Below are 260,815 nucleotides of genomic sequence, written 5' to 3'. Positions count from 1 at the left end.
GGAGAATTGTATTTTAAACCTACTTGGGCTTGATAATTAATAATAGGTCCTCCAAACACCCATAATTGATTACAATGATAAAATGTTAGAATAAACAAAAATACCCCTTTAACTTTATACCTATCATTTTTGTCTTTATACTACCACTATTTACATGTCTCATACATAAAATTCTCCTTTATTTAATTATTTTTTATTTTTCATTATTTTTTAAACTCTTTTAAAAATAATTGAAAAATTAGCATTATTTTCTATTTTTAAATTATAAATAAACAAATATTATATTAATGATTCAAAAATTATTTTGGAAAATACTTTAGAAAAAATTATTAATTTAAATGAATAAAAATTATTTTTTACATTTTAGAAGTAAATGTATTTACTTTTTTTTCTTTTATACTAAAAAGTATTTTAAAGTTTTGTTTTACTATTATAAAATAAAAAGTTTAAAGTTTTTTTTTTTTTTTTTTAATTTCCTTCCACATTTTAATAATTTCTTGAACATAGACTTTTGGTAATAAGTTATATGAATGTTCCAAATTTGTTTATTAAGGAATTTTTTTAATGATTTGAATTAATTGAAAATTTATTGAAATAAGAACAAAGAAAAAGAGAGAAAGAGGATAGATGAAGAGTTTTTATTTTAAATATCTAACTAAAATGTTTTCGTATATATAAATGAATTATATCAATACATAATACAGTAGAGATTGAATTTTTCTCATATAAAATGGTTAAATGATATATTTACTCGTTTTAAATGAAAACAAGTAGTTAAAAATTATATAGATTATGTTTGAGTTTGGTTTTAAAATATTTTTTCTAGTTTTTGTTTTTTTATTTTTAAAAATAATTTTTATTTTCTATATTGTCTCTTTTTTAAAATACATTTAATTAAAAAATATGAAAACTATTTTTAAAAATGAAAATTGAAGACCTTGTTTAATACTATTTTTTTATATATGAAAATAATAAAAAGAATTAAATTTCATTTATTGATTATTCTTTTTTTATTTTTAAAATATAATATGTTCACAATTAAATAAAGGAATTGGTCAATTGTATTTTTTTTTTTTTACAAAAATATAATAATACGTTCATAAAAAAATTGGATTTAAGTTTTTTGTCATTTTTTTAATCAAACTACTAGAATCATGTTTTATACACATATACGCATACATGCACTATACGAGGATATGAAATTTGTGTCACTGTACAAGGGTATTTACTAACTATATCAGGAAAATATACTAAGTGTACAAGCAATGTATAAGATTACCATTTATAAAATATTTTAATCTCTTTTAAACCACTCTTTTATTTTCCTTATCACCCACAATTGCATACTCGTGTCATGCACTTTATTTAACTCCCACATGGAAATTCCGATACTTTCCCCAGTAATGATGTTTGGGGAAAAAAAATTAACCTTAATTCATCCACCATTTTCTCAGTTAAACCATTAGAAATATGGTTAACACACCTACGTGGACACATTACTTAGAAGAGATATATTGCACAATTGTACAATGGTATTACGCTAATTGTACAAGGGAAATGTACTAAGTGTACAAGGGTGTACAAGGCTACCATCTATGAAAGATTTTAATCGATTTTGAATCATTTTTTCATTTTCCTTGTCACCCATAGATTGCATACCCATGTCATGCAATTTATTTAACTTTCACATGGAAATTCTGATACTTTCCTTAGTAATAATGTTTGGGGAAAAAATTTAATCTTAATTCATCCACCATTTTGTCAGCCAAATAATTAGAAATAAGGTTATATATATATATATTGGATAAAAAAAGAATAATAATGTTTTTTAAGGTGTTTAACAAATATTTATTATATATTTTGTAAGTTTTTTAAAAAATATTTTATGAGGTGTTTAACAAAAAATATTTTATAAGGTGTTTAAAAAATATTTACTTTAAAAATGTAGTAATAATCATTAATCATTGATTTCCAATATTCAATTTATTAGGCATGGTTTCTAGGAGAAAAATAATTGATAGAAATAGTAACACCTCCTTAGTAAGGAATTAATTTACATGTCCCACCAATTAATATGTGAAAGAAAGATAAGGTGAATGATGAGAGAGGGAAAAAGAGAATGAAATAGTGGGAAGTTAGTTGTTTTCTTTTTCTTTTTTTAGGTTGAAGGGCATTTTAAGAAATTTTGTAAAGTAATTTTCACTCAGTTATAGGCTTAAATACAAAGGATGTGAGGATCTTAGGCCAAATTTCAAGCCCAAGTGGGTGTAAAACTTAATTCTCCCTATTATCTAATGTATAAATTTATTTAATTTATAAAAATATTTAATTAAAAAAATTATATATTTGTTCTTAATTTGCAAAATTATTATGCTAAAGAAACTAAAATATGTATTTAATGTATAGATCAACACTATTTGATTTATAAAAGCTCTTAATTTAATTTATGCATAATTTTTTTATATTTAATAAAATTTTATAATATTAATATTATGATGTACAAAATTAAATAAATAAATAAAGAGAAACAGGGCCCACGATGAAACGGAAACTGATGAGAGTGGAACTGGTAGGGTATCATTACATGTAAACACGTGGTCTGCACATGTCCTTGTGTGGTGTTTGTACTTGTACCTGTATTTAACGGATTTTTGTTGAACTACATCTGAGGTAGATCATTCTTAGAGACCACAGTAAATCACCATCGTTAACTTGGCAATCAGGTTGCATCAAGATGAATCATTAATGGATCCAGAGGTAGGCCAGTGGGGCCCACAAAACCGTCCTTGTCATCAGTAATGATTTGGGACCCATGGGCCCAATATACAACTCACATGGGCCATCAAAACTGATGCGGGCCTCCTTTTACATAGATGACCTGTCCAGTCCAGTAGGCCAGCCAATTTCTCTAATTTATGATCCTTGTTCTTGTTCATGGACATGTTAGAGTAGATATTTAAAAAAACAAACAAAAAAATTATTTTTAGAAAATATTCTATAAAATACGGTAAAAGAAAATTATTTTCAAATCTATTCAAAAGACGACTTCATACAATGCTTTATGCAGTCAACGAACAAGTGTTGGTTTAGTAGAATCTACAAATCCCTGGGGGTTGAGCCATGAATACCAATTCTTTTCTTGAAGATCATCATTCAGAAAGACATTGTTCATGTCAATTTGTCAACTTTCTATATACACGTCTATTGAACAGGTAAGTTCATTCTGACAATGAATAGAAGAAGAAAACAGAAGGGACTTCATCCACATCTACTCTTTATCCACCTTATTGGAGAATTTTTTGACTCCTACAACTATATCAAAATTTCAGTACTGATAAAAGACTTCAAATGGGAGCAGCAACATAAGAGCCTCTCTGTATTTTTTTGGTCAGAAAGTGCATAAAATCTGCTGAATAACAAATCAAAGAATCATATAAATGACATGAATATTGGAATCCAATACAGAAGCAAACCCCAGCTACTAGTTAAGAGCCGGGCGATTTGCGGTAACATCAGATCACCTATTTGGATACACTTGCTTATCTATGAAGGGTTCAGGATTGAGATTTAACCCTTTTTCTTCTTTTCTGGTATGAGTCTAATCTACAAGTAACTACACATTTGCTTGTATAATAAACAGGGCCTCTCAATGAGATTCAACCATGGTAGTTGTCGTTGAGATGCCAAACAACCAAAAATCAGCCTTGTTGATTTTACTGAACTGCAAGGATTCAAAGACGGTGAGGTAACCCATAATTGTGGAATGTTCTGATCCATCCATCCCAGCCTGCAGTGACGATCACAAGACCCCATGTGTGAGGGGAGCTGGCTGTGTTTTGACAAGCGCTCTTCAAAAACTTGTACTCTGATCTACGCATTGAAGGTGAAAATGGACTTGAGTCTGGAAGTTTCTCCTCTGGCCAAGTTGCAGAACCCCTTGGCAAAGACTCTAACAAAAACTCACGGGCAGCAGAGAAACAATCAGGGGAAGATGCCATTTCCTGCCCATTTTCAAATCCAGGAAGACTTGTGGTCAATGTTGGGGACGGACATGTTTCTGTGGTGGTTTTCATGCCACACCAGGGTATAGCAATCGTTGCATTGTGGGACAAGAAACTCTCACAAGACCAAATATCCTTTGCTTGGGAAGAAGCCCTGTCCTGGTTATTGTAGTCCCAGAGGTGGACATTAGAATCCTCACTTGCTGAAACAATATGTTTCCCGTCTGCAGTGAAGGATGTGGATGTGTGACTTCCTACATTACGAACACCTGACAATTGAAAAAAAAAAAAAGAGATCAATCACTGAGTACTACATAGAATTGTTGGATAGGGTTCAAGAGTGTAGACCCTAACAACGAGACCATCTTTTTAAGTGGGGAGAAAGAAGAATCAAGATAAAAGAATAAACACCCACCCCTGAATTTGCAGATAACATCAGCACCACAAAGTATTCTGACTAATGAATCAGCAGAAGCGACCATTACTTTGGTTGGGTCGCTCGGGGAAAACTATAGAGTCAATACAAGATGGGTAAGTTCTTGCCAGGAAATCAACTAATTGAGATGAAACGAGTTGTCTGATAAAAGGAGTGGATAAGAGATTGCCACCTGAAATCCAGTTATCCTTTTGCCCGGTAACTTCTTTTTGCCCTGTAAGTATATTTGGGCATCCACTTGCAAGCGGTTATCTGATCCATACAAAACATCAATGGTTAGTTCAACCTTCAACCGAGCAATTTTCTCCATATTGTTCCGGCACAAAAAAATTAATCAACCGAAAAAAAATAAATAAATAAAGGTAAAATCTTCCCCTGTGGGGTTCATAGAATAAGGGAAATGAAAGACCAAAGCTACTAGCCACATAAACTGGACACTTGCATGGAATTTATGAGTCACAACTTTTGCATGAACATAATAGGCAGGATTGATAAATCACATCAAATAAGTAGCATTTGGCATTCTGCAATGAAGTACAGAAATAATCCTACCAACTCTATTAATCTCAACCACAAGAAACAGACCAGGCAGGAGAGTTTAAAGCACAATTAAGTTGATCGAATGTCAAATGGTTCATCCTTCCAAGTTCAGATAAAGTGGTGCACAAATGTTGGATCATCACCAACAATGACGTAAATATTTTTGTTGGTTTCTCCTTGGCCTGTTGGATGTTTCTAAATTTCCTCACCAAAACCTTTTTGATGGAACTATTCAAAATAAATGTCAATGATACAATCATCATAGGCCCGACTCAGAGCTGATCATTGGGACCATTTAGCTAGTTTGACAACAAAAGTTAAACAAACTATGAAAATGAACAGCAATTAGCACCATTTTCTCAAATTTGATCCATGGGTATGGGACATGCAATCAAACTTACTTTTATCTAATTATGTCTTATTTTTTTCCTCATGCAAAATTTCAAATCCTTTCAGTAACAATAAACAGCATTTCAACTTTCAGAGTAAAAGCAATTACAAAATGAAATGTTACTAGCTTATCCCAACTCCAACATGCAAAGGAAATAGGAAAATAAGCATAAAAAGGATTTGTATGCTTACTACACATAGAAACTTAGCAAGCTATCACCACGCTACCCACCATGAATAAAAGCAATAAGCATGAAATATAATCTATTTTTCAAAAGTATTATATACAGCACCAGTATTAACCAAGAAGCATAAAAGTATCAGCATTCCTGAAGTCCACAATGTCCACTAATTTGACTTCTAAATAACAGCTGGAAGATACCTCAAAGAAAAAAGTTGGTTCTACCTCATATACATACATAAATGCATACCTATGATATCATAAAAACAGCAGTTGCCAACCATGGAGCCTACAATTCCTCCCTGCAAGAATCAAACACGAGATTCTTTAAGAAGTCCATCAAAAATTTTCAAGACAATTGTTCATACAAAGAAGCTAAGAGCATGAAAAAATCACTGAACCTTCCCATCAGGGCGATAACAAACAGCAGTGACTATATCTCTAATATCAGTCCAATCAACAACTTTATGGCGATGAACTTCCCAGATGCGAACTTTTCCATCTATTGAACCACTGATGAAGTAATTATCATCCACAGGATTGAAATCTACACAAGTCACTGCCTCAATAATAGCAGTAACCAAAAGACAAAAGAACTGATGTGAGACAATTATAAATCAAATGAGAAAAAGGATTGAGATAACATCAAACATAACACCAAATGGACAAACCAACATCAAACAAATTATTGATCTTATGCTTGTTATAAAGAAACATAAAGAAGCAGCCAACAGCTCACCATAATCATTATGGTAGAAAACTCTGAGGCATTGCTCCTGACCCACTTGCCACAGGCGAACGGTTTTATCAGTAGAGGATGACAGCAGATACTACAGCAAGTAAAAGATAACGCAAACATTAATTACCCTGAAGACCATGAAATGATAAAAATGAAGCTTTATTCATTCAAAATCCAGGAAAACAATTGAAGTTCTATCTAACAAAGGTGAAAATCCCAGAGAACATGGGAGCTTCCTTATAATACTGACCCCTTTCTTAGACCATGAGAGATCCAAGATATCACCACTGTGTCCCTGGAACTCATGCAGTGGTTCCTCCAATATTCGAAAGACCTTTGGTGGGATAATGACGCAAGTAGAATCTGATGACCTCTTCAGTCTCTTCTTCTTACCCCTTTTCTCCTTATCCACATCAAGAGGAGTTAATTCTGAATCATTCACAGTGAAGTACACAGATGAAGGATCAATGTCTTGAATGTCAACTTCCTTCGAACTCTCATCCTCAATTATCTTCCACACCCGCACAATGCCATCTTCCCCACCACTAGCCAGGTAATGCCCATCAAGGCTGAATTTCATTGTCAAAATTGGGCCTCTGTGTGCAGCAAATTCTCGACCTTTATAAAGAGAAGATAATTCCTTAGACCGCTTCCTATACGGATGAACACGAACTCTCCGAGTTTTTGCCCCCACTGTTGCATGAGTGGAACCAGCTTCCCCTTGCCTATCCCGAACACATGCCACAGCACCTAATCTCCTTAACCAACCTCTCTTCACTTTCTTTTTCATATCCACTGAATTGCTAACCTCCTCCACTTCTCTCTGCAAGTGTTGCTGAACCAAAGGAGACAACCCAATTGTTCTTTGAAATTCTTCCATAGAAACCACTCGGTTGGAACCTACTTTTCTTGGTTTCCCATGCATTCCATTGCCACCCAATTTATCCACCACAAATTCAGTTCCATCATCCAAATTCTTGATTTTACACGGTAAATTATCCTTCCTAATACCACCTTCCAACAATTCCTCACCATTAGACCGGAAACTCATTGAGCATTGAATTGATGAAACCCTGTCTTCAGAAACAGAATTCCGCAGCACAGCCCCACTGTTTTCTGTAGCTCTATCAGTCTCAATTTTGATCTTGTCACAACATACATCTCCTGACTCTGACTCTTCGCTTGTAATCCGATTTTGATCCATGTCTAAATTCATCCATTTGAGGAACTTATCACGACGCTCATTAACACTCTGTGGGTTCTTAATCCACAAACCATACCCAAAACTATCTGAATCGCCATCGACAACGCCATTACTAGACCTAAAATCCACGGAGCCATCTGATGCCGAATCAGAAAACTCCTCCCGCGTATCAAAAAATCGATCTCCTTCTTCCTCACTGCTACTCCCCATGATTTGCTAGGTTCAGTCCACGAGATCCTGCCACACAAAAATACCATATTCAAACCCTAAGTATTTTACAAAATTTTCAATCAACGAGTAAAAACACTTCCTTATCCAAACAAAAAAGAATCCATATTTCAAAATCAACCAACCATTAAATCCACAAAATCCAAAAACAGAAGCACCCAACATCGATCTTACAACAAAACAACAGACACCCACTATTCAGCACACAAAGAAGATCCAAACCCATTAAACATCTAGTAAAACAGATTTCACTGAAATCAAAACAGATTATCGCACAAAACGCCCAAATGATTCAACAAATCAAAATTACAACAAAAGGGGAGGAACCAAGGGCATCTCTCTCACCTGGGTTTGCAACAAATTCTGGTCAAAGCCAAGAAATGGACTCACCCACATCGGAAATTTTCAGGTTCACCAAACGCCTCTGCACCGAAGTGCCCACTTCGTACACCAAAAGAACACTTGAAAATTTTTATTTATTTTTAAATAATAATAACAATGAATTAAAAATAAGAAAACTTTTTGCCCTTTGGGATAATTAAGAAGAGAAAAACAAAAAGTGCAAAGAAATGCCTAGAAATCGGGTACATGTCAGGGAAGGTCCGAAGAAGGGGAAGGCCCTCTCTCTCTCTCTCTCTCGTGAAAATCACAGAAATTGTTCTCGTCTTCGTTTGGACTCTAATACCCAATTTACGGTTTTACCCCGCGGAGTGTTCGGCCCGTTGAGAGTAACGGTGTGACGGCGCTAACGGCGAAAATTGTATAAATCATTTAAAATAGATAATTTATGGAAAAAAAATTATTTAGTTGTCCAAATATTTGTCCAACATATTCAATACTTTGGAATTTAATTTGGATTTAAAATATATATATTTCATGTAATAATAGTGGTAATTTTTTATTTCAAATTTTTGTATTTTGGGTTTTTTAATTAATTAATTTTTATATTTTATAAACCTTATTTACTATTTACATTTAGTCTAAACCTTAGAAAAAATGAATAAAATTAATTCAATTTTAAATATATAAACATATTTTAAATTTTTTTGAAAAGGTGATTTATTTTAGAAGTAAATTAAAAATTATTTTTAAATGTTGTTAAAAATTAAAAAAAAAAATGTTTTTAAAATAGTTGTGAAATAAGCTCTTATAAAAAATTTATTGTGTGAGAAAAAAAAGGTTGATATTAATAAACCTTAATGCATAATAAAGAAAAAATGAAATGGGCAAAAATGGAAATATGCTTACAGGGAAAATGAGCTGACCAAAGAGATTTTTTTAAATTTAATTTTTGTCTCTTAAATCTATGCTACGTGAAACATTATTATTACCGAAAAAATATGATTAAAAAATAAAGGGCTTGTCTTTCCAAGCCGTCACCAATGACATAATGCCACGTCGACAGTGGCGTGATCCAGGCAATTCAGGTATTCAATCTGGGGCCAGAGGCTTTTAAGTAAAAGCACGTGTTCACTGTTGTGACGTGTCTACGTTGGAGTTTGACTTTGACTTGATTGCGTGGTAGTGAATTCTCTACCGACGGCCGGGTCGGTCAACCTGAATCGCCAACTTGTCGTGAATTTCTCGCCATTTATCAGTAAATAATGAATATGGGGGTTGTTAACGGTCATAATTGTATTTAAGGTAAATTTGATTCGCAAGTAATTTGTTTTCTCTGGGATTCGATTTCCCAACGTTAGCAAATTCATCATGAATTCTTAAAATCTTACCAACCTTCTCAAATTCTCACGAAAATTTTGAAAATATTTTTCATTTCCCGTTGGGAATTGAAATTTCCTAGGTGACCAAAAAAGACAAGACAATATTTTAGAAAACAATCCTTAAAAATCAATTATTTTGAAAAGTAAAATTTTTATAATTCAAATTAAAAATAAATTGAATAAATTTTTAAAAATATATTTTCGTTGAAAAATTATGATAAATGTTTTTCAAATTAAAAAAAAAAAAACAGTTTTGTGATTCCAAAAATAGAGAATATTTCCAATAATTATTTCAAGATATCGAAACATTTTTTTAAAATTAAAATATAATAAATAATTTCTTTTAAAAAGTTTTACGCTATGTTTGATTCTCATAAAATTTGAAAGAAAGTATAAGGAAAAGAAAATATAAAAGAAAAGTAAAATGAAATAAAAAATGAAGGAAAATAAAAAAAATAGATTAAAAGTTGATAATTTTTTTTTGTTACTTCAAACTCATTTTATTTATTTTAACTCATCAATATAAAGATTAAATTATTTAAAAATATATAATTTTTTAATTTGTTTTAATTATATTTGATTTTGTTTGATATTTTTCTTAGGACAACCATACATGAAAAAATTTTATTCTTTTGTATTTTTTTTTTCTTTTCTTATTATTTTTCGAAAACCAAATATAATCTTAATGAATCTGAAAGTTTGATAAAAAAACAAAAACAAAAACAAAATGGAATAATTTTCTCGGAAATGGACTTGGTGGAATTCGTGATTGGTACCCTTATTAGATGGGTTGTTTGTAACAAAAAAAAAAAAAAAAGAGAGAGAATTGAATTGTCATAATTGTGGAAGGTTTGGTTAGGGCAAAATGATGGGATGGGCTTGGGGTTTTATACCAGTCAAAGGGAAGTCAAATTGCATTAGGGCATGTCATTTTTCATGAAAATCTCATGAAGCAATGAAGTCTAATAAGAACAAACTCACCCACTAATTCCCATTTATAAACATAAGGTCTCTCATGGTATGATTGAAGTTCAAACTTGTTGTCTCATGACCAAGTCTCCCTTAGACCAAATTTGAGAATAAATAAATAAACAGTAAAATATCATATCACATTATATAAATATATGTAATTTTATTTAATTTGTAAAAAAAAATAATATAAAAAAATTGACTTTTTTATTTATTTTTTATTTTTTTTAAGTTTGAATAAACTCTGACTTTTAACTTTTTTAAAAAAAATAAATAAAAATTGATGTAAATGAAAGCATTGTCCAAGCTTTCAAGATTTGAAATTATGATAATTTTTCTTTAATTTATTACCTATTTTTAGAAAAATTAATATATCAATTAAGGCTACATAGATAAAATACATGTATCCTAAAATATCATATTTCAATAAATAGAAAATGTATATCCTAAATATCATTTCATTTCCAATGATATACTAGATTATTGAATATTATATCAAATGGATATGATATCGTAAAATTATATATGAAATAAGATATGTTATGTGGATAAAACAGTTAAAATAAAAAAATAAAAAAATAAAAAATAAAAATATGAGATATCATATTTTATATTTTAATCACAATTTCGGACTTTTGGTCATCTAATCTTTTCATAACTTGTTATATTTTTCGTATTTTAGTCACATTATTATTTACGTGTCTAAATAAGATTAATAAGACTTCAATGTGATGCTAAACAATACCATTGGATGTCGAAGACGAACATTTTTTCAAGGTTTTTATATGATATTGAAAGGCCATGACCTTTTGATTCTGGAACAATCCAGGGCATGCCTTATCCTTCTAGATGTGTGATTCAAGGCTTAATATATGGTAGTTGGTTGGCATGAACTTTTGGATTGGGTCTGTTCAAACCACTTCACTTTATTTATTCTCCCATCTTTATCTCTACAGCCAAATTTTCCCATCATCATGGGAGTTGTTTTTGACCTATCAATACATAAAAGATATGGAGGGGGTGGTATATTCCAAGGATATGGATTGACAAAAGATGAAAGGAGTTGGGGGAAGAAGTAGGAGGAGATGAAATGATGATGATGAGGAGGAGCAAGATGAGGATGAGGATGAGGATGGAGAAATGGGCCTTTTGGGTTGGAGGACAAAGGACAGTGGCTTGATATTTTGGATATGATGGCTGCTTGAGAAATCTTTCTTTCAAATGGAAAATGATAAATATTTTGATTTTTTTTATTTTTAAATATTTATAATTATGCATTTTTCAAGTTGGTCTACTTCCACTTTGAAGCACTACTGATTAATTCTATGCGAACTTATATAGTAAGTTTGAACATACAAAATGCTATTTTTAGAAAATAATTGGACCAATTATTTTTCAAATGTGACCAAGTTACTTTCCTGCTTCATGCACCATAGAAAAATCCTTGAATAGACAGGATTGCTTTGTCAGAAGTGAGAATTGTTTAAGGAACTCAAATATGCTATTAAAATAAAAATCATAAATTAGATATAGGTTTTTGGGCATTAGCCCACATGGGAATCAGGGTATTGTCCTAAGGCCTTATGGCTCATGACCCAATTTACATGCAACCATCCAAGGAGCTGGGGCCCATGGATCTAACAATTTGTCTGGGCCCGGCCTGAGGTGGCCTGAATATCACTACAATAAAGGCGGCCCAATAGCCCTTTCCATTCTTAAGAAAATACAAGGCTATATTTGGAAAATGCTTTTACAAATAGTTTTAAAAAAACAAAAGACATAGGGTTGACATTTTTACCAAAATTTTGTTCATGGAGAAAGGTAATAAGTTTTGCTATTTATTTGATTACTTTGAAATCAAGCAAACGCGTCCTTAAGAGAGAAACCGAAAATCTTATAATATTAATAATTTTTGAACTTTTTATAAAACAATGACATATAACGGGGATACCGAACCTAGCATGTACAACCAAAGCGAAGCCGGACCAATTGAAAGGCGCGTTTGGCTAGGCTTTCTCTAATAATTCAAGCACAAATTTGGCCATGCGCTGTGCAAAGTGGCACCACCCTCACATGCTTAATCTCACTAATAATAACATTTATTTATTTATTTATTTTTGGAGTTAGGCTAAGACAAAAGACATAGGGTGTCGATCACAGATTTAGTGGGGCCTCCGTGAAAATCTCATAGGCCCCAATCCGACGGTTGTGGTTTATCCAATTACTCTGACTGAGAGACCACAGTTGCCCAACTTGGGGGGCATCTGCTGACGTGTCGACCACCGCCACCACTCCCCTTAGTCTCTGCGATCCACGTCACCCCGGTTACCTGACGTCAGATTTAGCGCGTAATGTCGATCACACGACCGTGGTTGATTCCTTACTTGGTTAGTTAAAAAACGGCACGCGCACCTTAGGTGGGCTCCGCAGCCACCGCCACCGCCCGCCTTCTTCAAATCACGCACGCCTTTCTCGAAGACATCAAAGTTTTGATTCCGTGCCGTCTATATCGTGGGACACGTTTCGTTTCCTCAGCCAATGGATGTCCGTCCGTCATATTTTTATGTGGGCCCCGACGCCTCCTCCACATCTGACGGCTTCCAGTTGCAGCCATTTCCTCTACAGCTATACACTTAGCTTGAGCCGTCCGATATTCGTCACGTGTTGGTGGGGAAATTGTAGAGTGGGACAGAGGAGCATGAGTGGTGATGGGAATGGGATGATGGCGGTTGTTGTAGTGAAGATGCCGATGGGCCCACTTCCCAAGGGAATGATATGGTGTGGGCCATGTCAATGTGATGATTATTATGATCACATCTTTACTGACTAAGAGTCAATCAGGGCTGTTGAGTCTTCATCATGATGTGACCGCATTTTTAGGGTGAGTTGGCAAACATCCCCGCCCTTCGTACCTTAACCGATAAATGATCACGTGACGTGGCATCTTTTGGAATAACCTACTTTATTTGACTTAAGAATAATTTCAAGAATTTTCACAATGGACTTAAATTCGTCATGGATATTTCTAGATTTGTGAAAAACTATACTGGGTTTTTCGATTAAATTAATCCCTATTTGATAAAACAAGTTGAATACTTAACATAAGAATTAAATATAATTTAATCTAAAATTAATTTAAATTATTAAATAATAAATATTAACTTTTATTTAAAAAAAAAACCCCTTAATTTTATTTTAGGTATCAATATTTAACATTTTGTAAAATTATTTAATTTGACATATTTACCCAAATGATTAATCAATGAGTTAATAATAAAAAAGGGAAATAATAGGAGAATTTGATGGTTGTGGAGAAGAAAGGGAAAGTAAAACTATTTTAGATTTAGAAATGATAATTTTTAAATTCTTAATATAGAGTTGATATTATTAAGTTACTAAATATATTTAAGATGTTGAAAAATAAAAATTAAGTCATATTAAATTATTAAGTCGATTTATTACCACTGAGTTGGTTTTATTTGGATGAATTTTGTTAGAATGCAAAACTTTTATTTTAAATTTGATTAGGGTTTTAGTAATTTTATGAAGAAAAAAAATAGAGAAAAATAAATATCATATGTAGCAATAGTTGTATTTATGAGTCCAATAATTTTCACATTGGGTGAAATTTTCATAATATCAAAGTTATCACTTTACAAATTATGATTTCACGTTCAACTTCCAACTAAAATCTAAAACACAAAAATTATTCCAATGAAAATTATAGTACGTAAAATTTTAATCAAAGATATTCTTCGTTAATGATCCCAATCAAACATAGAAATACCCACGACGAAGGAACATTATGAACCCAACTTTCAAATTTTCTTAATAATAATAATATGATATGTACTAAAGGCCCATACCAAACAATGGAACAAAGACACTCATGCCTTAATTAAAGATGCATATATTTTCCCTAAAGAAAATGAGCATCATCCTTCAATTGTTTTTGGCATCAACACCCCACGTTGGAAGCTTGATTGAAAATTTTGAAATGGTCACTTTCCAATACCTTAAGGTGTGGGGTCTCTCACTTTTCCTCTTAACGGTAACACAATGGGGCTAGTGCTATTGCCCACCCTACACCAACCCCACCAAGCCCCCCCTCTTTGTCCACTTCAATTTTTTGAATCCAATACTAAATTTTGGTAAGGACTTTTCAATAAAATATATGGGCATTTTGTACCATTGCATCACCCACTTCCTTTTTATGTGAAAGAAGACAATTACAACATCATTATTGTTCCTATGAGTAAAACCCAAAATTCCCATTTGCAAAAATTCTATAGACTTCAACCTCATTTATCAAATCAGCAGTATTGCCTTTTTATTTTTTATTTTTTTGACTTCAAATTTGTCTAGTGTGTGTAATGGGTTACTCAAAAAGCTTTAACTTTTTGAATCTATTTATTAATTTAATATGATACATAGAGTTTTAATTACATGCCTTGTTGTAAATGAAGAAAGTGTTAACTTTCATGATGTATTACTTGCAACTTTAACCTTTTAAATTAAGCTAAACTAATAGCTTACAAAAAATATCATAATTCCACTTCATTGAAGGTCCCGAGTTAAAGTCTTTCCTTAGACTAAGGTGGTGTTTATTTTTTTACTTAATTCTAAATAGAACCTTAATGCTTAATAGTGTTAAATATTAAATTATTTGTTTTTGTAGTATTTTATTTCTATTAAGTATTAAAAAGTAAAGAAAAACCAATATGTTTTTTTTTTTTAATTTAGAAAAAGTTATATATTTTGGTTTTTTCTATTTAGTAAAAAGTTTATAATAAGTCATAAAAAAAGTTGAAAAACAAATAATCTAAATTCTGAAAACAAATTGTTTTAAGCAAAAAGCCAAAAAAACAAACACCACCTAAGAATAGAGTTCTTTTTTAAAAAAAAACTGATCCTCCAAAAGTTTAGCTGGTATTTGATAACTGTTTTTTATTCTTAACAATAAAAAATATAGTATTTTTAAATAATATTTTTTAAATATTTTCATTTTTTTCATTTATTTTTCGAGAAATATTTTAAAAAATAATTATATAAATATAAAGAATAATTAAAATAAAGCAGTACATATAAATTTTTTTCTTAAAATACATTTTAAAAATATAAAAAATAAGTTTAAACACACAGATTTTTGTTCTATTTTAATTTCTTTGAACTATATAAATCACTTGACATGATATCAAAATTTTAATTGATTAAAATTCTTGAGTTCATGATTCTTTGCTTATATGAAAAGGGGAACTTGTTTATATAACCCATTACCTGGAAGTTTAACCTAATCAGTAGTTCAATTATGAGAGGTTTGGAATTGGAATGTTCCCCCACAAGGAGAGGAGGATAAAATCAAGAAGTATATAGTAAGATAAGCTATTTTGGAGTAAATTTCTGTTGTAGTACTAGTATTTGTTTTGCACATGATGAAGCAATAGTTTTAAATGGCTTGAGAACTGAGAGTGATCATAAGGGGCCAAAACATGATGATAGAAACAGTGATAAATGGCTTCTATTGTCTGTCCCTAAATGTTTGGGATCAGCTGCCAAGGACCCAGAGGCTCTTTAACCTCTCCAGTCAAATCACCTCCACATATATGAATGTTACAGCAATGATTTCAAGATTGAATTCAAAAACTCCCACTGTTGATGGATGCTTCCTGCAAAAAAAACCCATCATTTTTTGTACCCAATTGCTTGTTTGATTCTACAAAAACATTTTACATATGTATCATATATAGTTACCCGAACATACTTGTCTTTATGACGTATTTAAAGTTAGTAAAACAATAGTAAGCAAATAATTTTAAGAAGCGTTTATAACGAATAAACTTTTTGCTGCATCAAAACACTTATTCAAATTTTAATATCATGTATGATCACTTGTTTTGTCTAGCTATTATCGGCTATGCTTTGAATTAGAGCTCGAAAAACTTGAAAATTATTTTATATAATTAAGAGGGGTAATTATATGTATGTTATTAGAAATTTCGTCTTAAAACGATATGAGATATCACAATAACTTTTATATATATATATATATATATATATATATATATATATATATATATATATCTTAGGACCTTGTCATTCTCCAAATCAAAATATCTTTATTTTTTAATTTTATCTTACTCTTATTTATTCAAATTTGTATCCCATTTTTTTTACCTTTGTTTTATGTGAATATTCCAGACCAAAATTATATAAATATACAAAATAATATAAAGGGAAGTGAAGTTCAACTTTTGTGGATTGATGAAAATACAAATGAACGGTTGAATATGACAAAGCTGAGGTTACAAGTTAGCAGTACCACAACTTCACAATCAGCCTAAAGAGGGCTTCCTTCTTCAGGTGATTGGAGGGAGTCAAAATTTTGATTGTTTTTCTTTATGATTTTCCAAAGGCAAGAAAGAAAGGTTCCGTAGGAAGATGAGAAGTATCTGACTTCACTAAGTTCTCAGGTCAGAAAAGGCAAACCCACACAGTTCCATGGTATATACGTACACTCAAAACTAAATGAAGGAAAGGAAAAGAAAAGAAAAGAAAAGAAAAAACCCAACCACAGGTCCACAAAAGACACCCAATTCTTATATTTTTATATGTATACTTGGTAAAAGACATATATTCCCACTGAGGGATTTGGAATATTAAACTACTCTAATACTATAATAATATTTTTAAGACAAAAGGCCTCTCTCTCTCTCTCTCTCTCTCTCTCTCTGTTAAAGCAAGGTTGCATATTGAACGTCCACACACAAACCATTCGATCTAAAACATTCATTCCTCTTCTGCTTTTGTAGTCAGTTGGGAGAAAAAGAGGGGGGTTTTATCTCTTTGGAGATAGTCATTTCTTCATCTTGTTCTTTGCTATTCTTCATCTTCATCCTCCATGGATACTGCTCAGTGGCCACAGGTAGGGAGATCCATCATCTGGCTCCTGATCTTCTGATAGAATTGAAAATTTTTGTTCTGGGTACTGGGTTTTGGTTTTGGTGTTTGTCGTCTGCTTTTTGGTAAAGTTTGATGGACTTCCTGTGTTGCTAGTGCAAGTCCCCACTCATCTGAAGGTTTTTTTCCTTTTTTTTTTTTAAACTCTTTTGATTATGAAGTAAAGGGAAGGGGAAAGGATTGATTTGTTATTATTATTTGTTCTTTTATTTTTTTTTCTCTCTCTTTTTTGGCTGGTATGATCTTGAAAAGTGTAAAGCAGTTAGCTTGTTTTTGTGTGTTTGTTTGTTTGTTTGTCAGCTATCTTCTTTTGATCTGCAGGTTTCTGGGTGTTGGTTTTTTCTTTGTTTGTTTGATCTTGAAGATGTGGTTTCTTTATGGGCGTTTTCATACGTTTCTTTTTCTTTCTTTTCCTTTTTGCTTTTAGGAGATTGTGGTGAAACCACTAGAGGAGATAGTCACAAATACATGTCCAAAGCCTGCTTTGGAGAAGAGGGCAAGACCTCAGAAAGAGCAAGCTTTGAACTGCCCAAGGTGCAATTCAACCAACACTAAGTTCTGCTATTACAACAACTACAGTCTCTCTCAGCCAAGGTACTTTTGCAAGGCTTGTAGAAGGTATTGGACTGAAGGTGGGTCTCTCAGAAATATTCCAGTTGGTGGGGGTTCAAGGAAGAACAAGAGATCATCATCTTCTTCTTCTTCATCTTCATCTTCAGCTTCATCAAAGAAGCTTCCTGATCTGGTGCCACCAGGCTGCTCTCAGTCTTCTGCTCAAAACCCTAAGATCCATGAAGGCCAAGATCTCAACCTCTCCTTCCCAGCCGCTCAAGATTTCAGAAGTGTCTCTGAGTTCATGCAAATGCCCAGCATTGAAAACAGCAATAACAACACAAATAATAGCAGCAAGAGCCACATCACTTCTACTTCCTCTACTTCATCCCACCTCTCAGCTTTGGAGCTGCTCACTGGGATCACTTCAAGGGGGTTGAATTCCTTCATGCCCATGCCAATTCCTGATCCAAACACAGTTTACACAACTGGGTTTCCTATGCAGGAGTTCAAACCGACTCTTAATTTTTCTCTGGATGGGCTTGGGAGTGGGTATGGTAGCATCCAGGGAGTTCAAGGGAGCGGTAGTGGGAGGCTGTTGTTTCCATTTGAAGATTTGAAACAGGTCTCAAGCACAGCTGATCATATTGAGCAAACTAGAGAGCAAGGAGATTCAACTGGGTACTGGACTGGGATGTTAGGTGGAGGATCATGGTAAAGAATATGAATGACAATCTGGGTCTTTGTTTTCTTCTTCTTCTTTTTTTTCTTTTCTTTTTTTTTTCTTTTGGGTTTTCTGATTTCTCATGGTGGGTGGTGACTTTGTTTGGATTTCTTCAGAACTAACAGATAGGATGATGATGATGATGGTACATGGGTTTATCTCTCTTTCCTTCTTTATGATTATCTTCTCATTACTCTTTGATCGTGGTGGGAATTTGAAGCTTATTTTAGGTTGGCTTCAGAGTAAAGGTGGCATGGGTTACAGTACTCTTAAAAGGATAGAAGAAGAAATCAAGAACAGCCCAGATTTTTGGAGGGCAATAACCCAAGTTGAAGATGAGAGGGCTTGCACTATACCCCTTTATTTCATGTCATTTCTTCTATGAGCAGAAGAGGTTGCAACCCACTTCTCTTTTGTCATTGGTTGGCTTGGTACAAAGAATAATGTATAATGTTTCAAGTTTTTTTCTTTTTTTTTTTTTTTTTTTTTTTTTTCCCATGAGTTTGTGGATCAAAAACAAAAGTACTCTGTAGCTTCTTTCAATCGAGAACAAACTATTAAATTATTGTTGATTTTCTTATACTCAAATTGGGTTTCCATGGGGGCTGTTAATTCTTTCCCATTAATTTTCTGCAACCATACCATTGTTTTTCCCATTTTCCTTTCCTCCAAACAGGCTCGGAGTTTCAGGTCTCATTCAAAGATTCTTCCAGCCATTAAAGCAAGCAATTGCATGAAGCAAAGCAGAAGTGCAGAGGAGAAACAAAGCAACCAGGTATGAGCCATGATCTCCACACATGACACTGCTTTAACAATACAGAAAAATACACCTCAATACAACAACTCTTGTTGATGAGAGCCACTACACCTACTATTTTCCCATAATCCAAACAGTCCACAAGACTCCCTCACATTTGCCCCATTTCTATGAATGATCATTGCTTGCTTCCATGCCATTTCCACTTCCCCCTCATTTTTTTTTCTTTTTTCTTTTCTTATTGAAAGATTTGAGAAAGATCTGACAAACCCTTCTTTCTTTGGTCATGGTGGGGACCCACAAACATTCCCCTAGGCAAGTGTGCTGAAGAATAATCTCTCCCACTCAGTCCGTCCAACCAGATCCAGACCCTACATTTATTTAATCATTTATTTTTTGTTCTTTGCTGTAAGCCACTTAGTGTGCATAATAACTGGCAAATTTGTTAGATGCATGTACCACCTTATCATGGAGGTCCCTTTCTTCCAAATTGAGAGTTCTGATTCATCATCTCTTCTTCTACTCACGGCTGTTTGGGAAACCAGAAAATAACTGCTTCAGTCCATGTTCATGACAAACATCCATTGTTTTTGACCTAAAGTGAGAAGGATGGGTAGAAGTCGACCAAGATTTTCAAAGGCAATCTTTGTAGATATGGTGACAAAATCTAGAATGAATTTGGATGATTTTAAAAAGCTAAAAACACATCACTTTCATATGAATTTTGGGGGTTTTGTTCAAAAATGCTTTTTCACGCTTCTGGGTTCAGTTTCAAAGTATTCCAATGCTGTAGTCAACACAGGTTTGAATCCATCATCCTAGGTGAGTGGGAATAATTCAATACAGCAAATACAAAATCACAATGGGCTCAACTTGTGAGTAAATGGGCATGAATCTTCACTTAAAAGTTAAAATAGCTGCCAACAGCCCCCATTAGTGCATCCCCTTGCCATTTATCACAAAAAAAAAAAAAAAAAAAAAACTATGTGTCGTGTGAAAGCACAGAAATATTAGCCGACTCCACCAACCCCATTTGGTGGGTGTCAACATTTCAGAGAGAGAAAGTGAAAGTTCACATGCAGATCATGAAAAATATGATTTGGGGTGGACAAAGCCCTCCTAATTCCAGGGTTGAATGCAGGAATTGGGTTGCAAAGGTTGAAACTTCTGCAGTCAGAGATGAGGCTGCGCTATGCAAGTATCGACTAAGTTGCATGCAAAATGAATATTTCCACAGCACCCAGATCCAACATGATCCACTACAGCAATACCCAAGAATATCATCCATAAAAATCAAGGGAGACTTTGACCCAAAAATCAGGGTTCAGCCTCAACCAATTGAGGGAAAGTGCCTTTGAGAAAGGAGGTTCTGCTTGAGTTTTGTTCTTGGTTTTGCCTCCATTTTCACAGACAGTACTCATTCAATGTCAACAAGAGATCATACCAGCAATGGCAGGCTTTTTGAGAGGACATAATCATGGGAAGTAAAAGAGAGCTTCTTCTAGCATGGGGAAAAGAAAAAAGAAAAATGTTTGAGGATTTGGATTTCCATGGATTAAAGAACAGCTATGGATTTCATCATTTGGAACTAGTAACAAAGGTGGAATACAATCAACAACTCAACATGTTATTTCCAGGATCTACCAGAGAGCAGTACACATAAAAAATCTTCACTTTGAAAGGGAAAAAAATATAATACCCTTTCCAGATCAGGCATCTGTACAGGATATTAGCATTAGATTTTTAACCCAAAGTGATCAAAACCTTGTTTCAGTAAATCTGAGATTGCATCCTTCATCTGGACCCTGGTTCACTGATCTGCATTGATTCCAAATATCCTGACCTTGTGCATGTTCGGGAACTTGGCAACCACTAGCACAAAAACTGCCAGTGTATTAAAGAACAGCATGGGGTGTTGGTAGTCGGTTGTATGCGAGGCTATTAAGTACCTGCCAAATGAAACATAGAGTAAGCAAGGCATGTTTCTTATCAAGGTGGATGTGAGTTTAAAAATAATTTCAAGGACTAAGGCATTTAATAGTTAAGGCTAACAGAACATTATCACAAGTATCCGTCAAAATAAGTCTTTACTTTCCACTGGCATGTTCTCTGTTCTTCATCATGGCAACCATAAGTTAATTACCCATCAGAAATTAAATCAAATTTCTACTTGCTTAGAAATCTTAAGAATGGCCAGTGCACAAGCAACTGAGTGTTGTCTTGGAAGTCCCTGACAAATCAGAAAGGGACAAACTCATCATTTAGCAAAGAATTAGATCTAAAGGAGAAAGTCAACTTTTTTTATCAATAGCGGCATACAGAGGATCGTGACAATAAACCGCTCATATTCAAGGATTCGAGATGCATCATTTTCCAAGCAAAAACCAGTGGAATACAGATAGCTCAAACCTTTCTTAAGGGACTCTTTCCAACTAGACAAAACCTCAGCTAAACTGACATAACTAATGTTGACCAAAAAGCAAGTATTTATTAAAAAGGAAAAAGGAAATTTTCCCACACCACCGTTTGAGCATAATAATTATGTTTGCCCAGATTGAACTCCTCACCTTCCGGGTGATAACTGATAAAGACATGCACCACCATTGTAAGGTTCTAGGCCATGATTCAGAGAAAAAAGGGGGGTGCCACTCAGAAACCTAAGGGGTTTAAAGCATTACAAAGGAAATTCTTAATCAAACATTCAATTTCTTCAGTAGGGTTCTTATATATATAGATAGATAGATAGATAGATAGATATATAGATATATAGATAGATCATTAACTCTAAGTCCCATGAACTTCAAACTTCTGAGTTCTCAATAGAATCAATAAGATTACAGCAAAAGCATCACATCCTTCCAATTATGCTACCACGAGAACAAAAGATCAGACAGCAAGAAGAGAATAACATGCTGAGAAACAGCATGAGACACACATAGTAGCATAGTAACAGACATGGCAAACAATCATTTCCCAACTTGAAATAAATTACATCAGCAATTCCATCAAAGAGATTCACTTGTTTATTTAGCCTCAACATCAAAATCAAAAGATTCATAGCTGAAAAAATACTTACAGCACCAAGGGCACAACAGTGAGAAACTTTCTATTGCGAGTGAGCTGCTTCCCACTGTCTATTTGCTCCCACCAGGTTAGCCTATTGTAGATACCCTGGTCATCCGCGAATGGTGTTCCCTTCTTCCAGTGAAAGCAGTGATAAGTAACCTGCAGGACGACAAAAACCCAAATTGTATTAAGTAACATGAACTACAAGCAAAAATGACATATCAGAATCGCGATGGAAGATGACAAGAATTCATTTCTTAATCTACATCATTCCATGGAGAAATAACTTTTGATTACAACAGAACCCGCAAAAGCCGAAAAAACTGATGAAACGTTGCAAGTTCAAAAGAAATTTTGGTTTCTGTTAGGTTTTAAACGGTACTTTTTCATGCCCCACATGCTATGCTCTCTTTTCTAAAAAAATTCTTATTAACAAAAACAAAATATAGAAATAGCACAACAGAAAACTCAAGTTTTTAGGTCACCAAAGCGTAAATGCTTAATCACACTGTTCAAGAAACAAAAGTTTGAAAAACGTTATTCATTATTGCAATTGATAATATGCATTCAAGCTCATTGATCCACAAAGTAGTTTCCAAGTTACCAAACAAACAAATCATTTCGTAACAGCAAGTGCAAACAGAGCAAATTCAAAACCCTAAACGACACAATTTACAGACAAACCACGCTCAAAACTTAAATTCATCAAATTTGACTAATCGGAATGCAATCGTTGACATCTCCAAATCAAATCCCACAGAACTCCACCTGAACCCCTAAGAATAAGATCGGAAAAAATGGGAGTGAAAGAAGAAGCGTATACCAGGAAATGGGAGAGGTGGAGAATGGTCCAGGCGGCGCCGGAGGAGCAGCGGAGGAGGGAGAGGACGACGAGCCAAGAGAAGAAGAGGATGAGGATGTAGGTGGTCCAGACGCCGGGGTAGGTGAACCACTCGGTGTTCCGGTTGAGATCCGTTGGCGGCAGGGTCTGAACGTAGAGCTTCGCCATTAGGGGATGAAACGGCGTCGTTTTCTGGAAGCAGCTTCGGGCCACGTATTTATGGAAGAATGTGGCTCGGGTTTGTAAGCGATTAGACCGCAGAGGGTTACAACAACAACGGACCAGGGTCCGAGACAATTGGTTGGTGAGGGTGGGACCAGGGTGTTTGATTTTTCCTCAATCAACCACCACTGTTATGTGTTCATTTTGGCTCTTTGTAGGCGTCGGCGGTGGATTAATTTCTCATTTTAAATTTTATAATACTTACTAAATATGATAATAATAATTTAAAGGATTAATTAATTAAAAATAAACTTATTTTTTCCATAAATGTCTCTAACATATTTTGTAGGGGTTAGATTTTCAAATTAGAGATTATTTTGTCTTTCTAATCAAATAATCCTAATTTAATCCCCCGAGGGACATATTATTTATTCGTAATTATTAAATTCAACCCTTTGGATTTAAATTCTTTAATTTATAATGATTAAAATCTCCCCAACTAGGATTGGAAACTATATTAAATTAGTTAATAGTTGACATATCACTAATTTATTAAGGAAGAAGAGGAAATTAGAAATGGTCTATTATTTTTATTCATTTGTAAAATATTACTTGCTATTTATTTATACATTTCATTTGAAGTTGATTCAATGTCTTTTTCAAATTATTTGGCCCATAGATAAAAAAATCTTCGATCAAACTTTCAAAAAAAAAAAAAACAAATACAAAAATAATATATTTTTTTATAAAGATATGTTTGGTAAGTATTTTCAAATATATTTTAAAAAACAGAAATCGAAAACCTAAAATACTTTTAATCCTTTTTTAATATTTTTAAAAATAATTTTTTTACCTGATATTTTATTTTTAAATTATTTTACGTGTTTATATAATTATTTTTTAAAACATTCTTTAAAATAACAAATGAAAAAGGCAAAAAACAATTAAAAGACATTATCTAAAAACACAACATCCTATTTTTTGTTCCTAAAAACAAAAAATAGAAAAATAACTTTGTTTTCCTAGTTTTTTATTCTTCAAAAAAAAAAAATCATAAAATTAAAAGCCAAATTTATTATTTTCAAGCATTAATATTTATATTATAAACGTTTCTAAATGACTTCCTATATAACCTAAAATAAACTAAATAACTTTTTTTTTTCCTTTTTTTTTTTAAACCCTGCCAACCCTTTTGAAATTATAGGACTTTTAACAAATTGTAAAATAATAATAATAATAATAATAATAATAATAGTAAAGAGGGGTATCTTAGAAGCAAAATCTACCCCAAATAGATGATGGCCTACACAAACTCCATCCAATACAATCATAATTGTAATCTATTATGTATTAGTGGGGATCTCATCCATGGCTCTATTGAGTAGAGTAGGGTTTAAGTTTATAGAATGGAAGAAAAATCAAATTCTTAAAACCCTTGATACAGGAATAGGAATGAATGATATCCTCACCACCAAGCTAGAAGCTAGAAGCTTGGTATGAATATGAGCCACCAAACCCAGAAAAATAAACAAAGCAAGTTGATAAGATGCCTGAATTTATAGTTATCAAGTGGAACCATTATTCCTGGGGCCACTGCCAGACTACATGAAAATGAAATGAAATAGAGATTAAATTCAGCATTACCGTCCAACCCATTTTATAATCTCATCTTACAACAAACCCAGGGCAGAAATCAAAGGCTGACCGCGGCGTTGCCGACTTTGTCCAGCCCCTCCACCAGTCTTCTCTTTGCAGACTTGGTTCTATAACACCAGACCTCAAAAGCTTCGCTCAAATCAGGATACCTCACCTGCTCAGTCTTCATCCAGTCTGCCAGAATATCAGCTTGATCGTTTGATGGCAGTGCCAGTATCAGTGAGACAATTGCGCCTTCAATGCTTTCACACAGGTCCTCATCCATTTTGTGGGGAAAACCCAGGTCTTCATTGCCTTTTGAATCCAAAAGAGGCTTCATTTTTCTTATGTAGGGAAGCCAGGTCTTCAGCAATTGCACCCGGCATGGGGGAGGAAGAATCACATTGCCATAGCCAACTGCTTCCAAGACCTTTCCTGTCACTTCTATCAGCTTTACTTTCAAACCCCACATGAGAGAATCAAGTTTCCTGTCCTCAACCACTGTCAAAATGCGTCCAGAGATTTCAGTCCAGTTAGAAACAAATTCCTTCATCAAATCCATCTTGGGAAGTATATTACACATCCATTCAAGGTCTGATAGGCTCCTCAGTACTCTATCTTCCACTGCCTCAGATGTAAGATCAGACTCCAAAAGCAATGAAGATAATTCCTTTTCGAATGAAGAACAAATCTGGGAAAGGCCCATTTTTACCACCGATTTTACTTCATCATCTGCTGTAATCAGTGATGTATCTTCATCTTCCCCAAGCATGTATTCTACTTGTTCCTGAGCAGAAGTTTTAAGCTCATCTCCAAAAGGAAGACAGGGTGCTGCAATGGATGTGGCAAATTGAATTGCAGAAACAAAAACATTTCTTGTGGTGCTTAGATCTACAGGTTGTAACCTGGCCACTATGGGCATGGCTACTGGACCCAGTTTCGAAACTGCTTTTAAGATCTCCTCCTCTTCCTTGTCCTCCCAGGGAATAGCCTCCAAGTACTGGATGCAACTCTGTGTGATTTGTTCACAGTGTAAGGCAACAGCCACCTGAAGAATCCCAATAGCAGTCTTAACAGAGTCGAAAGAGTCAACAACTGAATCCTCAGGCAGATAGAGCAGCCTCAAAAGACTAACGTGATGATCATAATCAAAATCTGAGCAGTGAATCTCGATGCAAGCTGTAGAATCCAGATGAGAGAGCTGGTCTGCAAAGAACTTGCTCTTGTTTATAAGAATGGAAGAGTGAGAGTAGAACCATTCCGGCCTGCCTTCTCTATTAGTCAGTCGTACGGTAATGTCACTAGTACTCCTGTCACCAAGTGTGCATGACTTGGCTGCTCCAGCTTTGTCCATGTGTGAAGGGAAATACAATAAAATTCATGCTTTATGCAACTGGGAGAATAGACCTTCAAATTGATGTTTAACTGGACAAAAATATACAAATAGATCCTCATAAATTAAAAAATTATGACAACCTTCACTCATTTTGAACAAAAATGGAAAATCTGAAACTCTTCAAACCACGAATTTCATTAACATCAAGAAAATGTGACAAATGGGCCGCTCAATACCCAAAATTCATTTCCTGCAGCAACAGCTAAATTATTACTAATTGTAACACCATCTAAATGTGTGACTACAGTAATTCGAACAGCTAAGTATGACTTTGATAATGATAGCATAAGTCCAGAGAAGTAAATTAGGAAATAAACTGATCACTAACCATCAATAAGTTTAACAGCTAAGCATAACTATATGATGATACTAGAAATCCAAACTATTTAATGAAGAAGATCATAACAGATTCATAACTCGGAAAAAAGCTATCCTAGATTCAATGAAGGGCAGTTACTGATGTGGCACTTTCAAGCTAATGACCCAACCAATCCATTCATCACTAAACAATGAATGGGAATTGCAAATTGCGTGGTTGGCCCTCTAAGCTTACCGTAACCAATTACTACAACAAAAGAGCAGCATACTAGTCAATTCATTTAACAGCACTCAAAAAGCATTGCATGATACCAATTTGCCTACCCGGGTACTGAGCATCTCAAACCAGCATTTCCACAATTCGAGCTTAATTTAGAGGTATTTTGACAAACATATTATCGGCATCGATGAAATGAAGAATTCGGGTTTGGGTTAGGCTTCGACAATAATGAAACCCTAACATTGGAGGCCTTTTTTGGAAGGCAGAATCTAATGGGTGGAAGAAACTATTTGGAAACTTAAAGATTAAATTTATTCCATTTCTATAAAATACTTGAACTAACTTCTATTACTTTTTTCTTCAATTCATATTCTTACAGGTATCAAATTTCAATCTTTTCAAACCTAAACCCCACACCACTTCCCATGATTTCCAGCATTCAAAAGCTAAAAGATTTCCAGTAATTCTACAATCAAAACCTCTCACATAAAACTCGATTCAATCTGGAAAAAAAAATGAAGGGCTTCAACGAAAATGAAATTCCCATAGTACCTCTAAATGAAAAATCTTAAAATAAATAAATAAATTAAACAAGAAGTCACCTTTAAATGAACTTGATTCAATCGCAGAGATGGGTTCGAATCTAGCCGCAGAGAATCTGCAATTTATACTCGATTTGATCGAGATTTTTGAAATGTGAAGAAGGCATGGATTAGGGTTCTGCAGTGATGAGAAACGAGAATCCAAATGACTTTTAGGCAAGAATGTCAAATGACGAAAAGGACCTTTTAGTGAAGTATACCAACATTAGGTGACAAATGATTGGAGAGATGATGTTACTTGTTTTAGGACAATAATAATAATAATAATAATTTCAAAAAAATAGGAAAAATAAAATTTAACGACTCATCACCATATTTTTCAAATAAATTATCATAAGAAATTGAAATTTCCAATTAAATTTTATTTCTATTATAATATCTAATAATTTGTTAAAATATTTAAAATTAGCATAAATTTAAATAGTAACTCATTTAATTTTGAAAATTACTAAACAATAATATAAATTTATATAACAAATTCTTTATCAATATTTATATAAGCAAAGAAAAATTGAGAATAAATTATTCATCTCCATACTCCTTATTTCAGACTTACTAATTAATATTTAAATTATAAAATTAGTGTTCTCAAAACAAAAATGATGAACTTTTTATTTATACTAGATTTTGAGAGCACTAATTGTATAGTTTGAGGATTAATTAATGGGTCTCAAATTTAGGGTGTGACATAATGCATCCCAACAATGTATATAAGAATGTGATAATATTTTTGTTATGGTATAATTTATTTATTCTAGTTAAAATACTTTTGAATCAAGAACATTTTGAATTTATGGATCTAAGTTGTTAATCTTTAAATTTGTTCCATTTATTTCTCAAATTTTTTGCATTATTATATTAATTTTTGTTGTTTAGGAACCCCTTTAATATTAATGAATACTCCAATAATATTAGTGAACATGAAATAAAATAAATCAAAAATATGAAATCATATAAGTTGTAAAAAGTATAAAAACAAATTACCTAAAATCTAAAAACAAATTATTTTTAATAAAATGTCAAAAAAAAAAAACACCCTTCTAAAGGGTTGTTTGATAGTATTTTTATTATAAGTGTTTTTTTTTTAAATAGAACAAATGATTTTTTATTTATTTTTAAGCATTTCTTAAATTTTGTTAAACTCCTGAATTTTCTTTTCAAAAATAATTTGAATTTACAATATTTGTACAAAAAAATAATAATAATAATAAACAACTTGTCAAACATCCTAATTTTTATAAAACGCTAAAAAACTATTTTTTATTCTTTAACTTAAAAATAATTTTTTAAAACTAGTTTTATAAAACATGATCAAACTGGCCCTTAGATTTTCCAATTTTAAGTGTTTTATGCTATTCAAATTTTTTATTGTTAAATTTTAGAAAATTTAATCATTTCTTATATTGTCAAGTATCACTTTTTTAGGAAAAATGTTTTTTTAAAGAAAATTTTCAATAAAAGTTTATGCATAAAAAAACTCAAAATTTAAGAGTCAAGATAAAGAATGAATCCTAAAATGATTAAGAATTTAATTTCATATTTTCCATAAAACAATTAATCCTAAACTTGTAAAGAATTTAATTTTTTTACCATATAAACAAAATTAATATTCCAAAAAAAAAAAAGGAAAAAGACTCATTTTCCTTTTTTTCTTTTTTTGTCAAAAGTGAAATTTCCTTAGCCATATCTATATAAACTAGCTCTTTCTCATGAACTCCCAAATGGCTTCTCCCAAGGTTCAATTGGTTGCTCTTTTCATTCTCTCGCTTGTGGCCTTTTCTCAGTCCATCGGTAAGCTCTCTCACACTTTTTCTATCATATATTAATTTCCATGTTTTCTTTCAACTATTTAAAAACAAAAAAAAAATCACAATAGAAGTAGCTTGCATTTCATGATTGACAAAATTGTTTAAAGAACTTAGAATGCGTTTGAGATTGATTTTAGAAACTGTTTCTAATATTTTTAACGCTTAAATGATAAAAAATTTTAAAAATTATTACCAAACGGACTCTTAAACTCTATTTGGCATATTAAAAATCAAAGAATTCGAAAATATGTTGACTAAGTTGAATGGGGGGATGCAGGGCGTGACTGTGACTATGCTGGGCCATGTGAAACAAAGGCAGATTGTGCAAAGCCATGCAGAATGAAAAATAGGGATCCAAACAATGTCTTGTGTATTCCTGATCCTGTTGGTGGTGGAGGCCGTTGTTGTTGTGTTCTTTCTTAAAGCCTATAAAGCCACCCTTTGATTGATAAATCTGGGTGACGCTGGTTGAATGAAATAAAGAGATAAAGAGAAGTTTGTTCCATTCTTCTCTTCTTTCCTTTTTCTTTTATAGGGATGGTTTCTATCATAATGAGTCTCTCTTGCTTCCTTGACTCGGAAAATGAGTTATTACTAGGACTGGAATTTGGGTAGATTGAATCGATTTTATGACCAACTCGAATTTAATTTGAATCGAGAAACAATCAACACAAACTTAATTTAATCCGAGGTATTCAATACAAATTCAACTTTATTGTTCTAAACTTGTTTGAAATTGGGTTATATGATTCAAATCCATCTATAATGTTTTAATTCTTTTTTAGATATTTGTACAAAAATTTAAATAATAGATGAGAAAAGGTTTTTAAATAATAAAAAAAAAAGGTAAAAGTAAATTTATATATTTTTCTAGAAAAGTAAAATAGTGTATGATATAAGTTTTTTTAAAAGTTGAGTTTCTTTTTGTTAAATACTTTGATTTTTTTTATCTAATGATATATAAGTTTTCCTTTCTTAAAAGTTAAGTTTCCTCTTATTCATTTTTTTTATTCATTTGAAATTCACGATTAGTTAATATTTCATTCATGAAATGAACATATTACACCAGTAAACAGATGAATTGTTGATTCCTTTTTCCACTTTCTCATCGTCATACTCTATCATTAAGAAGTGCATAAAAGAAGAGTATGAGAAGGAAGTTCAAGAAAGGAGTTCAAAACGATAATGTGAAGAACTTCAAATCATATTGAAGTTAGAAATATGGATCAATGTACGGTTTTTCTTCTTCTTCATATCTTAGATGATTTGTTTAAATTCAATATTAAACATCAAATAAAAAATATTTTTTCAACAATTCTATAATGTTTTGTAGAATAAAAATCTAATTGAGAATCCTAAATGTTTTAAATATGATTTTACACAACTTATTAAGTTAAGTCATCGTCAATGACTAGTAATTTTTTTTTTCAACTCTTTCTCTATAGTAAGATTTTTTCAATTCTATAAGAGTGAGATCTTTATGATATGTTTTATGACTTGTTATTTTGATGAAACTCTTGTCTCATTAATTACAAAACATTGATAATAAACGATGTTAATACTATATCAAGTAATATAAATCTAATTAAAGATTCCAAAAGAATTTATAATATGTCATTGATAGTATTTGATTTCATATGAATCACACTTTATACTATGCTATATCCAAAAGAATCTTATAAGATCAACTTGGTCCCCGAGGTAAACGATGATGTATTAATTTTTATTATTTTTTTGTAAAATTGTATGAACGTACACTATAAAAATTAAAAGTTTTTATTTAGTGACTAATATACCTATACACTTGAAAAGTACATAACATGTTGTGTAAATTATCATTTTAATAAGACAATTTCCCTGATATTAGGAGAAGAAGAACCAATTCCAGAAGAACGATGTGAAATTATTTGGAATGCATTAACTTTGATTAATCTTGATCCTCATATTAATCAATATGAACTGGAAGTTCAAAACATTATTCATTTGTAAGAACTTGCAAATCAACTACCAGATGCTTTTATTGATGCAAAGAAAGTAATAAAATCATTTTTACAGACTGAGAATATTCCAATACAGATTGGTGTCCATGAAAGACAATTAAATAATGAGTCTAAGGCACACATGAAGCGTGGTAAACCTTGAAAAGGTAAACTCATTCCTTAGAAGAGGAAAACACAAAGAAAAATATATAAAAATGTGGCACTCTCGAAGAAATTGCATCTAAAATGAGTTAATAAAATGATTAATCAATCTCAAACAACTCCTAAAAAGGCACAGTTTAAGCAAGTAGCCCTAAAAAAGACATATATTATACAATTAGTTTCTGAAAATGTACAAGTACTTGATAATGATGAGATCTCAATTATCTACTTATGTATGAAGAAAAATGGGGTTGAAATACTTTTGTCATTGACAATATATTTTCTTTCTAAATGGTTATTAACGTTATAAGAAATGATAAGAATTCCAAATCAGAAACTATGGATAATACCAACATAGAAAATATTTGTCAAAATGAGAAGTATTTGGATAAGTAGTCCAAACGCCTAAAGTTGTCAAGCTTGTCCGATATAAATCGGTATTTATAAGAAAGTGCAATAAAAAAAAATGAAATCACGAGATATAAAAGGCGACTCATAATTCAAGATTTATCACAAAGATCTGGTATTGACTACGAGGAAACATATTCTCCTATGATAGATGCAACCATATTTAGATATTTAATTTGTTTAGCAGTCTCAGAAGGACTGGATATACATGTCATGGATGTCGTTACTATATATTAATACGAATCTTTAGATAATAACATATATATGAAAATCTCTGAAAGACTTCAAATACTTGGAGCAACTAATTCAAAACATTGTAATATATACTCAATTAAGTTACAAAGATCCTTGTATTAATTAAGGAATCCAAATACATGTGGTACAATCACCTCAATGGATATTTGAAATGGGAAGCACATGTTTATTATCTAATTTGCCTATACATATTCATTATGTTAAATATTTGCAATTGTTACCATATATGTTGTAACAATTAAAATGGGAAGTCTATTTATTTATTTTGAGTGAGAGGAGAGGTGAATGAAAATAAGAAATGATAAGGAAATGATAAGGATAATGATAAAGGAATTATCCCATGAAATTTCAAATCCATAGAAACTAGATGTATTTAGCTCAAACCTCATGTAAATGAAATTAACATTTTATTTTATTACTTTTTCCTCAAAATCTCCACATAACAAATTATTTATATTCATTTTTTACCAAAAAAAAGTCACATTGCCTTAAGTTCTTCCCATTCATAGTAAAAAAAATGAATAAAAATCTACAAGTTTTCCAATAAATAAATAAATAAATAATCAAAGCCAAAAATATTTTGAAAATTATTTAGGGGTTTATTTCCTTGCACAAAAAAATCTATGCATTTATTATCTTACGCGCGCGTGTGTGTGTATATATATATATATATATATATATATATATATATTGCATAGATTTTTTGTGTAAGATAATAAATGCATAGATTTTTTTTTTTTTTGTTTAGAAAACTTGTAGATTTATATATATATATATATTGCATAGATTTTTTTTGTGTAATATAATAAATGCATAGATTTTTTTGTGTAAGGAAATAAATCCCTAAATAATTTTCAAAATATTTTTGGCTTTGATCTTTTTTTTTTTTTTTGAAAACTTGTAGATTTTTATGATTTAAGACTAGTTAAGATAGATAACGAATCTAATGTACACATTTAACATCAATTATGCTATTGTATATCTATATAAATGAATAAAAATCTACAAGGTTTCCGAAAAAAAAAATCAAAACCAAAAATATTTTGAAAATTATTTAGGGATTTATTACCATACACAAAAAAAAATCTATGCATTTATTATCTTACACAAAAAAAATCTAGGGACAATTGGATTTTGGACCTAATTGGGTCCAAAAATTAAGCTTTGGTCCATATAAAATTCACTATTTAACCCCAAGACCCAGAGGAAGTGTGAAAATTAAGAAGAATGATATGAATTTTTTATCTTTCCATAAATGACCTTTGTTGACTAAAAAAAAGTAGAAAAATATTAATTTAAATTTTATTCCTTTTGTAAATCTCAATAAAATTCAATATAATTTAATGATTTGGAAAAAAAAAATACACCATTTTCCAAAAAAATAAAAATAAATTATTATTATTTAAAAATCAAACATCTTGGAAAGTGTATATTTTTAAAATTGTGTATATAAAAAATAACTAAAAATATGTCAAAATTATATTTTTTAAATGATATATTTTTTTTAAAAAATAGTTTTCTAAAAATAATAAAATTTTAGAATAATTATTAAAAAAATATTTAAGATAAAAAAATTTATCAAATATTGTGGTAGAAAATAGTTTTGAAGGGTATGTTGGTCTCTTCATATTTTACATCCTCCTCATTAATTATGCATCTTATATGGACTAAAACTTAATTTTTTGGTTTAGTTGGGTTAAAAACACAATTGTCCCAAAAATCTATGCAATATATATATATATATAAGCTAATAGGTCTCATCAAGGTCATTCAGGCAAAGACAAGAAATATGGGATCATCCAAGCTTCAATTCACTTCTCTCCTCATCCTTTCCCTTATTCTCCTCTCTCATTCTCTTGGTAATTTTTTTTTTCTGTTTTCCTTTAAATTTGTAATCTTTTTTCTTTTTATCCAATTTTTATTTAATATAAAAATATTATTTATTTATTGGGATGTAGGGGCCATGGCGCAAGATCCAGGGAGTGATTGCGACTTTGTAGGGTCATGCAAGAATAAGGCAGACTGTGCAAAACCTTGCGGAGCAAAAGGCCATTCTCCTACTGCTGTCTTGTGTGTTCCAAATCCTAACGGTGGAAAGCGTTGTTGTTGTATTATTGCTTGATAACTACGATTTTCGAGTTGTTTCTTAATAACTCTACCATCAAATAAGTAATTTTAATAAAATAATATAAATAAAATAAGTTTATTTTTCCATCATTATTTATCGAACTTATGTGCAAATCTCGATACTTTTTACATGTTAAAATTTAAGGACAGTTATGATTTAAGACTAGTTAAGATAGATAACGAATCTAAGGTACATATTTAGCATAATTGATGTTAAAAACATGAAATATGAAAGACAAAAATATCCTTAAGGCTATGTTTGGTTTTTGGAAAATGCGAGAGAAAGAAAATTGTGACGAAAAATGGAAGGAAAGAAAAAACTAAGGAAAGTAATATAAATTTTTTTCACTTGTTTGGTTATCCATGAAAAATCAAGGGAAAAAAATCTTCATTTTCTTTTGCTTGGTTAACCACAAAAAAAGTCAATGAAAAATGGAAGGAAAACAAAATCAACAATTTGTCTTAGACGGTTATCAACTTGTTGAATAATAAAATAAATTTTGCACTCTTATTTTCTAAAAATCAGTTTTGCAAAATTGTTGCAGAAACACATAAAAACTCAAAACATTGCTCCCTACTCACGGGAATTTATGTGAAAATCAATGCTTAGATCAACCAAATTCAATAATCCTAGAAATCACATGCAATCAATTTAAATTTCCTGCAAATTAACACTACATTTATGCTCTTATTCTTTTATTGAAATTGTATTGGAAACGAAGCTTTGGCCTCTTTTGAGATTCTCATAGTCTGAGTTTACATGCTTCACGACTGAGCTTTGTGCTCAACCATGACATATTCATTTGTGACATTACTAAATTGCTTAAGCAGTTGGACTAAGAAGAAAGAGAAAAGTAAATTTATATATCTTTCTAGAAAAGTAAAATAGTGTATGATATAAGTTTTTTTTTAAAGTTGAGTTTCTTTCTATTAAATACTGTGATTTTTTTATCTAATGATATATAAGTTTTCCTTTCTTAAAAGTTAAGTTTCCTCTTATTAATTTTTTTTATTCATTTTGAAATTCATGATTAGATAATATTTCATTAATGAAATGAACATATTACTCCGGTAAACAGAGGAATTGTTGATTCCTTTCTCCACTTCCTCATCGTCATACCCATCATTAAGAAGTGCATAAAAGAAGAGTTTGAGAAGGAAAATCAAGAAAGGAGTTCAAAACGATAATGTGAAGAACTTCAAATCATATTGAAGTTAGAAATATGGATCAATGTACGGTTTTTCTTCTTCTTCATATCTTAGATGATTTGTTTAAGTTCAATATTAAACATCAAATAAAAAAAAAAATTCCAACAATTCTATAATGTTTTGTAGAATAAAAATCTAATTGAGAATCTTAAATGTTTTAAATCTAATTTTACACAACTTATTAAACTAAGTCATCGTTAACGACTAGTATTTTTTTTTTTTTTCAACTCTTTCTTTATAGTAAGATTTTTTCAATTCTATAAGGGCGAGATCTTTATGATATGTTTTATGACTTGTTATTTTGATCAAACTCTTGTCTCATTAATTACAAAACATTGATAATAAACGATGTTAATACTATATCAAGTAATAGAAACCTAATTAAAGATTCCAATAGAACTTATAATATGTCATTAATAGTATTTGATTTCATGTGAATGACATTTTATACTATGCTATATCCAAAAGAATCTTATAAGATCAACTTGGTTCCCCAGGTAAACGATGATGTATTAATTTTTATTAATTTTTTGTAAAGTCGTATGAACGTACATTATAAAATCAAAAGTTTTTGTTTAGTGACTAATCTACCTATACACTTGAAAAGTACATAACATGTTGTGTAAATTATCATTTTAATAAGACAATTTTTCCGCTGTTAGGAGAAAAAGAACCAATTCCAGAAGAACGACGTGAAATTATTTGGAATGCATTAACTTTGATTAATCTTGATCCTCATACTAATCAATATGAACTAGAAGTTCAAAACATTATTCATTTGTAAGAACTTGCAAATCAACAACCAGATGTTTTCATTGATGTATTTGATTTCAAGTAATAGAAACCTAATTAAATATTCCAAAAAAACTTATACTATGTCACTAATAGTATTTGATTTCATTTGAATGACACTTTATACCATACTAGATCCAAAATAATCTTATAAGACCAACTTGGTCCTTTGAGGTAAACGATGATGTATTAATTTTTTGTAAAGTGAAGAAGAGTCGATTCCAGAAGAACGACGTGCAATTATTTGGAATGCATTAACTTTGATTAGTCTTGATTCTCATACTAATCAATATGAATCGGAAGTTCAAATTATTATTCATTTGCAAGAACTTACAAATCAACTACCAGATGTTTTCATTGATGCAAAAAAAGTAATAAAATCATTTTTACCAATAGAGAATATTCCAATACAGATTGATGTCTCTAAAAGACAATTAAATAATAAGTCTAAGGCACACATGAAGCATAGTAAACTTTGAAAAGGTAAACTCATTCCCTAGAAGAGGAAAACACAAGGAAAGATATATAAAAATGTGGCACTTTCAAAGAAGTTCTAAAATGAGTTATTAAAATGATTAATCAATCTCAAACAACTCCTAAAGAGGCACAATTTAAACAAGTAGCCCTAAAAAAGACATATATTATACAATTAGTTTCTAAAATGTACAAGTACCTGATAATGATGAGATCTCAATTATCTACTTACGTATGAAGAAAAATGGGGTTGAAATACTTTTGTCATTGACAATATATTTTCTTTCCAAATGGCTATTAAAGTTATAAGAAATGATAAGAATTCCAAATCAGAAACTATGGATAAATGCCAACATAGAAAATATTTGTCAAAATGAGAAGTATTTGGATAAGTAGTCCAAACGCCTAAAGTTGTCAAGCTTGTCCGATATAAATGGGTATTTATAAGAAAGTGTAATAAAAAAAATGAAATCACGAGATATAAAGGATGACTCATAATTTAAGGTTTCTCACAAAGACTTGGTATTGAATACGAGAAAACATATTCTCCTATGATGGACGCAACCATATTTAGATATTTCATTTGTTTAGCAGTCTCAGAAGGATTGGATATACATGTCATGGATGTCGTTACTACATATTAATACGAATCTTTAGATAATAACATATATATGAAAATCTCTGAGGGGCTTTAAATACTTGAAGCAACTAATTCAAAACATTATAATATATACTCAATTATGCTACAAAGATCCTTGAATTAATTAAGGAATCCAAAGACATCTAGTACAATCACCTCAATGAATATTTGAAATGGGAAGCATATGTTTATTATCTCATTTGCCTATGCGTATTCATTATGTTAAATATTTGCAATTGTTATAGTATATGTTATAACAATTAAAATGAGAAGTCTATTTATTTATTTTGAGTGAGAGGAGAGGTGAATGAAAATAAGAAATGACAAGGAAAGGATAAGGATAATAATAAGAGAGGTATCGCATGAAATTTCAAATCCATAGAAACTAGATGTGTTTAGGTAAAACCTTAGGGAAGGTGAATGAAATTAACCTTTTATTTTGTTACTTTTTCCTCAAAATCTCCACTTAACAAATTATTTATATTCATTTTTTACCAAAAAAAAGTCACATTGCCTTAAAGTTTTAAAAAAAAATGAATAAAATCTACAAATTTTCCAAACAAAAAAAAAATCAAAGCCAAAAATATTTTGAAAATTATTTAGGGATTTATTTCCTTACACAAAAAAATCTATGTATATATATATATATATATAGATATATTGCATAGATTTTTTGTGTAAGATAATAAATGCATAGATTTTTTTGTGTAAGGAAATAAATCCCTAAATAATTTTCAAAATATTTTGGTTTGGTTTTTTTTTTTTTTTTGGAAAACTTGTAGATTTTTATGATTTAAGAGATAGATAACGAATCTAAGGTACATATTTAGCATAATTGATGTTAAAGACAAGAAATATATATATATATATATATATAAATGAATAAAAATCTACAAATTTTCCAAAAAAAAAAAAATCAAAGCCAAAAATATTTTGAAAATTATTTAGGGATTTATTACCTTACACAAAAAAAATCTACGCATTTATTATTTTACACAAAAAATCTATGCAATATATATATATATATATATATGTCTCATCATGGTCATTCAGGCAAAGACAAGAAATATGGGATCATTCAAGCTTCAATTCACTTCTCTCCTCATCATTTCCCTTATTCTCTTCTCTCATTCTCTTGGTAATTTTTTTTCTTTTTTCCCTTAAATTTGTAATCTTTTTTCTTTTTATCCAATTTTTATTTAATATAAGAATATTATTTATTTATTGGGATGTAGGGGCCATGGCGCAAGATCCAGGGAGTGATTGCGACTTTGTAGGGTCATGCAAGAATAAGGCAGACTGTGCAAAACCTTGCGGAGCGAAAGGCCATTCTCCTACTGCTGTCTTATGTGTTCCAAATCCTAACGGTGGAAAGCGTTGTTGTTGTATTATTGCTTGATAACTACGATTTCCGAGTTGTTTCTTAATAACTCTACCATCAAATAAGTATTTTTAATAAAATAATATAAATAAAATAAGTTTATTTTTCCATCATTATTTATCGAACTTATGCGCAAATCTCGATATTTTTTACATGTTAAAATTTAAGGACAATTATGATTTAAGACTAGTTAAGATAGATAACGAATCTAAGGTACATATTTAGCATAATTGATGTTAAAGAAATGAAATACCAAAGACAAAAATATCCTTAAGGCTATGTTTGGTTTTTGGAAAATGCGAGAGAAAGAAAATTGTGACGAAAAATGGAAGGAAAGAAAAAACTAAGGAAAGTAATATAAATTTTTTTCACTTGTTTGGTTATCCATGAAAAATCAAGGGAAAAAAATCTTTATTTTCTTTTGCTTGGTTAACCACAAAAAAAGTCAATGAAAAATGGAAGGAAAACAAAATCAACAATTTGCCTTATACGGTCATCAATTTGTTGAATAATAAAATAAATTTTGTACTCTTATTTTCTAAAAATCAGTTTTGCAAAATTGTTGCAGAAACACATAACAAACCCACATCCTAACTCAAAACATTGCTCTCTACTCACGGGAATTTATGTGAAAATCAATGCTTAGATCAACCAAATTCAATAATCCTAGAAATCACATGCAATCAACCAAATGTCCTGCAAATTAACACTACATTTATGCTCTTATTCTTTTATTGAAATTGTATTGGAAACGGAGCTTTGGCCTCTTTTGAGATTCTCATAGTCTGAGTTTACATGCTTCACGACTGAGCTTTGTGCTCAACCATGACATATTCATTTGTGACATTACTAAATTGCGTAAGCAGTTGGACTAAGAAGAAAGAGAAAAGTAAATTTATATATCTTTCTAGAAAAGTAAAATAGTGTATGATATAAGTTTTTTTTTTTAAAGTTGAGTTTCTTTCTATTAAATACTTTGATTTTTTTATCTAATGATATATAAGTTTTCTTTTCTTAAAAGTTAAGTTTCCTCTTATTAATTTTTTTTATTCATTTTGAAATTCATGATTAGATAATATTTCATTAATGAAATGAACATATTACTCCGATAAACAGAGGAATTGTTGATTCCTTTCTCCACTTCCTCATCGTCATACCCATCATTAAGAAGTCCATAAAAGAAAAGTTTGAGAAAGAAAATCAAGAAAGGAGTTCAAAACGATAATGTGAAGAACTTCAAATCATATTGAAGTTAGAAATATGGATCAATGTACGGTTTTTCTTCTTCTTCATATCTTAGATGATTTGTTTAAGTTCAATATTAAACATCAAAAAAAAAAAAATTCCAACAATTCTATAATGTTTTGTAGAATAAAAATCTAATTGAGAATCTTAAATGTTTTAAATCTAATTTTACACAACTTATTAAACTAAGTCATCGTCAACGACTAGTATTTTTTTTTTTTTATTTTTGTTGATTTCAACTCTTCTTTATAGTAAGATTTTTTCAATTCTATAAGGGCGAGATCTTTATGATATGTTTTATGACTTGTTATTTTGATCAAACTCTTGTCTCATTAATTACACAACATCGATAATAAACGATGTTAATACTATATCAAGTAATAGAAACCTAATTAAAGATTCCAAAAGAACTTATACTATGTCATTAATAGTATTTGATTTCATGTGAATGACATTTTATACTATGCTATATCCAAAAGAATCTTATAAGATCAACTTGGTTCCCCAGGTAAACGATGATGTATTAATTTTTATTAATTTTTTGTAAGTCGTATGAACGTACATTATAAAATCAAAGTTTTATTTAGTGACTAATCTACCTATACACTTGAAAAGTACATAACATGTTGTGTAAATTATCATTTTAATAAGACAATTTTTCCGCTGTTATGAGAAAAAGAACCAATTCCAGAAGAACGACGTGAAATTATTTGGAATGCATTAACTTTGATTAATCTTGATCCTCATACTAATCAATATGAACTAGAAGTTCAAAACATTATTCATTTGTAAAAACTTGCAAATCAACTACCAGATGTTTTCATTGATGTATTTGATTTCAAGTAATAGAAACCTAATTAAATATTCCAAAAAAACTTATACTATGTCACTAATAGTATTTGATTTCATTTGAATGACACTTTATACAATACTAGATCCAAAATAATCTTATAAGACCAACTTGGTCCCCTGAGGTAAACGATGATGTATTAATTTTTTATAAAGTGAAGAAGAGTCGATTCCAGAAGAACGACGTGCAATTATTTGGAATGCATTAACTTTGATTAATCTTGATTCTCATACTAATCAATATGAACCGGAAGTTCAAATTATTATTCATTTGCAAGAACTTACAAATCAACTACCGTATGTTTTCATTGATGCAAAAAAAGTAATAAAATCATTTTTACCGACAGAGAATATTCCAATACAGATTGATGTCCCTGAAAGACAATTAAATAATGAGTCTAAGGCACGCATGAAGCATAGTAAACTTTGAAAAGGTAAACTCATTTCCTAGAAGAGGAAAACACAAGGAAAGATATATAAAAATGTGGCACTTTCAAAGAAGTTGCATCTAAAATGAGTTATTAAAATGATTAATCAATCTCAAATAACTCCTAAAGAGGCACAATTTAAACAAGTAGCCCTAAAAAAGACATATATTATACAATTAGTTTCTAAACATGTACAAGTACCTGATTATGATGAGATGTCAATTATCTACTTACGTATGAAGAAAAATGGGGTTGAAATACTTTTGTCATTGACAATATATTTTCTTTCCAAATGGCTATTAACGTTATAAGAAATGATAAGAATTCCAAATCATAAACTATGGATAAATGCCAACATAGAAAATATTTGTCAAAATGAGAAGTATTTGGATAAGTAGTCCAAACGCCTAAAGTTGTCAAGCTTGTCCGATATAAATGGGTATTTAAAAGAAAGTGTATTAAAAAAAATGAAATCACGAGATATAAAGGACGACTCATAATTTAAGGTTTCTCACAAAGACTTGGTATTAAATACGAGAAAACATATTCTCCTATGATGGACGCAACCATATTTAGATATTTCATTTGTTTAGCAGTCTCAGAAGGACTGGATATACATGTCATGGATGTCCTTACTACATATTAATACGAATCTTTAGATAATAACATATATATGAAAATCTCTGAGGGTCTTTAAATACTTGAAGCAACTAATTCAAAACATTATAATATATACTCAATTATGCTACAAAGATCCTTGTATTAATTAAGGAATCCAAAGACATCTGGTACAATCACCTCAATGAATATTTGAAATAAGAAGCATATGTTTATTATCTCATTTGCCTATATGAATTCATTATGTTAAATATTTGCAATTGTTATAGTATATGTTATAATAATTAAAATGAGAAGTCTATTTATTTATTTTGAGTGAGAGGAGAGGTGAATGAAAATAAGAAATGACAAGGAAAGGATAAGGATAATAATAAGAGAGGTATCGCATGAAATTTCAAATCCATAGAAACTAGATGTGTTTAGGTAAAACCTTAGGGAAGGTGAATGAAATTAACCTTTTATTTTGTTACTTTTTCCTCAAAATCTCCACTTAACAAATTATTTATATTCATTTTTTACCAAAAAAAAGTCACATTGCCTTAAAGTTTTAAAAAAATGAATAAAATCTACAAATTTTCCAAAAAAAAAAAATCAAAGCCAAAAATATTTTGACAATTATTTAGGGATTTATTTCCTTACACAAAAAAATCTATGTATATATATATATATATAGATATATTGCATAGATTTTTTGTGTAAGATAATAAATGCATAGATTTTTTTGTGTAAGAAAATAAATCCCTTAATAATTTTCAAAATATTTTTGGCTTTGATTTTTTTTTTTTTTTTTGGAAAACTTGTAGATTTTTATGATTTAAGACTAGTTAAGATAGATAACGAATCTAAGGTACATATTTAGCATAATTGATGTTAAAGACAAGAAATATATATATATATATATATATATATATATATATATATATAAATGAATAAAAATCTACAAATTTTCCAAAAAAAAAAAAATCAAAGCCAAAAATATTTTGAAAATTATTTAGGGATTTATTACCTTACACAAAAAAAATCTATGCATTTATTATTTTACACAAAAAATCTATGCAATATATATATATATATATGTCTCATCATGGTCATTCAGGCAAAGACAAGAAATATGGGATCATTCAAGCTTCAATTCACTTCTCTCCTCATCCTTTCCCTTATTCTCATCTCTCATTCTCTTGGTAATTTTTTTTTCTTTTTTCCTTTAAATTTGTAATTTTTTTCTTTTTATCCAATTTTTATTTAATATAAAAATATTATTTATTTATTGGGATGTAGGGGCCATGGCGCAAGATCCAGGGAGTGATTGCGACTTTGTAGGGTCATGCAAGAATAAGGCAGACTGTGCAAAACCTTGCGGAGCAAAGGCATTCTCCTACTGCTGTCTTGTGTGTTCCAAATCCTAACGGTGGAAAGCGTTGTTGTTGTATTATTGCTTGATAACTACGATTTCCGAGTTGTTTCTTAATAACTCTACCATCAAATAAGTATTTTTAATAAAATAATATAAATAAAATAAGTTTATTTTTCCATCATTATTTACCGAACTTATGTGCAAATCTCGATATTTTTTACATGTTAAAATTTAAGGACAATTATGATTTAAGACTAGTTAAGATAGATAACGAATCTAAGGTACATATTTAGCATAATTGATGTTAAAGACATGAAATACGAAAGACAAAAATATCCTTAAGGCTATGTTTGGTTTTTGGAAAATGCGAGAGAAAGAAAATTGTGACGAAAAATGGAAGGAAAGAAAAAACTAAGGAAAGTAATATAAATTTTTTTCACTTGTTTGGTTATCCATGAAAAATCAAGGGAAAAAAATATTCATTTTCTTTTGCTTGGTTAACCACAAAAAAAGTCAATGAAAAATGGAAGGAAAACAAAATCAACAATTTGTCTTAGACGGTTATCAACTTGTTGAATAATAAAATAAATTTTGTACTCTTATTTTCTAAAAATCAGTTTTGCAAAATTGTTGCAGAAACACATAAAAACTCAAAACATTGCTCCCTACTCACGGGAATTTATGTGAAAATCAATGCTTAGATCAACCAAATTCAATAATCCTAGAAATCACATGCAATCAACCAAATGTCCTGCAAATTAACACTACATTTATGCTCTTATTCTTTTATTGAAATTGTACTGGAAACGGAGCTTTGGCCTCTTTTGAGATTCTCATAGTCTGAGTTTACATGCTTCACGACTGAGCTTTGTGCTCAACCATGACATATTCATTTGTGACATTACTAAATTGCGTAAGCAGTTGGACTAAGAAGAAAGAGAAAAGTAAATTTATATATTTTTCTAGAAAAGTAAAATAGTGTATGATATAAGTTTTTTTTTAAAAGTTGAGTTTCTTTCTATTAAATACTTTGATTTTTTTATCTAATGATATATAAGTTTTCCTTTCTTAAAAGTTAAGTTTCCTCTTATTAATTTTTTTTTATTCATTTTGAAATTCATGATTAGATAATATTTCATTAATGAAATGAACATATTACTCCGGTAAATAGAGGAATTGTTGATTCCTTTCTCCACTTCCTCATCGTCATACCCATCATTAAGAAGTGCATAAAAGAAGAGTTTGAGAAGGAAAATCAAGAAAGGAGTTCAAAACGATAATGTGAAGAACTTCAAATCATATTGAAGTTAGAAATATGGATCAATGTACGGTTTTTCTTCTTCTTCATATCTTAGATGATTTGTTTAAGTTCAATATTAAACATCAAATAAAAAAAAAATTCCAACAATTCTATAATGTTTTGTAGAATAAAAATCTAATTGAGAATCTTAAATGTTTTAAATCTAATTTTACACAACTTATTAAACTAAGTCATCGTCAACGACTAGTAATTTTTTTTATTTTTTTATTTTTTTTTTGTTCATTTCAACTCTTTCTTTATAGTAAGATTTTTTCAATTCTATAAGGGCGAGATCTTTATGATATGTTTTATGACTTGTTATTTTGGTCAAACTCTTGTCTCATTAATTACACAACATCGATAATAAACGATGTTAATACTATATCAAGTAATAGAAACCTAATTAAAGATTCCAAAAGAACTTATTCTATGTCATTAATAGTATTTGATTTCATGTGAATGACATTTTATACTATGCTATATCCAAAAGAATCTTATAAGATCAACTTGGTTCCCCAAGTAAACGATGATGTATTAATTTTTATTAATTTTTTTTAAAGTCATATGAACGTACATTATAAAATCAAAAATTTTTATTTAGTGACTAATCTACCTATCCACTTGAAAAGTACATAACATGTTGTGTAAATTATCATTTTAATAAGACAATTTTTCCGTTGTGAGGAGAAGAAGAACCAATTCCAGAAGAACGGCATGAAATTATTTGGAATGCATTAACTTTGATTAATCTTGATCCTCATACTAATCAATATGAACTAGAAGTTCAAAACATTATTCATTTGTAAGAACTTGCAAATCAACTACCAGATGTTTTCATTGATGTATTTGATTTCAAGTAATAGAAACCTAATTAAATATTCCAAAAAAACTTATACTATGTCACTAATAGTATTTGATTTCATTTGAATGACACTTTATACAATACTAGATCCAAAATAATCTTATAAGACCAACTTGGTCCCCTAAGGTGAACGATGATGTATTAATTTTTTGTAAAGTGAAGAAGAGTCAATTCCAGAAGAACGGCGTGCAATTATTTGGAATGCATTAACTTTGATTAGTCTTGATTCTCATACTAATCAATATGAACCGGAAGTTCAAATTATTATTCATTTGCAAGAACTTACAAATCAACTACCAGATGTTTTCATTGATGCAAAAAAAGTAATAAAATCATTTTTACCGACAGAGAATATTCCAATACAGATTGATGTCCCTGAAAGACAATTAAATAATGAGTCTAAGGCACGCATGAAGCATAGTAAACTTTGAAAAGGTAAACTCATTCCCTAGAAGAGGAAAACACAAGGAAAGATATATAAAAATGTGGCACTTTCAAAGAAGTTGCATCTAAAATGAGTTATTAAAATGATTAATCAATCTCAAACAACTCCTAAAGAGACACAATTTAAACAAGTAGCCCTAAAAAAGACATATATTATACAATTAGTTTCTAAAAATGTACAAGTACCTAATAATGATGAGATCTCAATTATCTACTTACGTATGAAGAAAAATGGGGTTGAAATACTTTTGTCATTGACAATATATTTTCTTTCCAAATGGCTATTAACGTTATAAGAAATGATAAGAATTCCAAATCATAAACTATGGATAAATGCCAACATAGAAAATATTTGTCAAAATGAGAAGTATTTGGATAAGTAGTCCAAACGCCTAGAGTTGTCAAGCTTGTCCGATATAAATGGGTATTTATAAGAAAGTGTAATAAAAAAAATGAAATCACGAGATATAAAGGGCGACTCAAAATTTAAGGTTTCTCACAAAGACTTGGTATTGAATACGAGAAAACATATTCTCCTATGATGGACACAACCATATTTAGATATTTCATTTGTTTAGCAGTCTTAGAAGGACTGGATATACATGTCATGGATGTCGTTACTACATATTAATACGAATCTTTAGATAATAACATATATATGAAAATCTCTGAGGGGCTTTAAATACTTGAAGCAACTAATTCAAAACATTGTAATATATACTCAATTATGCTACAAAGATCCTTGTATTAATTAAGGAATCCAAAGACATCTGGTACAATCACCTCAATGAATATTTGAAATGGGAAGCATATGTTTATTATCTCATTTGCCTATACGTATTCATTATGTTAAATATTTGCAATTGTTATAGTATATGTTATAACAATTAAAATGAGAAGTCTATTTATTTATTTTGAGTGAGAGGAGAGGTGAATGAAAATAAGAAATGACAAGGAAAGGATAAGGATAACAATAAGAGAGGTATCGCATGAAATTTCAAATCCATAGAAACTAGATGTGTTTAGGTAAAACCTTAGGGAAGGTGAATGAAATTAACCTTTTATTTTGTTACTTTTTCCTCAAAATCTCCACTTAACAAATTATTTATATTCATTTTTTTCCAAAAAAAAGTCACATTGCCTTAAAGTTTAAAAAAAAAATGAATAAAATCTACAAATTTTCCAAAAAAAAAAAAAATCAAAGCCAAAAATATTTTGAAAATTATTTAGGGATTTATTTCCTTACACAAAAAAATCTATGTATATATATATATATATATATATATATATATATATATATATATATATATATATATATATATATATATTGCATAGATTTTTTGTGTAAGATAATAAATGCATAGATTTTTTGTGTAAGGAAATAAATCCCTAAATAATTTTCAAAATATTTTTGGCTTTGATTTTTTTTTTTTTTTTTTGGAAAACTTGTAGATTTTTATGATTTAAGACTAGTTAAGATAGATAACGAATCTAAGGTACATATTTAGCATAATTGATGTTAAAGACATGAAATATATATATATATATAAATGAATAAAAATCTACAAGTTGTCGAAAAAAAAAATCAAAGCCAAAAATATTTTGAAAATTATTTAGGGATTTATTACCTTACACAAAAAATCTATGCATTTATTATTTTACACAAAAAAAAACTATGCAATATATATATATATATATGTCTCATCATGGTCATTCAGGCAAAGACAAGAAATATGGGATCATTCAAGCTTCAATTCACTTCTCTCCTCATCCTTTCCCTTATTATCCTCTCTCATTCTCTTGGTAATTTTTTTTCTTTTTTCCTTTAAATTTGTAATCTTTTTTCTTTTTATCCAATTTTTATATAATATAAAAATATTATTTATTTATTGGGATGTAGGGGCCATGGCGCAAGATCCAGGAAGTGATTGCGACTTTGCAGGGTCATGCAAGAATAAGGCAGACTGTGCAAAACCTTGCGGAGCAAAAGGCCATTCTCCTACTGCTGTCTTGTGTGTTCCAAATCCTAACGGTGGAAAGCGTTGTTGTTGTATTATTGCTTGATAACTACGATTTCCGAGTTGTTTCTTAATAACTCTACCATCAAATAAGTATTTTTAATAAAATAATATAAATAAAATAAGTTTATTTTTCCATCATTATTTATCGAACTTATGTGCAAATCTCGATATTTTTTACATGTTAAAATTTAAGGACAATTATGATTTAAGACTAGTTGAGATAGATAACGAATCTAAGGTACATATTTAGCATAATTGATGTTAAAGACATGAAATACGAAAGACAAAAATATCCTTAAGGCTATGTTTGGTTTTTGGAAAATGCGAGAGAAAGAAAATTGTGACGAAAAATGGAAGGAAAGAAAAAACTAAGGAAAGTAATATTAATTTTTTTCACTTGTTTGGTTATCCATGAAAAATCAAGGGAAAAAAATATTCATTTTCTTTTGCTTGGTTAACCACAAAAAAAGTCAATGAAAAATGGAAGGAAAACAAAATCAACAATTTGTCTTAGACGGTTATCAACTTGTTGAATAATAAAATAAATTTTGTACTCTTATTTTCTAAAAATCAGTTTTGCAAAATTGTTGCAGAAACACATAAAAACTCAAAACATTGCTCCCTACTCACGGGAATTTATGTGAAAATCAATGCTTAGATCAACCAAATTCAATAATCCTAGAAATCACATGCAATCAACCAAATTTCCTGCAAATTAACACTATATTTATGATTTTATTCTTTTATTGAAATTGTACCGGAAACGAAGCTTTGGCATTTTTTCTAAATTCTCAAGTCTGAGTTTACATGCTTCACAACTGAGCTTTGTGCTCAACCATGACATATTCACTATGACATTACTAAATTGCATAAACAATTGGACTAAGAAAGAAGAGAATACAAATCCATACAAGCATCTTGCCAAATAACCCACATGAATTCATTGGATCTTTTTATAATTTTTATCATACATTGTAGCTAATTCTTTAGAAAATAAGCATTTCTGTGTTGAGGCTTTCTTGCAAGCAATAGTAGTTAAATTATGATTTTTTTTTTCCCCCATTTGTTTTGCATCATTTGAATCACATTACAAAGTCAAAGGAACTGGGAGTCAAATAATGGCAACGATTTAGACTAATAAAGCCAAATAGAGAAAGAACAAGAGAAAGTCCAACTTTTCTATGAACCCTGAATCCTCCATGAAAAATAAAGCCAAACAGAGCCCACAAACCCGAACATACCAAAGTTTCGACAATAGAGAGAAAAACTTTGTAATTTGCTACAGTCTTCCCTTAGATTGTCTCTACATTTTCCATAGGACCTCTACAGACCTTGCTAAAGGAATATACATCTACTATGCCCTTACTGCTGCATTAATCCATAATATGTCATTAATCCAATCACAAACTACACTAATCCAATGGCAAAATGGACTAGAAAAATCTACACCACTCACCCATTCCTCATGCTGAAAAGCTGAAAAGATAATTGAATAACATGCTGAAAAGATAGGTGAATAAAAAGAAGTTTTCATAACAAAGGAATAAAAAGAAGTCTCCATAACAAATAAATAAAAAGTAGCCCTTATAGCAAATGAATAAAAGAAGTCTTCATAAGTCTAAAAATATAATAGATCAATTTCTAATAGTCAACTATCATCCATGAGTTTTGATATCAAAACTTCAAGTATAGCCCCAAAATAAAACAAAAACTAAAAATAAAAATAATCTCCATCTCAAATTAGGCATAAAAAAAAGTAAGTCCAAATTTAACTGACAACCAAAGCTTATGCCTATCAATTGGACAAGCAAGGAAGGCTCGAGCTGCATTCACATCACTGGTAAGAGCTTGATATGCTTTCATATGAGATACATCACTCATGTCTCCAACCTTAGCAATCTCTTCAAACAATTGCTCTTTTGTATAATTTTGAAGGTTGCTTCTATCAAGAGCCGCAACAACTGCATCTATTCCAACTCTAATTGACCTTAATTATTCACTTACAATGTCAACATATTTTGCTTTTCACTTTTTTGTTTCTTTGTTTGACTTTGGTGCAAAAACAAATGCATCTGTAGATAAGAAAGATGTCTCAATTGTTGTTTCATTTTCAACATAAGCAAATGTTTCATCTTTGATCCCATGTTGTGATGATCCTAATGGAATTGTGTCATCCAAATTTTATTCCTGGGCCCAACAAAGTTGTCTTTCTTTTGCACTTGCAGCAAGACTTCCTATTGCTCAATCTTTTCCAAGAAGAATGGACAACTTATCATAATTTCTAATAGGTTTGTATTTGAGTTAAAATGCTCCTTAGTGTGCCTTTTAACATCATAAAAAACAAATATTAACAAAACTCAAGTTCAATTGTGATAATGTCTATTAGAAATTTATAACTCTACATTATATGAAAAAAAATTATTTCTAATAACTCAAAAATTATAATTAACTCATCTTAGTGTAAGTAGTCCATACTTCCATGGTAGCTTCGATCATTTGAGTTGATTCATTGAAACCAAATCCACTACCATTTTGTAAAACTTATTGAGCAACATAAAAGTTTTTTTTTTTTTTTTAAGTTTTCATTATATTTTTTTATGTGCTTAGAGTTACAACTCAATTCAAAATTTTCCTCAATTTCTCGAGCAACTATTGCATAAGTTGTCTTGGTGAAGACTCCTCCTATATTTCGCTCTTTATGTATTTGCTCCATTAATCGATCGACTAAAAAGTTGTCTATTTCATCAATCCAAGTCAAGTTTCTTTTTTCACTTACACTTTTGTGTAATTCAAAGTCTTCACTATTTTTCCCTTAAGGTTTATCATTCCTTGCATTTTTCAGCTAAACTCAAGACCATTGATTCAAACTCTATTTCTTTACTAAAAAACTCTTTGTTGACCTCTGTTATTAATCTTTCATCTGGATCAACACCCATGAGATAGTTATGAAGGATACAACATGCTAGTATAATATCAGATTATGTGTCAACAGGGTAATGTAGCTCCATCCCACTAGCTATTATTGGAAACCTTTTCTTCAAAACACCAAATATTCTTTCAATTGCATTTCTCAAGGACGAGTGTCGAATGTTGAAAACTACTCGAGCATTTTTTGGTTGATGAACACTATACTCTTTTAAATGGTAACGAGTGCTTCTATATAGGGTAAAAAATCCGGTTTTTAGCTTAAAACTCGCATCAGCCAAATAATATTTATCTAAGAAGCATAGACAAAGGATCTTTGTTATTAGTAGTGGTCACTTGAACTAATAAATTATGTTATTATCTAATCACCGTGTGGAACAATCAATCTATCAAAATCTTTCATTAATGCATTATCTAAGATTCTCGAGTCTGACGCAGATCCTTCCCAACCAAGTAAAACATATGTGAACTTCAAGTCAAAGAAACATGCTACTAAAACATTTTGTGTTGTATCGTACTTTCGCCCTCGATACCTTTGTACAACATCATTTGACACTTTTACACGGAAATGTGATCCATCAATCGCCCCAATGCAATCCTATATAGAAACAAAATTAGTTTATTTTGAAATATAAATAAGATTCTAATGATGTTTATTAGATAAGTAAGTTTATCTTAAAGTAGGGCCAAAATTTGGTATTGTCCTTGATTTCTTAAGGACACTTTAATCTATTGGGCTATTTTAAGAAGACATCATCTAAAGATATTATAGCTCTAAAAACTTGATGAAAATGACAACTAACAATTTCACTAGAACACTTGAAATAAAATTTCATAGTCCTATTCCTTAAATTATGACCAACAATGTGAAGGAATTTGGCAACTTGTTCTTCTACATTACTATGTGCATTATTTTTAAGATGACTTGTTCCCCGAAGAATGTTTACTAGTCTTACGAATGCATCATTTCCCATACGTAGTTGATTATGACAATCTTCATTATCTATTAGTGTAAGTCTTTCCATCAAAGCATGTCATTCATAATCTCCTTCATTAGAGATTGATATTTCCAAATAGTTTGAGCAATGATAAACTGAAACAATAATTGCCGCATATGCAACATACATAGCTACACAAGTTGCAACCCATCTTCTAAGTTTGTCACTCTTCATTATAAGTCTACATGATAGCAAAGTAAGAGGAATTATTCAGTAAATTCATTAGGAAAAGTAAGAGGAACTGAAGTATTATGATTAGGAAGAAAGCTTATGGGAACCAACACATTTTTCTATGAAGATTTAGGAGAGTAAATTTGTGAAATAGGTACTAAAACTTGAAAAAGGTGTGACTGTGACAATGGTTGTGCTATAACTTCATGTGTATGAAGACTGGAATTCTTATATACAATGCCATGAGACTCTAGTATTATTGCAACCAAAATAATTTGGATTCGGTCTTTTTTATAGTAACTTGGTCTTTACCTATTGTTGTTGCCATGTGTATAGGAGCTAATCCAATTTTTCTAATTCCTGAATAGAATCTGGCAATCATGTTTACAATAATATAAATGTTTGCAATGGGTCTTTTGTTGATCATGTGCTCAGCCTGACATACTCACAAATAACCTTATTTTGTTCGATTACATCTCAGATTGCAAATTTCAGGACAAATACAACCCACTCAACCACATTTACTCTAAACTTCAACTTAGAATCAAGGAGAAACAAACATGGAAAATGTGGAATAAAGGACTCCCACCACCACCTTAGAAATGATCTTGCAAATTGCCTCAACCATGAAGCAAATTTAGAAAGGCATTCGATCAACAAAACAAAAAGTGAAAGTGTAGATCTCTCTATTCAATGTATCTGCATTTGGCTCTAAGAAAGTTATTCTTAGCATAGAGTAGATAGATTGTAAAATTTTCAATCTCTAATAGAGTAGATAAAAACAACAAAACAGGAAAAAGTTTCTATTGGGTTAATAACTAGTGAAGGACCTTTAGTCAATTCCTTGTCAGCATTACCCTAATAGTACCCATGTATGGCATACATATGGGGCCTAAACAAAACAAAATATTGAAACAAAGCTGGTTTAACCTCGAACAACTAGTTTAAGCAACATTTCAAGCAAAATTATAGGTAAACAACTCCTGATCAATTATAGGATCATCAAAAACCACTAATTGCATTGACATTAGAGCACTCCCAAAATACAATTAATTAAAGGACAAAAATCACCTCAAACTATTGAATGTGCCAAATAAGTGATATCTCTTATAAGGAAAAATTTCAACATCTAATTTGATTAGACAAATCCCATAAGAAATTCTAGCACCAACAACTGGAACATAATGATGTATTTACTGCATAGTCAATAGAATCCTAGTTGAAATAGAATTACAGAAGAATGGTAAACATTTAAGTGATGGAACATACTTTTAATTCATTCTTTTGTGACTGTGAATCCTGTGGAACCTGTCTACAACAAGTTATTTCCATGCCTGAAAGGTCCCTTTAAATTTTTCAAAGAATTTTTATGACACAACACTTCATTAGGTGTTTGTCGTTTTTTTTTTCTTTCTTCATAGCAATACCATTTCACAGATCTCATCCCAAACAAATAAAGAATAGGGAATTGCCCAGCCTAAAAATCATGGACAACAAGCAAAATGACCCCACTTGGAAAGCCACAAGCCCAAATAATATTCCTAAGCTAGCTATGTCTAATTTGGCTTCAAAAAACAAATCACCTACTCCTATGATAAAAAGAAAAAAGAAAAAAATGGATTAAAACAAAACAGTGTGTTCTAGAATTAAAATGAAAGTACATTAATATCAGGTTTTAGAATTAAAATTCCTCAAACATGTGCAATAGCAAATGAAAATTTTAAATTGTAGTTTTCAAAATCAAATGGAAGCATAGAGAATTAAAAAATGCAAACACAAGAGAAAAATCAAAATCAAATTACAAAGAGTAGCATCAAATTTTCTGTACTTGTAAAATCCGAGTGTCTAGATTTCCAAAAATAAGAAAAAAAAATAGAGTTCAAATACCTAGATATACAAAACATAAGGAGTGAGGTTAAGAGAAAGGAGTTCAATTCATACCTGATCTAAAGACGTGGATCCGAACACATTCACTAGATTTGAAGAATGCATTTCATCCATGGGAACTTGATTTAAAGAACACACTTCATCCATGGGAACTCAGGTGCTTGAAAAAGGTAGGTTTTCAGAGGCACTGGAAGGTGGTCGGAACGATAGTGGTGGTCATTGAAAGGGTTGACAACAGTGAGAAGCCATAGCGATCGGTGAAAATGAAGTTAAGAGTAAACAAGAGACTCGGTGAAGACGATATCACGAGCTCAATAAAATTTCCCCCAACTTTTCCCTTATCTTTTTCTCTTATTTTCCTCATTATTTTTTAAGGAAAATAGTAGGGAAAATATTATGATATTTTCTTTAGTATTTTTCTTTATATATTTTTTTTCCATCATATTTTCCAGGTCATCCAAACTAAAGAAAATAATTTTGCACATGATTTTTTTTCCTTTCCTTAACATTTTTTGGGAACCAAACATAACCTAAAGGAAATCAAGAAAAATGAATGTGCTTGTGGGTCTTATCCTTCTGACTCTTTCATTTTTATATATTATTTCCATTTTTCTTAACTATCACTCTTTTACACTCCCTTAAGTTTATTTCATCCTTTTAATTTCTTTTCTAAAAATATTTTAATGTTTTTCCATTTCTATTTTTATTAAAAAAAAATTGAAAAGAAAAGCACAATATACATATTAATAGACCTTTAATAATATCTTTTTAATTTTTAATTTTTATATTTTATAATTGAATAAGTTAAATTTCAAATAAAAACAAATATTTTCTATAATTTAAATTTATTTTTAGATTTATGTTCCTATTTTATTTTATTATTAATAATATAACATTTTAGTAAGGTTGTTGAAAGTAATTAATAAAATTTTTATTAAAATTTAATATTAAAAATAAAATTTTTAAAATGTAATTTTCTTATATTTGAAATAGAGCAATAATTGTTTTTTTTAATAGATTTTTTGCATATATTTTAAAATTTTTATGTCATATATATTGTTATTATATGAAATAAAAAAATCATATTAAAATCATTTAAAAAATAATTTTAATATTTTTATTTTAAATTGTATTTTGAAAAATAATTTCAAGCTATACGTTGAAAAAATATTTTGAAATCAAGATTTTACTTTGCACAGTTTAATTTATTTATTTTTATCATTTAAAAAAATAAATCACTAGAGAATTAAGCTAAAGAAAAAGATTAAAAAAAAAAAAAAAAAAAAAGTAGGGTGTATTGTAAATGCTACAACATAGTCACACAATATACAATTTCCATAGGTCTTGTTTGGTTTGATTGGATTAATTCGAGCATCTTTCCTTCAATGGAAAAAATTAATACGGGCGAGTGGGCTTGTGTATAGTTTATTTGGTTTTTATGATTAAAAATGTTGATAATCAAAGCCCAAGTGAAGCCCACAACAGGCCCAATATTTTTTATATCACGTGAGAAGCACGTGACGGTGTGGAAAATTTAAAAGATAAAATAAAATAAAAAAAGCAGAGGACACTTTTAAAAGAGACCCATTGATTACGTCTCATCTCATCATCAATCTGACACGGTCATCATTCCACCACTAGCATGAGAAGTGACGTGGCTGAAGAACACTGGTGGGGACCACATCACCACTGCGGACCCCTACCGCAGCGAGCCCCTTCCCTCACACCCAAAAAGCATCAGAACTATCCGGCCACCTGTCTCCTCCACCGCCGACATCAGGCACATCAAAGTAACCGCCGGACGTCTCAGTCCCCCAAAAATCCCATCACAACCCTACACGTGTCAGATCATACCCGACCATTCAATCATTGTGTGCCACGTCATTGAACCGGCTGATCGGCCACAGGTATTGTCGGAAGAGTGGGCCTGGGCCTGGAGCCTGGGCCGAGGGGCCCACGTGGGTGGTGTGGGACTGGGTACGGTGGAGACCACAAACTTTGTTGTGTACAGCAAATGTATGATTGGATAATTAGTGGCGGTTGGATGCTTTAAACTCTTTTGCTTTGCACTCTTGGTATTTGTTTTCCTTTCACTTTTTTCCTTTCCGTTGAGAAAACTTTACAATTTAATTTTAATAAATTTATTTTTTAAGTAATTTAATCGTATTTTCTTGAATTTCATTCTAATTCATCTCATCGGTGTGATTTTAAAAATTCAAATAAACTAAATTTTTTTATCATATTACTTTTATAACTTTTAAAATATATTCACAAAATGAGTGTGCAAAATCGATAATTAAAATCTAAAATTAAAATTAGTATTAAAGTCAAAGATCATAAGTTTAAGTCAAATACCGGAATTGGTTTAACTCATGATTGTCAAAGTCATGATAGGAGTTTATCACGTTTTTTTGGTTGATGACAATTTTTTATTCAATAATAATTTTTTAAATTTAAATATAGACTGCATTATCATGGGAGCAAAATTGTTGGCTATTAAATATTTGCAATTTAATTAATTGTGGAGAGATTAGCTGCTGAATTGGCCTTAGTCGGTTTTCTCCACAAAAAGGTATTTTGTAGTGAAATCCAATTCATAGCTGTGAAACGACAAAACACAATTCCTTTTCATTGGAGGAAAAGAGAATAGAGTGGGGTTGATGAAATGTACTCTGCCGGATCATAAGGGGAAAGTGGCATACTTTGGAAAAAACATACTCCATCTCAACTTGAATGCTACCCTCCAAATTTTGGTTCGAATTTCCTTTATTCTCCATTTTGTGGGGTTCTTTTTGTCTTTTTCCTTTATTCTTTTTTTTTTCTTTAAAAAAAAGAAATACATTTAAAAATGTGTTTTTTTTTTTTCAAAAGACTTGAGAAACAATGTGGTTAGAGATGTGATGGTACATGATCGACAATTCTTATATCAGATCGACCAACCTTCTTTGATCAAACGATGAACACAATTGCAATAGAGAATGTTTAAATGATTTGTCCGAGCACACTCCTCTGAAATTCCATTTGTCTGAAGGAGGAATACCATACTAGAAGAACATATATCACCGACATAGATGCATATTTTTTTATATTTGTGAAAATGTATTTAAATTTGATTTGAAATAAATTTTTAGTTTTACTTTTAATTTAAAAAACCCCTTTGGATTAGAGAGAGATTTAATTATTTTCTTTTAAGAAAAAGTTATAAATTCAACTTTTAATAAAATAATATGACGTGTTATAAGGATTGTTTTAAAAGTATTGTAATCAAATAATAATAAATCTCTTAAAAAATTATATTTAATTGTAAGAAATTTTATAAGATTAAAGAAAAGTTTTGTAACTTTTCAAGATCCAATTCAAAGAAGACTTTGATCTAACAATTTCACATGACACGGAGAAATTTGTGGGCACTATGTTGATATGGAATTAAATTAAAGTCGTTGACCGTAAAACTAATAAAAACCCTAATATTATTGAATTATTATCATTATCATCATTATTATATTCCGAGACACAAAAAGGTTGGTAAAATTCCCTTTGCTACAAGTCAAAACATACAAAGACGAGAAACCGGATGAATCACATGTAGCAAGTAAACACCTCATAATAATGACCAATAATAGTTTCAAGAACATTATCATATTCTTCCCCCTTTTTCCAAGTTGGTCCCCTTTCCATAACCTAATATGTTTTACATCCATAACACCATAAGTAAATGTACATTTATTGCATAATTTACATGTACATCAAAGAGGGAAGAATTTAATGAAGGCAATGAAGAAGGTAGATCTTAGCTTTTGGATTTAATTGAGGGAAAAAAATTTGATAGAAAGTGAAAACACAAAAGGGGGTTTGATCATGAAGTTGACTTGGGACCTCAACGGCCATGATGAGGCGTGTGGTGGCTTGAGGGGACAAAATCATAGAAATTGGTAGCTAAAAATGAAGGGTTGTGATGAAGAGAATAATGAAGGTATAACCTTTGCGTCTGCAATCACTTGTGTTGTGTGTGGCTTGTGGGTCTCTACATAGCTTTCTTGATATCCCTCTCATGTACACACAACCACCCACTAAGCAAAAATGTGGGCTGCTTAGCCATATAAAGCCATTTCTTATTATTACAAATGTTTACTCACTAGCAAACAACACATTCAAATGTGTTAAAAGAGGCCTCTCAATCATTTATCACCCATAAATATGATTTTCTTGGACAATAATAATCATTAAAAAAAAAATGGAAAAGGGTAGGCTCCTAGAGTGTAGCTTTATGATTTTTATTTTTATTTCATTACCTATAAGTACAATTTCGGGTTTGGATTTGGATTAGGCTAAAATTAGAGGATCGAGATTGGGTAAAAGTCATTTATTGCACATAAGTATAGTTTTGATTGAAAAAAATAATAATCATAAAATATAAACCTAAAAAATTAAAAGAATGAAACCCTAGGGTTTAGGGTTAGATTTAAATGAAAGTGTTACTTTTAAGTGAATTAATTTCTATTCATCGGTATGATTATGTTTAAAAATTTAAGATTTACTGAAAAACAGTCTTTAGGTCTTTTAAGTATGACCGCATACTTTTTTTAATTCGAATTAGGTTGATATCAAAGAGTGAACATAATTTATCCCCTAAGTATGATTTGGTTTGAAAAACTAATAATCATTAAAGAAATTTAAAATTTTAACATATGGACCCTATCTTATAATTATCTGGCTTTTACAATTCGGGTTGGATTTGAATTAGGAATGGAAGGGTTGGATGGATAGAGAGGACAAGAGAATGGAGGTATGTGCAATGTAGAAAAAATGGAAAAGGAAGTGATAGTGAAGACGAGATATGGGGCTTGGTAAAGTCAAGATTCTCACACTAGAAGGGAGATTTAGCAATGGGGACCCATATTTATGAACTTGGCACAACATTCCTTTGCTTGTATAATGAAGAATAATGGATGTCCCCTAAACTTTTAGGGCCTGGACCTTGGATACCCTACATCTGAAAGAGAGATGGACAGTTGCATGAAGGGTTGCTTTCTTTTCAGTAGAAACAAATTGGTCCTAGATGGTAACATGCTATAGAGTACATTTATTTACCTATTTTCACCTAAATGTGAAGGCCATGAGGTGGGCATCAAGCTACTTACAAGTTACAAGTTAGGGAAATTGGAATGTTTGTAGAATATCTCATTTACTTGTCCTCTTTCCCATATTTTTTATCCACTAATTCTATCCCCCTTAAAACATTTTTCAAATACAAAAACACTCGATATTTTTCCCCAAATTTGTGAATGAGTCAAAATTCTCTTATATAGAATAACAAATAACACGCAGTACATAAATTTTATCGTAAATATAAAATATTTATTAAAAAAATATATGAGAAATTTCTGTAATATATGTAAAAGTTTTCTCAAGTCGGATGGAGATCAACCCTGAAGTGTAAAGTCACGATTTTTTTAAGATTAATGATGATATTATAAAATTTTTATAAGTACTAATATAACATTAGGTTCTATAATAATAATAGTTAATATAGACTTTAAAAGTAGATCTCAAAAATGGTTTCATGGAAAGTAGTTACAAAAATTTTCCCATATGGCATCCTATGCTCATTGAATTTTTGTACTTTGTTCACTTTACTATGCAAACACTAAGGAAAAGGAATTCATAGGAGTGCCATGAATCTAAGCAATAAAAATAAAAAAAATAAAAAAAATAAAAAAAGACCAATAATGAAAAATGAAATCCAAGTTTTCTTGGAATTATGATTCCAATCTTGAGTTTCCTCGGAAACAGGTTTCCCAGATAGGACAAAAGTCCCCCATTAGGCCATGTTCCCAACAGTGAAAAAAGACTTTGACTGCAAAACCAGATTTCACTTCCCTCACTCCTCACTTTTATCTTCCTCCATTTTTGTCTCCTTTCAACTCAAATTTCAACCTTTTTACATGGGGAAAAAAAAAAAAGAAGAAAAAACACTTTTGATTGATTAAAGAAAACATGAGATTTGGAAAATCTTTGCAAATATTTTTTTGTTTTGCAATGTTGTCAAAGACTTTGGCAAGAATGATTGGGCTGAATTTGACTAGGGTTAGACTCATCAAATAAATCAAATCCCGACAAAGATATATGAATTAAGAGTGATTATCAAATGGGTCCACCCTTTTTTTCTTTCTCTCAAATGATGAACCATGTCTCACTTGCAAACCATATCCCCAATTCTGATTTAGTCAAACACCAAGACCTCTGTCTTATTATTGCAAATTTTTAATTTTTTTATCCTTATATTAGTTTCAAACTTGGTTATTTATTTATAAAAAATAACATTTTAACAAAATTTAGGTGTGTAAAGATACTTAAATAAATGTTATTATAAAATGTATTAATTATGTTTCAGACGTTGCTGAAAAGGAATTGATAAATATTTTCAGATATATTACGAAAAAAAATCGACTTAATAAGTTGAATTGTTAAAAATTATAAGAATTTTGTTCATATTATTATAAATATACCTTCCAAAGGAGATGAATGAATAGATGAAATCGAAGATGGTTTGATTTTTTTTTTATTTATTTATCTTTATGTGAATAATATGTTTATAATTTTTGAAGAAAATCCCTTTGAAACAATGGTTTAAAATTAAAAATCGTTTTAAATCATTCTTTAAATTGATTAAATAATTTTTAAAATTAAAAAGTTTACTATAAAAATCGGAAATAATTAATGAATTAATTGGGCATTGGGATGAGAAAATGAAAAATGGCATGATTTCCCACAAACATCGAGGAGGAGGAGGAGGCAGTGGCAGGAGGAGGTGGCAGAAAATGATCCCTACAAACCCCACAAGGGCCACAGGGAGGGGGGTGGGGGGACCACCGCCACCACCCACCACCACCCCACCACCCTCCACCCCCGCTGCCCTTCGTCTTTCCCTTTTTTATATTTCAGTTCCCGAGGTGGGGTCACCAGACATCTCGTTCCCCCGGAATATTCTCCGGCCAAAAGATATCGACTTTTCCGGCGAGTCGTCCGCCGCCATACCACTATGATAGATGTGGTGGAAATGGCCAATCTCCTTTGTGGAGGTTGGGAAACACACATCATTTCCAATTAGCTTCTGTGTTTGTCCTCTTTGAGCAAAGACCTCATCCCCATATTTGTAAATATTAAAATTAAAAACTTTAAACCCAAAATTTAAATAAATTTACAAGAAGTAAATATTTTATTTTTCATAATAATATTTTAAATAAAATAAAAACTATTTTTTTAGTTTTTTTTTTATATTATTTTTGCAAAATTTTAGAAAATAATAATAATTAATATATATATTTTTTTATAATTATGGAGGGTGTTGTTAGAGTGGATAGTGGGTGGTGGGAGTTGGAAATTGGAATGCAGCTTTTAGCATTGAATGTATTTATGAGTATATATATGATATATCTTCAATATCAACAATCTTTTAAAGCAGATTTCGCATTATTAATAAAATCTTGGCTGTTAGAGACTTTAGACAGGGACATGAGATTTCGTTCTCTCTGTCACTACATGCTCATTTTCTCACGAGATATTGCACTGTACAAATCTCCCGATTATTTCCCTTACTGTCATGTTTTGTTCTCCAAAAATTTGAGAAAATAAAATATGGGCATAAAGTTGAGTTTTGGACCAAAATAACCTTTGTACCAAAAAAAATAAAATAAAATTAAATTTAACATTTTTATTGTCAGGTAGGAATTATATAATTAAAAAAATATTTTTTAAAAAAATTTAAGTTAAAACTTCAAAGACCTCAACTTATTTTTTTAACTAAAATCTCAATTACCAAATGAGGTTTTGTTGTGGGAATGATGTGAGTGAAGAAAAAAAGACCACATTGAATAAAATATATGTTTTTGTGTTCAATGAAGGCATTTTTATTTTTATATATTTATTAAAATTATTTAGAATTATATTTTTTAAAAATAAATAATTTTAAAATATATAATTTTAATTAATTTAATTTTTAATTTTTATTATTTTTTATAATGAATTAAATATGAGAAAATCGGTGTTTAATATTTCAAATCAAGGTAGTCTTAAAGGCTAATAAATAATTATTATTTTAATTTTGTTTTTATCTTTAAAAAAATCCACTATTTAATGTAATAATTATTAAAGTTATTACCAAAATTTGACTATTAAAAAATATTTTTCACAAAAATATTCTATTATTAATTAATATAAATCTAACTTTATTTTATGCAATTATTCAATTATTCTTAACCACAAAAAAATCCCAGATTATTCCAAAATCAAGTAATAATCAATGAGTAGAGAATGGATAATGACGAGAAATTCAATTTATCGCGATAGGATAAATAGAAAATGAAAGGAGTAAATTACATACAGCGACCGGCTATAGCCGGTAAAAGACAAATATTTAATGGGACCAGTGGCCGGAAAATCCAGGAGGGGAAATATTTACAAGTAAATCGTGGAGATCTCACTAAACCCTTGAAGCTCGGAGTATCAGATTTCATTTTTCTGCTTTTTAAAAACACTTTTTCTCTGTTTCCTGTTGTGTTTTTTTCCCTCTTCATTGTGTTTTTGTTTTATAAAAACAGCTTTCTCTGCTCCCGTTCTGTCTTCAAAGTCCACCTGTCAACCTTTACTGTTGGGTGTCCTCTCTAAACCACTTTGCTTGGCTTTCTCTCATTTGTTTCCACTGTTTTCTCTCGCTGTTCTCAAGCCTAAGCTGCTCTCTTGAAGTGGGTTTTCTGTGGGAAAAGGCTGTTGGTTTGTTTTGTGGTTTTGGGTGTCTCGGCATTTGGTCTGGGTCAGACCCAGATCGTGGTTTGCGGGTGTGGGGAGCGGTATGAGAAGAGACTGCTTTGTGGGGTTTTGATTTGTGATATGGGTGGAGCAGTGAAGATGGAGTCTGTGCTGAAGAAGACGCTCAAGAGTCTCTGCTGCAGTAACGGTTGGACTTATGGGGTTTTCTGGCGTTTTGATGAGCGAAATTCCATGTAAGTTATATTTTTGTTTTTGTGTATGTCTCTGTTTTCTCACCCTTTGTCTGGTTGGTGAGAAAAGAAAAGAAAGATTGTGGGTCTTACTTTTTTCTTTGTTGCTATGGTTTCCGCCGAGGAAAACCTCAACTCAAAGGAAGCCGTGTAGTTCCATACTTCTATTAGTTTCAGTTGAACTGGAGGTTGTGGTTTTCTTTCGTTTCTTTTTATTTTCCTGTATTTTCTCAGAAACCAACCGAACCATTATGGTCTGTTCGTTTGCTACTTTGATAATCTCAATGTTTTTTGGCCTGTTTTGGGTACAAATTTGTTTCAAGATATGATTTTTCTTCTAGTATTTGCAGATTTTACTTCGCTTGTTTTGTTTTCTTCTGTGTAGTTTCATCACATGGGTCTTCAAGTCAATGGGGGCTACTGAAGATCAATTATTTTTCTCTCATTTTAAAATTTTTATTTATTAACTATTTTTTCTCATTTTTAAAACTTTAATGTCTTCTTCTGGTTTTCTCTATGGACTGATGTTTAATGCAAGTGGGGATCAACTGTCAGACTGAAATATGATTTATTGTTTAAATTTTTTATGTTATAGCTTTTGTTTTTTTCTTGCTGTGACCAGAGCATATGAGGAATTGAAAATCCCTTTACTTTTAATTTTTTTCCTCTTTGGATTTACATGCTGATGCTGATCTTACAGACAAATGGGTTCTAGGAGAAAGCACCAGTTTTGTTGTCTTTAGTTTGGCTTTTCTTGAGGAGACAAAAGGGGGAAAACATGTCTGAAATGGTTAAATTTGGCTTCCTTTCTTAAAGATTTGTTTATTTTCTGTTTGTTTTTGTAGAACCAAATGCAGGATTAGTTTGTTTTGGAATCTAATTTAGCAAGCTTAATGTGTTTGGATTAAACTACTCCCTTTAAAATTTGTATTGATTTTGATGTTGACCGGCCTTAATCAAACTTAAAGGTTTCTATATATGATCAAATTGTTGTTGAATTTTAGAAATGTTCTTTCTTTTTTGTCATTTTGCAGAAAATATTGTAAAATTCAACATTTCTAAATGTGGGGTTTAGGTTTTGCTCATTCCTTTAATTCTATGATATGTTATCCACACTAGGTTGTTGACCTCGGAAGATGCCTATTATGACGAGCAAATGGGGGTTGTGATTGACAGCATGCTTTCTAAGGTCCATACGCTGCGTGAAGGGTATGCTTAACACCTTACTCTATTTTTCTGTTATTGAGTCTATAAATTTTGAATTCGTTCTGCGTTTACTACAATTTCCTCTAGAAGATGATTTGTTTTGAAAATTAGAAGCATTAGGCAGAACTCTGACCATGGTTGTCATTTTTTGTTGTCTCATTTAGAATAATTGGTCAAGTTGCTTTCACCGGGAAGCACTGTTGGGTATTCTCAGATGCTCAGAGTGGAGAGTGGAATTCTTTGTGCTCAATTGATGGTGAAGATATATCCCAGGTATATAAATATATATATATATATATTTGAAGATTGAATGCCTGTTAATTCTTTCATGTGAAAAGGAAACTCATATTTTTATATAAGGGTATTAGTAAAATTAAAATGTCTGCTTACAGCTCAATGGATTATTCTTCTTTCTTCTTCATCTTTAACTAGCTGTCTTTTGTTGTTTAAAAGGAAACAGTTAGTCAAACTGGATGTTCATTGTTCTCACTTATAAGACATTGTCCTTTGGTTCTGCAGGATGATTCTGAGATTCATTGTCAATTCTCCTCAGGAATAATAAAGGTACTCTTATTTTTCCGCTCACATATAATCTTACTTTGATCTAAGTATAATAAAGATTCATGATATGCCACTGGACTCTGTGGTCCATAGACCATGACCCATATGTAATGATAGTGTGAATCTACTTTGCAGACAATTGCAGTAATTCCTGTGGAACCACGAGGAGTGGTGCAGTTTGGATCCAACCAGAAGGTTAGTACCATGGAAACTTTTGAAATAATATAGAATCAAGGTTTTTAGATGATTGGAACCATGGGCTTGAGTCATATCTAAAGCTCAGAAGCTATAGAATTTGCGAAGTTATTATTCCGTTAATCTGCAAATTCAGAAGAAATTCGTGTTCTGACTCCTAAGATTGTGCATAAAATACAATGTTCTAGAATCTAGATGGATTGAATGGATTTTGGTGATATACATTTGGGTTTATTTCGTTATATCCCAATTTTCATCAATTACCTTTAGCAGTGTTTCCAAGATGCATGTTTTTGGTGACATAATATTTGGGTTTTTCGATCATGTTATTAACTAATCAATTTGAAAGCAAATATGATTGACTGCTTCATGGTTGAATACTTCCCATTGATTGTACTGTTTTTGATGCTGCAGATTGTGGAGAGGTTGGAATTTTTGGATCTAACAAAAAGATTGTTCCGAGAGATGGAAAACATTGATGGGCTTATGGTGTTGAGCAATGCACCTTCTGCTTTGAACAGTGAAATTTATGATCCAAGTGGATTCTTCTCTTCCTTAATTTCATCTGGAAGCTCCAATCTTGGGAATATCAAATCTGAGCATGGCAATGGCCATAAAGAGCTGATAGAAAAAGCTTCTGCTTCAACAAATCTTACTCAGTCTTCCTCTTTTACTCCTGAAATGCAACATGAAAGGATAACCTCCATGATTAGTAGCACATCCCATCTTAGAAACCAGTTGCAAACAGCTGGCTTAGAAGCTCAGTTCATGCTGTCTGATCAGCCTAATTCTCAGATACAGCAGATGTTTTTACAGTCAGCCTCTTCTGTCAACAACCCAGCTGCTAGAACCCCTTGCATCAGTACATGGAGTAGTGAGGGTTCTACTCTGACTTCACTTGAGCGACAACTGTCATCTGAAATGAGGGCTCAAGTTTCTCAAAATGCAGTTCCTGGAAAACCGAATACTGTTGCACTTTGGGGGAACCTGGTTCAGGATTCTCAAGTGGACTCAATGTTTACTTCACTAGAAAGCACAGAAAGATTGATTGATGAAGAGAAGGATTTTCAATGCAGGCTGGGAAAATCAGTGAACAACCAGTATGCTGCTCCATTTATCCATGCGACCGAAGGTGAACTTCTGGAACAATCAACTAGCATACTTACGCTCCCTGAGGAGTGTAAGCCAGTTGATTTTAAAACAGACCCATCCAAATCCTACCCTGTGGATAACCTTTCTCAGTGGTTTGGTGCCCCACGAGAGCAAAGCATCAAAGGAATGGCTTCAATGTTGACTAATGACCAGTCACAATCAGTGGGGATTACTTCATTATCCTCTGGTTTGGACAGAAGTGATTTTCTCGTTGACTTTCCAGTCAAACATCCAGCAAGTTCTATGCAAAGTTCCGTCATTAATATGTTCAGCTCTGATGGAAAGGAGAGATCTTTGAATGTGCCCAGCACTGAAAATGATCTGTTTGATGGTCTGGGGCTGGATTTTGGGTTTGAACTGGCAGGGGAGTCTTGGGAAGATTTTATAATGCCTCTATTTAATGATGGTCAATCAACTCTTAGTACCGGTGTTTCAGAATGCATTTCAGAGTTGGATGTTGGTTCCATGGCTGTCCCCAGGAAAGGGTTATTCTCTGAATTAGGACTTGACCAGCTTCTAGATGATATCGTTGGCAATTCTAGTTCTGTTACTAAATCTAATTCTGAGGATCAATTCTCCTCTACTAAAAGAAGAAGACTTGGAAGTTCCTCAGTTAACAGTAACCAAGTTCAGTTTGCGGGCCTTTCTTCTTGCTTCAGTGGGAGCATGAATGTAATGCAACCTGTGTACAACCTGGATAAGACCAACAGTCTTGTACCCAAAAAAGAGGTCATCCCAAAATCGCAGGTAGGCTTATGGATTGATGACAGCTATAGCATCAATGCTGGAGGTTCTGTTGCAGCACAACCTAAGAGGCCGGTGGAGCCTGCCAAGGCCACCAAGAAAAGGGCTAAACCTGGGGAAAGTACTCGACCAAGGCCCAAAGACCGGCAGCAAATCAAAGACCGTCTTGAAGAGTTGAGAGGGATCATTCCTAATGGTAGCAAGGTACATATTTTTTGGATCTGTTTGTTTGTGCAGAGATATAGAGAAAAGAGTTTGTCCTTATTAATGGAAAAAAAATTTCATTGAAAAGAAAGCAAATTCCACAAGTATTATACAACTTGTTCTTTTATCATGCATATTTTTTCCCCTTCTTTCTTTTTATGGCAAAACGAGTATCAATATTTTTGGAAGTTAATCATGCAAGTAGTGGGACTTCTGGAAGGATATGCTGGATAGATTTTTGTGCCCATACAGTTATTCTAAACACTGCATTTCATGTTGATGATTGATATTGGCTTCTACCGCCGCATAAAAATATTGATGCATTTAAATTGGTTTATGTAACAGTGTAGCATAGATGTTTTGCTGGATCGCTCCATCAAACACATGCTTTTCTTGCAAAGCGTGACAAAATATGCTGACAAACTTAAACAAGTAGATGAGCCAAAGGTAATCAATCAGCTGGTTGCTTATTTCTGTTATTCAAATTTGTTATTGCATGTTTTAGTTGGGGGGTGGTTTGGTTTAGTTTACTGATGGGTATGACAAATGATTTATAGCTGATTGGCCACGAGAATGGAGTGGTTCTGAAAGACAACTCTAGTGGAGGCAGTGGCAGCAGCGGCGGTGGTGCTACATGGGCATTTGAAGTCAGTGGTCAAACAATGGTTTGCCCAATTAGAGTTGAGGACCTTAATCCACCTGGCCAAATGCTTATAGAGGTATAAGCCAAAGAAATTTTTATGTGAATTGCCTATTTCTTGAAGGAGAATATCCCTTTGAATGTATTTCTGTTTCTGTTGCAGATGCTTTGTGAAGAACAGGGGTTCTTTCTTGAAATAGCAGACATAATTCGCAGTTTTGGCTTGAATATCTTGAAGGGAGTGATGGAAGTTCGAGAGAACAAGATATGGGCACGCTTCATTGTTGAGGTAAACATTAAAATAATACATAGAAGGAAATTGAATAACCAATTTTCATCTTTGCCTCGATTTCTTCTGTTCATTTTTCGTTTTCTCAGCTAGGGACCTGATCTTTAGTGCTATTTTACAGGCAAACAGGCATGTAACGAGAATGGATATATTCCTTTCCCTTGTTCAGCTTCTACAAGAGACGGCAACTACTGGGGTCAGTCCAACTAATCAACCTAGTAATGTCATCGATAGTGGGGTTCCTCCATTCAACAATTACCAGCAACCTTCAGGGCCACTTCCCATCAGCTTGGCTGAGACTCTTCGGTGATCAAATGCATAAATAGGGTTTCAGAAATACCTTGAGCATTCATCTACTGACTGACCGCCTGCTATGATTGGTGTTCTGAAAATTAACAGCCACAGTCAGAGAGAAAAAGAAAACAAAAGAGAAGTAAAGAAAAGGGTTTTCCATCCCATTTCCACTACCCTGGAAATGGCAATGAAATGTGCATATGGTTGATATAGACAGGGAAATACTACAAAGGAATATCGGATGATTTTTCTCCTTTCCAAACAGTTTGCGGTTTAGAGTGTCTGCCCGGTGAGGGAGGTGAAACCATGAATCTAAACTTCTCCTATAATCCATGGGGTTTGATGGGATTTGTGTTGGGTTACAGATGTGGGAACAGAAATGGGAATGAGAACCATTTTTTGCTCTCTGTTTTTTCTTTTGTTTTTTTATCTTTTTCCTCCACCTCCTGCCATAACCTGTTTATATCTAGAAGCTGATAAACCATTTAGTTATAGGCTAACCTGTGATTTGTTCTTGGACTCTGTTGTTGTTTCATTAATAGAATAATATCAAAATTTCTCCTCTCTACGATGTTGTCTCTACCTCAACTTGAGTCCTAGTTGGATCATTATATTCTTGAATGTTTTGCAGAAGTTCACACCATTCTGGAAATTGCTTGTTGAGAGCAACATCAATGGCGAATTACTTTCAATTAAACCTATAAAATTTCCTAGAGTTTGAGATAAAATTTTCACTTTATGATCAAAATTCATGACTTAAAGCTAAGTTCACTGCTGAAGCGTTTCTGAAAAATGTCCACCCACCTGCTACATTGGACTAAATCAAAAGGGCAGCGTTTCTTCTCAAGCTTTAGCTGGATTAGATCCTCCATTTTTTAGCTGAAAACAGCAGTTAGAACCTGGAAACTTAAAACCTGGCAGGCAGTGTGAGCTAAGCCCAGGCAGGATTGTGGATTTGGGTGGCTCCAACAGAGGAATTACAATCTAACACAAACCCATAACTGGGTAGTGTTTCCTCCATGTTCAGGTTGTGGTGGATCCTAGGTCATTTGCTGAATCATCCACCACCAAGAGGACATATCTATTGACTGCTACATCTGAAGAAAAAGAAAGCATAACTGCCTATACCATTTTAAACCCTGAATTGAAACCTAAGCAAGAGTTTAAAAAGTCTAAACCGGCTTTCTGTAAAGTGTAATGCCAGTATACTAAGCATATGATAAGGACATTGTGGCAAAAAACAATTGAGAATGTGCGGAGTAGAAGAGCACCTTGTGATAGTTGAATTTGCCTTTCAAATCAGTGCTGCAATTGTGGAAAGGCTCCCAAAAATGGAGATAAGTGGTCCTATTCTAATGAAAGCAGCACTAACCAATCACTTTTTATAAAGATAGCAGGCTGGTGGGTTCATTTCATTACCTAATTCGCCTTGAAAATAAAGGGACGGCCTGAACTGATGGGGTTTTATAAAGAATGAAACCAAGTCAGGTGCATGGAGGCTAATGCACTTGTTCTTCTTAACATTAACAAATGATATACCAAGAATTCCAAGTCTCATACTCGGTTTCCCACTATACAAAAGATTATTAATGTTCCTAAGAAGATTCTAAGATGGTTTGACACTAGATTACTAATCGGTAGTTTGGTCATGTGGAACAGATACACTTTACCTTTTGTGTTATGCATCAATTTCCAGCCAAAACCTAATCAACTTTATAGCTACACATTTTTTTAATTCAACATGGTTTTCTTTCCATAAAATATTTCAAGGAACACAAAGTATAGTGACTTTTATTGATAACAATTCTAGCTAGGCTTGTTTAAGATGATGGAAAGTTGGTCCATTTGCAGTTTCACCTCTGCAATTTCCCAGAAAAGGACTGCATATTGGCCATGTTAAAGGTTTGCTCATTAGTATATCACCATCAAATGAGTTGTAAGAACCTGAATGTCGGCTTGGAACTTATCATGACAGGGCACAACGAGGATATGATGAGCAAAAATATCTTAGTGTTAGAATGATTGTGTTGAGATAAGCTCTTTTGCTTAATTTTCTTATCCATGGAAACAGTGAGAGGAATCTGATCAAAGATCCACTTACCATAATGGACTAGCACAGCACATGAGCAGAATGGTAATGTTATTTTAGTGATGTTTTGTCTTCTATTTTCAGCCTACTTTAATGTCAACTCCCCATTCAAAGGTGGACTCTAGGTCACCAAGGAAGCCAGTGTGTGGCTGACAACTATTTTCGCCGAATTTTCATGACATTAAGGTCTAAAGAGAACATGTAATTCCTAAACAGGAATTACCCAGTTCTCCGATTACATGGTGGACATCTTTCCAATCCCAGTTTGTAACAGAACTTATGAAAAAAGTCACTGCTTGAACTTGATTTGTTTGCTATCCCTGGACTTGTTTTCTTGAAGTAGTACCCTTGATATTCATAGTTACATGCTTTACAGACGTCTCAATATGTTTGATGGTTAATGTAACCATACTGCTCTGTTAGGAAAAGAATGAGGACACATATACTGAACTTCAACTAGATCATTCGATTCGGGTTTGGGAAGATCTGGGCAGGGTTAGATAGCCCATTATTCCCCAGGGACAAGGTTCTTTGAGTCTGTTCGAAAGCAAAACTCCATTTTAATTTCACCTTCTAACACTTTATATGATTTGTCACATGTACACGTTACTCAGAAAGTTGAAGATCATCTCAGTCACCTCTGTCCGACAGTTGGTTCCAACGATGAAAATAAACAATCACCCTTTTAGGATTTGCATGCTTGGCTGACGTCATTAGATTTTTGTATATATTTTTTTATATTTCTGAAAGCAACACGAGGCAGCATATGCCTCCTCTATATACATAGGAGCTTCAAAGACTTGGCACTATCATCCTAGCATAGCCCTTTCTTTCAACCAATTCTAGTAATCAGTACTTGCGAATGACACGAAAAATGGCTCATCAGAAGGAAGTGACCAACAGGGTAGAGTGGAAGATAAGGGTGGCTGATGGTTCATCAAAAGATTTGGTACCTGAGTCAGGGCCTGCAGGCAGAGCCTGGCTTGGCATACAAGGACTGATTGCAGGGTTGGTTTTGAAAGTGGGGAGATGCTTCAAGAAAGCTTGGGATTTAGCTGTAGATGACCCCAGGAAAGTGATCCATTGTCTGAAGGTAGGGACAGCTCTCACAGTTGTATCACTCTTTTACTATACGAGGCCTTTGTATGAAGGACTTGGAAGAAATGCTATGTGGGGAGTCATGACTGCGGTGGTCGTCTTTGAAAATACTGTTGGTAAGTACTCAAAATTACATGTTTTTCATATGAGATTAAGAATCCGTTTGATAATCATTCTAGGAAGTTTTTCTAACACTTGAAAATTTTTATCAAAAAAACTTGTTTTCAAGTGCTAGAAGTGCTTAAAACGCTTCCTAAAATTGCTGCCAAACAAGCTCTTAGAACCCAGCTTCTCTAATGAAAATATAAACTTAAAGTTGCCTCGAAACCAAGGGAAATTCACCATTTCACCTTGTCAAATTGCAGGTGCAACACTATCTAAAAGCCTCAACAGAGCATGTGGGACTCTTCTTGCTGGATCTCTTGCTGTTGGTGTTCACTGGATTGCTAGTCAATCAGGAGAAAAACTTGAGCCCTTAGTGAATGGAGCCTCAGTTTTCTACTAGGTCTGTACAGACTTCTGCCTCAAAAGGCCTTTTTCCTATAAATGACTTAAAAACTCACAAGCCATTTCTTTCTTCAGCTTCTGCAGCAACCTTCTCTAGGTTCATTCCAACAGTGAGAACCCGGTTTGATTATGGTGCTCTGGTCTTCATTCTCACCTTCAGTTTGATCTCCATTTCTGGGTATCGTGTCGAGAAACTGTTGAAGATGGCCCATCAAAGATTGTCCACCATCGCCATTGGGGGTTTCATGTGCATTCTCATAAGCATACTGGTTTGCCCCATTTGGGCAGGCAAGGAGCTCCATCTTCTCATCACTAGAAACATGGACAAACTTGCCTACTCCTTGGATGGTAAGTTTCTCATAAAACACTCTGCTACAAGAAATTTAAAGAAAGTCATATATCTTCAAAATCGCCATTGCAGGTTGTGTAGCAGAGTACTTCAACAATAGTGGGATCCCTGTGGAGAAATCACAAGGCTACAAGTGTGTGCTAAACTCAAAGGCAGCAGAGGAAACCATGGTATGAAACAGGACTAGTTGAAACAGTTTGTCATTTCTTTAAGTTATTACCTTAACTGAAACTGATTGCATACCAATATAGGCCAATTTTGCTAGATGGGAGCCTGCCCATGGCCATTTCAAGTTCAAGCATCCATGGAGACAGTATCTCAAGGTTGGGGCATCAATGAGAAGATGTGCATACTGCATAGAGGCTCTCAATGGCTGCATCAGTTCAGAAAATCAGGTAAATTCTATTGTGACTCTGTGAGATTTCACATCTTACACGTGTTCTAAAGCTGTGAGGACCATATACTCATAATAGACAATATTTGAATTGGAAGAAACCAATTTCTTACAAATAATATCATAGACCACATAAGAAGGATTTTTAATAAAAGATAAATGAAAGGTAGTAGAACGTTGTTGGGTCATTACAAATAATATCAAGCGACATATAGGAGGGAGTAGGCCATCGAGAGGGCTCTTAATACTATTTGTAATTGCTATTAGTTACAAATAACATTGAATGGTACAAATGGTATTAGATTTTATTCCCGACCTGGTATGGACAAATGGTTTAAGGGTCATTCCCTAAACCAATATGAGAGGAAATTCATCCCATAAATATAATCTCATATGACATGATAAGGACACCCCTATTGTGCATTTGTATCTCGGTGCCTAGGCTAAAGAGCCAATGTGGCGCCCGAGATTTTTGGCTCTAGTGCCAAAGCGACCTAGAACTCAGATGGTACCAGGAGGGCAACCACAAAGACCTTAGTCTTGAGTTCAAATCCTAGGGAGGCCACTCTGGGTCGCTTTGGCACCAGAGCCAAAAATCTCGGGCGCTGCATTGGCTCTTCAGCTTAGGCACCGAGATACAAATGCACAACAATCCCCTTGCATGGGGGCGAGGACGCCCCCATGGGAATATATATAGGTAGACTTCCCTTTAACTTTGTCCTCACAAGGATGTCCCTCTTTGTCTGCATGAAGGGTATATATTTCATGGACAATATCTATACGGGAAGAAGATACTGTCACATCTACAGCTCTTAATACAAAACTTTTCATTTCTTTCTCAACTGAACTGTAGGTTCCCGAGTCCATAAAGCAGCATCTCAGTGGTAACTGCTTGAGATTAGGTTCAGTCTCTTCAAGTGTAATAAGAGAGCTGGCAATCACCATGAGAACAATGAAGAAATCACCAAGGACACAGAACTTATTGAAAGAGATGAAGAATTCAGTCCAAGAGCTCCACAATGAATTGGGATCTCTACCTAATTTACTACTTCCACCACCTTCAATACAGGCAACACTTCCTCTGGAGGAGGTGATTCCAATTGCAACTGTAGCCTCTCTACTGATTGAAGTTGCTGCAAGAATTGAAGGCATTGTAAGTGCCACTGAAGAACTAGCAAGTCTGGCAAAATTCAAGCCTGCAGTTGAAAGGATTGCACCCCATTAACAGAAAGATGAAACCATGCTTGGAGATTAAAAATTCCGATGTGGGAAGTTGGCCAACTTGTATGTCAATAACTGTATGATGTGATTGTTGTCTTTGTTGGAGAGGAGTGAATTACTAACTTATTTCCTTTTCTATCATTGAAATTCCATCATTTATATATGTTGGGAGTATTTTAGCTTATACCAGAGACAAAAATTCATTCCATGATCTAAAATCTCGACTTAATTGTATATCTGATATCATATTAAATTATCAAATTTAAAAAAAAATTTAAATAATAAAAAAAGCTAAAAATTAATAATAAAAAATAATTCAGATATCAATATGAAATTTAGAAGTTCTTGGATGATGTTTTTAAAATATATAATACTTACACATAATGATGAATTGGAGTTACATCAATATGGTGGTGTTTGGATCTTGGAGTTTAGTATCCTAAACAGGGGAAGAATTGAGGGTATTAAGAAATGTGTTTGGAATTGGGGTTAAAAGAAGAGTGCAAGATTCTAGAAACGACGTCGTTTAAGCAAGCGGAGCAACACAAAGGACATCTTTCCTTATGGAAAACGGCGTCGTTCCGTTGCGTTATAAAATTTCTCTGGATCCAAACACCACCCCCGCGGTTCTAGGGCTTTCGGGAAGTTATCAAGCACGAGCACACTAAATTCCCAGACAAATTGATGATAACTCCTCCCTGAAACCCTAAATCTTAGCTCTTCAATTCAATTCTGTGCAAGGAAGGTCTGTTATGGCAGACACAATCATTGCCTCTGAGAATCCATCCCTTTCGTCGCCATTGAATCCCTCAAACCGCATAATCTGCCGAGTGTATGCTCTCCAAATCCCTATTATTCTTTCATTATCAAAACCAATTTCAGCTTTGAATTATCAAAAGCATATGTATTTCTTTCTTTCTTCATACTTCTGAGCTTGTTTTACAGGGTTGATTGAGAAAGAGAGACCAGCTTATAGGTTTAATATGCTCGAAAGCATGAACTTTACTCTTAAGATTGTTCAATTTTTTTTTTTGCAGGTGTCAAAAGCAGTTTTCACAGTACACTTGCCCTAGATGCAATTCCCGGTATTGTTCACTTCAGTGTTACAAGGTGGGCAGATACTCTGGTGGATAGTGATTTGAATATTGTTGAAAATTTGTTTTTTCATGTATGGATAGTTTAGTTTTCTATAAGTTGAATCAATATTTTGTGAATATATGGATGCTTTAGTTTAGATAAGTGCCTTGATTGATACCTAGTGTTAGGGTTTGCAACAATATTGCTCCCCTAGAAATGATGGCTGAAGAAATAATACCGGGATGGGTGTGTTAGGAGGGAAATGATTAGGCTTTTCTATAAGCTTTGGGATAAGAAAGACGCTGTATTTTGTTGCTGTGTGATGGTCAAGGCTTACTATAAGTCTCGGGATTACATTGAGAAGCCAAAAGCTCTTTTTTAAGCTCAATAAGAGCTTGTATGCCTGTTTACTAATTTTGTTTGAAGAGCTTATGACTTAAAAATGGATTTAATATGGAAGCCATGAAAATGTTGTTTCTCGTAGAAGTTTTATTTTGGCTTGTAGAAGAAGTTTTTTATCTTTAATAAAACTTTTACAATTTGCAATATTGTGCCTTAAAAATTATGACTTTGGCTTCAGCTTCAAGCTAAAGCCAAAAACACGAGTTGTCCCAGACAAGGCCAAGAGAATTAGCTTGAGCTGATTGACGCTAAGCAGTTCCAGTGATGTGAGACTTTCATTTTTCAAACCTGCCCTTCATTTTTTCCTGTAGTCCTCTGAAGTAGTTGATGGATAGCACATTAATGCTTACTATTGAAAGTATGTGCCTATTTTTCCCTAATCATCTATGTGCATCACTTTTAAGTTAAATTTTGAAGCAACATGGGAAAAATCAAGAGAAGGCGTTGTTATGATTGTATTCCTGGCTGGGAATCATGAATTTTTTCTTCATATAATGATAATCATCATGCATAATTTATGCACGCAGGAAATGGTTTCATTTCAATTTTGAATGTTTCATTTTCAATTTGTTTTGTCTTGGTTTTTTATTTTATTTTTTCCATTTTTGTTCCTTCCTGTGATTGTATTTTTTTGAATAAACATTTTCATACTTGCCTAGGAAAATACCAAATGAAATGTGGTTATATATACTCCCATGTATTGTCTATTGACGATTTCTGAATATGGTGGATACATCATATGCATTTATCATCGCCGGTTTTCTTTACCAGAAGGTATCAGTGTTGCTGGTCTAACTTCATGCATGATTACTTATGTTTGATATCCTTTTCTCAGTCTCATAGTCTTCGATGCACGGAATCCTTCATGCGAGAAAATGTAGTGGAGGAGCTGGGGCAGATGCAACCAGATGATGAAACCAAACATAAAATGTTGGACATACTCAAACGGTTCCATTCAGAAGAGGACATGGATAGCATGGATGAGGATGGTATGGTTTATCTGTTGCCTAGATGCCATTTTGCCTGCTTTTTTTTTTTTCTTAGGGATCTTTTCTCTGTTTGCAAAAACAATTTTGCACTGGGCTACTGCAGCTAACTTCATCGCATCATCCTTGCTAAGTTCGGTTTTCCTTTTCCTTGCCAGATTCAGGTCTGTCTGAGGAGACGATTCAGAAAATTTTATCTGGTATATTTCTGTGTATTATTTCATTTCTTTGTTGAATCTTCATAAACAATTTTCCACACTTCTTGGATTGTAGTTGGACTGTGCGGATTAACTCATGCTAAGCTGATCTGTTTTGGTCTCTTCCATTCCACTTGACAGGATGTCAAGTCAGCTTTGACGATTTATCTCCCAATGAAAAGAGACTATTCCAAAGAGCTGTGGCATCTGGAGAACTGAGCAAGATGATTGAACCCTGGGTTCCATGGTGGTTGAAGCCTGCTGCTAGAACGCTATCTCTCAGCCAGGAAGGAACTCAACTTGTCCAACCACTCATCAAGCAAGAAACATCAGTATCATCGGAAGATGACCCAGAAAGTAATCAAGCAAATGAGATCCCTCCTGGCCCTGAAACCCCATTACCCCCTGTTAGCAAGCTTATTGCCACAGAGCCATCCCCGCTTTTAACTGTTCACCTGGTTGACATTCTATACAGCTACTGTTTCACCCTCCGCATCTACAATGGAGATTGGCGATCAGATGCATTAGGATCAGCCATGGTGTTATTGAGCATATCATCTGTCTTGGGTCAAGCTGGGCTGCCTGAAACCATATTGGAAGCTGTGTCTCATTGCTTGGAGCAGACATGCTCTCCTGCTTACAGACACCTTGGTGGCCTGCAATTTGGACTGGGACTCCTCGATGATGTGATAACTCTACTCTCCCTTGGGAGCCCTGCTCTAGTCTGCTCCCTTTGTGATCTGCAGAGGCTGATCCAGGCTGGGGAAAGGGAGCTGAAGCTAGGAAAGCCGAGAAAGTCGAAAAGGCCAGATATAAGAAGTAAGCTGAAGCTTGCAGAGAGGAAGATATACTTCATTATGTGCTGGGTCCATGAGCAGCCAGATGAAGCCTGGTCTTCCTTGGCAGCCATTGTAAAGACCGAGAAGGGTTCAACAATGGACTTTGCAGCCAGTCAAAGGTCTGTCAAAATGGAAGATAAATCAAAATCCAGAGGCAAGATTCTCATCGAGGAGGTTCAATGAGTCATCATTTTTCTATACTTTCCCCCTTTTGGGTTTAAGATTTTGTTATGATAGTACAATGTATAATTCTGAATCTGTTGTATATATTAAGGATTAGTTTTGATAATGATGCTGAGATTCAAGTCGTTACTCTCTTTTCCCAAATTTTCTGAGCAGCCAAACACTCTGAACTTTCTTATTTTAGTTGGGTGGGTGCGACCCTATGGAAAACGTGTTCCGTTTTTACTGATCCACATGCACTGAGGGGGGGCAAAACTGGTATTTTAATAAAAAGGCGTACGAAAAACGACGTCGTTTGAGTACGTGCCAACTCTGCAGATTGTCGTTTTTATCCCTTACGGAAGATTGCGAGAGGCGAGACAACGACAATCATTTCTAATCAACGAACTCTATTCTATCATGGAATGGTAGTTTCGTCATTTGAAAGATCATCCTAGGCATTTCCGTCTACAAAGGAGAACATTCGAGCTTCTTTGTAGAGAAACAGAGAGGGAGAGTTGCAGTTCTTGATCCTCTTAAGAAGGCGGAACCCTAATTTTCTTGAATCGGAGCTCTGCAACTTTCTCGAGAAAACATAGATATGGTTGATGTAGCCGACAAATTAGCCTATTTTCAAGCTATCACAGGCCTTGAAGATCCCGATTTGTGTTCTGAGATCCTTGCTGCCCATGGCTGGGACCTAGAACTCGCTATCTCCTCTTTCACTGTCACCAATTCCGACCGTCCGGAGAGTTCCGCGACGGTCGCTGCCGATGTTGCAGAGGTAGGGAGAAGCGAACGGTCTAGTGAAGAATTGCGCTTGCTTCAGAGATCGGAGACAATGGGCGGGGTTGTTGCTCCGCCTGGTTTGGCGTGGAAACTCATTACGTTACCGATTTCTGTAATTTCCGGTAGTTTAGGGTTAATTTCTGGTGCGATTGGGCTGGGAATGTGGGCGGCGGGAGGTGTGTTATCGTATTCGTTGAGTATGATCGGGTTGGGCTCTGGTTCGGGGAGGAATGGTGACTCCTCGTCGCCGTTGGTTTCTGTGTCAGCAGCGGGCGCGGAGGCGATGGATTTTGTGGCGAGTTTCGAGAAGGATTATGGTGCGACTCGGCCGAATTTTGTGACCGAGGGGTTTATGGATGGGCTGCAACTCTCTCGGAACGCTTTTAAGCTGTTGTTTGTGTACTTGCACTCGCCGGATCATCCTGATACGCCTTTGTTTTGTGAGAGGACTCTTTGTTCTGAGCCCTTGGCGGCTTTTATTAATGAAAATTTTGTGTCGTGGGGAGGGAATATCCGGGCCAGCGAGGGGTTCAAGATGAGTAACAGCTTGAAGGCTTCTCGGTTTCCATTTTGTGCGGTGGTAATGGCTGCCACGAATCAGAGGATTGCTCTGCTTCAGCAGGTACCATTTTTAACTGATACGTTGGTCTTATTTGGAACTCTTTTTCAAACTGATATGTTGAGTACTTGAATTTTGAGTTTGTGAGAATGAAGCTTCATAGTTTACAAACCATAAAGGGGTAGGTAGTATCATGGTTTAGTGCTTCAACAATATCACTAAAATCCCACTTCTAGAGTTCACTTAGTTCAACTTGATCTTTTGGTTTGAAACCTTTAACTGATGCTCCTACTTTAAAAAATCCAGGAACTTCTTAGAGTTTTATTCAGATTTTTGGTGACTAGACTTTATCCTGAAATTGAACTTTAAGATCTTGCCAAGCATCAGCTTGAAATATCTTAATGCATCAATGCACTACTAGTTGATTTTTTTCAGGGAAAACCATCTCAACTTTACTTTGGTTAAGCAATGAAGTGTATGTAAATAAAGAAGATATCATCCATTCTCATTTCCCACCAAAAATAAAGAATAAGCATAAATAAGAAATGATGTGTTTATACATTGTGAAGAGAAGCTTCTCAACGCAAAATCTAGTGGAAAAGCTTTACATGCGTTCTTTGCAACCATTTCCATATCATTTGGATATCTTCTTCCACAAGGTGTATTGTTCTTGTGGTTGGACTGCGATTGGTTGCGATTCTATTGATGACCTAATGCCATTTGATGTCAATTTTACTATGACCACAGTTTAATTGAAACAAAGTTCAATTCTTTTTGTAACTTAATGTTTTTGGTTTGAGCTTGTATAAAATCTTATGGAGGGTTCGACGGCCTAACTCAAGTGGTAAAGGGATGGGAGGGACATAAAATTTACCTATCAAAAAAAAAAAAAAAAAAAATCTTAGGGAGGGTTTGATGTGATATAGAAATTTTTTTTTTTATATAAGTGATGTGATATAGAAAAATTTGAAACACTATAGGGTTTCTGCCATACACCATGGATGCCACCATGCCACAGTGTTGACAGTTGAGCCATGCTACAGTTTGACATTTGATAGTTTCCCTTGGGTCCAACCTTATTTCTCCTCCAACACTGATAACCATTTAATGGGGTACAGTCAATTTCTTTTTTCTGAACTAGGAACATAGCATAGTCCCCATTCTAGTTTGTTGAATATCTCGAGGGTCAGCTAGTGTTTTCATTTTCCATTTGAGGAATTTGCCTTCTTCCACTAAGCCATGGAGGAACCTTTTGGCCTCAACCAAAATAAAGGCTTGAAAACTCTTTTAATTTGGTGCATCAAATCTTATCCATGACAAGAAGAGTCTGATCGCCCAATTTTAGAAGTTGATTTAGATGGAAATTGAAATTTTGGAAGCTCAACTCCCTGCTATGAGGGCCTTTTTCTCTTGACAACTGAGTTACAGGGTTTTAAGATTATTTTGTCAGGCACGCTGATTCTATGTTGATTTGTTGATTATAAAATCAATTTATTAGGAACAGACTGGGGTTTAATACCAACGCCTTATAATAAAGAAAAAAATGGTGGACAAATAAAATTTTTGACAAGGAGCTTTGTCTTTTGATGAGAAGAAGTTAATTATTCAATAGGGTTTGCTAGCCTTTCTTGGATGATTGCTTGTTAATTCTGTAAAAGTTTTTAGAGGTTCTAATTTGCCGACTTCTCTTTTTATTAGAAGCATAAAAATTGGTTGCATATATAAGGCTTTTGAAGCTTTGATGGTGTGCAAACCTTTTGAATGCTGGAGTTCCTCTTTATTTTGATACAGGTTGGTTGTAGTGGTTCAATCATTCCCTGCTAAGTACCTAAACTTATTTTGATGTCTGTTAGTTTCTTTCTTCTAACCATCACTCTATTCGCATACACATTTTCTTTTCCTCAGTTTGGAATAGGGAAAAATGAAAAGACCTCGAACAAAATTTTACCTCATAGGCAAAAATTTGGAGTGATCTTAAACATCAAAGTTAGGTGCAATGCTTTAGCTCAAGATTTAAAGGGCCTTAATGGGGCCCATACCCAAGCTTCCACCTTTTTTTTTTCTTGGTTTCCTTAATTTTATCCTTTTCATTTCCTATCTCTTCATTCTTTAGGCGATGAACCCAATGGAGAATTAAACTTTATATCTCTTCTTTCTTTGAATACTCTTATACTCCTCAAATATGTTTTTGGTGCATTGGTATCCCATATCTGGAACAAATGTAATTGTTGGAAAGTTTTGTATTTAAGTAATCGAGAGACCTGGAATAAGTTTAAAGTTCTAAGACATTAGTACTGGTATTATTAAATCTAGTGTATTATCTGAACTTTAGGGAATTCTATGTAGCAGAACTGTAGAAGAAATGATTCTTGGTTCCCTCATGAAAAATTGTGTTTTTTTCTATTAAAAAATTTTGAGACTGAAAGAATTGAGACCTAAGTTGAATTGAGACTTAAAGAAGCTTTTAAAGTTTCCTTGTAGAGTGGTTGGGGAGGAAGAGTTCAATATCATCTTAAGAGGGTGGGAAGAGGAAAAAATGCATTGGGAAGGTCTGAGAGCATCGTAACTTCTGTACTTCCCTCTGTTGTGTACAAGGCTTTGTTAGGAAGTGTTTATGCAGGTTTGAGCAGGATTAAGAAGGTTTGTGGAAGAGAATGTGGTACAAGGAACCAATAGTCTTATTTCACGAAAAGGATTTTTAAGATGGGATGGAAGTTTGTGTGGGGTTATCAGGTTTAGGGTGGTCATGGGGGATAGGCTGCATGATTGGGACAAGGCTTGGTGTTGGTAGGCTGCAGGCTCATAACTGGTTATTGAGGCAAGATGGCCGTGGTTGAAAGTACTTATTGCAAATTAGAAGACACTGTTCAAGAACTAACTTATGACAGAGATAAAATATATTAACTTTGCTTGTAGGCCAACTTCATGATTCCTACCTGCTACTTGGAGCAAGAACCAGAGAAATGGAAATTGGCTTGGATTATGCAAAGGTTTCTCTCAATTAGGTTGTTTACTGTGCATTGGCAGGGATATCTTAAGTAGTTTCTAGAAAAATCCATTGCAAGGTCTTCAATTACATCAACATTTGTGCTATTACTTGGATTGCTGCCTCTGATTTAATTCCTAAAGATGATCTTCTTCTATTCAGAAAGTGGACAATATCCTGTTGGTGTCATCAGCAGGTTGGGTCTAAGGAATAAATTATTTGACTTCGTTGATTTCCTATCTTGTTAGTAAAGTGTTCTTTTGAGGTCCAAATCATTTGTTTGGTAAGGTTTGTTATAAGGGTTCAATGTTTTTTTCTAATAGGGAAAAAGAGGGTGTGTATTAAAAGTGCCTAAAAGAAGATAAAGCAAGTACACATGAAGTATACAATTAAGGCCTAGTAATGACGAAGAGGTAAGGAGCCAAAAAAAACCTTCTCCTTACCCAAAATTCAACCACTCTACAAAATTTAATGTAGACAATGTCTGGTCCTTTGTATAGGCCCTATCCCAATTCTCAAAACTATAGGCAGCCACGTTCCAACTTGCCATGGATGGCGCAGGAGGCTCGACATCTGAACCAGCTTCCCATTGGTTAACTGAAACGTCAGTGGATGGTGCAGGAGGCTGGATATCTGAACCTGCCTCCCATTGGTTGACAGAACCATCACTGGGCTTCTTTTCCACCTCCACCTTATCATTAGAAGAGGAATGCCCCACAGACTTCTTATCAGGATCAAGAACATCAGTATGAGATGCCCCACAAGGTTCAGCACTCATAGTCGATTGAGAAGTTAATTGGAAATCGCTAGTGGAGCTCAAAGCATCATTTTTAGCTGGATCAGGTGTTGGGCTCAATCCCTCAACAGAATTAAAACAATCATTTTTAGAAAGACTTACGCTGAAGTCAAAAAGACAAAAAGTGATATCCAAGCAAAGAAACCCGAGTGATCACTGATTAGTAGCGGGAGAGGAAGGCGGTTATTGAAGGGGAAAAGCAACAAGCAGTTGATGAGGTGGGTGGTGTGCATGAGGAGATGATCAGGTCCATGTGGAGGGGTTTATCTGGCTGAATGTACACGTGGTATATATTCTCTGATTGGAAAACATCAAATTCATCCCCTTAGAGTTAAGCCCCAAGATTCCAAACTCCCACTTACATTCTCCCACGTGGACCACAGACTTTGGATTCTTCCAGACTTCCACATGGCTCTAACTTTTCCAGAACGACATCGTTTAGTGGAAGGGTCATCTGATCCAATGACCTCGGCCTTGGAGACTGCAACTTGCAGGATCATTTTCCAATACTGGGTGGTCATGCTCATACCCCCAAGCTTGGATCTCTTATGCTTGGGTAAGAGACAAGAGGAAAGGGGTGGGGTGGGAGGTGGCACCTTCTGGCCAGTATTGAAACGGAAAGACAGCAACGCGCACTACTCCAAGAATGGATAAAGGCTAGTGTGCGTACATTTTTTTTTTTTTTTTGATAAGTAAAGAGGAGTATATATTAAAAAGAGGCGCCTAAATAGTGACTCAAGGTATACAAAATAAAAACATCTACCCCCACACAAATAAAACAAAAAAAGCTGCCAAAATGGGGGTATAAAAACATCCCTGCCCTCATCAAGAGCCCAACCAATCAATATCGAATGACCATCCTTTATAAACAACTTAGTCTTCGATTAAAGAAAACAAACAAAAGAACTTTTTAGTCTTTGGATGAAGAATACGTCATCTTTAAAAACAATTCTATTTCTTACCTTCCAAACTGTTTAGAAGATGCATAAGGGGCCTGCTCTCCAAACTTTCTTTCTCTTCTTACCCACAAAAGGACCCATCCCAACTCAAAAGTGTCGACCTAACTGAAGATGGAAGCACCCAAGCCACCCTAAAAATAGGAAAAAACATCTTCCATAAAGCCTTTATCTTAACACAAAGGAGAATGATGTTATTTATTTATAGATTCCTCATGCATTTGGCATAGATAACATCTATTCGCTAAAGGTCATCCTCTTTTTTGAATTTGGTCCAAGGTTAGAGCTTTTCCCCACATTGCTTCCTAAGCAAAGAAGCTGACTTTGGGTTGCACCTAAGACTTCCAAATGATTTTCATTGGGAAAGAATCTGGAGATCTCAGTTCTAAGAGCCCATTTGACAGTGATTTTAGGAAGTGTTTTTAAATTTGTTAACACGTAAAAAATTTTATCATTCAAGTGTTAGAAAGGTTAAAAATGTTTTCTAAAATCACTACTAAATGCGCTCTAAGGCTTTGTAGAGAGATTTAATAGAGAACTTGCCACTGTTTGTCTCTGTCCAAAATACTCTATCCTCCTCATCCCTTTGCACTTACTTCCCATTCAGACACAACAAGAAACTCTCCACCTCTGAATCATTGAATGGTCTAGAGACGAGAGGGCTCCAACTCCCTCTTCCATTAGAGAAACTTCAAACATCCCTCACCCAAGCATCCTTGGATACAACTATAGCATATAAAGTGGGAAATGAATCACAAAGGTATAACCACACACTACTTATCCTTCCAAAATTTCACCCTTTGTCCATTACCCACCACAAAGAAAAGTCTACTACTGACAATGTGTCACTCCTTTCTAATTGTTTTCCATAACCCAACACTATACCCGCCCCTTACTTCCCGAGAACATCCCCCCCCTCGTTCCTTCCATACTTACCTTTGATCACTTGATTCCAAAAGGCCCTACTCTTATTCACAAACCGCCAACTCCATTTACAAAGAAAGGCCTTGTTTAGAATACACAAATACTTAATCCCCAAACCTCTTTTTCTTTTGTCTAAGCAAATTGTCACCCACCTTACAAGATGAGGTTTTTGCTCAAAAGCCCTACCTTCCTACCAAAAATCACTCTAAATTTGCTTTAACCTCAATCTGACCATCCTGAGTATGGAAAGCAAAGACATGAAATAAATGGGCAAGCTAGCCAAGTGATTCATATCAAGGTGATCCTCTTTCCTTTAAAGATGTATTGTTTTTTCCACATAGTCAATCTCTTCTGAAACCTTTCCTCCACTCCATCCCAAGCAGCCACAAATTTAAAAGAAACACCCCATGGCAACCCCAAGTAAGAGAATGAGAGGCTCCCAACCTTACAACCAAGCTATACAGTCAAATCCTCCACATTATTCACACATCCCATTGGAATTTGCTCATTTTTATCCAAATTAATTCTCAACCTCGAAATGGCCTCAAGGAACATTAGAAGTCAACATAAATACGTCATATGATCCTAAAAAGCCTCACAAAATATAAGTGTATCATCCGCGAACAATAGGTGGGAACCTAAACCCCTTCACCCCTTCTACCCCTCACCTAACATATCGATAAAAAACCCTCATTCACTGCTCTCCTTAGGAGGAAACTAAGTGCCTCCATTGCAATCACAAATAGATAAGGTGAGGAGGGATCTCTCTGCCTTAGACCCCAAGATCTTTGGAAAAAGCCTGAGGAGACCCCATTAACCAAAAATAGAGAAACCAATTGTGGATGTACACCACTAAATCCACCCTATTCACTTCTCCCCAACACCCATCATAGCCAATGACCGAGAGCAAGAAGGACTGGTCCACATGATCATGCGTCTTCTCTATATCAAGCTTGCACATAACCATGCTATCATTACTCTTCCAAATCGAACCTATGGCTTCATTGGCAACAAGGATTGCATCCAATATTTGTCTACCCTCCACAAAGGCATTTTAGGCCTTGGAAATCACCTTGCCTACTACCAATTTTAACCTATTGGCTGGCACTTTGGCCAACCACTTATACAACCCTCCCACCAAATTGGTTGGCCTGAAATCCCTCAAGTCTACCACTCCCCTTTTTTTGGGGATCAAAACTAGGAAGGTTGCACTCAAGCTTCTAACAAAACAATTGTGTTCATGAAACTCCTTGAAGAATCTCATAACCTCCTCCTTCACAAACTCCTAAGAAAATTGCCAGAAGGCCATAGAAAACCCATCCAACCCTAGCGCTTCATCCCCATTAAAGCCCTTAAGGGTATCAAAAACCTCCTCAAAAAAAGGCTCCTTGAGCCTCTAACCTCTTGAAGGAGAGGCCACTTACATCGAGTCTCGAATCACCTGTAGTAGACAATAGATTCTTAAAGGCTCTGACCACTCCTCTAATTTCGTTCTCCTCAATTAACCAAGTGCCATTAATTTTAACTTTAGCCATCATATTCCTCTTTCTATGAGCATTAGCCATCTTATGGATAAAACTAGTATTTCTATCCTCTTCTTTCAGCCACACTTCCTTTGATTGTTGTCTCCAATAAATTTCTTCTAAGAGTACCCAATTTTTGTATTCCTCCCTTGCTTTTCTCCTAGCTTCCAACTTTTGCACAAAAAGTGGATGAGCCATCTCTTCTTTATCCCAAAAGTCTACTTGGTTCAAAGCAAAAGCCTTTTTAACTTCATTTTTACTAGAGACATCCCTATTCCAATCTCTCGGTAGGGGCTTCAAGGCCTTCAACTTTGCACCAAAACAAAACTAGTGGACCCACTAAAATTGAATCCCTCTCACTAAGTTTGTAGCATATCCTTAAAGGCCTCCTTCTTCGACCACATATTTTCAAATCTAAAAGGCATTGGACCTCTTCTCAGTCCTCCCCCATCAAGTAGGATAGGACAGTGATTAGAGACTGGTCTGGGAAGAACACAATTGTACAATCCCAATAAAGTAACATTCCTAATCCTCAGAGACTAAGAAATGATCAAGTCTTGATTTAAACTAATTATTCAAGTCACCACTCCAAGTGAAAGGGCCTCCCTGCAGGGTTAAGTCTCTTAACTCTAAATCCTTGATGACCTCAGAGAACCTCCTCATTACATAGGTCAATTTGCCTCCTCTATTGCACTTTGTAGGGAATCTAATCACATTAAAATCACTTACCACACACCAAAGGCCACTCCACAACCCTCTAATAGCCCCTAGTTCACCCTAAAAACCTTCCATTTCCTCCTTCAATGTAGGACCATGAACCTCTGTAAAACTCCAACAAAAATCATCCTCATAGTCCTTAAATTGGCATGATATTGAAAAATTACCCACTTCCACTTTTATCAACTGTAACACTTTGTTATCCCAAAACACCAAGACCCCACTAGCAGCTCCCTTAAAGTTAACGGCCTCCAATTCTAAGCATCTTCCCACTCCAAGGCTTCGAACCATCCTATTGGACATCTCTTGGATCTTAGTCCCCTGCAAACAAACCAAATCCACCTTTTAAGGCTTAATCAAAGCCTTGATCACCTTGCTCTTGTCACTATCATTAGGTCCTCTTACATTCCATGACAAGCACAAGGGAGCAGCTCTCCATGCTTTCTTCCTTTTTTTACCCGTGAAAGAGTCATACCAACCTAACAGATTCCCTCTAGCAGGAGGAATGCAAAACCTACTACACTTCAAAAAAGGGTGTAAATCAAGTTCCACGACACTCTTGCTTTGGAGCAAAACTGAAGTAAGTGATTTGTAGTCTCCTCTCTTTTGCACAAACAACACCTATTCGGGATATTCCAACCCCTCCTTTTGAGTTGGTCAAGAGTAAGAAGTCTGCACCAAGATACTTCCCTGGCAAAAAAACTGACCTTCACTGGAGCCCAAGTCCTCCACTCTATACTAAACAGAAAAGCATCTCTAGGTCAAGGGTTCAATGTTATGCAGTCTATTTTTTGGATGATGGCAAAATTTCTTGTTGAAAAGGTATAAGATGGGAAGGATCGGTTGTTAAAGAAGATTTTCTCTCATGTGCTTTTATGAGGTGTTGGAAAACAGATTCCCTCAAGCTCTTCAGAGTGTCCTTCTGTCATTTTTAATTGAAGAGGCATTGTGATGTTAGAAAAAAATATGGCACTTTTTGTTTTGGCTCAAACCCACCAACCTACTCCAGCCCATCCTAGACAAGCATAACCTTATAAACAGAATGACTTAATCTTATTGAAGTCTAATAGATATAAAAGCTAAGCTAATCCTATCTTCATTCCTGGTATGCAAGGTTGGAGGGTTGGGGTGGGGGTTGTTTTGTAAATGAAGTATGATTGTTCCATCATGATATCTTCTGTTCAAATAATCAGAGCCTTAAAGATAAAGTCACTAAAATTGAAAAAATATATCCCTATCTGTCATTTCACAGTTATCCTGCTTATAGATTGGTGAGGGGAACCTTGATTGTTAACTTATTTTGTTTGGTCACATGCAACTCATTTAGATATTTCCTCTTTAAGGACATCATTTGGAGATTTATGTTGAGCTAACTTAAGTGTAATTCTGCATGTTATGCATAGGAAAATTTACATGTCTCCATATCTATTTCCTGTCATTGATTCCAAATTCTTTTAGTTGAGTTTGTCATTCTAGTTTTTATTGGAGGATGATTGTCCATTGTAAATGACTCAAATGAAATAAGGGATCTATAGATCGATGGTGTTTTGTTAAGGGGCCAGATTTGAGAGTTGAAACCTCTGTTCACTAAGTGTTCTTTCTTGGAGTTTATTTTTGACTTCTTCCCAGCACCATATGCATACTGGTGAAAATAAGGCAGTTTGTGTTGGATAAGATTTGGGTTCCATGATGGAAGGGTGACAGCACCCTTCCATCAATAATGGACATCATTTTCTGTTCAACCTTTTTGTTGGGAAGCGGATTTGCAGTTGTGTGACCATTGATTTAAGACTGATGGCTCAACCTCTCAAAGTGAGGTGAAGGAAGAAATTATTGCATTTTGTATCTGTTTGTCATGCAAGCACTAAGCATTCCTTTAAAATAGATTGTTCCTTCTGCTTTCTAAACTGTGCAGTAGTTGTGTAATAATTAGTGCCCCTTTTCTACTTGTTTGGTTATTTGATGGGCTCCAAGTTTGAAAGCATGCTTTCATTTATTGTACGGTTATGGTTGCTGCATTAATTTGCACATTTTATGCAGGTTGAGGGACCAAAATCTCCTGAAGAAATGCTCACAATTCTGCAGAAAGTGCTTGAAGAAAGTGCCCCTGTTCTTGTTGCAGCAAGGCTTGATGCGGAAGAAAGAAGAAACAGCACAAGATTGAGGGAGGAGCAAGATGCTGCTTATCGTGAAGCACTTGAAGCTGACCAAGTAAGCTTTTGAGCTATGTTCTTTGCTTCTATCATGCTTGCTAACTTGAGACCAGCTGGCATGCCTCCCTGGTGTATATAATTAATCTTTGTTGTCTCTTATCACATCAGGCTAGGGAACGCCAGAGGAAAGAAGAACAAGAACGGCTGGAAAGGGAAGCTGCTGAAGCTGAGAGGAAGCGCAAGGAGGAAGAAGAGGCTCGTGAAAGAGCAGCACGTGAAGCCGCTGAGAAAGAAGCCGCACTAGCTAGAATGCGGCAGGAGAAAGCTCTGTCACTTGGCAGTGAACCTGAAAAAGGACCTAATGTCACTCAGGTGATCCACTTTTAAAATTGAACTATTTATATGTATTCCTTAATCCAGTTCTTAATTTGCTTTGAATTGGAAGTTAAGATGATCGTCAGCTAGGACCTATTTACCTTAGCATGGTCTCTTTTGATATAAAGGCATTTATACACTTTTAATTTGCAATCTTACGTTTTACCATCAAGGAAACCGCACTCATGACTGATCAAAATTTCACAACCTATTTCAAATACCAACCCACCCATTAGGACCATTACCTCCAAAAGCCCTTTTTTTTTCTCCTCTCTTTCCTCGCTCTATTTTTAGTAATACACACCTAACTTATTTGTACCTAATTTCTCCATTGGATCAATTAGGTATTGGTACGATTTCCCACCGGAGAACGCAAGGACAGAAGGTTCCATAGTACAGCAACAATCCAATCTCTATACGACTATGTTGATTCGTTGGGTTGCTTGGATGCCGAAAGCTACAGCCTTGTCTCTAACTTCCCCAGAGTGGTATATGGCCCAGAGAAGCTCTCACTGTCGTTGAAAGAAGCTGGATTGCATCCACAGGCCAGCCTTTTTGTGGAGCCGAACTGATGAGAACAACTACAAAATGTGAAGCTAATATGGTCAAATAGTAGTCCCGGATGGGATCTCCAAGTAGAATATCTTGTTGTGCTTCTCTTTTGTCAAGTAACTTTAGGAATGATACGACTACGATGAGATAATATAACAGCTAGCCTCCTATGTCTCTCTATGTGGATGTTAATTTCCCTTGCACTGCACAGATTCAATCAAACAAATGGCTGTAGAGTGGAAAATGGGTTTGAACTGAGGATGATGATGATTCCCCACAGATATTTACCAACTTGAGAATGAAATAAGCTTTTACCATTTGCCATACAACAATGTAAAAAAGTGGGACTAAAAGGTGGTGTTTGTTTTTTTGGCTTTTTATTGAAAGCAATTTAGTTTTAGAATTTAAGTTGTTTGTTTTTCTATTTTTTTATGACTTATTATAAACTTTTTACTAAATAGAAAAAGCTAAAATATGTAACTTTTTTTTAAATAGAAAAATAATATATTGGTTTTTTTTATTTTTAATACTTAATAGAAATAAAATATTACAAAAACAAACAACCTAATATTTAACACTATTAAGCATTAAGGTTCTATTTAGAATTAAGTAAAAAAACAAACACCATCTAAGTTTTTCAATTCACGTTGTTTCCTTTGTGTGTGTGTATATATATATATATTTTAAAGCTTTTTATTTTTTTCATTACAACTTCATCAGTTAATGTAAAATAAATTATGTGCTTTTACCTATTTGAATGCCTCGCATGGGTTACCATAATTCAGAAACACCACCCTTCAGGGTCTAATCATATTCTCAATTCTCAGCTCTTGAATCGATATGTTTTCCTTGTGTTGCAAAATAATGTTTCTGAGAGTAATATGCAGGGTTGACTCATTGTACATGGTTGGAGTCATTGGAGCGTCATGTTAGGGCTAGGATTCGAATCACAATGATGCCCATCTGTTTGTGAGTGTGATGGTTTCATGGTAGGTAGAGGGTACAAAAAATGCCATGGGGATCTGTGAGTACATCGTTTTCATGTTAGGGTAGCGGGTACAAAAATGCTCTCTGATAATGGATTAGGGTCATGTTAAGCTACAAAAATGTGCTTTAAGCAGCCTGAATGTTATGACTTTTTAATGTTTGTTTTCAAAAATAATTAAACAATTATTGGCGTCGCCCGGGTTCGAACCGGAGACCTTCAGTGTGTTAGACTGACGTGATAACCAACTACACCACGACACCTACGTTTTGAGAATTGAACTCGTTAATTAAAATATCAAACTACTTCAATAGTCCTTTTGAGAAAGCATAAAAAAAGATAAATAGTGGTGAAGAAGTGAGAACAACATAAACACTGACCCGCCAATGCAGAAACAAAGGATGGTCCATTGAGGCGACACCCAATTGAAGACCCACCGTACCAAAAACAAACATCCCACATGAACTGGTCAACTCAAAACAACACAACAGACTCCCACATGGCATTATTATCCAAAGGTTCAGAGAATCAGCATTCCATGGAACAGTCACTCCGAAAGAGAAAGGACATTAAGCTGAATCTATAGCTTACTCTTCTGCATGGACCATATCAATACTCAAGCTTGCGGCTTGAATTTAAAATTGACCTCAAACTGCCTCGGAGTTTCCATTTCAGTCATGCACCAAACTTCTTATAATATATCTTGATCTTCTTTCTTTTTCCTTCTGTTTCATCACTCGTAGGTTAATCCAACTGTATATATGGTCATGTTTTCCAGTAGAAAAATCTCAACATTAATATAGTCTCTTACCTAGGCTTGTTCATTTTTTTTTCCCTTTTTCCATGATATCAAGGAGGACCCACCTAAAAAATTTGATGGAAAATTCAACATATTCTCCTTTTAGATTGGGGTTTCAATCCACTGTGAGAGATAGAGAATAGGTTCAATGAACAAGGTTGGGAAACTACACTGCAGGCACTGAGTGGGATTCTTTGTTGCTAATAAATATAACCCTGGGGTCCATCCTTAAATGTTCTTATAACATGTGATGTCTGTCAAGCTAGGGTTTGCCCATTGCAAGAGACAAATTAGCCAATACTCATTTCACAGTAATCCTAATCATCTCAGCAAAAAAAAAGTATCGAAAGCGCCACACACAGTGTTCCCTACATATAATATGTCACATGCATCAACACATAAATACTGAGTTTACTTGTTTAATATAATATATTCTTTTTTCAGGTTTATACCATTGACTTCAATTTTCTTCCCTCATTTGCATATTAGAGAGTATAAAATATGAATGACTCTGTTTTCATGCATGCCGTGAAGAACACAATGAAATATATATCCACTAGTTGAAATCTATCTTCCCAAGATCAACAAACCCAATTTGGTAAAGCTAGGAAGCTTGCTTGGCAAAGGGGATGAAGCAAGATAATAACAGTCACACCAACCTTTTGGCCATGATGATGGAATAACATTCGTCTCATAAGATGGCAAACATCATTAATTTCCTTTTGGCCATGATGATGGAATAACATTCCTCTCATAGTATGGCAATTGGCAAACATCATTTATGATGATGGATCAATATTATTATGTATTCTCCATGTATAGTTCTTATTTTATGTGCCATTGCCACAAGGCCATCCTCACCATCCATTTTATCTACGTGCATGATTCATGCATAACCGGAAACCTAACACAATACACACATGTGAAATTACAAGATGTTTTTGCAGACAATGATGAATTAGGTAGACGTTCCAATTTATCTATATATATATATATTTCTATATATATATGTCTATAATGTAGCTCATCACACATTCTAATTTCTACTAGATTATAAACTGGTGTAATTGCTCCATCCAAAGGTAGGTGGCCCTAGCTCCATGCTTAATTCTTTATGGTTTTTATATGGAATTGTCGCTCAGGCTTTTGTGTCATTTGGCAGCCAGAGTAGGCAGGCTGTAGGGTAGTTATGGGGCGCGGGAAGATAACGATCAAGAAGATTGAGGACAAAACTGTGAGGCAAATCACCTTCTCAAAGCGAAGAGCAGGGCTGCTGAAGAAGACCCATGAGCTTTCTGTGCTCTGCGATGCTCAGATTGGGCTCATCATCTTCTCAAACACAGGGAAGATGTTCGAGTACTGCAGCAACTCATCAAGGTTTTGTTTCGCCATTTCTGATATATATCTTTTCTTGAGCATGTGGGCTTTGATATATCTTATTTTATTTCCTTAATTCTTGATGGTGTCTGCTCTTTCTTCAGAATGGAGCAAATAGTAGAAAGATATCAGAAAGCTAAGGGGACATTTAAACATGATAACAAGGTAGGTCCCTTCTTGTATTAGTATACTACCATTTACAATCCAGAATGTTGGATAGATGACCCCTGGATACTGATTTTTGTGAATTTTTCCCGGAAATTATAGCTGAAAATACACCATATCGATGAGTTGAAAAGGATAAGAGATGAAACTCATCATCTTCAATTGACCTTACAACACCACTCCACCACTCATGACCTGAGCTCCATAAGATATGAGGATTTGGAGGAGCTTGAACAACAGCTAGAGCACTCAATGAACAAGGTCCGAGTCCTCAAGGTATGAAAACCGAAACCTTCATCCAATATTTTGATCATGCAAAACATCGGTAAAATCTTCTACATATGTTTCTTCTGCATTTGGAGGATAATCAAAGGTTGTTGACATCTGGGTTTTGAACTGTTTCACATAAAATCACAACCTCTTTCACATATGATATAACTAGAAGCTCTCTTCTGCATTTCTTCAGGAACAAATGGTGGAGGAAAACAGTACTGCTCATATGTGCCACTGGGTGAGTATGCTTTTCGCTCTGAGTTGTCTCAGCAAATAAAAAGAAAATGATATAACCATGTTAGGTTTTTTTCGTGTTTTTTTCAATAACCAGGCTCAAGAGGGACAGACTGCATTAGTCCATCAGGCAAGCACAACCAAATCAAACCAGGTGGAACACCAACAACAACATCAAGTAGTGCTGGATCAGTATCTGCCATTGTTTAGAGAGCAACCCAGCAATGCCGTCCTTCAGCTTGTGCCCATCCCTCCTCAGTTTCACCCATATCATTATCTCCCAGGAAGCTATTGAGATATATATGTATTCATATAAATATGCAGTTTGTTTTATGCTTAGAACACCTAAATATGTTTTTCCATTTTCTTTATGGCATATGTGCTTGTGAACTATGTAAATGCTATTTGGGTTCGTTTGCTGTTTCTAGCATGACTATAATAAATTCTACGCATAAATGCACAGACAGAACTCTGGAGATTTCCAGGATTAATACACATGAACCCCATTGAAAAGGAAGGGAAAGGAAGGGAAGGGAAGGGAAGGGAAGGGAAGGGAAGGAAGGGGAAGGAAGGAGGGAAAGACATTTATTTTGTTGAGGAAAGTTGCTTGGAATCTTGGAGAAAAAGTTGCAGAAACGTGGAGAAAAGTGTTTTGAAACAGTTGGACGGAAAATTTTACCCTGCTATCTGTTCATTAGATTTTAATCTATCATCTCACCTCGCCTCATGGTAATAAAGATTTTTATTTTCTTTATTTTAATAACCAATTTTATTCTTGGCCCATATAAATTTGCTTTGCATGGCACAATTTCATGGAATGTCGGAAATAGTTATGATTGATTCTATGAAAAACAAGAAATGTCACGTGACTTTTGTTGGGAATATTTTTTAAAAGAATCCTAAATTTTTCTCAATTATTTTTTTAATCCATCAAAATAACATATTATACCCGCTCCACTTTGCCCCTAATGAGAAGGGCTTGGAATGAAGATAAACGAGTTGGATCTAGGTATGAGAAGTTTTTAAAAACCCCAAGAGTCAGGACATGATTTGTCTTATAATTTTTTATTTATAAATTAAATTTATTTTTAATAAAATTTAAATTTTAAAAACAAAAAAAATTAAAATTTTGAATAAAAATTAAATGGAGCGGGACATCCTATCCCATATATATATTCTAATACCATTTTAAATCATAAAATTTTTTATGGCAAAATGTTTGTGGAATTTTTAAAGATATTAGCCTTCCTTAATATGCATGATTAAAATGGCCCACTTGCCAACTCTTTTGTGGAAAAAAGTTGCATTTTGTTTAGTATTACACCATCCAATTATTAAATTTATAACAATTATTATTAAATTAAATAATATGGCCTGATTTTCCAATTTCACATAGATTTTTTTATTTTATTTTATTGCAATATCTTTGTTTAATATGCATATGATGAGTGAAAATATCACAAAAATTCGAGTATCTATAATTATTTTTCTTAAATTCACTCAAAGTTTTAAAATTTTAAAATTCAAATCATTAAAACAAATTATTTACTGGTTTTTCCTGTCATTCAAATTCCCTCTATCCAAACAAGGTCCAAACTCCAAAGAAACAGAATCCAACCCCATCTTTAGTTTCCACTTCCCACGAAAGGAGTGTGTGAAGGTAAAGACTTGCCCAAAGCTGGATTCCTAAGCCAACCCCTCATCCCCACACGCTCGTGCGTTCACGCGGGGAAACCACCGTTACCTGCTGCCCATTCGGGCCATTCCCCTCTCCTTGTCCCGCACGCCGCCACATGCGCGTGGGATACGCTAGTGGTTGATGAGGTGGTGAGTTGGTCTTCCATATCCGTCTCCGATCCGGATTTGTGCTGAAACGCTGCGTTTTGCATTTGGAAATTCTCTCTTTCCCTCTTCCTCCCTCTCTCTCCATCTCTCTCCTAGGGTTTCTTTTTCAAAGCCCCAATCTTTCTATTCCAAAATCGCTGCGGAAACGAGATAAGGAATATGTGGATTGAGGTATGGGCGAATCTGGGGTTGGTGTGAGTATTGCGAGATCGATTGCACAGCAAAGCTGGGATCGGAATTCAAATTCGTCGGAGAAGATGGCTTCCGTCGAATGCCGGTTACGATTCTCGGCGCTTGATTCATATTCGATTGCTTGTGAGGCGTTCTCTGAACAGGTTCCCCTTTTGAAGTCAATCGCACTCAGAATCACACTCCTTTAGTAGTTTTTGTTCTGGATTTCTTCGCTTTCTTTGGTTGTTCGTTTCTTCGTCGCCGTCACAATGAATTCGGACAAGTTCGAGACTGATGATAGTGATTTTGAGGAGAAAGATCCCACAGGTCGATACGTTAGGGTATGAATTCCAACTCTTCTCCTTGGCTTCGATTCACAATTGATGCTAGAACTTCATGATCGTAAAAATATTAAATTCGTGGGATTCTGCATTATGATATTTCTATTCTTTTAGTACTTTTTCTAGTTCTTGTCAATTTTGAATAGGAAGTGAGTTTTACAAGAAATTTTATTATTCTTTATTGGGGAAACGTACTTTTAATCTGGTAAGCATCAATAGAATTGATAATTGCATTGGTTTTTCCATTTAATTCATTCTTTATTGTTGGAGAGCTTTCATTCTGTTTTGTCGTTATCGATTCTTGCGGTTTCTGTGAATTCAGAATCATGTAGTGAGTATTGATTGGAAACTAGATAGTTATTATTTTCTCCTGTTGCTTTAGTGGATTAGTGATACGGGTTATGTTTCTCTTGTGTTTTTTCTTCCCTCAGTATAATGAATTCTTGGGGAAAGGAGCATTCAAGACTGTGTATGGTTCTTGACCCATCTTTTCTTTCTCTGTTTATGGATTGGGTTGTTAGTTTCTGAAGCCGGTAATTGTTTCAGATTAAATGACTGGGTATTTATTTCAAGATTTGTTCTGCTTTGGTTCTTGTGTATTCCAATGTACAGATACAAGGCATTTGATGAAGTAGATGGAATAGAAGTCGCATGGGGTCAAGTGGAAATTGAGGATTTGTTACAGTCCCCTCAACAGCTGGAAAGATTATATTCAGAGGTTCATCTGCTGAAGTCATTGAAACACGATAACATCATCAAGTTCTATAACTCTTGGGTTGATGATACGAACAAGACTATTAACTTGATTACAGAGTTATTCACTTCTGGGAGTTTGAGACAGTGAGTTTCTTCTAATGCTTCTCTTTCGCTCTATGTTTCTTGATTGGATTGATATTAGGTCGTATCATTTATGAGATGTTGTTATTCAGATATCGGAAGAAGCATAAGAATGTTGACCTCAAGGCCATCAAGAACTGGGCGAAGCAGATCCTTCGAGGTTTACACTATCTTCACAGTCACAATCCGCCCATTATTCATAGGGATTTAAAATGTGATAACATTTTTGTTAATGGTAATAATGGAGAAGTTAAAATTGGAGATCTGGGTTTGGCAACTGTCATGCAGCAACCTACTGCACGAAGTGTTATTGGTAATCACTTAATTTCTTTGTAAGAATCTTACAACTTTACACTGTCATCTGGTTCAACTTTTAATCCCTTTGTTTGTTCACACAGGTACTCCAGAGTTCATGGCACCAGAGCTTTATGAAGAGGAATATAATGAACTCGTTGACATATATTCTTTTGGCATGTGCATATTAGAGTTGGTTACATGTGAATACCCATATAATGAATGCAAAAATCCTGCACAAATATATAAGAAGGTTTCTTCGGTGAGTTAACTGACCTTTGGTATAACCACCCATCTTTTTATAATTTCTTCAAAGACCATCTCAATGTCCCTGTTGATTTGCTGTGTTGTAGGGTATAAAGCCTGCTTCCCTTGGTAAAGTGAGTGACCCCCAAGTCAAGCAGTTCATAGAGAAGTGTTTGGTTCCAGCATCCTTGAGATTGTCTGCACAAGAGCTCTTAAAGGACGCATTCTTCGCCACAGAAAATTCGAAGGAGCCTGTTTACAATCACATGCAGTTATTCAATTCTGCGCACAACTCATTTAACTTGCCAGAGTCTCAATCCCATGGCATGGACCTAGACCCTAAGGCTGATAAGCTTTCAGTGAGCACTCATAAGAGTAGTGTGGATGATTCTCTGCAGTCATCCAATTTTATGCCCAATCTGATGAACTTGCCTAAGCCTGAATTGCAGCCCATGGACATGGATCCTAACTACAAGAAGCTTTCAGTGAGCACTCACATGAAAAGTATCAGTGGAACTCCTCATTTTCGTGCTCTACAATTTGAGAGGTTCAACAAAAATAATCTCTTCAAGTTAAGAGGGGAGAAAATTGATGATAATTCAATCTCAATGACCTTGCACATAGCTGATCCATGTGGTGAGTAAATGTAAATCTGGTTTCATACTTTTTAAGTTGTGTCTAATTACTTATTTTCTTTTTTTAACAGGTCGAGCAAAGAATATCCATTTTGCATTTTATCTTGATTCTGATACTGCACTTTCAATAGCTGGTGAGATGGTTGAACAACTGGATTTGTATAATGAAGATGTGGCAGTCATAGCTGAGTTAATTGATGTTATGATATCTGAGCTTGTACCCACATGGAAACCTGCATTTGAGAGCATGTTATGTGGAGCAAATAGTTCATGTGAGGATTCTCTTGTACTTCACAATGGTGGAACCTCATTGAGGCATCCTAGTGATTCAGGTTCAGCTAAGGGTACATCAGACGCAGTTACTGAACAACATCTTATCTCACTGTCGGCTAATGGGGAAGAACAGAGCACTGTGGAGTCTGCTCTTTCAGGAATGTCAACTAAAGATGATGCCACAGTTGCTTCAGATGCAAATGACATCAAATCTTTAGAATGCCCTGATGATGAATGCTATGAAGCTTCGGACAGATGTTTCAATGGAGATCGTCAGGTACTTGATCATGAAAGGCATAAAGAGGGAAGATACAAGCGTAATATTGGTGAACCTGTTGCTATGAATGGATTCACTAAGGACTGGGAGATATCCTGCATTGAATCATGCTCTGGGATGTCTAACAGTGTGAGCCTGTCAAGCATCTGTTCTCTATCCCTAGCAGACAAAGATCCAAGCGATGAACTAAAGCTGGAGGTTGACACAATTGATACACAGTATCACCAGTGCTTTCAGGAACTCTTGAGGATGAGGGAGGAAGCAATCGAGAAAGCCAAGAATAGGTGGATCACAAAAAGTAGATACCAACCTCTTCTTTGATGTTATTAGATTTTACTTTCTTGGGTTGAAATTCTTTTAGTCCTTTGATTTGAAGTTGTCCATTCATATTCTTTCAATTCAAGAAGTCAATTTCAGAGCCAAGCTCTGAGAGTTTTCATATGTTGGCATCAAAACTTGGCGCATTTATCTGTTTGTATAGAAGTGGTTACTCAGGCTGATTGGCTTAATTATAATTTCTGATTGCTAATTCTGATCAATGACCCTTTAAAATGAAACACAGAATTCAACTTCATCGAATCAAAATTTCATTTGAATTATTCAGGTTCATCTACATGAAATCTTGGTAGAGTACAAGGAAACTGGGTGAGTACACCTCTCCATAGACTCTAAAAGGGAATGATAATTCTGTACATGTTTTACAGACCCTCTGAAAATATTCTAAATAGTCTTCAATGATATATGTCATAAAACCCATGGGCTAAGGAAGTCTATAGAGCTGAAAGTGCAAGCTTTCATGAAGTGATCATCTTCAAAACCACGCAATTGTCCTTATTGTAACATTACTACAAACTCTCAACTCAGGAAACACTTTTGAAAACTGTTTTCAGAAGTCAGTTTTTAAGAACAGTTTTAAAAAACAGTTGTATAATATTTTCTAGAGCAAAGGACATTTTCAAAACTTGGAATGTTTTTAACTTTTTTTTCCATATTTTCAAACATTTTTTAAAAAATAAATTCGATATATAATGCTTTATTTTTAATTATTCTTCGTATATTCTCATAAAACACCCTTTGTTTTATGATTATCAAACATATTTTCCTATTATTTTTGTTCTCAAAAACCAAATATTGTTTTTGAGAGTGTTTCTCCTGATTTCAATTATTCTCAAACAAAATCAACTTAACACAGTTGCTAAACCTATCTTCCATTCTACAAAAAAGACCCAACCTTCTTGCTGGCTTTTCTTCATTCTTTAACCAGTTGAAATCTTTTCAGCAATTTAGTGCTGCCTTCAGCTGAAGTTAGGCTCTTTATCCCCTAAAACTTTGATCAGTAATCAAGAATAGTTTTATTCATCTAATATGTCACCGATCATTTGAATCTTCTGCAGCACTCTCTCCTCTTTAGATACAGCTCTGGTTCATTAACAACATCCTCACAATAATTCACAGCATAGACATCAGTTACTTGAGATATATCCATAACAGTGAAGGATGAAGGCAGCATCTTAACACTAGCATGTAGTAGTTGCCATCGCAATCAAATCAGATATTCAAGGGAGGGAGGGAGAGAGAGAGAGAGAGAGAGAGAGTTCTAAGTAATCAGCATTAATCCATCATATGGAATAATTGGCATGTCAAGCTCATAAGGGTCTATAGAATACACAGAAGGAAACAAAAGCATGAAGGAAATATCCACAAATTTATTCACAAAATCAATCATCTCCAATACAATCTTCACATGACAAATACAATGGGAATGCACAGGAAGGAACAATGAGTGAATATTTTCAATTGAGGAGAATTTTCTGGACAACATAAACATGTGGAAGCATCCTGACACTTACAACGTGATTTGGACAATGACACAAAACCACCCAAAGATTACCAGTTTTCCTTGACAATTTTGGACTTCTCAAGTATGAACTTCCCTTCCTTGTATTTCTGTGATTCTTCATAAGCACGTTCATACTTCCAACCCAGCACCTGCCGGCAGTCACAACAGAAAACATCCGCAACAGTGTGGAGACCAGTCATGAGGTGCCTGTCCTCTTTGGGCCCAACATTAACATTCATCGCATGAGAGAACAGGAAGGCTCGGCCATGTCTTCCCTAAGTTCAAAATTATAGAAAATAGTCAGGATATGTATATGGCCAAAGCTTCTAGCAGGGTTACAAACAAAATAAGATGATAGCCAATGCATGTGCATCAAAAGAACAGACCAAATAGTCCATTCATTTAGAAAGAAAAGAGGACAGATTCACAGGTAATCTATTTTTCATTCCTTTTCACTTCTGCAAACTGGACAAGCTCAGTATCAATCATTTCCCCAATGAAATTAAAAAACAATATAGATCATGAGTTTTTCAGATGAGAAAACTAAAATTTCCATGCCATCAAGCAATACAACTATTTGACTTAGCTGCATTGAATTAAGGTTCTCTCACGCATTTTTAATTCTTCTGTTGGAAGATCAAAAGAAGAGATTTGAGCTTACTTTTCATTTCCTCCTTTTTTTTTCAGAAGCCAAACACAAGGCAAAAATAAATGGTTTTCATTTTCAAGATCCCCTACTTTGATTATTTAATCTTTAGGTCTCTAACCAGCTATCAGAGAGAACAAATGATCACACAACAAAGCACAGCTACAAGAAAATTTCACTAAGCTCAAAAGTTTTTCAGATGAGAAAACTAAAATTTCCATCCCTACGAACAATACAACTATTTGACTTAGCTGCATTGAATTAAGGTTTCTCCCATTTATAATTCTTCTGTTGGAAGATCAAGAAGAGGTTTGAGTTTGCCTTTTTCTCAGAAGCCAACCGCAGGAAGGTAAATATTACTCATTTTCATTTTCAAGATCCCCTACTTTGATTATTTAATCTTTAGGCCTCTAACCAGCTATCAGAGAGAACAAATGATCACACAACAGAGCATAGCTACAAGAAAATTTCATGAAGTTCTTCACCTGAAATGCTTTAGAAATAACATCATCATGAAGAGCAACATGGTTTCGGCAATTACAGCAACTATACAATCTTGGCCCAACAACCTCCCCCATTGATGATCAAAACAAACACAAATCCACTGGCTGCAAAATCAAGATCAGTTCAAGGGAATTTTCGATAAATTAAAATCAAAATTAAACTAGTAATACTACAAAAGAGCAAATTGATCAAGAGACTTACATTATCCACCAACAAACTATATGATACAATGCTAATTAACCATTCTTCAACTATACATCTGCTTTCAGAGCAACCCATAATCAAATTATAGACAAAAAAAAATTTAAATAAACATAAAGATAACAGATTGAGCAATGAACTCAAAACAGAACGTCATCGAAATGACAAAAGCAGGGATTGGAGTGAAGACCAAACAACAAAAACACCCAAATTGAAAAATGGAACAAGATCAGGAACAAAGAAAACCAAAACCCCAGAAACCAAAACTACTTTTCAAGCCAAGAACACGAGGATCCAGGATAAAAAATGCACAAGTCCACCCCAGAACCATAACAATTCCATCAAATTCTCAGCTCATGATTCAATCCCAAATATGAAAATGAGAAAGATACTCAGAAAGATTGAGAGAAGAACCAGACCTGGGCAGTGTGGCATGGTTTGTGGTGATGGGGTTAGGGTTTTCAGAGTGATCGGTGACTGTGAGTTGGGGTTTGGGAGTCCTTGGTGGGTTGTGATTAGAAGTTGACAAGTTGCATTGTAAGTGTCAGGGGGAATAATTGGCACCAATTTTCACATGTAATTACGAAAATGACATTTTCCATATGTATTTTTTGGAGAAAGGGGAGGGAGAATGGTCCAAACCTGCCAAACCCTTGACCTCAAGCGAATCCTAGTTTCTTCTTCCTTTGTCCTTCAAGGATATTCTTACCAATTTTCCTTCATAGAAAATATTATTCTAATATAATAAAACAAAGCTACCTTATCCAAACTTCAACAATATGAGTCATGGGTGAATCATCAAATTCAAATGATTGAATAAAGGTATCAAAATATAGAAGCTTGAGATCTAAATAAAATCTAAAGGGGTTTAGGTATAAGTATATGGAATATTGTACCAAGAAATATGATCACTATTGTCATATGATCATTTTTTTTTTCTATACTAAATATTATTAAATTTGAAAAATCTTCTGAATTGCCTCACTTAATTTAGAGATTTCTATTAGAGGTTTTATTTCACACCAAAATTACTCCCAAATTTTGTTACAAATTGTGTAGAAAAGACTTGCATCACTTAGGAAAAATTGAAAATTCATTTTTTGGTAAATTGATTATTGATCAAATAGAACAAGTTGTTAATTTAAAATTTATTTCTTATTTTAAATTATTAAATTAATATATTTATTTCATTAGTTGTAATTAATGTTTATCATTAAAAAATTTAATTAATATTTATTTTTATTAATCTTAAGTAATAAATTTGTTTATCAAATATTCATATTTAAACTATTATAGATTTATAAGATAACCTTAAAATATTTGCTCTAAAAAATGAGTCATGAATTTGGAGTGATGGTTGGTAATATATTCTCATTAGATATGGCCAAAAAAGACCAAAATAAATAAATAATTAAGATTAAAAACAAGTTAATTATTTTGACTTAAAACTTAAAATTATTTTTAATTTTAAAGTATGATATTAAGTTAATTTACTAAACATATTTAATCAACTCAATATCTTAAATTAAGTTATCAATTAAGCCACTTTAATTCATTAAATTGGTTTACCAAACACCTTCAAAGTCATCTCCTAAATAAAATCGCTTTTAAAAAAACTACTAAAATAAATCCAAATTCAATAAAATTTCTTATAAAATTAAACTCCAAACTATTTTAAAGTAGATTTTGAATATTAGAATAGGAAATAATAATGGAAAATTTAGTCCATTTTCCACTCATTAGTTCTTGTTTGGATGAATCATGAGCAATGAGAATAATACTAAAGGTTTCCTTCCAATGGGAACTAGATTTATTTATGCCAGGATTTGGATTCCTCCTTGTTCCTTTCCATGTGGTCATCCCGTCCATTGTCACTCTCTTTTTCATTTTCTTTCAATCTTAATTTGGATGTGTTCGGGCCCAATGGGCTTGAATACGTCAGACCCAAATTCTGTTCAGTTTAATGGGCCACGCCCACATTAGAGACAAAAGTGGGGCCCAATTTCATGTTGTCGTTACTACATTATTATGCGCCATTATGTTACTGGACAAAAGCAGACTGATCCACTGGGCCACTTGGAAAAAATCCAGCCCAGTCTCAATCCACTTAAAAGAGTCCATCACATGGCTCTCCTTGGGCCACGAAGCACATCTCATTGGTAAGAATTACGTACGGCAGATATGAATGCCACGTGGCATGCCACGTGGCGTGACATTTCGCCCCGCAAAAATCCCCGGAATCTTTGAAAATGGGACGTCAACCGCAGCCTTATGACTTGTAGGTGGCAACTACCTATGTCGTTGGCTTTCAAGGTGTTTGGTTAGTGAGAAAATTGAAATTGCTCTGTTAAATAAATTGGATAAATTACAGTTTTTACGAAACTTCATTGTGATTGATGAAATTTTTTCGTTTTAGTATTTAATAAAATTTTAAAATATTTAAAAATCTTATTATTTAATTAAAAAATAGGATGAATATATGAAAAATGTGATTAGATATGTTACTAAAATATGAAAAATTCATGATGACTAAAAAGGAGGTTGACATGCTTCGATGCTGACACAATCACGTGGCTCAGCTACACCACCACCAACTCATCTAATTTATTTTCTACCAACATAAAAATCAAAGAGTAAATTATTTTCCAAATGAGTTCTCCTTTCCCTCTAAAAATGTCCATTTGATCTTTAACCTTTTCCTCAGTTCTGTTTGGACAGCCAGAAACTATGGAGGAATCCTCCCACGAAATCACCTCCCCTCTTAGTAAGTCCTCTGCTCTTCTTCTTCTTTCTTCACATCTTTGCAAAAGATAGATAACATTCTCAATCTCTCTGTTTTCTGTAGTATCGAAGGGCGGTGATTCGAGCTTGGAGCCATCGTCTTCTTCACTGAAACCTGACCCAGATGAAGAGAACTCACCGATCAAACAGGTGGCTCTGACCGTGCCCACCACAGACGACCCTTCTCTGCCGGTGCTCACCTTCCGAATGTGGGTTCTCGGGACGGTCTCGTGCGTGCTCCTCTCGTTTCTGAACCAGTTCTTCTGGTACAGAACAGAGCCGCTCACCATCACTGCAATCTCAGCTCAGATCGCCGTGGTGCCTCTCGGCCGACTCATGGCTGCCAAAATCACCGACCGGGTCTTCTTCAAGGGAACCCCCTGGGAATTCACCCTAAATCCCGGTCCCTTCAACGTCAAAGAGCACGTTCTCATCACCATCTTCGCCAACTCCGGCGCCGGAACTGTCTACGCCATTCATGTGGTCACAGTAGTTAAGGTCTTCTATAAAAAGCACATCAGCTTCTTCGTTTCGTTGATCGTTGTTATAACAACCCAGGTGGGTTTCATTCTTAGTTTGCATAACGGAGATTTCTTCATTTTGAAGGTTGGGTTTGAATTTTTGTTGATGGGGTCTGAAGCTTTGAATGGTAGGTTCTGGGGTTCGGATGGGCGGGGATATTCCGGCGGTACCTGGTAGAACCGGCAGCCATGTGGTGGCCGGCGAATCTTGTCCAAGTTTCCTTATTCAGGTACGTTTCATTCCCACATTCGTTTCCGATGAACCTTTGCGGCCATTAGAAATATAGTTGTCAGCTTTCGCCCTGCTTTCTCGGACCGTTTAGGTTAAATATCGGCGGTTCAGCCGGAGCATGAAATCATGCTCGAACGATATGCCGGACGCCGGTGGCGGCCACGGCCTCTAGAGCGCGTGAGAAGTTGAGTTTAGAAGTTTAGAATATTCCTTGAAGAGATTCAATTTGTCCATCTAAAAGATGGAGTGGGGCAATGGAAAAATAAGTCAATGAAATTCTTTCACATGATCTGTTTAATATTAAACTCATGCAACTTTCAACTTTTTTGTTTTTTTTTTCATATTTAATTATAGTAAATAAATGTAAAGTAAAAAATAAAAAATCAATTATTGATTAATCAAGCATATATGTATATATTTATTTATAGCAAGCTTGCCAGGCCTTATGATATTTTCACTTTCACTCTTTAATAAAATGGAGCATAATTTTATTTATGGACGGCCCATCTAAAAAAAAAGTAACAAAACTTGAATGACATCCAAAGTCTGCTTGTAAATCAATTTTGTACTATTACTAGAGAATGATAGCATTGCAATTGGCCCACCTCCTTGCCAATCCAAATTATCGTATCGTCTTTTTATTTTTTTCCTTTTTTCTTTCTTGTTTCCCTTTTTTTATCGCTCATCATTATAATTTTTTGTTCATATAGAAATTATTAATATTTACAAAATTACATGATTTTGTTTATTATGTGTATGTTTACAAAGGTACATGATTTTATTTATCATATGTAATTAGATGTTGAAGTCGTAAAATAAAAGATGATTAATAGTTAGATTCAAATTATTTGAATTTTGACTCAAATCTAATCCAAATGACTTAAATATTAAGAATGATAATCTAAACTCGCCCCAAGTTGAATTTGAATTGGATCAAACCAACCCGAGAGTTAAATCTCTGATTGAAGATTTTGGAAATTGGAAAAGTTCTTTTCAACATACACCAAACCAATGGTGTACCATTAATATGATTTGTCTATTATCTGCATTGCCAAATAAAGGCACAGAAGAACCAAAATTTTCAAAATTTCCATTTGTGCTTGGTCACCAATTTGGAATTGTGCATAGCCGTAGATGATGATTGTATGCTCCACCCACCATTCTTTCAGTTATTTGGGCTTTCATGCTGAGACAGTTGCTGTCACAGGGCTCTGCATGAGAAAGAAGAAAGGCCAAAGGGTGGTGTGACTCGAACTCAGTTTTTCCTAATCGCCTTCATCTGCAGCTTTGCCTATTATGTTTTCCCTGGCTACATGTTTGAAATGCTAACTTCACTCTCATGGATATGCTGGATTTTCCCCACTTCAGTTCTTGCCCAACAGCTCGGCTCAGGCCTTTACGGGCTTGGAATTGCTGCAGTGGGGCTTGACTGGTCCACCATTTCCGCCTACCTTGGAAGCCCCCTTGCAAGCCCTTGGTTCGCCACAGCCAATGTGGCTGTTGGCTTCGTCTTTGTCATGTATGTTCTGACTCCCATCTGCTATTGGCTCAATGTCTACAAAGCCAAAACCTTCCCCATCTTCTCCGATGATCTCTTCACATCCACAGGCCAAGAGTACAATATCTCCTCCATAATCACCAGCAACTTTCACCTTAATATCACAGCTTATGAGGAAGAGGGGCCTCTTTACCTCAGCACATTTTTCGCTATGACATATGGTGTAGGCTTTGCTGCACTTTCTGCCACTGCTGTCCATGTGCTGCTTTTCCATGGAAGGTATATGGTGCTTTCCCTTTATCATTTTCTCTTAGATTTGAATTTGTTTTGGCTACAAATTGGAGCTCATTTTGAACTGCATATGCAGAGAAATATGGGAGCAAAGCAAATCGAGTTTTAAGGACAAGGGAATGGACATACACACGAGGCTCATGACCAGGTATAAACAAGTCCCGGAGTGGTGGTTTTGGAGCATCCTCGTTGCAAACATTGCGTTCACCATCTTTGCCTGCCAGTATTACAATGACCAGCTTCAATTGCCATGGTGGGGTGTCTTACTAGCTTGTGCCATCGCCATTGTATTCACTCTTCCCATTGGAATCATTACCGCTATCACAAATCAGGTAAGCTTACTGACTTGGGTTGCATAAAACTCAACATGGGGCTACCCCAAAATGCTTATAGCTTTGTTCCATCTTCAATTATATAGACTGATACGTCTGCTGCTGATAACAGACTCCAGGCTTGAACATCATCACTGAGTATATAATTGGGTATATCTACCCAGGATATCCTGTTGCCAACATGTGCTTCAAAGTGTACGGATACATTAGTATGACACAGGCAGTCACCTTCCTGCAAGACTTCAAGCTTGGCCACTACATGAAGATTCCTCCAAGAACAATGTTCATGGCACAGGTCAGTGTTCCAAACACCCTAATTAATTAAATTAAATTCTTCTGAATATTCTCCTTTGGATCTTCATTGATGATTCTTGACCTCTGCCCAGGTGGTGGGAACCCTCATAGCTGGTTTTGTGTACTTAGGCACCGCCTGGTGGATGATGGAGACCATCCCTGACATCTGTGAGACGACAGACTCCAGCAGCCCCTGGACTTGCCCAAGCGATCGGGTATTCTACGATGCTTCTGTCATCTGGGGTCTGATCGGCCCTCGCAGAATTTTTGGAGACGAGGGTGTTTATGAGGCGGTCAACTGGTTCTTCCTAGCTGGAGCTGTCGCCCCTGTCCTTGTCTGGTTAGCCCATAAGGCCTTCCCCAAACAAGAATGGATTGGACTCATCAATATGCCGGTCCTGATAAGCTCCACAGGAATGATGCCACCAGCTACTGCAGTTAACTACACTACTTGGGTCATTGCAGGCTTCCTCTCCGGCTTTGTTGTGTATAGGTACCGCCCAGACTGGTGGCAGCGCCACAACTATGTCCTCTCTGGGGCGCTTGATGCTGGCCTCGCCTTCATGGGGGTGCTTCTGTATCTGTGCTTGGGCTTGGAAGACATCAGCGTTGACTGGTGGGGAAATGACCTTGATGGATGTTCCTATGCTACCTGCCCAACAGCCAAAGGAGTTTTCGTCGAAGGCTGCCCAGTTTTTGACTAATGCTGAAGAAACAAAACCCTCAATCGCCTCTGCAAGTTTCTCAATCGATTTGCTTGAATGGATTGTCTTAAAATCTGTATGTATATAGCTCATTCTTTACCTTCTAGGTAGCAAAGTTAATTTACACAGAAAAGAGATAGCCACAGCTGCTACATATATGATGAATTCAAGTCACAATTCTCCCTGAAAATCTTTTTGGGGAGCCTTCATTCTTCATTTTGTATCTCATGGTTGCTTGCAGTTGACAGACTTGTTCTCATGTCAACTGGGTTTGCCATGCATAATGCTCAAATGGTGAAATTGTTACTCTTTGTTATGATGAATAAAATTGAAATGGATGTTTTTGGCAAGATTTTATGTAAAGAAGTCTCCAAACTTATCATTTGATAGGCCAATTCAATAGGTTTTAAAGTTCATTTGATAGCGATTTTACTCAAAGTATTTTTTATGAAAGTGTTTTATTTGAAAATATGTTTAGAAAAAACATTTATCAAAAGTGTTTCTTCATAAAACATTACAAGTGATTTTTAAATTTTTAAAAGTGTTTCCTTAATTTTAACAAACACTTAGTCTCAAGTATAATGTATCGATTTCAATGCAATAATAAAATAAAATTTTGAATCTAAAAATACATCAACACACCTTATACTATACGGAGTGTTTTCACTCGAAAACAATACAAAATATTCTAAAGAAAGAAAATATAAATATTGGTATAAAACAATCACATCAATGTGTTTTAATGACTTTGCTTGAAGGGTGATCTTACTACTTAGATTGATACTTTAAGGTATATTTTTTTTTTAAAATAGAAAGAGACTACAAAGTAGAGTATTTATAAATTCTATTGAAAGATAAGTCACGATAATCATCAAATAAAAACTTTGTAACATTTTTAGAAAACTTTAATCTTCAAGTGATAAACTCTATATCACAAATATCTTTCTTAATTAAACAATCTATCATCCTATTTGCTTCCCTATAAATATGATGATAATTGTAAATACTTAAGTCTCAAGTTAACTTCCCAATATCCTTTATTTAATAACATAATTGAATTAGGAATGATACTCTTCTTATTTATCCGTTGTGCCATAGAAATATAATTGGTTAAAATTGATAAAATAAAAAATAAAGAATCCAAAGGGCTTCCATTTATATTTTTGTCTATTTTTGTCATGCTGCAAGTATAAATAGAATAAAATACATCGAAAAGTTTTAGAACCCAACCTTTACCTAATTAAAAACTTTAATCTTAGGTTGCACAAAAAATAAAAATAAAAAAATCGTTTTTGCTTAACAATCTATAGCTATTTTGGAGTCATTTTTATCTTTAGGTTTAAGAACTTTTTGTTCCAACTAATACATCATCTTTTTAAAGTCATAGATTCTATAATAATTATTTATGCATTACTTACATGTCAACTTGTAATCATTTTTATAATTTTATTAGAGTTTCTAATAATTGATCTTAATACACTTCTATTCTCTATCCGTGAACTATCAAAATTTAATTTGAATCTTCCATTAATTAAAAGAATATAATAAATTCATTTTTTAACCACTTGAGGGATTTTGTGTCCTTCATTTTGAAGATACAAGTCAATCACATATTCTTAAAAGATTTTAGAAATTTAAGCTAGTTTCCTCAAAATAAGAAAAGGGTTAAGTTTGATATTTCTAAACACTATTTGATTTATATGAATTCATATATTTCCTATAATAATAACTTTTTTTCATAAGATGATTAAAAAATTTTCAATTAATTTTATAGTTTTTATACACCATTTCAAGTTAAGTTAAAAAATTACCTTTATATAAAAGAGGAGTAGGACAATTAAACTTAATGTGATACCAAATTCCTGGAGCAAAATGACCATTTTTAAAAATATGGATACTCACAAGGGAGGACATTTGTGATAACCAATCATAGAAAAAAAAAATTATTTTTGGTATAAGATTTAATTTCTAAATCCAATTCATAATTTTGGATCTACGAGGGCGAAAACTTTCTCATTACCCAAATTGCTAACTTCAGGGGTAATTAAAACATGTAGAGAAGAATTGAGGAAATGGAATAGAAATTCTACTTTTTGGAATCCTTATCTATAAATTTATATATTTTAACATAAATAATTTTAATAAAAAGAAAAAAAAACAAACAAGAAGTGACATATGAAACTAGAATTATGTCCAAAAAAAAGGTTTTTGTACCATTTCATATACTCCATTTTAACCTAATTCCAAGTATTTATTTTTAGAGTAAATGAGTAGGGATGACAATAGGACCCCCCAAAGCAAGTATTGCTTATTCTAATTCCTATAAAAAGTATTTCAGTTCCTATGAAAGTGAACGGGGCATCTTTGCTTTCCTCCTGGCTACACGAATACGTTTAGATACTGTACCTTTAGGTGCGTGCAGGAGCAAGGACGAAAGGAGAACAAGTCGCAGGAGAAGCGTTGAAGAAGCAGTAGTTTAAGCCATTGATCCTGCAGCTTATCAAAAGAAGCACCGGCGTACAGAGGTAGATACAGAGCCATAGGCAGACCTAGGAGCATACTTCGGTGTAGCATATATAGTGCCATACCCGAGTTCAGAATGAGTTACCCTTATCTCAATATTACTTTATTTATTAAAAATAATTTTCATCTCATCCCATTAAAAAGATTAAACTAACGGGATGGTATGCAAAATTTTTATACTTGCCCCCTCTCGTGTAACTTTCTTTTCGAAATATTTTATTATTTTTTTTAAATTCTTTAATTATATTAAAATAAATAAAATTTATAAATAATTAAAATATTATAATTTTTTATATCTTATTTAATTAAAAAATATTTTTTTTATTATATATATATATATATATATTAAAAATAAAAAGATAAAATTTAAATTAAATTAATTTTATAATTGATTGGAATGTACAAGACAATACCTGAATATGTCCTAGGCGGGGCGGGTATTAATTTTGAGGGTAAATGCACCGATGGCTAAAGTTAAAACTCGAGTAAATGAGTAATTTTGAGATGTTCAAGGAGGTGCAATGTTTTTATTTATCAGTTTAAATATTTTTTTTAAAGAGCCAACCTTTTCTCTTCTGAGCCGCCAAACAGGTCCTTCCCCTAGAATCAAACCCTCTCCTTTTCCTCCCTCGCAATCTTTCATTTACAAAGAAATCACACTCGGCCACTGATTTTGTAACCCTAATTTAAATTGGACATTGCAGTTTCAGTTGCTGGTAGTTTTAGGTTTTACTCCTCTGCTTCAGAGGGAAGATGGAGACTCAATCGGATGGCAAAGAAGACACGGTCGTCTCCATCAAAGACAAGCGTCAGCGCCTGGAGAATCGTATCGGTGCACAGCACAACACCCAATTGGACCTTCTCGCTTCTCTCCAAAACCTAGTTCCAGATATCGTCTCTTCTCTTGATCTTTCTCTCAAGGTCGTTTGCTCCTTCAATGGCCGCCCTTTTTTCTCCACTCCTCTCGCTCCTCCTAGCACGAACCCTAACTCTAAGGTTTCTGTACAATCCACCCGCATTTCTTCGCCGGAGACGGCGCGCCGTGGCGGCTCCGTTGAGCCCAAGCCGGCTGTTTCCAACGACGTTTCTGGGGATGGAGCGGAGAAGTTTACCATTGATGAGAGCGGGAGTCCGTTGTCGGTGGTGAGGTCGATGGTGGCAGTTTGTTTGTTGGAGAGGGTGCCATTCGCGGCGATTGATTCGTCGGCAGTGTTGCGGAAGCTGGAGAATGACACGTCGGCGACGGCGGCAGAGAAGGCGGCGTTGCGGGAGATGGGAGGGGAGTCAGGGGCGATCCTGGCGGTGGAGATGGCGTTGAGGTCGATGGCGGAGGATAATGGAGGTGTTGAATTGGAGGAGTTTGTGATGAGTGGGAAGTCTAGGGTTATGGTTTTGGGGATTGACCGGACTAGGCTTGTAAAGGAGTTGCCGGAGAGTGCGCAGTATCAGCAGCAGCAAGAATCGAGTTCGGATGGGAATCAGAATCAAAGTCTGCAACGCGGAGGTGGTGGTGATGTTAACAGTGGGGGTTTCGGAATGGGAGGGCCTATTCCTAGGCCAATGCCAGACATGTGGATGGGACCCGGGGATGCCCATTTATCAGGCTTGCCTCCGATGTTTCCAGGCGCCGGAGGGCCAGGTCCGATGCTGGGACCGAGAGGTGGACCTAGAGTTATGGGTTCATCAATGATGGGGATGCCGAGAGGGATGGGAGTGCCTCCTCTTCACAGGCCCCCATTGGGGCCGAATATGGGGATGAGTGGCCCCAATGCAGCACCAATGAAGCCGAGAACTGAAGAGGATGATTTGAAGGATCTTGAGGCATTGTTGAATAAGAAATCTTTCAGGGAGATGCAGAAGTCGAAAACAGGTGAGGAGCTTTTGGATCTCATTCATCGACCCACTGCAAGGGAAACTGCTGTGGCTGCCAAGGTATTTGAAATTTTGAAAACTGCTCTTACCGTCCAGCTTGCTTTATTTTATAAGGCTATAAACTAATTTCCATTGTACTGATTTGTACTGATTTCCGCATTTAAATTATGCCTTGCTTTTGTAGCTTTATCTTCTAGTCGAACTACTGAATGTTAGAAACATGTTATGTTTTTTACCTTGATCAAGAGTGCAGAAAAAAATTCTACATGACCGTGTGAAAAAACTCTTATTTTTAATATATTGGTTTCCTCTTAACCATTTTCTGAATTATTTTTGGGGCATCATTATGAAGCTCGGTTGCTTTGTTGGGAATTTGAAGTGTCTAATGTTCAAACGGGATATATATGTTTTAGCCTTTTTTATCATATTCATTAATACTCTTGTTGATGTTGAATTTTGTTTTAGTTCAAAACCAAAGGTGGCTCCCAACTCAAGGAGTACTGTTCAGCCTTAACAAAAGAGGATTGTAGACGCCAGTCTGGTTCCTATATTGCATGTGAAAAGGTCAGCAAGTGGTACAGTATGCTTGTGTGGTTTATTGGCACAAAATGACCTGTTTAAGATTTCTAGTGCTCATTTGCTCAACTTTGATTTGATTTCTATTAGCATTTTTCTGTTTATATCAGTAGTCATAAATACAGTGCTTTAAAATAATTGTATAAAAAGGTATTGCAAGATAAGATCTATATGCAATAATGACCCAAGCTCTTTTTTATTTTTTTTATAGGCAAAGTGCCATTTTATTAACAGACACTTAACAACACTTTTCTTTACAAGCTATGTCTTATACATCCATATGGCTTATGAAAAATCAGTTATCATTGTTATGTCCATGTTCTCTTTGTACTTCAATTCTCTGCTACCCGGACTGGATTCATCTTCATTATCCTCCTTGATCTGTTTTCAATATACATTTCATACTTTCATGGTTCTTTCTCTTCTTAGAATTGTTACTTTGTTAGCACCAAAACCCTTAGTCAGTGTTAAATTTCAGCGTATTGCCCTTATGAGCTATTCCTCCCATTGGTCATATACCTTTAGTAATCAACTTTAGAATTCAAATTATGAGATCTATTTATTTGTGATTAAGTGCACATGGATAGTTTTTCCTGCTTCTACTATGTTTTGAGCTGATTCATTTCCTGCCATGGTATTAATAATTCAGTGTCCTGTTTTTTCTTTTCTTAGTTGTTTATAAGCTGTGTCCTCATGTTCTAAGCCTATATAGCCTTTGTTTCACTTTTACTCTAATTAGATATTTTGTTTTACTGAAGCATATCACTAATTTCAGGTCCATTTTCGGCGTATAATTGCTCCGCATACTGACATCAACTTAGGGGACTGTTCTTTTCTAGATACTTGCCGTCATATGAAGGTAATATTATCTTCTTTGTCACGGTTATTTTGACTAGGGAGTGCTATTAATTGTTTGTTATCATTATTTTAGCTAGGAGGTATATTAATTCTTGTTTTCCATTGTTAGACTTGCAAGTATGTTCATTATGAGCTTGACCCAACACCAGATGTGCCACCCATGATTATGGGGGCTGCATCTCTTGCTCCCCCCAAACAAATGAAGCCCCAGCGTGCTGAATATTGTTCAGAAGTAGAGCTTGGTGAACCACAATGGATTAATTGTGATATTCGTACATTTAGAATGGATATTCTAGGGCAATTTGGGGTTATAATGGCTGATCCACCATGGGACATTCATATGGAATTACCTTATGGGACGATGGCTGATGATGAAATGCGCAGTCTTAATGTTCCTGCATTGCAGACTGATGGTCTGATTTTTCTTTGGGTCACTGGACGCGCTATGGAGCTTGGACGAGAATGGTATATGGCTATCTTTATTTATATTGCAATCATAAAACAATCTTTTCTGGATGGGTTTAACATTTCTTACAAAAAAGTTTAGAATGTTCTGCAAGTTAAATGACATATAATTCTATAATTTACCATACCAATCCAAAGATACAAATTCTATAATTATCCACTGTGCTATAATAGTTTTGGCATTGGTTCTATATGCAATTTGCTTATCTTCAGCCCATAAAATTCCTTAGGCATATTGATCTTGCTTTCTGATGCTGGTTTATAATAAGATTGTGTCCAGTGAGTTACTATCCATTCTACAATGTTACTCTTTGTTGGTTCTATAGGTTCTCTTTAGGGCCTCTAATATGTTGGACAACCAGTTTTTGTTAAAGCTTAAGTTTGTAGGATTTGGGCTCACAATATATATTATCCAATCCAATACCCTCTTTCATGGGTAGCCTCTTTTTAGGTTTACATGTGGGCTTAATAAATTAGGGAAATAAAGTGGCCTTTTTTTTGGGTTTTAATATATTGAAGAAATGAATATGCAGTGAAATATAAACACTTGACCTCCCTCCAAATGAGACTCTGATACCATGTTGGATAATCAATTTTCCTAAAAGTTTAAGCTCGTAAGATTTGGGCACATAATGCATATATATAATTCCTTAAAACAAAGGTTACTATGGAAGGGGGAACCTTTGTTTCTCATCAATTTCATTGAGGATGATGTGAGTTATTACTAAATGACTTGATGTTAAAAATGACTAACCTAGGATATGCCTTAAGGTTATCCTATTGGTGGATGGGATAGGTGTAAACTTGACCTTTAAGTGAACTTCTCCAATAACTAAGCCCTTTTGATTTGGCTTTTGGAAGCCAAATGTTCTTTTGATGGCTTATGTGGAAAGCTGTTTCGTGCCTAATAAAACTTTCACAATGCTAAGATTGCCTCTTTGAGATGAGCTTAAGCTTATAAGATTTGGGCCCAAATCCTTAAAATGAAGATTGCTATGGAAGGGGGAACCTCTATTTCTCATCAATTTCATTGATGATGATGTGAGTTATTACTAAATGACTTGTTTATGTTAAAAATGACTAACCTAGGATATGCATTGAGGTTATTTTATTGGTGGATGGGATAAATGTAAACTTGGCCTTTACAAAGTGAACTTCTCCAATAACTAAACCTTTTGATTCAGCTTTTGGAAGCCAAATGTTCTTTAGATGGCTATGTGGAAAGTTGTTTCATGTCTAATAAAACTTTCATGATGCTAAGATTGCCTCTTTGAGATCATGACTTTGGTTTCTCGCTAAAGCTTAAAGCAAGTTATCCCAAATGTGGTCTTATTTATGCAGTTTAAGCCACTACTATATGATTAACATGAACTTGCATCCTGGTGGCCAAGTCTAATTCCATATTCACCTACTTGCCTACATGCCTGCTTGCTTGTGCTCACAAACTTTGCCAAAATTGGTCTCACATGCATTTTCTGTGTGCTGCTTGTAGTCTAGAATTGTGGGGATACAAGCGTGTTGAAGAAATCATCTGGGTCAAGACTAATCAACTTCAACGAATAATTAGAACAGGGCGTACTGGCCATTGGCTTAACCACAGTAAAGAGCATTGCCTTGTTGGAATAAAGGGAAATCCAGAAGTAAACAGGAACATTGATACTGATGTCATTGTTGCTGAGGTTCGGGAAACAAGTCGCAAGCCAGATGAGGTTAGTATGACTATGCCATTATCCTTGAGTACCTATCACAAAAAACTATGCCGTTTATCCTTGAGAGTTAACCTGTTTATTCCTTTGCTGGTTAGTTATTCCTGTAATGTAGCTTATATTGTACTGGTTGTTGCACTTTTTTTCCCGTGTTTTTAGATGAGAGTTCATAGGACGTATTTATTGACAAAGTGGTTATACTAATTTTTGATTAGCAAAGATCAATTATATTAACAGAGCCTAGCAAAAGAGCATATCAAAGCATAAACAATGTATATAAGGGTCCCCAAAGGGCACAACAAGGCGGCGGGATACACAAAAACCACCTCCCATGCCTTACTTAAGAGGTTAACTATTCAACAAAGTCCATGAACTATCACTTGTGTATACTCTTACCATCCCAAAAAGTTATAGATAAAAAATTGTTTAATTGCTTAGTTTACTTTTTCATTGTCATCAAATGCTCTCCTATTCTCTCTCATTATATGGTCTAGAATAAGTACAAAGGAACAACTTTCCAAACCTTTTTCCTTTTCTTCTTGACAAAAGATCCATGCTTGCTCAAAAGTGCATATCTCACTGAGGAATGCATCACCTACACTATTCCAAATAGAGCATAAATTAGCTGCTACAAAATGACTGCTTTAGAGCAGTGAAGGAGGATGTGATCAATTAGTGTTTCTTCTCCTTTGCACAAATAATATCTGTTTGATATCCTCCAACCGTTCCTTTTGAGCTGATCTGATGTTAGTATTCTGCCCATGTAGCTTTCCATGTGAAAAAATCGATCTTTGATGGTACCCAAGGATTTCAAATGATGCTATAAGGGAATGTCTCCATTCTTCCTTATGATAAAAAGGAATAAAGAGATTTAACTTAGAAAAGGTCACTCTACGAGTTTAGCCAAACCGTCTTATGATTCTTAAGAATGATATATTAATATGAACAGGGCGTCCAACGGCCAACCCAAAGCATACAGGAGGTATACAACAGGTGCCTATAGGCAAACCGTCTTATGCTTCTTATCCTTTGTATCCTTACTAATGGTCTACAATTGCAACCTCCTAAAAGAAGTCTCCACCCTTGCTAGCTCCCACTCATGAAACTACCTTGTGAACTTAGGGTGCCAACAATCCCCCCTATTCTGCTCCCACACCTTAGCCACCCACGCATCTTTGACAGTGACTATTGTAAATACTCTAGAAAAGCCTCCCTCAAGGGTATATCTCTGCACCAACCATCCTTCCAAAATTTCACCCTCCTTTTATTGTCCATCTTGAAACAAGTTCTATTGTTAAAAGTTCTTTCTTGCTCTTGATTGCTTTCGACATGCCCACCTCATACCCTTCTCTCACTCCTCTAGAGCACCATCTTCCTTCTTCCTTCCCAATAGTTTCCTGAAATCGCCCATTTTCAAAGGGGTTCCCTCTTAGTCATGAATTTCTAATACCATATTCCAAGAAGAGCCTTATTAAGAGTAGATAAACTTCCAATTCCTAAACCCCCACTCCTCTTACCCATGCAAGTTGTTGACCAATTAACCTGATGTGACCTCTCAAGAGCTCCACCCTTTGAAAGGAAATCCCTTTGGATTTTTTCCAGCCTTGAGCTTGCCTTTTTAGGATGACAAATAACGGCTTAAAGTTTCTTTTTATTATTATTCTCTGAAAGGATTTTTCCCAGAGTTGAGCTTACCTTTCTCAGGATGACAAATAATAATAATAATAATAATAATAATAATAATAATAATAATAACAACATGAAGTAAATTGACAAATTGGATAGAGTGATAGTGTTTTTTTTATATCATAAATTGTAATAATAATAACAACATGAAGTAAATTGACAAACTAAGCAAAATGACAAACTGGATGGACTGTTCTTATCATAAATTGAAAAACTGGATAGAGTGATCTTTATCATAGTCATCCTTCCTCCTTGAATTGTCCCTTCCACATATTGAGTCATTTCTAAAATCTTTCCTCTATTGCATCCAACACTTGAGGTCATCTGAAAGGTGCTCCTAACAAAAGATCCAGATAGCTGGTGAGGGTCCCTACCCTGCTCCTAGTACCACACCTAGATCCTCCAGATTGGCAACTCCCTTGACTAGGATCAACTTATTTTTTTCCAGATTGATCTTTGAGCCTGAGATTGCCTCAAAACTACATGAACTCCCAGTTGAGGTGCTCTTTATGCTCCTTCCTGTCATCACATAAAATAAGTGTGGCATCTGCAAATAATAGATGGGACACCTCCAAACCCATACCTCCTCTTACCCTAACTGAGAACCCTGCTATAAAGCCTCCTTCCTTAGCCCTGATCAAGATGTGTGAGTGTCTCCATGGCCATGATAAGGAGATAAAGGAATGGTGGATCATCCTGCCTCAATCCCCTAGAACTATGAAAAAGCTTGTGGGAGTCCCATTTCACCAAAACGAGAATCGGCTGGATTGATGCACCACTTAAGCTTGGCAAGTTGGTTATACTATATTTTTTTTTTATAGGAAGTTGGTTATACTATATTATTGTCTTTAAATTTTTATTATTTTCGTGCTGTTCAAACAATTCAAGTCCAGCCTTGGTTTTGAATGCTTGAGTTATTATGCATGCTATCTGCAGATGTACCCAATGCTGGAAAGGATAAGCCCACGAACCAGAAAGCTGGAATTGTTTGCTCGGATGCATAACACTCATGCAGGGTATGCTTTCTTAACCGACAGTAGTGCTTTTTATTTTTTTATTCTTTCCCTTCTGAAAACCTTGTTTCTCTTCATCTGTTTTATTATTTTATTTATAAATTGTTAACTGGAACTGTTATGGAACTAAACCAAATAAAGATGAAGTACTATGGGGATATTTTGTGAGGATGAAAAACTGAGGGGACAATTGGAATCTAGTGTAACCTTTCAGATCCCCAAGGTTGTAAACAAATCTGTTGGTGTAAAAATTATTGAAGTTTGTAATGGTAATGTTCAGGATTTTCTCAGCCCAATGGACATATGACCTGGTACCCACTGCAAAAGCCTCCCCTTTTCTGCTACTCTGTTGTCCATGTGGTTTCTGGGATGGATTCCATGTTTTCCTTTCCTTTTTTCCAAATAAGATGCTGGTGTTGCACCTACAGAAAGAACATAGTTGATATTCCATAGCTGCAAAGAAATTAAGAATGGGTTAATTTGTATGTAAAGAAATTGAATAATGCCTTGTTGGAATTTGTCTGATTTCCACCATCTTGGTAGTCTGTTGGTTTTACCAGGCATCCACAATGTCATTGGTTGGTATGGCTTTTATCTATTTTTGTTTTTGTAAGTTGGCCTTTACAATATCACTTCCATGTTCTTTTTCTGCGACCATCCTATCAGATTATTTTAACAAGTAGGGTATCGCTACTTCCTATCTTAAACCTTGGAAGGTTGCTTATTCTCCTTATTCTGTGGTGATTTATCAGGTGGATGTCACTTGGTAATCAATTGAATGGCGTCCGCTTAGTGGATGAAGGGCTGCGAGCAAGATTCAAGGCTGCTTATCCAGAAGTGGAGGTGCAGCCCACATCTCCTCCCAGGACTTCAGCCATGGAATTAGACTCCAATACTGCCCAAATAAGGAGTCCATTTCCTGGAATGGAATCAAAGTCCACAGCAGCACAGTTTGCAGAGCCCACAGCTCCAGAGGCAGCCTATCCATCTGAAGAGAAGTCAATAACCCTAGATGTTGAGATGATGAGCTAAGTTAACAATTACATCCATCATAATCTCTTTAACCAATTACCCGATAATTCTTGTTAGAGTTTGTCTGTAGTAAGTTAAAAGAGTGATTCCACCCCTGGGCAATTTTCAACATGCGAGTCTTTCTTTCTTTATTTCCTTTCTTTATTTTTATTCTTTGTTTTTTTTTTTTTTTTTTTTTTTTTGATAAGAAGGCGCAAGAAGACTCGGAACCGATATTTATGAGGCCCATGAAGTTGAGGCTACCTTACTCAGATCTTTTGGCATTGATTTCTTTGTGATAACACTCCCTCTTTTTTCGTTTTGTCATCTACTATGTAATCGTTAAACTGGCTACTATAAAAACAATCAGGAGTGAGTTAAGGTACGTCTCACAGATTGTTTTAATCCAGGTGGAGGTTGTAATGGTGGCTACCTTTGGCATGTTCTAAATTTCTTGCAACAACACGTTTACTACCCATGACCCCCGGAGATGAGGTGTAGAGCGGGGCCACGAAACCATTCAACAACCAGCTAGCAAATGTGTGTAAAGACCCAAAAAAAAGGGAAGCTGGAGACCGTGTCGGCACCACAATATGCGCTTGGTGTTGTCCTATACAAACGGACTTTGTTCTTTTACATGGAAACTGACGTTATCATTTATATAGGAAACGGCAAAAGGGCATGTTGGAGCTCAAAATTTGAATGCAAATGTTGATACAAAGGATAAAACTTCATGGAAGAAGCTGCCCTTCCTCGATAATGCCAAAAGGAATTAATTTATCTCTTAGGTTGACCATAAAGAATTACAGAACAATATTCTTATCAGTCCGATTTGCTAAGATGAAAGACGAAGGTAAGAATGAGAGTAACTTGTATCTTTAGAACTTGCAATTTGTTGGTATGATGCTTCACATTCTGCCTCTGATCAGATCCCATGACACAAATCCCATTACAGCTGCTAAAATCACAGGCGCCCTCTGTGATGGTGAAGATGAATTTGCGGCAGGGATGGAGCCAAAGACGGTGGGGTAAGAAGTATCAGGCAAAGCACTAGGACCATAAGAGGGTGAGAATGCTGATGAGCCATTTCCAGAAAGCACTGAAATTTGCAGCTTCTGTTTCTTTTCACAGTGACCTGGAACTGCACTGGTGAAGTAGAATTCGCCAAGGGAGGTTATGTTGAAGAGGGAATTACCATTGTTCATATACAAGATTGGATCTGTAAGGTTGCAGGCATTGAAAGACTGCCCTGTGACTTGAATCACTGAATCTTGACTTGGTGGGTATAAGAACACTGCACGGAGATAGCATACTATCAAAAAATGGACAATGAAGGCAATAACAAAAAAAATGGGAGTATTCAAGATCAATACATGATCTACATACCCATCCTTGTAGGTTTTTGGCAATGAGAAATAAACCAAAGTCCAGATCAACCAAGAAGAGGAACTTACGGAGAGAGTCTCCAATCTTGAAAATGTGGTTCTTGGACCAGTTGGTGTAGACATGTGCATTTGCAGAGGAGGGTATTCCCCAAGCATCCAAATCTCCAACCTTGTATTGGTAGCAACTCACTCTGGTTTGCACCAGCATAAGAAACTGAAAGGCACACAAGAACTGAAATCTTGAACTTCTAAGATTGCCCATCTTCACCTTCTCACCCACTCACCTTTTCTCAAATCTAGGAAACTCTCAATGGGAAGATCTTATTGGCCTGAGTGTCGGAAGACAGATTGGAGGAGATAAAGGACAAGTTGAAGGAGAATTTTACCTGAATGACCCTCTCCCTTGTGATAATGACTTGTCATGGTCCAGTTGTCTAAGTTAATAGCTACAAGATCTGTTCTTTTAGGTGATGTGGCCGCAATAACAGTAAATATCTAATGAACTTGATAGTGGAGATCATCTTATATGATAATGAGTTGCAAATTAGACCTACTGATGATGCATTCACCAAAAAAAAAGTCTAGGATAGAAGGGGTTTCATCGATTTTTCAGGGGTAGATTTGGGAAGAGATCAATCATATACAAAATAATAGCACATGGGACAGTTGGATATACACTATAGGTACTAAAAGAAGCAGAAGGGAGAGGGGGATTTTAGCATTATATTATCATCATGTGGATCAGAGAGACCTGTCTCCTTTTTCACATGGAGTGTCATCTGATACGAAGCCATCTCTGGAAACTTTAGAGGCCAGTTGGTCAAAAGAAAGTGGGTTCAGCACGGACCTTTTAGGCTTTCATCTTCATCAGCAGTATCAGAACTAATATCTTTCTTTTCAGGGTTGGGTTAAGAAGCCGGATTGAATGGAAAAGCAAGTGTTTCAGCATCTCCCTAAACTATTAATCTACAACCCATCAAACACCAGAACCTCTGTCTACTGTCCAAGAATAACCATTTTTTCAAGTCATTAAAACGTTTCCTAAGCTATATCTCTTAGGTCAATTCCAAAATGAAATTGTGATTGTAGTGTATGCATTATTGATGTCATGATAAAATGCAACTGGTATATATTCAGTATGTCCATGAAAATAAAACCATGGAGTGCTACAGAAAACAAAAAAAACAAGAAATAGCTGAGCCCAAGAATCTTAATAATTTCCTTTGTATTTCCCTTAATCCGATTTAATGATTAGAAAAAAAAAACCATCAAATCACCAAGATGACAAAAAACTTTGAACTTCCTAACATTAACATCTTAGGGATATATAACCAGTATTTATACAGCAACCATTTCAGAAAACACTATTTAAAAAGAGGTACAGAATTCGTCTCCTCCCCAAAAATCATTTCTGTTATGTCAAGCCCAACAGTCAGTGCCCCTTTGTGATACTCGATAGGCTCAACAATTAGGAATAATTCCATACTATGATGGCCAACAGCAAAGCTAAATGCAGCTTCAACAGTAAATAACAAGAAAAAGGTAGTCCCACTTCAATCAGATATTTAATGATTCTGCCTCTGTGTCCCTCTCCTTCCAATCTTGTGGCCCTGTAATAAAATGTATATGCATGACATGAGTACAAAAACTTTTTATCTAGGATTTGGGATGGTCTGCTAGACTCGAACTTTTCCAAGTTCTTATGAGTTTTGATCAAGGATTTAAAGCAACAAATATCAGTCTAGGAATTCATAAGTGATACACATATGTCATATCATCCTAAATCAAACTAATTCCAAGCATTTCCAAATTTCAGAATGATTATCCTCAAGGTAATTACAGAACTTACTCGATCTTTGGCTCTCTGAAATCATCATGAGCCTCCTTTGCAACAGTGTTGCCACAAAGAGGAAAATCGAGCACATGCCAAACATGACAGTGATTGGAAATGCATTAACCTTCAAAAAGGGAAGAACAAACCAATATTTAGTGTTAGAGAGGAGCAGAGAGAGATAAATTATCCCTATGGTTAAGAGAAGAAACCATTAAAACAGTACATCAAATAAGATCACCAGAAAGGTTAACTCAACCACCTTACGAAACTGATCTTGTTTTACTCATGAATGAGAGTATGATCTCAATCAGGTCGTCTGGCAAAGAACTAAAGGGGAAAAAGGGAATATGAAGAAACCTACTCACATTGTACAGCACAATGCACACAAAGATATTGAGAGGAATGCGGAAGAAGTTCATGATAGTGCTCCGTGCCTCCTCTGGAATGTATTGGGATCTCATCTTCATGATGGAAGGCCAGAATATCCCCACACATGCTTCAAATGTGCAGAAGCCAAGAAGCTGGATACACCCTTTGAATGAAATGCTTCCACCTTTCACATCAGAAGGTGCTACCAGGAACTTTTCAGATTTGCAGTCAAATTTAGAAATAACTGTCAGTATCTCCATGATGAAATAAGATACTCAAATTGATGTGTTTGAAGAAATTAAGGAATCAGAATCCGGGCCATACATTTATTACAGTGGGAAGCAGGAGAGAGGCAGATGAGATTGTAAACACAATTTGCATGTAGCTTTCAACTCTTGTTGATGAGCGGGCCATCAGTCGAGATGCAATTGAGCTTCCCAACATTGAAGCCAACATGAAAGTTGCAAAGATGAAACCATGTGGAATTTCCTCTTCATTCGGACTCAAAGCAGGAGTCCAAAGGAACACAAATGTGTACATTGAACCTTCAAATAGAGACTGTATTGCACCCAGCAATGCTATTTTCTCATCTGATCCACATGAAACATAACAATATTAAAATAAAAAGAAAATAAAAAAGAAACTTCCAAGCATATAAAAATAAATCAAAGAAGAAAGAAAGAAAATATATAAATGATCCATAAACCACAATGGAAGATTTTGTTATTTTCAAACTTTTTGTACAAGGGCAAGGACTGATATAAAACTTGACCATGGGTATTGTAAGCAACCATTATAGTGATTGTATCAGCTAATTACAAGAAACAAGTACAGGATTATCCGCCAATTGATAGGTGCCACCTAAAATGACCTCCTAGGGAAAGGATAGCACATAGAGTATGCCATCCAGTCATACAATCAACTTAATCAAGTTAATATGAACAATCAAAAAGTTCAGTATAGGTTCTAGGGCCTTTTTTTATCTTTTCCATTTTTTGATAGGCAAACAGAGAGGATATGATAAGTGCCCATCGGAAAAGGAGGCATACCACAAGGTCTATAGCCTTCACCCAAGCAGGGTATATTTATCATTTTTAAGTATCCTGGGTTCACAACTTCAAGGCTACAATCCACCAAACATTTTACTCACATACACATTCCTGATAGTATTTATTCCTATACAAGTGCAATGTAGGTTGAAATTTAATAGCAAGGAGAATTAAGTTGAGCTACCAAATCCATGTTCACTAGACGTAATTTCCAGCAATGAAGAAAATTAATATAAATTTATAATAGTTGAAAGTAAAGCAAAGTTAGAAATTCACCAGATGCAATAGCTACAGCAGCACCCTTAAATTGCGTAAGCAAGTCCTTGCTTTCTGAAGGATCTCCATAATTTTCAGTCCATGATGATAATATGATTGCCATACCGATTGCAAGAAAGCATGCAGCAGCATCAAATGGAGCAACAGGACCAAGGCCTAGAGTATCAACTAGTACATTTCCAAACAATCCAGACAGAATGGCAATTAGACCATTGCCAAGAAATATTGCCTTAGAGAATGTAAGTGACAGCCACTGTTGTTCAAAACCCCTCTGCACAAGCAAGGAACACAATAAGAACCAACATAATATAACAAAACAACACAACATTATATCCCAACTACTTGAAGTTAACCACACGAAGGCTTTTTTTTCCATAGGCAATAGGAACACAAAATCAATGTCAAGTAGCTGTTAAGGAGTCCTAAAAGAGGCTATTGCCAAGGCCAAGTAAATGTGGGCCATTTCCCCTGGAATGGCTAATTGTGATGCAATTTCTCCGGCGAAAAGCAATTCAATTGGAACACATTACCTTCTGTTAAAATAATCAAATGGTAAGAATCAGCTGATCACAAGTTGGGACTGACTTACTGGAATGCTAAGAATGTGGAACAGTTCTCACCTTGTTGTGTTCTGCAACTAGCCATGATTCAAAGGCTGAAAAAAGCAGAGAAGTAGCAATTCCTCCCAATATACGTCCCAACATTAAAATTTTGTACTGAGGAGAATGCTTGGTGATGCAGCTCAGTATATAAGTTATGCAGTAAGTAACGCATGCCCTCTTCCGACCCCTAAATTTGGTGTAGAAAATATCATGAATCAATGGATCAATTAATATAGACTGGCAAACAAACAAAATCAAAAGGAAATCTTACTGTTTATCAGCCAGAGACCCAACAATTGTCCCAAACAACATAGAGGACCCAAAACCAGCAATAAACAGTTGCCCAATGTCCCCCTTCCCATAACCATATTGACTGTAGAGGTAGTACACATAAGGACCCTGCAACCAGTCCCCAGCTATTGCCACAATCAAATAAATCAGTACAACCTTAAAAAAAATGGAATCAAGAAAGAAGCTAACCCCACAATTATCTTCAACTCAACCAGTTCTTAATGATTATCATGATGATAGAAACTACTTTCAGCATGTTGCAATTTATAGCACCCATTAAATTAAGTTCTGAGCAACTAGATAAAAATCCATGTGTAGCATAACGTAAAGGCCAAAGAGGGATCAACAAGCAAAAAACACAATGAAGCCTTTCTTGAAAGGATTTATCTGGAAAGAAATGGGTTACTAAAATAATATTATTATGAAAAAGGAAAAAGAAACCAACCAGATCAAGCATACATTTGAACAAACCGCACATTCATTTGATAGTAAACATCAAAAGACACCCAAGAACACCGATTCCTCTGCGAAATTGTCAGAAAAATAAAATAAAATTTGAATTTAAAAGGCTGCCAAACTTTTCCGCACCCCGAAAAACCAAGAAAACCCAGACTAAAGCCAACTTAATACACCTACTTGGCTTAGTTGAGTAGAGTCAGAAGACTCAGAACTCACCCTTAAATTCTCAACAAGGGGATGAGAGGATCGCAGAGAATTGTCCTATTCTTGCATTTCATCAGAAAAGAAAGAAAGAAAGAACGAAAGGAAGGAAGAAAAGGAGCGTTTGCGACCCAATTCAAGCCCTAGATCCGAGGAGACAAACGGCATTGATCAGATCCACTAACATTAGCAAAAAATATGGATAACCTAGATCTAACCCGTATCAAACAAACAACACGGGCGTAGGGTCAGTGTGATTCCACCATGAATAACCAAACCCCAGATGAAAAATGAAGAAAAAACTTGAGATCTAAGCCTACCCATCATAAGAGAGTAGACGAGGAGGTAGTTGTTCTTAAAGGAAGTGAAGGCAGTAGACGTATTGATCCGATCCTTGCTTGTTTTGCTGAGCTCCAACGCTGCCACCACCGCAGCGAGCCCCCCGAACACCAGAAAGTAGAACACCTCCATTGCCGAACCAGATTCAAGAAACTGATTTTCAGAGAAAAATATAGCTCGAAAGGAAGTTACAACTCACAACAGAGCTTTGTCTCATAAACCCGAATTTGTAGTTGAGAATTGAAAGCGATTTTCTTGAACTCTTGTTGATTTCCCGGGAACTCGATTCCCACCCCTCACCAATAGCCTTTTAATTCGTAAATTATAATTATTTTCTTTACAATTTAGCTTCTTTTTTCTCTCTCTCTCTCTAAATAGAAACTATGCCAGAAAATCCATACAAGAGAAAATAAGAGAAGAAAATTTACAGATTATTTAAAAAAAAAAAGAAAAAAAAGAAATATCATTCTTAATTTTTGTTTTTTTAGTGATTTCATTTTTAAGACTAAATTTAAAATATTTTATGGACAAAATTTAAGTGATTATTACATCATGCCACCACTTGATAGAATCAGCCACCAACTTGCATGTGACCAACAGAAAAAAGGTTGAAAAGAATGTCCTACACAATGGTTTTCTTCAAACAAAAGTTTCATATTTTAAAGAAAATTTAAATGATCATTGCTCCAAGCACTAAAAATATTATAGACTTGGAGTGATGGAGTGGTATGTTCTTATTTCTTAAAAGTATATATAGCGTGAATCATAAATTTTATTACATTTTTTAGCAAAAAAATTGGATTATTTAGAGAGGGTAGGTAAAGTGCACTTACTGAGACTCAATCACAAGGGTATTATGGGCATTGAAAATTGTAGGTCTAAATCATTGAAAATTGTGGGAGAGTTGTATGGGAATGTCACATACCATGTTGGAATATTTTCAAAATAAATGGAAACATGCCTTTTTAAAGGTATGGGTCTTCATAAATGGGCATGTAGGCAAGTAATGCACCTCAAATTAAATGGACGCATCATCCAAATCCTCTAAATTGAATGGTGTCTTGGGGTCCAAGGATGGTCATTTTATCCTTTCATTAAAGGGATAACATATTAAAAGGGATGAAATCTTCCTCGGAAAACTAACCCTTTACATTTTTTCAATCTAAAAAATATCAATTTTTGACAAAAAAAAATACCCTCGTATTTTTCTTGCAAAAGTAACCATTTCTTTTAAAAGATATATGTAAATAATGAAAATATTAAAGGATATTTATGTTAAAAATTGATTACTCTTTAAATTCAAAAATGGGGAAGATTAGTTTTACAAATTTGGGATGTTTTCATCCTTTTTAATCAATTAATCATTCGTTAAACCCATTAAATTCTTTGTTTATCTCCAAATCTTCTAGAATTCTATTTTCTTCATATATCATATACTACTATTCTATATGAAATTTATAGATTTTTTCACAAGCTTACTATATTTTGAGGGTATTTGGAATTTGCTTTCATCAAGTACACAAGAGACAAACATAAATTCATTTTTTCCCTAAAGCCTTGTTCATCATAGAATTGTTGAAGACAAATAAAGTCTTGAAAAGAAAGCATTATTGTACCCATTATTTTACCTCCACTTGTCTTAAAATATTATTCTATTGAAATGACATCATTGTTTTTCTTTGCGATTATTTATTTATTTATATTTTGTGAAGTTGAAGCAATTTGGTGTTGATGACTTGAGGATAAGGTAGAAAAAGTTACCAAAATCAAAATTATTGTAGAATGTATAACTTTAAGAGAGCGTGTTAACTTTCAAGAATAATGAGTTCTTAAACTTAAAGATGGAAAGTGACTCAAGAATAGTAATAGATCTGAATATTTATAATTATGGTCGTATTTATAGGAAAGCAAATAAAATAGCAAACTATTTGACTAAAAAAGATATATAGCTTTTATAAAGTTTGATTTTGAAAATTATTATGGTTCATCTTTCAATCGAATTGTAGGCACTCCTACTTCATAGTCTCTTTTCATTGAAAAAAAGTTGCATTTCCCACTAGAAAATCTTAATTTGGTTTGAATGTTTATTACACTAAAACCGATAACGAAAAGATAGAAATAAAGCAATTGCAGTACTAATGGACACATTTGCAATACCATGACAAACTCTTTATTTGATCATTATCATAATATAATTTTTAATAGTTTACCACAAAAAATACCCACTAAACATTTATATATTAAAAAAAAAAAAACATATATAATATCATATGCCTCCACAATGAGAGAACTTGGATAAATTTGACAAAATACAAATAAATTAATATCTTAAAAAAAGAATAAATTAAATATCTTAAATTAATAACTTATACAATTATTTTTTATTTATATATTATATAAATTTATTATTTAAAGATTATTAATTTATTAATAAATAAAATATTCATTTATAATATCTTATATTTATCAATTTATATTTGTTAAATAATATTATATTCTTAAGCTTAAATATAAATAATTTATTATTAAAATATATTTTTTTAATTTAAAAAATAAATTATAATTTAATAATTTTTAATTAAATTTTAAAATAAAAAAATAAAAAAATAACTAAAGTCTCAGTTGGCAATTGAGACTTTAGTTCAAAAATGAAATCTCGATTGTCAATTGCGACTTTAGTTAAAGAATGAAGCCTCAGTTGACAATTGCGACTTCAGTTCAAATAATTGCTACTTAAATTAAAAAATAAAGCATCGATTGCCAATTGAGGTTTTAACTAAAATTTTGAAAAAAAATATATATTTCTATGACATGACTCTTACATGACACTAAAGAGACCAATTTGAACATAAATTAGATAGAGTGATTAGATCTAATTTTTTTTATTTTTTATTTTGGTATAAATGGGCATTTTGACCCAAAACTCTTGAGACAGCACAGCCAAGAGAGAAACTTCAATTAAAGATGAGAACTCTAAGAAGAAGAATGGTGCATATGTCATCACCGTGGAGTTTGGTCTTCATAGGAAAGCATGTCGTCTTTTAAAGAAACAAAAGAGATGGTCTATATCAAATTTCATGAGCATGATATTTGAGTTTAATGTTCTCAAAGATGAGGAACCTTGATAGATACATTTTGATGCAATAAAACATATATGCAAAATCAAAGTTATTTCATTTCATATGAAGTGATGAATGATATGAAATGTCAAACTGGATTCCCCTCACTAGATTTGAAATGTCAAAACCATCACAGCATCATTGCTAAAAAAATTTGTGAGTTTGTCTTGGGAATGGCAGAATGAGGAACCCATAGCAATGAATTCCAATTCTCCAGCCTCAGCCTCCTCTAACCCCACCCTACAGAGTAATGCATTTGGTGAAAGCAGATTCAATTTCGCAAAAACATTACATCACACAAAGATTTAAGTAATGATTTGGTAGTTTGTCCAGGTTTTGGGAAACAAAGCAACCTACACCTGCATCTACATACTGAAAAAACTTGACCGATCAGAGTTCCTATTTCCCCATTTTCAGAGCTTTTATCATGGCAAGAACTTACAGAGAATTACTTATTTTTCGATTTCTGTATCTCCCATTACTCGCTCCAGTACTTCTCATCTTCTTTAGCGTTCTCTTTCTCATCGTCAGAGGCCTTTTTCAACCCCATCTTGAACTTCTTCACATCCTCGACCGCAGCACTCCTGAACAACCCCACATCGACTGCACCAGAAACCATGTGATAGCCTCGCGACCGTATATCATCTGGGGAATCATGCGGCATAGCGAAGCCAGCCAAGTAGGCGCCTTCCCTGGGATTTTTCTTCGTCCCCAACACGCCCTTCTCTGCAACCTTCATCATCTCTCTCACCTTCTTGTTCCCTGGATCCCACAAATATCCCATGCTTGCGCTCAGATCCGTGGGCCCCATTTGGATGCAGTCGACCCCATCGACGGCGGCGATGTCTTCGATCTTCTTCACAGCCTCTTCAGACTCGACCTGGCACATGATCAACAACTCCTCCTCGTAATTGCTCAGATACCCAGCGTCGATGCCGTAGCTCGACGCCCTCACGACAGTGTGCGCCGACCCACGAACCCCCGCCGGTGGAAACCGGCAGTACGAGACGGCTTTCCTCGCCAATTTAGGGCTGTCGATCATCGGAAACATGATCCCTTGTGGACCCAGATCGAGGGCCTTTTTCGCCCACGTTGGACAACTCTCTGGGAGCCGAATGATTGCCGGAGTCCGAGTAGCGGCGAGGGCGTGGAGGCAGGGTAGGGCGTCGGAGACGCCTCCATGGCCGTGCTCCATATCAACGACGACGAAGTCGTAGCCAGCGAGGCCGGCGATCTCAGCGAGAGTGGGAGAGAAGCTGAGAAGGAAGAGGCCATAAAGGGTTTCGCCATTGTGGAGACGAGACTTCAGGGATCGGGAAGGCACCGGCACCGGCACCGAATTGTCGTAGGCGATGAGATCGGAAGTCGTGTTGGAAAGCCGGAGTGGAGCTGGGGATTGCGAGAGAATGGGGTTTAGGGTTTTGAGGTTGAATGCTGGCTTTGAGAAAGAAAACTTCGGAGAAAGAAGGTGAATTAGGGTTTTGGAGGGTTTAGGAAAGTGGGGTTTCGGTTGGGTTGAGAGAGACGAAGGGGGGAAGGTCACCGTAGCCATGGCGCATTAGCCTTGAAGGATATCTATTCGACTGAGGGTATTTATTAATAAATAATACTGTAATAACACTGATCACATTGGGATTGGGATTTGGTTAAGGTCGTTTACCGTTTGGGTTACGGTCGTTGGTCATTTTCTCAAATGAATTTGGCTGTGAATAAGCGGCTGAAAATGAAGGCTGTTTGGTTCCGGGAAAATATTAAAGAAAGAAAAATGATTTTTTTATGTTTGATTCTCATACGAAAAATATTAAAAAAAATTAAATATAATTAAAATTAATTAAAATTTTATATATTTTAAAATTATTTAATTTTTATATTGATGAGTTAAAATTAATAAAATGAGTTTGAAGTAAAAAATAAAAATAACTTATCAACTTTTAATCTATTTTTTATTTTCTTTTATTTTTTCTTTTCTTCTATTTTTTCTTTGTATTTTTTTTCCCTTGCATTTTCCCTCAAATTTTCTGAGAACCAAACATAGCCGAAGGGTTTTTCAACCAATGCCAAATTTTATGAAAATGGTGGATGATCAGCTTGATGGGCTTAGGAGGGTTTATATTAAAATGATGGTGGATGATGAGAGGTGGCCTGTGGGCATGGCTACAATGGAGGTAAATGTTGTAATCAGATATGAAAATAAAGAGAACAAGGGTAAGGAAAGAGAGAATCCTGGCTTTAGTTTGAGTGGCTCCATTTCAGTCTCCAAATCAAGGTAGCGATTACAAACCTAACTTTGAGCCTGTGGCCTCGTAGAGAAGATAATCCGTGCGCCATGGGAATTACAAACCTAACTGCATGGGAAGGTTGTAATAGAACATGATATGAAACAAACTGTTCTAATACTGAATGCATCTTGAAGAATAACAAATATAAGTTAAAATGTACTTTATATGGGACAACACTATAAAAGAAACTAGAGAACACTGTAACAAGAATTAGACCAAGATACTGAAAATTGGGAAAGAGCAGTATCAAGAAACCCAGATCCCTTCCCTACTCAAATGCCACGAGTACAATGAAAATAACAATTTGTTTTGTTCTATCAATGCTTAGAGTTTCAACGCATCCTTAGCCATAGCCAGAGCACCCTCGTAGTTTTGATTTCCACCTATAAAACCGCTCATGTGGACAAAAACACAACCAGGAATGCCTGCTTCTCTTGAGAGTTCATCATCTCTCAAACCTCGCCATTGAGATGGGAGAGGCTTTCGGCTCTCAAATTTATCAGGGGCTATTGCCACTGCCTGCACTCGCCAATGTTTGCTCCTGTCATCCTACAATTGCACACAACATATCAAACAAAACTTGCAATTAGAAACTCTAGTGGCAACATCAACGAGATAACCTCAGGGAAAGATTCAAAAGAAGAGAAATCACATGAATATTTTCTCTTTATTTTGTGTTTTCCTCGGGTTTCTTTGAAGGACCTGAAGCCCCTCAAAAAGAAGGCCACTTTGAAGGACCTGAAACCCCTCAAACAGAAGGCCAAAGACCAAAAGAAAATTAAAAACAAGTGTCATTACACTACCTCACCCTCTTGACCACCCAGAGCAGGGAGCAACTGACTCCCAATTTAACACAGCATGTTTAAGATTATTAGTCAAATTGAAATATGCAACCTGCTACAGAATCATAGCATATCTTTCCTCCCAGAGACCGATCAAGATACATTAAGTAAAAGCTACTACAAAATTTTTCCCTTTAGCCTAAAAACACTAGAATGGAAATAAACAAAGAGGCTCCTTAGAGCCACTGCTTCCTTCAAATGAATATGTGGGATTGTATTTCTAATGAAGGATAAATTCTTTATTTTTCTTTATGGTTGCATGAGAAGAAACAACCCCCCAAAAAATCTGCAGTGCTAACTGCTACATAACCAATTATGCATAAAATGGATGAATCTTATGAAAATTCCAAAAAAGGTTAAGAAGTGGTGGATGATAGATATGAATACCTGGTAAAGAACATATTTAATGGGAGGATCAATCTTCATTTCCTCTTCAAGCTCAAACAAGTGAAGCTTCCACTGCAGAACATAAAAATTCTTTATCAGAAACTTCTCGACTTCAGATTACATGGTTGATGTGGCCATGTAGGAAGCCAAGAGATAAATTAGGTATGTCTACATGGCACTAAATTATGTAAGAGGATATCCTATTAGCACTGGCATGCTTCAGTCAAGAAGAATCAACACCACGTTATGGCAAAGGAAGTATCTTGTCAGCATTAGAAATGATAAGCAACATTCTAGTTATAATTTCCTACTTGAGTGAAAATTTTCTGGAGTAGCTGTGAATGGACTAAAAAATCAGCCAGATTGAAGTGTTAATGTGTTCTCCCCTTTGTCTCCTTTCTTTTTTTTTTTAACTTCCCAGAACTGGAGACCGGATAAATTGAGGTTTCCTGATTTATGAGAATCCTAGGTTAAGCTAATTCTTCTGCGATAATCAAGCAACTCAAATGTCGTGATGAAAATTGCTCTATCATTGAATTTGTTCTTTCTTGAATTATTGCCACATGAGACAACCTCTGATAGCCTTAATAGACAAGAATATTTACTTTCACGGCCTCCCTATTAAAGCCCTATCCATTAAGCACCACCTTATGGTTCAAAGTATTTAGTTGCTTCAGTACAAAAACTAAGACAAAGTAAAGCTTGATTGAGTTAATTTTAAGAACCTGTTTAACTTACTCTTTATCTTAGAAACTCTTAGAAGTTTTCCCAACCTATAAAGCATCTGACTTGTAAATGAACATACCTAACAACTTTATAAATGCTATATAAAGATATAATACTGGGTCAAGCAAAAATATGAGAAACTCAAGTGCTGAACAGAAGAACATGTCAAAACAAAAATGTAAAAATCAAAGAACCAAACATCAAACTGGTAGCTTCAAAGATAGGATAAAGCAGATAAGGATTTGAGCTGGCCGAAGAACAAAATCACATAAGCCAATGGGAAAATAGATATCGCATACTTACAGGGCAAAATCTATTCAAAACCATGATTTCCCCACTAGGATCAATATCCATTCTTGCTGCCAGACATTCCATAACAATTGACCGAGCTGGTAACCATGACTTTGCATGAAAACGAACATTCTGAGAATAGAAGAAGACTTTTATGAGTTAAAGATTTAAAAATAAAAACTATAAAGCATAACACAATTTACCATTTCTAACCATGACACAGGTTTTCATGCAAGATTTTAAAGAGCCTTCATAGACAGGTGTTTCGAGCCCCATGCTCCACCCCCAACCAAAGAAAAAGGCATAAAGAAACAAACTCATGCATAATCAGTAATTCTGAGAAAATCTCACATCTAAAAACTCACTGCCACTGAGATTCATTGCTCTTTCAAAGGCCTCATTTTCCTTCTCAGCTGACTGATCAGGATCCATCCAGTCCAAATTCAATTTTCCAACTCTTGAAGACAAGTGTGTGTTATTCACATATCTCGGAGGCTGGTCTGTATCATACTGATTGATCCCATTGTCAACCGCATCAACTGCCTGATATAAGTAAATAATAATGTTAATAAACAATAACATTACAAATAATTTGAGTTCTACAAATAATGATCTACAATGAATGAGATCTTTCTGAATAAAAACATACACCCATACCACTTGTAGACCAATCCACATAAGGAATATCGTTTGGTATGAAGAATAATAGATGCATCAAGAAAGCACAACAAATGATCCATAGCTTTTAACCAAGTAAGTCAACATAATCTCGGTAAAAGAAAGATATAACTTGTTTTTACATTAAAAATATACCTATATATATATGTGTGTGTGTGTGTCCATGTACATACCCATCAAGAATATGCATATACAGATCACGGGCAAATAACCATACAAAAATACATTTATGCACACAAGCACTTAACTATGCTTAATCATATAAGAAGCTTGATGTATATATACTAAAACCACATACATTTTAGACTTGCTAGCAGGCAAAACTAGAACCACAGCCCTAATATTTACCAGGCAACTGACAGAAACTATGAATTTAGAGTAATCCACTTCATTGTCAATGGAAAGTAAATAAAAACAATGCGTTTTGGATTGCTAAATTTAGTACCTCCATGAAGCTTTTATAGACCGCCAAAAATAACCGTAGCACATCTGGATGTCCTTGATCAAGCTGAAGTTCCTTAGCTATTATCTCCATTCCAAAGTGCTTTAGAGTCAATCCGGTCAGATCATGTTTCAAGGACCAACAGATAATGTAAGTAAAAGGCTATTTTAAATGGAATAATCCGCTAAATGGAATGGCATAATCCACTGAAAAAAATCAAAGATTCAGAATGGCAAAGTCAATCCCAATTCCAATCACCCACCTTGTACACAAGGCCGGCACTGCTGAGCTTGGTAGAGAACCCGTGCCCAAAAACCTCACCAAACCCTTTCTGGTGATGATCATAGCGATCACGACTTGGATCATAAACGCCCCCAACGTCAAGCACAGCATCAAGGCCATCCAACACCTGCAAGCCCAAAACAAATCAGAAACAGGACGAAGCTTTACGTGGAATAATCAACCAGAAACTCATCCTCTGTAATGGAGAAAGGTAAACCAAAAAAGAAACAAACAAAGGAAAACTCCCAAGCAAAAAGGCTTCACATTTCTAAGCACCCAAAACCAGTAAAATAAAAATAAAAACAAAAAACTCACAATCCCTTCACCACCCCACCCCCCTCTAAATGGGTTTCGGATTCCAAACCTTTTGGTCTCGGGTTCGAACGATTTGGGCGTCGCGGAACTTGTCAGTGCGGCGAATCATGAAGCAGCCAAGAGCTTCATCGCAGTGGAAGCTGCCATTGTGCGTGCCCACTCGCTTGAGGCCTGGAGCAGTGGAGAAAGCAGAAACCCTAGAGTGAGCCATGAGAGGAAGCGTCAGGTATCTGGGGAAGAAGAAGAGTTTCTCTGTAAACCCTCTGGCTCCGCTCAACATGCCTCAGCCCCGTGCCTTTGATTTATAGAACCTAAAGCCCAAGACTTCAACTATCTACTGCTTTTTCTTTTGTCTTAGGTTAATTTGGGGGTGCTCCTCACAATGGGGTACGATTTTATTAGGAAGTGTTATCATAGTGGAAATTATATGTAGGTTTTAGGAATAAAGAAAGTCTTTAAGGACTGTTTGGATCACTTGGGTTTTATTTATGGATATGGTCTTTCATAATAATTGGAAAAAAAAATTGTTTCAAAAAGAAAATTTTATTTTGTTTAAATTGGGTGTGCAATTGTGATTAATATTATGTAAAATTTTAGGGAATTGATTTGGTATCGATTAAATTTGTAATATCAAGATTGTATAAGAATACAAATATATGAAATTATGATATAAATAAAAATTAATAAGATACAAATAAATAAAATTAAAATATAAAAATACAAATAATTTATAAAATAACCGAAGATAGTTATGTTCAACTTTTATAAAAATTTAAAAGAAAGAAAAAATGAAAAAAAACGTAAAAAATAAAATAATAAATTAAAAGTTAATAAATTATTTTATAAGTTACTTTAAATTTATTTTATTTTTCTTTTAATTATTAAATAATTTAAATTATATAAATTTTAAATTATATTTGGTTTTTAAAAAATAATGAAAAAAATTAACATATTTTTTTCATATTTAATTTTATCATAAAAATGTAAAAATTAAATATAATTTAAATTAATTAAAAATGATATATCTTTCTATAAAAAATTAAAATAAATATAATAATTTATTAACTTTAATCCACTTTTTCTTTTCGCCTTATTATTCTCTGTTTTTTCAATATTTCATTAGTGATAATATGCCTCCCTGAAATTCAAACGCGTGGAAGAGGATAAGCCAAAATCCTCGCAAGGTCGGGAGACTCTACGCCCATGGCAGTGACAATCAATTCCTCCGTATTGTCTTGTCGAAGCCCCAGAAGCATACCCACAAACATCTTTAGCGTTGCATATCCAACTTGCACCAAGGCATTCAACAGAGCTTCTGCAGTGTCTCGAGCTGTATTTGTGAAATGCAGCTCAGAAGAGAGCGAAAATGGTGGTTTCAAGGAGGCGTTGTCTGGTATGGTGGGCAAGCAAGTAGAGGAACTGTTGAACCGGGAAGAGAACAGGGTTTTGTTGGAGGGGTTGGAGAAGGCGTCGCAGAGAGTGGAGAAGGCGAGGAGGGAGCTGGCTGAGATTGAAAAGCAAGAAATTGAAGCTAAGCAGTTGAGGAATTACATCGAGCAGCTTGAAGGCAGAAGCTCCGAGGTCTGTTGCTTTCACAAGTTGTTCCTCTGTTGGGTGTGATTGAAAAATGCTGTTTTGAGTCTTCTGACTTTGTTGAAATGAGGATTTTGGAATTTTGGTGGGTTTTATTTTGTGGGTAATTGGGATTTCTCCCTTTTGTTGTGTGTTTGATTTTGCATTGGAAAAAATTCGGAGGCTAAGCTTTACAATATGGTTTCTCAGTTGGGAATGATAGAAAACTTGTTATTCTGCTCTTTTGAAATGAGAATTATGGAATCTTGGAAGGTTTTAATTTTGCGGGTAGCTGGAATTTAAGCCGTTTATTGAATGTTTGATGTTGTACTGAAAAAAATTCCACCCTGTGAGAATTCACCGATGCGGGTTTAATCCAATTGATGCACAAGCTTAAACCTGCGCATTGAATAAGATATGAAATACGAATCATGAAATTAAAGGGGCATTCCCAAACTATGAGAAAGCATGGGCATTGTAGATGAACTGAGTTTATTTTGTCGTTCTACCTTTTTCCATTGAGCTCTGTGTTTTTATGGCTTCATTGATTTAAGTGATTGAAATATCCAATGTTGGCAATAATATCGAATGTCATGCAATTCAAGATTGCAGAATGCCAGAGGGAAATATTAGAAGCGAGAGCAAAGGTTGAAGAGGCAGAGCGCTCTCTGTCAATAAACATGGGTGAAGATGGAGATAGAGATAGTTTCTTGGAAACAGAAAGCAAGGAAATTAACAAAGAAGAGGAGAGATTAGAGTCAGTAAAAGCAGCACTTGTTTCTGCCATGGTTGGTACCTTTGCAGGGCTTCCCATATTCTTAACTCAGGTGACCAGCAGTTCTCAGCTGTTACTCCCTTTGGCAATCAACTTTGTCAGCTGTGCATTGTTTGGGATTACCTTCCGATATACAATAAGAAGAGACTTGGACAACATTCAGCTAAAGACAGGGACATCTGCAGCTTTTGGCTTTGTTAAAGGTACTATTTATACCTATTTGCTAAAAAACAAAGATTTCAAGTATGTCAAAACTATAAGGGAAATGTTACATTTTTCCAACAACTTCATGACCAAGGACACTGCAGTTCAAGATTGATAGGAAGAATGGATTTTGCAATGCAGGTCTTGCTACACTTGGGGGAGGATCACCTTTGGAATTGGACGCTGGAAGCTTCTTGTCACATGCTTTTGATGGTGTCCTGTATGTATCTGAGAATCTTTTTATCTTTGTTTTTGCTGCTGTTGGTCTGGATTTCTGCTTTAAGATGAGGTTTTTAAGTCCTTTTCCCATCAAAAGTTCAGTTTCGAGGACCAAATAATGGCAAAAGCCACTCCACTAGATACCATGTTTCTCTGTTGAGGTTGATACTTATGAATATGCTATTTATGGCTACAATTCGTAATATGTTCTGTGGCATTTTTTCAAAATGAAAAACTAACATTCAGTTATCAACTTTTTTGTGTGATGACCAAGATAACTTGATCTTCTTAAATCCTAGGTTGTCAGGCATTGAGAAGTTTATGGTTCATGTATGCCAGCACCTACTCTGTGCTAACAACCTGGTTCTACTTAAGCCAAGCCTCAACCCCAATATTTGCTACTGGAGCAAACTGTATGGTTGTTAACCTTACCTTGACCCTGGTTGATGCCATGGGTTGAGCTAGAAGGATTAACTTGAACATTATCAGATAATATTTATCTTTTTTCTGAAAGGATAAGCAACTTTGGTATCTCAAATATTATCATTTAGAAGTGCAATGTGTCCAATAAATCAAGATAACTGGCTTTTATTGTCATGATCTTTTTTTTTTTTTGGATAGGTAAAAATGTGGCTTTTATTGTCATGATCAAATGCTAAAGAAGTTAGCATTATAAATAGAGCCCAAATCATTATAATTATTATTTTTTTATGAGACCCCAAATCATTAATATGTTCATCATCAAATTGTCCTTTTGTCTTTGCTCCTATGTATCTTGGTATACTCCGTGTATACTCTTTCTTTAGCCTCTTTGGCTTTTAATGAATTTTCCTTTACCTATCAAAAAAAATCATCAAAACAATTATGTGAAAATTAATTTGTTGATCATCAATACAATTATATGAAAATGATTAATATTCATAAGATAAAAACAAAAATGCCACATGCATACCTTGCTCTACAATATTAATGTCATGCTATTCAAGAAACTAGCGTAAAACACATTCTCATCAAAATTTTCAACACATGTGAATCCTGGATCTTAGAAGTCCAGCCCACATTTGTCCATAGGAGTTCAAATTGGACATAGTGCAACCTGCTCAAGTTACAAATTTCCACATTATTGATGTAATGTTAGTGCAGATTGATGCTGAGCATGTGCTCATAAAGTACTATCTACTTTTGTGAAAAGATTTCTGAGTCATTGTCTGAAGCGTCCTCTCTGGAACAAGAGAAGGAGAACTTATTAATCATCCATGTGAAGGCAACCATCTGCATCAATACCAAATTCCCTTATCCTAGAGTTCCAAGGAACATCTGAATGAACTTTTGTCTTTGGTTTACTGGACTTGAAGGAGTCTGGTGGCTTAGCAGATACTTTAGATTCCATTAAACCCCATTCATAGCGTCCTAGGAAGTGTTTTTCTTGGTGAATATATTCCATGATCTTTTACTAGAAAGTCTGGAAGATACCTCAGGGAAAAGAAATGCATACAAAGAACAAACCACACATGAATGTAAATCCTGAAAGGTACTCCATTATAGAAATAATGGCTTTAATCAACAGGTCTACGTACCAAACATTGGTCTAAACTCATGCCATTTTCACAACTAGACAATTCTGAATCCTTCTCTTCTTCATCTGAAAAGTCATCTCTCTCAAACCTCTGATGCAAAGACACAAATAGTACCTTCTGAGCTCTTTCAATGGTTTCATTGGACTGCCTCTTTGAACAGACCAGACTTAAAAATGATTGGTTCCAGTTGAGTTTGGTTGCGGTTGCTTGGAGAAAAACCAACCTTGCTGCTACTCGTCTCAACACCTTGAATTCACTGAGATAAGTCTCCCATATTAGTCTATTGCCTCGTGGATTCACTACTCTCATCTTTCCACTGATTGGGTCTCTCTCCTTTGCCTGAACTGCTCGAGCATAAACAGGATCTAGTCCTTCAGTCCTCCATTTCATCAGCTCCATCAATGCAATGTGTGCCTCTTCATCCCGTGTCAATCTCGTTATTGTTTTCACCACATCTTTCTCTTGCTCAGGAGTAAGGAACTTAAAGGGTGGAAGATACCTCCCACAGCTATCTTCAACAAGAAACAGGGGGTCCAGAACATAACTTGCTGCCCAAGCTGCATGGTAGTTTTTTGCAAACCTTCTGTTCACCAGCTCCATAACTGGTTTTTCATCCATCTCGAACCTGCTGCACCAGCCTGTGATTCTGCTCTTTAGTTCTTTCCATAGGGGTAGGCACTGGCCTAAACACAGCCTGTCTTCTTTGATCTCCTGCAGTAAATCTCTGATTATGCTGATTAGATTAGCAAAACAATCTAAATCTTTCCAGAACTTCGATTCTTGAACCACATCAGAAAGTGCCCTATCTGATGGGTCAACGGGGATCACTTTTTCTGTAAAGCTGTGCCCAAATTTGTGAAATAATCGAGCAACATTCTCAACAGCTGAAATTGTTGCAGATGCCTGATCAAGGGAACCATATGGCCGCCGGGTCAGGCAGATGTTGAGACCATTATAGTGGTGAGATTCAAACTTCTGAATGATTTTGAGACAAATGGAGCCAGTGGTGGTGAAGAGAGGTAGGCCTTTGGAGAAATCTCGGAGAAGCTTGTGGAGTGCCGTTGACTGACACGTGATGATCACCATCCAGTGGTGGCGTGTCTCTAGTTCCTGAAGAACTATGTTGTTGATGTTACCAACATCAGCGACAATTCCCGCACACCTGAAAACATCATATCCAGAAGTTTCAATGATTGTTGACCATAGTATGTCTTTGATGTAGTCTGAACTTGGGCTGCTTGTATTGAGGAATAAAACCTTGTGAAAGAGAGTGCTGCCATTGGGAAGGTTCAAACTGATGCTGGCAAAATCATCTGGGAAATCAGAATTGTTCCTCTTCTTTCCCTTTCCCCAGCCATCAGTTGATAACTGGAAAAACATGGCATCTTGGAGTTTGCTCTTAGTCTGAACCATAATTTCTTCATACTTTGCGTCAAGTTTTGCACCAGTGATGTAACTTCTGTTGACACAAGGGAGGCCAAGGTGATTGAGGAAAGCTTTGAACTTTGGGTGATCTAGGGTAGAGAATGAAACATGGCCACAGGACTCATAGAACCACTCTGAGAGCAAATCAAAAGCGGTATCTACTTGGGACTGGGTTAGTTGTGGTTTATCAGGCTGGCTAGGGAAGACTGGCTCAGAGGAACAGAAAGCAGGGACCATGGCCAGGGGAGCAAGCGGTGGAGGTAAGGCAAGCAGGTTGTGTTTTGTGGACTTGGGTCCGATGCCATTGTAGTTGACTTCAGGGTGTCGGAAGTTTGGGCAGCTCCCTCGTCTGAGATGCTCCGTTGCAGTTCTAGAAGGATTAGAAGCAGAGAAAAGGGCACTGCAGAGACCACACCGGAGTTTGACAGCTTTAGCAGTGCCTGTATCTTGGTTCTGGAAGAGAATAGGCTCCAAATGATACCAGTACCAAGCTCCCTTCCCTCTGATGGCCCTTTTCCTAACCATCACAAGTCCATTGTACCTTTTCTGCAGATTTCTCGAGAACAAGTCATCTTCGTGAGCAGGAAACGTAGCTGCCATGTCGCCAGATCACAGAGATCTATTCCATTCCTTGCTCAGCCACTGCCAGTAACGACCAGAAGTGTGGAGGTGAAAACTTCAGAAGAAAGAGCATACACCCTCTCAACCTGGGAGGCCTTAATAAAGGATGGAATGGTGTATGGGACAAAAAGTGGTGGTTATAATGGTAGAAGCGCATTCCATTGCATTTCAATGCAAAGCAGTAAAAGTGGTTAAGCAGCTTTTGATTAGAGAAAGACTTGATAAAAAGCATGATGGTTATCATGGTGGGGTTGTTAATCAAGTGTAGTGAGTAGTGTAAATCCCAAAAGGAGGAGGCTCATTGAAAACAAACAAAAAATAGACCATTATCAAAGGGATGGTTGGTCAGTGGTAAGTCTTGGTATGAGCTCATTGTGATGCATTTTCCTTGTCCCTTGGACCTGAAACAAAGCTATATGCCATCTTTGTTGGTGGGTGGTCATAATAGCTTCTATCTGGCATCTTCCACTTTTTTTCCATTTCAATACAAAATTAAAAAAAGGAAATGGGTGATGGTAGTATAGACTTATTCAATCCTAAGATTTAAAATTTTTGGTTCATCTACCACCAATGGGTGTTGATGGAGATAATTCTCGGTAGCAGTTTGCACATGGTGTTTCTCCAGTTAATTCTTATTAGCCCTTGGAGGGTGAATTTTTGAGGGGGTCCCATGAGGATCATTATGGTATGATAGTTGTTTAGAGGTATAATATTTTGTCTAGATTTTCGGTTAATCAGCACACATGGGTGTATTGATTATGCTGCCATTAAGGGTTTGAACTTGGGAAAGAGATGTATTTATTGCTTAAACGCTCTTTCTCTCAGGTGATGATTAAAGTGTTAGTACTCAATTGTTTTACGGCATCAAAATTCCAAAAGATGAATTGGGACACAGTAAGAGCATATTTGGACAAAGTTCAGGCTGAAAAATAGGTGGGTACAACTGTAAAGTTCTCTCAGCAAACAGTGTGATTTTGGGTTTTAGATGCTGGTAGAACATTATAATCAGATCTGAATCCGGTTGGTTAGAACTTAGAAGTTGGGATTTTAAAAAATGTACAACAATTTTGAAAAAATATTTTTTAAAATATGACAGTTTAAAACATATTTTCAAATCTATGATAAGTGAAAAAAAAAAATTAAAATTAAAAATTATCTTATGAAGATTTAAAAATAGTTTTTGAACTATCATATTTTACAATTCATTTTTTAAAAATTCCCAGGATCTGTAAAGAGCAATCCACCACTAATTTTGCCAACAAATGACATGAGCCGCCAGGATCAGGTTGTGTCATGTTCATTCTAAAGACGACAAATCAGCATATGGGTATCCAAAGATTTAGCCATTTCAACACAGGAGGCAGTAATAAGTAATAACACATTAATCCCACCCCTTACGGGCTTTCCAGTAAAAATGAGCTGCCTGAACTGACCGGCAGTAACATTATAATGACTTCCTTTGCTCTCAGGTAAGCTTGCTTTTCCGGTATGGTTGCTGCTGTTGTGTGCCTGAGAGTTCTTGTCAATGGCGTTCATGTTTTGGAAAGAGAGAACGGGCTAATAGCCAAATATTACAATACAGTCCCCTAATGCGATTCTTGACTTTCTACCATTGCCTTCTGTCATCTTCACCCTCATCTTCATTCAAGTGTTCAGGCTCTTGTGAGGGTTTTCTAGGAACACCCCACTGCCGGATCTCATTTCTCGATTGTTCTTCAGCCGAAGGCAGGCCTGTGTGTTCTTTCCTTTTCCCCTTGACATAGAAAAGTTGAGAGTGTTGATCAGACATGGATAGCAAGTTTATACAGCATATGATAAGTTCAACGTCGGCTTTCTAGGTGGTTAGTACCTCCTTAGTGGTTCCTTGATGATCCTTCAAAGTATTCTTCTTTCCAGTTATCGATGAAAGATGTTTCTCAACCCCACTAAATAGTTGAAAGCCCTGAATATCTCCATTTCTGATGCTTGCTTCCAGCTGCCAACAGAAAATTGTTTGTTAAAAAAAATATGCCATGTACATACCACACTCATCAAGTGATCATTCATTGAACTAAATATTTTCTTCCTTTGCTTAACACTGGTATTATATATCCTTTAAATTTTAGGTTCACGGTTCAAACTTCATGCATTGAATAATTTAGAGAAGAGAACTTAGGAGGAGATCTGAGCCCTGAACTGTGATACATCCTAACATATTTTACAAGCAGAGGTTGGTGGTAAGGAAGACTGGGAAAACTTGTACCTGAATGTGAATGATGCAGAAAACAATGCTTGCAATGGGCAGCCAGCTGTCCTCAGGCAGTAGTGACAAATTTGACCTATTAAATCACAGGAAAATTTTGAATTTAACATCATACATTATGATCCTGGTGACACATTCACCTAAAATGCTACTAAAACATGCACTAAATATCAATAATCAGAACTCTGAAGAGTTCCCAAACAAAAATAATAATAAAACTTCACACTGATAATTTGAGAAAGAATAAACTACTTGGATAGCTTCGATTTGGACAAGCAACAAAGAGGGGAAGTTTCCTATATCTGCCACAGAATCATCATGAGGTGCATAACTGTTTCCCTATTCCCAAGACCGGTCCAGTGCCTTACCCCATATGTTTAAGTTCCAAAATTAAAGGGGAGAAGAGTAAATGATTTTTACAGGCTATGACAGCTTCACTAGGATGTTAAATGTTTTACATAAATTTGCTTCATTTGCTTCAACATAATCCAAGAACGTGAACTTGAACTGTTTGAAAATCTTCTTGATCATAAAATGCCAAAAGAAGACTAGCTAATAGCTGGAATGGAATTTAAAATTTTATGACCCTGATGGCATTCCTCCACCACAGAGAAGAAACAAAGGTGGTCAGGAACAAAGATGATAGTTTGACCATGACACTGAAAACCTGTAAGATGTTAAATACATTTCAGCATCTTGGTTAGCAGGCAAGCCTGTTAATTGTTTGATCCTTCAGGCGGTGATACCATGCAGAGGCCATAATATCAACAACACCAAAAAAACCTCCTAATGAATCAATGACAAGAAAAATGTGTATCCAAGGTCCCTGTGACGTTCCTATGCAGCATCCAAGGAACCCAAACCATTGACACAGAGAAAAAGATATGAGTTTGAGGCTAAATTAGCCCTCATGGAAAAACAAATATCATCTTTAAGCAGTCTCTCAAACTTATATCCAAAATAGCCCTTTTGTTGCCTCGGAGTCATGTGATTTTATTTTATTTTTTTTCAATTATGTTGAAACGACATGTTCAAAATGCGGTTTCAGTGCAAATTATGAAACTACATTTTCAAAATGTGGTTTCTTTTGAAATAATAATAATAATAATAAACATCATGTTATCCACATGGACATAAAGGGACTAGAATGAATATAAGTTTAAAAGAATACTCACACTCGATATTATTTGGCCCAAAAAAAGGCCATTTTGGCTCCAAATCAAAAGATCTAGATGGAACACAGAAGGATGATGGAAGTTGACATAGAGAGCTAGCCCATCAATCACCCAACCCTCTTTGGCTGCAGCATCAGACAAAAGACAAAACTAGGAGCTCAAAAATACCTGATTTTATAGCAGCAAATAGTAAGGGAAAAAAAGACAATAACTAGAAGCTCAAGAGTACCTCATCCTACAGCAGCAATAGAGAGGGAAAAAACAAAATAAGTTCTAAAATAGACTCAAATAACCAGCTAGGCAGAGTACCACATGGCCTTTAAGCAAGTCCTGCAAAGCATCTAATCACATTTTCATCTCCAAAGAAGAGCCAAGCACTGGCATTTGAAAGTGGATCATTGAGCAGATTGTGAGAATACATCCCAATATTGAATGTCAAAGACAAGCCAACCACATATCATTAAAGTCCACTCACCCAATTTTGACAGCCAATGCCTCCAGCCTTCAGGAGGCAAATACAGAAACCCAATGATTTGTATCATATAAGACCAAATATGACAATATGAGATCAGACCCAAAAAGAACTGATTCAGAGGGCATAAGCCTTTCCCAAGGAGGAGTAAAACTGACAACCAAAAGAAGTGTCTCAAGTACCATATATTCTAAAGGCTCATTTTGAAACCTAGTTTTTTCTTATAGTATCAACAGCTCATTCCAGCATTGTGAAGTCACACTACTTACTTGCTAGCGCGAAAATGAGCAAAATAATAAAGCAAATGCATTTCTACTTAACCTCCCAATGTAGTGCAGATCAAAGGTGAGCACAAGTTTCTATTCATTCAAAGTTTAAACTCTAAACTTGACTTCACCATGAACCAATGCTCCGTATTTGATTCCAGATACTTAAAAGATGCTTTTGAATCTAAGTGAGATAACCGTCTTCAAGAGTTCAAAATCAAAGTTATGAGAAGTTGAACTAAACCTGAGATAGGGAGCCAAGTACACGATCGAATAAATAATGTAGCGCCTTTTCCCAGTATCCATCCAGGCGAACACCCAACTCTATCAAGAAAAAAAGAACACATCAGAGACCAGAACTCGCAAAAGCAGTCTCAATTATCAAACAAATACTTAAACAGCTCACCAGCCAATTGAAGTAAGGTATGAAACTTATGATCCCCATCACCGCGAACCGCGCATCAGTAGAATCAATTACAGAGTCGCCATCATCATCCGCACCAGAAGTGATTGGAAACACTAGAGAATTGAGCATACAAGCGCCGATCGCAATCGCGAAAGGTGCGTCCTGCGACAACTCCGCCCTGCACGCCCCCTTTCTAATCCTTCTCTGTAACAAAACGAGAACACAAGGGTTTCAGTACTGCTCCAATTGGTTGCTAATAATTCCGGGAAAAATAAAAAGAAAAAGGAAAAAAAGAAAGCTTAAGCTTTTTTTTTTCCATTAAAACTGCCATCGGATCAACTGAGCCAAACAGTTGTAGAATTTTTCCGATGCTTTATCGGGAACCAAACAGAGTTTAGGGATTTTACCTGGTGGAAACTTTTTCGAAGATTCGGGAATGAAGAAGCGAAGCCAGGAGGTCGTAAAAGATGAGGCTTCAACGAGAGGAAAGGAGGACAAGAGAACGCCGATGATAGAAGAAGAGAAAACGCCATGGCTCGAAGGAAGGGTTGAGGACTAACATGTGCTGGGTGTGAATCGTGTGATCGAGTGGAGGTTCGGCTACAGTGAGTCTCGAGTTTCTCACATTTTGGGAATGGTGTCGTGCCCAGGCAAGGGGTCTCTGGATGCTCCAAGTCCACCACGTCAGCTTCTGGGCCCACTTTACTTGTGCCCCTCGTGGAAGTGGCTCCACCCAATTACCCAAACGGTGTACTTTTAATTACTTGATCAATGAAATTTTGACACGTTGTCAATTATTTAAGAAATAATGAAATTTTGACACGTTGTCAATTATTTAAGAAATAAAAATGAGCCAGGGTATATTATGAAACTCAGAAAATTAAATCTCCCCTCCCCCCTTTTTGTCGTCTTTGTTCTAATAAAAATGTTTTTATTTTTTTATAAAAATAATCTTCTTTTATTTAAAAATATATTATAAATACTTAAAATTTATATTAAAAATAAATTACTCTTCAAACAAAAAAAAATATAAAAATAAAAATAAAATAAAAAAATATAAGAATTTTATTCTTCCTAACCAATTAATTCTTTAATTATTTTTCCTACAATACTCACCAATAAAAAAAACGTCAGGATGAAGTTGCATCTAATCAGAAAATGTAACAGAAAAAAAAAAAAAAACCGTTTATTTGTATATCCATTGTGAAAACCGTTTTATAATGTTCGGTATAACAAAAATTTATTTAAAAATCTAAAATAATTTTTAATTTATATATTTTAAACTTTATTTCTAATAATTCTCAGTATTTATATAATTATTTTTTAAAACAATTTAAAAAAATATTTAAAAGCACTTAATTTTTTTTTTAAAACACCAATTTTTTTTTGTTTCTATTTTCCAAATATCAGTGCTAACATATTTTTTTTCTTTTTTTCTTTTTTTTTTTTTGAGAAAGAAAAATATAATATTACTCTCTAATGTAAACATTAAAAGAAAAATATCAAATTTCATATTGCATTGTTGATCCAAACTCAAATTTTGTTTGATGTCAAACATGTGGAAGAAAAGGTTACAATGACAAAACGCAACATCACCAAATTATCAACTACACCAACAGCCATCATAACGAGTAGCCTATTGTAATCAAATAAATTTCAACACACTACAGAAGAGGCTGGCCTCGGATTTTATTGGATTTGGCTTATTGAATTTTGGGTTTAAATCCCCTAGAGCTCTCTCTCATTGCTGTGACTCTTGGTCCAAGAAGATGATGGGGTTGTAGAGAGTTTCTGAATAGAGAGATAAGTTACCAAGTCCTAACCCAACGCTAACAAAATAATTGTTTTAACGTTATGTGCAAAGTTTAACATTACAAATATGCGATTTATAGGATACAAACCAATACCCCTGTGACTTTCTTCTGCGTCAAGACTCAAGAGCCACTGGTTGAAGAAATTCAACTGTTAAAACTGGGGTATAACTTGACACTGCACAGGGAGGTTGTCAGCTTGTCATTTCTCTTTGTGCGAATAAATGATAAGGAATGACATCCCAACAAGCTGATTATTTTACGAATTTGGCAACTGGGGGCTAGAATCTTCCATAAAAAGACTTATTCAAGCAGTTGACATGCGTGATTATGGATTGCTAGCCTCGGCTTCTTTTCTACTGTCACCACCCAGATATAGATGGATAAGAGTGATTCGGGGAGTGGTGAAAAGGAAAAAGAAATCTGCAGAGTTAACAATTCTTTACCTGAATGTACACGGTGGTGAAATTTACAGATACTGAGAATTTAGTGTTTTCAGGCATCTCCTTCTCGTTTGTCCCCATCTTCCTGACCTGACACAGCATTTAGCTGCTGCTGCAGCTGAGGAAGAAGTAATCAGATCATCAGTGTGAGGATTTAACAAAGGAATGCCTTGATACTGACATTGGGAAAACTCCCATCTGGTAAACAGTCCCTTCTCCCCCCAATTGGAGGATGAAGGGATAGGTATCTGCAGCATGTCCAGGGAGCAAGGTTGCACCGTTTTCTGTCTACCAGAAATCCTAGGTGAGTGGTCAATCCATTAACAGTTTGTTCTACCGCCCACTAGTCAAATTATCTCATCTCTGAATATTTCTCCTTTTGAAAATCATCACATTGGACTCATCAAAGAAATAAAAAGTGAGCAAATTAAGCAATAAACCATCTACCGAACTTACTTGCATGTATTTAAACTTCTCTGCTGTTAGTTCGTCATTTAAATTAATCATCCTGCAAATTGAAGCAAATAAGAGAGAGATAAGGGATTGGCAGAAGTATCTGATAAATTTCAAATGCACAAAAATGAAGAACATTTAACATGGCTATTCGATATAAGGTTAAGATGACCAACCTAGCCTGAAGCTCAGAGACTTTCAAGAGAAGCAAACGCTCCCTTTCAGAAGCCCCTGGATCTACCTGTCAAGTTAGCAGATTAGGGCAAAGATGGAAAGAGTTTCTGGTTGATAATTAATCATGGTGCCTTCAGTCCAATCGAATAGAGAGAGAAACAAGCATAGAAATGGTCAAAGAATTATTAAGAGTTCTAATTTAAAGACAACAGACCATATCAACAAAGAAGTCATAAACCATCAAGTTACTATTTTAAAGACAGATGCATAATCAATTTAGAGATGACTTTTCTCTGGTGTTTTTTCCCCTCTTTATGAAAAAGACAAAAAAATGGAAAACACTGGAAGTCCACACCCCACCATAACACACCACACACTTTAAAATGATTAATAATTGCATACCAAATATACACAGATGCACCTCATGACAAAGACTCATTTTAAACAGGAACAAATTGCCAATAAAGAAAACTAGTTAAAAGCCAGATTACGTAAAACATACTTACATTTCCATTGTTTTCTGAACCACGAGGTAACGGGGGCAATTTGCCATTTTGAGAAGCTGAAACAACAATGGATTACTTCAGTCGAACTTTTTCAACATCACTTTCACTAATAGTTCAACACAATTAGACTAGATATCCTAGAAGTGATGGATGGTCCACTCACCATCTACCATCTCAGATGATTGCAAGCTATTCAACAAATTCGTAATGAGATCCTGGTATCAGAAAATCTATTTCCAGTAAGAGCAAGTTTAAAAACCTGAGCTTATGGAAGAAAACATAGTGTGGAAATCAATTATGCCTTACCTGTTGAAGTGAGGTCTGCTGAAAAAGATTCTGAAGGTGAGGCATGAGAAGTGATGCAGGTACATTACTGTTGCTAAAGTCCTTTGGTGTAGTGAGCTGAAAAACCAGTGTTTAGCATCAATAAGATTCTATAATACTATGGTGATTAGAGAAATGATAAATAAGGGATAGAAAATCTTCTATTTACAACTGTGATATGGCCAATATACATATTTTGCCGCAAGTAAGATATTCACATAGAAACATTCAGGATGTGAAACAATCATAAAATTGTTCTGGAGTATTACTTATCCAATTTTATCAATTATAAGCAATTAGAAGCTACAGCCACTACATTGAAAAGTCTCAAGCAAGTGACTTTGTGCATGCAAATATATGCACTCATAAGCATGTGTGCACACAACATGCAAGACCCACAAGCATCATGCATTTTCTTTGCTTCTTCTCCAAAATATTTTTGCTTACTTCAGCTTCTTTTTTGTGCATCCTTGAGAGCTCATAAATACTAAGAAGATGAATGTGGTGATGACAAAATTTGTATTCTAATTAGATTAAATTATAAAGATATTCAAAAGGCTAGTTTATGGAGTAAAACATATTAGACAACCAATTTTCCTAAAAGCTTAAGTTTGTAGGATTTGGTCATATATCATGCTCTTTAACACCCTCTCCACAGGCCTAGAGAACCCACAGGCCCATAGGCAACCACAATCAGCCTCTTTTGGGCTTATGATAAAAAAATTGAGGAAATAAATATTATGTGGTGAGACTTGAACACATAACCTCCCACCAAATGAGACCAATTTTCCCAAAAGTTTTATAAGATTTAGGTCCATAATGTTCTTACAAACAAAATAGGAGAATCTTTGATGGTCTAGGGCAGACAGAATTGCAACTGAACATTATTTTATATGAATTATTTCTTTCAGTTGTCAGATACCTGGGTTATGCCCCCTTTAGGCACTTTTTAATTTTTATTTACCTACAAAAAAAAAAACGCAAGGAAATTCAAAAGGCCAGTTGACAAACCATTGGTTTAGAATCAAACATCCAATCACCAACACTAGCAGACTTCCTGAGTGGTGATCCCTGAAAATCACATGAATAGAACATTGTGCAATAAGTGGAAAGCAAAATGCAGATATTTCAAGGAAATTATTGCAAATGTTGCCCACTTACCTGAGAGGATCGGCGTGCAACTGCACATAATGGAATATCCTAAGATACATATTTTTAAGTTAGTGGCAGTCATTTAATTGGATTTAACAGAGTATATGGTTTTAAATAGAGTGGAATGGTGATGAAGAATCCATGTACCCAACCCAAGAGGTTAGATTAAGGATGAGTTGACTTGGGTTGTCTAGAAGTTAATATGATAAAAGCATCGCAAGAATAGAAATGTACCTTTACAAGATCTACGTTCTCAGATGTTACTGAGAACCGTCCTTTTATTTGCACCAGATTGGCCTTTGACTTCTCCTCCAAAGAATCTCTGTATCCTATTAGAGGAGAAATATTCAATGTAATAAGATTTACCAACCAATGACAGTACTAATTCAGTTGTTGCTATACTAAATGCAAATTTAAAGAATTGGTTACCCGCTGAAGATTTTATTGGAGCAGATAAACTGTTTGCTGAAGCTCGAGTCGGAAGCATCAATGGACCACTAAAGCTTGGTGCTCGCCGTACTTCACGGTTAGCTTTCTCAGTAATTGGTTGAATTTCATTCTCGGACCTGATAATTAATAAGGCACCAACTTTAACTTGAATTCTGAAGCATAAAGTGATAAAAATCCCTTGCAATATCTATATATCTATATATATATATATATATATATATATATATATATACACATATATGTGTGTGTGTGTGTCGCACAAAAGTAGGCGGTAATTCTCACATCATGTACCACGATGGATTATTAAGGGGGAGAAAGCAAAAAATAAAACCTATCAACATTGTCTCACCCTAACAGAGAGGTAAAGAAGAGACTGGACCTCCACTCTGACTTGTATGCTTAAGAAAAGATGGCAAATTCAAACACCTAAAAAATATCTAAACTGTCACTCTGGTTTCATCTCTTACCACCTGTCTTCGCCATAGGTTACTTAATGCACCAAATGTGGTAGAAAGTCATATTAGCTTGAAGCTAATAGGTTGGGAGCCAAAAGCAAATGTGAAATACATGAACTTTTTTAAACTGCCGCAATGGATAATGAAACTAGAAAACAAGCCCTTTCAAATAAGAGAAAAGGATCTTTTTCTATTTTTAGAATGAGGGACCAAGGGATTGTTTCAGGAAGAAATAATCCTTTTCCCACAACTCCTTGTACTGTATTACCGTATCATGTTTAGATTGTTATATAAAAACAATTATCCAACACATACTGCCAAGATTTGATATCGGAGCAATCTAGCACAAGACAAAATTGAAAAAAGTGCAAATATAACCACCACTTTATTTTTATTGACTTGCTAGAAGATTTTGTCATAATTGTAACCTATGGCATAATATAGGCAAATTAAGGAAATGATGAACCATTATGAACCTTTCAAAGGAGCGCCCCCTGTCTGACAAGGAATGACTAAGCACAACACCAGGCATCAGTGGTCCACTCTGTGTCTGGCGACCTTTCACCATCTGAGTTTTAGTCTTGGCATTGACCATGTCCTTCTCTGAGGTTGATGGCATCATCTCAGCACTTGATATATCTTTTTCCTGACCAATTTTCTCTTGATTGCTAGACTCGAGTGAATCACTTCTCAAACTCTTTCCCTTTTTGCTCAAGCACTCTGCCTGTGCTAATTCATCACCAGTTATTCGTCCTCTGCAATAACATTACGTTAACTAAAAAGATCTACTCAGAATAGAATTGAAAAGGTTCAAATACTCACATTAACAGACTAGAAATAAGATTTTTCCCTACTCATCATTCCTACAACAAGCACATGAATTCCAATATTTCACACATTACCACAATTCCAAGTTATTAACTTAGAAGGACCTCACTAACAGAGAAATATAGCAATATTTTGAAAGAAATTAAGCAACACTGCATCCTTGGCTCAGACCAAGGGATTACTTAGCTCTGATACAAACCAGATCATGCCTGTCATTCATCAAAAGATTTTTATACTGAAACTGCAAATAAAAAGATGCAGTTACTACCATTGAAGAGTTTAACTGTGAATTATGGGTATCAAATTTCAAATGATTGTGCCTGATAACAAGATAACAAAATGAAACTCTCTGATTTATTGGTAATATAGTCTTCACTATGCACTTCAAACAAACAAGTTCTGATCTCAAAGACTGAACATATTCAAATGGAGCACAGATGATAGGATTATCCAGGAAATCGTATAACCACAGATTCTAGAGGATTTACCTGAAAAAATTGTCATTAGTGGAGATTGATTTTCCCAAACTAGATCTGGAATCAGATGAATCCTGGCATGGCAAACAAGTAGTCTATGAGCTGATGCACTTTAGCATGCAAAATTTCAAATGAAGAACAAGAGATAGCAAAATCTCAAGAAAACATCATTTAATCTGGCATATTGAACTGAGCTTAAAAACCGCATAAATGCTCATAGAGGTTTCAGAATTTTGATCACCTTATCAATAACAAATGATTTCATGCTTTCATCTTCTTCCCTCATTTCTTGTATTTCATCATCATCTTGTACCTTCAAGAAGGTAAAAGACATCATTTCAGATTCACTGATTAATAGAAGTCAACAAGAAAAATACTCAAAAGGATCACTATCTTAATATGAATTGACAGATGATAAGTAACAAAACTTAACATACCAATGATGCTTGTACTTTTAAATCCTCGATATCAAAATTCCAGGCACTGACACCTCTCTTGTACTCACTCTGACAAGAAGAAGATAAACATAACCACCAAAAAAAGTGAGCCTCGGTACCTCTGAATATAACAAATTTCCTGTTATTTATTCAGCTAATTTTTGTTTATTGCAAAATACACAAAAGAGCAGCACTAATTGACCATTCAGATGACAAGACTCCAAAAAAAACTCCAGAAAGAAAAGTGGAGAACCCACTGCTCATATGAATCTTTATGACTACAAGGAACACATCCATCATCATGTCTAAATTGACATGGTTGTATATCTACTATAAAGGCACTGGGCGTTTAGCAAAGCAAACTCTTAAAAAAAAAAAAAAAAAAATCATTTATAAGCAGCCCTTCTTTGTATTAAGAGGGGTGAATGGGCAAGAACAACTAGTTCATTTATATGCAGTCTCGAACCTGTGATATGGCCTCTTGTTCTGCTGAAGGCATTTTTTTCAGAGCCAGTTGTGCAGCATCTTTAAGCTGCAAGATTTAATTGAGTCTATTAAGCACCAGGAGAAGCAAAAGCAAAACTCAGCTGAATGCAGGGCAGCTAACCTGAAGGGCTTTCACACGCTGCCAAAGTGGTGGCAACTCAGCAAATAATTTCTTTACAGAAAGTTCTGGAGGCTTAGCTTGCTTGAAAAAGGAATGTTTTAGTAACTTCTCAGCAGTTGGCCTTTTTGTTTGATCTTTCACCAAGCACATTGCAACCATTTCTTTAAAAGACTGATCACAACTGGAAATCCTCTAATTAGAACATTGCTCTGTAAGAAAACACAACATAGCAACTACACTCGAACCATTGTGACTGACTTAAACCAGGTAGCAGTGCAAATGTGTGGTTCCATGTTCCAATTTAAGTTACATTCAGTTTAGAAAATAAGAGAAAATCACACCCAGTTGTCTCCAAACCAATTCCTATCCAGAAAGAACACAATACCTTAGAGAACTTCTTATCACGGTCGTAGTCAAGTCCAGGAGGAGCATTCTGTATGGTCATCAGGAGGACCTATTGGCAGGAAAGAGTGCATAATATGTTAAGAAATTTTACTACAGCAGTTTCCATCAAATCATTCCTGAGCAAATTCTATATTATATCTGTAAGAATATTCGTTTTTAAGTTTCTTTAGGAGGAAATAAATACCTTCATTGGGGGATATTTTGAAAAGGGTGCATGACCATGAGCCAGCTCCAGAGCTGTTATGCCAAATGACCAAATATCAGCCCTGTAAAAGAACAATGCATTAAGCAACCAAATTATAATCCAATGATACACAAAAGCAATCAGCAAGCAAGTCTATGTAGGTAATACCCCACCCCAAGACTGTTTGTTCAACTGGTGAAAATCATCACCCAAAGAAATAAGAATTATAATTAAATGATCTACAGCCTTAAATGCAACTTGAATTTACCTAATTGACAAGAGATTTCTTCTTAGAACACCTAAACAAGGGTAGGAACTGTGACAGAGACGATTCCAAAGACAAAAATGTCCAGTGAAATACTAGTGTATAAACTTTCAAAGATAACCATATTGACACAAGCAAATCTAAAAAACTATTGCCATTTGAAGAGAGAGAATCCTGACTATTGGATAGTCCCACCCTTACCAAATTTGAACTATTAGATTGGATTCATATCAACATCCAATCTGTTGGCAGGCATACAAAGATGGCAGGACAACCTCTTTCAAAAGGGAAACCCAGAAGTTCAAACCCAGAAGTTCAAACCCCATATCCTACTCCTAGGAGAGGATGAACATATGAAAGCAGGAAGGAATCTTATCACTAAGATTTCATATTGATAAAATGAAATTTGCTGGGAAATTCTTAGTTCTTGATCAAAGGTTTAGAATTTTCATATGGATACTCACTTGAAATCATATCCACTTCCTGGTTGCAAAACCTCGGGTGCCATCCTGTAAAACAAAGATAAGTTGAAATCCCAGACATGTGAAAAGGAGTAGCAAAACATCCACCCTCACACAAGAAAAGGAATAAGGCAAGATTTGACAAAATCTCACCAGCATGGAGTTCCTACAAAAGTATTTCTTGAACGTTGTCTATCACCTTTGTCAAACATGCATGCTGAAACACCAAAATCGGCAAGTTTTACCACTCCATTACTGTCAAGTAGTATATTTCCAGCCTGCAATGACAAAAGTTAAAACAAACTAAACATGTCGACCTCCCCACCTAGATGATTAAAGAAAATTAAAGATTTTATTTAACTACTGGAATAATGTCCAATTGTTCAAATTACCTTAACATCCCGATGGATATGTCCATGTCGATGGAGGTACTCCAAGGCTTTAAGAGTCTCTTTCAGGATAGAACCAATGGCTGACTCTTCAAATCCATCCGTATATGCTATCTTCATGAGGTGTAAGCAAGAGCCTTCTGCCATGAATGGCATGACCACCCAAAGATTTCTTTCAACAACAAATGAACAGAATGCCTTTATTACATTTGGATGGTCAATCAAACTCATTGTTTGGGCCTCCCTACGTATGTCATCCTACAAGAGAGATGCATCCATCAAGTAAATCACTTAAGATCATTCTTTCTTTTATAACAGGTTGTCACCACTGCAAATAAATTGACACATCTGCCAACTGAACTGATTACAAAATTTCTAACTCAACACAGCTTAAATTGCAAAATCTAGTACTCAGAAACTCAAATGGGCTTGCTATAAACCTAAAAATGAAGGAGGGCAACCAACTAGAAACTATAAATAACTGAAAGCACTGCAAGATGTGAAACGACATGGGCACTGAAACAAGTGTGGAGCAACCATGTTGACAATACATAAAATGACTGCAACATATGTGTTGGACAAGCCTGCTGTCAAGGATTCCCATAATAGGCTTGTTCACCAAAAAGAAGATATGAGCCCATCCTAATTCAATAGAATTTTCTAAGCACACTGCCCCGGTCAACTTTTTACATGAATATTTCAAAATAAGCAAAGCTTCGCAGCAGAACATACTATACTATAAAGCTCCAGTTTAATACCCCTTTTTTTGGATAGGTAAAGCTCCAGGTTTAGACTTGCTATATTACAAACATTCCAGGTAGGCTATGCTATGTTACATAGACCCCTCATTCCACCTGACAATACAAAATAAGGAAATTGACCAGCATCCTATGTATTTGGAGATTATACAGATCTAACATCTAGACATTTCCATGTAATGCTAGCAGGAAGTAGACTGCAGCACAAAATGATAAGAAATAAGCAGCTGTGATGTTTGAAACAAACAAATTGAGAATTCCACAGTTCAAAAGGCTATTCCACATCCTACTCCCCAAAATCAATTATCCATAGTTTCTCGGACGGGAACTTCCTTTGCAATCTACGCATCAAAATCGAACCCTTAGTACTCCTGTCAATAATCATAGCAGCCCACACAAACTTAATTAACAAACCAGCTCTTTGTTTAGGAACTCAAGGACTCCACAGCGGTTCGTTGCCAAGAATAAATGAAATTAAGCAATTCAAACGCACGCTTTCACCAACCACTCGAAACAGAGAACTCTGAGATCTCAATTCTCACTATTCCAACTCCAAAAATGAAACAAAATCAACTGTACAGTCATATCCAAATCATAAAATCGATCAAAAGTCAAAACAGATCCCAACCACACCACAACACTACAAATCACACAACAAGATCTCATGTCAAATCACACTGATTCAGCTGAAAACACAGTCAACTAAACAAACACGAATCCCCAAAATACACCAAAATCACAGGAAGCAACAAAAAAAAAAAAAAAAACAAACAGACCCACCAGATTGCTATTGCAGCGATCGAGATCCAAACACTTAACGGCCACCACTTCATTGAAAGGAAGATAGATCGCTCTGTACACCGTCGCGCTCGCGCCGTAACCGACCTCTTCGAGGAGCTTGTAATCGCTAGGATTCGCACTGTAGGTTTTGTGAGAAGTCCCCGTCCGGGCCATTCTGCCCATACCACGGCCGTAAACCACCAAAACGCGATCGGAAAACCGCCGGCGAGTTCAGATACACCTTCAGAGTCGTTCAGAGAAGCAGCGGTTGAGCGATCCGTTGACTGCCATTCGAAGCGATAAAGAGGATGGAAGGACCGGGGTTGGGTACTTGAGCCTCGGAGGCGTGATTGCTGACGTGTCAGAATGTTGCTCTGGTGATTGAGATACTGACACGTGGCTATGTTATTGTAAGCAACGGCTGGGACCTCTCTTTTCCACGCTTTAGTAAACTTGAGGACTTTTCCTTGATTTTTTTTGGCATCGAATCCTCAATTTATTTCATATATTTTTAATCTCATAAATATTATCAATAATATCAAATTATGGGTTAAATTATAATTTAAATATTTTTTAGGACTCATTCAACAAATAAGGCTTTTCTGTTTTTTAATTTTTGGGAAATATTTGTATGCATCATAGTTGTATTTTGTTAATCAAGAACCATAATAATTTTATTTGGCTAAAAGCTTACAGTATTTGAATATTAAATTATTTTGGTTATACTTTTAATTGTTACATGATTAAGAAAGTGATTTAAAAATCTATAAAAAATTAATAAAAATTTAATTCAAATAATTTTTTAAACTTATACAATTATTTTGTAGAACTTTTTTGAATTTCAAGTGTCTTATGGTTACAAGTTTATTGAATAAAATAAAATTTTATATAGACAAAGAAATGTAAAATTAATAATAAATAATAAATAAAATAAAATAAATTTTGATTATTTACATAATTCTAAACAATGTTTTAAGATTTAAATTAAATCCATCAAAATCTTAATCGGTAGTCTTTTTGTGATATTCTACATCGGATAGAAGATAAAAGTCTTAACACTATATTAATACGAGTCTCTCTCAATCCTATAGATGCGTTTTAAAGTTGAGAATATTCATCTAACCTCAAAGCAGTATGATTAGATATATGATTGGGTGCGGATCATTATAAATGGTATTAGAGTTTATCCTCTACCTTGATGTGGGAATTTGTTTCATTTCATGAGAAGTCTGCTAACTACCTTGTATAATAAGGATGTTGTATGTTTGTGATATTTCACATCAGATATAAGGGAAAAATTAAGATATTATATAAGACTTTTAGGCTATGTTTGGTTCCCGGAAAATTTGAGGGAAAATGCGAGGAAAAGAAAATACAAAGGAAAAGTAGAAGGAAAGAAAAAGTTAAGGAAAATAAAAAAATAGATTAAAAGTTGATAAATTATTTTTTTTGTTACTTCAAACTCATTTTATTTATTTTAACTCATCAATATAAAGATTAAATAATTTAAAAATATATAAATTTTTAATTAGTTTTAATTATATTTGATTTTCTTTGATATTTTTCATAGGACAACCAAACATAAGAAAATCATTTTTCTTAGCATTTTTTTTTCTTTCCTTTGTACTTTTCGGGAACCAAACATAGCCTTAAAGTCATGAGAGATTGATAGTCTTTTTGTCTTTTGCACCCAAATCAGACAATATTTATACGATTAGGTGTAGATCATTACACTTTTCATCTGAATTACACATTTTTAATCCAATATTGGATTAAAATGATATCAAATAGCTAATTGACAGATTGGACCGTTTCACAATTGATCCAACAGAATTTCCTCTAAAAAAAATGGAATATTTTTTATTTTTATATTAATAATATTTTTAATTTATAAATTATATATTTATAATTTACTACTTACCTTAAGTGATTAAGTGAATAATTAACTCTTTTGGGTCGGGTTCTAAAAATATTGGTTGTACGGAAAGAGCAAAGCAAGTGGAGCCACGACAATTATTGCTGTTAATATGTTAGCTATTAGGGCAAAGTGACAAATTGTAATGCTGTATAAACTTGTCATGTGTTTGTTTCATGTGTCACGGACCGACCATGCGAGTGGTTGGTTGTCCTCCACTTTGACTCTCAAATTGTAAGGATTTTGTACTTCCTATAGGATTTAATCTTTTATTATTTAATTAAATTTATTTATAATTAATTAAAAGTTATTCATATAAATTTTTTTAATGTATGAGACAAGACAAGTTCTCTTCACTCATATGTTATGATAATTAAAATATAATTATGAGAATATATAAAATAGTAAATTTGATAATTAAAAAAAAAGTAATTATTAAGTTTTATTAAGAAATAAATGGAATGAGGTTAATTTTTTAAATTTTATTAAATATTATTTTTAATTAAAGAATAGTGTTTTAAAGGGGAAAGATCGTCAAATATAGTATTCTAAAAATGTTTAAATATGTATTTTAATTAAAGAATAGTATTTTTAACATATGTAAAAAACTGTACAAATTTATTGTTTCCAAATTGCTAATTTTAAAGCTTTTTATGGATGAGTCGGTATATGATTCAAAACATAAGAATTAGAGGAAAGCCTTCGAATGAGACCCAAAACTTCTTCAAAGTTTCAAATGATACTTCATTGAATCTTCAACTTTTTCAAAATGTTTTTGAATTGTCATAATCTTTGAAGCAATGAGTTTCAAGTTTTAAAATTGAAATCTATAAAAGGTCTTTTTTATAAAAAGTCAAATTGCTCAAACTCTCCATCGATATTGTTTGAATCAGGCCAAAGCTTAAACCATACTAAGACTTAAGATCCAAATCACACTAAGTTCAAAGTCATATTAAAGGGTTAAGGTCCAAATCATATTAAGATAAGGTTCAAGTTAAGTTAAAACTTACAATTAAACCACGTTAAGAACCAAAATAGGGTCAAGTCATTTGAGATCAAGCTTTTTTAAGCTCTCGATCAACAATTATGAAATAAAAAAGAACTCGAGAATCATATCTATATCTTTATTCAAATCAATATAAATTTTAATTTAATTATATTAGTTTTTCTTATAGAAAAACTTCCATGTATAATTTTTTTTGCGTGCTTTGTGGGCCCATTTTACCTTTATCAAATCAAAGGTGTAAACCATCTAGAGTTTAGGAAAAAATCATTTAATAAGTAAAAAGTTAAATTTATCTAACTTACTTCTACTAAAGTTGTTAAGTTTGAGATAAGCATCGATCTCATAGCCCCAAGAAAAGTAAAAATTTACCTTTCAAACATTGAAACTTTATTTAAAATAACTTTACTTAAAAGATTTATTATTTCTTTAACCTCGTAAGGGCAAAGTGTTGACCCGATCCAACACTTTTCTCAAAGACCATCTTCAACTCATATATATTTATCTAATAAAAAAGAAAACAAGCATAACATCAAATCTATGTATGTATCTTCACATGAATCTTCACAAGGAAGTTTTGAATAATATTGGCTGATCAATCATTGTAGTTAAATCATATTCTCTTAAAGAGCAAGGTTCAGGATTGGTTAGGATGATTAAAGAACTTCGAGCCATAATTAAAAGAAGAATGTCAATGCCAATATCCTTTTCCACAAGCTTGGGCTATTGTAGGACTAACAAATTATACTGCACATTCATGTCAAGATACATCTCAAAACGGACCTTAAATTTTACCCTAAAATAAAAGATGTCATGAAAAACATTCTAGTTTATTCAAATCAACTTGTTCTACAAATAAGTTGAAAGACCTTATCTTATAGATGATAAATGAAACATCTAATAGTGGATTTCGTGTTTCTCTTGCATTTGCAAAACCATATATATAACAAATTAAATTAATGCCGATGTCAATAGGTTGTTAACAACTAACATTTTAATATCTTGATAGGATGAGGAATTTAAAACAACATGGAGCAACTTTTATGGAAACATGCAATGATTTTGGAATAAAATGATACTTTTTAGTCAAATAATTTGTTTGCTCACTAAAAGAATATGCATTTGATTGGTACAAAAATCTTGAATCCAATTCTACAAATGGATGGGAACAAATGAAAAGAGAGCTCCTTAATCACATCTATAGAACTCGACATTAGTAGAGAACAAAAATGTGAATCAATGATTGATTACATAAAAAAAATGGAGAAATTTAAGTATTGATTGTAAAAAAAAACTGTGAAAGTTCTATGATTGAAATTTGCACATAAGGAATGTGTTGGGAACTTCATTACAACTCAGTATAAAGTTAAAAACTATTGAAGATTCAATCATATGAGCACATAAAATAGAACTTAGTATAAATACAAATGCAAATGAAAACATATCCATTTAAGAACTTGAAAATGACATTAGTGGGGCCAAAAACGTCACTAATGAAGATGAAGTGCAAATATCAAATTTAACTATAATTATTTTTTGACATTTTATAATCTATTTTGTCCTACTGGGGAAGAAAATATATTTCAAATAAATAAGAATGGACACCAACTACTTAGAAGTTGAATTTTATGGTAAATGTTTAACTAGTTGACAATGCAAAACATATGAATATGCGTAAACTATCTAATATAACAAAAAGTGAAAAAGTTGTGACACTCCTTAAAAGCATGAGCTTAGACTACATATTGCTTATAGTTTTTAAGAGCTTAGACGATAGTGACAAAAAAATATAAAAAAAAATAAATAAAACTTATGACAAAGAAAATGGTCTTCATAAACAAAATTTAAAATTAAGAAGATTTAGAGAATTTCTTCTAAATCAAGTAAATGAATTTCTTGAATCGAAGAAATTAAATTTAGAGATTTTGAATTAAATTCTTTAACTTGTTATCTAAATGCAAGTGTCTTTCTTCAACACATGGACTTCAAAGAAATGAAAAAATTATTACTCAAAAGTTCAATAAAAAAAAAAAAAAAAAGTTTTAAAAGTCAAGATCATACTCCAAATATTCTTTAACAAAGTCGTGAAAAAAAAATATTAAAAATGATTTTAAAAAAATATCATCCATTCACCTTTCAGATAAAAGATCGATACAAAATCAAATAATTTTCTTTAGACAACTAAAACACTAATGAAAGTTCTTCACAAGTTTGATAAAGAAGAAACCATATTTTACCTTTGATTAAACTCTATTACAAGAAAATGTGTTCATCACTCATGATTAGAAAAAGAAAAAAATGTCCTCTACATTGAAAACTTGAAAGTATGACTTACTCAAAGTTTAAGACATGCTTGTGGGATTAAAAAAAAGTAATATTGAAGAAGTCTTTAAACTGATTATTTTTTGGCACATTGATAACTTGGAAAATATTTCAAATTCAGACAACATTTAAATAATATATATATATACATATATATGTTGTGACAATTAAAATTTAATTATAAAAAATAAACAAAATAGTAAATTTGATATTTTAAAATTTTAATTAATAAATAAATTAAAAAGTATCAAACATAGTCTTTTAAATAACTCTAAATATTATTTTAATTAAAAATAGTATTTCTAAGGATTAAGATTACCAAATATAGTATTTTAAATCTCCCTAAATATTCATTTTAATTAGAGAATAATAATTTTGAAAGATTAGACAATTCAAATTTGATATTTTTAATCTCTACCAATAAGATAATGTTGTAAAGTTTTCCGTAAACAAGTTAAAGTCAAACCTTCTACAAACTTTCAAAAGAAACTTCAAAGAATCTCAAATATCTTAAGAGCGTTTGCAAATTGTCAAAATTTTCAAAGTCTTAATTTTCAAGCTTTGAGATTGAAATCTATAATGAAGGGGGAAATTTGATTTCGAGTGGTAATACTCGTAACAAAAGATTAAGCATCAAAACTTTAGTGTTAGTGCTTAGAAAGAAAAAAAAACATCACAATATTCTTCTTCGTCGTAGGCTTTTAGAAGAAGCCCTGGAAAGCAAGTAGCCAGCTCCTAAACACATCACCCAAATTCCCAAATCCACGGCCCATCCAAATCCTTCTAGGTCCACTTCCATTTCTTTGCTATTCACTTCGCAATCTCCACCGTCTGATTCGTAATCCTTTTCTTCATCCTCTTCACAAAAGCAATTGTAGCCGTCCGATTCAGTCTCCACTTCTCTCTCTTCTGGAATTTCCTCCAACGGCTGAATGGCTCTCGCCTTCGCCTTCCTCTTCACCGCCATCTCCACCATCTCGCTCATAGCCACGTGGCCCTCTACCGCCACGCACACCTCCACCTCCGACAGAGAAACTCTGGCGGAGCCGCTCTCGAGAGCGCATCTGCACTCCATTTTCCATTCATCCTTCTCGTCTTTCCTGAAGATTCCTTTTAGAACCTTCTCCTCATTCATGTACACCTCGAATCGGACGCCTTCGCTGGCTCTCACGCGTTCTCTGCTCGCGAAAACTGCATCGGCGGAGACGATCCGGTGGAGAGTCACAAACGAGGAGGAATCCGGGCGTATCTTCGAATCGGCGACCTCGAGAGGGCTTCCGTTGATGCGAGGGAGGTAGACGAGAGTGAGCGAGTCAGGAACGGACTTGTTCCAGTCCGAAACAGATAATCGAAGATAGAAGCCTCTGATTTTCAAGCGATCACGCTCATCCCGGTGGAATCCGTGAATATCGGCTGATTTACACATTTCGAATATTTCGGTCGCTGCGGTTCTTCGTTTCGGAATTCGGAGATGTGGCTTCGGATGTTTATGTAAAGAGGTGGTGAGGCTGAATCGACGGCCCTGGTTCAAATTCGGGGGGTGGCGAGCACACGGTTTTGGTGATGACGTGAACAAAAAGACACCGTCCCAGCGGCTTTTCGCCAACAGTATTTAGATTTGCCGGGTCCCAGGAGACTTCCTTGTGGTCGTTTGACTCGTATGTTTGGGTTCCAACACCATTGATATTACGCATAATCAGGGGAACGGACGGACAAGATCAAATCTGGCGCCACTGGTCCAGGTATGTACCATGTGAGTGACATCTACACGGTCCGATCATCTTTTTCTAGATATATTTTTTTAAATTATTTTACGTCGTTTTGCAAAAAGGCGCGTTTGGATTCGTCCACGCGTGAAAGTCTTCGTAGCAACTAGGGTACTGATCTGGAACTTGTGCTAGGTGAAATGGATCATCTGACCTGGCACCTTAAGAAAAACTGTGGGCTATGGAACCAAGGTCAGGCAGTTGGGGGTTGGGTTTTGAATCCTAGAAAATTGGTCTTGGGCTCTGTAGTTGTCTTCATCTCCAATGGCCCAGGGGAATTGGACTTTGGGCCCAGGAAGCTATCTTGTTGGGCCTACTAATTAGTCTAATTTGGTCTGTGTTTGCCGGTCTAGTGGGTAACCAATAAGTGCGTCAACCTGGAAAATTTGTGAAAAATGTCGACTCCTCCATACGTAGGGCTGTAAATTTAGCCCCCCATAAAAAAAGGGTCAAGAACAAAAAGTTTTGTCGTCATTAATAATCACTAATACACGGAAAGTACTTGGTTATTCAATGAGTATTGTACTCAAATCCAAATCCAAGTCTTTGACGGTTATAGCACATTTGGATCATTTAATAAAAGATACAAAGGGATAAGTTTAGATGGTGCGAAATAACATCAAGATATAAAAAATTAATTTGAGATACCAAGAAATGAGGTCATTATATAAAGCACTTGTTTGGAGTAACTTTCCATTTTTGGTTTTATCCGAAAGTCAAAATTAAAGTTAAAAACGACTCTCTTCAAGGTACAAGTGAAATGAAGCCTTTCTCTTTAAGGTACATATGAAATGAAACCTTTCTCTTTCTTGGAATGGTCATTCACCGTCACTTTTTAAACTTTTGGAAAAAGTGAGTTTTCATGTTATAAAATCCTCTAGAAATAATTCAAGTTTTATGTACTCATCGATAATATATTATCTACCATGATAAAAGATAATACCCATATCATTAAAATATAATATCTGAATGGTCAAAGATATCCTCTTGATCAAAAAATACATGAAATGTTAATTATTTTTAGATAAATATTTAAAATTTATATTTCGTAAACTTGATTTTTTATTTTATAGTATTTTTTTATATGATTGTATGGAAACCCATTTTTCCCTAAATTTTATATAGTTAAAAAGTTCTTTGAGTGTGATGAAAAGACTAATAATATATTTGTTAAGTTATTAGCATTAGGTGGTATTTGTTTTTTTGTTTGTTTGTTTTACTTAATTTTAAATAGAATTTAAAGTTAAATAGTGTTTATATGTATTAAGTATTAAATTATTTTTTATTTTAATATTTTATGTCTATGAAATATTAAAAAAGAAAAAATTAATAGGTTACTTTTAGCATTAAGAAAAAAATCAAATATTTTGATTTTTTTTATTTAGTAAAAAAAATAAAAAATATAATAAGTCAACAAAAAGTGAAAAATAAATAATTTAAAATTGGAAAGCAAATTATTTTTAACAAAAAATTTAAAAAACAATTGCCACCTTAGTTCTCAACATTTAACTTTCTAAACTTAGCATAGACCATATCAAAAGGGTCAAACCTACCCAACACAGCCCATTATATCACTATTTTATGCAAATGGGAAAATTTTATGCTAATTTGTTTCCACCATGAGGATTTTCTTTCTAAGTCATACTACAAAACATATAGTTTGTTTGAGAACGTCTTTTAAATCATATTTTAGAACAAAATAAAAATCTATTTGAGAACTTGAAATATTTTCAATATATTTTCATGTTTTCAAATATTTTTTAAAAGTTATTTATATCTATTATGTTTTATTATCAATTCTTCTCTATATTTTTACAATTAATTTTTAAAATAGTTCTTAAAAATTAGGTGAAAATAACTTTAAATAATTAAAATATATTACTAAAAAATACTTTATTTCCAAAAGAAAATTCAAAAACCCTTTTTTTTTAAATAATTAAAATAAAACCATATTTTTAAATTAAAAAAAAAAACTGATCTTCCTTCACTTGGCCATAAATTTTGAATGATCCAGTATGTCCCATCACTCCCATGACTCTATGAGATGATAGGATAAAATATGAGGATAACCTACTCTAATAATTGGCTCATAATTGTCACCTCAATTGAAGAGAATGCTCAATCCATTGCGCAAATGAAGGCACATATGATAGGAGTTTGAAGAATGGAGTCAACAAACTTTAAGAGTGAGAAAGAAAATTACTAGTGTCGTATTGCTCAATAAAGGCAAAAGAATTGGCGTGAAATCATAGGATAAAACTGAGACACAAGGATGACGGTGGTTGAAAAGAAATATAAATCATAGTGTATCTCGAGTTTACTAATTTTCAATTATCATTTTCTTGAGAATACTTTAAAATTTATATTTATTAAGTAGTCACGTGTTATCTCTTGATCAACACGAATAATAACTTTTTTTTATCAGACTAAATGATTTTTGGGTTTGTGTCGTGTTCTTGAGAACATGGTATTTGGCTCGTGTTCTTGGGACATGACTATTAGATATGACCTCTTATATCGTATTATGAGATCATAACAGGCCCTTTTGTTAAGGGTTATCTCTAAAGGTACTAAAAATTTTAACGTTATAGATCTAACTTTAATTTATTCATATTTTGGAAAACTAAGAAAATTCATAATTTTCTTAAAAATAATAACATGAGATGTTATTTAATTAGGAGTTTTAAAAGTGTCATTATTATCTTTGTCAATCACAGGTATTATTTCTAATTTTGCTTTTATTTTATGAAAGCACCGACTTAAAGACTATATTATAAACATGATTAATATCTATAAGGAAATGGAAATCAGTGAAAAATAATAATAATAATACTGATTCCTTAATTTTTAGAATGGGGTAAGCTGAAATCAGTTATCATTCCAACAGAGTATGAATCAACTTTTAAATCAAAGGAGGAGAAGACTAATGAACAGATTAGGAGAAGACGGGGGGGAGGGGGGGCATTTCAAATCAAGGTAGTGGTGCCTTCTGTACTCTAGCTAACAAGTGCATGTTACAAAACCATTGACTGGGCTAGGCGAGCCCGCCACACAAGCAATTATTCAAGGGGGACACGCATCTCTTGATAGCCCCTCATATATCTCTCTCGATAATTTCCTTTTGACAATTAGCAAGCACAACTTAAATTATATGCTGGATTGATTTTCCCTTATGGGTTTTTGGGGAAGAAGACATTTTTGACTTGTGTTCTTCTATTGGGGTAGCTTGGCTAACTAGGTCAAAAATGGGTGGTTATCTTTTGATATTCTTCTTTCCATGATGATAGGCATGGGCTTGATCTCCGACTCCCACTTGAACCTGTGACAGGGTAATATTCCTGATCATGAGACATTGTTTCCTTCTAATTGTCTGGTAGTAGGTCATTTCAAATCGGGCATCAACAATTTTTGTAAAATGTTTTTAATGCTGCCTATATAAAAAATAAAAATAAAAAGTGTTAAATCAGGCATTGGGCCAATTTTTTCTTAATCATGTAGCAAGGGCACCTTTTTTAATTAGCTTTCACCTAGATTCTTGATCCCTTAAGTAACTTCAAAGTTCGAATCGTTTCTGTCTTTAGTTTAAGTAGTGCATAGCCTTAAATTGTTTTCATTTCTATTTCTACTTCAAGTTGATTGTAATATAAGTTTTTTCATATTATTCAAAGTTAAAAGTATAGTCATTAAAGTCCGATCATTCCCGAGTTATAGTGTCTTATTTGTTAACGTGTGTATCTTATTTAGAAGATTTTATTATCAATTTTACCTAATATTTTATTAAAGTTCGGCCATTCCCGAGTTATAGTGTCTTATTTATTAACGTGTGTATCTTGTTTATATCTTGTTTAGAAGATTTCATTGTCAATTTTACATAATATTTTATAAATTTATATACGTCTTTGAGTTTAGTTTCATTTCACTTGCATTTACACATTTGAAAATGACTTTGAGCTAAAACTTTGAAGATGATCCTAGACAACACAACATGTGGTCCTTATTTTTAGGGGCAACTCCTTGATTTGAATAGCATTGATGGGCTACCACCATATGCAATGCATTATCATAAATGATCACGAAAAGAATAAACAAATAATATACAAATAAATCCAAGAAAACTTTCATTGAAAAGAAACGTAACACACTTTTCCCACTGATTGAGTAAAACCAATCCTGATTTGATTAGGAAAATCCAAAAATAAATACATTTGAATTCCAAGCTTTATCAGTTGGAGGGGAAGCACTAGAGTCATAGTGTGTGAACCCATGTAAAGTTTCCACCTCGTGGGAATCTACGCCTGGGAAAACTCCAAGCAACAAGTACCCAATGGTTCCTATTTCTCGAAAACGATTTTGCATATCTAGATCAATATGAGGAAAAACTTACAAACTTCCAAAAAGGGTTTTAATCATCTAAGATGTGTACGTTGGTTTGATTGATTACTTCTGCTAAGATAAAACGTATGAAATTAGTCATGTCCACATAATTTAAAATCCATATGAGAGAGCTTTTTAATGATAAAGGTTAAGCACAAATTTTAAACAAATTTGAAGAAGGGTCTTTGAATATATTTTTATTTAATTATTTATAAAAAGAAAATTATCAAAAAATAAATATAAAATTAATCAAATAACAAATATAGTTATCTTTTTATCCTTTAAAATGAGTCGAATCGGGTTTTCTATTAGTCTTCGTTTAATTTAAATATCAAATTTATCATTTTATATAATTGAGTTCAAATTTGACATCATTGTCTATATATCTTGTCTTTGTTTTCAAATTAAAAGTTTGCTTAGTTATGATTTTGAAATGGGTTGAAAATGGTTGATACCGTCCAAAAGTGTTTTCAAATTTTTTTAAATTAACTTTTAAAAATGTGAAGGACAGTGACAATCATGATTATTTTTAAATTATTATTTTTATATAATAAATTATTAAAAATGCTATCAAGGTCCTTTTTTTAAAAATAATAATAATAATAATATTACGTCACGGGTTTGGGGTGTTTTTATTTGAAATGTTTTTTCTAAAATCGTTTTAAAAAGAATTTACTATTAAGTACTTTTTTACTAAATATTTACTATTAAGTGCTTTTTTTTTATGAAACATGATAAGTAATTTTTTAATTTTTTAATATTTTTATAGTAGAATGTTTGGTGAAAGTTCTACCAACCAAATTTAAGAAATTATCATTAAAATAAAGGATGATTTCTATCTAAATTTAACATATATATATTCTCTGATGTAGACAAACTTGTACAAAATATGATAAATTAGATTGGATGGGGTTGGATAGAAGACCCCCAATTTGCATTAATGATGACATTTTGTTTTGAATACAACACACCTCAAAATTTTTCCTAGCGTTGACGTCTCCATGGAGAAAAATGGGTGGACAAGTGAGTGGAGAGTGGACCATCCCTGTCCCATGATGTGGAAAAGTCCCAACCTATTCCATGAAAGACGTCTAGAATGCAGAGTAAACATCTAGAAATGTTTTTTATTTTCCTTTTTTCCTTATCCATCATTTTCATTTCTGTGGACTGATGTCTCTGTAGCATTTCACCACCAAAGTCTTTGCTCAGTGACGGCCCAGAGATCAAATCTATACCCCACACTCCCCACTTTTTACATAGAGACTCTTCTGGTCTACAGAAGCATTATCATAACCAATACAAGAATCTGAAAAAGAAAAAAGTAAGGGAAAAAAAAAAGAGTGGCCAATATTTAGGTCAGCTTGCCCATCCAAGATAATATCTAACCTACGCAGTTCACTACATGATCTCTCTCTCTCTCTCTCTCTCTCTCTCTCTGTATATATATATATACACATATATTTATATTTCATGCATTAAGTGATGAGTAGTTTCTTACTTTATGACTTGGGATTATGTTAAAATCGTAAACAGCTAATGACAGACAAGTCTGTACATTTTGGTTGTGAGGTATTGATTGTAGAGAGGTACACACCAGATGGTTTTTTGGAAGGACTTTGTAGTTGTTTTGGTACACAGGTTGAATAAGACGACAAAGACCCAGTTCATCAAGGGATGAGTTTTTGCCCGCAAATTTGAAGAACTGGTCACAGAATTCTAAGGAGGGTTTGTTCATGACTTTTAATGTGCTTCTGTAGATACCTGCCCCTCCTCCATTGAAGCAAGCAAGCAAAAAGAAGAATAGTAAGGTGAAGTTTCCTTTAATTTCAATTTCATGTGGTTATTGTTTACTATTGTTCTCGTAGTTTCAAATTCTAAATGGGGTTCTTTGATGAATGAATAAGATAGGAAAAAACATGGAAACTGAACTGAAAGAGATAGAGAAGGAGGACAAGGAGGTACAGTCGGAAAAAGCTGAGGAGACGAAGAGGTTACCTCCATGGACAAAGCAGATAACTGTAAGGGGAGTCATTGCCAGCATTGTGATAGGGAGCATGTACAGTGTGATAGCCATGAAGCTGAACCTCACAGTTGGGCTTACTCCTAATCTCAACATCTCTGCCGCCCTTCTCGCCTTTGTGTTCATCCGGACATGGACAAAGCTGCTCCACAAGACCGGTTTTGTGACAACCCCATTCACCCGCCAGGAGAATACCATGATCCAGACATGTTCAGTTGCATGCTATAGCATTGCTGTTGGAGGTTTGCTTGAGCTATACATCCTCAAACTCATACCACTTGTTGCTTGAGTTAATCGAGTGTTTCTTATGGTTTTGTTGAAATAAATTATTGGGCTGCAGGTGGTTTTGGGTCTTATCTTGTGGCGTTGAATAGGAAGACGTATGAGCTGGCGGGGATCGACACAGAAGGAAACTCTCCAACTAGTATCAAGGAGCCGGGGCTTGGCTGGATGATTGGCTTCCTCTTTCTAGTTTGTTTTGTTGGCCTTTTTGTCCTGATTCCTCTCAGAAAGGTATATGCATGTAGTTCCATTTTGTGTTCTTTTTTCAATGATTTGCTGCCCACACAAATCAAATTAGGAGAGTTACTGTAATCAAGAATGAAATATTTAACTTTATGAAGCGTGCTCCATGATTCCCTCACCAACTCAAACAAGACCCTAAACCCTTGAGTAATTTCTATTCATAGCTTAAAAATGGATTTTACATCGGCTTCTCTCTGGTCTGCAGGTCATGATAATCGACTACAGATTAACATATCCAAGTGGGACAGCAACTGCAGTTCTCATCAATGGTTTCCATAGCCAGGGCGATAAGTTGGCGAAGTACTAAACCTTTTCCGAGCTCTTCTTTTGCAGTTCTCTTCTCTTTATTTGTTGTGATTCATTAATTCTTATGTTCATCACAATCAGTATAGTGATCAGTCCTGAATCTTCTTTGCAGGAAGCAGGTTCGTGGGTTTATGAAGTTCTTCTCAATGAGTTTTCTTTGGGGGTTTTTCCAATGGTTTTACACAGGGAAAGAGGAATGTGGATTTGCTCAGTTCCCTACTTTCGGATTGCAAGCTTGGAAGCAAACGTATATCTCCATATCACTCTGCATCTTTCTGCCCTGCCTACTTCTTGAAGCCTGGTCTTTGAATGATCATTTTTGATATTTGGATTTTTTTGCAGGTTCTACTTCAATTTCAGCATGACTTATGTGGGAACTGGGATGATCTGTTCCCACCTTGTGAACTTGTCTTTGCTTCTTGGAGCTGTGCTCTCTTGGGGGCTAATGTGGCCACTCATCGGTAGTCTCAAGGGCGAGTGGTTTCCAAGGAATTTGCCAGACAGCAGTATGAAGAGTCTAAATGGTTATAAGGTCTCTTATACTAGCTTGCTCAATACTTCAAAATTTCCCCACCTTTTCCAACAGAACCATAGTCATCTTATTTGCTCACGCAACCTTTCTGGCAGGTTTTTATCTCGGTTTCTCTCATCCTAGGTGATGGACTCTACAATTTCGTCAAAGTAGTGTATTTTTCGATCACAAGTATATACGGTAGACTGAAGCGCCAGCGCCAGAACCTCAAAATAGGTATAGTGAACAAGCTCAGAGGACCTTCAGAAGAACACTAATCCAAAGAGGTCTAACATATTTTCCTGACTTCTGCAGATGGAGATGAGCAGACTAAGACACTGGATGATCTAAAACAAGACGAAGTTTTCATTAGAGAATCCATTCCCCTGTGGATGGCAGTCACTGGATACATTATCTTCGCCGTTCTTTCAATAATTGTGATTCCACTCATGTTCCCTCAGCTCAAATGGTACTTTGTTCTCGTAGCCTACGTCATTGCTCCATCTCTAGCCTTCTGCAACGCTTATGGAGCTGGTCTAACTGACATCAACATGGCATATAATTACGGGAAGGTGGCGCTGTTTATGCTGGCTGCATTGTCTGGGAAAGAGAATGGAGTGGTAGCGGCGTTGGCAGGGTGCGGTATCATCAAATCTGTTGTTTCTGTTGCTTGCATCCTGATGCAAGATTTCAAAACAAGCTATTTCACCATGGCATCTCCACGAGCAATGTTCTTGAGCCAGGCCATTGGCACAGCGATAGGTTGCATCACGGCTCCTCTGAGTTTCTTCCTGTTCTATAGGGCGTTTGATGTGGGAAACCCGAACGGAGAATACAAGGTTCCTTATGCTCTAATCTATAGAAACATGGCGATCCTGGGGGTTGAAGGGGTGGCTGCTTTGCCACAGCATTGCTTGCAGCTCTGCTATGGCTTCTTCGCCTTTGCAGTAGTAGTTAACATGGCTAAAGATCTTTGCCCGCCTAAGATCGGGAAATGGATGCCACTTCCGATGTGCATGGCTGTGCCGTTTCTAGTTGGGGCATACTTTGCGATTGATATGTGTTTAGGGACTTTGATTGTGTTTCTGTGGCACAAGCTTGACACCAAGAAGGCTGAGTTGATGGTCCCGGCGGTCGCTTCTGGTTTGATTTGTGGAGAAGGGATGTGGACTCTTCCGGCATCAGTGCTGGCTCTGGCCAAGATCAGCCCTCCAATCTGCATGAAGTTCTTGGCTTCATAGAGGAAGCTCCATAAAGAATGCTGGAGCATTAGGAAATGGTTTGCCCAACATGGGACCCAATATTGTAATACGGTATCAACTATATATCAAGTCGATATTTTATATCTAATTTCCTCCCATTCTCTGCCCATATTTTTTCTTTTCTTTTCCTTTAAAAAAAAGATTCTACACAGATAGACTGATTAGAGCGGGGAGGTTGGTTTTCCCGGCCCCCATATGATGATAAAGTCATACATTGAGTAATTAGGGAAGAGGGTAACAAATAAAGTCAACAAATAAAGTCAAGTTAATTGGGCAGCGTTGATTCTTTTGTCGGGCACCTTTGGTGGTTTAGTCATATTGGTTGTTGGACAATACTTCATAATTTTAGGTTTAGGACTTTAGGTCCTCCAACATGACGTTTACTTCCTTTCTTTTGCGAATAGCCCTTCTATATGGGGGGCAACTTGGAGAGCGACCTAAAGAGGTCCAAATGCTCCTCTTAGAAGGCCATCATTGTTGTTTGTGTGATGCATCCCTATACTTGGGACAGTTTGATGCTAAAGTTCTATAGATGTGCTCATTTCAACTCCTCCACGACCTTCTACACTTGGAAAAGAATCTTAATCCCATCAGTTGCCAGATAGAATGGCTGTATCGCATGGCGAACATTGCTTCCAGGTCCTCAAAGATTGACATTTACTGAATTAGTCAAATCAGTGTTGTTCCCAACAAGCTAAAGGGGAAGACTTTGCAAAGTGGGTGGTTGTTATCTTGCAAAGTAGGAAGACTTTGCAAAGGGGAATTACCATGTTGTTATCATTTACCAAATGCATACAAGATATTTGAGGAGATCACCAATCCCATTAAACATGTTGAACTTAGGAACTATAAGCCATTTAAGGGCATCTTCCTTAAGCATCCGTGAATGGTATTGAGATTGTTAAGGAAGTATGTTATGTATATTAAACCTAAATCTTATTTAAGTGATTAGAAAAATTAGTAGTTCAACATAATATCAAAGCTTAGTTTGATAGAAGGCCCCGATTTGACTTTCATCTCTGTAATTTGCATTTTTCTCATTTGTTTGTTAGATATAAATTCAAATTTTGTCCGTCTTTTCACGTACGGGTATGAAATCGCACGTAAAGGAGGGTGTTATGGAAGCATAATATGCATATTGAACCCAAAGTTATGAGCACTTAGAATTAGCAGAATTCCTCTCAAAAATTTTCCTTTTTTTCACTACTTGTTTTCCCATTTGTGGCTTCTTCTTAATAGTTGGAACATAAGCTGTCGATTGACGTCATCTCATCATCCTCTGAGCATTTTGTTTTCTTGAATTAACATCTCATTTTTATTTGCAAGCTTTTCCAACCTCACATTATAAGGTCTCCTCCCTCTCCTCATTGATTCTCCTTTTGATTGTAGTTATTTATTCTTAAAGCTTTACTGAAGGTGAAAGATCTTCTAATCGCCACCTATTACTCGTATGAGTTTGCATCACAACTTTTGTTTCGTTTCCCATAAACAACACTAATTCGTTGCACCATCCCCTCTCATATTGCCGAGTAGTTGGCTTGCCTGCTTGCCTAAGTCTCACGCCCCTACAACAAATAAAGAGACTGATTAGAACAAGGAGGTTGCTTTAGTCAATCTTTTTTGGAGGTTAAGTTAGTCATGGGGTTATTAGAGATGAGGGTAATAAATAAAGTTGAGATAATCAGGTAGTGTCAGCTCTTTTCTCGTCTAATTTCATTGCTCAACCTTTGGGCTTTTACAGGAATTTTTAGGATTTGTTTGGTTTGATGGATTAGCCATATCACTTCAATTCCCTTGCTTATCTCATACCTCATTACTACACCATTAGGAAATGATTATAGACTCATGATTTAGGGGTAACATCCTTGGCATCCCATAATTATGAGGGTGGAGTTAAATCATATTTCTCGTGTGTCCCATCACATGGAATGTAATTTCCACCAACAGGGTCATCTGCTTGCCTGAGTGCATTAATTTAATATGCATCCCATCATGTTAAATATCTGCTATTTTCGCCTTCTAGCATCATTTGGAAGGTGAGTGGTCATTTCCTTCTTTCTGATCATGGGGTTATTTGTTAACCATCCAAGAAATATATTGTAGAAAAGACATTGTAGTAGGTAGTCTTCTCTCTCCAAAAGGAATAACTAATGTGTTCTATTGGAGGGTAAACTTGAGCACATATGATTAGACACATCCAAATCAAAATTTAGTAGTGGAGTACGTACTTCTTTCTTTTTTGTAATGTTTCGTGCTAACAAGATTCAAAGGAGTTACAAGGGTTCCACAACTTCAACAAGGATAGAGAGATCAAACAGATTAAGTAAAGCAACTTCCATTCATCTCCAAGACTTTTGGCTTCTAGACTTATATATATGCTAAATTTTATTTTGACTGGATCGCATTGGATTGAAGCCGCCCAACTTGCAGAAAGAATCAACTTGCAGAAAGATGAAAGATATCAATGATTCAATATGACATTTTGTTTTATTCACATTTGCTTCACATGGAGAAAAGTGGGTGTAGAACGGAGCAAGTAGACACTGGACCGACCCTACCCCTTTCAGTAGAAAAAACTAAAAAGCCCCCACCAATTCCATGAACGAGAAATTAAGATCAAGAATGCAAACAACCTGTGAATTTTTTTCACTTCTCAGAAGTAGACATGCAACTAGAAACCTTTTTTTTTTTTGCTCAGACACCGCCCAGAGATCAAATCTATATCCCACTATCCCCATTTTTTACAGAGAGAATCTTCTGGTCTGTAGAAACATTATCATAACCATCTCAAGAAGTTGAAAAAGAAAAAAGCAGGAAAAAACAAAAAACCAAGTGATCACTGGCTAATTTGGATCAGCTTGCCTACCCAGGATAATATCTGAAGTATAGAGTTCGGTACAGGTCAGATTGCTTATCCAGGATAATTAATATCTAAGCTATGCAGTTCAGTACAGTGGCTTTTATATATATATATACACTACAGAATATACAAACCCATCTTTTTTTTCTTTTGATATTTCCGGCATGCATTAATGAATTGCAGGTGAGTATGTCAAATTCATATACAGCTAACGACAAGCAAGGTTGTAGAGTTTGGTTGTGAGGTATTAATTGAAGAGTGGCAGGCACCAGATGATGTTAATTTCGGAAGGAATTTGTAATTGTTTTGATACACAGGTTGAAGAAGACGACCGAGCCCCAATTCAATGCATGAGTTTTTGCCCACAAACTTGAAGCAGTGGTCACAGAAATATATGGAAGGTTTGTTCATGACTTCCATGTGATTCTGTGGATACCTAGCCCTCCTCCATTGAAGCAAGCAAGGAAGAAGAAGAAGAAGAAGAAGAATAGCAAGGTGAGGATTGTTTTCTTTTTCCTTTTCTTCATTGTTGTAGTGGTTTCGAAATCTAAATGGGGTTTTTTGTCGAATGAAGATCTAGGCAAGAACATGGAAACTGAGCAGGAAGAGATAGAGAAGGAGGAGATGGAGAAACAGTGGGAAAAGGCCGAGGAGGTGAAGAGGTTACCTCCATGGACAAAGCAGATAACGGTAAGGGGAGTCATTGCCAGCATTGTGATAGGGAGCATGTACAGTGTGATAGCTATGAAGCTGAACCTCACCGCTGGGCTCACTCCTCATCTCAACGTCTCCGCTGCCCTTCTCGGCTTTGTGTTCATCCGGACATGGACAAAGCTACTCCAGAGGACTGGTTTCGCGACAACTCCGTTCACCTGCCAAGAGAACACTATGATCCAGACATGTTCAGTCGCATGTTATAGCATTGCTGTTGGAGGTTTGCATGAGCTATACACCTTCAATCGTATACAACTTGTTTGCTTGCGTTTGAATGTTTTGGGTCTTCAGGATTTTTTGAAAGAAATTCTTGGACTGTAGGGGGGTTCGGGTCTTATCTTCTGGGGTTGAACAGGAAGACGTATGAGCAGGCGGGGATCGACACCGAAGGGAACTCACCAACTAGTATCAAGGATCCTGGGTTTGGCTGGATGACTGGCTTCCTTTTTCTAGTTTGTTTTGTTGGCCTTTTTGTCTTAATTCCTCTCAGAAAGGTATATACATTTAGTTCCCTTTTGTTTTCCTTTTTCAATGATTCGCTGCCCACATAAATCAAATTAATTAGGAGAGTTATTGCAATCAAGAATGAAATATTCAACTTCATTCATATAGTGTGCTCTACTGATTCCCTCTTCTATAACCCAACAAAACCCTAAACCCTAGCGTAATTTGTATTCATACCCTTAAAATAGATTTTTCATGGGCTTCTCGCTGCTCTGCAGATCATGATAATTGACTACAGATTGACGTATCCAAGTGGGACAGCAACTGCAGTTCTCATCAATGGTTTGCATAGCCAAGATGATAAGCTGGCAAAGTACTAATACTTTTTTGGCCCCTTCTTTTTCTCATGTTTATCACAAATCGTATAGTGATCAATCCTGAATTTTCTTTTCAGGAAGCAGGTTCGGGGGTTCATGAAGTACTTCTCCATGAGTTTATTTTGGGGGTTTTTCCAGTGGTTTTACTCAGGGAAAGATGAATGTGGGTTTTCGCAGTTCCCTAGTTTTGGATTGCAAGCTTGGAAGCAAACGTATATCTCCATACCACTGTTCATCTCTCTGCCTTGTCTGCTTCTTTGATCCCGGCCTTTGAATGATAATTTTTCATGTGGATTTTGCAGGTTCTACTTCAATTTCAGCATGACTTATGTGGGAGCAGGGATGATCTGTTCCCACCTTGTGAACTTGTCTTTGCTTCTTGGTGCTGTGCTGTCTTGGGGGCTAATGTGGCCTCTCATCGGTAATCTTAAAGGCGAGTGGTTCCCCAAGAATTTGCCAGACAGCAGTATGAAGAGTCTAAATGGTTATAAGGTCTCTTAATATGCTTAGCTTAGAACCACTGAATTTCCCTGTGTTTTCTAACAGAACTCTAGTCTTCTCATTTGATCAATTGGGATGTTTCCTGGCAGGTTTTTATCTCAGTTTCTCTCATCTTAGGTGATGGACTCTACAATTTCGTCAAGGTTGTGTTTTTTTCGATCACAAGTATCTACGGTAGACTGAAGCACCAACACCAACGCCAGCGCCAGAACCTCAAAATAGGTACAACCACCAAGCTCAGACTAACTTTGAGAAAAACCACTTCTAAGGTCTAACAGATGTTTTGGCCTTCTACAGATGTAGATGGGCAGAGCAAGGCAATTGATGATCTAAAACAAGATGAAGTTTTCATCAGAGAAAACATTCCCCTCTGGATAGGAGTCACTGGATACATCGTCTTTGCCATTATTTCTGTAACCGTGCTTCCAATCATGTTCCCGCAGCTAAAATGGTACTTTGTTCTTGTAGCCTACATCATGGCTCCATCTCTAGCATTCTGTAACGCGTATGGAACTGGTCTAACAGACATCAACATGGCATATAATTACGGGAAGGTGGCACTGTTTATGCTGGCTGCATTGTCCGGCAAAGAGAATGGAGTGGTGGCAGCGCTGGCAGGGTGTGGTATCATCAAATCCGTCGCTTCAGTTTCTTGCAATCTGATGCAAGATTTCAAAACGAGCTATTTCACTATGGCATCTCCTCGTGCAATGTTCTTGAGCCAGGCCATCGGCACAGCGATAGGCTGCATCACGGCTCCTCTCAGTTTCTTCCTGTTCTACAGGGCGTTTGATGTGGGAAACCCAAAAGGAGAATACAAAGCCCCTTATGCGCTAATATATAGAAACATGGCGATCCTAGGGGTTGAGGGTGTGGCAGCTTTGCCACAGCATTGCTTGCAGCTCTGCTACAGCTTCTTTGCCTTTGCGGTAGTAGTTAATATGGTTAAAGATCTTTGCCCGCCTAAGATCGGGAGATGGATGCCCCTTCCGATGTGCATGGCAGTGCCATTTCTAGTCGGGGCATACTTCGCTATCGACATGTGTTTGGGGACTTTGGTTGTGTTTCTATGGCACAAGCTCGACACCAATAAGGCTGAGTCAATGGTTCCCGCCGTGGCTTCTGGTTTGCTTTGTGGAGAAGGGCTGTGGATTCTTCCGGCATCAATACTTGCTTTAGCCAAAATCAGTCCTCCAATCTGTATGAAGTTCTTGGCTTCATAGAGGAAACTCCCATAAAGAAAGGTTGTTGCAGGTGAGGGCAAATTCAATTTATTCCGCAAATGAATGTTTCAGCATTAAGAAATGGTTTACCCAAACCATGGGACCCAATATTGTATCAAGTTGAAGTTTTATATCTAATTTTCCTCCTATTCTCTCGTCCATATTTGTCCTCCTTCCCTTGTCCTTTATAAAGGAAAACAGAAAAAACCTTTGCAGGGATTCTAGATGGAACAACAGCAATATGAAAGCTTTAGGAAAGGCACTACAGTCGATGGTCTTCACTCTCCAAATGGAATAACCGGTGTGTCATGTTAGAGGATCAACCCGACTCCATATAGTTGGGCAATGGCTTATCTTCTTTTTGTTATATCTCTCTATGAGAGATAATAATATTCAAGCAGCAAGGGTTTCACTACTTAAATAAGGGTACAGAGATAAAACGGATCAAGTAGAGTAATTTCCACCATTTTCAAGTCTTTGGACTTCCAAAATGATAATGATTCTCTAAAGGGTTAAGGTAATTGTTGAGATGCTTCCTTGTAACCAGATTTTTATGGAGAAATAACTAAAACCCGATTGACTTTTTTTTATTTTGTTTAGTTGATGTTAAAGCTAAATCCCAAGTAAACTTAATATAGATTATTTTCTAATAAATTTAAACTTTTCGAAAAATTTGTAGCTTAACATAATATCAGAAGCAAATTAATAGGAAATCTTGAGTTTTTAAAAAGGGGTCCTTGTTGAGAGAACTATAGGAAAATGTATAAACTCTATTTTAACTAGTATAAAAATTATTTGTGTTTCATAAAAAAATTTAACAAACCAATATCGATTTTTTCGACTTACACACAGAAATCTGGTAGGAGATCCAATGACAAAGCTAATAAGGGGAGAGTATAGACTCCATAGAGACCCATCAAGATCCAACTTTCTCGGTCCAAATAAGGCGCTGAAGAGATGGTCCAGACACAAAGGAATCAATGAAATATATTTCTTTTCAGATGGGGTAGGCAGTCAAATGAAACCGAAATGCGGGTACGGGGTCCCTTAAACCCCACTACTCACAGCTGACTTGACAACTTTCTAATGAAGCGTAGGTGAGTCTTTGTAGATGGTTTCATAGACCCAAGTACAATGAATTGCTTTAACAAAATATATGGCAACTAGGTATCAGAAGGAAATATTTGCTCACACGGAAAAATGTTCAATGGGTATGTCGGTTTATGGTGGCATAGATGTGGAAGCCTGCATCAAAGTCGTAGAAAATAAAGAGAATAACAATAAAATATAAGAGGATCAGCATCCAGTTCAACATTTCAGGTCTCCATGTTGTAAAATAAACCAGGAAAATTCTGATAAAAGAACCAAAAAAAAAGAAAAGAAAAAAAAAACTAGGAAAATGCAATATGATGGGAAATGGTCTAAATACCACCATACCGACTGAAGCACATTTCAAATTACATGATGTTATAAAACCAAAATTCATAATATACACTAATTTTATTTGAACAACCAAATCTTAATTCATAAACCCGAAATCTATCTCCACAAAACTATTGCCATTGGCAATACACATGAGAAGAGAAAATGTCAGCCAGTTATAATACCTGCCAACACATCACTTTTACCTCGAGCAAAAATTGTGTAAACTAAACGAATTGCATCAAACCATCCATCCAAGGATTCCCATGAATCAGCAACCTGAGGAATCATTATACGGAAATCACTCATTAATAAAATTATTTATTTAAGGAAGCTGTGTTTCTTTCTTGTCCAGAAAATAACAACTAATATGATTCATCGAGGAAAGATAGAACTATTAAAATGATAATTGTTCACACCAACCTATACATTTGCATATTGGTAAGGGAAATAGCAGTTCCTCCAGCCATCTTTTAACTTTTTAGAATGCAATGGGATAACATATTGCCTTTATTAAGAATAGCAAGAAGCAGATATCTTAGTTGCCTAAATATATGCAAGTACATTTATGGAAAGTGTAAGAACTTAACATGGCCTAATTCCCTTCTATTGAATATCTATAACTTCATCCTCATATTCTAAGTGTCCATGTTTTGTTCATTCATATAGGATAAAGAACCCGTTACTTCTTGGTCAGGAAGATCCAGTCCTAATCCAAAAATTTTCATGTCAGGTTGACCAGAAATGAAAATTGAACAGAAAGGCAAGATACATCCTAATCCTGACATCATGGTCAGCAGTCATTTAATTGGTGCCTGCTCCATTAAAATCCCCAGCAGCACAATAAAAAATATCCAGCTGCAATTAATTGCATTAGAGATTGAAGATTCCATGTCCATATTAAGATTCCAAAAGAATGGTTTGCTTTTTCGTATTTTTGTTCTAACCATTTAATAATTCTAATGGGGGTTCAGCATTCACAGGTACATAATTATGAGATAGTGTTTTATAAAGCAAAAAGGTGAAGAGATCCAAGTGCACAAGCCTCAACCATCAGAATTGGATTGACTTATCCCTTTTCATGCTTAGGGTCAAAAGCCGTGCTGCGGTCAACCAGATAGATGTACCATAGTACCAATAATAAGAATGAGCAAGCACTGGGCAACACCCTTCATCTAACAATAAAATTTGAACTTAGATGTTCATAGAATAATTCTGGAGTGAACAATGAATAATACGCTTACCAAGAAAACTGGTCCATGAATTGTATCAATGCAGAGGCCTGCACCCGCTGGTAAAGTCAGATCAGCACATGCTGATACAGAAACAATATCTGGAACATCGACTTTGATGGCCGCTTTATCAATATAAACTGCATCTCCTGACCTGCCAGAAAGAGTTTGCGGTGTCTGTTTTTGCTCAACCTTGTTGAGCTGCACAGAAGAATAAGTGTTCAGAAGAAGGAAGGAAGGTTCAGCCACTCTTACACCTAACTGTGTGGTTGTGTAGGTATTGATGTTCCTCCAAACATGAAAACACACTGAATAATGTAGAGAAGAAATCTCGTTAGAAATCTACTCTACTGAAGATCGCAAACAACCTCACTGCCTTATCAAAAGGCATTTTATTTGCCTCCTGAAGCACATGACCAGCATTTAGGCCGAGGGATTCACTCAATATATTTGAGATTTATGAAGCTTGTCAATCAAAGTTGATTCCTTGTAATGAAACCTATAGAGGGTTGATTTACATTTTGCTGATTTTAATTTTACATTTGACTGAAGATGTTTCCTAAAGGCAATCTATTAGAGAAGTTAACATGTGTGGGTCCCTACAAGACAGAACACTACTGATTTTAATGCTTGTCTTGAGCTATTGAGAAGGAAGGACATCATCCTATCCTCATTTTCAATCTTACTGATTATCAGGGACCAAAAGACTGGTTCTTTCAATCAACCAAGAACTCTACATTTGCAATTACTTCTAAAGGTGTTAAAGTTACTGAAGTTTTGTTAGACAACTCAATTGTTTAAGCTTGTGGAGGGACGAGGCAAATTCTCTGATTCTAGTCCAATGGAAAGGTCATCTAAAATCAGATATACAGCCAAAAGAAACATCACTAAAACCCTTGTTTTTCCTTTTTTTTTTCTTTTTTTTTTTTATAATGTATCCAACAATTTTAGCTACTAGTAAAATTAAAATTATGAAAAAATACTAAGTTAATGATATCAACAGGGATGGCCTAGGAAAAAAAAATACAAAATAAAGATGCAACAAAATCATTATGGATGTAAATTGTGTAAGTTAGTAGGGGCACATATCTGATAAAGTAATAATCTCCAAGATCCATCCTAAGGTAGCTATGTTAATGTAATTTTATGACCTAAAATACTGGAAATTATTTCTAGAGGAAAGAATTCCCAATTTTTTTTAGTATCAATTCTTACAATGGAAAGGCAAACTCAGGTATATTTGCTATTAGTTTATGATACCAGTTAAAGGGTAGCAAATACCTGTTGAAGCCCTTCATGGTTCAAAACAAACTGTGTACGTTTCCAGTCACCATGAGGTGCAACTGGATTCCCCGCAGGTGGTGCAGTGAGATATCCAACCTTGAGATAGGGCAATGGGAGCTGTCAACAGGTAAGTTCAGTCAGAGTAATAATATGAACAATGATTAACCAACCTGCCACATTAAGTATGCATACAACCATGACAGCGACTGCCACCTTGTGGACCATGTAATTTGTCCATGCTTTTAGGTAGGTTACATCTACCCATTATGAATTGAAACTAATAAATAAGGAATGACGGAGGGGCAGAAAATGTCGGATGGACCTGAGGATCAGTGCAGGGTTGGGTATGGTTTTTCTATATCAAGCATAACTTTGGGTATGGTTCTTCTCTATTAAGCATAAGTTTTCTTGTAGCACAAGGTGCTTAGAGAAGCAATTGATAGTGATATCAATACGAAGTTAATCACGCTGAATTCCAAACCCCAAAAACTGGTAGCTACTACATAAAATCATTAATACAAGATTACAGAATGTCAGGTTGTCAGAAAGCATAGTATGGTAGGTTATCAAGCTGAGCTCAGTTCAGTTTCATTTTATTTTATATAATGAAACATAGGGGAAATCACATAGGCATATGGTAGGGACTGAAAACAACAACATCCCCTAAGCTTTCTGAAAAGAAATTTAGCTCCCTTGAGGATTCTGCAATAACATTAACCTCCCTCCATGCTTTTAATAATATTCCCCTCTCCTCAGCTTTTCATGCTTGGTGAATAATCTGATGACTATGGGGTCCAAATAAAATGTGAAAGTCCAGAAAAGATGGTCATAGTTAATGCCGCATCAGAACGTCAGAAAAAGGTAACATGGTTTGCACAAAGCCATTATTATAGGTCATCAAATACTTTTTCTCCACATGCAATCTGACATGGTATGAAGTTATAGACTAATGGAGGTTTCATAAATCTCAAACTGGATGCAGATTCGATGATTATCATACCCCTTTAACATCCACTTGCAAGAAGATCAAAGCCCAAAAATTAAGGAATCCTACCAAAAGAAGTTTATGACAACCAAAAAAAAAGATCAATAAATGGTTCATCACTGTTTGTTTTTGAGATTGTTATTGGTACATTAGTTTTTAGGAAAAAATGCTAAGAAGTTTCCAAATTGGATCGTTGAGTATCCTATCATCCTGGCAATATTTAGTGTTGAGAACTTACTATATGGGGGACCAATGTAGTGATGATCTGTCCTGATAAACATTTGTTTTGCGTCCAATTGTTCCCATTGCCCATTGCTATGAAAAATTAAGTGATTACATTACATGAAACATCAACTACCAGTGAGTGACCCATCATCAAGTGCTTTCACCACATGAAAACACAGAGGGGATAGGGTATTATTTCAAAACCTTAGGAGAGGCCAATTTTATATCAGAAATCTCGAGGGAGGTAGCCAGAGTTTTCTCTTAAATATAATTGATGGGGCATTGAATAAATTTAGAAGATCAATTTATCATAGTGTTTAATGAGTCACAAAAATTATTTGAGCCTAATATTTGAAGAAAGTTTAAGAAGAAAAATGTCTGGCATCACTGAGTAAACAAGGTTTATGGGAAAATATGGATAATGAAGAAAAACACTTTCATAATGATTTAACAAGATAAGAACTGACCATGGATCGCACAAGTCTTAAGGCACTACGATAAACCTGTAAAGAATAAACATCAAATGAGAATTTTAGAACTCAAATATGAAATCAAATTCCACATCAGAATATTAAAAGTTATGGGTTAAGTGTTTGAATTCATTCATAAGCTTTAATATATCTAATTCATTCTTGATAAGCACATGGAAAACTAAAGACTATTAACTCTTTCCCATTCATTTTCACATCCTTAGTTTGATCTTTCAACACACACACAGAGAATAGGTTTCTTACTGAGTAATTTGGTTTCAATGCATGAGCAGCTGCAATGTAGATAGCAGATTGGCTATACAACTCATTAGGGGAAACTTCTTTATCTACTATCGCCCCGGCCCTTAATGTATCCTCTGCTAATCCGTACTGTAAATAATAAGATGAAATCAATTTATTTCATTCAATTGACATGTGATGATAAGGTAAGATCATATGGTATTTCACGTGACCCAACCAAGTAGATACTGCAAAGAATTCTGTATTCAAAAGGATATATCATGCCATAAAAATAATGCGAGGACAAGATTACTAGCAAACCCACCAGAACAGTACCAAGGTTGTAAATTGCTCTATGGAAATCAAATTGCAACTGTATTGCTGCTCGGAACTGCAATATGACAAAGGTGAAAGGTATCAAAAGAATAGAACATTCAACTAAAATTATAATTATTTTAATGCTTGTCCCTGTATATTCATCCAAGCACTGTATGTCTCTGAGTTAAATTTGTACCTTGCTAATTGCTGTTCTTACAATCGTCTGCTTTTCTCGCACAGGAACAATAGCACTGAGTTCCTAATAAAAATTTAAAGCATCAAATTGAATCAAGCTTCCCATCATCACCTCAGGCAATACAAAATTTCAAGAATTACAAAATAAAAATTCATGAAGAGAACTCCCAGACTGGTAATTAATTATAAAATATAAAATAAAAAAAATAAAAAAATAAAAAAGTGGGCTTTGCAAGCAACCATGCTACTAAAAGTACCTGGAGAGCAAGTCCCAATTGTTTAGTGCCTGCAATATATTTCAATTTATATTAGTAGTTGAAAATAAAAATACAAATCAACTTATTTTGTTCTCAATAAAAATCATCTTCCTTGAGGGATTCTATATATTTCGTGTGCTCAGGGTTTGTGCCATTTCTTGCAGTTTCAATAGTTTCTCTAACTTATAAAGAAAATGTCCTCAAACAAAGCATCATGCAAGGATTCCTATGTAAGAAGTCAAGGAAAAAGGAAAGAGATTGAAAAGGAAGAAGAAAGGAAAAGAATGCTGTAAGTAAAATTCAACGTTCAGAGGAAATGACAAGATTCTAAGCCATACCTGGGGACTGTTCCAATTGAGTTGAACAGCTTTTTCATAGTTTCTAGTTGCCTGCAGGGTGAAAAGAATAAGATGTGAATTAGTGTTTCCAAAATTCTCTTTTCTCAGCAAAAGATTATTGGGCAATTATAATTTAAAGAGCTTGCAGAAAAACAATCACCGCATCATACACTACATCAGTGAAAAAGATGGGAACAAGTTCCCATCAAGAGCCATTATGTAAAAGGCAGGCTGGAAATCACCAAAAAAGAAAAGAAGGGAGCTCTATAATCAATTCACATGTAATTAATGATTAAAGCAAGCCAAACAATTCTGAAATATAAGCAGGAGCACTAAGCAAGTCAAACCATCTATTACCATATAAGAGATATCAGAATTCAACACACTCTAGTTCACCACTACAGAATCTTTTTGCATGTAACAATATCTTGTTTTAATTTTCCAAATGTTTCTTACCACTTCTAGCTTTTTATAATTCCATGCCATTGTATTCTGAAACACTTTTACATCACTAACATTTCTAGAGTTTAAAAATAAAATTAAAAATAAAATAAAATAAAATAAAATAACCTCTAAATCATAGTTTTAAAAGGAGCAAGGCACACCTAAGGCACAAAAGTCTCCTACAACATAGGCGCAAGGCACAACTCAAAGCGCAAGCTTGAGTTAAGTGAAATGAAATGCATATCAATTCTATAAAATATGATTCAAAATATAATCCAATTTTTATTTGAAGATTCCAAACATTTAAAAGAGAATAAAAGAAAGTAATGAAATTACATAAATTTCAAAATACAATTTGAAATTCTAAGAATAAAAGTGTTTAAGAAGGAAGACTAAAGTTGATAAGGCGTGCCTCTTCAATAAGGCACATATCATGGCAAGCAAGGCCCTATGACTAAGGAGTGGTTGTGCCTTGAGCCTAGCCGTGCATAAAGCATGCCTTTTAAAATATGCTCTAAATTAAACTTTTCTTTGATAGGAAAAGAAAAAATTCAAATGTACAGCAACTGAAACTTTGGATCATGTTTAGAAGCATTTACAACAGCATTTGAGCATATAGCCACATGACAACCAAAGAAGTTTAAAATCTAAGGACATAAAGAATCCAGAATTACTAGAGAAAGAAAAGTAATTTGGGTCAAACCTGCTTCCATAATTCTTCAGCCTCCTTAGTACGACCCCGCATTTTTGCCCGGTCAGATATTGCTATAGCCCAATTATAAAAAGCCTGCCATAAGATAAAAATACCACTTGATCGTGAGAAGAGCTTATATTATGAAACATTTACAATTCATTTATAATCTGCTTGATGTGAAAATTGCAAGGTTCCCTTCTTAAACTCCTTTCTTTTTTCATTTTCTTTTTCCCCCTTTCAAATGATGATGGGCCAACCAGAGTCAGCCTATAAGGCATTTGAAATGCCCAGGTAACACCAGTTCATTGACTTTCCCTGCCAAGAGCATGAGGTTTTTGTTGCACTGTGAAGCAGCCAGCATTTGAAGCACTTCCTAGCTCTGTATCTTTCCACCAGCCAGAGCATGAAGGGTTTGCTGCTCTCTGAAGCCAGACAACATTTGAAGGGCTGGGGTACCACTAGTCTGACACCTTTTCAACATTTGAAGAGCACGAGTTTATACTGCTCTGTGACCCTCATACAACAACCTCCCATGTAGGAACAACAAGACCTCCCCTTCTGTAGGGCCCACATGGCCCAGCTCTTGGCTTGGAACCAATGTCCCGGCACTTTAAAGTCTCCCCTCAGGTTACAAACTCACACTGATTTTATTTTATTTTACGTTTTGTTATTTTCTGGTACATGGAACTTCAGAGTAAGTGCATGCACCTATGAATACCCTTTAGCTCTCCCTTCCCTTAACATACTTGATGCCTTGACTTTTGCCCAAACTACCTATGTATATACATTCACAGACTGTGGCCTAATCACTCAGAAAACTCTTAGGATCCTATTTTTTTAGTTTGATGTCCAGCATGGATGTTCCATGATGATCATGCTTGGTATAGCCATTCCTTTAGATATCCTCAATTGCCCAAACATTCAACAAAATAATCTAAGAATGGAAATGCACACATACATCATGAAGTGTGGGGCAAAGACGGGTGGCCTCATCATATTTTTTACAAGCCTCCTCAAGCAATGCATCTTTAGAAGGTGAACTAGAATCAGGACCCACATTATCTGCACTTTCCTGCATAAAAAAAATTGATCACCATGAGTAAATCCAACATCTTTGTAGACATAGCCAATCATTAGTTCTCAACCATGGGTCCAGTGGAATCCAATACATAAATCAGTTAATAAAGAAGAGAAAAGCTTTTATTCTATCGCTTAAGTTATATATAATTGTTGAACCCAAGAGTTAAGAAAGAAGTTCTTCATTACCCAAAATAGGATAACCACTTAGAATAATCCATCAAAAAAAAAAAAGAATAACCGCTAAGAATAACGAAACAGATTATATTTGTCAAGAAGTGCAAAATCATATGAATAGGATCCTCACTGTACATCTTGATTGGATCATTTCTAATCAAGATCATATGGACAGAACAAATGCACTTTGACGCATGTCACAATTTTTCAACATGCTCAGGATTGCAGTTTCATACTGAATGTTTCTATTGTGAGATACAGACAGTTTTTTGTTTCACTTGTAAGGGGTTGAGTATTTCCCTTTCTATTCCTATACATTTTGAGTCGCTATTTTAGCGCATCTCCGTAATACATTACTTTTCTTACTTATATATAAAATATATATATATATACATTTAAACATTTTCAATGCACATGATTATTGGCGGACAACCAAATTTAGAAAAAAAATTAAATTGAAAATTTTAATTGCCTAAAAGGGTATGTATCTGACGTGGTGTCTGGAGACGACTGTAATAGACATTGTAACCCTTTTTGGGGCCAAAAAATGGTTCTGATTGTCTCCAGCACCCTATCAGGTTTGTCTTCCAGAGAAATGCTGTTTTGTGTTATGCACCCAATTTTCTCATCCACAATCAAGTGAATCACATTTTCAGGGCTGAAGCCAAAATGCAACCATGGTAATAAATCTACTGCAGATAATTGATTAAATTGTAGAACATCAAAACAATAAGGTTGAAATTTTATATAAAAGGATGCCAGAAGATATCAATATTATGAGAATTGACAGAACCAGTCAGTATATGAGAAAATGAAATTGCACCTGGAGAACCAACGCCCAATTGTAAAGTGCATCATAGTCTTCCGAATTTCTCTCTATTGCACTAGCATACCTGTAGAATGCCGCCAAGGAATGGTCATGGAAACATTAAGCCTAAGATACCAATCCAATATTTCCATCCATGTTGGTCAGAATAAACTTTTAAAAGGTTGCAAATTCTATTGTATTAATTAAAAGATAAGAACAAAGACAAATAAGTTTAAACAAGAGACCATGAAGGAAAAATACATGCACAAGGCTTTTTTTTTTGCAAACTCTAATAATTTGAATGCTTGAGCAGGAAGGAGGAGATATGTTTCAATACCACGCTGGAATTCAAAATACATAGACAAATAAAAGCATTGAATATAAATATAGAAGGCATGCTCAAATGTAAACACATCCACAAACTGTAAAATGTGATCACTACAAATATCTAAAGTCAATATAAGAAGCAATAATCACTATAATATTGAAAGCTGACACAAGAAGCAACTTGTCTGTTGCTAGAAAAAATAGTGAATATTTTATTTTTATTTCAAATGAAGAGAAGATTTGCAAGAGTTCATATTATCAAATTTTAAAATGTGTTAACATTGATGCATCTTCTGAACAATACCACAGGCCAATAATGCCATTCTTAAAAAATCTAATTGCTTATGCTACTAAAGAGACTCAAAAGCTATAATTAAATGAGTGCCAAATAAGCATACAATTTGTTTATGCTCCTTCCCCCTACCCTCAAAAAATAAATAAAGAAATAAATAAAAGAAAAAAGGAGGGAAAAAGAAAAGACCAAAACTACCTTTACAGCAAGTGCTAGTATTCATATAGATGTGAGAGATCAACTTCTTTAATTTTCAGTGCATGCAGTCTAAAACAACAAGGTATAATGAAAAGGACATAGATGTAGTGCGGAAAAAATCTGAGACCTATTGATGAAGGGTATATCTCTATAGGCCAGGATCCATGTAATCATGCACTACACCCCCAATGAACTGGGATATAGTTTAAGAAGATTACTAAAGTTGGAAAAGTAAGAATCTTAAAACGGTAAATAGTTAAGAGGTATTCCCTCTAACTGCGACAAGATGGAAGCAATCAAAGTGAATCAAACACTAGATACAACATCTATCATTGTACAGCAATGGCAATAGAATGGCTGAAAGTAAGGTGGAAAATCACAACTTATTGAAGAGTGGCTGATAGCTTTGCTTATTGAAGGATCTCAAATCTTAAATAAAATCTAGTGGTTACAAAAACAATGCGAAGAATGTTGTGTAACACTGATCATGCAGATAACTATGAAACTTTTGGCAATGGAACTTGAAAAGAAAAGAATTACTTAGAACACCAGCCAAGTTGATAATCGAGAAATACGGAATAAGATATCCATACCTTCTGGCAGCAAATGCAAGAATTCGTTGGCGAGACCTGCCCTCCTCATCAACACCTGTGACACTATTGATCAAGTCCATGGCAGGATCATTATGGTCGATATGATGTTGCTGTTGTGTGCTTTCTGAACTGAAACATTCAAAAGCAATAAGTGGAAAAAACTAAGATCCTCTAGAAGTTAAACACACAATCATAAAAGAAGGAACATCATAACACTTTAAAAGGAATTATGACAATGAGCGTATATCTCTCCTAAGCTAATCAAGATTATCAAATTATCAACAAAAAGGATAAATGAATATATACAGAAATATGAGAGAACTATCATGCAATAGTTTACAAATAAAAAATATAATGACCTAAGGCTGAAGAACAAATCCACCTAACAGAGATGATGGTGGTGGTACAATTAACAATAGACACAAGCATACGGAACCAGACTGAATAGCATACAGTTCGATCTACAAGGCAGGTTGAGATAGGACTGAGAAGCATAGAGCGGAATAAATCCACCTAACAGAGATGATGATGGTGGTGCAATTAACAATAGACACAAGCAAAAGGAACCAGACTGAATGGCATACAGTTCGATCTACAAGGCAGGTTGAGATAGGACTGAGAAGCATAGAACGGAGTGTCATAGATCCAATGCAGACATTGGTTCTTTCATCATCATAAATAGGCTGGAATGTAATAAAGGAAGGTTCTTGAACTAGTTCTGTAATGTATAGCATAAGGATTCAAAGACAGAGGTTATTGTCCTACAGTAGGTTACAAGGTTCAGACATATTGCTGCAAGACTAAGAGATGGTTGTATTCAATTTTTTGAGCATAAAATGCCAAATCCCCTTCTCACTTGAATAGATTATCGAGTTCAAGGCAAAGAGAGAAGGAAAATGCACAGAATCCCTTACAATGCTGTGAACTTCACAGCATCAAAAGGAGGTCATCGGGTATTTTGAGGAAAATCGTCAAACTCCAAATCTCAAGCGTAATCCAAATACTCAAACACCGAGTAGTGTTTTCGAGCTTACCAAAAAATAAAACAAAAAACAAAAACAAAAATAAAGAAAGAAAACAAAACACGATTTGAAGGCGAGTTGGCATTGATAAAAAACAATGTAAATAATTCAATCTCCTTCTCTCAAAGATCTACCATCACTACGCAAAACAAAGCAGTTTCGGTAGGTTTCCAAGCATCAGTTCATTTTACGAGCTAAATTAGGCCACAAAAGCCGAAATCAAGAGTTCTTCAGAGATAATTGAGAAAAATCCGAAAGCTTACCTGTAATGATGACTCGCATCACGCGTCTCGCCCTCTCGGGCAGCAGAGTTTCCTTCACCATCCTTCAATTCACTCAACAGTTCTCTCATCGTGAATGTTTGGCTTCCTTCGTCTTTTTGTAGCTCCGGTTTTGCAGATTGTTCGGCGGACGGTGTATTGTCGGCGTCATTCGATTGGATCACGGTCTGCTCGGGATCTCCATCGACCTTGGCTTCTGCCTCGGTATTTACCCCCACTTTTGGTTCTGGCACTGATTCAGGTGCTGCTTCGCCTCCTCCGTTCTGCAATTCCGATTCGTCGGAGGGTGAAGCCATTGCCAGAGGCTAGGGTTTGACCCCAGAGATGAAGGAGACGACGAGGATCGAGAGAGAGCTGAAATTTCTAAGACCAAAACAGGAGAGATCTGTAAATGTAGTGAGGTGCACTCAGAAAATGGAGAACCAAAATTACTATTGCCCAGACAATCTTTATGGTCCCAATTTGTAAAATAGCCTTTGGCCCTGAGAAGCGTATTTAATTTATTTATTTATTTATTTTCATTTTCCCTTTTCCATTTCCAAATTTAGATTACTATAAAAAAAATTAAAATTAAATACAATTAAAATTATTAAAAATCTATCATTTTAAATTAAAAGTTGTTCGTATTAAAAAAAAATATATAAAATAAATGAATTTAAAAGGTTTCTTTCTTTGGAAAACTGTTTATTAGAATAAAAAACTGTTTTTAAAACTTTGAAAAAACATTAAGCAAATATGTTCTTCAAAACAAAAAATAAATAAATTTTTTAACTTTAAAACATATTTATCAATTTTGTGATTAAAAAATGGTTTTTTAAAAAAATTCATTCTCAAAATAGGTATTTTCTTAAGAACAAATATATGTATCATTAGATTTTTTTATTTTTTTTTTATGAAATATCATGAAGAACAATTTAATACTTCACCAAATTTTATATTGCAGTAGTTCGTCCAAAAAAAAAATTATTTTTTGCCTCTCAAATTAGAACATAATTTTATTTTTTTAAATAATTAAAAACTATTTCTAAAATTATTCTCAAAAACTATTTTTTAAAAACCGAATTTTTAAATGCTTTCAACATGAACATACCCTTATTAATTCCAATAGGGATTTTTTTTTGCCGGTTTTCTTCCACCCTTGATAATTCCAATGGCTTTTTTTTTCGATTTTCTCCCATTTCTTCTTTTTTGTTTTTTATTTTTCTCATTTTTTCTTTAGCTCCTAACTTTTCAAGATTGAAATGGGCAATCTAGTTATAGTATGTGATCAATGAATGTTCTCAACATCTACATTTAGGTAGATGAAACAAATGAAAACCAAGTTAAATCTTTGGAGCTTAAATTTTGATGAGGGAAGCAAATATTAGAATGAAAAAGGGAGGAAATTCTGGGCAACTGGGAGCGCTTGTCATAGGTATATTAATTGTGATTTGTGAGTGGATTGATTCATAATCCCATGAGTAGAGGATTCATAAGAATTTAACTGGTAGAAATTGACACCAAATTTCATTGATTTCATTGTAGTCCATAGCACCAGAGCTTTGCTCCTGTTGGGAGAAATGTCTATCTGTTAAATGGATTCGGCATAATCGTTGAGAAAGTGAAATGTAATATGTCAACAGCAAGATGAGCTCCTGCCCTCCATATTATGTATGCAAAATGCGCCATATTATCTGTATCTTGATCCATGAATATTGAGAAAAACAGGAGACAAGTTATATATCATTGTAAATAGCTAGTGTTGCAGGGTTGCCACCATCACTCAAATGAGCAGTGAGTGCAGGTTGATACATCATGATCGCTCAAATGAGCCCAGAGTGTGGGCAAATTACATCATGCATCCCATAATTTACTCGACACAGGAATTGCCTATGAAGGGGTGCAGTAAAATTATGATTCCCTAAGAATTGAAGGGCTCCCAGGAAATGGAGCAAGAACAACTGAAAAGGAAAAAGGGATGGGTAACAGAGAAAGAACCTGAGAGCGAAACCCTTGGTTGAAGGGGCTTTCTAAACTTTGTCATGGAGGGTCACCACCAAATCATGGGCATCATCTAGAAGCTTCCAAACATCGAGATGTCCTGCCATGCTGTTGCACTCCCTTATGATCTCATCCATACTGCTGTACTTCTCTATGATCAGCTTCCTTCTTTGCAGCACACAGGCGGCTATTGCATAAAGGAGCAGGTCGTCAGTGGGCGGGGCTCTTAGCCTTATTCTTCCCCAAGTAGACTTGGCAATCCCGGCCCTGACTGCAGCCTGATCTGCCCACATCACCTCCCAGAGGCAAAGCGTCTGCTCAAAGCTTAACTCCCTCCTAAAGAGAACAACCACCATTCTGTATACGAAAAAGCAATCCTCTGCCTGAAGCTTCTCCAGGTGCCTATAGAGATGAGAATCCTTGCACTTAATAATCTTGGACACGATGCTCAGTTGTCTTCGAATCCCCACTTCATCAAGCCGGAAGTTATGCCGAGCTTTCTTCATAAAACCTACAAAGCACCAGAAGGCATCATGGTCCTCCTCCATCACCGAAATTATCGGGGAGAGTAAATCACTCATCCCTTGGCAGTAACCAATTTCTGAATCATAGAGTGCATAGGCTTCTAGAATGGCAACTAAGCGAGCAGCATGGAAAATCCTGCATGGCTCCAGGTGATCATAATCCTTCAATCCAACACTCTCTGCAAATCTCCGTGCCTTGATCTCTGACACAGCAGCCTGAGATGGTGAATAAATGATCCATTCAGCATTCGCTCGCACAGCATCAAGGCGGATGATCCTCTGCCATGTTGCAAAATCTTCATTCATGCGGAGTTTGGAGCCACTTTCTGTCTCAGACGGAGAGGTATTCTCCTTAGCATGATCACCAAGATCATTTTCTTCAGTTCCTTCAGCAGCAAAGAGAGGTATGCTGTCAATTTCTCCAGAGGAGTCAGAATCAGATGAGTCCGAGTAACTAGCAGAGGCATCTTCACAGGTAAGTCCACTCTTTTCACCATCCCCTTCCAATAATGAGTCTGAAGTTTGAGGGCCTACATTGCAGACTGGGTGGACTGAATCCTCTTCCTCTGGAGTCCCTCCCTCAGTGGAATGAGACAACCTGGCACTAACCACATCTTCTGAGCCAGAAGAATCTAAAACTTGACTGAATTCCTCACTATCCTGGTTGCTACAGCTTCCAGTAGTTTCCCTCAACTTAATGCTAGTGTCACTCTGTTTTAGGATTCGTCGGCACTGTTTCCGCAGGTTCTCATATTCCTTTCTGCATCACAAATAATGCAAGTCAAAACTCTTGAACATGAGGGAATATGGGGAGCTAGAGTGTAGCAATAAAACAGAATGCATTTGCTCAACCAAGTGAAAGATTATAATCACTGATTAATCTGGCATAAAAGGAGGTGAATAGGTGAATGCAGTAGCCATACCTCTTCTGAGCCCTAATAGAATCTCTCTCTTCCCTGGAACTCTTCACATCATAGCTGTTGTTGGGAGAGGGAAAAAAAAAACAACTTTATGTTAAAACATCAATATTTTTTAATGCCATCTGTCAATAAAGAAATACCCAGCAACAACAGAGGATAAAAACTTTCTATCAATACTCAGGCACAAGAAATCTTTTGTTTTTTCAAATAGAAAGATTATGGCTGCAATGTTATTGCCATGAAATAGCTTTATGAGAAAACAAAAGGTCCAATTAAAATCATCAAACAATCCACCGGATGAGCGAAGGTGGAGATAACCTCACACGGAAACAGGAATACAGAAATATTGCTAATTGCTATTACTTCCTTATATATGTAATTAAAAAGTTAATACTTATGATTGAGGAACACTATTTCCATTGCTAATCCTAACAGTGTGGACAAGGCACAGACGACGACTGTACAAATTTAAAGTGCAGAGCAGCAATGTCATGCAAAGACACTTATTTCACGCATAAGTAAACTTCTTCAGATAGGTACAACATTCAAATGGAAATAGCTTGCTTGACAATACAATACTATCATCATTCCAGCAACAAGGGGTTCACATTAATGCCAAGGTGAATCACTTTTTTCCTAGGGATGCAAGTTGCTGACCCCAATAGTCTATGATGCACCAACAATAAATTTGATGTACTGCACAAACTTTTTTTTTTCAAAAGAAGGCCATGATCACGTCCTTGAATATTGGTAGTAATATACGACTCCTTTTACATTCTCCATATTCCTCATTTACAACAGTAGATTTGTAATCAAATGATTAGCAGCCTATTACAAAAGCTAACGGACCTACATACTGTACAATTCAAGGATAATTGAAATTAAAATAGGTGTACTAATAAGCATTTCTAAGCACCCAAATAAGAGAAGGAAAAAAACAACAGAATGCGTGTAAGGACATCATAAGTACATGGATAATGGCAACAGAAGACAGCCAGAGGAACCAGGCTGATTCTATGGTTTATGAACAGAAAATTAAATTAAAAGATTTAATTGGTGTAGCCACTGGGCTGTAGCTAAGAGATAATGTACTATGGCAATGAACTAGAGGTTCTGAGATTTAGCATCCCAGGTGTTTAAGTACCGTATGGTAAAGGGTGGGCTCATATCACCTGCCGTTTGCTTTGAAGGCATTTGGAAGTTGTCAGGGCAGATTCCCATTGAAAAAAAAAAAAAAAAAGAACAGCAAGCTTGCAAATCAGTTTATTCACACACATGGACATATATAAGGACGAAAATGCTTACACTCCAAGGAGGAATGGCCAAACCTCCACTCTAATACTTGGATCAACACCCTGCATCAGGTATATCGGAAATAAGAACTCCAATGGAAGTAATAAGATCATGGGGCATTAAAATTCGTAGGATAGTAAACATATAGGCCAACTGGAATTAAAACATACTCCGCTTCTGACTTTCTTCAGAAACTTAACTCCACCATCAGTGAATTTTCCATCTGGCGTAAAAAGACTCTTCCATTGTTTGGCCAGGAGGGCATGTTTTCTTCTCCGGCGAGACCATGGTGATTTAAGAGTGCCTCTGAAATGCAGAAACAAAATATATAATTTACAAACAAAAGTGCCAGTAACAATTCAAACTGAATCACTGATGCACAAACAAAAGACAGTGACTTTGATGTTAGCAAATCCAAATTTTCCATTATGTGTGAATTATAAAGACCAAAATGGTTGATGTGAAAAATTCAACCAAAATAAATAAGACGTGTCCCAGGCGAAGGGGAATGAAGAAAGAACAAAGGATGAATAATCAGTTTCCATTAGCTTCCTAAATGCTCCACCTTTAGCTAAAATAATGAGGATAGCATGTATCGTGTGTAACAACAGAAAAAAATGTTGGTGCGGAACAATGAAATTCCAAGCTTTATCAGCAAAGGGAGAGTTGCCATGGCTTAGCAGGAAACCTAGGTTGAGGTGCTAATACTATGCATTGGAGTCATTCTTCAGTAAAGAACCTGGTATTCAGGAATGGATAAGGGTTTCTAGAAGCCGGATCACGCAGAGACAAACCTCTGTCAAACAATTTGTCTTCTAGGTACACATTCTCAACCCAAAATTTCAAAAAACAGGAGCACACCGTTAGAGATCAGTTCCAATTCATCAACTATTTTGTTCTTAAATAACGGAGGCAGCCTCCCTCCAAGCCCAGCGGATTCAGACTCACAAAGAACTAAGGCAAGCAGCAAGCAGAGTCAAAATTTGGAGGAGAATCAATTATTTTTATCTTAAATAATGAAAACACCCTCCAAGCCCACCAAATTCACGCTCACAAAGAACTGAGGCAAGCAACAAGCAAAGTCAAAATCTGGAGGAAGCTCCGTAGAGGGCATCCCTACGTTGAGAAGGCAACTGACACAAGGCGAAATCAATTGGAAACTTCCAGATCCGGATCTGAAGAGCAAATAAAGAATCTAAAGTACGAAAAATAATTCAGTGGAAAAAAAAAATTCTCCGAGACAAAGATAAATCTCAGATGCGAGGACTTTTTTTCTTTTTCTGGCAATTAACTGCACAGAAATTTTCTCTTCTTTTCTTTTTTTCTGTGGAAGCAACCGGAGCCTAAATGTAAAAGCAGAGGAACGAAGAGGACAGAGGGACTCACCTATCAGTGGAGACTGGTGAGGAGGAAGCAACGACTAAGAGAACCGTTCGCAAATGAATCCACGATGACGATGACGAGGATGACGGTGAAGAAGAATTTGACGATGATGACGGTGAAGAAGTGTTACTTCGCCGGAGGGCTCTCATAAAGGGTTTCTGTTGTGTGAGCATATCTACCTACAAATTTCTAGGGTTTCGTTTGGTTTCGTTGGTGTCGATGATGATGAAGAAGAAATTTAGGGTTGCTTTACCTACGAGTGTAGACGACAGTGGCGGCCAAGGCGAGACCGGCCATGGCCGTCACGGCGATGGCTATTCCAACATTGGAAGGCGCCGTAGACGCCCAGAACCCGCCCCCTCCGCCGATGAGGCCGACGTTCCTCCCGCCAATACCTCCACCGCCGCCGCTGCTACCTTGGGCGAAGACGATCCAGCTCCTCCTACCATCACCACCCGAGAAGAAGATCATCAACAACAAACAAAATGGAATTACCTCTATGCCCTTGGCATCACCAAGTGCCCACAACACCATCACCAAACTGAACCCCCTCTCACCTGCTCTTTACACCCTCTCACCCTCTTCCTTTCTCCCTACATCAAAGCCAGTAATAATAGCGAACCCCTAAAAAACACAACTATTGTTTTTTCCTTCTTATTATTATTATTAAGATATGTCTCCTCCTCTCTTTTGCCCTCTGCGCATCCCTCAGAAGTTTTAGTGAGAAAAGTAGAAGGAAGACTCTGTGCCTTCAGAGAAAGCATGCGTGACTCGGGATTGGGCCCCGGCCCAACTTCCCTTGTCAGACTCAGTCTCCTTCCCCCTTAACTAAATAAATATCATCACTTCCGTACACAATAATTTATAAATATTTTTTTTATTTTATAAATATTACCGCATTTGACATTTTTTTTTTTAAATTATACTTTTATCTTAAATTTCTTTGATTAATTTATTTTAATAATTGCTGATCTCAAGCAATTTATTAATTGATTTGACCTGAATAATAAACAATCTAAGATTGAAGCCGTCTTACTCAGGATGGTTCATGGAAAGGACAAAGCATTGTGGCTTAATTTTCTTTTGGAAAATGTTGATTTAATTAATCATGGTACACTCCCATCGCAATACTGTTTGTCATCTGACTTAATACTAAAAGAGATATATAATTAAAAAGAATAAAAAAGAATAAAAATGAAAACAATATTTAAAAAAAAATTTATGCTTTTAAAGAACAAAAAACATTACCAAATATTCACCACTTACCCTCTCCTTCAAGAATTTGACTGAAATTCAAAATTTTGACTAAGGTGTAGAGAAATTTCTAGTAAGGATAAATTTTTTTTATTTGAATGTTTTTCCTATTTCAAATTTAAAAATTTTTTATAGTAATTTTTAAAAACATAAAATAAATATATGATTTTTGTATGAGAAGACCAATTTTTTTATATAAAACTTATTACTATTATCTTATTTGAAAATACAAATAAAACATATTTTCAATAGGTATTTAATTTATATATTAATAATTTTTTTATTTTAAATGCATTAGTAAGCGGAAAAAAAAATATTTTTTTTATTTCATTTTTTAGTCTAATATTTCAAACTTGACGTAAATTGATTGAGAACTTTTTCCAAACACAATATATTATCAAAAATTCAAAATTCTCATTTTATAAAATATAAAATAAAATAAATAATTTAAAAAAAAAATTGCCCATTGGGGTTGAATTGAGTCAACCAATTTGTTCACTTATTGCGGAGGACACGTGCCCAGAGAAGAAATGAATCTCTCCAGACGTTCATCGGAATCCATTGACCAGTTCTTCGAATTTAATTTTTCCTGCTTGACTTTCCCGGGAAACAAACAAGCAAAAACCAATAGACAAGGCAAAACACAAGCTGATCATATTGGAATTGGAGGTGAAAGCGAGTTTTATTACGTCACTCCGCATGTGGAAGCCATGAAAGAAAAGTATAAGCAGAGACCGTGGGGGAGACAAGACATCCCATTTATGCCGCACCACATGGGTTTGCCCTTAGCCTGCGCACAATTCTAAAGAAGTCACGTGAAGCGTGTGGATGCCCATTCATTTTCTTTAGCCTTTTTTTTCCATCTTTTTTCTTTTACTTCGTTAAATTCTGTGGCCTTCCTTTCATTTCGTGTCTACCAAATCCCTTCCAAACATCTACCAAATCCCTGGTCTCTTTGGATTGATTAGGTACATATTTGTGAAAAATGGGTCAATGGAAATTGACCCAAATGTAGTAGCAATTTGGAAATAGTTTGCACTTTTTCAAGGAAAAAAAATAGGAGAAAAATAAAATAAAAAAGGACCCAATCTCAAAAGATTCCAAGTAATGTATATGCCCCATAAAGAGAGTGGCCACGGATCCCACTATTGTCCGAGCCACCTGTGTGGCTCATTGAGGGTGATGATGATGCATTATATGGAGTGGTCTCGGATCAGGAGGCCCTCAGCACCCAAGGGGTCCCATTAGTAAGCATGGATTTGGCATACACTTTGTGTGAGAATTGAGATACTCCCAATATCAAATCGGAAGGTACATCACCAACTTGTCCAAATCCATATTCCAAATGCACCATTGCTGACCATTTCTTCAATCAACAGTGGTTATGAAAAGATGGGTATTGCTTTAAAACCATGGGTTTATAGCCAAGATAGTGGGGCATTGGTTTTGTAGGCAAAATGGTGGGCTAATGAAAGGAACAAGTGATGAAATATTCTTCGTACAAGGTATTAGTATGTTAATGGGAGTCATAAAAGATATGTCATAAATACGGTAACAAACTAACAATCATTTTATTCATAAGCTTAAAGTTGTCTTTGATTAGTACGAAGTTTAAGAGGAAGTAAAAAAAAATTGTAATTTTTCTTTCCTATTTAGATGTCCATAGAAAATTTGAAAAATAAAATAAAGTAAATTATTTAAAAATACCGTCTTTCCCAAGCTTTCTAATTATTCAAAATTTCATTATCATAAATTTTGGCAATTATAGAAGTTTAAAATGTGAATGCATGAATTTAGAAATAATAAATAAAACATTCTTTTACCTTACTTTGGTGTCATAAGTTCAACAAGCTCACATGTGTGTCTTGTCTTTCTACTCTTATGCTAAAAGATCAAAATTATTAAGAGACAAAGAGAAAATATACGAAGGCTATCTTCCAAACCACCCAAAAAAGTATTAAAACCATGATGTACTTTCATCCATTTGTGGGCATAATAATAAATTATGGTATTTCATCAACTTTTGTAACTTTACAAAATTATTGGTGAATTTCATCAATTACAATATCACAATTTATTTTTGAATTTATAACTTGGTAATTTCACAATTCATTGATGGCTTTACAATTTTTGTTTATAACCTTACTATCCTTTGTTAAGAGTTTGCGACTTTTTAATTTCACATTTTATTATAATATTTTAATTTTTTGAGTAAATGCTTATGATTAATTAACTTATTGGTACGTTATGAATTTTTCATATTTCAATAAGTTAATCATCTTTTTCTCAATAATTTAAGGTGAGAATATGTGACAGGAGACCTTATTCATAAAAAAATTATAAATAGTACCTCATTATTCATAAGCTCTATCATCAAAATGATTTTGATACAGTATAATTTAAGGATAAATATCATCAATTATGACATATATAATTTGTAACGATGAAATGCATGAGAAATTTATTGCCTATTAGCTTTAAATAGTATGCAATTATCTTATAATAATCCCATGGAACTCCTAATGACTAGTTAATGTTAATCCCTCGATCAATCGATTGAATTGAAATTATTTCTAATGACTAGTTCCCGCTTCAAATTATTACGAAGTTCTTGAAAAATTCATTTATGAGGCTAGCTATTTCTATAAATTTTTTATACTTTACATGAAAGAGTTTTTATTAAAAAAAATTAGTGCATCTACCCTTAAATTTGCATATTTTGTTAGTGCATCATTGAACCTAGTACCTCTATTGCATTTGAGGTTCATTTTGAAGTAGGAGAAGTAAAATATAAGGGACTTACTCTTTGTATCTTGTAGGGGGATTTGTTTAAACCTTTAGAGATCACTTAAGGTATCGTAAAGGTCCATTAATTCAATCCAAGTCATATGAATCTAAAGACTTTTGTGGAAAAAAATATTGGACGGGTGAAATAAGGCTAAAGCTTGAAAAAAAAAAACTTAAAAGTAATAATGATAGGCAATTATCAAATTTCAATAAAAATTTCATTTGCATTCATTTCATTTCTTCTCTATTTATTTTTATGCATTAATTTTATCGAGACCCCTTAAGATTGTCACCCATCGATTGATATCCATATAAATATATCTTATATATAAATTTTATTTTTTTAAAAAAATATTAATTAATTGATGAAATTTAAAATGAATGTATTTACACAACCTTTACTTATTATATCACATATATATAAAACTCAAGCTTCTATGAGCCGGAAAAAAAGAAAAAAAAAAGTATCATCCACAAATCATGAATTTATAGGCACGATGGTGGGATTTTGAAAGGAACAAGTGATGAAATATTCTTGATAGATCTTGTGGGGCAAGAAGAGTTGAAAAAAAAATGAACAGCAACCATTTTAGATCCTCATAATATGATCCAAAGACACTGATCCAGAACCCTTTCCCTTTTACATGATGGCTTCTACTTTTCTTGAGAAGCTTTTGTTTTTCTCATTATTCCCTCCACTGCAGTTGCCAAAAAAGGACGATTTGGAAATAGGAGGAAATGATTGCATTCAAGAAATCCCATCAAAGTATCACCAAACCAGTGGAATATATAAAAGATAAATCACCCATTTAGTCAAAGTAAGTGGACTACTCTGTGATGGAAATATTTTCATGAACTGGGATTTTTCCCGAGAAAAAGAGGAGAGAAAAAAATTCAAAGTGGTTTTCGGTCTTCCCTTTGTTGCCTCATCAAAGACTTCCATCTTAAAGAAAACAATGTAGGTTAGCTCTCCACCCACGAGATGGCAGTTATGGCAGTAGGTAAACAACCCTTTCACCCCAGCCATTTTCAGCTCAACCTCCATCGAACTACCTTCCTTCGATCGTTTTCCCCTCAGGTATATGAACCCGACACCATCATTGGCAGTCATCAACACTTCCAGCATCATAATTCATTTTGTCTCCTACCCCAAGATGGCCAGCACTATCAGATCGCAGGAGGACCAGCGCGCAGGAGCAGAGATTGTGTACGGCTCTGAAGCGTGCTTCAACCACTCCATATCACTCCTGGAGGAGCTGGGATTCCCCAAGGGCGTTCTCCCCCTGCAAGACCTAGTAGAGTGTGGCCGAGTGCGAGAAACTGGGTTCGTGTGGATGAAACAGAAGGCGCCGTACGAGCACTTCTTCACTGGGACCAACACCCGGGTGAGCTACTCCATGGAAGTGACTGCGTACGTGGAGAAGTTCAAAATGAAGAAGATGACAGGCATCAAGAGCAAGCAGGTTTTCTTGTGGGTCCCGATAACGGAGATGAGCATTGACGATCCTGCGTCTCAGAAAATTCACTTCAAGACTCCGGTGGGAATCGGGAAGGCCTTTCCCCTCGTGTCATTCATGACGGAAGAAGAGAAACAGAAATATCTGGAGGAAGCTCGGAAATAATTAAAACTTCATGTCAATTATTGCCATGGTTTCATCGTGTGTCTGTTGATTGTCTCTGTACTGAGTTTGCTTCTATAAAATTATCAAATTGGGAATAATATTCTTTATTGAAGATTTTAATGCAAAATTGGGAGGATAATTCAATGAAATTATGAAAAATGAATTCGGTGGAAGTGTCGAGCAATTTCATGCGATCTCCAGCGCTATAAATAATTTTCACGTGTCAAATTCAGGGCCACGTAGACGGATTCTTTTTGCTTTTCTTATCGCCCACCCATTGGATCGGATGATCCGTGGGCCACAAAAATAGCAATGGCGAGACCCGCCTGGGGCTGTGTAACGCCACCGCTAAGCATCTTCAGCCCCCGCTCAGGTCTGTACACTGAGCGCGTACGAACGCAGAAAATCCACTTCAGCGTCGCTGCGATGCTTGATGGTGGTCAACGGCGGTACGATCCGTCGCTGGAGGTGCTTGGAGGAGGTCTGGATTCGTACCTCCCGGCATTCAAAACCCTGAACCGTCCGTATGACGCGTTTCCTGTGGTTGGATGGAATCGGCACGTGGAGACGATCTTCGCATCGTTTTTCCGGTCGGTTCCTGACGTCAGATTGCGGCGGGAGTGTCTGAGGACGAAGGACGACGGCGCTGTCGCTCTCGATTGGGTTTCCGGTGACGACCGTCGGCTTGGAGCCGACTCCCCGGTTCTCATTCTACTGGTAATTTCTTGTTTTTCAGTAATGTACTTCATGCTGCTTCATGTATGAGTATTTGTGCTCTGTTTGGTTGTCGAGAAACTGTAGAAAGGACACTTGGAATCTTACCCTTGCCACTTCAATTCAAACCTATTTTAAGATTCTAAGCTTTGCCGTTTCTTTTTCATATTCCTTATCAAGTATTAAACTTTGCCTTGCCTGTAATGTTTGTTTAGAAGGAAAAGGTTTCAGACTTAGGGCTTATACTTGTTAAATTCTTGATGATCTGTTTGTTTGTTTAGAAGGAAAAGGTTTCAGACTTAGGGCTTATAATTGTTAAATTCTTGGTGATCTGCTTGGCTGCTGACAAAATGGCAAAAGGCAGCAGAAGAAAAGAAATTAGAACTTTGAATCGATATTTTCCCCATTTTTAACGCTACTGTTTGGCTTAGATGTGTTAGGGAAAGAATATGATTCAGAATTTTCTTAGCAATCAAATTAAGGGGACTGCATGGGGTTTATGTGGGAGAATTTTGATTTTTTTAATTCCTTATTATCATTAGTGAAAGTGGTGCTTATAGTGGATGGTTGCAGCCAGGTCTAACAGGAGGGAGTGAAGACAGTTATGTGAGGCATATGCTGGTCAGAGCAAGAAGCAATGGAATGCGAGTAGTTGTGTTCAATAGCCGTGGCTGTGCAGATAGCCCCGTGACCACGGCTCAGGTAGCATCATAACATGAACTTTATATAGATCATAGATGTGATTTTTGGTGGAATAATGAAATACATTTTAAAGTTCTATAATACATTAAAATACTGCATTCTTATGTGTACTAATTTATTTGATAACTCTTGCTGGAATGCAGCTCTATTCAGCTTCATTTACAGAAGATTTGCGTCAAGTAGTGGCACATGTTTCAAATCGCTACCCAAATGCAAATTTATATGCTGTTGGTTGGTCTCTTGGGGCTAATATTCTTGTTCGGTATTTGGGCCAGGTAGGATGATGAATTGCTTTGCTGTCATTTTTTCTGTCTTCTGGTTGGTTTATTGGTGTTTATATCATTTTTCCTTGAGCAGCTGTTTGCATTGCTTTTAAACCTTCTAACCTCACTCCTTTGGGTAACTTTGACTGCATCAGGAATGTTAACTTCTTCTGAATTGCTTCTTAAATTTGCATAAGAATAGTGGACCTAGTAGCAATACTGAGCTTGGTCAGGGCCTGTAACTTCTTGTACTGGCACAGGCATTTAGATTGTTACTATATTCATGGTTTTCATTTTTTATTTTTTTTTTATTTTGAATTACTTTTTTTCTTATTGGTGATATCTAATAAAGTTTGACTAGGTTTTGCAATCTCAAATTTCTTGAGGGATTAATAAGTTGGAAAAATTCAAGGCAGACCGAACTTTTGTATCATACTGAATTATATGCGACTGGGTCAACCTATTTTGTTCATACCAGTCTAAGTCAAAGCTTTTCTATCATGAAATATATGTGACAGGGTCAAACTGTTTTTTTTCTACCAGTCTTAAGTCAATCCATTAGATATGTCATTCTGTACATATTTTGTTCACATCACCCCTAAGCCAACCCATCAGTTACACCTGATATCAGGGTCACCTTTTTTATTCACACCAGCCTAAGCCAATCCATTAAATATGTCTTCTTTTTTTTTTCTCTCTTCTTTAATTATTTACTTAGTAGATTTGTATACATTTAACATGATAATCAAGTTGGTCTGGATTCAGTTGAGGTTTGCTTGATCCAATCAATATTGGGTTGGGTGGTAATGAGTAGTTCAGTCATGAATGCTTTGACAGTTGCCTCCTTCATGCATAATGTAAAATTAGAAGGGGACACAACTAGAAGTTCAGAATGTTTTAGGGGAGCTCAAAGCGCAATGAAACCGAGGATGTTGAGATGGATAAGTGATAACATTAGAAAGGTTAAAGATGAAATAAATGCATTTGGGATAAGCTGAAGGGAGTTTCAACCGAGATAGAATGATGGAGAAAAGTGGTTTGGACATCTTCAACATAAGGTTGCGGACTGTAACAAAGAGTGATTTATTTAAGTTCAAAGATTTTCCAGGCAGAAGAAAAAGGCCCAAAGATATGCGGGTTGAGTTGGTGAGGACATGATGGCACATAATTTAGACACAGCATGTAGCTCCAGATAGAGCTAAATAGTGCCAATATATATATATATATATATATATGTATATACATGGTTGATCCCAGGTGTTTGGATTTAAGGTCCATCAACTCTAGTTTTAGAAAAAGTTTCCATTTTGTTTTTCTTCATACAAATCCTTGATGTAATCTAATCAGAAGCATATTATTTTAGAAGGTTCTAGCATCTTTGATCCAGAGAGAAAGGTCATGTTACTTTCTTAATTTAGACTTGGAAGTTGTAGTTGCATTCCTATTTGAGCTTGTTTATTCCTTGGCCTACTCATTCTGCATGATTCTAACTCTTCTACATTTGTCTTCTAACTATCTTCATACTAATGCGACTCTTTAAGGCAAGTGACACCCTGATGCTATGGTGCTAAGTGAGGTTCAGCTGTTTTTTGGTTTTCCAGTTCCAAGTTTAATTTAATTTTATTTGAACCCATTACAGTCCTGGAATCTGGCAATATCTTCTCTTGAATACTACCAATCTATCATTTTTCAAGACAGGCTCTTTCAAACCTTATTCCTTTCATAAATCACATTCCATTATAGCTCTATATTCTCCAATCAAAAAAAATTATAGCTCTATATTCATTTTAAGTTTAAATCAATATATCCTGTATTATTCAAGTTGAAGGCTTTGCTATGATGAGGGGAAAGCCAAAAATGAACAAGATGACCCCAGAAGAGTTAAATTTGAAATGGTTGGAGTGAAGCGAAGGTGGCTTTAAATGGTCGCATTAATGAGATGAGTTGAGTTCAGAACACTTAGGCGATCTGTGGATTGCAGACTGCTTCTGCAACCTTCATTGTCCTACCAAATTGAACTATTTAAGAGCATTTATCATATTTTCATGCTTCAGTTTTAAATAGCCAATTTTGTGGGATGAGTTCTGTGTGTGTGTGTGTGTGTCTTCTCTCTTTATTACACTACTGTTTCTAATAATTCATATTTCCATTGTGTGCTCTTGCAGGAATCCAATGCTTGTCCTCTGTCTGGTGCTGTGTCTTTGTGTAATCCTTTCAATTTGGTTATAGCAGATGAGGACTTCCGTAAAGGTTTTAACATTGTTTATGACAAAACTCTTGCAAATGCTCTCCGCAAAATTTTCAAGAAGTAATCCTGTGATTATTTCATTCTTCCTCTGCCTTTTTCTTTCTTTCCAACTTGGGTTTGATATCGTATTTGTGGACTAATTCACATGAACCTCTTGGCTTTGCAGGCATATACTCCTTTTTGAAGACATAGGAGGTGAATTTAATATTCCATTGGCTGCCAATGCCAAATCTGTTAGGGAGTTTGATGATGGATTAACTCGAGGTATATATCGCTTTTCTACTTAGAATTGAGACTTTTTCTGTATAACATCATGGCCCACTGCTTACTGCTTCTTAACACCTTGCAGTTTCATTTGGATTCAAGTCAGTGGATGACTACTACTCTAATTCAAGTAGTTCAGATTCCATAAAACATGTGTGCACACCTTTGCTTTGCATCCAGGTAATATTTCTGTACCATTTATCATATGACATGAACAACTTAAATATTTAAACCTTAACATCATTGTTGAACTGCAATGGCATTTGTTGCATCCTAAGTCTGTGAGCCTGTTTTGAGATACACTTGAATTCTATCAGTACAATTGAGTTATAATAGTAATGCCATAGTGGATGGGAGTGCCTCCAGGCTGGTGCTTCCCAAATCTTTTGAAGAAAAAAACTGTTCTGTTAAATACAAAAGTGTAGGTTACTAGGGTATAGATAGTATGCCATTTTTGTTTCTAGTTGTTACTCAATCCTGTAAATATTCCACATAAGAAGTGTGAAATAATAAGACGTCCTTGTTTTTTACGGCTTAAGTCTGGCACTTAGAGATATGTTTGTTGGTGAAACACATCAAAATCAAACAAATAAAAACACATATACCTGATTAACCATGCCAATACAGCTGTTAATGGTAGTGCTTTTGGTTCTAATTACATGTGGCATTTGGTTTCGCATTCCCCATTAAATATTGAAGGCCTGAGATTGAAGTTAATTTCATTTTAGCATGCCAAGAGTCATTTCTTCAGTTATAGTAAAGCATGCTCAAAATATCAATCATCTTTCCTCTTCTATCATTCCCTTTTTTAACTGCCTTTGAGTTGAGAATATCTGACCTTGTCTCACATGTAAAATCGTTAGCTTGCTCTGCACATATTTGGAACATCTTACTAAGCTTTTCCACTGACTAACAAGGAGGCACTGTCTATTGAAATTACGGATATTACACACGAGTGCAACAGCATGTACCACAAACCTTGTGTTGTAGCATCTTCTATTTAGACAGTCAAATGGGATGTAATGAAGTTTGCCCACATGTGGCGGTACAACCTGAGTGGTCTCATTTATTCATGTCCCATTTCACGTAGTCCTAGTTTTTCTAGCTGGCTAATGGTTATGTGCAGCAACTGTTGATAATCAAGCAGGACCCACGTGCATCTCTTTCCCATTTATACCTTCAAATACCTGGAATTTCATGTAAAGAAAAGTTTGGCTAGTGACTGGGTTACTTATTTCTTTGAGTTTCAAAGAATTATGTTCTCCATGCCTTGCAGGCTGCAAATGATCCAATTGCTCCATCCAGGGGAATTCCTCGTGAAGACATCAAGGTATAGAAAGTTCCTTCTAGTTTTTAATTCTGTATGATCATGGTGATCTCTTACACAATTTTTTGTCTCTTCTCGTCTCTTTTCTTGGGTAGCTGCTTTTTGTGTCTTTGCTAATTACATTAAACTCACAATACTTTTAGCGTTGATCTTCCTATTGGAAAATATCTTTTTAACTCAGAATCTCTCATTGATCTTGGTGCAAGAAAGAATGTGCTTAAATCTTTTGTGTCATCTCAGGAAAACCCGAACTGTTTGTTGATAGTTACACCTAAAGGCGGCCACCTAGGGTGGGTTGCAGGGCCTGAAGCTCCCCGTGGAGCTCCTTGGACTGATCCTGTAGTGATGGACTTCCTCGAGCATCTGGAGAGAGGAAGATCCGAAGTTATTGCATCTTCTAGTGAATCAGATACAGTCCAGCTCTGTACAGAAGGCTTGCGCCACCTGAAGTGTGGGTAACAAATCCATTGCTACATTCCATATTGTTGCATTCATATATATTTGTTTCTTGGAAGATCAATTTTTTTAAGGCATCAAAGTTGGATATAACAAGATGACGTCAAACAATCCTTTTTTACCCTGAAACTGCCATTGTTGTGTAGCTGTGAACTTCATTATATTATAAGGAAACCTTCAAACTGTTAACGAGAGTTTAGCTGTGAGCTTCATGATCAGGTGCTAATTGTGTTTGATACTAATTTTATTTAAAGTGCTTTTAATAAAAATATTTTTTAAAGATGGTTTTAGGAAAATTACTTATCAAGAATCTCTTTCACAAGCATTACAAGTATTTTTTTTATATTTGAAAAATAAATAAAAAATATTTTCAAATGTTTTAGAGTATGTACAATGATTTGAAAAAGTGTTTATAATATTTTTAATACTTCAAATTTTTTATTTTTTAAATATTAAATATGTTATAAACACTTTTTATAATCACTGTTAAATATATTTTTATTCTTTTTAAAAGTGTTTTTTTATGTTAGAAGTGTGGTAGAAGTACTTTTAAACATATTATAAAATTAGAAATTATAATTTTCAAAAGATAATATTAATATTATAAATTTTTATTTAAAAAAAATCATTAAATATGAAATACTTTCCTATGGAAGTTAAGATGAAACTTATAAAAGTGACATTTTTTCATAGTAATCTAAAATTTGAAAATTATAAACTCTTTTCACAAAATAAGTATAAATTTTTTTATTCAACTTAAAAAATAATTTTTAGATTTTTGAAAGCTGTTCAAGCACTTCTAAAAAGCGAAGGGAAATTTAACTAAAAACATCATCTACTAATACCCGTCATATGTTTGACGATATGGACTTATTCCGGTAAGCATTCCAAAAGGCCAAAACACTATCCAATGGTGTAGGTGACGTGGGGTGGATTGTACTGACACGTCACGAGTAGTGACTTGGGTGGTGGATGAGATGAAGACAAAAGGTCTACGTCAATGGGTGCATCTGGAACATATTTTTCCACGTTAATGCCACGTGTTGCAATTGTTTTTAATGGACTAGGGAGGGATCAGAAGGTGGAGGGCCCAATATGTCTTAAAATACTACCAAATAAGGCCTGTAGATAGACCCGTGGGACCTATTCATCACTTGATCTGTCAGTGACACCACCCTTTCTCCCAATCTTGCCAGGGAGCACTGTCATAATGCACGTGTACCTTTTTGGGAGATGATAAGAACGAGAGGCTAGCCGCACACATCATAAGGTACACTAATGCGTTATTCTAGTTTGAAAAGGGACATCGATTATATTAATATTGTTTGTTTATAAAACGCGGATTAATCTTTAAATTGCATATGGGGCCAATGATAATGGGGAATTCAAAATTGAATTTGTACACGTCAGATAAGTTTGTCTAATTTGTGTCAAAAAATCAAAATTTTGTGATTTTGTCATGGTACAGAACCAGAACCCGCCAAAGTATATTCTAGAAGTCATGGAATATTTTGACGTGGAAAGCACTTTTATAAAAAATAAGTTAGTATTTTAATATAACAAAAGAATATATATATATATATATAATAGAATTTATTATATAAATTAAAATAAAATTGTTATTAAGCTTTTTTTTTTATTATTATTTCTCAAGAGACAAAGCAAATGCAAGCAAAGAATATTTTTGATAATAAGGTATATATAACATAAAAATGAATTTTGAAATAAATATTAATTCAAAAATCAATTTAAAGAATCCTAGACTCGTGGAACTTTGTAAACGTCTTAATCTAGCAAGAAAAGTATTTCCAAATCCACTAAAATGACTTATGAACCCAAGTCTTAAATTCGAATCCCCGTCACTTTAAATTTGTTGCCTCGACTAAATGGACAGAACCTTAACATAAAGTTCATCCAACAAAGGTGATATGTGTGCTTCAAAGAAAAGATGTGCTTAAAGATAAGAAGAAGTAAACAAACCACATGGTCCTCCTCCTTATCATCAATACAAACCAAAAAAAATAAGTTCGATATTTTGCCTTGATAAAATTGATATCACCAAGGACCCCACGAGGATCAGCTTTAGACAGGATTAGGTGGGTATAGAAAGATGAGGATGGGAGTGGCAGATAATCAGAGATTTGTGATTTTCATGGTGGTGGGCTCCACCTTATCCTTGGAAAAGAAATAAAGAAGAAAGCAAGATATGAATGTGCCCTGAATCCCTGATTCTATGGCCAAGTTCTGTGCTTCGCAGCCTCTCCACTTTCGCTTGTCTTTTTCTCTTGGGTTCTAATTTCCAACTTCCAAGGGAGCAGTCAGAAGACTTCCCTCTCATTTGGAGACGGACTCTTCGCATTCCCTCCTCCTTACATACTCCCCAATTTGGATTTTGCTACTTGGAGAAATGAAACGGGTAATTCGCGAGGATGTACATTGCCCAATATTTGAGCCAAGTTCTTTGGAAACCGGAGATGGGTTAGTTGGCAATTGGCATGGGTATTAATTAGAGGGCACGTTTCTAGTTTGTAGTGTTTGTATATAACAAGAAAACGTTTTTATAGCGAATTTATTAGTTTTTGAATGTAAAAAAAAAAAAAAAAAAATTATAATTTATCATATGAAGCTCGACAGTGACAAAATGTAGAATTATTCACAATTATAATCCAAAATCCTAAGATGTATCACAAAATTAATTGATCGATCTAGTTGAAAATTTAACATTAAATTTTGGATCCCTTGAAAAGAGGATAATAGGAAAAGGTTTTTCCAAAGAGTTGATTGGATATAATGATTTGTGTGTGGAGGTGAGAAAGGAAAGTTAGGAACATGGAAAGTCAAGATGGAATTAGATTGCATAAAATTTTGGAAACCAATTTCAAATTTACATATCGGGTTGTCAATCTCGATTTCAGGAAGCGATTTGTGCTTCTGGCTTATAAGTATGATTGAATGATAAATTTTTGTTTTAGAGGAAGTTATAATGGTTTTCTAATTGATAGTGAATTTTAAAAATGTTTTCAATATTTAAATTTTTTAAATATTAAAAAAAAATAAACTTTTCATAAAATTAATTATAAATGGAACAAGATGGCTTTATAAAAAACTATTTTTAAAAATTTTGTTTATTGTTTCCAAAACCCAACGCCAAGATCAATTTATGGGAAAACATTATATTTTGGGAACTATTTCCAAAAATAAATGTTTTCCATTCTTCAAAAAGTATTTTGTTTTCCTCTCAAAAATATAAAAATTAATTTTTAAAATAATTTGCAAACGAGGCCTTATTGCTTATCCCTATTTCTAGTAAACCATTTCAATTCTCATCTCTTATTTTGCTCCTTTATATATATGTATGTAAATATTATGAAAAAAAAAATGACTAAATATTGTCTAATAATTTTTCTTAAAAATAGTCTTTTATCCTTTAAAATAGAAAATATATTTTCAACTTAGAAAACATGTTTGATAAACCTACGAGAGAAAACAAAACAACTTTATGAGAGTTGATTCTCATAACAAACTTTTTTTTAAGAATAAATTTAATGTATTTTGAATTGTTTTTTATATAGTGTTTTTAGCAATAATTGAAAATATGAAAAATGGGAAAACATTTTTAAAACTTTTCTATTGTATATGAATGCATAGTATTTTTATAAAAAAATATGTTAAATTTTTATTTTTCATATTTAAATTTCCAAATATAATTTTGTCCTTCAAAATAATTTTAAAGTGTTTTCAAGGACTATTCTCAAATACCATTTCTCAACAACTATTTTTGAGAACATTTCAAACAAGTCCTTAAAAATATTCACTCCATATTTTCCCTAAAAATTAATATAAACAAATTTTGGAATGAAAAATTAAATAAGTAAAATTTTATAATTTTTTCTTACCTTTTGTCTCTCCTTAGTTTCTTGTATACATTTCATTTTTTTATTTTAAAAAGTAGAAAATAACAAATACATTTTATTTAAGAAGTATGAATTTTGTTTGTCTTTAATTTCTTTTTTTCAAGTTCATTTCACTTATTTTAACTTTTCAATATAAATATGAAATAACTTAAAAATGTATAAATTTATAATTAATTTTAATTATATTTTATTTTCTTTGATTATTTCATAAGAAAACCAAATATGAAAAAATAATTTGTTTTAACATTTTTATTATATTTCCTTAATATTTTCCGGAAATCAAACACAACCTTTATATTTTATTTAAATTTGCAAATCTAAAAAGTAAAAACACATTTCAATTACAAACCGATACTTCCAATCGAACATTATATAAAAAGAGTAAGTGAAACTTAGCTTATAAAATTTTCAATATTTTCTTAGCAACCTAATGCAATCATGAACCTATTTACCATCTTATTATCAATTTTCTAAGTAATTAATTATTATTGATAATAATAAATATGAAAGACAGTTGTAAAATGATGCATTGAATGTGTATAGAAAACGAAACATTATTATTTGTGGACTTGCTATGTAAAAAATTAGCATCTTACTATATTTGTGGATTGATTATTGTGGATGTATTATACTATAATTGTCAAATTTTTTATATAAAAATTTATTAGAATATTTATAATTTCATAATATATTGCCCATGGATATTTTTATCTCCTACTAAAATGTACCATCAATAAGAAAGTAGCTAGTATTACCAAATTTTGAAATAAATACCATTTGAAAAAATTAAAAGATAACGATTTGAAAACTAATTCTAAATCGACTACACTCTTTAAGGTGTTTAGTAATTATATTTTTTAAATATTGAATTGTCCTTTCAATGGATAAAGTGAAGCTATCTTTTCAAAAAATAAATTCATATTTTTTCTTTAAAATAAATCATATTTGTATTTCCTTTTTAGCGAAACAATTACTTTGGAATTATTATGGTTCAAATTTATCTTAATTCTAATTGCTATATTCCTTAAAATAAATCATAATTATATTTTTTTTAGTCAAACAATTACTTTCGAATTATTATGGTAGGAAATTATTTATATATATATATATTTATTTATTTATTTCTTTTTATAAAGAATATTGTATAAAATATTTATACAATGAAATAAAATATGTATTATATTTATTAAAAATATTAAATAAAAATTTATTAAAACTATCGGTATAAATATTTATAATAGATGGGGATGTGAAGAAAAGTGAAAGATACAAACACATAAACAAAAATAAATAAATAAAAAGAGAGATTTTTGCGACTCAATAATTGTATATAGTTTTTATTCTATAATATAGTGAAATAATTTCTCTTATCGATATAGTTAATAAAATACTATCGTGCTATGAAAATAAAATTTATTGATAGAGAGATTTAGTCCAATTTAAGTCAACATTTATTTTAATCTAATAAAATCAACTAAAAATATATTGTATTTCAATATTTTATATTATAAAAAAACCGAAAATAATATTGTTAGTTTGGTGTCTTAATCTAATAAGGTATGTGAAAAGAGTAATACTATGTTTAGCTCAAAAATAATAATAAGAAAAAAATATTAAAAAATGATTTTTTTTTAATATTTGAATATTGTGATAAATATCAAAGAAAAGCGGAAAAAAAAAATGTGTGGAGATGATGTTTGATAATTGTAAATATTTTTTTTCTTCAAAAAAAAAAAACACACACAATTAACTTAGAAAACAAATTTGGTAAACTTTTTACAATAAATAATTTTGCGAGAATTTGTTTTAGGAACAAGTTTTTTATAACAAATTTTAAGTGTTTTTGGGTTCTTTTTCATAATTTTCTAATCAATAATTCAATATATGAAAAAAAAAAGGAATTAACAATTAAATAAGTAAAAAAATTATATAATTTTTAAAATCTTTTTAAAATTTATAGAATTTAAGATTTTTTGAAACAATTTTTAAGATGTTGTCTTTTTAAGATAAGTGTCAAAAAAGGCTTACATTTTTTTATATAAAAATTATTATTATTTTCATTTTTTATCTCTTTAATTTTATACTATTCATAATTTATTTTATAAAGCTAAAATATAATTATATTTTAATGATTTTTAATTTCTTTGACAAAATTCTTTGTTAACATGTGCTTGAATTCTATAACTTTAATTTTTTTTTGGAAATAAATAATATTATTATCATACAATAATTGTTATAAAAATAAAGAATATAAAAAATAAGTCCTTTGAACTTAATGACTTTTATTCTTATGCTTTAAGCACGTTTAAGAATATAAAATTGAAATAATTATTTATTTCTATTTTAATGTATGATATGAATGGAAATTTAAAAATATAATTTAAAATATTTTTTATTTTCATTTTAAAATAACATATTTTAAACGTTTTTAAAAGTAGCATATGCCTAACGGAAATGAAGGGATAAAATAGTAAATTTAATATATTTTGTATCATTTTTTAATATATATATATATATATATAGAGGAAGATTCATTTATTTTGAAATTAATTTTCATCGATTTCCACTTCGTTCCCACCTAACAAAGATTTCCTTGTGATTAGCATCGTGTTCATTGCGTATACTTAATCTATCAAAAAATAAAATAAAAAAAGAAAGATGCTTAAGGTAGTTGTATAATTGTATTTCAAGTCTTAAAACTGCTGACTTGCATAATTAAGTCTACCACAAAGTCGGTCAACGATAATATCAAAAGACTTATACAAAAAAATTATATATTTTTCATTTATGAATTTATTATATAAAAAAATAATATTTTATTATTTGTGGACTTATTATTGCAGAGGTATTTTATTATTATATAAAAAATAAAAAAATTTATTCTCTAATTTCTAAGATTTCGATATCAAAGTTGGTAAAGTATTTACAGTAAAATTAATTGGTTAAAACCACGATTTTTTTATTCAAATTTATGAGTTTGTTTTTTTTTTTAAAAAAAAAAAGGAAGAAAGTAGTGGAGAGTTTTTGTTGAAATGGGCCAAAACACAATCGATGATTAAAATTTTAAAATTGGGTTTTGGATGCTTTTAATCAAATAATAATATTCCTTACTAACATTTTCTAATCAAAATTCCATTAATCGAGTTTTAAAAATAAAAATTTCAGGATTATAATATTTGAAAAAATAAAATTTTTATCCTTATCCCAATTTTTGTTAAGGATAATAGATTAAAAATAACAAAATAAATATGAAATTGCAAATCTAATATTTCAATCTGTTTTTTTTTTAACCCAAAAATACCCATTTTGAACAGGAATATCATCACTTTTTTCTTAAACAAAAAAACATTTTATTGGTACATTTAAATCTCAATGCATGTGAATCTAATTTCTATATCATACCAAAATTAGAAGTTGATCGGAATCTAATGTCTCTTTAGTAAACCAAAAATTACAAATCCTAAATTATAAAAATTGAATTAATCATATTTTAATTATTAAGAATTAATACATCTATTATAAAATAATATTCTATCTAACATTGTAGGGCGGCGAATTTAGCCTATGCATGATGTCTAATTTAAAAGTGACCATTGTCTAATCCCTGTCTAATCATCGAGAAAAGTTACATTAATTAGTCTATTTCAAAGTCATTAACAAGTGATTTCTACAGACTTAGTAGTAGACTTAACATGCTAATTGCAAATGGCCACATGGAGTTTTCCAAAGAGCAAAACTTCTAGTTAGATTGTGTTGTATACAAAAATTAGTGTCTTTCAATTTGTGGATTTGTCATCAGGCAAATATTATTCTATAATAATTAAAATTTTTCATATATAAAATTTAATAAATTAATTATAATATTTCCTAATATATATTTTGGATTTATTATGGGGTCTCCAATTGTGGATCTTTTGTTGGTATATGGAAATCTATGTTTTTTTTTTTAAGTTTTAAATTTAATTAATTTTTTTACATGACAAATCAATATTAACGGAGTTTAATAATTAGTTAAAAAAGTGAGTTGGAATTTGGAAGTAAAAAATAATTCAAATTTTTTGTTTCTAATGTTGGTATTATTTTTTTTTTATCAGATTTATTTTTTGCTATATAGATTTATTATCTAGGATTCAGGATTTATCATATTCTCATATTTAATACTAAAAATACAAACATAAATATACTATAATGTCACGTAGTTTTATTTTTTGTCCGGTTCAATTTTGTCGCTAAAATCCATCCACCCGCCAATATTTATAGAAACTATTATAATTTAATTTTTAAAACTTCAATTTTCAAATAATTTTCAAAATTCTATTTTTCAAATAATTTTTAAAACTTAAATTTTCAAATAATTTTCAAACAATTCTTCAAAATTCCAATTCTCAAATTTAATTTTCAAAACTCCTATTTTCAATTTTTTTTTTCTAATTTTTAAAATTTCAATTTTCAAAACTCAAGTTTTCTTTCAAATGATTTTAATTCTAATTCAATTTTCAAATATTTTTAATTCTACACCTTTCATTATTTATTAGGTTTTTAGGTCAAAAAAAATCTCGTTTTTAATAAATTTACTATTTTTCCCTTCAGCATTTTCACAATTTTTTTTTTTATTTTCAAATAATCTTTTATTTATCTTGATTTTAAATAAGCATGAATATGATTTTCATAATTTCAAAACAATGGAATTTATGGGATTAATTCATGCAAAATTAATTGGACTTCGGTGGAGGCCCTACATATGAGTTTCCTTTTCTGATTGTTAACGGTTATACTTAATGAATATGGTCCGATCTTTGTCTTGCTATTTTACATGCATGTACTTGAATTAACCTTATTTAATGATAGCGCACTATTACTTGCTGTTAAGGTACACTTCCACTTCACCTTATTTAGTAGATATCCATTTTTAGGGACTTAGAGGGGTGTTATGATATTTTTACCATATATTCCCAATAAGTTACCTGACTTGATTTTGGTTTTTCATAAACGGTCTTTTCCAAAATAAGGAGTCACACTTAAAGGTTTTCTTTCTTATTTTGTTTTCCTTTAAAAATAAAACAAAAATAAATGGCAACTCAAAATCTTTTATAAAAATCATATTTTTCATTAAATAAAAAAATAAAAAAAGAGTCTCACTATTGAGTGGAAACATACATGCAAAAACGCAGGTCCACAAATATTTTATTATTTGTAGACTTATTGGAGAGGTATTTTATTATTATATAAAAAATAAAGAAATTTATTCTATAATTTCTAAGATTTTGATATCAAAGTTGGTAAAGAACTTATAGTAAAATTAATTGGCTAAAACGATGATTTTTTTTTTTTTTTTTTTTTGAAAAAAGGAAGAAAATAGTGGAAACATTTATGTTGAAATGGGGTCAAAACATGATATAGGGTTAAATTTATAAAATTGGGTTTTGGATGACCCTTTTAATTAAATAATAATATTCCCTACTAACATTTTCTAATCAAAATTCCATTAATTGAGTTTTAAAAATAAGAATTTTAGGATTATAACACTTGAAAAAAATAAAAATTTTACCCTTATTCCAAATTTTGTTAGGATAACCGATTAAAATCAACAAAATAAACATGAAATTTCAAATCTAATATTTCTTTATTTCTTTCTTTCTTTTTACCCAAAAAATACCCATTTTGGATAAGAATGCCGTAATTTTATTTATTTTTATTTTAAAAAAAAAGACATTTTATTGGCATATTTAAATCTCAATGCATGTGAATCTGATTACTATATCATGCCAAACGGAATCTAATGTCTCCTTAGCCAAACCAAAAATTACAAATCCTAAATTATGAAAAATGAATTAATCATATTTTAATTATTAAGAATTAATACATCTATTACGAAATAATATTCTATCTAACATTGTATGGCGGCGAATTTAGCCTTTGCATGATGTCTAATTTAAAAGTGACCATTGTCTAATCCCTGTCTAATCATCGAGAAAAGTTACATTAATTAGTTTATTTCAAAGCCATTAACAAATGATTTCTACAGACTTAGTAGTAGACTTAACATGCTAATTGCAAATGGCCACATGGAGTTTTCCAAAAGAGCAAAACTTCTAGTTAGATTGTGTTGTATACAGATATTAGCGTCTTTCAATTAGTGGATTTATTATCGGCCAAGTATTATCCTATAATTATTAAATTTTTTCATATGGAAAATTTAATAAATTAATCATAATATTTCCTAATATATATTTTGGATTTAATTTATAGAGATTTTCTAATATTTGAGGATTGAGGATTTATCGTATTCTCAGATTTAATACTAAAAATACAAACGTAAATATACTATAATATTACGTAGTTTTATTTTTCTTCCGGTTCCGGTTTTGTCGCTAAAATCAATCGGACCCGCCACTATTTATAGAACCCATCCCATCAAGAATTCACAAACCCATCGTCCTCTTCTACTCTTCTTCATCTCCGTCTTTCTCTGTGAATTTTTTCTGTCCCTGAAAATGGCTACGAGCGTTGTTCACGCGGGAAAGAAGAGAAAGGGGGCGGAGGATGAAGATCATTTACTGGCCAAGAAATCAGCATCGTTGCCAGCGGTGGCCAAGGGGGAAGATCCGATGGCAGCATTGGCGATGGCGCGGCACGAGTTCGGCGAACACGGGGGCGTGAATATGTCGATCGAAGCGTCAGCGACGTTCACGGTGATGGAACCGGACACCATGCGGCGGATGTTCTCCGGTGAGCTGGGTCCGGACCGCGATTTCTTCATCTACAGCCGTCACTTCAACCCCACCGTGCTAAACCTCAGCCGCCAGATGGCGGCGCTGGAGGGCACCGAGGCGGCGTACTGCACTTCCAGCGGGATGTCGGCGATCTCGGCGGCGCTGTTGCAGCTCTGCAGCAGCGGCGACCACATCGTGGCGTCGCGGACTCTGTACGGCGGCACCCACGCCCTCCTCACCCACTTCTTCCCAAGAACCTGCAACATTACGACGTCGTTTGTGGACATCAAAGATCTCGATATGGTGGACGGGGCCATAATCGAAGGAAGAACCAAGGTTTTGTACTTCGAGGCCATTTCCAATCCCGTTCTCTCCGTCGCTAACGTGCCTGAACTCTGCCGTGTGGCACACGATAAGGGCCTAACAGTGGTCGTCGACAACACCTTCGCTCCGATGGTTATGTCGCCGGCGAAACTCGGCGCCGATGTTGTCGTTCATAGTATTTCCAAATTTATCAGCGGCGGAGCCGACATCATCGCAGGTATATCGTACGGAAGTTTCCACACGTCCTCAGTTTTTGGAACTCTTTTTCTCTGTCTAATTTTAATTATATTTATTTTCTATAAATGATTTTTTAAAGCAATCTGAACCGTTCTTTTTATTCTAAAGAAAAAAATGTGTAACGCCCTTGGGATTTTTTGACACGTGACTGGTGCCATTAGCGCTCTCACATGCCCTCTGTTAGGTGAGTTTTGGTCCGATTGTAACTGTAATTTGGCCCAATGGGCCAAAAACAGTTCCATGGGGCTCAACGTCCTACAGCCCAATTCTGTGAAGTATGGGTACCTCTTTTTCAGAATCTAATTTTGGGTTGTGCCAAACTAAATCCATCCTAATTCCTAAGACTATTAAATTATACATTTTTCAAACTTCATTGTATGCGGGCCTGAACCTGAACCCAAATCCCAGGTGCTGTGTGTGGGCCTGCAAAGCTGGTGAACTCCATGATGGACCTCCACCAAGGTGCCCTAATGCTGTTGGGCCCAACTATGAACCCCAAGGTGGCATTCGAACTATCAGAGAGAATCCCCCACCTGGGCCTCCGCATGAAAGAGCACTGCCGCAGGGCCCTGGAGTACGCCACGAGGATGAAGAAACTGGGCCTCAAAGTCATCTACCCAGGCCTGGAAGGCCACCCAGACCACACCGTCCTCAAATCTATTGGCAACCTCGACTACGGCTTTGGTGGGCTCCTCTGCTTGGACATGGGCACGGAAGAGAAGGCGAACCGCTTGATGAACCTCTTGCAGAACTCCACCCAGTTCGGGTTCATGGCTGTGAGCTTGGGCTACTACGAGACCCTCATGTCTTGCTCCGGGAGTAGCACCAGCAGTGAGATGAACGCTGAGGAGAAGGCTCTGGCTGGGATTGCACCTGGGTTGGTGAGAATGTCAGTTGGGTATAGCGGGACATTGGAGCAGAGATGGAGCCAGTTCGAGAAGGCACTGTCGAGAATGCAGGGATGAGATGACAAGGCGTTACATGTAATGAAATAATGCGGTAGACCAGCTTGCAGAGTGAAGTTTGTTTATGGGTAGTTCCGTAGTTGGGTGAATCAGTATGTGATGCCTATTATGTGTCATGTTTTCAGCTCAGTGAGCTTGTGTTGTACATCTTCTCTGGATTTGAATATTCAAATTATGGAGATGGCGCTTTCAAAAATGTTGTTAGAGAACGCCTTTATGTGGTTTCAAGGACGGCAGTAAAGTCACTTTTCAAGGGCATTTGGTCACAAATTTCAATTTCAATTGGATGATGGTACAAATAATTAGACCAAGATATAAAAAAAATCAGACTATCAACCAACAATGGGATAAAAGTATTAAAGTATTAATCAAAATATATTTGGGATAATGGGTGTTAAAGAATTGATAATGGGATCATATTTGATAACGAGATGTGATTGATCACATTTTTTAACATATATCGAATTGATATTGCAACCATACCTCCCTTAGAAACTCTTAATTCAAATATATTACAACCTCTCCCTCTCTTAATTCTTGTATCAAGCCCTAGTCAATAAACCTTGATGGTCCAAGAATCTTCGGATTTTCATTTGTCAAGAAATTTAATTGGGCTTTTTAAAACATGCTCTCAAAAATATTTGAGTAAAAATTTCAATCACTAAATTCTCAACAAGTTAAAAAAATATTTAGATCAAACTAAAAATTGGGATTTTTTTTTTGAGTTATATGAGACTTTGCCAAGAAATTTCAGTTTCTTTTAGCAAGTTCAATGTCATGTAAGAGAATTTTAGGGTTTGTTTGGTAATTATTTTTTAAAATAGTTTTTTTGTTCTTTAAAATGAAAAAAAATAAAAAAAACATATTTAATAATTAGAAAATAGAAAAAAGAATATGATTCTTTAAAAAAAAACAAAAAAAACAAAGTGTTTTTTAAGAATATTTTTTTTAATTATTTTAAGTTATTTTTATTTATTTTTTTAGAACTAATTTAAAAAATAATTGTTCAAATATGAAGACATTGCACATAAAATTTATTTTTAAAATATATTTAAAAATATAAAAAATCGGTTAAAAACATTTCAGATTCTCAAATAGTCATTTATTTTATAAAACATCATAAAATGATTTTATTTAAAAAATATTTTTCAAAAATATTTTTGAAAACAGGGGTTTATTGTCTAGAGGAAGAAAAGACTTCCTCAATCAGTCAATTGCTTGAATCTGCCCAAATTTCATTGCGCTTGTATGCTAGGCTAAGAGATACCAATCATGCCAAGATGTTTTTATGTGGAGGAGGCCCATTGGAGCTTAAAAAAAAAACAGGGTTGCAATCATTTAAGCTCTGACTAGGCCCATATGGTTAAATTTCAGAGCAGTCCTTTTACTTTTTAAGTTCCAGAACTGGGTCCAGTTCTGGGTACATGCTGAGTTGCAAACTAGTCCTTTTTCTTCAAAAAAGGGTCCTTTGCATTCACACCTTTTTTTGTTCCATACAACACATGGGACTTTGAGGAGTCATGGGAGACAATAAAATCTGTGAAATCATGTTTATTTTTTTTTAGAAAATTGCCAACATCTTAGTTTTAGTTATATGGGGTAAAAGTCACCTCTAGAACATGATTCTTTTCAAAGTGTGGCTGTCTATGAAGGATCTTGGAATGAAATCTTTCCTCCTAGACCTTGTCTCAATTATAACTTATCTTACGTGTTTCATTCATTGAAGTTTTTAAGCTTTTAAGTAGATAAACTGTTTAACATGGTATAAGAGATTTGATTGTTCAAAGTTTTAGGAGGTTACGGGTTTGAACCTCACCATAAAATGAAAGATAAGATTATCCGAGTCAAAATAATGGGGTTATCGTTTTAGTGTTAATTTACATAAAATACATAATTGATCATTAGAATTTTATGACTTAGGAGGTTTTGTTCATTTTCTCTTAATTTAGTGGGCGTTTGGTAAATCAATTTAATAATTTAAAGTGATTTAATGATTTAAATTTTAAGTCATTAAGTAAATTAAAGATGTTTGATAAAATAACTTACTGGTATGATATAAAGTAAAAAATAACTTTAAGTAATAAATAAAAGAAATTAATTTATTATTAAATTCATATCTTCATTTTACTTTTTTACCCCATTTACTCTATTTATCTTCATAATCTCTTTTACTACTCTGCGACCTCAATTATTACTTAACCTCCTTTACACTAGTTATAATTTATAAGAATAAATATGTCAACGTAATGATTTAAAATAAATTTTAAGTTAATTTTATCAAACAAATTTAATACTCAAAGTAATAATTAAGTAATAAGTTTTAAGTAATTTATTAAATAATAAATATTAAACTTTACCCAACACCCAAATAGTGTATCATTGATATACGTTTTTTATTTATTTTGTTTTTAATATTAGAAACTTCTATACAAAAAATTAATATTTTATATAAAAAAAATATAGATTTACTTTATATTTTTAAAAATTACTATTATGTTTTAATTTTAAAAATAGAAAATAGAAAATATATACACATATTAAGCAAATTGTAAATCCAAAAAGTATTAGGACTTAAATTTAAGATGTTCACAATATGCTATGAGGCCTTAATTTGACATATTCCATTAACAACAAATCTTGGGACGTATGGGTCATAACATTATAACAATCTCAAAATTAATTTCCATCATCCCATTATTAGTCCTAATCTAGATCAAAAGCAAAAATTGAGAATCATTAGAATATATAGACCATAGAGGCATCATCACCTAGATTTTGTACATTCCATTTAAATTCAAAGGGTAATTAAAGATACTCATTACTTGTAATCCTCCATTAAAAGTCCTTCTCAATTCACCACATTCTCAAGTCAAGTGGGGGCATGGTCACCCAACAAAGAAGCAAAATTTCTCAATGTGCTTGCAAGCTAAGCTAATAACAATAGCCAATTCCATTTGTTCAAACCTATAATCTATTACATTAACAATATAATAATATAACTTTTATGGATAATCCTTTTGAAATGACTCCTCTAAAATATGTACCAATCCTAAGTGCCAGATTTCTAGGGTTTATCTATGCCCGTTGCTTTCATGTTTTAAATTCAAAGTCTTGTTGAAATAGTTAATATTCCAATTGGGAAAGGCCATGCCAATGAAAACAACATAGCATGCATATGTCTTATTTGATCAAATTTGTCAAAAAAATTAACAAATAATTTGTGTCGAGAAAATGTCGTAGACCATTTTAATAATATATATTGAACACCATAGAAAAAGTTTCTTCTTCTTTTTCAAGTTTGGTAAATTTGTTACACTGAAAGGAAAGTTACGAGTAGGTTAGGGGGAGCTACTATGACATGTGCTTATTCTCAAGTAAGTTTGTTTTAGATAGTTATGTTTTAGGTGGTGATTATATCTTAGGCGGTTCCATGCATCATCCTATTTTGAAAAAATTATAAGATACTAAAGTAGTATCAATAACTAGTGAACTTTCAATATGAATAATTTATTTGTATGCTTATATTTAAATCATTAAATAAAGATATGAAAAGAATGAAACTTAGAATAAACAAAATGGAATATAAATCGATCAATAAATAAATAAAATCATTTTTATCACGTGACCATTTCTATACTATACAAAAACATTTTGTTTGATGTTTTTCTTAGGGGTTATTTGATAAAAATGGATGAAATATTCTCAAATGTATAAATCTAACCTTACATGTGTTCCAATCTAAAAAATGACCAATTAAAAAAAATACCCTTTTAACTTTCTTCCAAATTTCAATATAAACTCAATTTTCATTTTTCACAATTAAGTTCCAAGTAAAATAGGTGCATTAGCAATCCAATTGTTTCATCCCTTCATTTTAAAAAGGGTTATTCTTTAGAATATCATCAATGATTCGATTGTTGTAGAAGTGAAGGTGCATTGGTAAAATGGGGTCCGCAATCGATGTCGGGTTTATGTCGGTAACACGATTGGTGGAGTCACAACTAATGTTGTACTAGTTGAAGCAACCATCGTTGTCAGACTAGATTTTGAAGATATCCGAATAGGACATGTTGAAATTTTGTAAAGAGGTCGAACATGTTACATTAAAATAGGTCATTTTTTAAACATAAAGGATTAGACTTACAAATTAGAGATTATTTCATCAATTTCAATCATCAAATAATTAACAATCACTTGAACATTGCAATGGAAGTACTCTGAAGTCTTAAGTAGGAAGGAACCAACCCCTTTACATAGGGTTGATTTGAAAACGAGGACAAGTAAAATCATTTTTAACCAAGCATCAAACGGTGAAAGAAGCGGGCAGTGGTGGGGACTGAGGAGGATGGAGGATGTGCTAAAGGGACTGGCTCTCAAGCACTAGAATCCGGATTTGTACGCATTATTTGATGGTTACTGTATTGTTACTTGAACAAGAATACAATCAGGTGGGCAACTTTCATGTGCACACCTACAATTATATGTACTACCACTCAATTACCAACCACAGCTTGTAGTATTATCGGGACAGGCAAAAAAGAATCTATGGAGATATGGTGTAGGGCTGGGGCAGAGACAGTGGCATGTGTGGGAATCGAATTTCCGGTTGATTCTAACTGATTCTCATTCTCATTACCGCATACTTACATATAGAAAACCCATAATTATTTTTGGACGGTTTGTTTAGGACGTTTGAGAGCTACATTTCATTCCAAGCCAGAAACAGCTATCTCGAACTAGAGTTGGAGTTTTCTATTAATGGATCCAACAAAGCTTTGGGCATTGATTTCGACTTGACATTATGCCTCCTCACACTACAAACACAGCAAGATCCCACTGAATGGGACTTATCAGGGGGTGTCTCTATTCAATAGAGAACCCCCAGCCCCGTCTGTTTGGGTACTCGACAAAACTACTCTAGTTGCACCATCACGTGCATCCCACGTGCACTTTTTATTATTATTTTTTATTTTTTATGTCCTCCGTGATCGTGCAACATGAATGTCAGAATGTGCAATGCGAATGTGACATTCAAGAACTAAGAGTCTCATTTTTGGGAAAATGACTTCCAAGTTCCTCATAATAGAAGCGTATTGAATCGCTTTTGATTGATTCATTCATTGTATATGTCCTAAAACTTTGTTCTTGTTCATGAATCCGTCTAAAAATTTTTCTTTCAAATCGATTGAGATATTTCTGTTAACCTTCTTTCATTCCGATCATCTAAAAAAATGTTAAAATTTTAATATAAAGCTTGAAAGGTCAAGATTTTTCCATGTGTCCGTCTAAACGATGAAGATTAAAAATCTTTTTAGCCATGTGTCTATATTAATACCACATGTTAAAAATCTTTTAAGCCACGTGTCTGTTTTAATACCACATGTCATTCCATGTGTATTTCATGTTTTTAAGTAATGTTTTGATAATTTAAGAATTTATTAAAAATCTATTTGATAATAATTTTAAGAAGTGTTTATATTATTTTTTATATTTGAAAATTTACATACTCTAAAAATACGTTTAATAGTGATTATTAAAAATGTTTTTGAATTTTATAAAACCTGAATGATGAAAATTTTCAAATGTTATAAAAATTAAAAACAGTTTCTAAAATCACTATCAAACGTATTCTAAGATAAAGATGATCTTATGTGATTTATAATTCTTTCGTTAGTAAAAAGTATTAACTCTGTTTCCAAAAGTTTTATAATATTTTTATTTTTAAAATCAAATGAAATAAAATGGTAAATAATTTACATGGTGGGAGATAAACATCGCCCCATATTATTGTTACAAAACTAAAAGAAAGGGAAAAGGGAGGGGGGGAGAATGATTGTAGACATGGAAGAAAGCACAAGGACACTGGTACGTGCTTTTATGTACTTGGGATGTCTAACAATTTATATGGTGATAAATTTATGGGCCTTGTCGGCAGCGTCCAAGGACACTCCCAGCCATCCATCTACCATTTTCAAGTTGCTTGAGCTTTATAGCCTTTATTACATGTGTTTCACGTCATCCTCATCACAGACAGGTTGGAGCATCGGCATGCTTCACTGTCCTCCCCCCTCCCTTGCCAACACCCTGCCCCAGTTGCCTTCGCTTTTAACATGGCCTCTCCTTATTCTATCAGCCAATTTAATCACCACCCTTAGAATTCTACCTCAAAATTGGCTTCTACACCCATGCCTTCTAACATTAATTTCTTCGTATCAACTATAACACAATCCCATAATAAATCGAACCAAAGATTTATTACTTTATAGATTCTTCTACACCACTTCAAGGCTAAAAACATCCAAATTCCGACTTCCAAGAACATGTTATTAATGACCAAATATCTCTATTTTACATTTTTACATATATATATATATAAAATGATCGAGTGGAAAAAAAAAAGTATAAGAGATAGCAATTAATAAAAGAGGTTATAAAATGCAAAAGCTTGTAGAAGTGTGTAAAAATAATGCCTTTTCATGTAAGTTTTTTTTTCTATTATTTAGATAGTGCATTTAGAAGTGGTTTTAGAAAGTAATTTTAATATTTTTTATATTTGAATAATGAAAATTTTTAAGTATTAAAAATGTTTTCTAAAATCACTATCAAATGGGTTCTAAATATTATAACATAATAATATCATCAACTCGTAAAAATAAGATACATATTATGTAAATTATAGAATGACACGTGGATCTTAGTTCTTTTATTATATTCAAAATATGGAGTCATAATTACTATTACAGATATATTTTTCTAGTATTTGAATATTAATCAAGTAGTTTGCTTTCTGTCTTATCAATCTTTTTTGTCTCACGATGTTTACTTATATCAATAAACATGTGATTTATACCAAACTTAGTTTAATCTATTGATGATTTTGAATCTCCCAAGGTCTTTTTACTTAAATTAAATTGCGTCAACATGATTCCAAGAACAAGGATGCGATTTAAGGAGTTGGACTTAGGATACACTGCCACATATATGGTGTACATGAAAGAAAAAGAAAAAGTACACTTTATGCTAGCTAGCGTGGCAAAACATTCGACTCACAAAAAAGGAAAAGAGGAGGTGGAGGTGGAGTGGACGGTTGAGATCTAAAGCCACTTGCATGTATTTACATCATGTTGGAATCTAATCTGAGCTATCATATTCGCCTGGGCCGCACCCTCACAGTCAGAGGGTGTGCCATTTCGCAGGATAGCCTCAGCACTTCGGATAGATCCACCGGGTTTGGGTCGGATGGAAGCCACTCGAACTCATGCAACAGCGACGCCACCCAAAAGGTGGCTGTGGTCAAGCCAAGGGTCTTTCCGGGGCAGGTTCTTCTGCCCGACCCGAATGGAGCGAGCCTGAGATCGGATCCAAACAAGGAGAATTCCACGTCAGCAGGGGTGGTCACGAATCTGTCGGGCGTGAAGTCGAGTGGATCTGACCACACTCGTGGATCCCGTGTGATGGCCCACATGTTAACCATCGCTGTGGACCCGGCAGGCACGTGATAGCCATCCACCGTGGTATCTGTGATTGATAAACGGGCCCACGAGAGCAGTGGGCCCGGTGGGTGCAGCCTCAGAACCTCCTTCACGACCGCCGCCAGGTATACCATCGCCGGAATGTCGGATTCCTTCACCGGCCGTGACTTTCCGACCACCCTATCCAGCTCATCGTGGACCCTTGATTGGCACTCAGGGTGGAGTACCATCCTTGCGAGTATCCACTCTATCAAAACTGCCACCGTATCCGTTCCCCGAAATATCATCTCCTATTAAAAAACAAATTAAATAATTTCAGAAATGATGAACAAAAAAAAAACTTAATATATTTTAATTGTTATTGTTATTACCCATAAGACGGCGATTATATCGGAATCCAACAACTTATCGGGTTGTTGAAGGGAGAGTAGGACATCAACGAAATCTCGGGTTGTTGGGCCGGGCTGAGCTCTATGTTCAGTGATGATCCGGTTCACGAACCGATTCACTCTGGGGACGAGTTTGGAGCATCTGAATCGGATTTTCTGAGGGTCGAGCCCTGCAAGCCAAGGGAGGTGGTCGGACCAGTTGAGCTTGCCAAGGAGATCGTAGCCTTCTTCGACGAGTCTACTAAGTTCATCCGTTTCGGAATTTGAGGAACCCAGTTGGTATTTGCGTCCGAATACGGAGGACATCATGTGGTGAAGCGAAGCTCGCTTCAGAATATCGCGGACGCGGATGTCTCCAATACAGCTGCCAACGAGTGACACCATCTGGGCAGCGATTTCGGACCTCTGAGTCTCCGAGGCAGTGATTTGTTTGGGAGAGAAGAGATGGGTGGCGGCAATTCTCCGCAGGGTTCGCCAGTAAACTCCATAGGGAGCGAATCCAATTGCGCGGTTGAACATCAGACTGTACGCACACTCCTTCACTGGCCGATCCGCAAACGCCGAGCTGTTCAAAATCTCTTTCGCCACGTCTGGGTTGCTCGTAACGATGGCTCGAGTCTCGCCAAGGCTGAACGCCATGAGCCTCATCGCTCCTAGCCGCTCGGCAGCAGCCGCGAGGTTGTGATGAGCGAGGTTCACCATGAGACTCATGCTCCCCACCACTGGAAACCCTCGCGGCCCTGGGATGATGGCCTCAGCTTTACTTCCTCTCTTGCTCCAGTACCTCCCCCAAGCTTGGCCTCCCGGGTAAGCCCAGTGGGACAAAACCACAGCAAACCAAACCAAACACAGCGCAAACCCAAAAACGAGGACAGTTTCAGAAGAGAAAGCTCTGCATTTGGCAGCAAGAGCCAAAACCCACAAGCTCTCAACCTGTGTTCCCATGGCGGAACTCAACCAAACCCAGTTGTATTTCTATTTCCTTTTTTGGGTACTACTATGAAGAAGAGACCCTTTATATAGACCCATATATAGAGTGAATAAGGGCTTTAATGGAATTAAAAAAGGTAACCGTTAAACAGGGGCGGCACGACCGTATAACGGAAAAAAAGAGTGGAAGTTATAGAAATATCAGTGTGCGCCGCCAATAAAACATAACGGAAATCCAGATATTCCCACGCGCTCCCTCAAAGCGCGTGATCAGGTTTCCAACATCATCAGAGCTGTTGAGCAATAACTCACGTACCCAAGACTAATTTTTGGCCGATAAAAATATTATGGCCCACGATTCAGTGCCCTTTATCATTTTTTAATCATTATCATATTTCTAATCACCTGTGATATACTGTCTGACGATGACATGAGGTAAAATTAATGATATTTATCATTAAAAAAACTTACCACTTCATACTTTTTATCCACATTTCAATCCTCTCACCATTTCCCATCATAAAAAATTTCAATTTGCATTAAATCTTACACCACATTCCCAATAAACAAATCCATATTCCGCATGTCTAAAAATTGACTTCGAGGTGAGATTCTATGATTCATATTTGTTTTTTTCTTATATTATCCTTAGAAGAGTTGATATAAAAATTTGTAATATGAATCGATTCAATCTTATATGTATTTACAAGGTTTGGATTGTTTAAATGATATATTAGTTATGTCCGAAATAAAAATATAAATTATGAAGAAGTGACTTGAAGTCATGTTGAATTTAATCAAATGTTTAATTGTTTATTAAAAAAATAAAATTTATTTAAAAATTCTTATATATATATATATATATTTTTTTTTAGTTTAATTGGAATTTTATATTTATTAAATTATTTTTAATGAAATAGTTATTGAAAAGTGGATTCTTCTTGTTTAAAACAAAAAAAACAAAACAGGTAGCGTGGTGGGAAACCTTTCTCAAGAAGAGGGCCCACAATAAAACGCCATGTTACAAACTTGCGGTCATGAGAAAAGGGTGACGTTCGTGTGCCCTTCACGAGGCGGAGGTGAGAGTGGGAGGAGAGGAGACAGAGGGAATAGATATCAGGGTGTGACTGATGAAGGAGGGTGATGGGGAGGGTATCGTGTCCTGCATGAAGGCCCCGCATGGAGTAATGGACCTTCGACGTATAGACACTAAGCCCTTTGGGCTGAGTGGTCATTGCGTCCGTGGACCCTCCCTGCCTGCTTGACGCGTGTCAAGTCCAAGGGTATTATGCTCGCCCACTCAGGGTCTTGCTGGAATCGTGGCACTCCCGCGTTACTTTTTTATTTCCCAAAATGTCCTCTTTTCTTCTTCACGATTGCAAAACCCCATGAACATCAATACATCATTCTAAAGTGGGGTCATGTTGAAAATCCCAACAAGCCCTTTGACCTGCGAAGTCAACAATCTGAAATTAATTTGATAGAAAGAAAGAATAGAAACATTCCGAATCATGGCAAATTGAACATATCAAGAAAAATTAAATATAATAAATAATTTAAAATATATATATATATATATATATATATATATATATATATATATATATATATATATATATATATATATATATATATATATATATTTTTTTTTTTTTGCTTTTTTTCCCACTTAAATCCGTTAGATATCCCAAAAAACTGGAAATAAAAAAGAAAAATCCTATAAAAAGGAATAAAAAAATCCCTTATATTGTATTCATTATGAGAGAATAAAAATGTGAAATGTAGGTTTTGTTTGGTTTCCAAAAATTTAAAAAAAAAAACTACAAGAGAAAGAAAATAGAAAAAAAAATTGAAGGACAAAAAGAATGAAGAAAAGAAATTTAATTTATAAATTATTTTTATATAATATTTTAAATTTATTTGACTTATTTTAACTCTTAATATAAAGATTAAATAATTTAAAAATATATAAAATTTTAACTAATTTTAATTGTATTTTATTTTTCTAATATTTTCTATTGTTTGAATAAATATGAAAAAAAAATATATTTTTAAAATTTTTTTTCTTTAATACTTTTTGAGAGTTAGATATAACCTTATTTTATTTTTCAATCAATGTATTTAGACAATTAAAATTAAAAATAAAAATTATTATCATGACAAATCCATTTTTATAATTATTTGATTTTTTAAGAAAATATAATAATAAGAATAATAAATATTGTATACTTTAGTTGAGTGATTGATTTAATCAAATAAATTTCTAAATGCATTCATTATATTTTGGGTTAGAAATTTCAAATAATATTTAAACTTCAAACTCAGAATTGGTTTTAAAAACAAGTCCGATTCAATACCTAAAATAACTTTCATCTAATCATTATATAAATCAAACTAAACTGATTTCAAACAAATTTGGGTTGGTTTAGTTTTTATTTAAGCATAAATCAATCATGTTAATTCAACTAAATTTTTCTTCAAAAATCAATCTAATCACATCTTTATTCTTCAAAAATTGATCAGATCACATCTTTCTACACTTCTAATCAATCACCAATTAAGATGCTTAAAAAAGCCAACCATAATGATTAAAATTTATTATTAATTAATATTAAAATTAAACTTAATGATATTTTTAGTTTTGACATTTAATTATTATTTTCACGTATCAAAATCTTGTTTGGTAACTATTTTTCAAAATAGTTTTCTATTTTTTCAAAACAAAAAATGTTGAAAAATAGGTCCGACAACCAGAAAAATCGAAAATAGTTTTCTATTTTTAAAAATATAAATTGACTGTTTTTAAATAACATATTTTAATTATTATTACTTATTTCCCGATGATTATTTTAAAAAGTTAATTATATAAATATGAAAAACACTATATATAAAAGTTATTTTTAAAACATATAAAAATCAAATTTGTAAATATTTTCTACATAGAACCAAAATTACCATATAATTGAAGCTTTTCATGTGTGATATCACATTCGTATGGTCATACATAAATATATATATAAATCTTTAAAGAAGAAACACGATGCCTAAATCTATGCATATGCCTTTGAAGACGACATAAATTCAAAAGAAGCATATAATCGTGGAAGGCAACGTAATCAACTAACCTCGTTTCACATTATTTTAAAACCTTAGATATCCTTAAAGCAAATCCAATCTCACTAATCTTTCATAAAGTTTTCGACACATTTTATTATTACTAAATGCAAGTGCCCCATTAGAATATTCTTCTTCTTCATCTCCTTTCTTTCGATTCTTGTGTTGATTTAATGAAATACTATGGGTTTAATGGATAATATTGAGTCCATCATCATCAACTTGTGAAAGTTAAAAAAAGGAAAAATGCAATGATTCGATTCCACTCCATTTGTATTCAATCGTACTTAGTGGCTTAATATGGGATTTTTTAAGGTCCAAATTTAAATCAACTTGTCCCAAATCTGAATCTTTGAATGTTTTTCATTTTTTTTTTTTTTTTGCTTTATATTAACACTAAATTATGTTTCATGGACACCATTCTTGTTTGGGAAGCTTTTTTTACAAGATGCTTATGTTTGTCTTTCCATAGCATTGATTCCATAACTTGACTGGACCATAATCTTATGTTGGATTTTACTTTATATATTTAGTGTGGTTTTAGGCTTGTGGTGGTAACTGTTTTTTAAAATAATTTAAAAAAATAGCTTTTATAAAAAAACTTATGATTGCCTTTTTGAATTGCCCAAATCTAAAAAATAGTTGTTTCATCCTTAATTTTTCGCTTTTAAGCTGTGAATGAAACCACACTAAAATTGAGAATCATTTCATAACATAAACCCTTTCACTTTTTTTTTTAAGAACTTTTCTTCCGAAATTCTTCTAGTCTGTTTTTTTTTCTTAGAGAAAAGTAAAAGTGAAAGAGAGAATTCTCCTTTTATTGAGGTGGTGTCTAGAACGTTTTTGGTAGTTCTCAAAAACTACCTCCCTTATTTCTTATTTGGTTGGTTAACCCAACTTGGATACTCAGGTAACTACTTTTAATAACCGTTCTTTAATATTTTGTAAAACAAATATTTGTTTCGAAATGTAAAGTTTTTCTAATACATTTTTCTATATTTTTAAATATGTTTTAAGAATATTTTTACATATAGTGCTTTATTTTTAATCATTCTCCATATTTGTGTAATTAAAACAATGAAAAACAATTAAAATATGTTATGTGAAAACACCATTTTTTTTTTGTTTCCAATAATGGAAAACTGTTTTTTATTTTTGATTGTCAAATATGTTTTCTTATTTTTTTTATTGAATAGAAAACTATGTTCATATGATTACCAAATAGCCCTTTAATTTCTAATTTGTGTTTTTATTAAAAATAAATTTAATTTTGATGTATTTATTTTAAAATTTTAACCAAAGAAAAATATCCTAAAAACCAAAAGTGGGAGTTTTCCACCCCAATTAATTGGATGCTAGAGAGGAAACACAAGCTTTAATCATAATTTCAAAAGATAATATTGGTAAATAGAAATTTAATTTAATATGAAACCTTCTTGTATAAGCTAAAAAGTAACTTACTCAGGAAGCAACCCCAATTTGCTTTCCATGTTAAAGTTATATTTGTAAGGGTTAAAAGTTAAATATAACTTTCAAATATGGTCCCACACTTTAGAAAAGTATGGAGATTCATGGTTTTTCTCGAAGTTGAATATGAGAAGCAAATTTTGGATGATTTTTCCCTCCGAAACTTAAGTTAATATTTGAAAGAGGCGAACAATGACTTTTTAGGTGGCTTATCCCATACTCGAATTTGATGTCTGATGACTTTTTATTCTGATAGAGTTGTAATGTTTTGTACGCATTTTTAATGCTTTAAATGTCAATAATTAATCATGCAAATCACGACTTTTATGCTTAAAGTTAGGCGTTTATGTTCATGATTGCTCATGTCGGAACGATTTGAAATATTTATTACTTGCGTAATGAATATGAATACTGTCCGGATGACCCTTTTTTTCGTCTTATATCCAGATGGGAAATGAATTTATACTTGGACGGATGCAAGGTCCTACACTGCTTAGAATCATTGTCAAACACACTCTTAATTCTATCTCATCTCATCATTTATAAGTTAATCATCTAAAAATATTCACATTTTCAGCTCGAAAACAAGGCTTCTTTTAGCTTCTTAAAAATGAATCCAAACAAGACCTTAAGAAAAAAGATATGAAAATCACTTTAGAAGTCAAGCAAGATCGTGTATATTTAACAAAATTCTCCAAATATCATATTGTTTTGTCTTCCATGTTTATATTCTTTGAAGAATAAAAAAGGGTGTAACATTTGAAAGGGACATTGAATTAGGTAGCATGTAAGAAAAGAGACTTGAAGAAGGGAGCACTAAGTTTGTGGGAAAGAAATCTAATGAAATAAAACAAAAGGGAAAGAGGCTTTATTCTTCTCACGAGGCTTTAATTGATTCGATCAAAAGAGTTGTTGAGTGAGTGACTTAATTATATTGGACTTGAATCCTTAAAGTTCGCCACCACTCCCTCCCTTCATTGATTGTATGTCTCAATATCCACTTCCATTCTCATCATTAAATCCCATATATTTTAAATGGTTGGTGTGAAACAACCATAGCGAGAATCACTCGATTGGAGGCCCATTACAGATGCTCCCCCCATCACTTCAATTCATCACCATTATAATTTCTTTGTTGATTCATTCCCAAGATTTCATCCAGATCAAATCTTGGTTTTCATCCTTTCATTACCCTATTTGAAATTCTTCATCAACTTGACCCACTTTGACTATCACACTTGCACCAAAGGAGCAGGCAACACACAAATTACCCTTTATTTTTATTTTTAATTAAAAGTCATTATTTTTTATTGAAAATTTTACCAAATATTTTTTAAATTGAGCTTACATATGAAAAAATATATAAAAAATTGTATTGACCTTTTTTTTTTTTTTTTTTAACAATTGAAATTAAAGTCATTATTTTTTAAAAATTAATATCAATATTATAATAAACAATTATGTTTAAGGAGCAGATAAAGCTAATAATGGATATAAGGTGCATAAAAAATGTAAAATTTAATTCAAAGGTTAACAAATATTTATAATTGAGTTTAAGGATATAATTTTCATGGAATACAAAAAAAATACCCAAAGGACTTCAAATAGTATAAAATAAATTTATATTATGTGACTATGTTGTATCATCTATTTTACTTGTGTTTTTTTTTTCTTTAGACTTTTAATTCTCCAGTGATTTATTTTTTTTTATAAAAATGATGAAAATAAATAAATTAAACCCAAGTAAAGTAAAATATTGATTTGAAAAGTTAATTTCATCATATAGTTTTAAAATTATTTTCTAAAATATAATTTAAAATGAAAATATTAAAATTATTTTTTAAATGATTTCAACATGATTTTTATTTCATATAATAACAAGATATCAAATTAAAATTCTAAAGTATATGCAAAAAATATATAAAAAAAAATAGTTATTACTCTCTTTCATATATGTGAAAATTAATTTTTAAAAATACTATTACTGATATCAAATTTTAATGAAAGTTTTGTTAATTATTTTCAACAACATTACTAAAATGTTATATTATTAATAATAAAATAAAAAATAAGACTGAAAATAAATTAAAATTATAGAAAATATTTTTTTTACTTAAATTTTAACTTATTCAATTATAAAATATAAAAATTAAATTAAATTAGAAAAATTAAAAATTAAAAAGATATAACTAAAAGTTTATTAATAAGGTTTTTTTTTTCCTTTTTCTTTTTCTTTTTCTTTTTCTTTTAAAACAAAAAGAGAAATTGAAAAATATTAAAATACTTTTAAAAAAGAAATGAAAGAGGTGAAATAAATGTGACATTTGGAGATCGAAAGGGGAGAGCAAAGAAGTGAGAGTATAAGATGGACCAATAAACATATTCACATTTCCTAATTTACTTCGATGATAGTTTTGTCTTTCACATTTCATGTCCATATATTTGGGCCTCTAGACTTCCATTGTTAATATAGGCCCGCTGTGTGTAAGGGCCTCCAGATAGAGAGATCTGGCTCAGGTTTTTGGGCCAAACAGCCTGAGTGAAATCTGGTGCTAAGATTCATTTGGGCCTCCAACCCACTGGGGGTGAAGCTCTCAGCATAAATATAGGCCCAAAGGGATAACTGGCCCGAACAGTCCATTGGGCTATCCTCCGGTTCGCTGCCCAATTGAAACGACGTGGCTTACTGGCTTTAGTCTCTCAGCTTCTCGATTTTCTTTGGTTTTTCCCCAAAGCGTGGTAGATTCATACATTCATCGTCTCTTTCGCTCTGTCTTCCGTTCTAGGGTTCCAGCGACCACAATAAGTCCGAAAAGGCGCTTCTCTGTACAATTACACTCGCACGGAACCCCAATTTTTGGATTCTAATTCTTGAAATTCGCAACAATTGAGGTTTTCTAGACTTCAGTTCAGCGATTCGGCGAATCTGAGAACTAAGGAGATGGAATCGTCGCAAAACGCAGCTTCAGGAACTGGCGTGAGTGGTGGAAATGGTATTACAATTCCGCAAATCAACGCCGCAGCAGCGGCGGCTGCGGCGGCAACTGCAGGGGCAGGTTCGGAAGATCCGAAGCAAAACCTGAATCAGGTCATCAACTCGATCCAGAAGACGCTGGGACTTCTCCATCAGCTCTACCTGACAGTCTCTTCCTTCAACGTGGCCTCTCAGCTTCCTCTCCTCCAACGCCTGTAAAGCCTGGCCGAACCCTAGTTTTTTCTTGTAACTTGGAGGTTGGTTTATGATTCTGAGCTGTTGTTGTTATTTTTTGGTTGTGGTTGGATTTTTCAGGAATGTGCTTGTCTCGGAGCTTGATAACATGACTAAGTTGTCTGAGAAGTGCAACATCCAGGTTCCCATGGAAGTACTCAAGTGAGTCGTTGCCTTTTGCTTTTCATGATTATTCCTATTGTAATTTTTTTAAGGTTTTCATATCTTTCTGTTAACGAATTGATTTACGCACAGCTTAATTGATGAGGGGAAGAATCCTGATGAATTCACGAGGGATGTTTTGAATAGCTGCATTGCAAAGAATCAGATCACCAAAGGCAAAACGGACTCCTTCAAGGTAGTTTCTAACTCTATGTCCAGTTGATGTCATGAGAATTCTGAGCTTCCAGATTTGATCAATGAGGATAATTCTATCTACCTTCCCCTTTATATTTTATTTATGAGTGACAATTTGGTAATCTGCAAGGCAGAATTAAAAATTTTCTGAATACCTAATTTCTATTGAAAAGTGTAGGAAGCGCTTCTAGCCCTCTCACAATCATTCCCAAATGGACAATCTTATGGAAAAATGTCTATGTGCATTCACCTAGAAAATGCTGCTAGAACTCAAATAATAATTAGCTTGACTTTAGGATTTTCTTCCACGGATGACGGTTTTCTCGTATATTAGGTGTTGAAGGGTTCTGGCAGCTATCTGAATTTATGGAAAAGACAAATATATTTTGAAGGGAATGATACTTACCCTAATACGAAGTTCATTGTCCAGTTTGCCCATATATTTCATGTCTTTATTTAAGGTGCCCAGAAAGGTCGGATCAAGGCTTAAGCAAATTCAGATAGACTTTCTTTAGGAAGGATGGGCTTTGGAAAAAAAAGATTCATTTGGTTAAATGACCGATTGTTTGTAGGGAGAAAAATAAGGGTGGCCTAGGAGTCCTTCACTTAATAGGGTTATCTTGGGAAAATGATATTGGAGATATGCATCAAAGGGAGAAGCTTTTTTCAAAAATGTCATTGAAAGGATGAGGGGTTGGTGTTTGTGCAAATAAAGGAAGTGTATGGAGTTGGGGTTTGGAAAACCATTAGGAAGGGATGAGACTTGGTTGGCAGTAGAGTGTCCTTTACGGTGAGAGATGGGAAGAGAGTGAAGTTTTGGAAGTACAAAAGGTGCCGGAAAGAACCCTTATCTATGGCTTTTCCTTCCTTGTATGTCTTAAATACGTCACAAGGGGCTTAGGTGGCGGATGTGTGGGATGATGTGGGTGAGCATGACCATTGCGATCCTTGCTTCATTAGACATTTGAATGATGGGGAGCTAGAAGATATAAAGGTTTTTTTCTCAAGGCTTCAAGGAAATTTCGTGAAAGGGAAGTGAAGGATAGAGTGGTGTGGCTAGATTCTATGAAAGGGGTTTTCCCTAACAACATTTTTTTTTCCATTTTGAAGTTGGAGCCTACAACTCCCTTCCTAGTAGTCATCATTTGGAATTGTTGGGCCCCTTCAATAGCATGTTTTTGAATGAGAAACTAGTTGAGGCAAAGTGTTGACCATGGACTGGATTTAGAAGAGAGGGTGGGTGTTGGCGAATAGATGTGTTCTTTGCAAATATGAAGAGGAAACGATATATCATATTCTCATTCATTGTGCTGTAGTAAGGGCGCTATTCCAACTTTTGTTTTCTATGCTCAGCATTACTTGGGTTCTTTCTTCTATTTGGAGACACTTTTTTAGGTTAGCATGGTCTCCTTGTTGGGAGAAATCATAAGAAGGTTTGGAGAACAACTTTCCTATGCATTTTTTTGGACAATTTGGAAGAAAATAAACCAAAGAATGTTTAAAAACAAAGAGCACTCAACTCAAACATTGAAACACTCATTTCTTAGTAATTTTGTTTCATGTTAGCTTGTACATTGAAAAAGATTCAATGTCTGTTTTTGATTTTGTAGATTGGGTGGATTCTAGTTTAAGGAGGGAGAGGTTGTTTTTTTGTTCTCTCTCTATTTGGCGGTGCCTTTTGGTTCCCTTTATAGATGTCCTATATACTTTGGTCAATAGCTTTTTTCTTTTGATATTTACAATATTTGCCTTCTTGCTTATCAAAAAAAAAAAAAAAAAAAAAGCAAAATGAAAATGTGGGCAATTCAGCTTTGTGGGATGTAAATGTGGAAGTTAGGTTTGAGAATACAACATAACATGGAGGACTTCAAAATGAAAGCAATGCTTATTATGTATCTGAGAGTTGTCATTTTTATTTTGATAACTTGGTAGGGAGTTCCTTAATTGTGTTCTTGTGGTACAACATCTTTAATTATGTATAATTTTAATTTATGATAGTGATTGTATTTGTGTGTGGGTAGTTGGGGCCTTAGGTTTGTTAGACAGTTGCATGATTGGGAGCTAAAGGAGGTTGATGTATTTTTTGGGAGATTGTATGACCAGTCCATTAGGTCAGGTTTTGAGGATACTATGGTGTGATTAGGGTCAAAGAATGGTAACTTCTCAATTAAGTCTTTCTACTCCTCTTTGGCTAGTAGGAATGTGAAGCCTTTCTCTCATGATATAGTTTGAAATTCTTGAGTCTTAGCAATAGTTAGCTTCTTTGCTTGGAAAGCTACATAGTAGGATTTTGACTTTGGATTAGCTCAGAAAAAGGGGTGGAGGATCTCTAATAGATGTTATATGTGCAAAGAAGATGAAGAAATGGATGATCATATTCTCCTTCATTACATGAAAGCATGCAACTTGTGGCAATTGGTTTTTGCTTTGTTTGGTGTATAGTGGATGATGCATTCTTTAGTTGGGGAATTTCTCTTAAGATGGTGTGGTTCTTTTGTTGGGAGAAAAAGAGAAAAAGGCTTACAAGGTTGTCACGTTATGCATGTTTTGGACCATCTTGAGGGAGAGAAATAGGAGAGCCTTTGATAATTGTGAAAGCTTAGACCAAACAATTAAAAATTCTTTTTTGAACCTTTTTTGGGATTGGATTAAATTGTATATCGGAGACGGTTCTTTATTGGTGTTAGAATTTATGGATTGGTTAGGCTTTTTGTAGGGGGTCTTTGTTGGTTTTTGTGTCTTTATCTATTAAAAAAAAAGTTGTACTTTTGTGTTGGTAGGTAGGACACCAAAATTCGACTGCTCTATGCAGCTGTGTTTTTCATGTACTTCATACAGAATGATTTGCCACCAAAAACTCTTCTGAAGCCAGGAACTTGTAACCTCAAATATTTGGTTAAGTTTTTCCTGTTAGGCAAAATGAAATCCGAGTATGTTGTTGTTTTCTTTAATGTTTTAAACTAAATTCTTTTTGGGGAAAGCATATTGTAATTTTTCATCAGTGCTTGCATTTGTTTAATATATAATACCTCAAATAAATTGTTAAGACCACGATTGAGTTATATGGAGGACTAGAAATAGAGTTTCTTCATAAATGATTAGAATTTTATGCCACATGTAAAAATTGATAATATGATAGTAAGAGCTAGTGCATTATGTGTAATTCACATACTTTAGTTCCATCTCTTGCCTTAATATTCATTTGTTGTTTTACCCATCTTTTTGATAACCTAGATTCTCTTTGTTCATGGTATCATATGGGTATAGGAGGAATGGTTTTGATCTACTGCCTATACATGTATTCTACCATTAGAGGATGAGATTCTGGTTTTGAAGGATAACTTAATTTTCCCTCCTTTGCTAAAGTAGCTTTATTTGAGGGAATAGTGAACCATGTGGGTTGTAAATCTAGAAGTTGTTGAGTTTGAGGATACCACATACCATAAAAGACTTGAAAAATGAAAATGGTCTGTTATGTATCTGGGAAGTGCCATTTTTACTTTGATGACTTGGCAGAGAATTTCTCCTTTTGATTTATTATAGTACTTTTTTTTTTTATAAGTAAAAAACCGGTATGGGGTGGGGGTCTGGAAGGCCATCAGAAAAGGTTGGGAGAATTTTCGTTCTCATTCTCGCTTCATCATTGGGGACGGCACCAGAGTGAAGTTTTGGAAGGATTTGTGGTGTGGAAATCAATCTCTGGAAGAAGCTTTCCCCATCTTGTTTAACCTCTCTATCAATAAAGAAGGATGGGTTGCTGAGGCTTGGGAGGAAGACGAAGGAGGAGGTAGCTGGGGGCTTTGTTTTAATAGACACCTTAATGATTGGGAGGTGGGAGAAGTTGAAAGCTTATTAAGCAAGCTTCATCCCTTGACCATTAGAAGAGGTGTGGAGGACTTGTTCCGGTGGAAAGAGAACAAGAATGGAACCTTTTCTGTCAAGTCCTTTTATAGCTCATTCTCAAGGGATACCAAACCCCCCTTCCTGGCTAGAACTATTTGGACGCCTTGGGTTCCAATTAGGGCTAGTTTCTTTGGTTGGGAGGTGGCTTGGAATAGGTTGCTCACCACGGATCGCCTGAAGAGATTTGGTTGGAGCATCCCCAACAGATGCTTTTTGTGTAAATATAAGGAGGAAACCACAGATCACCTTCTACTGTTTTGCGAGAAAACCAGAATGTTATGACTTCTAATTTTCTCCCTGTTTGGGGTGCAATGGGTGATGCACTCCTCTGTGAAAAAACACCTCCTAGGTTGGCATGGTTCCTTTGTGGGCAAGAAAAAGAAGAAAGCTTGGAGAGCTGCCCCCCTTTGCTTGATGTGGACCATTTGGAGAGAAAGAAATAGGAGGGCATTCGATGATATGGAGAGGAATGATCAAGACATTAAATCCATTTTTTTGTACACTTTTGTGAATTGGGCTAGGGTGTATATAGAGGAACACACTTTGTCTTTGATAGATTTTGTAGACCGGCTAGCCACCAAGTAAGGGTCATATTTGTTTTGTCCCTTGTTTTTTGCTTCTTTGTCTTTGGTATACTCCGTGTATGCCTTTTCTCTAGCCTTTGGCTCTTAATGAAATCTATTTACCTATCAAAAAAAATAAGTAAAAGCGATAGTATTAAGAAAGCCTTATGTACACCTGAAATTATACACGATGTATACAAGGCAACAAGGTAAAAAAGAAAAGGAATAACAAAAAATCACCCCCTTACTTACATCCCAACCAATCAATGAAATCGAAAATTGGCCATGATGTACAATCTACATGCACCCTAAAAAATAAAAAATAAAAAAACCATAAAATAGTTTCATCCGCTAATTCGGTATCTTCAAAGACTTTTCTATTTCTTTCTGTCCATAAGGTCCAAAATAAACATAAAGGGGCTACATTGCTTGCCTTTTTTTTTCCAAACAAAGGAGCCATTCCAACTAAGAATGGTTTCCTTGATAGAATTGGGCATAACCCACTGAACACCAAAAAGAGCAAAAATAAGGTACCAAATCATAGCTGCCTTGGGACAGGGAATAAGCACATGATTTGTTGATTCTTCATCTGCTTTACACAAAAAGCTTCAGCTTGGTAAAATCCAATCCCTCCTTTTTAGTTGATCCATAGTTAGAATTCTTCCCCAAATAGCCTCCCAAGCAAAGAAGCTGATTCTCTTCGGAACCCAAGGGTTCCAAACTAAGCTTGAAGGAAACTCTCTACCGATGCAAGAAACTAGGAATGAGTAGAAAAATTTAACTGTAAAGAAGCCTTTCTTTGAAACTCACCAAGACATGACATCCTCATTGTTTTATTATAGTACCTCATCCTTTTATTCTGTATGATGTTGTTTTACGATGTTAATTTCATTTGTCTGTCCTTGGTAGGATACATTTGATTGCTTAATGCAATAATGCTTTTCATGTACTTCATACAGAATGATTTGCCACTGAAAAACTCTTCCGAATTAAGGAACTTGTAACCTTACATATTTGGCTATCTTATGATTATTATTATTGTTGTTGTTGATATTATTATTGTTATTATTTTCTTTCTGGACTGAACTAAATTATTTATGGGAAACACATTATAAATTTATAAGGTTTCACCAGTGCTTGTATTTGTGTAATAATAGTACCTCAAATTAATTGGAAAGGTGAAGATGACCTGTATGATGGATTGGGAACAGACTTTCTCCTTAAATAGTTAGAATATTCTTGCACATGTGGAGTTGATTATATGCTAGTAAGAATAATGTCCAAGACACATACTTTGGTTCCATCCCTTTTCTTCATAACTGATTTGTTTTTTGACTAGCTCTTTTAGAACCTGGAGTCTATTTGTTCATGGGGTATAACATGGATATCATAGATATGATTTTGGTCTGCTGGCTGTACATGTATATCTTTATGCTGAACACTTTCCTTCTTGTGTTCTGTGCAGGGCTTACGCAGACATCTCTTGGAGGAACTTGAGCAAGCATTTCCTGATGAAGTGGAATCATACAGGGAGATACGTGCGGCTTCTGCTGCTGTAAGTTATATTTAGCTCACCTAAATTCTATCATGTGGGATAAGTTTCTCAGTCAGTTTCATTCCTTAGTAAGTTTTACTTGCAATTATAATTTGGGCTGCCGCTATTTGTGCCAAACTTACCTGAAGAAGCTTTTCCACTTCCATCTTGGTTTAGATCAGATGAGAGTGTCTCTGGTCGATATCATCGTCCTTTGTCATGTTTCATTGTGCTATTTTTCCAAATGTTTTATAATATGGAAGATGGTCTTCGTTAGAAGAGTTTTCTGAAAATAAACTGGTCGGTTGTGGAATTGTGGTGGAAAATATATGCTGGAAATATATTGCAGGATGTAGGAGGAAGGATTAATGGTTATAATGGAATAATATGATATTACCCAATGAATTATATGATGCTAAAGAAAACCATGAAAAAATTTCATTTCTCTGTAACAAGTGAAATGCTAGAAGCCTGTTGCTTAGCAGCATTCTAGTGCTTATTTTTCTGTCATTTTGGCAGTTTTAAACTTGTAGTTAGCATAGTTTTCTTGTATGTTAGTGCCTAGATATAGTAATCCTGGAGGGTTTATAATGTAAACTCTTCAAGTTTCATGGAAAGTTTGGAGATATTATTTCTGTAGTTTATTGCTTATAAGCCAATATATAGGAAACTTATGTTGAGTAAAATAGATTGTATTTTTACCTAACTAGTTACATATATTCAAGTAGTTTTGGAAAGAAAGAGCATTTAAAATTTCTTCTATGGTTATAAATATCTAATACTTTCTTTTCTCCAAATAATATAGTGTTTATTGTTAGTATTATTTTCCATATTACATTCAAAGATATTGACAAAGACTAATTATGCTTATATTCGATATGCAAGTATTATTTGCATGAGAACTTTTATCTATATGCTTTGATTGGAACTTGGTTGATATTAATATCCCTGTAAACATGGTGACATTCTCAACAATTTGGATGTTTTTTTTAATAGCTCAACAATATGGATGTAATCAATTTAAGTTATCAGTTTCAATGCATGTATTTTCATTCTCACTGGTTTGTGATAATAGCCATTAGCTTCAATTAATGCAGGAGTCAAAACGACTTGCACAAGCACAAAGCATATTGCCAAATGGAGATTTGAAGGTGAAAACTGAGCTGTAGATGACCATGTTGGTGATGAATCAGGTTTATATAGTCTGCTTATTGTTGACAATGTCTATAATCATGTTTTGTATACAATGCAAAATGGTTTACCTTATACACTGTAGCAGCATTTGTAGATGAATTTCCTTCAACCCTGCTAATGAGGAATTGAGACCACTTGTGAATTCTTCACAATAGTTAATTTGGAAATTCTTTTTGATGGTTCATTTTTCATTGTTGCAAGTTGGGATGTGCTGTTTGTCGAATTTCTTGAACATGGTATATACTTATTGTTCTGTTCCAAGACTCTGAAAAGCACCATGATGCCATCCTTCGTTTGATTTTAATTCTCTTTAAAACTCAAAAGAATCAATATGTAATCACCCTCTGATCCGAAGAGAAGGATTTCAAACATCAAAGTAGTATAGGATCATAACCACATCAACTTTCCAGGCAGTTTTGAGTTTCTTCTAGAGTATTTGGTCAGGAGTGATTTGAAATTGTAGAAGATTCCCTTTTTGGATCTGGTTGTCTTTTGTCTTTCTGCATGTCCTGTGTGCACGTGAAACTGAGTTGTCTTTTTGGCCTCTATTTAATGAGATAAATTATGCTTAGGAACCATGGATTACAGAAGGATGAAATACTATAGAAAGATAGTGTGGTGGTTACCTATTAAAAAAAAGAAAAAGAAAGAAAAAGGTCAGTGTTGCAGTTCTAGGCAAGACCAGAGCAGCCGAAGCTCTAAGATTGCTGTGCAGTAGTTTTAGGTAGAAATCCTGCTTATTTTAACGCTCTAGCTTCATCATTTGTCAGTTGAATCTACAAAGTTGTATTGATTTGTAAGATTATATGCAGATATTCCAAACGTTGCCAATCCAGAATGAAGCCTGGCTTCGTTAAAGCTTGTTCTTGATAGTCACATGAAGCAGTAAAAGAACATGAATAAATCTAGGGTTCAGTCCCTAGGAGTCTGAAAAATCATCCTCGTAGGCTAAACGTAGAGACATCGAGAATTATTGGTCTGTTTGTGTTCCGGGACCCTATTTAATCATTATGCCTACCAGCAGGAGAAAGTTCATTTTCATACATTTCTAGCAATCTCATTAGAGGAGTTGGTGCCCATTGATCAAGACCACAACTCCCACCACTGTGAACTACAATTCGATTGATCTTGAAAGCAACTAGACTTAAAAATTCCTAAATCTGCAGAAGATGTCAGGGAACTATTCGTCTGTTCTTCCATCTTAGGAGTGTGTGTATCTTCAGCAAAGTACTCAATTCTTCCTTGAAGCACAGGGTTGTATCTTTCTTTCGTTTCCGAATTAGTGTACCCGATCTCCGATTCCTCATCTTCCTTCCCATGAGGTTTCTCCAGCCCACCTCTCAGTCTCTGCAACTGTTAGAAAAATCCCCAAAACATTCATAAGCCTTTGCACTGGAGCCAACCCAGTTGTCTTAGACAGATAGAGAGGGAGGTGCATTACCTGTATGGCCAAGTTCTGATTCTCTTTCTCCAGCGACTCAAACTGTAAAGCCAGATTATCATAACTAGCCTTCAGCACAGCATAGTCTTGCTCAATCTGCTTGGACTTGGATCGAGCCCGCTTGTTCTGAAACCATATGGCAACCTGACGAGGGTGAAGCCCCAGCTCAGTGGCCACCTTCTGCTTTAACTGTGCCTCAGGCCTTGCCTCCGACTCGAATAGGAACTCCAGTGACCTGATTTGCTCCTCACTGAACTTCCTCTTCCTAATCTTCCTGATACTTGTTGCTATATTTTCCGATGTCTCCATTGCTGGGAAATACTCCCCAAACTCTCAACAACCCAAGCCTTTTATTTGCAGATAAGAGTGCGGAGACGAGCTTTTTCCGCCTAATAGCGACAGAAACTCGTTTTCAATTGTCATCTCAGCTATGGAAAATACTTATCCTGTTCAACTCGTCCATTGCCACGTGGTTTGACTAGGGACAAAAACTATGGTACCCTGGGTCTGGAATCCAATTATTCTGTGCCACCTCTCACCGTACAAATAATTGGGGTTTTCGCTTTTCAGCAAAACGTGGCTTCAGATTTGTGGTCGAGGGAAGAAGGCCGCGTGGGGGTTAATGCGTGCACGTGAAACTCAACAGTAGTATGCGGGTTTAAACTTAAAGGCCCGCGTGGGGGGGTGGCGCCTCTCCGAGTACGGATTTTGTCTGGAGGGTAAGCGGATTTTAGGCGGAAGTTTCCGGCTTTCACACCCAGTGGGTCACATACTGCTCTTTACTTGGCCTGTCTACTTTCTTTGCTGACCGTAATACCCTAGTTTGTTTGCTCTTTTTTTTTTTGGAAAAAAAAAAAAAAGTTCTTATTTAAGAATCTGAGTGCATTGGAGGTAAAAAACCCTTTGGAGTTTAATTTCAAAGAAAGTGATATGACAACACAGGGGGTTACTTGCATTAAGTAGGAAATTGGAGTCACGTGGAGGAGCGACTTGATGATTGGTCATTTTGTGGTGTCGAAAAATAGCTTTTTGATTTTATACCCAAAAACAAATCATGGACCGTCATGTAGTTAAATGTTTTCATTTATTATTTTGGTCTATGATCTGGTTCGACGTACGTCTAATAGTGATTTGATTTTAATTAAAAATGCTCTTTCCCAGCGCTTATAAAATCCTTTTATAGACAAGGACACGGTGCATGCGTATATATATAAACTACTTTATACATTGTTTTTTTTGTGATACTATATATATATATATATCTTCTTATCGAAATTTTAAAAATGATTTCTACAAACTTAGGTCAATTTAGACGTTGAAATGTTTTTTTTTTTTCTCTTTTAAAAGTTTAACAACAATTTTTACACCGATTGAACCTATGTTTGCTCAATGAATACAATTTACTCACGGTGAAACTTCATATAGGTTTGATGTTACTTTTATCTTCAATAACTGACTCGATATTTAATATGGGGTGAAACATATGGTTGAATGGATGGTTAAATATTATTAACGAGAATGATAATTCATTATTCTTAGCAATACGTTCGGGAGACTTCTTGGTTCATCATGCTATTGCTCTTGGGTTATGAGCAATGACGTTGATGTTAGGTTTGAGCTAAAACCAAAAACGGAAATTATCCCAAGGCTTAGCACTAGTGGGTTTTATTGCACAGTACAAAGAAAAAGAAAAAAAAAACAGGAAAATTAGGGAGACAAAAAATACTTGCTGCTGAAACATGCATTGACAGTATTTTGTGTCTTAAATCGTAGAAGCAACCTTTCACACTAAAAAGTAATTGTGTTCCTCATTCTGGATTGGGCCTCCAGTTATAATCAAATTTTCTTGGGAGAAATGATCGTAATAAGCCCAAAACGAGGCCGAGTTGTGCTTGGGCCTAGGCCCAAAATCCAAAGTAGATTCTTACAACTGGGCTTAAATGGTCCAAATTCTGAGTAGTTGGTAACTTGGTAGCATTAATAAATACCCATAATTAAAGCACCAGTAAACCAGCCACCAACTAAAGCCCACCACTATTCTATTAAAAATAAAAAAATAAAAAAGAGGGAACGAAGTTCGAGGTGTGAAGGCATGGATGTTTGTGTTTAAAAATGATAAACAGAACGTAAGCTTTTCTCATTCCATTTTCTCCCTTGTTTTGTTTGCAGAGAATCTTCTTTTTTCTGAATCAAAAGCCACACTTGGGGTGGCAAAAAAGCTTGCACAAAAGGCTCTTCACCTTTTCCACTTTTCAACTGCCCTCTCCCATTTTCTTAACCTTTTATTTCTACTAGTGGTTTCTGTTTTTATTTTTTATTTTATTTTTCCACCCTTTGAATTCTATTCTGTTTATTCCATTTTGTTCATGGATATTATACCACACAAAAGCCTAGGTGAAGCCGTCTTATTTTTAGGGCCTGTTTGCCATATGGCTCTATACATTTATGTATTTTTCTCACCCTTTAATTTGAAGCTTAATTCAAACTAAAATTATGACTTACCAGCAATTCCAAATAAGAGCTTTATTAAATATGAAGGTCTTGTTTGGGATGATTTTTTTTTTTGTTTTTGGTTTAATTACAAGCTAAACTTTCTTTTTTTTTAAGCTACAAGCCCTTTGAACGAAATTAACAAAATAAGCAAAAACGAGATTTTAGCTTCGATTCAAATAAATCAAAATAACTTCTTAGATAAGTCAAAATAAATATTTTCTAAGAAATAATATTTTTTTGGCTTTCTTATTTTTTATTTTTTAAATTATGAGCTCTTTTTATAAAATTAGTTAAACAGTTATAGAATCTTATTTCTAATACTTCCTTTGATTTACACTTTTCTTTTAAATACAATTATCCAAAATCAACATCATAGTAAAAGATTTTAGAAAATGAGCAATTTTTCCTTTTAAATTAAATATTTCTCTAAATTTACATTTATTTTATGTAAAATAAAGGAATATTGGATTGAAAAGGGCAAGGTTCATCCCTCAATCAGAAAAATTAATATAACCTATTTAGAATGTGTTTAACATTGATTTTAGGAAATGCTTCAAGTCTTTAATCTTTCTGATACTTAAAAAATAAAAAATTTTAATTGATACAAATATTAGAAATGCTTCATAAAATCATTATCAGACGTGTATTTAATGTGATAAAAACACTCTTTATCAATTTCTCATACACCCACTTTATATAAAAGGAGAAATAAGTAGAAAAATAGAAATAGAAGAAATAAAAGCAAAAGAAAAAAACATTTAAGAACAAATTTTTGTGCAACTGAATCATATTTAAAATTTTTAAAAATATATATTTTTTAAAGTTATCTATTTTATTTTTAGTTAAATATTTGTAAAATAAAAAAATATAAAAAAATTTAGTTTATTATTATTTTGGAGAATTATATAATATTGTCTGAAATTGGAGGATTCATGAAAGGTTGAGGGCCACACAGCTCGTGGCATACACATCATGCTGATTCATCAAAATTAGACCATTCACTTGATTTCAACCGACATGGATGGGCCATTGCCCCAATGCTTTGTTAATCAAACTTTTTTATCAAACCCCAATCCTGTGGGAGACCTTCCACTCCCATTCACATTTATTTATTTTATTATTATTATTATTATGTAACGTATTCATATTGAAAATTTATGAGGAACAATGTGAAGTAGAAAATGTTAATTTTGAAATTGGAAGGATGAAATCATGTGAAGACTCTTCAAAAGCCAGTCACCCATTGCTTGTTGGAATTCTTTTGATTGCTTTATTATTGTCTGTGGTTTTAAAATTCAACTTCAAACAACAATTACATGTTTTCAATGGAAATTTATTTTCTCCTTTTCACAAATAAAATTATGAAAGAAGATTCTTGGTTTGACTTGGAATAAAAGGTGGTTTTGGAAATAGAATAGATTTTCCACTTTGAAAAGTAAATTTTTGCTAGAAAAGTTTTTTTTTTTGAGAATTTGTTTTGAAATTATAGTAATTTTTACAACAAATTTGATATGTTTTTAGGTATTTTTCGAATGTATTCTTGGAAATTATTAGAAACAAACACAAACACAATAAAATAAAATAAATAAATGTGCATAGTATGTTTAGGAAAGAATAGGTTGAGAATATTTGAATTTTTGAATAAAGTTTTATTTTAAAAAATAAATTTAAATTAATTTTTTTAAGTTATTCCCAAAAACTATTTTTCGAGAATTATTTTCAATAATATTATCAAATAGATTCCAAATTAAAAAAAAGGGATATGAAAAATGTGGTAAAATATGAAAAATGAAAATAGACTTTTACCAAAAAAAAAGATTAAGGATACAAATTAATAACATGAACGGGTGCTTAAACCTCTGTATCATACATTTTCAAAATTCATACAAATTAATTTATGAATAATTTGTTCAAATTGAATGAAATAGTGAGACTAATTTAACAAAATGCTAATTCCTAATCCCACTCTGATCATGTGAAAGCCCTATTGAACCATGCTGAGCAATGGCTTACCATAAACTTTTGCCAAAGAATTCAAAGCATATGTATAGGTCTTGGTCCTTTTGGATGACAACTGAACCCTTTTGATAAAAGAAGGGAAAACAAAAGTCTATAACATTATTGACCCCCACCATTATTATTATTGACTTGGATTTGAAAGTGAAAGCATATAAGTTAATTGCAAAAAAACAAGAGGGTACAATAAATCCATGGTCACATGATTTAGTTAACCTACTGCCTTTGAAGTGGAAGCTAAAATCATACACATGATTTTGAAGAGTTAATTTTGGTACTGTAAAAGTTGATTTATTGATACATAAGCTTTTCATTATCCTATCATGGGGGATCGTTTGTGTTACATAAAATATAAAAATTTAAAAGTATAGACTTGAGACTTTCATACCTTGTTGTTCCCAGCTTTCCACCATAATTTCCACAATGCAAACAAAACAGAAATCAACCTCAATTGATTTATTTTTTCAATCAAAAGCAGAAACATCAAATCAAAAAGGCAAGTCTGCAACACAATTCCAAAAAAAAAAAAATATTGAAAAAATAAAAAATAAAAATCATTTGGATTACAGAATTGAGAAATGAGGTGGTTGGGAGCTGACCAGCAGCTAGCTAGCTAGGGCTTTTGGTGTAGCAGAAGGGGAGGACCATGTGGCCAAGGGTGGTCCAAAGGGCACCTGATTTTAAGCGGGAAGCTGACTCCCCTACTCTATCTCTGTCTGTCTCTATCTGTCGTCATCTCGAATCCCCCGCGAGCGTAGAAAAAGTAGTGATGCACTGAACGAGGGTGCCCTTTTTCATGTTAATTATTTATTGTTTCTATACGAAATTACTCCTACCCAAAACTGCAAAAGTTAAAATTTCCCAAAAATCAAATCAATTATTATCCACTGATTACTGTTGTTTGTGGGTTAGTTGAGATTTAAGATTGCAGGAGACTGAGAAAATTTGTTTGATTGGGTCATGATGAGCTCCCGGTGGATGTGGGATTTGGTATGTGTGGGGGGAGGAGGGGAGTGGGTTGAATTTTTATATATATTGCATGGTGGGAGGGACTAAGGAGCAGATGGTGGTGGATTTTGAGGTGTGAATGAGGGGGAGAGAAGAGGGAGAGAGAGAGTGGGGGGTCGTGGTCATTTCTGAACCCAGTTGTAGGGTCAGGGGTCTGCTGCCTTTATCACTTTCTTTGTCCTTTTTACCTCTCTCTTTCCTTCCCCACCCTTTTTAATTATCTCTATCCCTTCATCTTCACAGACTCAATTCCAAACCAACTCCCACTCATTCACCATCTATCTCAAACCGTGTCCCTCATCTCTCTCTCTCTCTCTCTCTCTCTCTCTCTACCTTTGAACCAGCTTATGGCTTTTGGGTCGGTGAGTTGTGTGTGAAACATAAGGGGGGTAGAGAGAAGAGAGAAGAAAGAAGAGGAAGCTTTGTGTTTTGAGGGGAATGTTGTCTGGCTCGAGGACACCAACTAGATCTATGATCTGCGTGTAATTGTGAATGGGTGATCGTCTCTCAGTTTTGAAGGAGAGATTTTGAGTGATCTTTGATCATGGGTTGGTGTCGTCGGACCAGGCTTCATTCCCCCCAATTTATTGCTTCCATTGCTGCTGATCTTCACGGTCTTTGATTTTATGCCTGGATCTGCAGGTGGGTTTTGAGTTTCTACTATTTTTGTCTATTTTTGCTTTTATTTTGTATATTTTTGCAGTGATTTTGGCATGCTTTTGTTATGGGATTTGTTATTATTAGGGAAATTAAGGTGGTTGGGCATGAGCAGATTGGTGCAATGATGAAGGATCTTGACCACTTTTTTCCTTTTTCTGACTGCAAGAGTATGAGCAGATATTGTAATGATGAAACTTTCATCATTGCTATCTCATATTTTCTTCGCTTCCTCTAAATTTTATCAAAAGGGTTGTGTTTTTTGTCAGTCTTAACTCTTTTGGGTTCATCATTGGGTGGATTTTTCTCATGATGGCTTCACGAATCTCCTCTGTCCGTTTCTGCTCTCACCTGATCTGCTTCCTATACTTGATTGGCTCCTTCTTCTCCCACTTGTTTTTCTTAGGGTTTCATCCTGGATATATGGTCTCTCACGCTTGATGAATTCCCTCGAAAAGAAGCTCTGCCTTCTTCCCCAAACTCCCTTTCTTCCCTTATCACTGAAAATACATAACAGTCATATATATCATGGAAGGCCATCAAGTTTCTTCCTAGTCTATCTACAAATATTCTCTATGTCTCTCCAACTTTTTCATTTTCTGAGACTGGATCTATGATATCCAGTTAGCTGCTACCCTTTTCATAGATGAAGAGATGGGGCTAGCTCAAAGTTATGGATCGCTGTGGTGCATAATATCTTTGAGAAATGGGTGTCTAATATTCTGATCTGGTTTCTCTTTGTTTCATTTCCTTTATGATACAGATTCAACATATCTGCTAGATTTGATACAAAGGCACTAGCTTTTGAAATGCGTATGCTTCACACTACTTCTATTGCTTAAAGAAAGAGGAGAATAATCTTACAAGACCCAATGATACATGACCAAGTTGTGTTTGAGAAGCAACCCACTTACAATGGCAACGTTTAAAAACCCTGAAAGTATAATAATCTGTGATTTCTGTATTGTTTTCCATAGTCTGTTCTGAATGATGAGATGGATTGGACCTTTGATATTGCTCCAACAGTATAGTCTTGTTCATCAACAAAGTTGCATTTCAGAACTGAAACCCATGTCGTTTGCTCTCATACATGTATATAGTTTGTTCTTGTGGAAACCTTCATTTTGCAGAATGTGAGGTGGTACTTGGTCGTCAACATCTTGAGAGGTTGAACAGAAGCATGTGAGTTCTGGGTGACCATGCATGAAAAATTTCCAGGGAAAATGAAAATAAATGTTGGTAAACTAACAAGTGAGATCAGTCATTGGAGCTCAAATATGTGAGCTTTCTCTTGAACGATTACAAAGTTTGCCTAGAAAAAAACTTAGAACTCCCTGATCACTTTGAAGTCAAAGATAAAAGATGTCTGGGTGTCTGAAAACAGAACTGAGGAGAAATGGGCAAGTGGGTTTTGGTTTGTTTTTGTGGAATTCCTCAGGGCACAGGGGGCTGTACTGAAAGAAGTAGAAAGAAAGAAAGAAAGAAAGAAAGCTGGTGATTTGGATGGCAAGAAAGAAATAAGAGAAGCGTCATCTGGGGGACAACCGTGGTGGTTTGGTGTGGTGTGCCTCAATGCTGTCATCAATTCCTGAAGCTGAGGCATATGGAACACTGAAATGCTTTTAATGGTCTGACTCTCTCTTTCTCTCTCCCTTGATCGTACCCCTTACCTTAATACAGTTGAGTCAACATCAGCAGTTACGCCATGGATTTCTCTCTTTAACCGTGAGTCTGAGTAAATGGCCTATTTTTTTTAGTTGTTCAAAAACTAGTTAGGAATCTAGTACAGAGATGTCAGCTTGAGTCATGCAGGCCAACACCATCACCCCACCCTCCTAATAACCCCCATCATGGCTCAATCTAGCAAGGGTTTTTGTTTATTTTAGTGCATTCTCATTTGACTCCTTGATGGTAAAAGTATGGTTTTCATTACTGCTATTGGTACTTGCGTCATGGTTAAATCAGTATCTTCTTCTCTTGCTTAATGGGAAACTGGATTCCATTGACCTCCAATGTCCAAGGCTGAAGACACTTTTATTTTTTTATTTTTATTTTTTATGCTTACAACTTTACTTGAATTATTGAAGTGGACATGACTATGGAAAGTCATATATAGGTAGCTTTTTAAGCTCCTTGGACTAATGGACTCAAAGTGTCCCAAAAGTCAGACATGGAATGGGCTGCAACAAAGGTGTTTCGGCTGATTAAATCTCCTTTTTGAGTTTCACCAACCTGTTTCAACCTTAGAACAGGTTCACATATGAAGATATATTTGTTATTTTCTTCAGCTTATTACACATGTAGCTGCTTCTACTTTAGCCACAGCTTGCAAGTAATATATATATTTTTTGTTGGGTATTGCCAGTAATGACCTGAAATCAACGTTGTCCATCTTCCGATGAGTCTCATGAGTGCTGATCATCAAAGATTTTTCTTCTTTCTTTCATGAGTCCTTAATAAACATGCTAGAACATCTTGGCCAGTTGGGCTAGTTGAACTGTAAATATGTCTACAAAAATCAAACGAAATGAAGAATCATTTCCATTAAATGCGGAATTCTGTAATATATTCATGTTCTGATATTAGACTATGAACTTCTGGCCGTGCTAAGGCAAACGGTATGAATGGAAATGCAGGACTCAACCTATCTGGTGTAAGTATGAAAATAATGTAAATGGGCACTTACAAAACTAGCTTCTGTAAGAAGTGCTCTCAATCCTTTCCCAGCTTTACTTTATCCAGTCAAACAGCTACAACTTCTATACTTACCATTCTCTAAGCGATTACCAACAACATAGTACCCAGCTACAAAAGGAAAATGAGGTTTGCTTTAACAGGTTTAGTAATACTATTCTTCCAAATTCAGCAAAAAAAATTAGCTTTTAGCATCTGATTGAGCAAACAGTAGCTGTTGGATAATGTTTTCAGCTTGGTCTTAAGTAGCTAAGATATGAATTAAGGGCTATTTGAGGGGACAACAGAGCACATGCATGGTAGTCTCAAAAGAGGTCGATGTTGTTTAGTAATAGATTGTTCTCGGATGCCATTCCATCCCTGCCCCACACCATAAAATTTTTGTAGTAGGGGTTGTGATCTGAACAATCCAGCCCCACATCTGTCCAAAATGGCCAACTGGAACATTTATTTAAGTAAACATTCAGAGATGATTTTAATGACAGTGACAGTGATGTTTCTCATTCAAGTCATCTTGTTGCTCTACTCTAGAATCCAGTCCACAGTGGTGGCATCTTCTTTCAATATTTTCTGAGTGCCACTGCTACCATGCTTCCATGTGACTGATTCTGCATTGAATAGCCATCCATCTAAAATTATAGACCAATAATATCTATAACCATTCAGGATTCACTATTAGAAATGGGTATATGTTTTCACATTTATGATACTAACCCCTTAATTCAATCTTCGATGAATTGAAGTGTGCGCTGGAGATCATGGCCTCATCATCCTGCCACCTTGCTTTTCCTACTCCAGAAATGATGTTTTGGACTTGGAAGAGAGCATGGCTTATCTTCACACTAAAGGGCACTCCAATAATTGAACTGTTTCGCCATTTTCAGCCTTTATTTTTCATTTCATTATTTTGGTTTATCAGATTACAGAAATTACCCTTGAGCAAACTGCATCCCATCCCACCTTACCCTTCCATGGGGCTGAAGAGAGTTTTTACTGCTATTGCTCATCCTGCAACACTTCATTAGTTTTTTACTGCTAGATGTCCTATGGAGAAGATGGAATGGACCTATGCCTAATTTTCAGTGACCCACATCCCATTATTGATTAACCATGTCTCACTGGTCTAGGAGAGAAACATAGAATGTTATAAATGATGAAAATGAGCTGGATTCGAACTCTTCTTTCTCTCCCAACATGATGACAATATTGTGGCAATCAGAGTGACATTATATTATTGTAGAACCCAAAGGGCACATCATCCTTACAGAAATTTCTTAGATTCATTAACCAGTACTATTTATGAGTGGAGCCTGGATGAAGCAAGTCCAACATCTTTCCGTGTACGTTCTTATTAATTGATGTTTAGGGGATATCCCTAGCTGGAAAGGACATGTAAAGGGACAAGCAAATCGCCAACAAAAGAAGACTTCTACAAATGTCTTCCTTTTCTGGCAGAAATGATTTAGATCCTGATTAATGGGACTATCTAACAAGATGAATAGGTAATCCAAATAATTTATCTCAAATTTTAATTTATTCGTCTATAATTTATTTGGTAAATTTTAATTTACCAGAGAGAATATTAATTATACAAAAGAACACTAACAATATATTTGATAGTGATTTTAAAAAACGCTTTTAACCTTTTTAATATTTGAATTTTTTTTTTTTTGAAATATTGAGAAGATTAAAAACTTTTCTTATAATTATCATCAAACACAATCTAAATGTATGTTGAAAAATCACCTACTGTGTCCAAAAGCAACAAGTTAACCAACCATAATAAAATCCAATCAAAAGACTCTCTCATAATCTCTAAATCCATATCCCATCATGGAATGGACAAAAATTGGGTTTAGGCCTAAGGATGACAATGTAATAAGTTCGTCAAGGGTAACCCATTCCAACCTCATTTTGTTTATTTATATTTATTCTCATTCAGTTTAAAAAAAAAATTTAAACGAGACTAGACGGGTATAGGAAATTCCTATTCCTACCTCACCCTACCTTGTTTAATTTTTTTCTTTCAATTTTTAATTTTTTTTAGAAATTTTAAAATTTATTAAAAATAAATATGATTTATAATTAAAAAATATTAGAAATTGGGTGGGAGTGTGGTGGGATGGGATGCTGCATGGCAAGACAAAGTCATATTCAAATTTATCTTGGATTTTCAATAACTTCCTAAATCCGTCTTGAACTCAGGTTATTTTTATTCCAAACCCTTACTATTAAGGGTGGGACGCGACCGGTACTGTTTCCATCCCCATTTAAGCCAAGATGCAACCCATGACTCCACCATTGTAAGACACTCATCAATGCTTTAGAGTTGAGTTTCCATGGAGCCTAATTGTGAATCAATAATGACAGTAAAAGTAGCCACTCACTCATTTACCCAACAAGGACAAGATCCAACCATCAGCAACAGGTGTTGGAGCATGCAGACACATAAAGAGCAACTTCATGTCCACGCCCCCTAGCTCGACAATGAGAAGCATGAATATGGCTCCTAGATGGTCTAACCCACTCAGCATCTCTGATCTCGTCCATCTCATCCGCCTTGACCTCAGGTTGAGCAACATGGTTCACACGCTTGGACTCAGAGGTCCCGTCTACAGGAGCAGGTTGGCAAAGCACGGGGAGCTTGTGCTGAAACTCAAGTCCGTCCTCGAGAAGGACATGAGAGATAATAATAGGAAAGGGAAAACCTTCAACACGAATTTTTGATGTATAGGAACCCATAACAACTAGAATAAATCAAGCCATGTTCATATCCCTTGTTTATGTT

At 34.5% G+C, this 260,815-nt stretch overlaps 32 protein-coding genes, 1 long non-coding RNA gene and 1 other non-coding gene across 51 annotated transcripts; 17 read left to right on the top strand and 17 right to left on the bottom strand.

Annotated features, from left to right (window-relative positions):
• Window positions 1-3,396: 3,396 nt before the first annotated feature.
• Window positions 3,397-8,359, bottom strand: LOC117904541. 2 transcript variants are annotated; one of them, XM_034817210.1, is made up of 8 exons: window positions 8,065-8,359; window positions 6,538-7,728; window positions 6,288-6,378; window positions 5,950-6,107; window positions 5,799-5,850; window positions 4,610-4,689; window positions 4,417-4,510; window positions 3,397-4,270 (listed from the first exon to the last, which is right to left on the bottom strand). In XM_034817210.1, the coding sequence occupies exons 2-8, from the start codon at window positions 7,699-7,701 to the stop codon at window positions 3,732-3,734; spliced, it is 2,178 nt and encodes a 725-aa protein (XP_034673101.1). In that variant the 5' UTR covers window positions 7,702-7,728; window positions 8,065-8,359; the 3' UTR covers window positions 3,397-3,731. The 2 variants fall into 2 exon arrangements, with proteins under 2 accessions (XP_034673101.1, XP_034673108.1); XM_034817217.1 differs by lacking the exon at window positions 8,065-8,359 and adding an exon at window positions 7,845-8,040.
• An 8,752-nt stretch (window positions 8,360-17,111) lies between these two features.
• LOC117933668 (dof zinc finger protein DOF4.6-like) lies at window positions 17,112-19,224 on the top strand. The gene is made up of 2 exons (XM_034855146.1): window positions 17,112-17,331; window positions 17,794-19,224. The coding sequence occupies exons 1-2, from the start codon at window positions 17,308-17,310 to the stop codon at window positions 18,634-18,636; spliced, it is 867 nt and encodes a 288-aa protein (XP_034711037.1). The 5' UTR covers window positions 17,112-17,307; the 3' UTR covers window positions 18,637-19,224.
• Window positions 19,225-20,918: 1,694 nt separating this feature from the next.
• Window positions 20,919-23,556, bottom strand: LOC117933677 (ORM1-like protein 2). The gene is made up of 3 exons (XM_034855160.1): window positions 23,289-23,556; window positions 22,476-22,624; window positions 20,919-21,348 (listed from the first exon to the last, which is right to left on the bottom strand). Exons 1-3 carry the CDS (start codon window positions 23,472-23,474, stop codon window positions 21,210-21,212), a joined length of 474 nt encoding a protein of 157 aa, XP_034711051.1. The 5' UTR covers window positions 23,475-23,556; the 3' UTR covers window positions 20,919-21,209.
• A 1,294-nt stretch (window positions 23,557-24,850) lies between these two features.
• On the bottom strand, window positions 24,851-27,794 carry LOC117906084 (BTB/POZ domain-containing protein At3g05675). Of its 3 annotated transcripts, none has more exons than XM_034819041.1 (2): window positions 27,640-27,794; window positions 24,851-26,447 (listed from the first exon to the last, which is right to left on the bottom strand). In XM_034819041.1, exon 2 carries the CDS (start codon window positions 26,023-26,025, stop codon window positions 25,162-25,164), a length of 864 nt encoding a protein of 287 aa, XP_034674932.1. In that variant the 5' UTR covers window positions 26,026-26,447; window positions 27,640-27,794; the 3' UTR covers window positions 24,851-25,161. The 3 variants fall into 3 exon arrangements, 2 of the variants coding, with proteins under 2 accessions (XP_034674932.1, XP_034674923.1); XM_034819032.1 differs by having other exon boundaries at window positions 24,851-26,528; window positions 27,640-27,792; XR_004649767.1 differs by lacking the exon at window positions 24,851-26,447 and adding an exon at window positions 26,535-26,689.
• A 34,667-nt stretch (window positions 27,795-62,461) lies between these two features.
• Window positions 62,462-68,828, top strand: LOC117907219 (transcription factor LHW). The gene is made up of 10 exons (XM_034820681.1): window positions 62,462-62,978; window positions 64,095-64,184; window positions 64,346-64,454; window positions 64,701-64,745; window positions 64,878-64,937; window positions 65,352-67,037; window positions 67,383-67,484; window positions 67,595-67,756; window positions 67,841-67,966; window positions 68,088-68,828. Exons 1-10 carry the CDS (start codon window positions 62,866-62,868, stop codon window positions 68,274-68,276), a joined length of 2,682 nt encoding a protein of 893 aa, XP_034676572.1. The 5' UTR covers window positions 62,462-62,865; the 3' UTR covers window positions 68,277-68,828.
• A 2,333-nt stretch (window positions 68,829-71,161) lies between these two features.
• On the top strand, window positions 71,162-74,081 carry LOC117905647 (aluminum-activated malate transporter 10-like). The gene is made up of 6 exons (XM_034818534.1): window positions 71,162-71,563; window positions 71,813-71,952; window positions 72,030-72,302; window positions 72,376-72,473; window positions 72,555-72,698; window positions 73,551-74,081. Exons 3-6 carry the CDS (start codon window positions 72,158-72,160, stop codon window positions 73,920-73,922), a joined length of 759 nt encoding a protein of 252 aa, XP_034674425.1. The 5' UTR covers window positions 71,162-71,563; window positions 71,813-71,952; window positions 72,030-72,157; the 3' UTR covers window positions 73,923-74,081.
• Window positions 74,082-74,530: 449 nt separating this feature from the next.
• Window positions 74,531-77,731, top strand: LOC117928795 (zinc finger HIT domain-containing protein 2). The gene is made up of 5 exons (XM_034848814.1): window positions 74,531-74,750; window positions 74,956-75,028; window positions 76,233-76,386; window positions 76,542-76,583; window positions 76,722-77,731. Exons 1-5 carry the CDS (start codon window positions 74,671-74,673, stop codon window positions 77,600-77,602), a joined length of 1,230 nt encoding a protein of 409 aa, XP_034704705.1. The 5' UTR covers window positions 74,531-74,670; the 3' UTR covers window positions 77,603-77,731.
• Window positions 77,732-77,918: 187 nt separating this feature from the next.
• Window positions 77,919-90,235, top strand: LOC117928786 (plant UBX domain-containing protein 10). The gene is made up of 4 exons (XM_034848802.1): window positions 77,919-78,992; window positions 88,872-89,042; window positions 89,153-89,356; window positions 89,704-90,235. Exons 1-4 carry the CDS (start codon window positions 78,183-78,185, stop codon window positions 89,929-89,931), a joined length of 1,413 nt encoding a protein of 470 aa, XP_034704693.1. The 5' UTR covers window positions 77,919-78,182; the 3' UTR covers window positions 89,932-90,235.
• An 850-nt stretch (window positions 90,236-91,085) lies between these two features.
• Window positions 91,086-91,159, bottom strand: TRNAV-AAC. The gene has a single exon. It is a non-coding gene; the product is annotated as a tRNA-Val (tRNA).
• A 1,564-nt stretch (window positions 91,160-92,723) lies between these two features.
• On the top strand, window positions 92,724-94,167 carry LOC117906943 (MADS-box transcription factor 31-like). Its single transcript, XM_034820237.1, has 6 exons — window positions 92,724-92,777; window positions 92,858-93,072; window positions 93,177-93,237; window positions 93,340-93,513; window positions 93,704-93,748; window positions 93,842-94,167. The coding sequence occupies exons 2-6, from the start codon at window positions 92,885-92,887 to the stop codon at window positions 94,037-94,039; spliced, it is 666 nt and encodes a 221-aa protein (XP_034676128.1). The 5' UTR covers window positions 92,724-92,777; window positions 92,858-92,884; the 3' UTR covers window positions 94,040-94,167.
• A 1,317-nt stretch (window positions 94,168-95,484) lies between these two features.
• Window positions 95,485-99,192, top strand: LOC117904018 (serine/threonine-protein kinase WNK8). 2 transcript variants are annotated; one of them, XM_034816545.1, is made up of 7 exons: window positions 95,485-96,101; window positions 96,533-96,570; window positions 96,714-96,941; window positions 97,031-97,251; window positions 97,337-97,494; window positions 97,586-98,114; window positions 98,185-99,192. In XM_034816545.1, exons 1-7 carry the CDS (start codon window positions 96,030-96,032, stop codon window positions 98,982-98,984), a joined length of 2,046 nt encoding a protein of 681 aa, XP_034672436.1. In that variant the 5' UTR covers window positions 95,485-96,029; the 3' UTR covers window positions 98,985-99,192. The 2 variants fall into 2 exon arrangements, with proteins under 2 accessions (XP_034672436.1, XP_034672444.1); XM_034816553.1 differs by lacking the exon at window positions 96,533-96,570.
• A 1,157-nt stretch (window positions 99,193-100,349) lies between these two features.
• Window positions 100,350-102,476, bottom strand: LOC117927605 (protein yippee-like At4g27745). Of its 2 annotated transcripts, XM_034847215.1 has the most exons (4): window positions 102,274-102,473; window positions 101,855-101,912; window positions 101,635-101,757; window positions 100,350-100,778 (listed from the first exon to the last, which is right to left on the bottom strand). In XM_034847215.1, the coding sequence occupies exons 3-4, from the start codon at window positions 101,725-101,727 to the stop codon at window positions 100,551-100,553; spliced, it is 321 nt and encodes a 106-aa protein (XP_034703106.1). In that variant the 5' UTR covers window positions 101,728-101,757; window positions 101,855-101,912; window positions 102,274-102,473; the 3' UTR covers window positions 100,350-100,550. The 2 variants fall into 2 exon arrangements, with proteins under 2 accessions (XP_034703106.1, XP_034703115.1); XM_034847224.1 differs by lacking the exon at window positions 101,855-101,912 and having other exon boundaries at window positions 102,274-102,476.
• Window positions 102,477-104,488: 2,012 nt separating this feature from the next.
• LOC117906646 (oligopeptide transporter 7) lies at window positions 104,489-108,857 on the top strand. 2 transcript variants are annotated; one of them, XM_034819765.1, is made up of 7 exons: window positions 104,489-104,618; window positions 104,700-105,193; window positions 105,289-105,386; window positions 106,596-107,165; window positions 107,254-107,509; window positions 107,622-107,804; window positions 107,896-108,857. In XM_034819765.1, the coding sequence occupies exons 1-7, from the start codon at window positions 104,582-104,584 to the stop codon at window positions 108,505-108,507; spliced, it is 2,250 nt and encodes a 749-aa protein (XP_034675656.1). In that variant the 5' UTR covers window positions 104,489-104,581; the 3' UTR covers window positions 108,508-108,857. The 2 variants fall into 2 exon arrangements, with proteins under 2 accessions (XP_034675656.1, XP_034675663.1); XM_034819772.1 differs by lacking the exon at window positions 104,489-104,618 and having other exon boundaries at window positions 105,043-105,133; window positions 105,242-105,386.
• A 2,736-nt stretch (window positions 108,858-111,593) lies between these two features.
• On the top strand, window positions 111,594-120,651 carry LOC117907648 (N6-adenosine-methyltransferase MT-A70-like). Its single transcript, XM_034821269.1, has 7 exons — window positions 111,594-112,962; window positions 113,368-113,466; window positions 114,254-114,337; window positions 114,446-114,801; window positions 116,294-116,510; window positions 119,130-119,209; window positions 119,959-120,651. Exons 1-7 carry the CDS (start codon window positions 111,784-111,786, stop codon window positions 120,236-120,238), a joined length of 2,295 nt encoding a protein of 764 aa, XP_034677160.1. The 5' UTR covers window positions 111,594-111,783; the 3' UTR covers window positions 120,239-120,651.
• A 250-nt stretch (window positions 120,652-120,901) lies between these two features.
• On the bottom strand, window positions 120,902-122,714 carry LOC117907670 (stellacyanin). Its single transcript, XM_034821295.1, has 2 exons — window positions 121,672-122,714; window positions 120,902-121,511 (listed from the first exon to the last, which is right to left on the bottom strand). The coding sequence occupies exons 1-2, from the start codon at window positions 121,862-121,864 to the stop codon at window positions 121,126-121,128; spliced, it is 579 nt and encodes a 192-aa protein (XP_034677186.1). The 5' UTR covers window positions 121,865-122,714; the 3' UTR covers window positions 120,902-121,125.
• Window positions 122,715-122,884: 170 nt separating this feature from the next.
• On the bottom strand, window positions 122,885-127,394 carry LOC117907655 (molybdate-anion transporter-like). 2 transcript variants are annotated; one of them, XM_034821279.1, is made up of 8 exons: window positions 127,004-127,394; window positions 126,004-126,148; window positions 125,751-125,919; window positions 125,131-125,401; window positions 124,130-124,395; window positions 123,802-124,017; window positions 123,452-123,560; window positions 122,885-123,212 (listed from the first exon to the last, which is right to left on the bottom strand). In XM_034821279.1, the coding sequence occupies exons 1-8, from the start codon at window positions 127,152-127,154 to the stop codon at window positions 123,160-123,162; spliced, it is 1,380 nt and encodes a 459-aa protein (XP_034677170.1). In that variant the 5' UTR covers window positions 127,155-127,394; the 3' UTR covers window positions 122,885-123,159. The 2 variants fall into 2 exon arrangements, with proteins under 2 accessions (XP_034677170.1, XP_034677178.1); XM_034821287.1 differs by lacking the exon at window positions 127,004-127,394 and adding an exon at window positions 126,469-126,973.
• A 3,002-nt stretch (window positions 127,395-130,396) lies between these two features.
• LOC117906868 (2-keto-3-deoxy-L-rhamnonate aldolase-like) lies at window positions 130,397-131,725 on the bottom strand. Its single transcript, XM_034820126.1, has one exon. It carries the CDS (start codon window positions 131,691-131,693, stop codon window positions 130,620-130,622), a length of 1,074 nt encoding a protein of 357 aa, XP_034676017.1. The 5' UTR covers window positions 131,694-131,725; the 3' UTR covers window positions 130,397-130,619.
• A 792-nt stretch (window positions 131,726-132,517) lies between these two features.
• LOC117926483 (UPF0160 protein) lies at window positions 132,518-136,738 on the bottom strand. The gene is made up of 7 exons (XM_034845584.1): window positions 136,433-136,738; window positions 136,049-136,195; window positions 135,790-135,888; window positions 135,018-135,209; window positions 134,679-134,798; window positions 133,650-133,721; window positions 132,518-132,969 (listed from the first exon to the last, which is right to left on the bottom strand). The coding sequence occupies exons 1-7, from the start codon at window positions 136,661-136,663 to the stop codon at window positions 132,745-132,747; spliced, it is 1,086 nt and encodes a 361-aa protein (XP_034701475.1). The 5' UTR covers window positions 136,664-136,738; the 3' UTR covers window positions 132,518-132,744.
• Window positions 136,739-137,522: 784 nt separating this feature from the next.
• On the top strand, window positions 137,523-139,406 carry LOC117904676. Its single transcript, XM_034817410.1, has 3 exons — window positions 137,523-137,964; window positions 138,561-138,933; window positions 139,076-139,406. The coding sequence occupies exons 1-3, from the start codon at window positions 137,587-137,589 to the stop codon at window positions 139,270-139,272; spliced, it is 948 nt and encodes a 315-aa protein (XP_034673301.1). The 5' UTR covers window positions 137,523-137,586; the 3' UTR covers window positions 139,273-139,406.
• A 1,303-nt stretch (window positions 139,407-140,709) lies between these two features.
• Window positions 140,710-142,755, bottom strand: LOC117930819. Its single transcript, XM_034851570.1, has one exon. The coding sequence runs from the start codon at window positions 142,753-142,755 to the stop codon at window positions 140,710-140,712; it is 2,046 nt and encodes a 681-aa protein (XP_034707461.1).
• Window positions 142,756-144,057: 1,302 nt separating this feature from the next.
• LOC117907510 lies at window positions 144,058-148,018 on the bottom strand. Its single transcript, XM_034821061.1, has 6 exons — window positions 147,745-148,018; window positions 147,338-147,541; window positions 147,176-147,255; window positions 145,019-145,094; window positions 144,626-144,751; window positions 144,058-144,529 (listed from the first exon to the last, which is right to left on the bottom strand). The coding sequence occupies exons 1-6, from the start codon at window positions 147,868-147,870 to the stop codon at window positions 144,383-144,385; spliced, it is 759 nt and encodes a 252-aa protein (XP_034676952.1). The 5' UTR covers window positions 147,871-148,018; the 3' UTR covers window positions 144,058-144,382.
• Window positions 148,019-148,837: 819 nt separating this feature from the next.
• On the bottom strand, window positions 148,838-158,999 carry LOC117931905 (serine/threonine-protein kinase BLUS1-like). Of its 3 annotated transcripts, none has more exons than XM_034852981.1 (23): window positions 158,696-158,999; window positions 157,161-157,415; window positions 156,922-157,046; window positions 156,772-156,816; window positions 156,043-156,124; window positions 155,839-155,907; window positions 155,454-155,624; window positions 155,313-155,378; window positions 154,847-154,915; window positions 154,651-154,722; window positions 154,422-154,483; window positions 153,582-153,860; window positions 152,630-152,766; window positions 152,435-152,529; window positions 152,210-152,248; window positions 152,060-152,119; window positions 151,031-151,126; window positions 150,888-150,939; window positions 150,725-150,780; window positions 150,221-150,285; window positions 150,048-150,099; window positions 149,595-149,709; window positions 148,838-149,507 (listed from the first exon to the last, which is right to left on the bottom strand). In XM_034852981.1, exons 1-22 carry the CDS (start codon window positions 158,876-158,878, stop codon window positions 149,644-149,646), a joined length of 2,196 nt encoding a protein of 731 aa, XP_034708872.1. In that variant the 5' UTR covers window positions 158,879-158,999; the 3' UTR covers window positions 148,838-149,507; window positions 149,595-149,643. The 3 variants fall into 3 exon arrangements, with proteins under 3 accessions (XP_034708872.1, XP_034708878.1, XP_034708882.1); XM_034852987.1 differs by having other exon boundaries at window positions 148,838-149,504; XM_034852991.1 differs by lacking the exon at window positions 152,210-152,248.
• Window positions 159,000-164,465: 5,466 nt separating this feature from the next.
• Window positions 164,466-165,464, bottom strand: LOC117928378. Its single transcript, XM_034848273.1, has one exon. The coding sequence runs from the start codon at window positions 165,359-165,361 to the stop codon at window positions 164,609-164,611; it is 753 nt and encodes a 250-aa protein (XP_034704164.1). The 5' UTR covers window positions 165,362-165,464; the 3' UTR covers window positions 164,466-164,608.
• A 6,095-nt stretch (window positions 165,465-171,559) lies between these two features.
• LOC117905560 (metal-nicotianamine transporter YSL1-like) lies at window positions 171,560-174,806 on the top strand. 2 transcript variants are annotated; one of them, XM_034818460.1, is made up of 8 exons: window positions 171,560-171,883; window positions 171,984-172,337; window positions 172,436-172,608; window positions 172,826-172,920; window positions 173,039-173,173; window positions 173,269-173,458; window positions 173,554-173,674; window positions 173,753-174,806. In XM_034818460.1, exons 2-8 carry the CDS (start codon window positions 171,992-171,994, stop codon window positions 174,676-174,678), a joined length of 1,986 nt encoding a protein of 661 aa, XP_034674351.1. In that variant the 5' UTR covers window positions 171,560-171,883; window positions 171,984-171,991; the 3' UTR covers window positions 174,679-174,806. The 2 variants fall into 2 exon arrangements, with proteins under 2 accessions (XP_034674351.1, XP_034674358.1); XM_034818467.1 differs by having other exon boundaries at window positions 171,980-172,337.
• Window positions 174,807-177,369: 2,563 nt separating this feature from the next.
• Window positions 177,370-180,979, top strand: LOC117927954 (metal-nicotianamine transporter YSL1-like). 3 transcript variants are annotated; one of them, XM_034847699.1, is made up of 10 exons: window positions 177,370-177,600; window positions 177,743-177,782; window positions 177,877-178,054; window positions 178,134-178,493; window positions 178,595-178,767; window positions 178,996-179,090; window positions 179,172-179,306; window positions 179,397-179,586; window positions 179,685-179,817; window positions 179,893-180,979. In XM_034847699.1, the coding sequence occupies exons 4-10, from the start codon at window positions 178,148-178,150 to the stop codon at window positions 180,816-180,818; spliced, it is 1,998 nt and encodes a 665-aa protein (XP_034703590.1). In that variant the 5' UTR covers window positions 177,370-177,600; window positions 177,743-177,782; window positions 177,877-178,054; window positions 178,134-178,147; the 3' UTR covers window positions 180,819-180,979. The 3 variants fall into 3 exon arrangements, with proteins under 3 accessions (XP_034703590.1, XP_034703583.1, XP_034703595.1); XM_034847692.1 differs by lacking the exon at window positions 177,743-177,782; XM_034847704.1 differs by lacking the exons at window positions 177,370-177,600; window positions 177,743-177,782 and adding an exon at window positions 177,689-177,742.
• Window positions 180,980-182,120: 1,141 nt separating this feature from the next.
• LOC117933977 (protein HLB1) lies at window positions 182,121-194,137 on the bottom strand. The gene is given in 15 exon segments (XM_034855566.1): window positions 182,121-182,519; window positions 183,485-183,673; window positions 184,754-184,873; window positions 186,434-186,469; window positions 186,701-186,826; window positions 187,002-187,067; window positions 187,191-187,253; window positions 187,447-187,460; window positions 187,463-187,475; window positions 187,785-187,835; window positions 188,932-189,015; window positions 189,881-189,994; window positions 191,000-191,069; window positions 192,395-192,523; window positions 193,680-194,137. Coding segments are annotated over 15 exon segments (1,500 nt in total). The 5' UTR covers window positions 193,994-194,137; the 3' UTR covers window positions 182,121-182,408.
• Window positions 194,138-195,391: 1,254 nt separating this feature from the next.
• LOC117931228 (TBC1 domain family member 15) lies at window positions 195,392-200,565 on the bottom strand. 4 transcript variants are annotated; one of them, XM_034852180.1, is made up of 6 exons: window positions 200,355-200,563; window positions 200,051-200,239; window positions 198,585-198,720; window positions 198,427-198,476; window positions 197,125-197,178; window positions 195,392-196,961 (listed from the first exon to the last, which is right to left on the bottom strand). In XM_034852180.1, exons 2-6 carry the CDS (start codon window positions 200,092-200,094, stop codon window positions 195,707-195,709), a joined length of 1,539 nt encoding a protein of 512 aa, XP_034708071.1. In that variant the 5' UTR covers window positions 200,095-200,239; window positions 200,355-200,563; the 3' UTR covers window positions 195,392-195,706. The 4 variants fall into 4 exon arrangements, with proteins under 4 accessions (XP_034708071.1, XP_034708063.1, XP_034708046.1 ...); XM_034852172.1 differs by lacking the exon at window positions 200,355-200,563 and adding an exon at window positions 199,801-199,976 and having other exon boundaries at window positions 200,051-200,140; XM_034852155.1 differs by having other exon boundaries at window positions 200,051-200,565.
• Window positions 200,566-204,718: 4,153 nt separating this feature from the next.
• Window positions 204,719-205,558, top strand: LOC117905511. Its single transcript, XM_034818424.1, has one exon. It carries the CDS (start codon window positions 204,921-204,923, stop codon window positions 205,458-205,460), a length of 540 nt encoding a protein of 179 aa, XP_034674315.1. The 5' UTR covers window positions 204,719-204,920; the 3' UTR covers window positions 205,461-205,558.
• A 115-nt stretch (window positions 205,559-205,673) lies between these two features.
• LOC117905494 (embryogenesis-associated protein EMB8) lies at window positions 205,674-211,646 on the top strand. 3 transcript variants are annotated; one of them, XM_034818406.1, is made up of 8 exons: window positions 205,729-206,177; window positions 206,748-206,876; window positions 207,020-207,151; window positions 209,305-209,447; window positions 209,554-209,651; window positions 209,737-209,831; window positions 210,928-210,981; window positions 211,219-211,646. In XM_034818406.1, the coding sequence occupies exons 1-8, from the start codon at window positions 205,773-205,775 to the stop codon at window positions 211,435-211,437; spliced, it is 1,275 nt and encodes a 424-aa protein (XP_034674297.1). In that variant the 5' UTR covers window positions 205,729-205,772; the 3' UTR covers window positions 211,438-211,646. The 3 variants fall into 3 exon arrangements, with proteins under 3 accessions (XP_034674310.1, XP_034674305.1, XP_034674297.1); XM_034818419.1 differs by lacking the exons at window positions 210,928-210,981; window positions 211,219-211,646 and adding an exon at window positions 210,799-210,896 and having other exon boundaries at window positions 205,674-206,177; XM_034818414.1 differs by lacking the exons at window positions 210,928-210,981; window positions 211,219-211,646 and adding an exon at window positions 210,778-210,896 and having other exon boundaries at window positions 205,674-206,177.
• Window positions 211,647-221,761: 10,115 nt separating this feature from the next.
• Window positions 221,762-223,845, top strand: LOC117933763 (methionine gamma-lyase). The gene is made up of 2 exons (XM_034855288.1): window positions 221,762-222,602; window positions 223,031-223,845. Exons 1-2 carry the CDS (start codon window positions 221,843-221,845, stop codon window positions 223,585-223,587), a joined length of 1,317 nt encoding a protein of 438 aa, XP_034711179.1. The 5' UTR covers window positions 221,762-221,842; the 3' UTR covers window positions 223,588-223,845.
• A 6,664-nt stretch (window positions 223,846-230,509) lies between these two features.
• LOC117927392 (cytochrome P450 78A3-like) lies at window positions 230,510-232,433 on the bottom strand. The gene is made up of 2 exons (XM_034846902.1): window positions 231,431-232,433; window positions 230,510-231,349 (listed from the first exon to the last, which is right to left on the bottom strand). The coding sequence occupies exons 1-2, from the start codon at window positions 232,391-232,393 to the stop codon at window positions 230,732-230,734; spliced, it is 1,581 nt and encodes a 526-aa protein (XP_034702793.1). The 5' UTR covers window positions 232,394-232,433; the 3' UTR covers window positions 230,510-230,731.
• A 7,245-nt stretch (window positions 232,434-239,678) lies between these two features.
• LOC117933772 (mediator of RNA polymerase II transcription subunit 10b) lies at window positions 239,679-247,907 on the top strand. Its single transcript, XM_034855301.1, has 5 exons — window positions 239,679-240,148; window positions 240,249-240,329; window positions 240,423-240,525; window positions 246,456-246,545; window positions 247,622-247,907. Exons 1-5 carry the CDS (start codon window positions 239,901-239,903, stop codon window positions 247,691-247,693), a joined length of 594 nt encoding a protein of 197 aa, XP_034711192.1. The 5' UTR covers window positions 239,679-239,900; the 3' UTR covers window positions 247,694-247,907.
• A 635-nt stretch (window positions 247,908-248,542) lies between these two features.
• Window positions 248,543-249,531, bottom strand: LOC117933778 (homeobox-leucine zipper protein ATHB-12-like). The gene is made up of 2 exons (XM_034855312.1): window positions 249,160-249,531; window positions 248,543-249,071 (listed from the first exon to the last, which is right to left on the bottom strand). Exons 1-2 carry the CDS (start codon window positions 249,466-249,468, stop codon window positions 248,802-248,804), a joined length of 579 nt encoding a protein of 192 aa, XP_034711203.1. The 5' UTR covers window positions 249,469-249,531; the 3' UTR covers window positions 248,543-248,801.
• Window positions 249,532-254,794: 5,263 nt separating this feature from the next.
• Window positions 254,795-257,711, top strand: LOC117926728. The gene is made up of 2 exons (XR_004653236.1): window positions 254,795-255,318; window positions 256,097-257,711. It is a non-coding gene; the product is annotated as an uncharacterized LOC117926728 (long non-coding RNA).
• Window positions 257,712-260,815: the final 3,104 nt, after the last annotated feature.

This window comes from Vitis riparia, chromosome 2, assembly GCF_004353265.1.
Source record: "Vitis riparia cultivar Riparia Gloire de Montpellier isolate 1030 chromosome 2, EGFV_Vit.rip_1.0, whole genome shotgun sequence".
NCBI classification, from domain to species: Eukaryota; Viridiplantae; Streptophyta; class Magnoliopsida; order Vitales; family Vitaceae; genus Vitis; species Vitis riparia.
The sequence above is the reverse complement of the archived record's forward strand: the minus strand, read 5'-3'. Positions and strand labels throughout refer to the sequence as shown.

Bases quoted from the DNA above. Each gene is read 5' to 3' on its own strand.
- LOC117904541 (XM_034817210.1), bottom strand. From the start codon at position 7,701: ATGGGGAGTAGCAGTGAGGAAGAAGGAGATCGATTTTTTGATACGCGG. The intron at 6,379-6,537 runs GTCAGTATTATA...TACTTGCTGTAG, and splicing joins TCTCATGGTCTAAGAAAGGG to TATCTGCTGTCATCCTCTAC. The intron at 4,511-4,609 runs GTGGCAATCTCT...TTGACTCTATAG, and splicing joins AAAGGATAACTGGATTTCAG to TTTTCCCCGAGCGACCCAAC.
- LOC117933668 (XM_034855146.1), top strand. From the start codon at position 17,308: ATGGATACTGCTCAGTGGCCACAG. The intron at 17,332-17,793 runs GTAGGGAGATCC...TTTTGCTTTTAG, and splicing joins ATACTGCTCAGTGGCCACAG to GAGATTGTGGTGAAACCACT.
- LOC117933677 (XM_034855160.1), bottom strand. From the start codon at position 23,474: ATGGCGAAGCTCTACGTTCAGACCCTGCCGCCAACGGATCTCAACCGG. The intron at 22,625-23,288 runs GTATACGCTTCT...GTCGTCCTGCAG, and splicing joins TCCACCTCTCCCATTTCCTG to GTTACTTATCACTGCTTTCA. The intron at 21,349-22,475 runs GTAAGTATTTTT...TTCATTTGGCAG, and splicing joins ACTGTTGTGCCCTTGGTGCT to GTACTTAATAGCCTCGCATA.
- LOC117906084 (XM_034819032.1), bottom strand. From the start codon at position 26,457: ATGGACAAAGCTGGAGCAGCCAAGTCATGCACACTTGGTGACAGGAGT.
- LOC117907219 (XM_034820681.1), top strand. From the start codon at position 62,866: ATGGGTGGAGCAGTGAAGATGGAGTCTGTGCTGAAGAAGACGCTCAAG. The intron at 62,979-64,094 runs GTAAGTTATATT...TATCCACACTAG, and splicing joins TTTGATGAGCGAAATTCCAT to GTTGTTGACCTCGGAAGATG. The intron at 67,757-67,840 runs GTATAAGCCAAA...TTTCTGTTGCAG, and splicing joins CTGGCCAAATGCTTATAGAG to ATGCTTTGTGAAGAACAGGG.
- LOC117905647 (XM_034818534.1), top strand. From the start codon at position 72,158: ATGGCCCATCAAAGATTGTCCACCATCGCCATTGGGGGTTTCATGTGC. The intron at 72,474-72,554 runs GTATGAAACAGG...ATACCAATATAG, and splicing joins AGGCAGCAGAGGAAACCATG to GCCAATTTTGCTAGATGGGA. The intron at 72,699-73,550 runs GTAAATTCTATT...ACTGAACTGTAG, and splicing joins GCATCAGTTCAGAAAATCAG to GTTCCCGAGTCCATAAAGCA.
- LOC117928795 (XM_034848814.1), top strand. From the start codon at position 74,671: ATGGCAGACACAATCATTGCCTCTGAGAATCCATCCCTTTCGTCGCCA. The intron at 74,751-74,955 runs GTATGCTCTCCA...TTTTTTTTGCAG, and splicing joins AACCGCATAATCTGCCGAGT to GTGTCAAAAGCAGTTTTCAC. The intron at 76,584-76,721 runs GTATATTTCTGT...TCCACTTGACAG, and splicing joins GATTCAGAAAATTTTATCTG to GATGTCAAGTCAGCTTTGAC.
- LOC117928786 (XM_034848802.1), top strand. From the start codon at position 78,183: ATGGTTGATGTAGCCGACAAATTAGCCTATTTTCAAGCTATCACAGGC. The intron at 89,043-89,152 runs GTAAGCTTTTGA...TTATCACATCAG, and splicing joins AAGCACTTGAAGCTGACCAA to GCTAGGGAACGCCAGAGGAA. The intron at 89,357-89,703 runs GTGATCCACTTT...TGGATCAATTAG, and splicing joins AAGGACCTAATGTCACTCAG to GTATTGGTACGATTTCCCAC.
- LOC117906943 (XM_034820237.1), top strand. From the start codon at position 92,885: ATGGGGCGCGGGAAGATAACGATCAAGAAGATTGAGGACAAAACTGTG. The intron at 93,238-93,339 runs GTAGGTCCCTTC...CGGAAATTATAG, and splicing joins CATTTAAACATGATAACAAG to CTGAAAATACACCATATCGA. The intron at 93,749-93,841 runs GTGAGTATGCTT...TTCAATAACCAG, and splicing joins CTGCTCATATGTGCCACTGG to GCTCAAGAGGGACAGACTGC.
- LOC117904018 (XM_034816545.1), top strand. From the start codon at position 96,030: ATGAATTCGGACAAGTTCGAGACTGATGATAGTGATTTTGAGGAGAAA. The intron at 96,942-97,030 runs GTGAGTTTCTTC...GTTGTTATTCAG, and splicing joins ACTTCTGGGAGTTTGAGACA to ATATCGGAAGAAGCATAAGA. The intron at 97,252-97,336 runs GTAATCACTTAA...TTGTTCACACAG, and splicing joins TACTGCACGAAGTGTTATTG to GTACTCCAGAGTTCATGGCA.
- LOC117927605 (XM_034847224.1), bottom strand. From the start codon at position 101,727: ATGGGGGAGGTTGTTGGGCCAAGATTGTATAGTTGCTGTAATTGCCGA. The intron at 100,779-101,634 runs GTGAAGAACTTC...TTTTGAACTTAG, and splicing joins TTATTTCTAAAGCATTTCAG to GGAAGACATGGCCGAGCCTT.
- LOC117906646 (XM_034819765.1), top strand. From the start codon at position 104,582: ATGGAGGAATCCTCCCACGAAATCACCTCCCCTCTTA. The intron at 105,194-105,288 runs GTGGGTTTCATT...TTTGAATGGTAG, and splicing joins TCGTTGTTATAACAACCCAG to GTTCTGGGGTTCGGATGGGC. The intron at 105,387-106,595 runs GTACGTTTCATT...TTGCTGTCACAG, and splicing joins GTCCAAGTTTCCTTATTCAG to GGCTCTGCATGAGAAAGAAG.
- LOC117907648 (XM_034821269.1), top strand. From the start codon at position 111,784: ATGGAGACTCAATCGGATGGCAAAGAAGACACGGTCGTCTCCATCAAA. The intron at 112,963-113,367 runs GTATTTGAAATT...ATTTTGTTTTAG, and splicing joins AAACTGCTGTGGCTGCCAAG to TTCAAAACCAAAGGTGGCTC. The intron at 116,511-119,129 runs GTTAGTATGACT...TGCTATCTGCAG, and splicing joins CAAGTCGCAAGCCAGATGAG to ATGTACCCAATGCTGGAAAG.
- LOC117907670 (XM_034821295.1), bottom strand. From the start codon at position 121,864: ATGGGCAATCTTAGAAGTTCAAGATTTCAGTTCTTGTGTGCCTTTCAG. The intron at 121,512-121,671 runs GTAAGTTCCTCT...ATCTCCGTGCAG, and splicing joins CAAGATTGGAGACTCTCTCC to TGTTCTTATACCCACCAAGT.
- LOC117907655 (XM_034821279.1), bottom strand. From the start codon at position 127,154: ATGGAGGTGTTCTACTTTCTGGTGTTCGGGGGGCTCGCTGCGGTGGTG. The intron at 125,402-125,750 runs GTGAGAACTGTT...TTGCTTGTGCAG, and splicing joins TAGTTGCAGAACACAACAAG to AGGGGTTTTGAACAACAGTG. The intron at 124,396-125,130 runs GTGAATTTCTAA...CATGTGGATCAG, and splicing joins TGCTGTAGCTATTGCATCTG to ATGAGAAAATAGCATTGCTG.
- LOC117906868 (XM_034820126.1), bottom strand. From the start codon at position 131,693: ATGGCTACGGTGACCTTCCCCCCTTCGTCTCTCTCAACCCAACCGAAA.
- LOC117926483 (XM_034845584.1), bottom strand. From the start codon at position 136,663: ATGTTGAGCGGAGCCAGAGGGTTTACAGAGAAACTCTTCTTCTTCCCC. The intron at 135,889-136,048 runs GTGGGTGATTGG...TTGACTCTAAAG, and splicing joins GTGCCGGCCTTGTGTACAAG to CACTTTGGAATGGAGATAAT. The intron at 134,799-135,017 runs GTGAGATTTTCT...TTCTATTCTCAG, and splicing joins GTGGCAGTGAGTTTTTAGAT to AATGTTCGTTTTCATGCAAA.
- LOC117904676 (XM_034817410.1), top strand. From the start codon at position 137,587: ATGGCAGTGACAATCAATTCCTCCGTATTGTCTTGTCGAAGCCCCAGA. The intron at 137,965-138,560 runs GTCTGTTGCTTT...ATGCAATTCAAG, and splicing joins TTGAAGGCAGAAGCTCCGAG to ATTGCAGAATGCCAGAGGGA. The intron at 138,934-139,075 runs GTACTATTTATA...TTTGCAATGCAG, and splicing joins AGCTTTTGGCTTTGTTAAAG to GTCTTGCTACACTTGGGGGA.
- LOC117930819 (XM_034851570.1), bottom strand. From the start codon at position 142,755: ATGGCAGCTACGTTTCCTGCTCACGAAGATGACTTGTTCTCGAGAAAT.
- LOC117907510 (XM_034821061.1), bottom strand. From the start codon at position 147,870: ATGGCGTTTTCTCTTCTTCTATCATCGGCGTTCTCTTGTCCTCCTTTC. The intron at 145,095-147,175 runs GTTTAGTTCAAC...GTGATTTAATAG, and splicing joins TACTTGGCTCCCTATCTCAG to GTCAAATTTGTCACTACTGC. The intron at 144,752-145,018 runs GTACAAGTTTTC...TTCTGTTGGCAG, and splicing joins TCTGCATCATTCACATTCAG to CTGGAAGCAAGCATCAGAAA.
- LOC117931905 (XM_034852981.1), bottom strand. From the start codon at position 158,878: ATGGGCAGAATGGCCCGGACGGGGACTTCTCACAAAACCTACAGTGCG. The intron at 156,817-156,921 runs GTGAGATTTTGT...TTTGTTTTACAG, and splicing joins TTTGTAGGAACTCCATGCTG to GATGGCACCCGAGGTTTTGC. The intron at 155,908-156,042 runs GTATTTATTTCC...TCCTGCCAATAG, and splicing joins CAAAATATCCCCCAATGAAG to GTCCTCCTGATGACCATACA.
- LOC117928378 (XM_034848273.1), bottom strand. From the start codon at position 165,361: ATGTGTAAATCAGCCGATATTCACGGATTCCACCGGGATGAGCGTGAT.
- LOC117905560 (XM_034818460.1), top strand. From the start codon at position 171,992: ATGGAAACTGAACTGAAAGAGATAGAGAAGGAGGACAAGGAGGTACAG. The intron at 172,338-172,435 runs GTTTGCTTGAGC...ATTGGGCTGCAG, and splicing joins CTATAGCATTGCTGTTGGAG to GTGGTTTTGGGTCTTATCTT. The intron at 173,675-173,752 runs GTATAGTGAACA...TGACTTCTGCAG, and splicing joins GCGCCAGAACCTCAAAATAG to ATGGAGATGAGCAGACTAAG.
- LOC117927954 (XM_034847692.1), top strand. From the start codon at position 178,148: ATGGAAACTGAGCAGGAAGAGATAGAGAAGGAGGAGATGGAGAAACAG. The intron at 178,768-178,995 runs GTATATACATTT...GCTGCTCTGCAG, and splicing joins TCTTAATTCCTCTCAGAAAG to ATCATGATAATTGACTACAG. The intron at 179,818-179,892 runs GTACAACCACCA...GGCCTTCTACAG, and splicing joins GCGCCAGAACCTCAAAATAG to ATGTAGATGGGCAGAGCAAG.
- LOC117931228 (XM_034852155.1), bottom strand. From the start codon at position 200,331: ATGGTGTTGTGGGCACTTGGTGATGCCAAGGGCATAGAGGTAATTCCA. The intron at 198,721-200,050 runs GTAAAGCAACCC...TCTGCATTTCAG, and splicing joins ACTGTCGTCTACACTCGTAG to AGGCACTCTTAAATCACCAT. The intron at 196,962-197,124 runs GTATGGCTACTG...TTTGTGATGCAG, and splicing joins TCTATTAGGGCTCAGAAGAG to AAAGGAATATGAGAACCTGC.
- LOC117905511 (XM_034818424.1), top strand. From the start codon at position 204,921: ATGAACCCGACACCATCATTGGCAGTCATCAACACTTCCAGCATCATA.
- LOC117905494 (XM_034818406.1), top strand. From the start codon at position 205,773: ATGGCGAGACCCGCCTGGGGCTGTGTAACGCCACCGCTAAGCATCTTC. The intron at 206,178-206,747 runs GTAATTTCTTGT...GGATGGTTGCAG, and splicing joins CCCCGGTTCTCATTCTACTG to CCAGGTCTAACAGGAGGGAG. The intron at 206,877-207,019 runs GTAGCATCATAA...GCTGGAATGCAG, and splicing joins GCCCCGTGACCACGGCTCAG to CTCTATTCAGCTTCATTTAC.
- LOC117933763 (XM_034855288.1), top strand. From the start codon at position 221,843: ATGGCTACGAGCGTTGTTCACGCGGGAAAGAAGAGAAAGGGGGCGGAG. The intron at 222,603-223,030 runs GTATATCGTACG...CCCAAATCCCAG, and splicing joins CGGAGCCGACATCATCGCAG to GTGCTGTGTGTGGGCCTGCA.
- LOC117927392 (XM_034846902.1), bottom strand. From the start codon at position 232,393: ATGGGAACACAGGTTGAGAGCTTGTGGGTTTTGGCTCTTGCTGCCAAA. The intron at 231,350-231,430 runs GTAATAACAATA...GTTTTTTAATAG, and splicing joins ATATAATCGCCGTCTTATGG to GAGATGATATTTCGGGGAAC.
- LOC117933772 (XM_034855301.1), top strand. From the start codon at position 239,901: ATGGAATCGTCGCAAAACGCAGCTTCAGGAACTGGCGTGAGTGGTGGA. The intron at 240,149-240,248 runs GTAAAGCCTGGC...TGGATTTTTCAG, and splicing joins CTTCCTCTCCTCCAACGCCT to GAATGTGCTTGTCTCGGAGC. The intron at 240,526-246,455 runs GTAGTTTCTAAC...TGTTCTGTGCAG, and splicing joins GCAAAACGGACTCCTTCAAG to GGCTTACGCAGACATCTCTT.
- LOC117933778 (XM_034855312.1), bottom strand. From the start codon at position 249,468: ATGGAGACATCGGAAAATATAGCAACAAGTATCAGGAAGATTAGGAAG. The intron at 249,072-249,159 runs GTAATGCACCTC...TTTTTCTAACAG, and splicing joins ATCAGAACTTGGCCATACAG to TTGCAGAGACTGAGAGGTGG.